Source organism: Podarcis gaigeae (assembly GCF_964106915.1).
Source record: "Podarcis gaigeae genome assembly, chromosome: 7".
NCBI classification, from domain to species: domain Eukaryota; kingdom Metazoa; phylum Chordata; class Lepidosauria; order Squamata; family Lacertidae; genus Podarcis; species Podarcis gaigeae.
In genome coordinates this window covers 38,752,632-39,030,196 of record NC_139683.1, presented here as the reverse complement: position 1 = coordinate 39,030,196, position 277,565 = coordinate 38,752,632, and the positions used below count along the sequence as shown (strand labels likewise).

Here is a 277,565-nt window from a genome sequence, read left to right as displayed (position 1 = left end):
TGTTAAGGCATCAGGACACTGACAGTGGCAGATGTATTGTGGACAGTGTGCCCCTTAACCCTAGCTCCTCAGAAAGGGCCTCGAGATTCATGATGACTTGTCTCTCTCCAGTTCAAGTTCACAATGATAAATCTAGCCTTTAAGACTTTTTACAAAAGGTGGGTGTGGTGTTGATAGCATTCATGATTAAGCGTTTTCCTGTGTCAAATATAGCCTGTAATATACTACAAACAGACCCTTGATTTTTATACAAACTGATCTGGCTGCTATCAGACCCTGTGATATTTTATACTAATACTTAAAATAAATCTCAACACAGGAAAGAAAGTACAGAATTATTGTTTTAAGCTAACTGCGGGAGCTTATCATCAAAGTGGCAGGGCTTCCATTGTATTCTGAGAAACTGCTCACTACCCTGGTTATAGGGGTTAGGTAGCATGTAAGAGACTGGAAATTCCCAACATATATTCCATGCACTGCAGTTAACTCCTTTAAATAATAGTAGCAGTACTGTAATGTATGTACTCTTAAAAAAAAACCCTCTTATCAAAAGCTACAAATTTGCAACTAAATCCTTCTTTTGAAACAATGAAACATCTTTTGTAGCCAACAAATCTGTAATCTATATGAGACTGGGGAAGAACATTTTTTATGGGAAAGTGACATGAAAAAATAAGAGGAAGCTGTGTTGGTCCATTGGGTGGATGCGTGGGGAAATCAGGCGATGCTTTTATTAGGGCTAACCAAAATGTCACAAAACAGTGAGCAAGAGTGACAGAATTATTCATCAGTGGGATGATAAGTAAAAACTAGGTGGGTGAAGGGGGTGGGAAGCTGGCTTGATGTTGAAGCCACAATGTCTACATTCCAGATGTAGGAATGTAGGAGGAGAATGCAATCATGATAGGATTTGACTCTACTTGGAGCTATGCAGATCTTCGGCTACACTTAGGTATGCTGAAAAAATGACACAAATAATGGCTGACCCCCCCGCCAATTTTGAAAATATCAGGAATTAATCAGATCCATCTCTAGCCTGAAGGAAAAACACAACTTTGTTTTGAGATAGAATACAAGGGCGCGCGGGGGGGGGGTGGGGGAACATGGCAGTCCTCAGTCATTTAAAACAACAAAAAAAATTCATTATAATTTCAACCTTTTTTTTTTACTAATTTTTACTAATAATTGAAGATGAATCCTGTTAAGACAGAGGTTTTAAATATTCTGAGTTCTTGGATCTGCATGGTGGCAAAATGGCCTGTTTTGGTAGCCTTGTATTCTCTTTTTACTCATGTTGGCATTAATGAGGACCAAATAAAGTGAGTGTAACAACTCTGAAATCTGACATAACAGGGAAATACACTGTGTAAATTGTTGGGTTTTGTTTTAGATTGGGACAGAATGAGAAAGTGACAAAATAGGATTAGTAGACTGTAGGCTTATCATCAAATTTAAATCAGCGTGGCACCAGAGATCAGGATGAGACGTGATAAATGAGCTAAGGATGGGACGTGAGAGACTTGTGTGACTCATAAGACTCACCAGAGCGAGTCTTTCCAAGCTCAGTCCCCACAGAATAAAAAGAGGTAGTGAAACTGTTCAAACCTTTTATGAAGAGTTTGCCAAACATCCACTGCCTATCAGCACTGCCTATCTCATTTGCAAGGAGTCCTCCCTAATTGTTATCTTGGGCTAAGGTGGATTCTGTAATGCAATCACTGTTAATCATAACATGTAAAGCAAATGATGAGACAAAATCAAGATGTGAAGGAACTGCCATCGACATATGAAGCAAGAGACAGTTGGCTGAGACCTCAGAGCCCATATCTGCATTATCAATATAAAAAGTAGTGATTATTCAGCCATGTGGTGCTCAATCCCAGTTTGTGGCATGGATTTTAACAGCCATGACTTCATGATGTTGAGCCTTGGCTCAAGGAGAATTTGAGACGATCTCACTGGGCTTTTAACTGGGTCTGTGCATTAGCAAATCCAAAGCCACCATAGTCTTATTTGTCTTCTCCAGCTGAGTCACAAGTTGCCTGAGGCTCTCATTTCAACTCATCTCTCCTCATAAAGTAGGCAAGGCAACCAGACAGTCAGCCTGATTGGAAGCCTCATGGCAGCTAAGTCACTAAGTCCAATGCAAATTATTTCCCATCCTCCATTACCCAGCTGCTTTGTAAGCTGCTGGGGGTGGGGGAATTAGAAGAAGTAGGTGTTCCAAGGGGCAGGTAGTGGAGGAGCCATAGCCTGCAGTGCCAGCACAATGCTTCATCAAGCTTAAGTCTCCACCCTAAGACTATGTACCCCTAAACAACCTGATGGGGACCAAAACAGCCAATCTTCTTTCCCCACCTTCACACATTACCTGAAACAATGCCCCAGCACAACTCTAGATTAGAAAATGGTAATTATACTGATAAATTGTTCACCAAGAAATGGTTTGAAGTTTTTTTTTCAAAGGCATTGTTTGCAATCAGGCCAGTATCATTCCCATTGTGTGCTTGTGTACTGTTGCTGATAATGACGTGCAGGCCAGGAAAAATGACCCTCCTCTCAAAGCATCTAAGTTTTGAAATGTTTATCATGCAGCCCTGGAGTCACATGCAACTCGTCAGACTATAATAAAACTCAAATCCTGTTAAAGCACTGCTGATTAGGATGCTTAAAACTGTGCATTTAGCTTTTATAGGGGATTTAGGCCAAATCCTCGGCTCACCAGGAATTTTGCCACTGCTTCTGGCTTCAGCAGGAGCAGGTCTTAAATATTTGTTTTTCAGCGTTTGCTCTCTGAATCACAGTGGAGAAAAACAGCTAAAATTGAATATATGCAAATTCCACTGCAAAGATCCATTACAATCAGCTACAGTGTTTACAATGGGAGGTGGGGAACTTGAGCATTCGTACATTAATGGAAACATTGTGGTCATTCTGAAGAGAAGAGGCACAATTCTGCAGAGGTAAATAATCCAATACATAAATACAGAAAGATCTACCTGTGTACATATGAAACCAAAAGCAAGTAAAATACTTAAACTGATGCCAAAGTTATGACACTTGGTCACTGCATCTGCTTTTCTTATTCCACCAGGGACATGTTGAACTTAAATCAAATAGAAACAAGGGGGGGGGTGATTTTACTTGCATCTGAACTTAGCATTGCAGTTCAATAAATGGAACAACAACATTTTTATTATTTATACCTCACTCATTTGGATGGGTTTTCTTAGCCACTCTGGATGGCTTTCAGCATATGTAAAAACATAATAAAATGTCAAACATTCTTCACACGAATACTTTGTATTATTAAAAGTTAAGGAGTCAAATAAGGATGCAAAGGTATGTACTTCTCAGTTATTTCCAAACAGTAAGCCTTGATCATTTAACCTACTAGCATTAACTGAAGGAAAGTTTCTCATGCCAGCCTCCTTCTGTAGTCACCTGAGCTTCCTCCCCCCACATCCAAAGAGGGGCAGGCTGATGGTGATGATTGTTATATTTATATCTTACCTTTCTTCCAAGAAGCTCAAGATGACAAACATGGTTCCCCCTCTCTCCATTTTCTCCATACAACAATCCTGTGAGGTAGGCTAGGCGGAGAAGCAGTGACTGGCCCAAGTGAGTTTCATGGCCCAATGGGAATTTGAACCCTGGTCCACAGGAACTAGTCCAACCCTCTAGTCACAATGCCATACTGTGCAGGAAACTGTGGAGGAGGGGGAAATCACCCAAAATTGGGTGGAAGTCCATCTGATTTTGGAGGCGTCTTCCCTCCCATATCAGCACCTCAGCCCACATTATTCAGTATGGCCCCAGATGCTACAGAAATGCTTTTCAGGGGATACATAGGTCTGTAGAAGGGGAGGTAAATGTAAAGGGACCCCTGACCATTAGGTCCAGTCGTGGACGACTCTGGGGTTGCGGCACTCATCTCGCTTTATTGGCCGAGGGTACAGCTTCCAGGTCCAGCTTCCGGGTCATGTGGCCAGCATGACTAAGCCGCTTCTGGTGAACCAGAGCAGTGCACGGAAACACCGTTTACCTTCCCGCTGGAGCGGTACCTTTTTATCTACTTGCTTTCAAACTGCCAGGTTGGCAGGAGCAGGGACCGAGCAACGGGCGCTCACCCTGTTGCCGGGATTCGAACTGCCAACCTTCTGATTGGCAAGTCCTAGGCTCTGTGATTTAACCCACAGCGCCACCCACATCCCGTAGAAGGGGAGGAGAGGATGGAAAAAAGTGCCTTTGATGAGCGTCCTTAAATTAACTTGTTTTAGGATCTAAGCCTGTGGTGAGTTCTCACCACAATTACAATCTTTCTTACCAATATTATTTTCAATTGTAGGACAAGAGAGCAGAAGGGCCTTGAAGTTGCCCATCAACAGCACCTAGGCAGCAGACTGAGCAGGCAACATGCCACCTGTTCACAGTCTTCCCACCATGGTGAATGAATGTTTTGTATTTCTATTTACATTATAGTAATTATTTCTACTAGGACGCAGGTGGCGCTGTGGGTTAAAGCCTCAGCGCCTAGGACTTGCCGATTGAAAGGTCGGCGGTTCGAATCCCTGCGGCGGGGTGCGCTCCCGCTGCTCGGTCCCAGTGCCTGCCAACCTAGCAGTTTGAAAGGACCTCCGGGTGCAAGTAGATAAATAGGGACCGCTTACCAGCGGGAAGGTAAACGGCGTTTCTGTGTGCAGCTCTGGCTCGCCAGATGCAGCTTTGTCACGCTGGCCACGTGACCCGGAAGTGTCTCCGGACAGCGCTGGCCCCTGGCCTCTTAAGTGAGATGGGTGCACAACCCCAGAGTCTGTCAAGACTGGCCTGTACGGGCAGGGGTACCTTTACCTTTACCTTAATTATTTCTAAATTTGCATCTATACATGTAAATTAGCCTATGGAAATTTCATGCTAATCTATGCTTTTTCTCTTTTGTTTTAAGTGATACAATTCCTCTTTTTTAACAATGTGCTAGTGCCCATCCTCCTTACCTTGGATTGCAAAATAATCTATTTACCTGGGATGGGATGGTTTTCACTGGCCAGTCACTTAAACACAAGTGAATCACAAGTTGTGTAGGCCTGTCTTCATTGAATAGTAATCACTGAAACACATGTTATAGGCAACCCATTAAGATATTGTGTGACATTTGTAGGATTTGGCATACAGACTGTAACTCCAGATGAGGATGAGAATTAAAAATGCATGGAATTTTATCATCAAAACCATGCCAGGGCAAAAACACTCAGCTCCTAAATGCAATATCCTTTCCTTTTTCATGGCTTTGCTCCCTGCTTCAGCTTGCCTTCTGAAGAAATGAGCATCCTGAAAAAGGCAAACTCAACTTGTGATGATTCCTAGCCACTTAGCAAGCAGAGAGTCAAACCTGTGCATGACCATTCTACAACACAATCATGACAGCATGACAGGAAAAAATCAGCCTGGAGTGGAAGTAAACAAATATGTGACAGCAAATCATGTCATGAATTTTGCTAAATATAAATTAACACAATTCTGTCACAACTGTGAGAGAACTCTAATTGAGAATTGGGTGGCATATCCCAGGTTTCTCCAGGTTTTAGTGATATGAACCCGCTCTAATTGGCAAAGGGTATGGTGAGGTGACAATCAAGATGATGGTTGTATCTTGTTAAGCTGTTTGAAAGTACCTCAGTTCAGACATCTGGGATGGCCAGGCAGACAGCTATAGATGACCTGAGTTCAGTTGAAGAGTTCAGCTGTATTGATAATGATAGGAGCTTTGCCATAAAATTCAGTGGAATGTGATTTGAACAGAAGAAACTGTAATGCTTCTCCACCCTTTCCATTCCCCATAGTAAACATTTCAGTATTACTTCATATTTATTCAGCCCGCAGTTAATTTGAGGCCCAAATCCATCCAAGGCCTAGTTCTCTTTGAAGTGATAAGTTTTCCTCTTGGCCAAAGTATTTCAGGCTGCATGCCAGAGCCTTTCATGGCTGAATGCTCCCCTTCACACAAACAAACTAACCAAAAACCCTCCACAGAGAAAATGTCTTCCCTGTATTCTAGTCTAACCACCTTTCTGACATACTAGCTGCTTTATTTGTAGTATTTTTATTTTATGAAGAACATTTCTTTGCATGAGCCCTCATTGATGGCCTAAAATTGTTCAGCTAGACCCAGATTTACAGAATTAGTAAGTGGCCAACCTCAGGATGCTGAAAGGCTAAAAAGTCTATATTTCATAACTTCACAGCCATGAAATAGCATATAGCAGTGGTTTCCAAACTTTCCCCACCATGGTTCACTTGAAATTTGCTAAGTGGACCACTTAATAGTTTTCTGCCTGTTGTAGCAATTGCAATTCACTGAGCTAGATGCTGCATGATTTTGAATTGGATTTTTACACACCATGGACCACCTGAAAAATGCAGAGACCACATGCGGTTCACAGATCACTGCTTGGGAACTCCTGGTTCCCAAAACAGAGAGAGGGCTGTACTGTGCACTTTATTCAGTTTTTCAAATTGGTGAGGGGGGCTGTTAATGAAATTCCTTGACTCTCTCCAATTCTAGCCAAATCATGCACCCTCCCATAACCTTTTGAAAACAGTACATTAAGCCAAGCCTGCTTCAGACATCCTGTAACACGAGTACAGTTCTTTGAAAATGGAGTGAAACAAATTTAATAATTTGCCTCTCTTTCTCTCTGCCTGTTTCTCTCTACCACCCCCTCCCCACAAACACATACGTATTTTCAGCTTGCATCTCTAGAATACCCACACTAAAGATAACATTAGTTACAATTTATCTTTCCTTAGGCCTGCCCCAGTTTTTATCCACACTGCAGAGTATACAGATTAAAAGTCCATTTCATATCGCAACTCTCACCTTCTCAGTAGCAGATGAAACAAGATGATCTCTTCAATCCTTAATTTAAATAGCATTCTGTGATATTTGTAAGAACCAGGTAGAGCATGTCACTGTTGTTCCCCCGAATGCCTTTCTTTTAAATAGCAATTCTGACCAAATCACAGTACATGAAACACATGGTACAATCAAGTAAAGGTCCATTTGGCTGTTTAAAACTGTTTTTCACTCCCCAAAACTGGATAATCTCATATGGATGTCCATCAACCATAGCGTCAGAAGCTGTAATTTCCCGACACTTCCAAGAAAAACGGATAATTCCAAAAGTGACTTTCCAAATTTGTAAAATCTCTTTTAAAAAATAAATCAGAGATTTGTGTAGATTCGTCCTCTCTGGGATTAAATAGAAGTGACTCTGGGGGGGGGGGGGAGAGAAGGAAGAAAGTGGATGAAGTTGTTGGTTTCATGCTAGAAGAAGTGTCCACTCTCATTCAAGCCCACAAGCAGATGAGCATCCAAGTGGAATTGAAGAAGGGATATTCTAGTCCGTGTAGCTGGAGAGGACACCAAAAATGCAAAGGGGGTCTGAAACACGGGTATTTAATGCACTGATCTCTGTTGCCATCACAATGAGGCATTGTTGGGCATAGGATCTGCTAAACAATGAGTCCTTGATAGGACATAATACCTATTCAGCTTCACACAACTTGGCCTTAAAAAACATCCTCAGCTCAAATTTACCTTTGTTGCACACAATGAAACTTACTAAGTGACAGACAGCTGCATTCATTCATCTATTTTATTTAGCTCCTTGATGGGCTTACCTGTCCTGTCCTGGAAAAACTAACCCTCAGCACCTTAAAAATCAATGATCTTGCCAAGTTCTCAATTTTGAAATCTTTACGAATTGCACCAGTGATTTGGGGAAAATATAGCACTGTTAAGAGGCAAATGAATTCTGTGAATTTAGCAGGGTGTTTAACTTCTTCCTTCACCTATATGATACATACGGTATATGATTATATGACATGAGACAGTCAGCCCCGCTGGAAATATTTTGAAATTGCAAATAGATAAACAAATTCTTAAAGTAGGGAGTTTAAAGTACAGGTTATTCATTGTTTAGTGGGATTCAGAAAACCATATGCTACTAGCAATGCATTTTTATAGAATTCTAAATGCAGATAAATCAGCCAATACAAATGACTAGGCATCTTTACAGTGGTACTTAAATTTTGCAATATTATACTGGTACTTAAGTTTTCTCTGCCACGTGTGCCTCTTGGACATGAGGAGCTGGATGCAGAAGAAGACAAGGAGAACTCTGCTTGTACGATGGGGTTTTCCTGACTACTGTGTTCACACTACAGTTCTCTGAAGCAACCTCCTCCCCCACCATCTGAAAGCAATTGCCAAGGGCCAAGCAACCATCAAGAATGGTAAATGGTGGAGCAGAGTCCTGCAGGAGAACAAATAAATCAGGAGGATTTGATGGGATATCCTTATGCAAGGGAAACTGTCTTTCCACTCTGATATAACTTCTCTGGCTCCAAGTTGATTGACTGATTTTTTTATTTATAATATAATATAATAATATATTAAACAAACAGCCTCTTGGGAAAGGACATTATCTGAGTGTCTTTAAAGTGCCACAGGGCTATTTTTCTGTCTTTTTGGAGAAATGATTAAATCAGTTTGCACAATACTGTCTCTTGGATCAATACTCCTTTGGCTTGGTTATATCAAGTCAGAGTTCTCTTATAATTTTAAAACAGTTTCAATTATGAATTTATTAGAGTAACTTTTTTGGCTACTCCAAATGTCAATATGAATTACATAATCTCTCTGCTTTCTAAATCTTGATAAATTTCAATATTGGCATCTTAATTTTGAGAGTGTTGGGGTAGGATCACAACCAGAATCCCCATAAGTTATGACGTGAATTCATGCTGGCATGTTGATACCATCATTTGTACTTTGATGAATTTTCTTTGTATTGTTTGCCATATTGAGTAACCTGTGGAACATGGGGAATATAAATATTCTTATTTATGAATGAATATACCAGTGAATGAATGAATATACCAGTTGAAGAACACTTACAATGATGGAATATTACCAGAACATGAGGAAGGTAGAATCCGTGACATAGTGGAATAAAAGCATGGTTTAATCAAATTTCTGTGATCCCTGTCTGTGTTGATGGAATGTTACCACTTACAAAATAGGTGGTATAAATCAACACACATGTATTGCAGTAGAGAACCCCAGATGCCACCACCCCCAGGTGGTGATAACATGGTCTGCTGTAAAAATACACAGCTGGTAAAGGCAAGCAGCTAAATAGCAAGCAGTTATGGCTGAATGGAATGAATCAGGTCTGCCGTTATCAGAATGAAACCATTCATCTATATCCCCATCACTCTAATTGGCATCCTAGATGTCAGGCAACTGCATCTCCCATCATTTCTGACCATTGGCCATGCTCACTGGGGATTTTTGTTGGTCAGAACACATGATTCTCTTGACTACAGTCCTTTCCCATTCTTCCTTCTGGGATGGACCCTTCAGCTCCAGCCCCGTCATATTCTGCTTGCCCTGCTTGGATGACGAACGTGTATAATGGGGAGCCTACTGTATTTGTGCAAATCCCCCATGCATTTTAGGACCCTGATTTCCCAGTGTTGTAAAACTCACTAGAGCTAGTAAGCTCCTCTTCAGATGCTTACTCAACCCATAGAGCAGGCATCTCCAAACTCGGCCCTCCAGATGTTTTGGGACTACAGTTCCCATCATCCTTGACCACTGGTCCTGTTAGCTAAGGATGATGGGAGTTGTAGTCCCAAAACATCTGGAGGGCCAAGTTTGGGGATGCCTGCCATAGAGAATGCTAAAAGATCTCTCACGTTTCACAGGTGCAAGACATGCCATGGCAATGGGCACATTTCCCCCAGTCACAGCAATGATCCTCCTGTAGTTCATCTCTAGCCTCTTGGAAGGAACTGAAGGTGTTCTGGAACAAAACATAATTATAACTGCCTTGTTGTTTTGCTTCTTAAAAAAGAAATGGAAGAAAGCAGGGGCAGGCAGTAGAAGTAAACGTTCCCAACTGGTTATCTCACCATCTGCTTTGGCTATTTTGTTAGAAAACAGGTTTAATTGTTCAAGGTTAAAAGGTAACATTTATTTTTATGCTCCTTAGCCTTAGGCTGTCATTACTGCCTATCTATTGAAGCCTCTTTGTGTGAAACATCCCTTACCCTATTTGTCCCTTGAGCATAGCGTGTGCCAAATGATCATTCCTAACAGGAGCAATGATTTTCTGGATAAAGGAAACATCTTGCTAAGTGAGTTAAATGTGTTATGTCAGAGAAAGTGTGTCTTTTTAAAAATAGTTTAATAATGGTTGAAATTCCCTAAGCTCACCTGTTCAAAAAAAAATCCATTATTCATAGCAATTCATTACCCAACTGTGTATACTGAGCTGCCATGTTTTTTCAGGGATATTTACGCAGTGGCATTTTGAAATGACGTCAATTCTTTTCCTGTCTAACCTAGAAGATTGGTGTGACTCAGTGCCACAGCTAAACCTGAAAAGATTAAATCGAGGACACCAGCTTAATTGCTTTAACAGTTACTTAAAAGGATTTCCCAAGCAGGAGCATCAAGACCAATTGCAGCTCAGGGGATTTCATTAACGCCTGAAGTTAACCATGTAAGCCAGGATACATTTCATGCTCTGTTCTTCAATGCTATTTAATAAAGAGCATGTTGCAGATTTAAAAGAAAACAAATAATTAGTAATTGTAGATCTTAAAACATGTTGTTAGGATCACTCTGGAATGTAGCCAGAGGGTGGGCAGTGGTGCTCTGTTCTTGCACTGCTTTGCTGCACTTAAGGTTGGTTTGTTTGTTTTTGTTTTGAAGGGGGAATCTTAGTTTTTTAAAATTTTTGTGACAATACAGTGGTACCTCGGGTTAAGTACTTAATTCGTTCCGGAGGTCCGTTCTTAACCTGAAACTGTTCTTAACCTGAAGCACCACTTTAGCTAATGGGGCCTCCCGCTGCTGCCGTGCCACCAGAGCATGATTTCTATTCTCATCCTGAAGCAAAGTTCTTAACCCGAGATTTCTGTGTTAGTGGAGTCTGTAACCTGAAGCGTCTGTAACCCAAGGTACCACTGTATCCATTTGAAGAATGAAGGCCTGTTTTAAGAATATGAACAACTGAAGCTAAAAACAAATCTGACAGCTAGTGCTCCCGCTGAAGAGAGCAGTAGGACTTTAAATCCAAATTCTACCCACCTGGCTTATGCAGGTCTGTTCATTCAAGATGGAAAGGGGATTGATCTTTTCAGTGGGGGATTTTCCAGGACCACAGTCAACCTTCTGCTTCAGGCTGCAATCCTAGACCCATTTATCTAGAAGGAAGCTGCAAAACTCAGAAGGTCTAAGTAGACATGTATAGCATTGTGCCATAAGTGATCTGAAGAGCCACATCACCTGTTAGCCATTAGGACAGTAAGTAGAGCAGAGTGCTTAACAGAAGGGTGGGTAACCTGGTGATCATGAAACATATCTATGCTAAGTTGCTCACAGCTCTTTCAAAGCAATCTGCTATCCTCACAATGATGGAGTTAGATCCAGACTTTCCTGCAGCAGAATCAAAGAAATGTAGAGTTGAAAGGGACCCTGAGGCTAGTCCAACCCTCTGCAATGCAGGAATCTCAACTAAAGCATCCATGACAGATGATCATCCAACCTCTGCTTAAAAACATCCAAGGAAGGAGAATCCACAACCTGTCAAGGGGGTCCATTCCACTTTCAAACAGCTCTTATTGTCAGAAAGTTATTCCTGATATCGGAAGCTCCTTGCCTGAAAAGGCGTTGAACAGCAATGGCCCCAGGACGGCACCCCACTTGTCACTTTTCTCCAGGATGTTGAGGAACCATTAGTGAACACTCTTGGGGTTGGGTCAGTCAACCAGCTACAAACCCACCTAACAGTTACCTCACCCAGCCCAGATTTCACCATCTTCTCTGCAAGAATATTCACTTATTTATTAAATTTGTATACTGCTCTTCAACAACAAAACCACAAACCAATAACCCCATACCCCCGTCCGATATAATGGAGGACTTTGTCAAAAGCCTTACTGAAGTCTGCTAAATAGATGTGCTTGTAGGTTGAAGTGTAGGAGGAAATTTTCTGCCATTCCAAAGAAAAGTAGCTGTGGTAGGCTCAGAGATATTTACACTAGGGGTGAGGAACATGGTACCCTAGGCATTTCGGACTACAGCTTCCATAATTAGCCATGCCAGCTGGAGCTGATAGGACCTGGAGTCCATCAACATCTGAAAGGCCACAGGTTTCTCACCCCTGATTTAAACCATCTCTTATCCATGCACTGATCCCTTTGTAGAAGTATATTTTAATCACCTCAGGCAAAGTTCTCTGAAGCTAGTGGAAAGACTCTATTAACATCAAAGGGCTTTGGATCAGGTCTTGAGAGAACCCTGTTAGAAAGTCTATGGAATTCCAGAATGCTTAACCTGTTGGCCTGATAAGGTCAGGAAGAAATGCAAATAGAATGATTTACTCAAGGTGATAGGAAGAGTTTGATCATGTACAACAAGCCCTAGCATACAGCAGGTCCTAAATGCCTCTACATCTTAACTAGACGCAAAACACCTCTTGAAGTATGCTTGCTTTGGTTATCAGCCACTTCGCTTTGATTGAACATAAGTGCAGTAGCATAACTAGAGTTGAGCTTTGTGGACAGAGGGAGACCAAAGGAGCGTAAGTCCTGCAGTATCTTTCTTATTTGTAAATACAATGCAGTCCCATATACAGTATCAAAAAAAGCTTGCAAAGACTCCAAGATGGCAGGATAGTGAGGCTTTTGGAGTGGCTAAATGGGAACCACTGTGTACCTAAGGTTAAATGGACATTAAGCTAAATTGAGTATGGCTGGCAAGTCAAATTCATGCTGAAAAGCCACATTGTATGTCAATTGGCCCAGAAGATCAAGGTGCAGAAGGAGAAAAATAACACAAGTTAGTATTGTAAAGGAGTTGCTACGCTTGCTCAGTTCTAGCACTAAATTGTGTCCTATGCTTGTTTTTGTAATTAAGACCTGCTGTTAAAAACAAAACAAAACCAACTCTACAATGAAAGAACTTGAAATAAAATAACAAGAACAAATTAAGCCCCGTGTGGTCTCAGAACCTCCAGATTCAGGATTAGTTTACCGTAGTTCAGTGGTTGTGAAAATAATCTGATATTTATTTATTTATTTTTAAAATAAGAATTCTGCTCAAAATGGTAGAAAAGAGCTGGGTAAAAGCAGAGCCAATGCTGATTTTTAAAACAACAATAAAGGAAATTTTCCTACAGTACGACAGTGGCCAACTCAGGAGATGGCTGCTGCTGCTGTTTAAATCAGGGGCTGTTCTCACATGTGATTTTGTCTGCACATAATGTTGCCTGCATATGGGATTGCTTGGAAAAACGTCAGTGTGTGCACATAGCTACCATACAAACTGCAGCAGGAAGTCCTGATCATGGTAAGCTGTAAGAAGTGTGGCTGACTGCAAAAAATAGTTGCAGCAGACAGGATAGAAGTGCTTATATTCAGATAGCTTTGCTGGAGTGACATCAATGTAGGAGTAGAAGGGAGGATTGGCAAGTGGGGAGGAAAGGATGCTTAATGTCCACTAATTCACTCCTGGAAATGCCCAGGTGCAGGTTTGCAGGTAGGTAAAGAGTTAAGTACCTCCCATTTGTGCCTGCTGACTCTCTTCTTCCGGCAGTCTCTCCACTCCTCATGCAGCAATAGCCTACTTGAAGAAGAATCTCAGATGCTGAGCAGAATGTAAGCCTTTAAGTTGCCTGAGCCATTTAGGGCTTTAAATGTTAAAACTAGCTGCTAACATTGTGCTCAGAAACAAATAAGGAGCCAGTGCAGCTCAAATAAGGTTGGAATAATATTATGTGATCATCTTACTCCTGCAGATTATCCAGCTACAGCATTTTGCACTGATTGGTGCTGACCAAATGTCTTCAAACAGCAGCTGCACACTAACCCAGACATAACTTGAATGTTTTCCTTCACTTGTGACACTAGAACCCATCCTATAGCATTCAGTGGTGGGAGAGTCAGGATAGACAAAAGGAATATGGAATTTCTTCACATAGTACATATGTAAACAATGGAATTCACAGCCACAGTACGTAGTGATGGCCACCTACTTGGGTGCCCTTTATTAGAGGGCCTTATACAAATTCATGCAGACGCCTCAGAGTACCAGTTATGGACGCCTCAGAGTACCAGTTATTGGGCGACAGTGCTACTGTGTTCATGCCATGCTGGTGGGCTTCCCATGAGCATCTGGTGGGCCACTGTGGGAGCAGAATTCTGACTGGGATGCAACTTTGGTCTGATCCAGCAGGGCTCTTAGGTTCTTATGAATTGCTGTTGCTCAGATACTTGTGCCTCTACGTCTGCTACTGAGGGGGGAAATGGTCCCGTTATAAATGCCTCTGCTGCATTTCATGTTCTTCCTGATACTCATGCGAGGTGCTAAGAAAGAGGAATTGCAAGGAACTAACACCAGGAAGAAACTGATATACGGCCCCTGATGAAATGCCCCTATCTTTGCAGCTATTGTGTGCTTTATCTAATTTTTGTAGCTATCTGATCAGGCCTGTTTATTTCATAGCTGAATTATTGCTGAAGCTTGAGAGGGCACTGCTGGAAACAATGGAGTGAGTTAGCAATGTAGCAATTCATATCCATGAAGTTTAGTCCTGTTCAGTATGCATGGCTTGACCTTGGCCCTTTCTCCTTTAAAATCTTAATGGGGTTTGTTGATTAGGATGATGAATTTTATGAAGCCAGCATATTGGTAGAAATCCAGAGTTTTCAGCATTCTGCAGGCAAAAATGACCACAGCGAGAGAAAGTGGTGGTGGGAAGCATGAAAACATAAATCTAAATCACAGGAAATTTGCAGCTGATTGCAAGTGTGTGTGTGTATGTGTGTGTGTGTGTGTGTGAGGTGTGTCTCCCACCCCCAATGCACTTCTGCAAACTTCAGGCTTCCTCTGACCCTGCTTCTTAGTGCCTGGATTAGGCTCCATTTCTACAGGCATATTGGCAATGAGTTGACTTTTAGGAGGACTGATCCTATCTTGACTCAGTGGGCAGAACTTGTACACCATTGCACTTTATTCAGACTGTGCCCCAGGTCTTTGGCACTCACAGCCATTCCCTCCTTAGCACATAGAAAGCAGTTATTGCACCTGTGAGGTACAAGTCTAATAACTCTTCCTGTCCTGTACAAACACCTCTGAAAGCACAGTACAAGTAAATTGTTCTAATTACGCATATTTGAGAACAAAGTGTGCTCCTTTGTGCTTGTCATTAGGAAAATCTTTGGTAACACTTTAAGTAAGTCGACCCACAACAGGCTTGCCGGATTGACATTTTAAGTGAGTGTCACAAGTGCAGTCAGAACTTTCCCATGGAATGGTCCACGCTCACTGTTCTTTGCCACCAATAGCCAACAATGGGACCTGACTGCCTGGGTGGTTCTCTTGATTACGATGCATTGCGGGCATCAACTCTGTGGAGCAAGAGGCTTATGTGATAAGCAGCACCCGCTATGTTTTATGGAAGGGAAGCATTATTTTAAGAGGCCATGTACTACGCAGAAAACATGCACACAGAGATCTAGCTCTAGATCGAGCATTCCCAAGAACACCACTCATGGGACACTCCCCCCAGATGAAGGAAGTGAAACACTTTTTACCCTTTCTTCTTCCTGTAGCCCCCAGTAACTCATGAAAAACTGCTCTGGAGGGTTAGGATCAATGGGGCTGCAGGGGGAAACAGTGAAAATGGCCTTTCCTTTTCTTCTAGTGGGAACTTCTACTGGATCTCAGTCCCTATGATGAGTGGAAGGCACCCTCTCATCTGAAGGCAGGCAAAGTCTAGGACCAACATTATTAGGCAACAGTAAAGCTTCAAAAGGACCAATTAAGATATATGGACAGAGCAACTTTAACTATATAATACCTACAGTGGGTTACTGAGACAAGTGCTTTCTTTAGATAAATGAAAACAGAGTAGGGAACTCTCTTCAGCCTGAGGGTACATTCTGAGCAACCTTCAGGGAGGGAGATGATAGTGGTGGGTGGGAGAAAAGTGGGTGGAGCAACAAGTGCAAAGTTCTACACAGAGAGACATGCTTCTCTGTCCACCAGGCAGGCAGGCAACAGGCATTGTCAGAGTCCAGCTTGGAGAAACACTGGAGGAAGTTGTGAGGGTGGGCCAGTGAAGGGTGTGGCAGTGTATGTGCGTGACCTGGGGAGAGTCCTGATGGAAACAGAAGCCCAGTCCTAAGGTTCCCCTCTCTGTATTAAAGGCTGCTGTGCATTTGTTTGGTTTCTGCCAGTGTGGACTATCCAGTTCATAGATAATATAATAAGGATTCAAAATGACATATTTGTTCATTGCTGGATAATGTCACTTGTTTTTATCCTGTGCACTATACGGCACAAATAGGAAGTAAAGTATTATTATTGGCAATGGGAATTGCCCAGGCATGAGTATTTTGCTTGTACACAAATTGTTTCCACTTTTCATTAGCAGAGGTTTTCCAATGTTTTCCTTGGGGGATTGTGAGAAATGTCAATAAGTTTAACAGCTTAGCTGCAACAGTTTACACACCTTTCTTCTTGTTTGTCCTTGTTAGATTGTTTAGTGTTTGCTCTGATCAGTTCACCTTAACTAAAAAAAGTATTATGGACTAGAATTCTTGCTTAACTTTTTTTTTTTGCATTTTCCTTAGATTTTGATCGCTCCCTTGACTGCTGTGTGGGATATATGTTGCCTTAATAAATAAATCAAATACATATAAGGCTACATTTATTACTGACAATGTTCAAAAGTTTGTCTGGAAGATGGGAGGTCTAATCAATCACTCCAGGAAATCATGTGATGAGCAACACAAAAGATCAAAAACAAAACAGGGTGGGTAATAAATTAAATAAAAAAGAAGAGGATGTAATAATAATAATAATAATAATAATAATAATAATAATAATAATAATTTTTTATTTATACCCCGCCCTCCCCAGCCAAGGCCAGGCTCAGAGCGGCTTACAAGCAATAAGAAAAACAAGATAAATGATTACAACTTAAAAACAAAAATAAAATACAACATTAAAAAAATGGAACATTAAAATATTAAAATGTACCCTCATCGCAGGAGGAGAAGGAAAAGAAAGGGGGGAAAAAAGAGAGGGAGGGAATCAAATTGGCTCCAAGCCAAAGGCCAGGCGGAACAACTCTGTCTTACAGGCCCTGCGGAAAGAAATCAGATCCTGCAGGGCCCTGGTCTCATGAGGCAGAGCGTTCCACCAGGCCGGAGCCAGAGTTGAAAAGGCCCTGGCTCTGGTTGAAGCCAATCTAACTTCCTTAGGGCCTGGGACCACTAGGGTGTTGTTATTTATGGACCTTGAGGCTCTCCGTGGGGCATACCAGAAGAGGCGGTCCCGTAGGTACGAGGGTCCTAGGCTGTGAAAGGCTTTAAAGGTCAAAATCAGCACCTTAAATCTGACCCTGTACTCCACCGGGAGCCAGTGCAGCTTGAAAAGCACTGGGTGAATATGCTCCCATGGCAGAGACCCCGTGAGGAGCCTCGCTGCAGCATTCTGTACCTGCTGGAGTTTCTGGGACAGCTTCAAGGGCAGCCCCGCATAGAGCGAATTACAGTAGTCAAGCCTGGAGATGACCGTCGCATGGATCACTGTGGCCAGGTCGGGGCGGGAAAGGTAAGGGACCAACTGCTTGATGCGGCGAAGGTGGAAAAATGTTGCCTTGGCTGTTGCTGTAACTTGCGCCTCCATGGAAAGGGAGGCGTCTAGGATCACACCCAAACTCTTAACGGAAGGCAATGGCACTAATTGGGCCCCCGCAAGAGAAGGGAGTTGGTCCCTCATCCCCATGCCATCCCGACCTAGCCATAGGACCTCTGCCTTCGAAGGATTTAGTTTCAATCGGCTCCCACGAAACCATCCAGCCACAGCTTCCAAACATCTGGTCAGTGTGTTCGGGGCCGAGTCAGTGTGGCCATCCATCAGCAGATAGAGCTGAGTGTCATCAGCATATTGGTGACAGCCCAGCCCAAAGCTCCGGATAATCTGGGCAAGGGGGCGCATAAAGATGTTAAAAAGCATTGGGGAGAGAATTGCGCCCTGCGGCACTCCACACACCAAGGAGTGGCGCGACGACATTTCCCTCCCTAGTGCCACCCTCTGTCCCCGACCAGAGATAAAAGAGCACAACCAGTTACGGGCTATGCCCTGTATCCCCACGTCTGTGAGGCGGTGGTCCAGAAGATCATGATCGACCATGTCAAAGGCTGCTGACAAATCTAAAAGGATCAGCAGTCCTGACCCGCCTTGATCCAGTTGTCTACGGAGATCATCTGTTAGGGCAACCAGAGCCGTCTCCGTCCCAAAACCAGGACGGAAACCGGACTGAAATGGATCTAATGCTGATGTTTCCTCCAGAAACTGTTCAGCAACCGCTCTCTCAATTACCTTACCCAGGTATGGAAGATTTGAAACTGGGCGGTAATTGGATAGGTCTAAGGGATCTAAGGGACACAGGTGGCGCTGTGGGTTAAACCACAGAGCCTAGGACTTGCCGATCAGAAGGTTGGCGGTTCGAATCCCTGTGACGGGGTAAGCTCCCGTTGTTCAGTCCCAGCTCCTGCCAACCTAGCAGTTCGAAAGCACAAAGTGCAAGTAGATAAATAGGTACCGCTCCAGCGGGAAGGTAAACGGCGTTTCTGTGTGCTGCTCTGGTTCGCCAGAAGCGGCTTAGTCATGCTGGCCACATGACCCGGAAGCTGTCTGCGAACAAACGCCGGCTCCCTCGGCCAATAAAGCGAGATGAGCGCCGCAACCCCAGAGTCGGTCACGACTGGTCCTAATGGTCAGGGGTCCTTTATCTAAGGGATCTAATGAAGTTTTTTTTTTAAGAGTGGACACACCACTGCTTAATGTAGAGTTGACCTATTGGATCACAAGTCCATCCAGTCTAGCAACCTGTTCTCACAGTGACCCATCAGATATCCATTGGAAGTCAAAAGCAGGACATGTGCACAATATCACTTTCTCCACTCATGTTCCCTAGCATACTGGCACTAGTACACTGCCATCTTGGCTCATCCTCCATTAACTAGTGAAATCTCTTTTAAAACCACTCAAGTTGACTGCCACATCTGCATTCTGTGGGAGAGAATTCCACAGTTTAATTATGTGCTTTGTGAAGTAATACTTCATTTCACCTGTCCTGAATCTTCCAACATTCAGTTTCATTGGATGGCCCTGGGTTCTAGTATTATGAGAGAGGCCTATCCAATTTCTCCAATCCATGCATAATTTCATGCCCCTTTGCTCTTAGGGATTGCTCCAACCCCTTGATCATTTTGTTCCTCCTTTTTCTGAACTCTTTCCAGCTCTACAATATCCTTCATGAGGTTGGGTGATGGGAACTGTGCACAGTATTCCAAGTGTGGCTGCACCATAGATTTGTATAATGGCATTATGATATTGGCAGAAAAATAATTATATCCTTTTTCTAATGGTTCTTTACACTGAATTTACTTTTTCCTCTACAGCTCTGCACACTGGGCCAACATTTGCACCAATCTGTCCCTCACAACTCCAATATCTCTTTCCTTGTCAGTTGCCACCATTTCAGATCCCATTAGCATAAATGTGAAATTAGGGGAGGAAATGTGTCCCAGCGTGCTTCCCTTTACACTTGCTGACAGTGAATCACACCTGCAATTTTAATGCCCATTAACCCAGTTTAAAGAAAGCCTTTTGGAATTCCTTTGAATTCCTTTTTGTCCTTACCTCCCTGAGCAATTTGATGTCATCAAGAAAGCTGCGTTTGCCACTGAGATCACACTCGACATTACCTTTTCAGGGCTTCATTTCAAAAAATCCTACACCTAAAAAGGGGGAAATCTGTTCCATCCTTACTGCTTTTCTGTTTGAACTTGTGGTGGCAGAACTTTAGTTGGTAGATTGCAGTAGCTGGGATTTGTTATGCTCTTAAGCTGCTTACTGGGGTTTTTAATTGAACTTTAATTGGATATTTGGGAGCCTTTGGGAGGGGACCTTGAGTGTTCCTATCCTCTGGGTGAGTTCCAAGCAGAGAGAGGCTGACGAGAAAGCAGACAGGCCCTCAGAAGAGCAGGTTCCTTGAAGAATGGAGAAAGAAGCCAATTGTGTGATATTGTAGTCAGTGTTCCCTGGGGAGGATAGAATGGGAGGAGGGGGTGAGGCTGGTAAAGCCTGAGTCAGATTGAAATCTTTCCCTCTTGTTCCTTGCTGGCTGCAGCTGGGCCTCACCCACTTCTTGCCTTCAAACTAGTGCCAAGTGCCACGGCCAAGAAACTGCTGATGACATATGAGCTGTATTCTTTCCAGCCTTGGTCTTCCTGCCTTGCTGCAAGGAAAATAACTGAAAGCTGGACCCCAACAAACATGACAGGAAAAATAACAATACTGAAATGGGGCTGAAGCCAGATCGATGCTCCCCTCCCCCAGACCCCAGCTTCTCAATCCCCTCCTGCTTGTCGGACCCATTAACTACAAACTATGGAAAATGGGGGGGGGGGGTTGCTACAAAATGCAAAACTTTGGCACAGGTTTGGAGGCAACCCCAAATTTCAGGAATTGCAGTCTGCTGGTTCTCTCTTTCTCTCAGAGTTGAAAAGGGCAAGGCTAAAGGGATGATCATTTTCTAAAGGGAGAAAGAAGACGCCTAGGGTAGAAATACTTTAAAAAGGACACTGTGTGAAAAGATCACAGAACAGAGCTTTAAAAGGGCATGGACGGACAAATTTGTGTCTGGGTCAGACACTTCTTACCTTCATAGAGAAAACTGGCTTATATTTTAGACCACTGGTCCATCTAGTTCAGTATTGGCTACACTGACAGACAGCTGCTCTCCATGGCTTCAGACAGAGATGGTAGACCACAGAGCTGGTGGGACACACACCAATGCTCATCAGCTTTGGGGTGGCCAGACCCCCTCAAATATTTTATTGGGACCTCGGCCCCTAGGAATTGGCTCCTATGCTGGAGAGAGCATTCCATAAACCGGGAGCTAGTGCAGTAAAAGAGGTTCCTTTCACAAGCAGAAGATATATTAAGTGGACCTGTCTTTAGCAATAGAAATCTCTCTGTTTATTTGTCAATTATGTTTATTCTGTAGAGGTTAGAGGTTGCCATTTAGCTACTCCTTGTATAGAATGGCGGGATATATGCCTAGTCTAGACCATTTGTGCAAACCTTTGCTTCCTGTTCCAAACTTGTGTGAATTGCTGATGTTTTGATGCTGTTGTCTTCCCTCTGGAGCAGGAAGAATCAATGGTGTATTTAAGAAATACTTACCGGTATATTCCCTAGCTACATTGACCATGTAACACACATGGAGATTTTAAGAGTAACTTGTGTTCCTATAAGCAGGTTGATTTTGGTCATTTACTATTGTGGCACAGCAACCTTTTATCACCCGAGATAACCTCTTTTAAAGGGTTAGGAATGACTAAAATTCCAGAAAGCTTCCAAGTGCTGAATTGAATTTCTACTGACCAGACAGATGTAAAAGGAAGAGCAACTCTCTTAAGAACAACATGGAAACCTTAGCTGCATATTCACTTTAAGAAAAGTAATTTGAAGCATTTGTTGTGAACATACTCCTTTGCAGAAGCAAATACTAAGTATGGTATAATAGAATTGCTCAAGGAATATGGCAGCAGAAACAGAGGAAAGTGTAAGAGGTCCTGAATAGATGTTGGAGAGGCTAGCCGTCTCTGTCTCTTGAGCAGACGTACAGTTCCAAGACTTGCACTGACTTCCTTCAGGCCCTTTTGGGGGGGGGGTCATTCAAAACTGCATACGCACACACACAAATGCTTAGTAATTAACTTACTAATTTTTCACTCTTATTGAATGCTGCACCTTTAGTGCAGTTTCTATGCCATTTTCTCCCAATGTCATTGGGGTAATTGAAGACATTTGTTTAGTGGTAAATGCATATTTAAAAAAAAAATCACAGAAACTAGAAGCTTTTGAAACATTGGGTAACAAACACAAAGTAAAGTCCACAATTAAAGCATTTTACTTGCACAACTTGGAAGGACTCGGTTGATTAGAATGGCTTGCTGACCCTGGCAGAGTTACAGGGTCATTTTTCACATGAATCAAGGGTTCTGTTATTTATGCAGCATACCAGCATACTCTCCAGCAAACATGCACAGCTTCCCTTTCTACCTTTTGCATTAATTACTACTACTACTACTACTACTACTACTATTTGATCTTCACCATATGATACAAGGGTGAGTTACAACATTGCAAAAATACAATATTAAGATCAATTTTAAACCACTTACAATCAGAAGAATTTAGTGGGTCCTAAAATGTATCCCTCTCAAGTATCAAAGGTACGGTCACCGGAATACTCCAGCTAGGAATAATGGAATAGGACTCCAGTTCTATTTTGTTGGGTTTTGGAACTGGGGCCATGATTAAGAAGGATGGCCGGGGGCATTCATATTGTGCCACTAGAGGTGAAATTCTTGGACTGGCACAAGAGGAACCAGAGCGAAAGCATTTGCCAAGAATGTTTTCATTAATCAAGAACAAAAGTCGGAGGTTCAAAGACGATCAGATACTGTTGTAGTTCCAACCATAAATGATGCTGACTAGCAATCCAGCGGCGTTATTCTCCCCCCCCCCAAAAAAAAAACAAAGGTAAAGAGGCATATGATGCAGCTATATAATGATGCAGCTCTGTGGGGAGAAAATGTCATAGCTTAGGGCTGCCACAGAGAATCCAATCTTTTTGGCCGCTCTCCCAAACCTCTGAGGGTGACAAAACTACCAAGAGCGCCCCTTCTGCTGATCTTAACACCTGACAGGGTCTATAGGAAAGGAGACAATCTTTCAGGTATTTGAGACCTAAGTCATTTAGGGATTTAAACCCTAAATCAGGAGAAGGCAACCTAAGGCCCATGGGCCACAAGCTGTGCACGGGGGTCGTTTAACCAGCCCATGAGCCACCCCCAAACTGAGCCACTCGCTTGGCAAGTCCCCATGCACTGCGCTAAACCGGCACAGCAAGGTGCAGTGACTCGCTTCCGCAGTGCTGAAAATCCCTTCTGTGCATGTGCAGACACTGTAAATTCCATCTGCGCAGACACCATAAATTGCAGGTGTGCACAAGCAATCTGGCCCACAGAGGGCTCTCCGCTGGAGTGAACTGGCCCAGGCAAGGTAAACCTTGCCGACCCCTGCCCTAAATGGTTGTATTTCAACCAATATAAATTTTGGAGGCATCTCCAAGAATAGCTCCATGTAGAGTGGGTTGCAACTAATTCAATCTGGAAGTTACTGCAGTGTGTAACCAGTAACCAAGCTATCTCTGTCCAAAAGGTTCAGGAGTTGGAAATATGTCCTCTTAGCTATGGAGGTTATCTGAGCTTCCAGTTGCAGGACTGAATCTAGGAGTACTACCCAGCAACAGGTAGCTTATTATATTTGAATGGACATGCCAGATCTTCATCCTCCAGCATTCATGTTTGTAAGCCCCAATCTTAATGGTCCCCACTGGTGATACAGGCAGAAAAAGTAGAGCTTGTGCATCTATTCCAAACACCTAGCCTGATGAAGAGTTCTGGAGGACTCTAAAGCTCCCTTACTATTTTGTGACATTTTTTGACCTAATAAAGGTTTACAGTGAATTTTGGGTTTTTTCTTACAGACCAGCACAGCCACCTTTGCATTTAATTGAATTTGAGTCTGCTGAGCAGAGTACCTTGTTTGTTTGCAGGTCTAACTAAATTGGAATTTTGGCACCTGATAGCCCTGCTTTAATTGGTTAAGTTGAGCCTTAAACAATACTAATCTATGTCTCTCATAGAAAGCGCCAAACCTGCATTACCTCTAATCACAATAGCATTGTATTGGTGGTGCGTGTATAAGTAGCAGGGAGCTTTATTTGTGGATTAGCTTTTCTTTCATCTCTTGCTTTTCAATCAGGTGCTGGACAAAACCACTGCACAGCAGTTTGAAATGCTTATTTGTGCAGGAAGTGGTTTTTACAGTGAGAATTGAAAATAGGATTCTGATTCCACTTTTCCTTAAAACAAAAATCAGATAAATTGTGTTATTGTTCTTTAAAGAAAAAGTTGGGGAAAGAATAAATTTCAGTGGTCCTTCAAACTTGGGAATTATTGCTGTTGTAGGCTCTTCTGGGAGGGATATATAGTGGTACCTCAGGTTACATACGCTTCAGGTTACAGACTCTGCTAACCCAGAAATAGTACCTCGCGTTAAGAACTTTGCTTCAGGATGAGAACAGAAATCATGCCCTGGTGGCACGGCAGCAGCAGGAGGCCCCATTAGCTAAAGTGGTGCTTCAGGTTAAGAACAGTTTCAGGTTAAGAACAGACCTCCGGAACAAATTAAGTTCTTAACCCGAGGTACCACTGTATCTGGGTGGGATATAAATGTAATGAATGACTGAATATATTTGTGACTAGTACTGTGAATTCACATTCAGAGCCGAATGCAGCAATTTTATTCATTTTACCATTTATTAATGGCATTTTATATAGTCAGTTGAGCATTTCTATAAATACAAAACATGTGAAATGTATGTCAGCTCCTGGTGCAGCCTGGAAATATCTGGAAAATTACTAGTTTGTGTGCCTGTGGTGGATATGACAGCAATACAACAAAAGAAGCTCAAAAGTAGTAAAAATATTCAATTGCATATTGTGATTTAATATTTCCAAATTTTAAGTTAATGAGTCATTATTTTGAACATCTAGCATCACAAAGATGATTGGTGGTTTGATGACAGAACTGCTGATAAGGGACTGCTAAATCTTCCCAGGACTTCCAGTGGATTAAGGTGTGTGCCATCTTTTCAAGAAAAGTGAGAAGTCACACACCTTAATCCACTGGCAGTTTCAATTTCCAGGGTTTAATTGGTTTCTCTATTTAAATTTCATTTACCTGATCACCATAGATTTAAGCGTTATGGTGGGTAGATAATTGCACAAATCACATCGCATAACTTCAGTATGCACAACTTCACGGCTAACATTGGATAGAACCCAGTTAGCTTAACATCAAAGCATCTATCATTCCATTTAGCTAGTACAATACGTCCAATGTACAAAAGCTTAAAGTTATGTTACATCTGTTCAGAAGAAGTGAAAGAAAGGAAGTCTTTCCCAAACTGCAGAAGTGGCAGTTGGGGCTCTACATGAAAGCTAAAATGGGCTGCCATGTGTCTCGGAATGTATCTTGTTTTATTTTCACCTGCTGCTAGGTAACTTTCACAGATTTCAGCCAATGCATCTGTGAGTCATAGAGTCACCCTCCTTATATTTCCAGAACCGGGCAATTTCCATACAGACCACTATAAATAAAGATATAATGAGATATTTATGAAGAACATGAAGATGGAGTGTAAAACTAGCACAGGATCCAAATTGAACAATTCTTATGTTACATAGCTATGTATATTGGTGAATATTAGCTGCTAAGTAGTCAAAAGACCTAGATTGCTGGACACTTCAATCAGAGCAATTTGAACAGATACAGAAGTTTCAAAGGTCAATAAAAATAAGTCTGTCGATACAAAATGTCCTCAGTTTGCATTGTATGAGAGTTGGCCCAAGGTAGTTTTTTTTTATACTGGGCCCCTCTAGACTGGTATGCTATTGTGAATGTATTCTGCTGCATGTCCTTGATGCAGTAATAGTGTGTAAATTGTGGATTTGGCCTGCTTTAGTTTTTTCTGCAATGTTTTTCCAATGCTATAACATTATTACTGTTTAAATAGGCTATAGCACAACAAAAGTAAGGCAAAAATGATTCAAAACATTTGTGGTATAAAAAGTTACAGGATTTCAGCAGGAAGTTCCAGGATATACACTGATTGGAAATGAAGCAGTGTGACCACCCTAAAACATGTGAAGGTGCAAACAGTATCAAAAGTGAGATTGTTTGTGACCACCCTGATAGCATCATGAGCACAAATCATCATGAACGTGCAATAAAAAGGACATCTGGAGGTCCCACTGTAAGCAAAATGCCTGATATTTGTATGTTGTTTATTGTTCCTTCTTCTCCATGCATTGTACTTCCAAACTGGGATGAATTTATTCTCCACTGAAATACAAGCATCCATTGAATGGTTCATACTGATCACTGTTTAACAGCACTTGGCAGTCCAGCATAACAGTTTAAGCCACACAATGAAAAATAACTTACTGAATTGTTAATACAAGGGTAATTTTAGGGAGACAGAATGTAACTGCATGAGGTGGAAAAGCCAGACAGCCTGGCAAGACTAAGAGCCTTGGGCTTCTAAAAGTTTCTGTGGAATCCTGACACTATTGGCCACAAGAGGTCAGGGCCTTTTGTCATGAAAACAGTTGAACAAGATTTGCCTGCCCAAGTAGAAGTACCAAATAAACATAAGCATAGCCTATGCATTTAACTAAACTTTTGTCCTCACTTTGGTCTGCACATACTGGAAGTGTCTCTTGCATATTTTTTGTTATTTGTTGGTTGTGTTAACTCTCATACATTATAGCTCAATGAGAAAAAGCCTCTCCTTCATAAGTGTCCACATAGCTCTGCAATGCCTCCTGCACTGACTCAAACAGTTTTTGTGCAATAAATCCAATGGTTAGATAGATAGATAGATTGATGGATGATGGATGGGTGAAAATCTGTTATGTGCAGATTATTGTGGATTGACATATAAATGGAAAGTGCTGATTTTTGTGGAGTTCTCCTTCAACCAAAAGATATCAGATTAGTGATACCTATATAGAGGTACTTGCCTGAGAATATCAGGAAGTAATAGTTTGCATTCAACTATTTTTTTTTGCACACAGTAGACCCTTTGAAATAAAAAAAAACCTTGCTAGTCATGACCATTAATTTAAATGGGTAAACTTTGAGTAAATGTTAGCTGAATGCAACCCACTGTTTGCAACTGCACTCACAAAATGTGGTCCAGCAAAATGTACAAGGGTCATTATGGGAAACACCATAACAACCATGTAGTCTTTCATCTGACATAGTTAAGATCATTCTAATAGTCCGAAACAGTGATTTCATGCTGATGCTCCAGTACTGATGCACACCTATAACTTCTTTAGTCTCCTTAACCATTCATTTCATTGAAACAAATGAGGGTGGCTGATTAAATAAAGTTCAATATGTACATTGGGGTGTACAGTACATGAGATTATGGGTTGGAGTAATAGTTGTTATGGTTCAACTCAGAAATTAGGAGACAGGCTACCTTTACCACCTAGAAATGATGCTTGAATCAACATCTCTGCTGTCTGTCCATCATGTGTTGCGGCTGATACATATCCTGACACTGGTGCCATTTTTGCTAATCTGGAAAGGACTGGACCAGGCAAGGCAAGGCTGTAGTCACTCTGGGAGCACCAACATATTACTCTCTGACCCTGACCTCACCACCAACCCATCCTGCCACAGCCCACATCACACATGCCATTTCTGATTTTCGCATTCCTGGTGAAGAGTGGTCATGTTTTGACTTGCATTCATATAGCAAAGAGCCAGATTTGTTTTATCTTTTCCTATCATTTTGTGTTTCGCAATCTGATGCACATTTACTTGAATGTCAATCTGGTTGAACAAAGTGGATGGTATTCAACAAAGCTTAATTCAAAGTAGACCCACTGAAATCAATGAACCCTCTGCAATACAGTCACAGTTTAAAAACCTCCAATGAAGGAGAGTCAACTACTTTCTGGAGCAGTCCATTCCATTGTTGAACATCTCCTACCATCAGAAAGAACATCTTTCACCATCTCCTTTCTTGTAATTTGAACCTATTGGTTTGTGTTCTACCCTCTGAAGCAGCAGAAAACCAACTTGCTCCTTCTGCCATGTGGCAGCACTTCAGATATTAGAAGAAGGTATTGTATCACCTCTCCGTTTTCTCTTCTCCTTTCTCCTTGTTTTCTTGTACTGTGGCCTGGGATCACCTTGTGTTGAAGGAAAGGTTTAAAATATTTCTATATAAATAAAATTTAAAAAATAGTTACCCACACTTGAACATTATGGGTTTACCACACTCATAAATTTCTGGCTTTGCATTTCTTGTTAAAACTATTCAGATTTGTGTACTTCATTCCCAGCTGATAGAGGCTAAGAGGTACAACATTTCATAAGTGGCATATAATTTGCCCAAATAATTATGGCACATATTTTCTTGTCTCACAAAAACACAGCAAATTGGGTGCTTTACACTGATTTTTCTTTAGCATTTCATTTTGCCGTAAGAAGAATCTGTGTATCAGGAGGAAATAACCAACTGGCCTCTACAGATGATGGGGGTGTTGTTTTAAAAAAAGAATGTAAAAAAGAAAAAAAGATTTCCATTTATGGAATGTAGAAGCCGTGCATTCCAAGTGGCATAGCCAGTCCAGTGTCAAGTTTTTTGCCGCGATAAGGCTTGAAGCAGGAAGCCATGAGAGGTCAGGAAGGAAGTACTATCAGGCCAGAGAGAGGGACTGTAAAGAGAGCAGGACAGACCCTTGTGTTCAGGCTGCATAACAACTGTTCTGTGTTTTTTCTCCCCAAAGATAAACAAAAGTTACAAGTCAAAACCTGCACAGCTGTCGCCTGCTAGTTCTCTTGAAAGGTCCCTCCTTGCCACACTTGTTGTTTTGCCTCCACAAGCTTTGCCAGGAGTGCAGTGAAAACAGAGCTCCTCCAGTGATGATTCTAGGAAGCCAAGCTGCTTGTTTATGGCAATTCAAACTGACCTTGAACATATTGAAGGAAATGGATTGAATACTAAAATTGCTCCATTATGCCACAGCTGAAAGTGAGCAGCTCAGCTTTGGATGGCACAATTCCAGAAGCCACCTGCACCCCCCCCACCCAATGCAAAACCAGATCACTGGACAAAAGGGAAAGTTTTTCTGGGTTTCTTCTTATAGCATCAATGCAGAGCTGAGCTATGCCGAATAGCAGCACATCGAAAGGACATTTAAGCAACAAGAAGTGTGAAATGTCAAGGGTTTAGAAGTTTCTAAGAAGGGGCATGAAAGCTTAGTTGCATTCCGACTTTAATATGGCCTCAGAGGGATTTGTAGCTGCTTTCTCAGGTCCTCAGGGATTACCTCTTGCTGCATATTGGTAGACATGAAATATTTCTGGTGATTGTCTATTGTTTTGGCTTCATACACATGGTGGTCTGTGCAGCAGGTGAGTCAGCAAAAGTGAAATGAATGAGGGTCCTCACCTCCTTGCAAGGGTGGGGAAACTGTTGCAACAGAAAAATAAAGTGAAATGAATGTGCCAAATGCAGTAAAGGTTAGAACGGGCAGGGGTATCCAACATGGTGCCTCCCCCAGATGTTGTTGGACAGCAACTCCCATCACCCCTGAGCATTTGCTATCCTCACCAGGGCTGAGGGGACTCCCAACATCTGGAAGGAGCTATAATGGCTTATCCCTGGGTTAGTGTTGGGGTTTAACATCCAACCATCTATCATATATCATCTATATCTATCATCTATCTATCTATCTATCTATCTATCTATCATCTATCTATCTATCTATCTATCTATCTATCTATCTATCTATCATCTATCTATCTATCTATCTATCTATCTATCTATATCTATCTATCTATCTATCTATCTATCTATCTATCTATCTATCTATCTATCTATCATCTATCATCTATCTATCTATCATCTATTTATCTATCAATCACTCAATCAATCAATCAATCAATCATTCTATCTATCTATCATCTATCTATCTAATCTATCATCATCTATCTATCATCTCTCTCTCTCTTTCTCTCATCTATCTAAACAGATGGTCCGTTCCAAACAGACAATCCATTCTAATTTATTCTCTAAGAAAAATTTGTTCTCTAGCTTTGAAAGGATATTGTTTAGGAGATTTACATGCAAATTTTTGAATGGAATTCTCAAAGAGTCTCACAGCATTTAAAGAATGTTGTCTTCACCAGCCCTCCCCTTCATCACTTCTTTCCCAGAGAGCAGTTAGTAGAATATGGCCCTGAACAGGGACAAGTCCCAAGTCATTAAGTAAACCTCAAACTTGGCTATTCCACGTTTCATCTTGTGCATTCTAAGGGCCCTTGGAAACAGTGGAGAGGAGCCTGTGGCCCTCCAGATGTTCTTAGCCACCAATGCCCACCAGTGCCAACCAGGATAGTTGATAGTCAATGATGATGGGAACTGTAAGCCAACAGCACCTGAGGCACCACAGGTGCCTCATCATTTCTTTAAAATATTACCACAATGTCTCCAGAATTGTAGGAGGGCTACATAGCTCTGCCTCTAGTTTGCCATTGGTAGGATTTAACTTCTGCTGGTATGAGGCATGAAGAGATTTTTACTACAGCACTTCAGTGAGGCCCACATAGTATCAATCTGTAGAGGCAGATTATGGGGAGTGCAACCAGTTTGCCTGCACTGGGCACCAAGCTGAGAGGGCACTGCAGGGACATCGCAGCAATGATGTCGAACGGAAGGTGATAGGTGGGGAGCTACACCAAATTTTGGTGTTGCACAGGGCACAGCTGAAATTTGAAAGCCCAAAGTCCACCACTGCAGTCCGCCCACATGATCTTATGTCTTTGGAAAAGATAGTTGTGCTTGAAAAGTTACCATCCTTTTACTATGCATGACCAAGTCTGAAATCTATTAATAATATTTGCTACCGGCTTCCTTGAGTATATTAATATTCCCTTCACATTGTATTCATTTCTGTTTCTTAGTGCAATTGCCAGGCGATGGCCTGTCTGTGCCTGATAGTGGCAGTGTTTGTGTATGTGCACAGGGCCGCCTGATAACAATTCGTAGCACCACACGATAAGCACTGTTTAAAATGGGTGCAAGCCAGAATTGTATAGCTTCCAGTATAATTTTAGAAAATCTTGTCAACAAAAGAAACAGACCAGGGTATTTTGGAAGAGGTCATTAAATATACATACAGTACTGTAATTATAATCCCATCCGTAATTGTCTTCCTTCCAAAAACAGGGTTATGCAGCACTGCTTCTAGTTTTGGCGGATTTGGGGGTGGGGTGGGCAAAATGCCTTCTGTGGGGCCTTCCTTTTCTCTAAAACATTGCTGCCCACCTGCTTCCCATTTTCTCTTCTTCTAGTCCGCAGAACCACCCAAAAAGAGAGCACCTGGAAACCATAGGGTTCCCTTGCAAGAGTGCAGCTCCTACCCTGCAGATGTCTGGGGCACTGGTAAACACTAGCCTAACCCCTTCAGCTCAAGGCATCAAATATTCTCAAACCCAGAGAACGTAGTTGACTCAGAACTGGTTTTGGAAGTGGTGTTTTAGAGTCTGTGGCTCCCATGCTTTACATGCAGAGGGAACTTTTACAAGTGCCACATTATGTTCACTCCACGTTGGTAAGGAGTCAGTCCTTTAGTGCCTGTGCTTTGGAACGCCTTGGCATTAGGCAAATGCCCTTGCTCTATTGTTTTAGATGCCTGATAAATTTGTTTATTTGTGTTGGAAACTCTACTGGGACACATAATTTAGTTATCTATGTCTGTTTCAAACATTTTGCCGTTTTCAGTCTGTGTTTTAATTATGATGGTTTTATGCATATTAGTTTTTTAATTGTTTTGTGAATCTTAGCTGCGCTTTGCAACTTTGGGAGTTCTTTGATTAAAGGGTTAAAAAAATTCTAAATATATAAATAAGGTTCCAGGTTCAGTCTCAGCAACTCCAGGTAGGACTGGGGGAAACCCCTGACTCCATACCCGGACAGCCTCTCAGTGTAACCAATGCACTACTTGACCTGAGAAGGACATCTATGGGGTTCCCACAGGCATCTGAGTAGCCTCTATGAGAACAAGATGCTGGACTAGGTGGGCCATTGGCCTGCTTGTAGATACATTTGTCTGTCTCCAGAGAGGAACCTGTGCACACCCTGCCCCCACATTGGGGGGAAAGTGCAGCCCTCTATAGAAAACAAGTTAATCGCCCCTATGTGAATGTGACTGGAATCATAGGAGGGAAGTGACTTATGCTTCCTGTGTTATTGCTTCTTCTGAACAACTGAAGCAGTTCTTGAGGACCTCCCATCAAGAAAATAAAAACAAGCCTCATGACTGGAAATACAGAGGGTGTTTGGTGCAGCCTCAACCTGGCTGAGGCTTGGTATTAATGCTAGCTTACTAGTTCTTGTACCCCAGTTGCTAAATATAATTGTTTAGGCATGAAATAATCTCTGCTACTGTTTCCTGTCCTAAAGGAATATTATAGGGGTTCAGAAGTGCCCCCAGATTCCAAGTAGCAAAATGTGATGCACTTAGCTCAGGGTAGGTACTGAAAAGTGAACACAAAGTAGATGGACTTGTATTTCAACCTGTAGTTTACTATTTTATTTTGGTAGTAAGCAGAGATGTTCACTATTTGAAGCTATATTATCAGCACTGGGTGCGTGTCAGACATGGGTAGTACACACATTTGGCCACATGGTGATTAATGGTTTCCTTTGCTGTCTGATTTTCTTCTTCATTTCTTTCAAAATAACATTTCACCTCTCCAAAATAAACACTGAAGGGAAATAGATGAGTGGGTACGTCACCACAGAAATATCTGAAGCTAAATTAGTGAAGCCCCCAAGAGGGTTCTCATTCTGCTTCTTCCAGTGACCTCTGAGTATCTTTTAAATCTATTTACTTTTCTGTGCATTTACCCTGAAATATACAGTTCGTACTGTGCAATCAATGGCCACTACTCACTCCAAGCAATGTCCCAAACACGTTAGCTTATACACAAGTGTATCTGAAGAAGTGTGCATGCACACGAAAGCTCATACCAAGAACTGACTTAGTTGGTCTTTAAGGTGCTACTGGAAGGAATTTTTTTTGTTTTGACTATGGCAGACCAACACAGCTACCTATCTGTAACGTTAGCTTATGCATTGCTTATCTTTGCAATCTTATTAACCTGACTTCTGATCAGAACCTAGTTTAACTGATTACTTTATGTGTTTATTATTCACCTTCCACACACGTAAGTCAATGTACAAAATGCAATAAAAACAGTCAAGAACAGCACAGAAAGCAGCAGATTTTTTTTAAAGCAATACAAAGTAGACACCTGGGGAAAGACCCGCTAAGACACTTGATTGATTGATTGATTGATTGATTGATTGATTGGAGACTTGCTTCCAAATAAATGTGCACTGGGAGTCTATACAAATCCTGTCTTGTTCACATTTCTTTTGGGAAGTAAATGTCCATAATAGAGCAGATATGTAGATTAAGGCTGCAGTCTTATGCACCCTTAACCAAGAGTATGCCCCATTGATTTTGGCGGGACTTACGTATGAGTAAACTTGCAAAGGGTTACAGAGGGTGCATGGCGAATATGTTAATATCCAAGTTTTCCTACTATGGTCTAAGACAGTGGTCCATGTTAATGGAGGCATATGTCTGGCTTAACAGAGGCTAACATCTGAGCAAAAATGCCCTAGATATGGTCTGATGGCAAATGTGGCAGCCACATTTTGCTGAAACCAAAGGTGTGGCCACAGCCTGGATGGAACGTAAGAAAGCACCTGGACCTTCGGTCTAGTGCAACATTCTGCTCTCACAGGGGCCAAACCAAATGCCTATATGGAATCCTCAAGCAGGGCATGAATGCAACAACACTTTCCTTCTTGTGATCCCAAGCAACTGGTATTCAGATTACTGAGACATAAAAAAGTTGATGTGAGTCAGGAAGGATCTTTCCATTTTGATGTGTCAGATGAATACTGTCATGCTAGACACTACTTTCTTTGCTTTTCTTGTTTCTGATCATTTACAGTGACAATTGCAATCTTTGTACAGCCTAGCTGCTCATTGAACGTTAGCCTTTAGGCAGAAATCCCTGAATGCTTTGTCTGTGATCATCTTGCTTCTAATACATGCGTCTGTACAAAGAAAGCCATTTATTCTTAAAACATACCTATACATTGTGGCATTGCGCTGCTCAAAAGCTAGATTGCAAATCCCTGGAACATTGCTGTCATGTGGCAGGGAGCCAATCCTTGTGTTTGAAAAGGAAACTATATTTACTGAACAAGGAACAATGTTTTCGGGTTGGAGGTGGAGAGATTAATATAGATAATACTAGGTTTCCACTTTCCTATTTATTCCCACATATTTTAATGTGGGGACCCTGGAATTTTGTCTTTGTAGGTTCATCATGTCTCATCATAATCCCCAAATCACTATTGCCCTGGCCCTTGGTTATGTGTATTCCTGACAGACTGTTGACTGATCAAATGGTTTTAAACTGACCAGTATGATTTCATCAATAGATTTTAAGTGGATTTTCCAAAACCTCAAAATGAGTACTTCTTTGATGATATAATTTTCTCTTAAGTGTGTGCTAATAAATACATTCACTTTGTTTTTAATCAGGCTTTGGCACCTGAAGGATGGATTTTTTCTGGTTCCATAACAAAATTAGCTATAAAAAGCAAGTTTAAATTCCATCATTAATGGGAAATTTCCCATTAATGGCATCTTCCCAGCTATTGTTGTACTACAATATTGTTGGACTCCTTTATTGTTGACCATGGCCCGTTCTGGCTGAGGGTGGTAGGAGCTGGAATCCAGTGGTATCCCTGGCCTAGCCTTCTACCCCTGACCTAGAGTAAAATATATACTAATTTCAGCCATTGACATTGGTTGTCCCAAGGCCCTATTGCTTAAGATGTGGTAGTTTGAGGCTACAATACAAAGGGTGGAATTCAGTGTTGTGCTAAGGTGATTATTCCATCTACACAAGCATTTCTGCCTGCCAGATGAAGCAATCTTCCCTCTCCTTTCCCCATGCGCTGTTCTGGGCCTTCTCCCTACCCTCCCAGGTAAAGGTGGAGGAAGTCCCATTGAGCCAGTGGGACTTGTTGTGCTGGCTTTGGCTAGTGCAGCCATTTAGTTGAATTCAGCTTAAAGTTTTACAAATAAATCAAAATATCTGCCACAGTTGGATAAAGATCAGAAGGAAAAGTCACACCCTTTCTAACAACATTTGTTGCAGGAAGGGAAGACAGCCGACTGGCAAACCTCCACAGCTTAAAAGGTGGCATTGCCCTTGAGTTTCAGACCTACCAAAGCTGAGGCAAGTTTTAAATCTGGGATTAACTCTTCCATTAATGCTAACCATTACATTGATTAAAACATTGTAGCCTCATGGACAGTGCCTCCCAGGACACACACTATGTGGTATGTTCTGCGCGACTGTATGACTTGTGTTTATTAGTTGCCCAATATATTTATAGAGTTGGATAGGCTCCCTTTATAATACGATGAACCTATTCACCCTTTAAGTGTCAACGTGGTGGGAAATCTTCTGCCTTTTTTTGCTTGCAGCTATTTCACACGCACCACTTAATAGAGTAGCAGAGGAAACTGTCCAGCTACATGTTAATGTGCCCCCAAATTCCCTCTGGGAATGGTCTTTATCTCTGTTGCTCGTAGCACGTAGGCTTTGTAAATAAACTGAAGTTTTCATTTCCCTGCTTTGTTGGCAAGTGCTGCCCTCGACAGTGGAGTCACACTGTCCTTTGGGTTAAGACACTTGTTTATGTGTTGTCTCAAAAGCCAGGCAGAGGAGGGGCCTGCACAATAGTGAGCTGTGTTATGTCAGCATAAAAAGCATAGCCCATTTCTCTTGCTGACCAGTTTGACTGATAATGCACGCCATATAACTAAGGCAAATTTGTTACAGCAGCAGAGAAATCTCAGGAATTTCCCTACTGATATTTATTTTTCTTATATTAGGATGAAATAAACTCCAATCTTGGGCCCACCAATGTACATCTGCTGTCACTTGCATCCATTTCCACCCTGAAGTATATGTCATTTTTGCTGATGAGAATGTGACTTCTTTCTTTTCCTAATTTTTTTTAATAGAAATCCTCTTTCTCAGGGTGCAGTTACAGTGGTACCTCTAGTTACGAACTTAATTCATTCTGGAGGTCCATTCTTAACCTGCAACTGTTCTTAACTAGAGGTGTGCTTTTGCTAATGGGGTCTCTTGCTGCCGCTGCGCCACCGGCACACAATTTCCGTTCTCATCCTGGGGCAAAGTTCTCAACTCAAGGTAACTCTTCCAGGTTAGCAGAGTTTGTAACCTGAGGTGTTTGTAACCTGAGACGTTTGCAACTCGAGGTAATACTGTATTTCTCAATTATTTGAACATGCATGATGAATGTGAACAGATGTCGTTACACTGATGTATGCATTTCTTATCAAAGAAGTCTTTGTCCTTAGAATGACTTCTACAGGTGTGGAGAACACTCAGCACTTCACATGAGCTGGTCCTACGAGATAGTGCCTGTTCAGCCTTGCTGAAGCTTGGAAACATTCTATTTTGTCTTAATGTTGTTTTGAATGCTGTTGTTAGACAGTGTTGATGAAATATGCTGTAATTACAGAACAGAAGGTGTCGTTTTTCACTATGGCTAAACAGGAAAACCCAAGGCAAGGTTAATATTTATGACTGAAGGGATAATGTCTCAGGTTTAGAGATGTAACCATACTGCATAAGTGTTTGCTCTGTCTAAGGTATAAGAACCAGAGACTGGAACCTGCAAGTGAACTCACAGGAACTTTGATATCTTTGTTGCAACCTGGAAAATCTACAAACTCTTTGACTGATTTAAAATATATTCAGGCTGATTTTCTATCTAAATAGCCAATTCTAAAAAAATAAAGTTCCACCTGAAAAAGCAATTAAAGCACACAATAAAATAAACTTAAAAGACCTACAGTGCAAGAACAGTCTAATATTACAGAAGGGGGAAGGGTCTTTTCTTTTTGCAGAGAACAACAAAATCAACAGTGTTTTTCTTTAGTTTTCCTGAATGTGGGTTGTTTATACCTAAGAATGCTAATAAAAAGGCTGCATCCAGGAAAAAGGAAGCAAGACATAATAGAGTATATTTGATATTGTCTGCTTTATAGCTTCACTTCCCTCACTATTTTCCTCACAACAGCTTGTGATATTGTATATCTGCAACAGAAACGGTAGCATAGGATGTCATTTGGTTAGAAATCAGCTTCTGGAAGTCAATTAATAAACTCACAAATTCAATAATATAACATCAAGATCTCAGCTTAATATCTCACCTGGGGCTCCAGAAAGTGACATACAAGGTTCTCATGCTAATTTTGTCCTCCAACAGGCATGTGAAATAGGTTAGGCTGAGGGAGAGTGACTCATCCCAAAGTCACCCAGTGAGTATCATGGCTGAGTGGGGATCTAAACTGTGGTCTCCTTGGTCCTTGCCCAGCACTCTAAGCGGTGAATCTCACTGGCTTTTTTAAAATAGCAATTTATATTTTTTTGTTAACTTATATTAAGACTTCTTATCAACACAAGTGATAAATTGTGCCTGCTGTTTTCAGGTGTTAGAACTCATGGTAGAAAAACATGATATAATATAAGAAGTTCAGCCTGTTAATGAACTAGTCAATTATCCTAATTTACCAATTTCTTCTCTTAACAGCAGAGCTGTTTCTATATTTCTATTCCTATATGGGAAAAAGCTTTCTCTCTCCCCATTCTGTATGGGGTAAAGCTTTCTCTCCACTTTCAAATAATAGTCCTCTGGATAACTTTTGTGTTTCTGGAACATCAGTTGAAGAACTTACAACAGAAATTAAGGGCCAAATTTCTGCCTTGCAGAAAATGTACCTGTGATAAATTAAGGTCTCTCTGACCCAATAAAAAGCTACAGATTGATATTCCTTTTGTTGCAGCCTGCAATTTCATTAATTTTATTGACAGTAATTATAACAAGTTGAATTTATGGAGACCATAAAGAAAAATTAGTGAACCACATCAGAATGTCAGCATGCTCAGCTTGCTATGAGCTGCCTTTAAGACTTTTTTTTCCATGCAACTGGCAGTCCTGTTTATAATTTATGACTGGATTGGTACTCCAGAATTAATCCCTGACAACATAGGTTTAAAAATATACTGTACTAGGTGTACCTTCCTATCCTTTCCCTCCCTTAGCTATGAAGTGATCACTTATCAGTAGCTATAATTATACAACCACTTTTTGCTTCAGACTCATGCTGTCAAAAGAGTTCTAACAGTGCAACCCCATTGTTTTTACTGGGTCTAACTGACAGGCAACTGCAAAGGGCTACAGCCTCACAGAGCAATCCATACTTCCATTGTGCTGGGCTGGGAGGAGGACTTGGAGTGGGCAAAGGTGTCCCTCTGCCCAGCTTTACTGACTAAGACAGGCTTCCACTAGTGAGTCATTTCCCCTCCTACCCATCAAGCATGTGAGCAGAAGCACCATCAGTGAGAGTCCTGTCAGCAGCAGTCATCAAAAAGCCCCCAAATAGGGCATTCCAGTTGTGGGTAGAGGCTCAGCTGGTCTTGGATCCCAAGCTGGTTCTATTGCTGTTGCATATGGCATCTGGTCGGAACATTGCACCAACTTCAGACTGGCACAGTGGTAACCCTGCACTACCCTTCCTCCCCAACCACCATATGTGGCAGGGCTAGCAGATGTGGTGGTGGACCTGCCACTCCATAAAGCCTCACCAGCTGATGGCCAGGGTTTGGGTTGACCCCTAAGTATATTGGACTCTCCTGCAGCATAACTGGACCACAAAAATTACTAATGAGTGGGGCCTCAACACAAAGTTGGAAAAGGGGAATCCCTTAGTTTTACAGTAAAACACACTCTCAAGGCAAATCTAAAACAATGTAGTATGAACACTGACAACTGGGAAACACCGGTCTGTGAGCACTCCAGTTGGAGAACAGCCCTTATCAATGGTGTCATGGGCTTTGAAGACACTCAAACTCAAGACAAAAGGGAGAAACGTGCTAAGAGGAAAGCACACTTGGCAAACCCTCACCATGATCAACTCCCACCCAGAAACCTATGTTCCCACTGTGGAAGGATGTGTGGATCCAGAATTGGCCTCCACAGTCACTTACGGACTCACTGTTAAGACCATGTTCATGTAAGACAATCTTACTTGGCTATGAGTGAAAGAAGACGACAGTAAAACAAAATCATTTATTTAAAAATGTGGGCCCATCCACCTATAAAATAAACTCAAAGCAGTTTGGAATAATGATGATGTTGTTGATGATGAATGAAGCACAACAAGGACAAACCAGAAAGTAGGACCTATTTGTTTTCTATTTAATAGACCACATGTCCTTCAAGGCATTCAAGCAGATGTTCAGTTCTTCCCCCATTTTTATCCACATGACAACCCCTTGAGATATATTAGGCTAAGAGATAGTGACTGACCCAAGAGTACCCAGTATGCTTCATGACTGTGTGAAAACTGGACCCTATATCCTTAACCACTGTCAGCTCATTGGCTTTACACTGTCTGTAGATTTTTAGCCACATATCATCATTATTTATATCCTGTAAAATCATAACACATTCATTTTATGTGTTGGATAAAATATATTAACATATGCATTTTTAAACTATGGTTTTAATAATAAGCATTTTGAGTGGGGTGAGCTTTAAATCTATAGGTTAAAAGAATTTAAAATGTCTCCCCCCCCAAAAAAAAAGGATTAGAGAGATCAAATTAAGATACTGCACAATACCCTTAAAATAGGTTCAGACAGCATGACATAGGTGCCATTCAGGATCAGGAAGAGCTTGAATGGCTGCTGCATAAAGCCTGCAGTTGCGGTGGATTGCTTTATTTCCTTACATTGTGGCACAGCCATATCTGTCAGCAAGTTGGTGGGTGTGAGTCAACTTTCCACTCTCTTGATTTTACTGCACAAATAAGGAGTTGGGTAAAACAAATTCAGTGTGTATTTGTATCTGTGGACTACTAGAGTGTGGATACATGTGCTGCAATTGATTCAACACATCTCTGTTATCCCACCGAAACAGGCAATTTGCAGCGTTGTTTAAAATCAGTCCCACTTCCCTGGGAACTCTGGGAATTGTGGCTCTGTAAGGAGAATGGGGGTGTCCCAATAATTCTCAGCACCCTTAACAAACTGCAGTTCCCAGGATTCTTTGCGGGAAGCCATAAAGTGGGGTATTAGAGCTTTAAATGTATGGGGTGGGATTTGAGGAAGTTGTTGTGTGCATGGAATGAAGTCCACTCATGCAACAGGACTTGCCCTCCCCCCCCAATGCTCCCTGTACCAATGGTGGACCTTGGGGTCTCAACGCCCTCTGCCTCTCACTCTCCATTCTTTCCATCATAGTTGCAGAGCCCCCTACGACACCCCCATGGCCCTCAACCAGTGCAACCGAACCAGCCGTACTCCCCTAAATCCACCTCTACCACTGCCCCCTAAATCTGATCTGGAGTGTTGAGGGAAACCTATAACAGGTTTAGGAGCAGATGGGAGCAGTAGAGGGTGGGAAAGTCTCACTGCAAGACTGGACCTCTTTCTCATGCACATAGCCCACTTAGCACTACATTTAATTCCACCCATGGTGTGGATGTGGAGTCTTTTTAAAAGATATTTTAAAAATGCATCTATAGTACACAGAATAAATATACACAGTTATGTATGTAACAGGGAATTTCCCCCTTAGACTTCTAGTCATGTCCGGGGGGAAGGTTTGTACTGATCATGTTGAGGAAGAAATGGGCCACCTTGAGACTGTAAGTATTTTGCAGGAGGGATTCAAGTGAATACCAGAAATTTAAGTACAAAGAACTAAAGTGTGTTAAAACACTCTAACACTCTAGTGCAGCAAAACAATAAAAAGCAGACTTTTTGCAGAAATGTGTGATATGAACAAGCAGAAAGAGTTATAAACACCATACAAGCAAATCAGGATGAATGCGCATTTCCGTATAACTTCCCTGCAAACAAGTCAGAACAAACACTTGATAAATATTGGACACAGTCTGACCTATGTTTAAGCTTTGCATAAGCAAACCAGGATGAATACTCAATAAACTGCTCCTTTGGAGAAAACTGAGATAAGCCTCCCTCCTTACATGCTGCCTTTGCAATAGTGATTGGGTTCCCCCTCCTCCACGCTGGAATTTTAGTAAGAAAAAAAGTGAAAAGTAGTTGCATGCTACATATCAAGTCAATGTCAAATTTGACCCCAAGTTTGCATACGATTGCAGCCTTAGCTGCTTAAAAACATAGGTCTGCCACCATCCCATGTAATTTGGTCAATTAATCTGTAAACAACCTGCCTAGGATTCGTATGTCTGCAGTCCTGGATGGTGAATTAGTCCATTGAGAGTTTTTGTGTCCAAGTGCTGGACTGTGGCCACTGTAGCTGAAGCATCATCCTCTGACAGTGTGAGGAAGAGATGTAACTGTGATCACACTTTTCTCAAAAGAGCCCCATCCTTTGTGAATCAATGGTAAAGGATAGTTCAGTGATTTGGGGCTCCTGAGACTAAACGTTGCTCACAAGATTAAGGGGAAAGAGGGGCTGTCATCTTCTGTTTGTCTTCCTAACAAATAACAGTTGGGAAGCACACCACGGTTGGGGAAAGAAAGAGGCGTGCAGCATCAGTGCATAATGTTGTTGTCTCAGGTCATGTCTGAGCAATGACAAGAGAAGATAAACTATAATGAACAATGTATCCAGTTCTTTGATCCACACTGTTTCAGCACCAGAGCTCTTTTAAGAGCTGTACATTTGCCTTTGCGCTGAGGCCATCTGGGCAGCTGACCTGCGGAGAAGCCCCATGTTCACAATCCTATATTAGCTGATAGGCAGAAGTCAAGTTAAATGGGATTCTGGAAGTGGACAGGGACAGGGCTGGGTAAGGGACATTGTTCCATGGAAGCTGGGTAAGTTAAGGCTACAGAATAGAAGCATGAGGTGCTGTATTATAGCCATCAAATATTTAAAGGGCTGTCACATGGAAGATGGAACAAGCTTGTTTTCTGCTGCTCCAGAGGGCAGGACCTGAGCAGGAATAACTTTTTGATGGTAAGAGCTGTTTGACAGTGGAACGGAAGGTGGTGGAGTCTCATTCATTGGCAGTTGAATGGTCGTCTGTCAGAGATTCTTTAGCAGTTATTCCTGCATTGCAGAGGGTTGGACTAGACGACCCTTGGTTTCCCTTCCTCCTCTACAGTGCTATTATTCTACGGTTCTGTGAAGCTGATTTGGGTCAGGAAGAGTTTCCAGCATGGGCTACAGGGCTTAAGCTTTAAGTCAGGTTAGTAGGAAAGCATGAGTGTTGCCCATTCTGAAGCCCATTTGTTATATATTTGTCATGAGGCTTCCCAGCGGAAAACTCTTCCTTCCAAAAGACTTGGCCAAGGGCAAAGCATTTCTCAATCATATTCCAGAAACACTTTCCTTTCAATATTCTCAGACTTTGCTTGTTTTGTGACATAATATCAATATTCTACCAACCACCAGCTCTTCCCACTTTAGGGCCTTTGGGTCTGGGATAGGTGCTGCTATCCCTATCTGTTACAGACCTAGCTATTGATCTCTACACCTCCCTGTGGCATCTCCTGCACAATCTATGGCCACCAACCACCCCACTGTATTGATCTCCAGCTCCCTGTCGCCAGCTGAGTGTACACTTACCATGCAGAGTGTCTCACCACACACCTTATGACTACAGCACAGAGACTTTCTCGAGGGGAAAGGTCACAGATGAAAGGGCTCTATCTGCCAATGATTAATAATAGCACCAAATGAAAGCAGAACATCATTCTTGGCATTCTTGGATCTCTCCCCCCCCCCCCGCCTTCTTATTTGCCTACTGACTTGGGACCAAACGAGATGAGATTTTGGAGATCAGTGGATGGATTTTCCATCTTGTCTAATTTTCTTTTAAGAGCAGTCATTCCACCACCCCATCTGATTTAGACTGGCATCGTTGCTTTTGGGAAGGTAAGTTACTTCCCCCCCCCCATGCCTTTTCCTGTTGTCAATTGCCTGTCCCACCACTGCAATTTGTCCATTTAAATATGCATCTATATTTATAACTATCCATCTATATTCTCTTATGGTGCTAATAGTGGTTTGTGGTGGGTAATTTAGGTCTGGAAAATGCTATAGAGGTGAGCCCTGACCCAATATGCTCCCTGCATAGCTGTATTTTATTTTTATTTTTTAGAGAGTGATCCAATCACAGATGGGCAGCATCTCATGTTGTTTGGTCCTTTGTGGAAAGCAGGCATGGGGAACTTGTTGAACTACAATTCCCATCATCCCATTGGCCATGCTTGCAGGGACTGCTGGGAGTTGTAGTTCAGCAACAGGCAGCTGGCCAAAGGTTTCCCACACCTGGTGTAAAGGAGCAGATGATTGACTCTTCCCCACAACTTTCAGACAGCTCATGGTCATATCCTCCCAAGGAAGAGTGGACCTACCCCATCAAGTTTGTAACAGCAAACTTTGCAGGCCAAGTTTGTCTCCAATAAATCTACAGCTGGCTGCTACTTGTAACAAAGCAAAAATGTTTGTCTGCCGTTCTGACTGACTGCAGCCTGTGAAACAATTGCAGGCATGAGGAAAAAAGCATTTTTAACATTTTTACTGCAGCTAACAGCCTAGTAAAATGGGCAAGCTGGACTTCTTTTCAAAAGGAACTCTCCTGCCCAACCATGGAGTTGGCTGCCATCAAAGATGCATGCATGCTTCTTCTCAACTCACAATGTAGCTCAGCAAGTGTGATCTTCAGAAGTATTGGGTGGGGGAGTGCAACTATGTTCAATGTTTTAATGGATCAACCATGTCCTCCTCCACAATATTCCGTTCCATCCCCCCTTTTTTGTTTTGCCTTTCCCTCTCCTCCTCCCCAACCTTCTGCCTGTTTTTGTTTCAGACAGGTTTTTAATCATTCAAAAGTTTCTAATCAGTGCATTGAACTGATTGGTAGGCTATATAGCCAAACTGTGCATTTAAAACTTACTTTTCATTTAATCAGTGATTTGAACCTGTTGGTAGACCATATAGTCAATCTGTTCTTTATAAACTTACTTTTTATTGGTTTCATAAATATAAAAATACACACAACCCTTACAAAATGAATATAGCACTTCAAAGACAATCAGGTAAATTGTTAGTTAAAAGTTTTTCTTCTCAACACTTTTCAGTTTGCAAGGGGTAGGGGGAATGGAGAAAACCTTAGGCTTTTAAAATAAAAGCAACTTATGAATCTTACTGCAGGAATATCAGCTCAGCTTCCCCTTTCCATCTTCTTCTGCCATCTCCACCCCTGCCCACCTGACCTCTCCCAGGGGAGCACCATCAACTACTGATAGCAGTGGGAGATCAAGCAGACCAAACAGAGAGGTGGCATAGCTTTGACGTGACTCTGTGCAAATGTAAGACGAGAGATCTGTTTCTGAAAACGAGTGGAGCCCCTTAAGGACGTGAACCACCAAGCAGGGAAAAGCCAACAAAATGGAAAGTAAGAAGCTTCATAAATACCTTTAGGCGTGCATGTAACAGTGAGCTCCTTGCATATTACAGAGAAGCCTCCCGCCCCCCACCACTCCCCAGGGTGGTTTTCCTGCCAAGTTCCCTGACACAGTCCCAGCATTCACAATGCAGATTGAACAGTGATAAAGTGTGTAGGTCACGGTCATGAGCAACTGTGTGCACCCTGTCACATGAATGCTTACGTTCTCCCTTAGCAGCTATTGTTTGTTTTTCAGTGTTGACACAGAGAGCTGAGATGTTGTGTGTCTTGCTACCAGCTCCCTTCAGAAATTGCCACTTCCTTGCCCTGCATAGGCAAATATTTGTACGGACAACCAGGTGGATCAGTGCAAAGGAGGAGACAATCGTTGAGTTGCAACGAGGTCAAGGAAGGGCTGCTGCATGGAGCCGATTCCCACACCATTTAGGCCACAGGAAAATCCAGCACATGTCAGTGGCCAGACCAGCTAGTTGCCACCACTGTATCTTATTCAACTTTTGGCACACTAGTGCAAATTTCATTCATGTGGCATGTCTGGTGATGGACCACAGGTGGAATCCAGCACATGATGGACTATGTCAGGGCCAAGATGGGGAACCTGCTCTTTGGGGGTAGGGGGGAGAGAAGGGGTGCCCCCCCACACCACTGATTTTTGCCCTCCTCACTCCAGTGAATGTTCATGTGTAACTGGCTGAGGACTGAGGACTGGCGTGCATAGGATTTTCTAGGGTTCCTAGTACTTTTTCTGTGGATTCCACATCCAATGGTTATGATACTGAGCCCTTTACTCAGGTTTATATCTACCACACCCAATATCTGATTTAGACAATTGCTCTAATTTTATTTTAAACCCTTTTTCTCTACCAGAAACACAATTTCTGCATTAGCAAAAGTAGCACCAGAATGTTCTTGAATGACTGCAACATAAATGTTTTGGTTAGATTCCTTAGAAAACTGACTTACAGTGAGTCAAGCCATCTAGACCTTTATAGTCTACTATAACCAGTAGCAAGTCTCTAGGTTTTCCAACTGCCCAATCTGGAGAAACTAGGCATTGAAGACTGCATGCAAAACATGTTCCATACCACTGTGCTGGAGCCCCTGCTCTTCCTTGAAGGACTTCCACTGAAAAAAGAAAATTCAAGAAGCAGCCCCGGAATACCTCTGAGGTGGTCAGGCTAAATCCACATGGTCAAGATTATGGATACTTCTTGAATAAGCCAAATTCTGCCACCAATAAATAGCACATTGACTAGAGTAATGAAATCATTAAAGTGCTATTACTTCGACCGACCACATCCCATTTAAAACAAGAGCAAAATGTCCATTGATTTTAATGGCATGGTGGTACCTTGAATCTTAAATTTAAGAAGTGAGGGCACCGATTTCAAGTTATACCAACCACTCAATATTCTCAGTGAAGAGGTTATGTTAAGTAATACGTTTGAATGTTGAATTTGTAAATTTATGTTAAGAGTAAATGGATAAAACAAACAGCATTAGATGTACTGCTGGATAAGTGTTTTAACAGTTCTTGTATTTGTATTTGATTAAAAACAAAAAAAAATGTAAAGGGGGGAGAGAGAGGGGGGGAGAGAGAAGATTTCAGTGTGTTGATTTGATCTTCTGGATGAAACGTTGATAGAGAGATCTTTCAAATGCAATGCATTTAGACTGGCTTAGTACAGTCCCAAGGATTCTTTGAGGGAAGCCGTGTCTGCTAAGGTGGTATAAGGCGGCTTTAAATGTATGCCCTTGTGTGGTGTGGGAGAACTGGCATTAACAAAGCGACGCTTTTGTGCAATGCCAAAGGCAGTGTTGTTGTTGGTTCACTCCCTAAAATCCACTGTGCCATAGCAAATCAGGAGTTTCTCCAACAATCCTGTCACTGGATCTGTTGTTCTTTGCAACTTTAAATAGTTCCCTCATACTGTAAGGCGGATGGTGCAAAACCCCAGCAAAGGGAGTGGGTGGGTGCGTGGGTGCAGCCCTCATCATGAAGAAGCCACAAAGTCTGGAGCTGTAGCCAGATTTCCTTTGCAAGGTGAGGTGTGGCCAGCTCTTTGTGGGGAGCTGCTGGGGAGGGATCCACACCCTCCACCCCCCTGCTCCAGACTGGAGAGCCTGAAGCTGGCCACAGGCCAAGCAGCCAGACGCCAAGCTCTGGGCTCTCAGCACTGGGAGAGGTCGCTCAGCCTGGTTATACAATGGCATTATCTCAAACTAACCACCGCTGCAGAAAGCCTCAATGTTTCCTGTCCTTCTGGTCGCAGCACAAACTGTCCGCTTTCCAGCTCACTTTCTTACACACTCACCGGCCCTCGGTCGCCAGACAAGCTGAACAAATGTCTAAAGTGACTTTCTCTCTCTCTCGGGAGCTGCAGCCTCAGCAAGCTGTAACTTATGGTATTTTTATCCCCTTCTGTCATGACTGACATGGCTATGAGTCACATCATGAGAAAAGGGAGTAGCTCCTGCTTCAGCCTCTTCAGTGCCAGACAATTCCGTCTGCTGCCATAGTCAAATGCCTGAGGCATAGAGTACTGTTCTTTGAGGCGATTCCCCTCCACTCCACATGCACTGTGTGAAGGTCTTGAGAGAACAGCTCCTCTGAAAGCTGACTTGTAACCAGGCTGTGCCTTCAGCACATGGCTATTGGTGGAAACAGGCATGCTCATATTGTTTGGGCTGGCGGAAACAAAATGGCCAAGATTGTGCTCGAGTGAGGAGAAAATGGGTGTAGCAATTGAGGCCACCCACCCAAAACATCACCACCACACATGACAAGCTGCCTACCAAAATTAGGATTTTATATGGTAACAGGAACTCTGGATTAAATCGAAAGAAAGGGCAGGCTGGCACTGGAAGATGAGAGCATCATGCAGACACACTCATAATAAATTCCCTTTGGAATATGTCCCTCACCCCAGAAAAACGTAAGAGTAGCACAATTTCTATGAGTAGAAAGGTCTTTATTGCTGCTTTTCCATCTTTTTAAAAGGGTGGGGTTTTCACTCAGGAAGTGGCATATTGAAGCGGGTTAAAATGGATTTTACAACTTAATGATTTTTAAACTCTTTGTGCAGGTGGAAGTCCTCGCACTAAAAAACTTCATTGGTTATAATCCATTCTTTATTTATTTAGTCTTGGGCCTGGTTAGTATTCCAAATGTGAGTAATGAAATATGTTCTTGTATGTACCGGTATCTCATTGGTTTCTACTTTAATTACCAGCTTCTAATCCTTTTTAAACAATCTTTCCTTTTTGGTCCTAAGGCACTGAAATGCATGGGTGTAGCCAGGGGGCAGGGCGGGGGGGGGACAGTTGCCCCCCAATCAATAAAAATGCATAGCTAACTGAGGTTCTGGCCGCCGCAACAAAAATCCTGGCTATGCCCATGCTGAAATGGGAGCACTTGGTTCTAGTTCTTATGTTTAATGTCCTGAAAGAGTGAAAAGACTAACTTGCATAACCCCTTGTGTTTTCTGATGGTAGGAAAGCTATAATGCAATCTCTGCACCCATCGTTTGTCCTTTTAGGGGATAAGCACAAGATTTCAAGACACAAGTGTAAAAGGAAATGGTGGCTGCTGCAGGAGCCCAGCTGTTTGGGGAAAGTACAATAGGAACAGTGTGGGTTGTGATCTGAGGCTCAAGAAATCAGAGAGACAGAACTAGGGGAAACATATTGCAAAGCCTCTGTATACCTTTCATATCCCCATTACTATTTTGGGGGAAATTTAACCTTCACCTTCTATCTCACTTGCTTCTGTGCCCAGTTATATCAGCAGTACAGGCAGAATCAGACAATGTTATAAGAGATTTCAAGGGTGCTTAACCTGGTTTGATTTTCCTGAGCTCTAGTTTCTCTGGTGTACAGATAACCAGAAGAACACACCGATTTGTTCAGCTTGGGGAAGCCCAAATTGGCTGCTTTTTCCTTTGCAAATATATTTCAGGTTCATTATAGACAATTTGTCTGTTAACATGATTCACTTGAAACAAAACTTTTGGGTGTGTGCTCAGTGGGGACCCATGGAAATCAACAATGCTATATATAGCTCAGCCTGATTTAGTTACCAGCTGATATTGCTCCAGTCAAACAGAGGAAATTCTGAAGTTCCTTATTATTCCAACATGCTGACAGCACTTCAGGCACCTGGCTGTCTTACTGCCCAGTTCAAAGTATGTTTACTTGGAGGTAACTTGCACTGTGTTTAAAGAGGGTAAATTCAGGTATGTGTGCATAGGATAGCAACCTTATCATTCCTTTTTAATAAAATAGAAATATAGCACAATGTTTGAAGGAATCTGTAGAGTATTATGGTGATTTGGCCTAGATTTTCTGATCGCTCACATTTTTTATCATGAGACATTTTTCAAAGCCATACTGTCAGTATGGAATATTATGTCCATTTACAGTATAATGTATCTACAGCAGGGGTAGGCAACCTAAGGTCCATGGGCCACAAGCGGTCCACGGGGGTCATTTAACCGGCCCATGAGCTTCCCCCAAACCGAGCTGCCTGCGTGGTGAGTCCCCGCATGCTGCGCTAAACTCGCTTCTGTGGTACCGGAAATTGTGCCTGCGCAGATGGAGACGCCGGAAATCATGTCTGTGCAGATGCAGACGCTGGAAATCATGGCCGCGTGCAATCACACGCATGCACAATCCATCCCATGGAGGGATCTCTGCTGCAGTGAACCAGCCCAGGCACGGTAAAACTTGCCAACCCCTGATCTACAGCATATATGCCTTTTCTTACAGGAAAAAATGATAGGAGAATCATCTAGTAGGAAGTTGTCTTCAGTAAGACATCGTCCTGCTCACTGCAGATGAACAGACAAGATGCTCAACTGGGATTTTCCAAGTTTATGGTTTCCTGAAAATAATATTATGAAATGCTATGGTGACAAGGTTGCAATTGAGGTAGTACGGTAAATTGGAAAATTACTGGTAGTGGGTTCCTCCTTTTTTCTTCTTCTTTAGTTTACCTAAAGATATTTTCCATTTCTTTGTGTGTTTTAAAACAAAAGTCCAAAATTCTGATCAACATCCTAGAATTGTTAGAGAGATAAATCTAATTCTTTGGTATTGATGATGCTGAATGAACGAAAGGAATGTTGCTTTTCACTTGGAGCTAAACATGGCAATTCTGTTTTCATTTCCTTTATCTAATTTGCTCTCCTGCTTAAAAACAAAGCATTCCTTTTGAATTGTGTAAGGCAGGTGAGTAGCAAGAGCTTCCGTAATATGTTTTCCTTTTATTTGATACTGATGCTCCAAAGTCAACAGCTAATTTTCTTGTGTCGGAAGTCTTTTGGGATTCATTTGATGCATTCCATTGCTGGATAGACACACGCTTGGCTAGACAACTAATCTTCTCTGCAGCATTGGCAGGTGGGACAGGGCTGCCTGCTGCATTTTCATGCCAGGATTATAAAAACAAGACCAGATATGAAGTGATTCTCTGCAGCTTTAAAGCCCACAGAGGTTCTTTTTGGAAGAGTCTGACAGAGAACATATTTGGGATGGGAAGTGTGCCTGTGCCTCTTCTGAAAACATTATTTTGTATACAGATAGCCTGCTCACATACTGAGCTCCATAGCTGCCAGGTTTTAAAAGCCACTCTCCTTGGAATGATATGATTGCTGAAGAATGGCCCTCACAATGTAAGCTTGCATATAAACCCATTTCATGTGTGTAACACTGGGACCGTACTCTCCCCTGGCCTCCAAACTCTGGTTGTCTGAATACATTCTGAATGCCAGAGAATCCAGAGCTCAGGAATCCCTTTATCTCAAAAATGAAGCATCTAGGAGTGGCTGGCATGGTGGGGCATTGCTACAGAGGCACCCCCTTAACAACACCAGCATCACTGTCATTCACTAGGGTGGGGGGGGATAGGAGTGTAGTGAGATCAAGGCTGTGCTGCCATACTGGTAGAGTCAATCTGCTACTCCAGCCAGTTTGCCCATATAGCCCAAACACACCCTGTCACTGATGGTTATCTGGAAAGAGGGTTTGACTGCATTTGCAGGAACAGTCACCACCCTCTATTGACATTGGAAAAAGAGAATTCTGCCCCCCTGGGCCTCTGACTAAGGAGCTCATCAACATGTGAAAGTTAAAGTCTCTCAGGTCTTAATGCAATCAGGATGACACTTTACCAGCCTTAAATTAGCACTTAGGAGTCCAGAGTTCATTTGACACCCTCTGCCTAGCAAAAAAATACACCAGCATCCTATATTCAGAAGAGCTCCTCAAGACAGAGAGATGTCCCTTAACACAATCGGTACAGCACCTTGCCATGCATGGTTAGAGTATTGCACTAGAGTTCTAATCCCCATTCAGCTCTGAAGCTCATTAGGACATCTTGGGCCAGCCACTGTATCATTTAACAATGCACTGTGTGAAGAAGCACCTTTTTTGTCTGTCATGAACATTTAGCTTCATTGGGTGTCCCCAAGCTCTAGTATTATGTTTTACTTATTCATTTCTACTTTTGTTGGCTCTTATTGATCTGGGTGTTTTCATGCTTGGCCACATGCTCAAAGAAAGCACTGGGCTAGATGAGACTGTGCCAAAAGATTATGACATCAGCTATTACTGCTGATACGGTATAAGAAAGGAAATTTACAAGATTAGTTGTAGAAGTATTAGAAGTTTTCTCCCATCATTGTTCTGAGTGTAATAAAGGCACACAAATGTCTGAATATTAAAATGTTCAGAAAACCATTTTTTAAAAAGGGATGGGAAGGTTCAGTTGCCCCAGAGATATTACAATATCAACCAGCTGTTAACTTTTCAGCTATTTAGAAGATCATTGGGGAATTCGATAAAAATTGAATTAATAATAAGCTACTTTTGAGTGTTTTTTAAAACAGAAATGCTGCGTGCAAATGTTTTAAGATTGCAATCCTATACACACTTATTTGTAAGTATATTGTGTGGACCTTGATGGGGATTATGTTTAAGTAGATATTATGGGATTGCACCATTATTATAAGTCGAGGTGGATTGCCACGATGACGTATGCTTTTCCAAAACAAACCATCAAGATGTGGCAATGCTTTGAGCACACATATAAAAAGATGGCATTAAATCGTTTGAACATGTATTGTCCTTGAAGTTTTATGCTTAGGTATATGCCTGTTCCCAGACAAACTTTTTCAAGTATCTAAGCACAGAGGATTGTGCTTAAATTATTCTGTCATGTCTTCGTATTTTTGCAAACAAAACTCATCAAAGTAAACACCCAGGACAATGGCAAATTATGGAGTGGATCAGGTAGAAACATCAAAGCTTCACCTAGGGAACTGCACTGTAAGAGATGCTTTGAACTTTGGTTAAAATGTCACAAGGCAGCTACTACAGCACGGCTTTTATCACTTTGATGCCTTCAAAACCAACAAGCAAATATTATGACAAAGCCCATGAAAATAAAAAGCAGGGAGGCAGAAGACTCAGGGTGTCAAAAGTGATCACCCTTAAAAGGTATATTGGAAACAGCTCTGCTGTAAATCTTATTAAGAGTTTTCATCCTTCATTTTTTTAATGACAAATTTACAGACATATTTATAATTCATTCAGATTTAAGATCATTTATACCTGATTCCAAATGCTTTTGCCCCAATCAAGCAATCTGTGTTGGGTACCAAGTCGTTGTTGCCATGCTTGCTTAGGATACACATCTCTGGGGAACTGATTATGCCATGTTCAAGGGAGGTCCTTAATGGCTGCAGGTGGGGAAGCTTGGGATTTCATCCAGGTGCTTGGCGAACCTTCCCTTTGAAGCCCTAGATCTGTTCTGCTGGAGGACAGGCTGCTATCCATCTGGCTAAGAAGCTGGCACATTTTACCAAATCAAGAGGGAACACCAAGTGGAGAGTGTTAGAATCTTTGGCCTAGAAAGCAAAGTGTAATATGAGAGCTAGAATCAGAGTTTTTACAGAAAATGGATTTATTCATAAAGATTTTTAAAAGCATTTGCTAAGTTGAGGACAGGCAGCAAGGTCAGGGATGCTCTACGTAGGCTATGACTCACCCAAAGGTACACACATACCTGTGGGGCTACTGCCACAGTAAGATGCTAGACAGCGCATTGCTATGTGTTGGTGCTAGGTGGAAAGTCACACATTAGCTCAGGACTCTCAATGGTGATCCATTCATTCTTTCATTCCACGTATAAAGCTCTCCCCATTTTATCCTCACAACATCTCTCTGAAGTAGGTGGTGCTGAGAAAGAACTTTCTCTCAGAAGAGATAGTGATGGTCACCAGCTTAGGCTTGCCATACGTCAGGAAAATTTCTGGGTTTGGGGAGTAAAAATGGCATCAGGGGAATTTTGCCAGATCGGATGTATGGCAATGTGATGGAAAAAGCAGCGCAAACGGCTCCAAAAGCTTAATATCACTATTTTAGGGAGAGGTTCAACAATTTGGGTGGGTTTCTTTAACAAAGGCTTTATTTTTGAAATATGGCAACCCTACACCAGCTTAGATTTGTCTAAAAGAGGATTAGACTGATTAATGGAGGACAAGGCTATCAATGACACATTGCCATGATGGCTATGTTCTACCTCCCATTATCAGAGAAATTATACTGTACCTCTGGATTCCAGTTGCTAGAGATCAGAAGTGGGGAGAGTGAGGAATACTGGACTACATGGGCCTTTGGCATGATCCAACAGGGCTCTTCTTATGTTCTAACTAGATGTGTGCATTCCACGATAAGTTCTGGCTACCCCAAAAGCTTGATGGTTTCTTACCAAGAATTGGATTGGTTGCAATTATATGACATGGGATGATATGGGATGATCTTAAGCTTAGTATGATATGGGATGATCTTAAGCTTAGTGTGGGATGTGCATCCCCAGTTCCCTGTTCATTTCTATGTACATTGGCTATTATTACCATTCGACAGTGTCTTTCACTGTGAACAGGCCACTTCCTGTTTGGTTGACCCTCCCATTCTCTGAGCCTGGGAATAGGCCTCAGCCCACACCATAGGTTGGCTTTGAAATAACTCATATGAGGGGAGCCTTCAATACCTGGAGCAGTCACCCCAATTCTTCCAGCAGTAAAGCCATCCTGACACCAGGGAGTAGAAATACTCTGTTTTCAATTATTCTGGCACCCCAGCTTTTCAGTATTTTGTTTCTTGTGCCAGTCTGATTTGTTCTCTCTCTCACACACACAAAAATTATAATTATTTTAAAGTTTGCATATATTTCTGTTTTTATTGTACAAATAAAAGTATTAATATATTTGTCCACAGTACCATTTAAGCCACAAAGTGCCCAGCTTTGAAGTTGAAAATAGATAATAAAGGAGAGCATATTAGTTTCAGTGGAGATAAATGTTGAAAGGGGAAGAACCTATTTGGGGCAAATCCAGTCGTATTATTAGTACTAAAGGGATCAGAGGTTGTGGACTTTGCTGTCTCTGAACAAAGTCATGTCTCTCAAAGTTGCACAGATCTCTGATGCTCCCATGTGCTCTCTCCCCACAAAAATCCTCCATTACAGCTGAGACCAGCTTTACATTCAGCAGGACCTCTTTCCCCATCATGGCCAGACAATCTAAAAAGAATACTTTTCTTCTGCGGGAGCTAATTGCTTTGTACACAGGGATGTTGGGGGGGGGGTTATGTTGAACTTTTCTCATCAGAGAAGACAGTCCTTAAGCCCCCCTGCATATCTTAGGCTAAGCACACATTTCAAAGCTGGAGAATTGTGCCCATGGTATTTAGGAGTATTGGAGTGATTCCAGATGGAGGTTTATTGGAGAATTTGGACTGCTCTTGTGTGCGACGGTTGTTGCGTCTTCAAGAAAATCCACGTTTCAGTACTGTACTACTAATTTCCCACAGAAAACTAATAGGGCTGCTTCCTGAAGAAAGCAGGGAAGATCTCATACTATGGGCACACAACTGCCGTGGAAGCAAATGTAGTCCTAATCGTAAACTTTGGGGAAGAGGGTGTGCCTGTATTGCTTATTGAGCTTTCCCAATCACTAGGGAAGTTGAGTGTCCTACTTTAAAGAGAACAGTCCTATGTCTGAAAGCATTCTCTATTTAAAGGGCTGTCTGGTCCAAGTCCTTAAAAAAGAGTGGCGAAACCTTGAACTTGCCTAGCTGGCTTCTGGACAGCAGACTGAGCAGGTACACAGGCTACCTGGGCACAGCCATTGTGGTGAGAGCTTCGTATTCTGTTTCCTTTATAGTAATTACTTCTATACATATAAATTAGCAAGGTCAAATTTTGTGTCCTCTTTTTCAAGACGCTGTGTAAGTGACGACCTTAGACTCCACTCCCCTTCCCAGATATGATTTGTCCTTTGAGGTGCTTGCCTTGCCCTTCACCTTATTATTTGAGTCATTTTGGAAGACAAGATTTCTTTGAAAAAACTTTAAATAATAATAATAATAATAATAATAATAATAATAATAATAATACTTCTCTTTTTTGAGAAAATGTAGCCAACCCCAATCCAAGCTGTTTTTTTTCTCCTTCTTCTATAGGGCTGTCTCCAACAGGAGCTTCATGAAGATGGAAAGGGCTTCTTGAACACCTAAGGAAATTTCCGTGAAATCTCCCTTCAGAAAGTACTACTACAGGAGAGGATTAGTTGATTCTTCCAAATTACACTGCAGATAGTTTTGCAGACCTGAATAGCTTTATGATCCTCTAGTGGCATCACCAAGCTGAATATTGCTTAAGTTTTAACTGAGCTCTCTCTAGGTCCAAACCATTCTCATGACTAAAAATGCAAAATTATTCCAGAGGAGAATGGTGTTGGGCAGTCAGAGAGGAATGTGTTTTACCTATCCCATGCTTATTACATATCATATACTCATAGAATTGTAGAGTTGGTATCCCAAAAAGAAGCAAGAAAGTGACACCAACCTTTTATGCTATGGACTTGTGTGTCAGCCACATGCTACTTAGGCCCCAAATCACACATGGTTTATACGTTGGGGCTGCTTCTTTTTTTTAGTTCTTGCTAATATTGTTTTCTTTCAAAAGTTAGATTAATTTTTGTAGTGATTGTTAATTATTTTTTATTTTAAAATGAACTGTTTTGTATGATTTTTAATTTCCTGGAAATCAATCAATATTTTCTTTTGCCTCTTTATTTGCCAGTTCCCAGCCCATTTTGCAACCACCAATGGTGGTTAAAATAATTTAGATATCACTCTCATAAACCACTTCAAAAGCCCTTAAAATAACCTTTAAATAAACCTGATAAATAATCACCAAAATTATTTCTATCTTCTTTGTCAGGGAGTTTTTATTTGGGAGTTGGGACTGTGAAATGTTGATTGAGTGGTTCACACAATTACCTACTTGTCAGAATGGGGGTATTTAGCATCTGTAAGAATGAACAGAACTAGTTCGATCTAAACAGTGTGTTTACTTGGAAGTCCCATTGATTTAAGAAATGGAACCTACATTCAGAGGTTTGGTCAGGCTCAATGCCCCGGCCTAAAGACTTACTTTACAGACATAAAATGGGACTTAATTCTGAGTTGACATCTTTTAGTTTACTATTTGTAGACTGAGAGTCCTAAACAAATTTGCTAGGGAGTAAGACTGGAACTAACGGTCAGGGGTCCCTTTACCTTTAAGACATTGAACATAGTGAGACACACTTCTGAGTAAACCTGGATAGGACTAGATTGTGAGTTTGTTAATCTATGTAATATTCTTAGGGTTGACATACACCCAGAATTTTCCATGCCTATCTAGTGTAGCGCATATGCAGTGTGGTGTAGTGGTTAAGAGCAGCAGACTCGTAATCTGGGGAACTGGGTTCGCGTCTCCGCTCCTCCACATGCAGCTGCTGGGTGACATTAGGCTAGTTACACTTCTTTGAAATCTCTCAGCCCCACTCACCTCACAGAGTGTTTGTTGTGTGGGAGGAAGGGAAAGAAAAATGTTAGCTGCTTTGAGACTCCTTAGGGTAGTGATAAAGCAGGATATCAAATCCAAACTCTTCCAATACTGCAGTCGGAAGCAGTGTCCAGGCAAAAATCGCTAAAAATGTCCAGGGAAATCCAGACGTATGGTAACCCATTTCGGCAGTGTCATTTTTAGCAATTTTTCTTTGAAAAAGCTCAACAACTTCATTTTTTTCCTTTTCTTTTTTTGCAAATTTGCGCAAAATAAGCTTTGTCTGGATCTTCACTATTTGAAATATGGCAGACCTGAATACAGTCATACCTTGGATCCTGAACGTATTGCAAGTCGAACATTTTGGCTCCTGAATGCAGCAAACCCAGAAGAGAGTGTTCCAGTTTGTGAACCTTATTTGGAACCCAAATATCCAGCATGGCTTCTGTGGCTTCCGATTGGCTGCAGGAGTTCCTGCAGCCAATCGGAAACCGCACCTTGGTTTCCAAACGTTTTGGAAGTCGAATCGACTTCTGGAACGGATTTCATTTGACTTCCGAGGTACCACTGTATAACTCAGCCTCCAGTTTTGACCTCCCAAAAGGTTTCCATCCTAAGACAGAACATGTGAGGAACATTCCTCTCCGACAAGCAGCCATTCTTCTATCGGGTTTTCTGATGATCATGTCAAGCGGCACTCTCTCTCCCCCTCCCTTCTCCCTCTCATCAGCACTTCTCATCATTTTTCACTGATGCTTTGGATGGCCTGATGATCCTGGTTATATCTGTCAAAATGTGGCAGCTAGAACAGGAATACTAGCAGCCATCAGGCAAAGCCAATGAGCAGGGCAGATGACAAATCCAGAGCAGCAGGTCAAATAACAGGGTATTCCTGACAATATATATGATATATGATATATGATATATGATATTCTGGTAAATATCCATAAACAGTGTTTGCATATCTCCATACACATCCTGTTTGAAAACACTGTGTTCAAGTGGCAATTTTCAATAGTCCAGTGGTTGCAAATTTTGTTCTTACAAGTAACTTTTTCTAATACATCAACCTGTTCACATAATTAATCAGCACAAGTTGTACAGTGAAGAAACTGGGAGAGGTTTATTGATTCTGGCTTAAAGCATAACCTTGAACACTTTGTGATCTTCCTTGGGAGACTACCAGATTGCAGCTGGTGCCAGCGCCATGTACAGGATTTATGTTCATGTCTGTAGTTGAGACAGAGGGAAAGTTCTATTCTGCCTCAAAGCTGTTTATCAGGTAGATGAGTTAATCAACACTTATGGATAACATGTCCATTTGGAATATTATTTATTTATAAAGTGTATGAGCAGTTTTTTCTTGAAAAGCTCGAAGGATTTTTCCCCCTGAAATGAACAAAAACATCTAAAACCCTATCTGACTTTAATTCAACAGCATATAAACAGAGCGCAAAATTGCTACATCCATCAAAAATTATAAACTGTTCTAGAATTGTGGGACCACCACTGAGGAAGTCCTGTCCTGAAAGCCTCCCCAGCCAGTCCTAGGGACTGGAAGGTATATATGTGACCAGCACTTTGAATTGGGGTGCCGCACTCATCTCTCCTGTGATGAGATGCATAAACTTCAGGTGTGGGCGAGGGCAACTTTCGCAGTTTGCCTCCTATCATTACTTAACCAGAACTGCTTCAACTTGGAAGTAAGTCACTATTTCTCCTTTGTGAGTCCATGGGAATAGAGAGTCCAGCCTAACTGTATTTAGAAGAGCACAAAATAAGATTGCACAAAAGATCTGCAAATTAGAACTGGGAAGTTTTTAGCTTAACTGATGCACAAAATGCCTCTCAGCTGAGGGAGGTGAAACAGTTTCTGATTATATTGTCTCCCTCTTAAAACAGGCTTGACATATATCTTCTGAAGAATTATAGTAAATGAAATTAAACTTAGAACAGAGTATGAATTAGCAGTAGAACCATTGATACAATGTTTGGATATATTGAGGAGCCGGTCTTACAAGTGGATATAAAATTGACAATACATTTGATTTATTAACAGCTGCCTGCAAAGCAATATGCTACAACTGTAGAAAGTCACAAATCTCCATGTTAGATTGAATACTCAAAGTGTGTGATTTGGCTCACATGGTAAAATTAGCATATGTAGTGAGAATTAGGAAAGGCAGACAAACCAATAATTTATTTATTGAAAAATGGAGAAGTTGCATTATGAAACAAGGTAATATTCACCCATATACGCTGACAGAAGCAATTTAAGAAATGGCTTAACATACTACTTACAGTCTCTCTTCTCTACAGCTGTTACTGTTGTTTGGTGTGTCTGCATTGTTTTCTGTGTATCATTAAATACATCTATATATAAACATACATACGTTGTATGCCCATTTTTCCTTATTTTTCCTTGATTTCTCTGTATTATGCTTCAACTAAAGTTTTTAAAACTTGTATTAGAGTAGGCAGCTGAGAACAATCTTTTTTAAAGGTTGTATTAGCAACCTCTCCCGTTTTTTAAAAAAATCCCCTTTTCTGGATGTGGCTCCAAGAGCTAACTCTTGTCTGACTCCCCTCCCTTCAAGCAAACAAGTTTCAAAGGGAATCTGTTGATCTGAAAGACACTAATACTTCAAGAAGCGGAGTGGAGATTTTCCATCCCCAATCAATCAGGCCAGGGAACAATTTTTTACACAGAACCAAACATTAATTACCTGACAACTAGATCAATATCAGCCTGTTCTGCAGGCTTAATCTGAGGCAAGAATCAACAGCACTGAGTCCTGGGATCTAACTACTGTGCCACTTCTCAGTTCCAAAGTACGTATCTGAAATTGTCTTGCAGAGCGCACCTCTGAACATATGCAGAATAATTTTGCTCACCACTGAATAATGACATGCTGCTGCATCCATCTGGTGTTGAGAAGCCAGATTTTGGATTTCTGAACAAATTACCTATTGCTAAGCAGAACACTGATATTGTGGACTACTTCTTGTCATTAAATTGAGATGAAATTTGCCAACATTTTACAAAATAAGACTATGAAGAAGCATGGGTTCATATCCAATGCTAGTCATACTCAGAACAGATCCATTGAAATTAATGGGTTAAAGCTATGGTTTTCCCAGTAGTGGTGTATGGAAGTGAGAGCTGGACAATAAAGATGGCTGATCGCCAAAGAATTGATGCTTTGATGGTGCTGGAGGAGACTCTTGAGAGTCCCATGGTCTGCAAGAAGATCAAACCTATCCATTCTTAAGGAAATCAGCCCTGAGTGCTCACTGGAAGGACAGATCCTGAAGCTGGGGCTCCAATACTTTGGCCCCTCGTGAGAAGAGAAGACTCCCTGGAGAAGACCCTGATGTTGGGAAAGATGGAGGGCACAAGGAGAAGGGGACGACAGAGGACAAGATGGTTGGACAGTGTTCTCGAAGCTACCAGCATGAGTTTGACCAAACTGCAGGAGGCAGTGGAAGACAGGAGTGCCTGGCATGCTCACAAAGAGTCAGACATGACTAAACGACTAAACAACAATTTCAGTGGGTCTCCTCTGAGTGTAACTTAGCAAGATACTAGCCATAGATCTGGACTAGTCACATCATGAGGAAGTCTGATGATCACCATAGGTGATATGGGACGCTCCAGATGTTGGTGGATTCTGGCTATCATCTGCCCCACTCAGCATGGCTAATGGTCAGGGATCATATTATGCCATCCTCCCTCCCCAGACTTATCAATAAATAAGATTGTATTGGAGATGCCATTTTCTTTCCTCTCATTCCTAGCCTTTGGGATTTCTTTAAACTGCCCAGACGTTCTTTGAATGGAGATTGGCATATCGATCCTGAAATAAGTAAAAATATGCAACTAAATTCTAGCATGTTTCAATCCCTATTAACACTGTGTTACTTCTGAGTAAATATGTATATACTTCATGACTGCAATCCAAAGCTCATTTACTTTGGAATAAATTTCAACTGACTTCTTATTAAAACAGAGGTGGCCACCTGTGGTCTGTCATCTCTTGTTGCACAGCAACTCCCATAATCCCTGACCATTGGGCATGCTGGCTGGGGCAGATGGGAGTTGTAGTTCAGCAAAATCCAGAGGACTATTGTTTAGCTACCCCTGGATTAAAACATGAGACTCTGTGTTTAGCTCTGGCTATATTATTTTCTTTGAAAATAATAATTTTGCTTTGGAGCAGTAATCCTAAACCATATTGAACACCATGGTCTCTTTCTCTCTCTCGTACCACATCAGATTTTTAGTGTATCTTGCATCTTTGTTGGAAGCCGCCCAGAGTGGCTGGGGAGACCCAGCCAGATGGGCAGGGTACAAATAGTAAATTATTATTATTATTATTATTATTATTATTATTATTATTATTATTATTATCAGATTGCACAGACCTAGAAATGGTCAGTGCTGCAGTCCCCAGTCGTATGTATCTTGAGTGTAAAACCCACTGAATCCCTGAGTTCATCTTCTGCAAAATCATGATACATAGGATTGTGCTGCATTTCCATTAAAGTCTCTGGCTGCAAGCTTGCAGATATCACAGAGTTCCACAGACATTGATGAATACCACCGCAATCCTAAACACTTTATGACTTTATGGCCAGTGTGATGTAGTGTCAGACTAGGACTGGTCTTAATTTCACAGGGTTGTTATAAGAACACTATTAGGGAAAGGAACAACCAAGCACTCTGTCTTAAATTCCTTGGAAGGAGGGCAGGATATAAAATAGAATAAATAAACACTCAACATGTTTTGGGGTTTGGGTGTAAGAAACTGTGGATTGTGCCCTGGCTGTCTGTCAAATCTGAGATTGCTGAAGTCTGTTCCAGTTTGTGGATTGCAGCCCACAAACCACATTGCAGTCCTAGGCCACATTGAAATCAAGTAGAGTGTAAGCCCCACTGAAATCAGGAAGACATCACTTTTAAGTAGGTATACATATAATTATGTTAGTTTATTTCTTTTACTCTCCACTTTTATAAGAAAATGAACTTTTTAAGTACTTCCAAACAACTGTGAACTACAGTTTAACAGTGTGTTAAGAGCAAAGTCTACTCTACTAATTAGAAGCTTAGGCGGCTAATTAGAAGAGTTTAGTTTAGCTCAGGGATGAGAAGTGAAGAGTGGTTCTGATAGTCACTGACAGATTTCCTGTCAAGATTGCTGCTATCTATGGGGAAATCAGTAACACTGTTGAAGCACAAGAACAACTGCCATTGTCGGGTTCACAGTGGGTGTTTCTCCCCACACCATTTATTACCCGCCTGCTTTTACTGACAGTTTTGCAAGTCCTGTTCGTATGGAAATACTGCTCCATAGAAACTATCACAATATAAATATACTTATTTGGCAGTAGGTCTGTTGCAGGAGTGGATACCCCCCCATCTCTCTCTCTCTCTCTCTCTCTCTCTCTCTCTCTCTCTCTCTTACACACACACACGTATATGCATGTGTGCACACGAGGTATTGTCTCGTCGTATATTGTCCCGAGAAATGTGTGCGGTGATATATTGGCGCACCTCCTCCTCCCGCCCCATGCGGGGGCCACCCACCCACCCACCTTCCCTTTCTTCCCTCCAGCTTGTCTTGCGAGCCAGCGCGCCTTGCAGGAAGCCCTGCGGATGTTTGCTGCTTTTCATGTGGCATTTGTGGCCGGCTCTGATAACGTGGCGGGCAGATCCGCAGCCATTCAACGCCGCGCTTGGGAAAACGGTGGAAATAGAAAGGCGGCGTCTCTGAGCAAAGGGCGCTCGCTCTCCCTGCTCCAGCGCCGTGAGTTGAAAAGGTCACTTTGTCCCCAACGGGAGCCCCCGCCCGCCGGGTCTGGGGGCCAAGGGAAACACGGGATCCCGGGCCGAGAAGAGACACGGCAGCAGCACTTTTCGGGGTTTGGGTTACGAAGAGCCCGTGGGGACTTTCCCAAATTGGGCACATTCAGATCTCATTGGTCTTACTCCGGTCTTCACTCCTTTGGAGTGAAATGCAGGCAGCACTAGCCCAACGCAACGAAACTGGACGCTGCTTGGCAAGGGGCAGTCAGTGCCGATAGATCACCTGATCCCAAATTTCAAAGCGATCGCGATCGCTGCGGGATTTAATTTCCACAGTCGCGTGTCCACGGTCGGAGCGCGCAAGCGAATAGATTTGCGGTGCCGGTTTCGGCCAGGTCGTTGCACATAAACCGGTGCGAGGGATCTGCGGGTCTCTAGGGGGTGTGTACCTCTCCCAAGATCCGCATCCCCTTCTGTCACTCCGAATCCTTGAATTCCCAGAGGATCTCTGCCAAGAGTTCGCTCGAAAGTTTTGAGCCGAGTTCGAAACTCGCCTTTTCTCTGCCTTTCATCCTGGGGCGCTGAATCTGGAATGGAAAATTTGCTGTGGCCTGAACTTGATTTTCGAAAACAAAATGAAACAAAAAACTCAAGTCCCTAAAGGCGGTGTATGGCCTGCCACATCACAGGTTCGATTCCTGGCATACCCCGGGCGCGGCTTGGAAAGACCCCCCCCGACAGTGGCCTGTCTGTCAGGGAGGTACATTAATACTAAACTGCATGGACTAATGGTCTGACTCGGTGTAAGGGCGATGCTGAGGTTCTTCAGAGAACCTTCCAACAACCGGGTTAGAGACAAGGGACTGCTGGATCGATCCCCGGAGCACGTGGCTCTCACATAGAAGGGACCCAATGCTCTTCGCTGCCATTAACATTTTAAAAATGCACTAAAATGCAACAATCCCCTTGACTTCAGATCGGTCTGAACTGCAAATAATCTGGCCTCAGTTGTTTGTGGATCGCAGTTTACGCAGACGTCGTGGGATGCGGGGCTGAAGGCTCTCTAGCGCAATGCAAATGTCCCACAGAGAAGCAATCTGTTTCCTCTGAAGCTGTTTCTGTAACGTCTGCCCCAGGGTCAAAGATACTTTCCTAACATAGCACTCAGGCGCTCTGCGCTTTCCTGAGGTTGTGCATGGTGTAGTCCCGCTATCAAGCGGAATAAATATTTTGACGGGGAATCCCGAAGTGTTTCCTAGGTAATGGCTAGCAAGATGAGACAGAAAGTATCATCACCATTTCAAGGTAGTTTCGTTTCTTTTCAGCGGCAAAAAATATAATTTTTGGGTTTAAAATAAATAAATAAATAAATAAATAAATAAATAAATAAATAAATAAATAGTTCAAATTATATAAGCCTAATTGCACCGTATCTCAGACATCTTGATCCACGAATTATTTTCACCCTGGAATTTTGCAAAATACAATCCAGCGGCGTTTTGACCCACAGCTTGGATCCAAAGTAATTAGGCTGACTCACAGCCAAGTGGTCCTGGGAATCTCGATTCTAAACACTAAACTCGGAATGGCTTCAGGATCAGGGGGAACCTTTACGATATAGTCAAAGAAAAATAACTAAAGGGTCAAAGAAAACAACTAATTGCATTCCGCAGGAAGCGCAAGTTGGTGAGGCTAAGTTAAGGCAAGGAGCGACTACGTTCACCTGAATGTTGGTTTTGGCTGAAGCTGTCCAGACTGACACCCCAAGCCTTGTAGCGAAACTCAATACATGCTTACTCGGAAGCAAGTCCCGCTGTGGAGCTTATTTTCCAGTAAGGCTATTTAGGGAAGAAGGTACTACGCTGAAATAATTGATTTCACTGATTTCAGAAAAAAAATATTAGATCTGAATTCAAAGCATGTAAGCATCAGTGCGTTTAACAGCATCGCCTTCTAACGTAAATACTAACCTACAGCTACACTTGGGAGTCCTTTTCGCTGGAATTAGTACCGTTTACTTCCGGTTCTTTGAAGCAAGTGTCCTAGATTTTCATTACCCCCTACATAACCGCGCAAAGTTGAGTTAACAATAGTGGTTTGTCAGGTGGTGTGATGATGACGGTGATGATTAAATTCATTACCTGCCCTTCAACAGCAAGTCGCAGAGCAGGTTACAAGGTTTAAAGCATTTAAAAATTATTAGGTGATACTCTTGTTCATTTTGTGCATTAAAGTACGTCGTAAAAAACACATTGCATAATATTGTGCTGAAATGTTAGAAATCCCTTAAGTGCGAAAAAAACTTAAAACCCCTTAAAACGTGCTTGAGTTCCTGCTGTTGAAATAACCGGAAATGAACCAGTTAAAGTTCAAGTACTCTAAATTAATTATACCAACTGAAGCATCAACAGCAGTATGAGAAACAAAAGAAGTACATTTAGAGCATAGTTTTCCGTAATAAATATGATACTTGCATTTACAAAATATATATATTTTAGACTCCATTTGTGTGCGTGTACCCATGCGATACAAAAACTTAACGAATTATGATACACGATAACGTATCATGTACAAATGTAACGCTTACATATTATAAATGTATTTCTTCCATCAGATTTACCAATGACATTTCCTGTCTAGAAAACACGTCCAGCAGACAGGAAACAGATAAAATAGGTCGAAAGTGGTTCATTTTCCCTCTCATAAAAACAAACTACTTAAATAGCGTGATCCCAAGCAAGGATATCCTCTTCGGTCACCTGTAACGAGTCACCTTCGGGTCTCTCTCATTCCGAGCCCAATCGCCCTTAACATGAAAGTAGATCCCATTGATCTCAATGGAATTTACTTCCACGTACCCCCAAGTCATGGAAAAATCCACTTGTCGCTGGAAAGGTTACTCCTGGCCAGCTCCCATACAGGTGAATTGCAGATGGAACTGGTCCTCTGCTCGCCCGCTGCGACGGTCCCCGGCCCCGCCCACGAAGCCGATTGGCCCGGGCTCAGTTTAAACGAAGCCGCGCGGCGACAGCCGCCAGCTAGTCGAGAGCCAGCGCGGACTGCCTGAGTGTCGCTCGGAGCCTCTCCCAAGCGTTCCTTCCAGCGAGCCGTCCCAATTTGCCTTGCGGGGGCGCCAGGAAGAGGACCGAGGGCAAGGAGCGGGTGGGTCCGGCGGAGCAGCGTGGCAATGAGCAGCCCCGATGCTGGATACGCCAGCAGCGACGACCAAGGACGGTGCTCGCTCCCTCCTCCGCTCATGATGCAGTGTCCGTGGGCAGAGTCGCTGAGCCCGGAGGGCAAGGGCAAGGGCGAGGCGGCCGCCGCCGCCGATGCAGGCCAGCAAGGCGGGCCGGGCCGGGCCAAAGGGGAAGCGCGCATCCGCCGCCCCATGAACGCCTTCATGGTCTGGGCCAAGGACGAGCGCAAGCGGCTGGCGCAGCAGAACCCGGATCTGCACAACGCCGAGCTCAGCAAGATGCTGGGTAAGTGCCCGGGAGGCTTGCGGGGGGGGGGGGGCTGTAAGATGCCAGTGGCAAAGGAAGTCCCTAGACCTTGCTGTTGTTACCTACAACAGAGTAACTGCACAATCCCACGCATGCTCCTTTGGAAGTAAATTCAAGAGGGTTCCAAGTAGTTGCGTGAAAGCAGATGTGTCAACTTGAATGAAATATATTGGGGGGCAGGTAAGCCCCTACCCGCATAATCGATCACATGACGTGGGGCAAGCACACCATGTGAAAGGCAATGCCCAACAACGGGGGGGGGCGGCCCCCTCCAATATTTTATTGGGGGCGCCAAAGGGACGTCGACTCCTAGGAGTTGGCCTTTGTGCGCGGGAGCGCACCCCAAAGCAACTGCCATCTCCGCAAGAGGAGGGTCCTTCTCTGGGAAGCTGGCTCGGCCACGCGAAGGAATAACTCGCGAGCTTGGAGCGCACGGGGCAGAGCAGCAGTTCCCAGGCCGCTCTCGCCCTCGATCCCGCCCACCACGCAGGCAGGGTGGGCTAAGGGAGTTTCAAAAGGTTGGCTAAGAGGAGCAGGAGGGCTGAAAAGGCTTAAGCCTCGACGTAGCTAATGGAAGGTCCGACGGCAAAGATTCGGATTCCAGCGACATAGATTTATTTACATTGCTATAATCCGATGTGCCTTTTTTGGCACGGGGAACGGGAAGGGAAATACTCTTTCGCAAGCGGGAGGACGACTGGCCTGCGTTTCTTCGTAATGCCGGCGCTGCTCCTCTCAGCTGATGGGTCTGGGGCGCGAGGAGGCCGGCCAGCTGCTGTTGTTTATCCACATAAACTAGTCTTCTGCCCTCCCGAATCCCGAAGGGTCTACACTTGTTTTAAGCCTAGATTCAAGTGTCACATAGACTCTAGTTATTAAGCAAGCTGCTTGTGGTCCCTCAAATGCTGGCCACTGCACTGCAGCCTGAAATCCCCCCCGAAAGCCAGAACCAACCGGCCCGGCTCCGAAGAGGTGCGTCCACGAAGGGGCAACCCTCTTGCCTATCCCTGCTGAGCAGAGCGTGGAAACCTGTGGCCCATCGGAAGTTGCTGGACCTCCGCTCCGATCACCGCTGACCAATGGTTGATTCACGCTGATGGGAGCTGGGAATCCAGAAACCCCTGAAGGGCCACAGATTGCCCATCCCCGAGGAGGCTGTGAGATGGTGTGGAAGGCAATGGTCGTATCCCCATTGACCTTGGAGCATGGAATCCATTTCTGAGTAGGCTGTCAGTTGACTTTTTTGCTGCCTGAGGGAAAGTCCGCGCCAAGGCGAGAAAACGCCAGCAGGCAGAGTGTGTGCCGAGGTTTGGGGTGAGGGATGTATGGGATTAACTTCCATGTTAGGACTGCGTTGTCAATTGACTTGCTTTCTTGCCTTGCTGAGGGCAGACCAGCGGGCAGTGTGGCGAGGTTTGGGGCGGAGGGGATGACTGGCAGCCGCCCAGGCTGAATTGTGGGCGCCCGTTTGAAACATTTTCCCCTTCTCTCCTCGCGCTGACAGGCCAGTCGTGGCGAGCGCTGACCCAGGAGGAGAAGCGGCCCTTCGTGGAAGAGGCGGAGCGGCTGCGGCTGCAGCACATGCGCGACCACCCCAACTACAAGTACCGGCCGCGGCGGAGGAAGCAGGTGAAGCGCCTCAAGCGCGGCGACGGCGCGGCCGAAGGCGGGAGCGGTTTCCTCCCGGTGCAGCAACAGCAGCAGCAGCACCACCACCACCACCCGCAGCAGCACCAGCTGGGGCTGTCCATGGACGCGGGCAGCGGCTGCGAGGGGCTGGGCCTCCCGTACCCCGAGCAGCCGGGCTACGCCGGCGGGAACTTCCACTACCGAGACTGTGCGCCTCTCCCGCTGCCGGCTTTGGGCGCCCATTTCGGGAGCTACAACCTGCCCACCCCCGAGCCCGAGTCGCAGAGCGGCGCCTGCGCGGAGCCCGCCTTTTTCCCGCCTCACCAGCCCGACGAAGGCGGCTGCCTGCTGGGGCCCTACGGCTACCCGACGCCGCCCGGCGCCGAGTACCCCTGCAACGGCGCCCCCGCGGGCAGCAGCGCCGGGCTTTTCCGCGCCCGCTTCGCGGCTCCCGTGGCCGCCTACGCCTCTGCTCAGGATCCCGCGCAGCAACAGCAGCAGCAGCAGCAAGCCTGCCGTCGAGGAGACGCCGCCGTCGGCTTGGAGCATCTTCCCCCGCATGACGTGGAGCTGCTGGCCGACGTGGACCGCGCCGAGTTCGAGCAGTATCTGCCCTTCGGCTGCCGGCCGGGCGAACTGGGCCTCCCTCCCTACGCGAGCCACGAGGCCTCGGAGGCGAACTCTGCCGCCGCTTACTACTGCGCAGCCGCGGGAGGAGGGGGAGGCTATCCGGAGCTGTGAGAGGGACTCTGCGGACTGGAATAGAGGCAGGAGCGGACTGGATCCCTCGGTTCTATTTATTGTAATTTATTGACTGAAACATTTTTAGAAACCAGGCCTGGGAACTTTGAGCGGGGTCTTTTTTTAAAGTACCCGCTGGAGCCTTCGTTTCCCCTCTCCCCCTTTCCTTCTTTCTGTAACCTCCACATCGGACAGAGCCAGCGAGGCTGCCCTTAGAGCTCACTACGAGGCAACTGGCCCTTCGCCTCGGAACCCGCTTCCTTCAAGGGGTCCTTGTACAGAAGGGGGTGGGACTTGGGGAACCCCCAGTACACGTTTGACTTGGAAACAGCTCGGCAATAAAATAACTCAGGTGGTTATGAGTGATGGTGTCGTTCTTGCGGGCTTCGCCGTGTGTTTATATAAATATACCCAACACCTTTGCGGAAGGTAGAGCAGAAGGTCCTCTGTTCAGCTCGCAACATCTTGGGGGGGGGGGTGTCTCTGCCAGTCAGTGTAGAAAACATGGAGGAAGATGGGTCAATGGTCTGGCTTGGTCCGAGGCAGCTTCCTCTGTGCCAAACAGGAGAACGGAGAGCTGGTCAAACAATTCGCACTTCACATTCCTTGTCTGGTCACCTCGGTGCTGCTACAAAGTTCATGGAGTAGGCACTTTTAATAAGACTTCTGCCTAGAAGCTGGAAGGTTGTAGAGTGAGATGTGTATAAAGCAGAGCCGGTTTTACCTCCAGCCAATATCTCTAATTATAAGGGGGCATATTAAAGGTATTAGACTTTGGGGGAGAGTTCGATGATACTCGACATCTTCCAAAGCAGTAAACATGAACGTACAATTACTGAACTATAATCTGACTGGCACTCGAATCTCAAGATCCCCAGCCCATTGCTTTCCAAATACAGTAATACTATTTCAGATACTTCAGAAAGTTTGTTTAAATGCAGGCAATTTCTCCCTACAGCTGGAGAGCTTTCCAGAGGAGTCACTAAAGCAGGGCTCTAGATGCAGGGGTCGCACGATTTTTCTTTCCCCTCGCTACTTTTTGCTAAACTAAACCGCTGAAGTGAAAAAAGCTGAAGGCAGTCAAGTGGAGATTTGCGTGCAAACGAATTTTCCACTCCACCCCCTTCTGCAACTCCAAAACTCGGGCTCTCTTGCCTTCCCCCAATGAGGCTTTGGCTCATAGGTCCCGGGGATCTAGTAAAAGGTAGCTTCCCTTTTAGAAAGGGTATTTCTTTGCAAAATAATTTGATTATCCACTACAGTTGGTTTGAAAATAAAGGACGGCGGTGTTCCAACTGCCTTTCCTCTCAAAATAGTGAGTTTACCGCTTAAATAATTTCTGGCAATAAATGAACAGGTTTGGGAAGAACAGGTAGGAGGTGTAGGTAGGTTGTGATACCAGTCACAACCTTGTGTAACGACACCAAAACGCTTGATCCAGGCTGGGGGTGTACTTCAGAAGGAATCCGTTGTCCACCTGGTGCCCGCCTGCTGTTACTGGGCTCTCCCACAATCTCTGAACACTGGTCGTGTTAGCTGGGGCTGAGAGTTGGGGTCTAAAGCACTGGCGGGGGGGGGGAGGATCGGACCAGGTTGGCAAATGCCACTCTGCAAAGGAGGATCAAGTTCCAGGAAAAGAAGAGGAGTTACCTGTCCCGTGATGGTTTTAAGTTTATCGGCAAGGCGCCCGCCAATGAAATCAAGCGTATCAGGTTGATTTTGATTTCCCTTGATCACTTCCTCATCTCTTCCTTTGAGGTCCCCGTCCCACATTCGTATTGGAAAAACACCAGCACCGTGAAAACAAAAAGAAAAAGAAAATGTTATTTTAGAAAACATCACCACTAGTGAGATTGTGTGTTCCAGCCTGGACACACAGCCTCCCTTTGCTTGGGGTAAGGAAGAGTTTGTCCTTGTACGCTTGAGCTTGAAACGGAAGAGGTTACTGGAGATTATTTTCTTCAAAAATAATTAGTTTATGTGCCATTTAAAAAACAGTCTTACTTACAAATCATCTCGTAAGTATTTTCCCTCTCCCCTTTTCCTTCCTAGCTCTTATTTCACGATTTTAGATTCAGTCAAAGGCGATCAAAAGAGAAAAGAGACGCTTCAAAGCAATTGGTCTATTAACTGAAATCACTCTAGGACAATTCGGTCAACCGAACTGTCAGGAACTAGTGTGCAAGAAATTGGGTCGTGCCAATTTCGGGTCAAAACTAGATCCCCTTTAGCTTGAACTCATTGGAATGGTTCATCCGAACCGCCCCCTTTTTATCCCAAGTGAACAATTTGGCCGGTGACTTTCTCTTGCGTTTAGGAACTGATCGTGTTAATTTCTTCCAAGCTGTGAGATAAAGAGGTGCTGGTACAGATGTAACTTCGCACTTTGCCCTCTCACAAACGGTAAACCGATGGTAGGAGGAAAAGCGGGTGGTGAATTGAAAGTTTTTCTGCGCCTTGCAGCGAAAACAGGCAAATAAAGCTGGTCATTTCTGTAGATTGATGTTACAGTCCTTAAGAGTTAAGTCCCACTTAAGGCAATCGTATTTAAGAGTAAAGGTACTTTATTGGATTGGAAGCTTCACTATGTATTTCAAATTTCTTCCTTTTACTCGATTTCACCACCTCCACTCCTATCATAGCTTCATTTTTAGTTTATGCATTTAGGTCTATTGGTTGGTAAATACCTAATCCCAAACCAATCCTCTTTGGAAGAAAGACCTACTGTGCTTGATAAGAATTCGCGATAAACACTGGTAGGTTCTTGCGGTTTTTCACAGACCACACCTAGTCCTTTACGTGACGGTTGGGGAGCTGGATTTGGCCAGATCCTAATCTCCCCTCCCCACCCACCGCTCCACGGGTCAAATCTGACATGTGGATATGCTGGCCAGCTTTCGACCGATTGATGTCATAATGTCAGGTGATCCTTTTTCTCGTTGCCCACGTAGATTGGAATCAAATAATGCACGCTAAAGGACAGGAATTTGCAGGCGCTGACGTTCAGCTGATTGTCAACGTTCACAAAGCCCTGTGCCTTTGCAAATGTCATTTATCACAGCGGTGCCTACACGATGTAGGTGGGCGTGGCTTGACCAAAGTAGCCTTGCAGGCAAAATGGGAGAACGCATGTTTACTCAGAATAAAGTTCCTGTTTAGTGGGGTTTAATCCAAAATTAGTATAGTTGGGACTGCAGTCCTGCAGTACAGTCAGATACAGGCTTTTTCTAGAGTAAATATCACTATTTAGAGTCTTATTCCTAGGTAAGTGTGGATAAGACTGCATCTTAAAGTTCAATATTAACTCAATCTGCCCCCCTTCCTTATTGCTTTAGACCGGCACATCTTTAACATTAGTAATGGGCGGTTTCAGGATGAGTGGAAAAATGAGAAAGCTTTCCAAAATGCTCATTTTTTTAAAAAAGTGAGGACTAGCTTAATCACACCTAAGGCCAACTAGGTATCTCTACAAGAGAAAGATAGCGCCAGCCTAGATCAAATAATCCAGTTGATAAGTGGTGTATGAATTCACTTCAACATCAAAACACAATGAGATTGTCTAAATTCCAGACTTTTTAAACATAGTCTGAGTCAATTGCTCTCTTTCTCATCATCACCTGTCCCTTTTGTATCTGCATGACAACTAAAATGTCAGTTCATTTTGTGCATATTGATCACATTGATTAACCAGTGATCTACAGTTATAGTTAAGGGAAAACTTTTGATGAGATCAAGTATCACTTTGCATGATGACCAGATCAAATCTACTAAGTTTCACTAAGCTCCTCAAGGAAAAGGCTTTTACACTTTTTATTTGCTGTTTTTCTGTTGCATCATCTCTATCTCAGCTACAGGCTGAAAAATAGGCTTGATAGAAATGGTGGGAATTATAGTTGAAGGGAAAATTAAGGGACTACCAAATACAATTCCCAGGAAGCCCTAACTGGTAAGCAGCTATAAAATCAATATAAATCCTCCATGTATAAGAAAATATTAATATTAATGCAGTAGCCAGGATGTGCCATTCAACAAATACATGAGGAATACCAGCATCCATGTATTCAACATCATTCTATCATAGCCCACACCACTGAACACAGGTCCATCTAGGCAGGTAATGTAAGGGGATTTGGGGAAAATCTCTTCAGGATGAACATTAATGAAGGAACAGGGCTGTGAAAAAGAAATACATGTTTTAAAAATTATGAAGTTATTTTTATAGTTATGAAATTATGAGGTAAATACCTTTATTGGGCCAATCAAAAAGTCATAAAATAGTGTGCAAGCTTTCAAGTTCCACAGAACTCTTCATCAAATTAGATGTTGAAAATTCAAGGGGTATGAGGGAAGAAAAAGGTTGGGGTTACTCAAGCCATCCATGCCTGCATTGGTAAGTTGGAGGTGTGGGTGAAGCTAGTAGACGTTCAAATGAGGTGCTTTCCACTACCTTATTTAATGACATTTTGCTTGGCCTAATAAAGATATAGCCCTCATATGGACTTTGGATTTTTTTTGTAAGAGCCAACCAAGCTACCTTTACTTTTTGTGTAATTTTTAAGATGTTGCCTTGCTTCTACCTGCAATTTAGGCTTAGTAATTTGCTGAGATTCCAAGAGAATATATTTATGCTCTTATTGGAGGATATACGGTACATTAAATTGACTGCAAAGCAGGCTATCACCCTATGCCCACTCAAATGGGAACATGTCCTGTTCTACACAATGGGATTGACATCTGAGTAAGCATGAATAGACTTGGATTACGTGTGGGTTTAGGACTGCAGCTTGATCTGGAAACTCATTTAATTGTAGCAGGTAAATGGTGGTGAGCAAACAGGAGCACACTGCAATTCTATGCATGCTTGTTTGGAAGTAAGCACCCAATTAAACCCAGTGGTGCTTGCTTCTTAGTAAATGTGCATAGGGTTGGGCTACACATCAGTTTATCCATAACAAGCATGAATTACAGCAAAGTGTAATTACAGCAAAAGTTCAGCAAAATGAGAGGTCAAATACTGCAGTTCATCTCTCTGTGTTAGGTATAAACCCTAAAACCTGCACTCAGGACTCACAATCTGGTTTCAGATTCAAGATCTTAACTTTTGATGGAGATAATCTGCAAAGCGCAGCACTCTTGGACATGATAGTTAAGAGGACCAACAGACATTGAGTCCTCACACGGTACTCTGCATTGCCAATATGAAACATTTCCTAGAGATTTCCCCTTAGCTGGTGAGGAGAAAGGCTTCCACAAATGTGTGGACGGAGGAAAGGGGCAGAAACCACTGAGTATTAATGACCAGGTTGCAATTAAATGAAAATGATGATCCCTGACTTCTGCATTTATTTCTCTGTAGCTGGCTCTGGATATCTACCTAATTGATTTAAGTGATAGTCTCATGATTGAATTTTACATTTCTTTCTATCAGACTCAGGACATTTCTTTATCTGATTGATTTATGGTAAGTAACAGCCACCTGATTGAGTCACAGGCCACCTTAGTTCCACAAAACAAAGAAAGAACAGAGCAGGTGAGGCAACACCCATTTATCAGATTCAAGACAGGATATATGGGCAATTTTTATTCATCTGTTTTACCTTCCCTTTAATGAGCCTTCCCTCCCTTCTCTCCCTTTTCTCATTTTCTCCTCACCCTGTGATATAGTTTAGGACAATGGAAAGTGAAAATGAATGTTTTAAGATTCAGGACAGACCAAAGGAGCCTTTTCACCACCATAATAGCAACAACCAGCACATTCGTTAGTCGCTTTATCCAAAAAAAGTCACAATGCAACTCCGCAAGATAAAATAAAAACAGATACAATCATTTTAGAACTAGAAAATTTAAATACAACTTGATCAAGTATTTTCTAAGACTGGAGTAAATTTGTAATTTATTTAAAAGACCACTGTAAGCAGTTAAAATATCTGGCAGGGATGTAATAACACTTGTAAAGTGGAATTATTTATGATAATTATGGTTATTTAACAGATGGATAAGGGTAAAAGATGCAGCAAATTTAATCCTAAATATGGAACCCACGGAAGGGAGGGAAGGAGGTCTGAAGATTCAAAAGAACATTGCACTTTAATGTTTGAAATGGTTATGTTAAATTTTATAAAATTATGAAAAAAAATTATTTAGAAAAATAGAAAATTAAAATACAAAATTTCTAAAGTGCCCATAAGAAGGACAAGCTGTACCCCACAGTGAGTATCAGAACAGAAGCTATCTTGAATATCGAAGGCCTGGGTATATAGGCCAAGCACCTAAAAACTGACATTCATAGTGCCAGGTGCATTTCCCCAAGGAGAGCATTGTTCACATGCTGCATAGATAAACTGTGGAATCTGTTCCCACAAGGTGCAGTCACAGCCAACAACCTGAATGGCTTTTAAAATGGATTAGCCAAATTGATAGAGGATAAAACTATCAGTGGCATCAATAGTTACGTTCTACCTTTACCATCAGAGACAGTGTACCTCTGAATATGAGTTGCTGGGGAATGCAAGTGGGGAGAGTACTATTGCACTCAGATCCTGTCTGTGAGCTTCCCATGGGCTCCTCATTGGCCACTGGGAGAACAGGATGATGGACTAGATAGGCTTTTGACATTATCAGCCAGGGTTTGTGTTACGTTCCTAATGCATTGGCATATATTATGGGGATAAATCATGCCTGCAATTAAAAACAAGGAAGCATTCAAAAGTTGAGCAGATAGGGAGGGAGACCAGTGGCACCTCCCTCTTATATATGGGTAGCACTATTTTGGCTTGTTCAGCATAGAGAAGCCCTCAAGGTCTCTCACTGACCATTTCAGAGATCAGAATAATGCCACCTCAAGTTATCCCAACTTCATAGTTGCAGACAAAAGTCCCCTGCACTGTTTTTAATGCAAGTATCAGAAAAAGTCTTGCGTTTCTTTGCTTATCTGAGCAAAACTTTGTTTCATTTTGTATTTCTTAAGGGTTATGAAGAAACATTGTTTCTTCACCGAAAGAATACCAGCTTCATTTATCCACAAAGAATATGTCTAGGAACAAAGCAATCTTGGATTTTTTCCAAGGTATTGTGGGATTACTTTACAGTGTCTGATTTTCTTCAAGGCTTCTTGCTGCTGTGATTTAGAAGCAAAATTTATTCTGCATGCATCCTGTTTAAAACAATTATTTTCCTGTTTTATGAAAATACTGGAATATGTTTGTGCAGTCATAAGTTTTATCCTGAATGACCAAAACGGCAAGCCAATATTCATCAATGTCTAAACTTGGATCCATATTTCTGAATGTGAATCTGTGCTGTTGTTTTAAATAATTTGTTTCCCGATGAGTATGAGGTAGAATAGAAAATGGGTCAGTTGCTACTTCCCAACCATAATTAAGTTGGACTCCCTTTGAAAGATGTGGATTTCGACATCTATTTATTATTTGATAGGACTTGATCAGCCAGGATTTTTCATGTGGAAATTTTGTGACTTTGTGGTATGTGCATATCAGATCCTGAATATCACAAACTATGACTAATGAATTCATATCACATGCAGATGGTATGATTGGGAACATGACACCATGGTACTAAGCAGAATTGGGTTGTGTAATTAATATCTAGGCAAGGGATTAAATCATATATAGAAGTGTTAACCTGATAATTTCCCCTGCAGTTATATCAATATTTCCAAGTAAGGGAAGCACCCTACGGGAGGAAACAGAAATATTATTAAAATTAATCATTAACAATTAATAACAATTAATATATATTAAATGAAAAGTTTCTGCATGAAAATATGATGAATGGATCATTTATCTTTTCACAGGCCCAGAAAGCAAAGCTAGAAGATTGTTTGGTAATTTTATGTTTGCTTGCTTGCTTTGGCTGTAAGAAGCATAATAGTTGATCTTTCTGTTTCCTCGTCCATGGAGGAAGATGCAGCACCACGGAACATGGTTAATGCTATGTTTACACACTTACACCTGATAAACCTGCTTGCTCCTGAGGCTAGGAAAGTGGATCTTACTTAATTGGTGAGAAAATAGAAGAAAACACTTCCAAGTCCTTAAGATTTACATCCTGTGTTTTCAAAACTCAGTGCTCTATAATTATTGACTTAACCTTTTATTAAACAACCATGTTAGGGTTGCTTAATTTTCTATGGTGTGTGCATTTTGTGGTTTGTTTGTTTTTTGCGGGACGGGGATTGTCTACTTGTTCCTTTATGAAATGTAAATTAATGGGCATCATACTGTGATCCAAGAACGATTCACATACTGTAAGCAAATTTTGGACTATAAGTCCCTTTAGCATAGCCAGCACATGTAAGGGGAGATTGTCTTACATATTTAATTTAGACACAGTTTAATCATAAACAAAACCTTTAAGTAGTTTATATTCCTTATGATGCCAGCAAAGTCTCTAGAGAAGAAATGTGGAATCTGTAGCCTTCCAGATAATGTTTGCCTCCAACTCTCATCAACTAAACTGGTTTCTACCATCAGTATTGGCCTGGATGAGGATGAACAAATTGAAACTTAATCTAGACAAGACAGAAGTGCTCTTCAGCCTGTGCTGGATGGGGCTACACTCCCCTTGAAGACACAGGTTCACAGTTTGCAGGTGCTTTTGGGCTTCACCCTGAGTCTGGATGCCCAGGTTTCTGAGGTGACCAAGGGGGTATTTGCACAGTTGAAGCTTGTGCACCTGGTAGCAGAAGAAGGGAGATTTTGGGGGAGCAGGGTGCCACGGGCAGTACTGGGGCTGCAGGGCGCCCTCTGGTGAATGGGTCCAGTGCTGCCTCAAAATGTAGCCAGGACACAGCGTGGGATGCATGTGGCACTTGGCTACGGTGCCCCAGCTGCTGTCTCCCTCCTGGCTGAGGCTGCCCTCCAGTGCTCCAAAACTCAAAGAGCTACAGCCAGATGGTTGACCAGAGCTAGCTACAGAAAGCATACAATTCCCCTGTTACAATAGTTCCACTGGCTGATCTGTTTTCAGGCACAATTCAAAGTGCAAGTTATGGCTTAGGCCCAGGCTACTGAAAGACACCATTCTCTCATACAAACTTGCCAAGGTCCTGAGATCTTTGTGGGAGGGCCTTCTCTCAGTTCTGTCACCTTCACAGGCATGCGGGAGAGGGCCTTCTCGGTGGCTGCTCCCAGACTTTGGAATTCCATTCCGAGAGAAGTTAGCTTGGCTCCCTCCTTGCTGTTCTTCCACTGGCAGGAATTTCCTAAAGAAATTACATTATCTTAAATGTAAAAACATAAACTGCTACATTTTTATAACTGGCTTTTTAAAAATGAATGGAAGTGGCATCTTTTCAAAAGGGGGATTTTAAGCTCTCTCTCTCTTATATAAAAAATGCTGTTCATTAAAGCAACTCACTGTAGCTGCTTATCCAAGACTGGTAGGCAACTTTAGACTACCCCAGCAAAATCTTCATTTGTCCAAACTAATATTGGCTGATCTCATCTTAGCAGGTGTAAATTGAGCAACCAGTAGAGTTGATGATAGTTTAGGGCTTGGCAGGATCCAGAAACTAAAATACTCAAGGAAGATTATTGTGTTTGTGGGTGGATGGGCAACTAATTAGTAGGGGGCAAACCACTGGGGATAATTATTGACAAATGATAATTGATTCACTAAAAATGTAAAGGGAGAAGCCACGAGACACATAATAAACATAGCAGTTAAAATGCACACACACAAATTGACTAAAGTTCATAGCACCACTGAAATGATGCAACTTACAGGAATGATCACTTCTTGTGAGCAGGGTTGGTTTCATAGCTTTTCCTGAAATCTGAAAGACTCCAGCTGAATATCCTGTTTAGTTCTACAGGTCAAAAAACTGCTGCCAGCATCATAAAAGTCTTTTTTTCCCCATCCGTGAGTGCTATCACTTTCATGTCTTCAGTTAACCACATCTTTACCAAAGTAGAAACTGTCACATCACTGATGTTTGATGCCCCCATTCAAAACTTGTTTACTTGGAGTAGAATTCTTATAACTTAAATATAGAGCTTTATTCCAGTCTGCATCTGCACTGGAACTATTTTTATGTGTGGATTTGTTTTTAAATCTTTGTACTGTTTTTAGGATGTGGATTTTTTTTTTAAAAAAAGATAGAATTGTAGAGTTGGAAGCGATCCCAAGGTTCATCTAGTCCAACTCTCTGCAATGCAGGAATATGCAGCTGGATCAAACCTGCAACCTTGGCATTATCAGTACAGTGTTCTAACCAACAGAGCTACGTCCAAGTATCAGCCTCAGCCACAAAACTAATACTCAGAGCAATTAGTTTTGAGCATGTTTACTTGCATTAAAGTCCATATAGATAAGCATTTGTATATCGTATTGTTGTTTTATTGCTATGGTCGATGGCTGATGCAAATAAAGATTCTTTCATTGTTTCTTTCATTCCATATAGCTAAAGTAGCACGTTGAAGTGGTTTGTGCATGGGCCATAAAGGCATCATGGACAAGGGCTTCCAGTATTCAGGTCAGGGAAAATATGAATGCAGGCAGACAGAAATTCATATATTTTATGGGTAATATTCAATAACTCATATTTAGAGTAGCTTCATTGACATCAATCAACATAACTCATGAATTACTGGATTGCAATCTTGGTGCTTTTAAAAATGTTATTTTTAAGTATAAGATCAATGCATGATTGTTTCATTTGTTGAATACCACTTTATTTGCACTGAAAACAACTCTAAAATATCTCATAAATACAATAAAATGTATGCAGGTTTACAGTGCCTTATTAAAGTCGATATTCATTTCTTGAATATTACCTTATTTGCACTGAAAACACCTCTAGAATGTGGCATAAATCATGTGTACAGGTTTACAGTGCAGCATGAAAGCTGATCACAACAGGAAGTATGACAGTTGCATAAACTGTAGCTGAAGGATGATGTGAAATCCCAGGAACATCAGTCATGATGGGGACTGATATGTATTATTTGTGTTGCCATACATTTTGATTTTGTTTGACAATGAAAAGAAACAAGTAGAGTTTTAATTTAGCCACTGCAGTATTAGGAAAAATCAAGTTTCAGGCTTCTATCTGCCCACCTGTCTTGGTTTCCTAGCCTTATTGACCTCTGTCTGCCCTTTAAATGACAGATTAGCTGTGAACATCCTTTATAAAAGGAAATAGTGTTCTATAAAATTCACACCATGGTTTCTAATTTAGCATCAGAGCCAGGACATCCTAAAATAAAATTTGAGTCAAAAATAGATCTGTGTGTGTGGCAGGGGAAACTGTCAGGGTTGAAAGCAAACCATTAATCTACTTAAAAGTTAGCTTAATCTGTGAGAAAACATACACAAAAGGAGGGTTTGTGGCTTCTTCAGATGCTGTGTGTTTTGCTGATAGGGAGTAAAGCAAAACAAAAAACAAAAACAGTATGTTTGCTATATCAAGAGTGATAAAGATGAGGCACTGTACAGCAAAACAGAAATATTTAAAACTCCACTCTCAAAACTGATCTTACAGAGAGGACATGTGTTATAATTATGTGGTTGAAGTTTGTCGCTCTCCAAACGGCAATTTAAAATTGAAAGGTATCATTTGATGGAGCTTTTACACAGAATAATTTTGTTGGACTGAAATTGCTCAGAGTTTGCTTAAATTGTGTGTGATTTAAGCAACCTCAGCAACCTACAATATTGGTGTACCTGTGCTGAACAATTAAATAAAAATTCTATCACCATTTTACCAGTCTATGTTATGAAAATGAATGATCAGATTGCCTTTGAGAACAATTGCTAATTGTAGGAAATGTCTGCCTCCTTGATATTGTCATCTTTTATGACATTTTGTTTCTTAAATTGTTTTACAATGTCTCATGCAATATTATTCAGCTTTATTGTAAAGTTCAATAGCATATGTGGTTAAAGGAATAGTTTACTGCCAATCAACATTCAAAACTGCATGGCAGTTATGCAAGAAAAAGTGTGGTTCAAGAAACAAACAAATAAAACAAGCAAATGAATTACATTTTATTCTTACAAAGTGATCTCATAACAAGCAATTTCTGCATTATTTCTGCTCAAAAGAATCCATCTTCAAAAATATCAGTTAGTACTGGAGTCAGGAGTCTAATGATGGATCCCCCACCTTGTCCCCAAAAAGTATCTGGAACAAAAAAAAGTGGTGTAGTCAGGATAAATTATTCAGACTACAGAAGTTTACACACCCATTTAACTTGTGCCTTTTATTTTAGCTGTGGTGTGTTTTTCACTAGGTTGTGAAGCAGAATCAAGATAGTTCTTGCAGTACTTTTCTAGGCCCTAGATCAGGCATAGGCAAACTCGGCCCGCTAGATGTTTTGGGACTACAATTCCCATCATCCCTGACCACTGGTCCTGTTAGCTAGGGATCATGGGAGTTGTAGTCCCAAAACATCTGGAGGGCCGAGTTTGCCTATGATTGCCCTAGATGAACATCTAGTCAAGCTGATCTGACCTGCACACAGCTGCTGAGCTGACAGTTTAAGCTTCTGCTTACAGAGACAGGTGAATAATATGTCTCTATGGGACAGCTGACTAGCCAGAATCTGAACTAAATTAACAGAGCCATCCATACCCAAGATCCATTGGGATGAGAGAGTCTGGAATAGATGGAACTTGGGCTGTCCCAGCTAAGCAGGGGCTCAGCTGACACAACTCCCTCATCACAGCTCAGAAAGCAATATGCCTACATAACTCCCTCAACCCGGCTGAGCTCAGGCTTTGCTGACTCAGCCAGTGGAACTTAATGATGTGCTTACCCCTGTTCCAAATCCTTTTCCGTTCAGTCACGTGAAACTTACACCAGCAAAAATGGGTAGTGTTGGTAAAATTCTATTTCCAAGGCTTGTTTCCTATCTACCAGGCTTGAGGTGGGATTTGGAATAGGGGTAACTAAGCTTGACTTGGTAAAGAGTAAAGGGACCCCTGACCATTAGATCCAGTTGTGGCCGACTCGGGGTTGTGGCGCTCATCTTGCTTTATTGGCCGAGGGAGCCGGTGTACAGCTTCTGGGTCATGTGGCCAGCATGACTAAGTTGCTTCTGGTGAACCAGAGCAGCGCACGAAAACGCCATTTACTTTCCCGCCGGAGAGGTACCTATTTATCTACTTGCACTTTGATGTGCTTTCAAACTGCTAGACTTAAGCTGGTGTAAATTCCACTGCCTTCCTATACAGTCATACCTCATGTTCTGTTAAGTTCATGTTGTGTCTTTTCAACTTGTGAACGTGGCAAACCTGGAAGTACATAGTTCTGGGTTTCGCCGTGCGTGCGCAGAAGTGTTCTGCATGCTTCACGCATGCGCAGAAGTGCTCTATTGTGCCGCACACCTGTGCAGAAGCAGTGCTCTAGTTATGGACTTTTTGGGGTGCGAACGGCACCCCAGAATGGATTGAGCCAATAACTAGAGGTACCACTGTACATGGGATTGTTCTGCCAGGAAGGCCATGCAGAGTTGGCAAAATCTGAAGGAAGCGAAAGGGGAAGTATTGTGTCTGATGGGGAAAGGTCAAGACAACAATGGGGGATGTTAAAACTGGATGGTCAGTGGGTATAAGGAAAGGAACGGAAAAGAATGGCGAGGGCTTTGATCCATCTTTTGGAAAGGCCTCCTCTTTTGCCCAATATCTTACAATGTCATTTTATGCAGGTGCTGTGTTGATAGCTGATAAAGAAATACAGTAATGCAAAGGTACCAGGAAGTCATGTCAGGCAAATTAGGCAGGACACCATAAAAGAAACAGTGACCTCTGATCACATTGTACTGCAACTCAACAATTAGCAGGTTCCACCAGGGGAGTAGAAGCTTGTGGTTGTGCGTAGCTCTATTTTTTTAAGGGTTTATACACTCCAGTATTATTGCCAAGAGAGTCTGGCTGCATACAGACAATACATTTAACACATATGGCTTCTCCCAAGGAATCTGGAAACAGTATTTTATTCAACAGAGAGCTACAATTCCCTGCACACTTAATGAACTACACCTCCCAGGATTCTTTGGGGCTGGTCATGTGGCTTAAGCACTTTAAATATATGGCATGTATGTAGCTTCTCTGATGGCTTTTCTTGAGTTAGCTCTTGTATTTTATAACTGCTCAGAAAAAGTACCTGTGCTGAGAACCAGGAGGCAGCTGTTTATGTTTGTTTTGCAATTTTGTATTTGAGTGCAACAAATATGATTTTGCCTTTATAAAACAACAGCAGCAACACACTGAACAAATGTTAGAATTTCTTAGGAACTTAGAACCTTTGTGACAAATACATGACCTTCTTACGTCCTTATAATCAGATGGTTGCATATCCCACTTTATTTATTTTCTTAGCATATCGAGACAGGGGAAACCTTGATTTTGTTCCCCCTTTGTTTGTCATTGTGTAGATTGCAGATATTGGCTACATCTGTTTCCTGTGAAGGAAGCGTCACTGCTGCCTTTGTCCAGCAGGTGGAATACTTGCTGTGGTTTTGATAAAGCCAGAAATCCTAATGCGGCATTCTGATTTGGTTTTTAAAAATCAAATTCCTGAGGGGCACATTTGACAAAGAAGCACGAATAAGGAATTTTTAGCTTTTTTCCAAGCACACTAACTGAGAAGACTGTGTGAGCCTAGAAAATGTGAGTATGAATGATATCAGGCAAAGCAGTGGATGAAAATATATGCCCTTGGTTTGACTGAGAACACTTGCCACTATTCTTTCCTTTGTTTCTTTCCATTTATTTTCTTTTTCTGTTTCCTCCCCCTTTTCCACTCTCTTCTCAAAGGTTTAACTGCACTTAAGAGGGGGGAAAACTACTTAAATATATAACTAAATATATAAATATATACTACTTAAATATACATATATACTGGAGATATTTGTAAAAAGAAATCAGTGACTAATCCAAACCACAACAAGGTGGTCTTAATTTTAAAATATTGTCTCCTCCCCCCTTTTTAAAGGACCCACATTGTTTATGGAAGGGACTCATGTGACACCGTGTGTGAACTTACTTTTATTGTTTAAAATATTTTTAGACCACATTTCATTCAATCAGATTCCAAATACAATAGTATAAATAAGAATTATTCATACCAAATACAAGATGTACTAAGAAAATATTCCTAACAGAATGTCAGAATTGGAGGCAGCATTAAAATTGTAAAGCAGTCTAAGGCAATGCAACCATTTAAAATGCCTGGACAAATAGACACATTTTAACCTGGTGCTGGAAAGATTATAATTCCCACACCACATATTTTTTGGGATATTTTTTTTCCTTTTAAAAAAGAAAGAAAAACAATAGCAGGTGTAGCAGCCCCAATCCAGACCGAGGCCATGGTGGGGGTCATGTGGAGCAGATTTAACCTCTTCTTCCTTGCCATTTTCCCAATTTGGGTCATGCTCCCCCAACTCCTATTTGGCATTGGAGAAAGGTTTCTATTCACACTGATGAAAGCTTTCTTGTCCATGTTAAATTTCACCCCATTCTTCTGTTATCCTATCTGAAAAACTCTCCCTCACTGCACTTAGCAGCCATGATGAAAACGCTCCCCATGCCTGTAATTAATTTGTTTTAAAACAGCAGCAACAGAAACCTGGTGTTCTTCCAGCGACACCTTTAGTGTCATATTGAATTTGGCTCTCCTTAAGTTTAGTTTTCCCTGTGCCTCGCCTGTTTTATTTTTGTTCAGCCATGATCATGAGAAAAGCCCACATGATTGGCTTCTGGCCACACTTCCCCTCCCCCCCTCCCCCGCACCCACACCCACACACCAGATCCATGCAAACAGCACCACAGAGAAACAATGTCCATATCACAGTTGGTGTGGATTAGTGTGCTCTCTATTGCTACTACAGTAGTACCTCTGGTTGAGAACTTACCGTATTTTTTGCTCTACAAGACTCACTTTTCCCCTCCTAAAAAGTAAGGGGAAATGTGTGTGCGTCTTATGGAGCGAATGCAGGCTGCGCAGCTATCCCAGAAGCCAGAGCAGCAAGAGGGATTGCTGCTTTCACTGCGTAGCGATCCCTCTTGCTGTTCTGGCTTCTGAGATTCAGAATAGTTTTTTCCTTGTTTTCCTCCTCCAAAAACTAGGTGCGTCTTGTGGTCAGGTGCGTCTTATAGAGCGAAAAATACGGTAATTCATTCCGGAGGTCTGTTCTTAACCTGAAACCGTTCTTAACCTGAGGTACCACTTTAGCTAATGGGGCCTCACGCTACCGCTGCACAATTTCTGTTCTCATCCTGAGGCAAAGTTTTTTAAACCCGAGGTACTACTTCTAGATTAGCAGAGTCTGTAACCTGAAGCGTTTGTAGCCCGAAGTGTTTGTAACCTGAGGTACCTGAGGTACATTAGTTTCAGTTACAGATAGGTAGCCGTGTTGGTCTGCCATAGTCAAAACAAAAAAAATTCCTTCCAGTAGCGCCTTAAAGACCAACTAAGTCAGTTCTTGGTATGAGCTTTCGTGTGCATGCACACGAAAGCTCATACCAAGAACTGACTTAGTTGGTCAGTTCAGATATCTGAAGAAGTGTGCATGCACACGAAAGCTCATACCAAGAACTGACTTAGTTGGTCTTTAAGGTGCTACTGGAAGGAATTTTTTTTGTTTTTACATTAGTTTGAAGCTCATGCCACTTTCTGTGAAAGGTTTTGAGAGATATGGCCAAACATTGCCACTGCAATATCAGTAGTGTGTTTTTTCCATTTGACCTGTTCACATGCTCCCATTTGCCTACAGACACACATTTTGCCCTCTAATTTGTATTCCTACAACAGATAAATTCACTTGAATTGGATTGTAGCCAGTTACAGAGAACAGCAATCTCTAACAGTTATTTCAGCGCAAGGGCAGATTTAGGTTGTGCGAGTGCGACATACACACACACACACACACACACTGGGTGATGAGTTGAGGGGGGAGCCTTTTCAAAGCCTGGTAAGTGAGGCCTCCTTCTCAAAGACTAGTTAGCACTTTCCCACTTTTGGGAAGGAGGTAGGAGGGCTCTAGGACCCTGCCAGAACAGCACCCACCTGGTTTGTACTAATATCTTCCACCACCACTACCTTATGTAATTGCAAATGACGAAAAGCTGTGACTACTCATATGTAGAGCTAATATAGCACCTGCTATGTGTGAAACCATCATTTCTGAGGGCCACTATTGCACATAGAATTGCAGAGTTGGAAGGGGCCCAAGGATCATCTAGTCCAACCCCCTGCAATTCAGGAATATGCAGCTGTTCCATACAGGCATCAAACCTGCAGCCTTGGCATTATCAGCACCATGGTCTAACCAACTGAGCTATCCAGCTGATATGTGTCTGGCATGTTGGTCCCTGATGGAGACTACAATTCATACAGTTGGTATTTCCATGAACTTTCTGCTGAGCCAGGAGGGCATGCCACCGCCAGCTGCACATGCTCTTGTGGATGAGCACATAAGGAAACCAAGGCTGGCTGCATGAACAGGCTCAGTGTATCTGTGAAATGGTTGAAGCTGAAGCTGGCAGCTATGTAAAGCACTAGTTTTTAATTATTCACAGCTGAACAGAAGTGAAGTTATACCTAATTCTGATGTTGCCTTTATTGATGCATTCTACAGAAAGCATGATGCCCAAATTAGAAGTGTTTATTATGCATCATTTCCAAGTGCAGGTAGAGAATTAGAAATGGATGAAACAGATGTCTGCTGCAAGATAAAAACTTCAGCAATTATTTCTATTTTAAATCAGCCTTAATTGGATGTGGAAGTCAGTGAGCGTTCTTTATAATAGCGTTTTAAATGTATTGTTTAAGCAAAACTTTTATTTGTGGAAATCAGCACTTTTTAAAAAAATGCTTATATGATGTACATATATGACACATCTGCAGAGTTTATAAGGGGATATTTAGAAGACTTACCAGTGGTGAATGAAAACTGCTCAATAGTTTGGATAATTTCTTGAAACAAACTCATTAAAATAGCATGTGTGAGGGAGAGAGGGAGATATGCTTGGCTCCTCCAGTTTTTGGGGTGGGTAGTATTTCATAGTTATTGGGGAGCAAGATGTGTGCCATGACAATTGCTCCTACCAGGGATTTTATTTGCTGAAACTTTTTGCTTCATCCACCTCTGCTGGTTCACATTCACATATAATTTTATGTGGCTTGAAATCCTGAATTGTAATTGCTGCAATTAAGAGGTAGTAAGTCCTCATGCCCTCAAGCTGATTTCTTTCTGAATTACTAGAAACCTGAAACCTTTTTTGTTATTTGTTAGCTGCAGTCATTATTATCATATCACATGACAGGTTTTTTTGCTTTTGCTGTAGCTGATGAGGATGGTTATTCATTTGGAACTGCCTATAATTTCACTGAAATACAGTATTTAAAATTTTTTATTAGAACATTTCTATTTCTTTCCCCATTGCTGGGATCATATATCAATGATATGTGACACTTTTCCACATTCACAGACATTTCCAAACAACAACAGGAGGCTCACACAAAAATGTAGACTTGTTTTTCATTAAAAACAATAGGACTTCGGGACAGAAGACACATTATGATAAAGTAGTTTTGACATGCAAAAAAATACAATTTGAAAAAAAATGTACTTTGTTGCAATTACTCCAACCCCCTTCTCGCTCCCAATAAGGATTGGGATTACATCAATGGAGGAGCTTTCGAAACACATTATTCCTATGCAATGATCACAGTGTACCATTTCCATATATGGACAGCTAAGACTACAGCATTACCTTTAGAAAATAGTATACCCCTTTCACCTAGTCAAGCATTCTGATTCAACCAGCAGCTCACAAACAAGGTGTGAAAGTGCCGCCCTTTCCATTTTTGTCTCCAGTGCAAGTCAGAGTTATACTTCCTTTGAAACAGCTGCAGTTTGTGAGGGATACAGTAAGTTGGAAAGAGGCTAGAACTGCAAGACTGTGCACACCACAGAGAAGCATGTCCTCTGGAGCACAGTGTAACTTACTTCCAAGTAAACACCCACAGGACCAGACCACACTGCTGTGATTCTAAACACAGTGGCTTGGAAGCGCATTCTACTGAAGATCTGCTAAATGTATTTAGGACTGTGGCATCAGTGAGTCTGTAGGTGTAGTATTCCCGTAGTATTGATCCTGATGATGTTTAATTCATGTACCACATTGAGGAGAGTGACTACAGCAATAATCGGGAAATAATACACAGTTCCTCTGTTGATAGAAGCTTGTTTGTTGTTGCTATAGGTAATGCTGGCATTAACATTGTGTCAACACACTTGCACAAGGCGAGTGTCTACAGTGTATCATAGCAGCACAGGTGAGATGAGAGCTTCAGTTCTACAGGAACATCTTGCAACTTTGATTTTTTAAGAAAGTTCTTCCCTACAGCTTCCTATATTATCTCAAAGAGCTTCAAACCTGTAAGTGGTTCCTAATTTAAGTGCATCCTGGGAATGTATCCTTAAATACTGTATTTATCTCAGTGAATTTATTGTGGCCACATTTGGATACCAGGGAGCGAGCTGTTCTGTGATTACTTTGGGTTGTGACGGCTTCATTACATATGTTTTTGGTATTTTTGTTCTTTGCCTGGCATTAGATTAATATCTGTGTCAATCTTAGGAAGGACTGAGAATGTTTAAAATGGGGAAGTGCATCCTTATCCTAAACATGACTAAAGTACCCTATATGATTACACTGGTTGGACTATGAAGTACAAGGTTTCACAAATGTAATACCCTAGTACTTAACAACCTATTTTTCCTTTCTCTTGCATAAAATGGGCTGTGTTGTTGGATATATGTATATGTATGTGTACACACGCACACATGCACACATACACACACGGTTTTATCATAAGGATAAACTTTGAGGGATCAGCTTGCAGTGTGATTAATCAGAGTAAACCTGTCTCTTTTCCATTTTATTTTATTTTAATTGATTTTCAATGATACAACAAATATAATACAAAATCAAAAGAAAAGACACTTAGGATGGTAAATAAGATGAAGCAAAATATCAAGCATGAGAGAGCAGGAGCATTGAATTGTATAATAATAGTTGATTATGTACGGTACTACAATGTACAGACTACAACCAATGTGACACTAGAGATTATGATCAATGATATTTTTGATAATAAATTGTAAATCAAATAATAAATAGTAATAATAATAATAATGAGCTAAGAGTCCACCCATGGCTATTTTAGACCACTGGTAAGCTGTGGAATGTACTGAAAATACTGTAGTCTAACTTAACAAATGCCAAGAAAAGGTAGATAAAGTCATGGGGCAGAATTCAACATTGCACTATGGTGAGCATTTTGTCAACCCAAGCATTACAGCTTGCCTGAGAGAATGATCTCCCCTCTTTTCCATGCATGCTGTCCTAGGGGTTCTCCTGATTCCCCCAGAGCTGGGATGATGGGAGATGCAAGCCCCATTGCAAAGCAGAAACCCTCATCCCCTGACAGGACTCATTAGGTCAGAGGTCACAACCTAAGGCCCATGGGCCAGAAGCAGCCCATGAGGGTCACTTAACCGGCCCATGAGCCACCCCCGAACTGAGCTGCCCACTCAGCAAGTCCTTGCATGCTGCGCTAAACCGGTGTAGCATGGCATGGGGACTCTCTTCCATGGCTCCGGAAATCGCATCTGGACATGTCCACGGTGCTGGAAATCGCTTCTGCACATGCCCAGACCGGTACTGTGCCGGTCTGGCCCACGAAGGATCTCTGAGGGAGTGATCTGGCCCACCCCCGGTAAGCCTTGCCGACCCCTGCATTAGGTGAATCCACCCAAGGCAATGACTTTTTTAATGCCACTCCAAGAATCACTATTGCAATTATACTTGTGGTGCGGCTGGCTTAATGCCCAATCCCAAAAGTTGTTAAACCACAAATTTTGTATTTAGTATGTGACAGACCACCACTACCACCCTAAAACTGTACAGAGTCAGAAAAAAAGACATTACTGTAGCTTCTCTTATCGCAAGTACACCAATACAAAATACTGTGGACTAGGGTGTTACTGCACTGCATTCAGTGGGACCTTACCTTGCATTGATGGAGACTTGAGTCAAGAAACAAATCGCTAATACTTTGTTTGGTTTCATTTATGAATATTTTGTTGCTATTATTGAGATGCAATTTATTTCCCAAAGGAGTGTCACTTATTTACATGCCCATGCAATCATTAGCCCTTCTTTGTTTTCTGACACATTTGCCAAGTTGTAATCCCTGTTGACTTTTTCTACTATTTGCACCATGGCAATACTCCTCCAGATATTGTTTATACACATTCCACTGCCTTGGTACGGTATCACTTAGGTTAGAAAGAATACACAGTGTCCTTAGAAACTGTAAACGGAATATGAAATCATGGTGGGTTCTTTGTTTCTGATTGACTTAAGCATAGTGACATACTGTTAAGGTTCCTTGAGCATGACCCAGATAGTCAACAGTTGTAAGAAAATGATAGGGCTTAAGTTAAATTCTATTAATATGCAAGGGGAGCACTAGTCCTTGTCATGTTTATACAAGTGAAATTCACATTAATACTTGAGGTTTAATTTTTGTAAAAAAGGGGGGGAGGGGAAGACTAACTTAGCTGCAATCCTCTGTGCATCACTCTTACTTGGGAGTAAGCCCATTGAACTGAAAAGAAATTGTTTCTTAATAAACCTGCATAGGTTTGCACTGGAAGCTGGGAACATGATAGCCAGAGTCATATAGGCGGCTCCCTTTTCGTAGAATGCTTTCCCCAGGGAGTTTCAGCTGATGTCTTCATTATACACCTTTTGGTGCCAGGCAAAAACATTCCTCTTTAACCAGACCTTTGATTGACTGACATCTAGTGCTCTTTTAAAATGTGTGCAGGGTGTGTGTGGGTTATTATTATCAACAATTACTATGTATTTTATGTTTTTATATTGTGATTTTATCTTGTCAACAGCCCTGAGACCTGCAGGTATAGGGCAGCATGCAACTTTAAGAAATAAGAATAAGAATAAGAATAGCCTTGACTACCTTTGTGATCTAGATAAATAGAGGAGATCCTGCCCCAAGTTCCTTTCAATGCATATTTATGGATGAGACCCAAGGAGGTGTTATTTTTGGATCAACTGCTGTAGAATACAAATGTGAGGTTGTGTGTGTGCTGCATTAGTTCACAGCTTACCACAGCAGGGGCTTTCTATCCTGTCAAGTGGCAATAAAGCCTGATAAAGGCCTGCTATTCTCGGTGCATCCTATTATAGAAAGAAAAAGTGTCAGGCCTACCCATCAGAAGACCATGCCACAATGTATGCAAATAGGTTCCCTTAAGCACCCTCATTCTCAGTTACCTGCAATGAAAGATGTATGTGACAGACATTGGGGTTTGTGTGTTGGGGTGAACTTGTTCATGCATCTTTAAAAAAACACCACAGTCTGGCCATTCTGATTATTATCCCCTTCCTTTGATAGCTTTCTTTTATACTGTGCTATTCTTCTCTATGTGAGGATGCTCTCATTCCAAATCTAAATGAGCATCTATTGGGTTTCTTAACTGTCCTTTCAATCAGCCAGTTGTTGCTTGGTGAGTCCGATTGTTGCTTGCTGATCAAAGCTCACAAGTTTGACATGGTACAGTTTTGCCAAAAATTCTGTGGAGAGCACATACACTTTGTTCTGGCAAGGAAAAGCCAATCTGCAGCAGACAACAATACATTTGTGCTTTACTTTTCAATTTATCCTGACCTTGACTGTGTGAGCAGTTCTTCCAGAATATGTGAAGCTCATCCTTAGATTTAATTTAATTCCTAACAGTCACATGTGTTTCTTTTATGAAACCTTTAAACTTTCCCTGCCGCCTTTCTAGAAAAGAAAGACTGAGGTAAAACTTCAACTTGTTTCTTTCAATTCTTCTGAAAACATGGGAAATATTTTCCCTCTGGTGTGTGTGTGTGTGTGTGTGTGTGTGTGTGTGTGTCTGTCTCTGGAATCCCAAAGGACTGCTTTGTTGCATAGCAGACTTCCAGTTAAACATATTTTGTAACATGTTTATCTTTTATAGCATTATATCTTTAAATGCTTTTCTGTTCTTCTTGGAACTCGGAAATCTCTTAGGCTTTTAATTTTCCTGTTCTCACACCTGTTTCTTCTAGACACTTTTAAAATGATGATTATAGATATCTGAAAAATCCTTTGGTTGAATTTTAAAGAATTCAGCAAGTTGGGGAATATAGACATTGTTATGGTTTCAGAAAAGTTGGCATTGATGTGACTGGAAAATGTTCAGAAACTAAACAAAGAACTTTCAAGAAGAAATCTAGTTTGTGATTTTGCCAACCACTAGCATGTGGTCCGTGGAAGGTTGCCCAGAAAGGAATGAAGACTTGGGTCTCAGCTACATTATTAAAGAAACAGCAATTTGAATGTGCTATAAACATGCAACACCTGATTGTGCCAGAGAGCAGTAAATTTTGAAACGCGGTTTTCCATAGGGATTTCTTTCTTTTGTTATAACTATCTAATTTCTGGCTTATTTTTAGCATCTTTTCCTGTATCTAGATCCATCCCTGGGCTGAGAAAGGTTTCCCATACCTGATCTATGTAAGGTGAGTGGGGCTTTCAAGCAAAATAGCCATTTCTAAAAGTGCTTATCAAGTGACTAGTTTTATGTAACTTTAGGCAAATGAAGTACCTTTCCTGACATGTATATATGTGTATATGTGGCTTATTTTGCTTAAAAATATTGATACTCCAACTTCCCTCACATAATGTAAGGTGTCTTACAAAAATAGCAAAATACAACACAACTATAGCAGCATCAGTACATTACCATTGAGATTCATTTTTTGGAAAAAAGTGACTAACAACAGCAACAGCAATTAATAACAGAAACACCAGCAGACAGTTTAAAAGCAACAGCTTTCTAAGGCTGCCTGAGATCCTTTGGAAGGGCCAGTGCCTTAGTACCTTGAGGGAAGATGGTTGTTTGCTTCAAAATGAAGGACAGACCTGAGACAGAGGCTCCCTTCTGTCACAATTCTTTCTATTCTACTCTGTCCTTTTTATTGTTGGATCTGAGAAAGTTCCTGTGCAATCTTCTGTAAACCTATTTGGGAATAAACCCATTTAAGTGTTTGGGAAGTACGTCTGGGTAAACATACATTAAGAATGGGCAGTAAGTGTGGCAGCCACAGAGATAAAACTCCAGTTATATTTACATCTTTTGTCTTCAGTCACAGATAGGTTTTTATTTCTAGCTCTTGGCAGTCAAAATGGTGCTAAAATTAGAGAGGCTTTAATAGGGGGAAAAAAATTAAGACAGTTCAAAATTGAACTACTGCCGTGCTGTACTTTGTACAATTTTGGCATCCGCCTGCCACATTATTATGGCCATATATTACAAAGGAGGCTGCTGAAAGAGCCAGATGACTTCATTAGGTTTAGATAAGTCACTCATCACCTTTCCTTTTCCAGGCAGTGAGGCACACAGCAGTTTGAATGGCATATTGGCTTTGCCTTTCACTTGTTTTTTTCAAAGGGATCCTGGCATAGCTGTCAACCTTCCCTTTTTTTGCGGAAAATTCCCTTATTTCAGCGCCGTTTCCCGCTGCTATCCAGGATTGTTAGATATCCCATAGACTGTCTCCGGGACAGGTAAGGCAGCTGATCCCTTATTTTCAAATCTGAAAGTTGACAGCTATGCTGCTGATCCCTTATTTTTGAGGCTGCTGATCCCTTATTTTCAAATCTGAGAGTTGACATCTATGGATCCTGGTCTTAGAGGATGTGATGTTTATTTGAATGGGAATCCTTTACAAGCTGGAGTGTATAAGAGGGTTAGGTCTGCCTACTGTTTTTATAAACCCCCAAATAACAGTTAGCATAGGAAGCAAACTGACATGACAGAAGCTGTGTTGGGCCTACATATAGTCTCATCCTTTCTGCTCACAAGGGCACGATGCAGCCGCCTCTCCCCAAGTATTGCCATGATAAGTGTGCACTGCAGTGCCTCAGGTCAATGAACCACAGGACTGGATGGAATAGTATGTCATTCCCTTCTATAATAGCCAAATCCTCCTCCTGCCAGTGAGCTGCAGCACATGGAGGCCTACTCTAAAAATAAAGTATAGTGCTAATTGGCCATATGGATCCCATAGATACACTAGTCTGCCCTTTGAGCTGCCAAAGATAAGCAGACATATTTTTGCTAATTATCTTTTAGTTAATAATGATTTGACAGCTGACTTACGATTTTTTTATTTTCAATTTATTTTCACCATGTAAAAATAGGAAAAGCCCTGCTATTAAGTAGATGCTTGCATATATGTAAAGTTAGCTAGGCCATTACTCTCTAGAGCTCCTAGACTATCATGCAGAGTTGAGAGTTCATAACGCACAGTAATAAATTAGTTTTGACATTCACATTCCTTTATAAATGTGGCTGTAGTAAGCACAAAATGAAAAAAAATGGTAAAGTCTACAAGTGAAAACATTGGGAAGTGATTTATCTCAGCAGGGAAGGAGCTAATCATTTTTTCCACTTTTTATCCGGAAACTTATGGATTTAATTTCTTAGATAAGTCTTTGGCACCCTTAGGCAAAACTGAATACAAAGCAGCAAAAGTCTGGTGGGTGGAGACAGAATTAGTCAGAGCTTTCACAAGAGCAAGTTTGATCATCTGTTAAAAATAGTTTTCTTGATGAACTTAAGTGATAAAGATATTTTTACTTATCACAGCAAGAAGGCCTTTCAATTTATCTTGAATATAGAACTAGCATCTCTAGAGCTGCAGAATTAGGAAGCACCCACATACATATACACATACATAATTACATTTAAATATGGGATACCAGTGTATATATGTTTGAGGATGATGTCCACAAAAATCTGAGACATAGTTCATAACAAACATTCCCTCTCTCTCTCTGCTTACATTTATATCTCACTTTCTTCCATCATGGAACCCAAGGTTACATGCAAATGGTTCCTAGGTGATCTCCCATCTGGGTACTGGTCAGACCCCAAACTGCTTAGCTTCCACAAGGTGGTGTTCCCCTGTGCCTGGGACCAAATTCTAACAAACATAAATCGCAGAACTATAGCTGTAACCAATAGCTATATATAACATACAACTCAATTTTCTATAACCACTGACAAGTTTAAATGGGAAGTGACAGTGGTTCTGTGATCTATGTTATGACCCGAATTTCACATAAGGCAACATTTGAGCAAATTTAGCATGACATCTGTTATGTACTGAAGTTCACACCCTGGGCCAGCAGGGGGATACTGTAGATAGTTATGCAAATGAAGGATCGAAAGTAACGTTCAGTGATTGGATAGTTTTAGAAAGTTGTTACAGTAACAAGGTACTGGAGCTCTATATAAGCAGGCTGACTGAGCCCTTCAGTTCTGTTCTGTTCTGGCCTCTTAAACAAGAGCTGTTTGAAGAAATGCTGTGTCATCATATATGTTCACCCACAACTTAACAACATCTGAGAAAATTTTGGCAGAAGCCAGAAAAGTTTTGGTAAGAGTAAGAAAAATCCTGGAGGTTGTGCTAGCCTGCAGGACTGGACCTGCCATCCAGTGTAATAGAGCATTTTCCTTCAAATGACACATGGGGGTAGAGAAAGGCAAGAATTTTTGTTTTAATGGGTCTGCAAGGCTTTTTAAAACAACCCTAGCTATTCGTGTCTGAGAGAGTGTGGGGTGGGTGAATACCATTTTAACTCTGCTTGAGGTACCTAAGTGTATTGGCCCAGCACTGCTCACATGCCTGGGTTCACTGCATTTCACCTTAACCCAAAATTCACCTTGAGTTGCATGGTTTGTCTTCAGCCAAATCACTTCAGGAATCTTGCGGGTAGCCAACAATTCTAGAAGGCAAGCAGAATTTCCCTGTTTTCCCTTACACTCACATTGGAACATATGGTGGAATTTAATATAGCACTAAGATGTACAAGCATTGCAGCTTGCCAGAAGGAATGATCTGACCTTTCTCTCACCACCCTGTGCTGCTCTTGGGCATTCTCCTTGGGCATTTTTTTTGGGGGGGGCATTGGTGGGGAGGGGAGGGGAGATGGAAAGCCTAGTTGGGCAAGTGAGAGTGATTTATCTCAGCAGGGAAGGAGCTAATAATTTCCCACCACTTTTATAACCAGAAATTCATGCATTCATTTATTTTTATATAAGTCTTTGGCACCCTTATGCAAAATAGGTGACAGTGACTTTAAAATTATGATCCTGAACCTGACCAAGCAATATTTCCTCACCTGCCTTTCTCCATGTTATTTTCCTCCAACCAAAAAGTGAATTCTAAATTAGCAGAATGCTTGGTAAAGGGATTCATATTGCTGAACTAGTAGATCAACTGAATGCACCAGTTCTAGAATTTTCTTTTTTTTTTAATATATCTTTATTAGTCAATTTTTTTTTAAAAGAAATACACATACCAATAAGAAAATACACATACCAGAAAAAAAGAAATAAGAGTTACAAACAATAGACCTCCATCCAGCTCGGTTTAGGATTATATAATCTTATACAGTTTCTGCAGTTCTTCTATCAATAGCTCTAAACGTCGTAGGTATTAGTTATCGTCTGCTGTTAAGTTGTTAATTCCCAAATTAGTCTCAATATAACTTAGAAATTTAGTCCATTCACCTTTTGATTTTGCAGTATTATTATGCCTAATTCTTTGTGTTAATCTTGCTAATTCTATGTATTGAAACAACCTCACTTGCCAGTCTCCAATCGTAGGTATATCGGGGGATTTCCATTTTTGCGCTATTAAAATCCTCGCCGCTGCTGTGGCATATTGGAAAAAGGTTTGGTCTGTATTTTTTATCTCCTCCCCAATCATACCTAAAAGGAACGCCTCAGGTACTTTGGGAAAATTGTACCTCAAGATTTTTTTCAGTTCCTCATGAATTTGTCCCCAGAATCTCTTCACCACATCGCAAGTCCACCAAATTTGGAAGAAGGTCCCTATCTTATCTTTGCATCTCCAGCAAGTGTTGTCTAGAGTTCTGTACATTTTCCCCAGTTTTGCCGGGGTCAAGTACCAACGGTACATCATTTTCTCTAAGTTTTCTCGGAGAGCTGCACATGCTGTAAACTTCATACCTTTCTTCCAAAGTGTCTGCCATTTATTATACTCTACATTATGCCCGAGATCTTTGTCCCATTTAATCATCACTCCTTTCACCTCTTCCTCTTTGGTGTCCCATTCCAGTAATTGTTTATACATTTTAGAGAGGAGTTTATTATTGCTTTCTAAAATTTCCACCTGGAATCTCGACTTTTTTTCGCTCATCCCTAGTTTCTTATGTTCACCCCACAGTGCGTTGATTTGGTGAAAATGAAGCCACTGCTTGATCTTACCTTTCATCTCACCATATGACCTCACCTTCCACCCTTCTTCTGTTTTAACCAAGAGATCCTCATACGTCCACCTTTCACCTGTCATATTTAATTTTTTTATTTTAATAATATCAACTGGGGAGAGCCACCAGGGGATACCTTTTTCAATCAGCTTTTTATTCCTGTTCCAGACTTCAAGTAACGGGCCTCTAATTATGTGGGCGGAAAAGCCTCTGTAAACTCTACCTTTCTCCTGCCACCTGCCTCCTGTTCTAGAATTTTCAGTATGATATGTTTAAAAAAAATTATATTCCAAATATAATGGAGTCCAGCATGGGGGTAAATAGAAGTATTGCACAAACAATATGTTCTGTTTTGTTTTTCAAAGGCGAGATTGAATACAGGCATGGGCTCAAAATAGCATTAAACCAATAAGACTATCTAATTGCTTAGGGATAGTTTGCCTGACCAGATTACTGCAGTGTGGCAGCTCCTTTCACATCAGCCTCTTTAAAGCAAACAGGAGTTATAATAGGGTATCAATATCAATGTGAGTAGGGGACATAAGATGTATCTGTTCCAGCCATCTGTTTTCACCAGTCCAACCAATTGTCTCTGGAAGCTAATAAGCATGACATCATGATTATTTTTGTATTTTTGTAATTTGTTGTCAGCATCTAGTATGCAGAACATGGAGGTTTTGTTTCGTTATCATAGCAAAGAGTATTTATTTAGAACTCTTCCACCCAACTTTTCTCATGAAGACTTTAAGTGACATACAGTAATGAATGTTGATGGTGAGGAGAGAAGTGAAGAAGATTCCAGAGCCTGTTCCTGTTCCAGCTGGACTACCCACCCTGGCTCACTCCACTAAGCCATCTAGCAAGAACGTCTCTGTGGGAAAGAGCAGGGGAGTGACATAGAGAGGCATGGGCTATGGGTAGCAGTCTGAGGTAAACCAGGTGCCATAGGACAAGCCAATAGTCATGACTGAAGAGTAAAGACTGTCACATGGGTGGTTGAGCAAGCTTCTTTGTGCTGCTCCAGAGGTTAGGACCTGACCCAATGGATTGAACTTATAAGAAAGAAGATTCCAACTAAACATAAGGAAGAACTTTCTGGCAATTAGAGCTGTTTGACAGTGGAATGGTGTACCTCGGAAGGTAGTTGATTCTCCTTCATTGGAGGTTTTTTAATAGAGGTTGGATGCCCATCTTGTCAGAGATTCCTTAACTGTGACTCTTTCATTGCAGCGGATTGGACTAAATGAATCATGGTAAACCTTCCAGCTCAACAATTGTATTGTTATGTATTGAAGTTCTCACCCTGGCCACCAGGGGTATTGTGTATATAGTTTTCATTCAGGTCCACATAAGTTAATTTAGGCGGGAAACCCTGGGTGGTGTTGTTACAATGTTGACAGCCGGCTGCCTATAAAAGCAGGCCGGCTGAGCTGTTTGCTGTTCAGTTCAGTTCCAGCTTACTTATAAAGAACTACTTGGAGAAATCTCTGTGTCGTCTGCTATGTCCACCCACTACTTAATATGTATGATTCTATGACCCAGGACCAAAAACCAACCAACCAACCAACCAACCAACCAACCAACCAACCAACCAACCAAGGGTTCCTCCAGATGACCTCTTTATTGAGCATAGATCCTAATTTGCTTGTGGTTTACACATCTTTTCATTAATTATTTGTTCATGACAGAGCATCTGGATAGAAACACCTCCTCCTGGAGCCTTCTAATGGGATATCCCATTCCCTTAGGTTAAGGGGACAGTGTCCACCACCAAACAGTAGGGCCCAGCCAAAAAAACAAATGAATGGCTGCCCTCAGATGACAGTTGAAGGGGGAGGAGGCCTGATGGAGCCGTCCTGTCACAACAGAGCTGATGGAGTGTACAGTATGTGTAACAACCATGTGTTTGTTCTTCTCCTATATAGCACTCCCCCTCCCTTTACCTTTGTGTTACCGGTTATTACATTTTTCTTTTGGAGAATTTCATAAACCTGAAGGGATTAGCATGATTAAAAGTTCATGTAGATCAAACTGCTGCGCTAACTCAATCTTATCAGCCAAAAATGTTAATAATAGCACTCCCTCCCCCGAAACCTTTGTGGAAAGGATGTATGTAGGCTGGGCACATTCAGAGAAATTTAACCCAGGCCCTATCTCTAATGTGATAATTTCCTTTTCAAATGGATAACGATTTCCTAGTTCCATACCTTAGTGAATGGTTCAATTAAAAAAAAACCTCCCAGGGTTTCAGAGGTTGAAAGGACTTGGAGTTGTCAGGCATGCTATCAACTTTTCTTGTGTCACAAGGCCAGCTATATTCATTTAACTGTTGTAGCAACTTAATATTTTAATAGAGTGACTCACACATGAATGATAAAAATATTCTGCTAAGCATTGTCCTCTCTAGCAAATCTTAACAAAGAGTGTCATTCAAAGGGCACAGGTTGGTGAAATCACAAAAAATTAGTTCAAAAGCTCCATGGACTTCCATTTTGCTGCACCCCTGCTTTGAATGATTCAGCCAAAAATGAGCACTCAGGAAATCATTCCCATTTAGCCTAGGACAGTGTGAGGCTGAAACAGAATCCAGAAAAGCAGACGTACCCTGAAATCCCATAGATGTCAGGGACTTAACTCTCATTCAGTTGAATTTTCATGACATTGAAGGGCTAAGTGCATATTATGTGGGCACACATGTATTTTTTTATTAGAAAAACAGCTTTGGGAAAGGGGAATTTCAATGACAAAGCAGGGGAGTCCTTACATCAGCCCTTCTTTTGTGTTTGAGATGCCCTCTTTCAGTCAGCTTCTCCCTGCACCCCACAGCAGTGTCAAAATGTTTATCCTTTCATTAGTTGTTTTTATACAGGTGTCTCCCCCACCCCACTTATGTATGTAAGTGGGGAGCACCCTCTAAAATGCCTCCAAATACCCATTTCCCCCCTGTTCTCCAGTTCTCTCTCTTCCTCTCTCCACACTTCAGACCAAAAAATATGGTTTTGAAGCTCTGGGGCTGGCTGTAGGGTGCGTGGGAAAGCAGGAACTTCAGCTGTACTACACGCAAGTCAGCTGTTAAGCAGGGAGGCTGAGCAGCCTAAACAAAGCCCTGCTGCACCTCAGGTCTCTTTGGAGTTTCCTCCACCCTCACTGATAATCCACTTTAGGCTCTAGGGAGCGTCTCCTCATGACTTCCCACCTCTCTCCTGCCATTTCCGGGCTTGAATTAAACTATTTATTTATTGCCTAGGTGGTGCTGTGGGTTAAACCACAGAGCCTAGGACTTGCTGATCAGAAGGTTGGTGATTCGAATCCCCGCGACGGGGTGAGCTCCCGTTGCTCAGTCCCTGCTCCTGCCAACCTAGCAGTTCAAAAGCACGTCAAAATGCAAGTGGATAAATAGGTAGCACTCTGGTGGGAAGGTAAACGGCATTTTCATGCGCTTCTCTGGTTTGCCAGAAGCGGTTTAGTCATGCTGGCCACATGACCCGGAAGCTGTACGCCGGCTCCCTTGGCCAATAAAGCAAGATGAGCACTGCAATCCCAGAGTCAGTAACGACTGGACCTAATGGTCAGGGGTCCCTTTACTTTACCTTTATTTATTGCCTAGCTTATATGTGGTTGTGCACAAGGTGATCGCACATAAGGTGGGTGTGGTGGGCCTGTATATGGAAGTGATTTTATGTTACAACTCAGAACCAAGGCCTTTTCAAAACAGCTCACAATAAAAAAACAAAAACAAAATATAATAAAACAGCAGCCTAAATCCAATCATTAGCAGTACATACAAATCAGATTACAGTGGTACCTCGGGTTAAGAACCCTTAATTTGTTCTGGAGGTCTGTTCTTAACCTGAAGCACCACTTTAGCTAATGGGGCCTCCTGTTGCCACTGCGCCGCCAGAGCACAATTTCTGTTCTCATCCTGAAGCAAAGTTCTTAACCTGAGGTACTGTTTCTGGGTTAGCAGAGTCTGTAACCTGAAGTGTCTGTAACCTGAAGCGTATGTAACCTGAGGTACCACGTGTGTGCATACACACACACACACACACACACACACACACTTAGGCTAACATAGCTGCATAGATTGTATATTACATATGGAACATTATGGAGGCATCTTCTGGGATAAATTGTACATCTTTATTATCTTATGAACCTAGACCTATTATATTTAAATCTCAATAGGCAGTTTATTTTTATTCTTCTACATGATTGGACCAATGAAATTTTAAATTGATATCACTATGATTCATACAACTGCTCTGCATTGCATTGTTGTATTTTGTACTGTTATTAGAAAACTGAAATAAAAACAGTTATTCACATTTATGTATGTATGTATGTATGTATGTATGTATGTATGCATGTTACAACCAGCCTGAATAATGAGATTAATAATAAAAAGGCAAGTTACAAAACAATAATGTTGAATAGCCACTGATTCTCAGGGCATGATCAGAAGGTCTGTGGCACAGCAACCTTGCTCAAGCTAAGGAAGTCTCGGTCTGATCAATGTCTTTGTGGTAGAATTGTTGGAAGCCCATGTTTCCCTGAAGGAGGAAAAAGGAAACAAACAATTGTATTCAAAGATTATATGCAGGTAGCACTGACTTGTTAGGCTTGATTCTTAAAAAGGAGCCATTTCCCATCAAATATTTAAAAATTCAGCCAGAAGGCATGAACTTATTGCTAAAAGTTGGTCTGTGGAGAGATTTATATTAAATTTAAGAAATAGTACTCAGTAGCTGAAAGAACTTTGAACTGAACAGAACATAAACTCGATTGCCTGAGCTGTGATCAGTGTGCAGCTATACCAACTGACATGTACTTTGGGCACTAAATTATTGTTGTAATAAGCTGGTTAAACCAGGTTGCAGTGTAAAAAATGCACACTTATTCCAAGGGAGTGTTGTATATTATCACATCAGTCTTGTGCATTTATTTATTTTAAATGAGTGGCAAAACTAGCCTAAAGCAATGTATATAGTGTTCCCATCAGTGCTCAGCATAAGCATATATAATAAACACATTTAAAGGGGGAAAGCCAATTAAGAATTGTTGTGATATGTACTATCAGCTGAGGAGAATTGTTATTGCCACTGCTTTACAGTCAGCAAGGCAAGCTTGCTGTAATCCGGATTAAGGGAAGAAGCTACAAATCTTATTATACCTTTGGTAGTAATTAGATAGAACATTTGCCATCTGGAGATACATTTCCATAAGAAGAGCCACCTCATTCCATAGGCACAAAACAATGCCATCCTTCTGTGTCTGCAAAAATACTGCATTGAAATCTCTCACTTGATTGCCAGCTCTACTTGATCCAACCTCTCTATGAACTGGAATCCACTGTGGGATGGATACGGACTATACAGGGCAAAAGCGACAGGACCAGAAGATCTAGAATTATATGCTCTGCAGCGCTGGGACCCCAGAAATCGCCAATAATCTTAAGCCACTTTAAAGAAGAAGAACTTCTTACTATTTGGCTGATCACACATAATAATTGGAAGAGTTGACTATTAGGAGAAAGAACAGCTTCGATAAAGAAGGCTGAATCATGGCGTCTCAATCTAAGAGTTGGAAGTTCCACCCCTGGAAATGATTTACAACCAAAGGGAATTGCTACACAAGGGAATACTGACAGCAACATTATTGCAGTCATGCAAAGATTTGGATGATCAAAGTTTGATTCCCCACCCCCGCAACTCCAAAGGTTCAGTGATTGGGGATGTTCTCCCATGGAAAACGACTATCAAGAAGAAACATGCAATAGTTGTGTTTGTTTCCTTTCAGAATGGAAGAAGATCTAAAGGGAAACAATGTGAAAAGGTTACATGAGTAAAATACTAGCTACTTGACTTGCAAGGAAGTCCAGATTGCTTCAGACAACTGTCTTGTTCTTTTTCCTTTATCTCATATAGGTTATGATTCTGGGTAAGTACAAAAACTAGGGCTGAGGTAAAATAGCATCCAATCCCCCACCCCCACTGCAAAAAAACTCTCTGGGTGGCAAAATGGGGCAGAGGAAGCCACCAGATATATTCGGGGAGGGGCAAGGTAAAATTACCCAACAGCTTTTCCTCAGAAAATGTTCTTAGAAATTTCAGCCGACTTAACCTTTATTGAAACCCTGTTGGTGGTGGTGGATTAAGGAAGGGGTGGACTGTGTGAAGAGGAATGAAAGGAGTATAGGTCATTGTTTCCTCTACTGAAATTAAAATAATATTAGACAATATTAAAATTAGATCCAGAGTTGTTCCCCAAAAAATTTGGATGGCAAAATTAGAGATCATTTCACTGATAAATCCAAAGGATGACTGAATTCTCCAGCAAGACAGGAAGAGTTCCAAACAATAAGTTCAAAAAAATGAGAGAAAGTTATTTGCTGAGAAATTTTGGCTCAGCCACACAATAAACTCAGTTATCCTAGTATAATTAATTGAAGTTAAGAAGGACAACTATTTATAGTAATGACACATTAATTTATGCCATGTGCTGAAGTTTCAGCAATTTCTTTGTATATTATTTATGTGAAAAGGCTGTTGATTTCAAGCACTCTTTTCAAGTGGTATGCTTGATTATTATGATTGTGAACAAGTATTATGAAAGAAAATCATGTCACCGTATAATGGATTTGGGTAGAAATGGAAGTGTCGCCACTATGATATGTACTCAGAAGCAACATCATAATTCAGTGATTGTTAATTTTTTTTAGTCCCAGAGAACATTTGAAATTTTGAGAGTGTGCCAAAGGCACCAGTTAGAAAATAGTTGCCATCAGGAGTGTGGACTAGCACAAAATGGCTGCCGCCTAAAGAGCAGAAAAAGAAAAGAGATGGGAACTTAAACTGTTTCAAATATGGAAAAAACCTTTCATGGTTGTTGTTTTGTTAACAAAATATGCTTGAAAAACTTCATTCTTTTCCAGACACTGTTAAGTCTTGCTTGTTAAATTGCTGGTGTGCTGCTGTAGATTAGAGCTAGAAAATAAAATATAACTAAATCCAGGAATAATTTTGTATTACTACAGTCTGCCACACACTTAATACTGTCTGGCAAGTATTTTTTTTAACTATCTTTTTACTATATGGAATAGAGAAGAATAGAAATAGAAAAAAAATCTCACCAAAGTAGTTGTTGAGCAACACTGGCCTAGACTATTGTGATATTTGAGGCTGAATGTAATTTACAAGTTTCTCAAAATTAGGGATGTATGTGGAGATGATAATAACAACATTCCCACCTTTGTGCTGAGCTCCCCTCTCCCCAAACAACTTGGGAACAATCCCTGCTGTGGGCCAAGCAGAAGGAAATAATACAGTGGTACCTCGGGTTACAGATGCTTCAGGTTACATACGCTTCAGGTTACAGACTCCGCTAACCCAGAAATAGTACCTCGGGTTAAGAATTTTGCTTCAGGAAGAGAACAGAAATCATGCTCCAGCGGCACGGCAGCAGCAGGAGGCCCCATTAGCTAAAGTGGTGCTTCAGGTTAAGAACAGTTTCAGGTTAAGAACGGACCTCCGGAACTAATTAAGTACTTAACCCGAGGTACCACTGTAATGGATAATAATGATGCCTCTGAAATGGGTTCCTCAAAAAAAAACACAAAAAACTTGGGAACAATTAGGAAAAAAGAAATGATGGTGACAATGATAACATATCTCCAACATCTTGAGAAATAGTAGGAAAATAATGATAATGATATTGATAATAGTAATGCCTCTGCACTGGGTCCCTCTTACCTATGAGACAGCAACAACTCAGGAACAGCCAGGAAAAAGGTTAGGATTGTTTTGCCTCTAAGGAATAGGGCAACTTTCTCAATTTAATAGTTGAACTTTCTTATTTTATTATATATTTATTCATATACAGGAATTTCCAGACCAATCAACATATAAATTACTAGAACATACGATGGGCCTTAGGTTTCCCATTCTTCCTCTACTAGTCCATATTTTTCCTGGTACCTTTTAAACATTCAATCTAAGCATGAAGTAGGTCATTTATTACAATCTGTTTTTGTAACTCTAATTAGCTGGTTCAAACACATAAGCTGTAAATTCTCCCTCATCCTTTCTGGGTGAACTCTTGGTTAAGCCTTGTACTCACTGGGCAATCTTATGCAAACTTCTCTCTTATTCTCAGTTTCTGCAATTTGGGGATCGAGTTAGTGGCTTACCTTATGAGGAAGCTGTAGGTGCTACAGATGTAGCATAGGATGTAATTTAAGGAAAAGCACTACACATGACTATAAAGTATTATTATATCTTACTTTCTATTTTAAAAGCTTATCTTACAGATTTTTAATATGGTCTTAATCTAGTGGGTCAAGTGGGAGTGTAAATGAAAAAGTAATAAATTAATCTTAAAGTCTTGACTCCAGAGTATCTTAAGCTGAATGTGACTACTCCAGACTGTGTGGTTTAATAGCGAGACTTTATAATATGTTTGTGCTGTTGTCCAGCCCATTGTGTTTACTGAAGAGAAATCCTGCTAGAATCAGTAGGACTGCAGTGTTACAAAACAAATATGCCTGGGATCACAGGCAAAATCCACCAGTAAGTTCTCCTGCACAAACCCTATTGAAATTACAGGGAACTATGTAAACTCACACTGTAATTCTTTTTTCTAGATTGTGCCCAGTTTCTTTTGTCAGTTTTTGGTCATATACACGCCATACATTTAAAGCATATTCAAGGCACATTCAAAACACACGGCTTCCGCCAAAGAATTAGGGAATGGTAGCTGGGAGCAGTTGATCTGTGAAGGGTAAACTACAGTTTCCTGGATTCCTTGGGGGAAGACATGTGTTTTAAGTGTGTGTTGAATGTACTTTAAACATGTTGTGTGGGTGCAATGTCCGACTAGTTCAGAGCTGGGGAATATTTTTCAGGCCAAGGTCTGAAATTTCCCCATGGGGAATATTCCAGAAACCACATGCCAGTTTGCGGGGAGGCCATAGGGGAAAAGTGGCTGGACAAATGTTTATATAGTACATGATATTCCAGCTGTGCAAAAGCCAGAGGATTCTTTGCCTTCCAACCTGACCACCCTCACATTTCTCCATCCAGGGAAGCAAGAGGCATTATCATAGTTCAAGGACACCTTTCATCCTGGCAAAAGCACTTGATGAGGATGCAGAAAAGGGTTGATGAGGGGTGTGACCTAGGGAGAGTCCCAACAGCCAGATAGAAAGGCCTGGAAGGACACATTTAACCCTGGACTAGTTGGTTGGGTCACCCTTGGAACAACAACAAAAAATCCTTTAAATGAAAGCATTTAGAATGTAAAAATAGAAAATGTTGCCACTGCTATTAAAACAACAACAGAAAAGTCTAATTACTATTCTGGTGTGACAAAATACCCCTTGCTAAGTGAAATGTTCTGTTGTAGCAAAATGATAAGATATGTTAAAATACATGGGAGAATTCTACACATATTTGCAAGTAAAGCTTTGTTAGCTTAATCCTACCAGTCTTTGTGGAATTTAGAGATAACAGCTTGGACCTATTTAAGCCATTGATTTTTGGCAAGATTTACTGCTGGTTGCTTTTGTTAAAACCTCCTTTGTGACTTTATAGAAATGAGGACTGCATTCTTGTTGTGATCATAAGCGAGCATTTACTTCTGCCTCCTCATTTCCAGATTGCTGTCAGAATGAGTGAAACGCCTTCAACCAACTACTCAATGATTCAGCCCCGTACTTCAGAGAGTGAACAGTCTTTGTCTGTTCGTCCTTTCAATGTCACCGAACCCGTTGTGGCCAAACGGATCTGCTTTTACAAGAGTGGCGACCCTCAGTTTAATGGGGTAAAAATGGTGGTCAATAACCGCTCTTTCAAATCATTTGATGCCTTGCTTGACAACTTGTCGAAAAGAGTTCCATTGCCTTTTGGGGTGAGAAATATCACTACACCACGAGGGATACACAGTGTCCATAATTTGGAAGACCTTGAAGATGGCAAGTCATACATCTGTTCCCAACAGAGGAAAGTCAAGCCCATCAACCTGGAGAAGGCCAGTAGAAAGCCATTACCATGGCAGATCAGCAGGCCAGTCAGTGCTCGCCGCAGAGCTGTACAGTTAGCTAGAGAGGGCGAAGGTGGTGTGTTTCTGCAAGGAAGCACCGCCAGACTCAGTAATCCTAAGAAGCTGCTTGTTTTCAAAAACGGCAATGTAAGAATCCGGCGCACTGTTGTCTTGGGTAAGAAGAACACACAAAGCTTTGAGGCCTTTCTGGACCACATCAGTGAGCTAATGCAGTACCCTGTTGTGAAATTGTACATGACAGATGGGAGAAAGGTAAGAATATAAGAAGATACTCTGAAATATTTATCTTTGGGCAGGTGGTCTTAGGGCTGGTTTACACATAACTGCAACATTAAGTGATGATATGAATGAGCCATTACAGAGGTGATGTGATACGTAGAACATTCACATCAAACATCATATCAAACAAAATGCTTGCTTAAATAGAGCTGCTTCCCATTTACACATAACTTCAACATTAAGTGATGATATAAATGAGCCATTACAGAGGTGATGTGATAGGTAGAACATTCACATCAAACATCATATCAAACAAAATGCTTGCTTAAATAGAGCTGTGTATCTGAAGAAGTGTGCATGCACATGAAAGCTCATACCAAGAACTAACTTAGTTGGTCTTTAAGGTGCTACTGGAAGGAATTTTTTTTTTTTTGACTATGGCAGACCAACACGGCTACCTATCTGTAACTGCTTCCCATTGTCAGCCATCAGTGTGCAGCTATTAAGTTATGAGATCAAGTGATCAGAGACCAGATCATGTGGCAGGGGGAGGTAAGCAGTTACCTTAACAAAATATACAAATTCCAACCCACAACTTCCCCAGTTTTTGCTAGATCATGATTCTGTTTTCCTTTCTAAACAGATACTACATATGGCATCAATTGCATTGCTCCAAAACACTTTGTGGTTAAAAAAACCTAATTACAGGCAGTCCACTTTTAATTGGGAATGCAGTGTGCAGGGAGGGGAGATGTAACGCTTGTCGCTTTGGAATAATGACAATTCATCTCCATTCTCTGGGGGCAGGACTCATATTAGCATGAATGGGACCATTTCCCCTAAGCCTAATGGTGGCTTGTGGGCAAGGAATTAGACTCCCATCCCTGTGCACTGTGTTGTCAATTAAAACTGGCCCTATGCCTGTAATAACATTTAGCATAAGAAAAAGTGATTTCCAGTGACACACTTAGCATCACAAGTCATTAGACCATTAGGTTCTACTGCAGGAGGATGTGGTATCCTTCAGATGCTGTTGGGCTACAGCTTCCATCACCTCTGATGATTGGCTGTGCTGTCTAGGGCTTATGGAGGGTATGATGTTAGCTGCTCCTGTACTACTGCAGTTATACGGCTTTGTTTTCACCAAAACCATGCTATCTAAAATGTTTCTTATGTTTCTTACACTGGTCAATAACATCTGCTGCTCTTTAAATTCAAATGGCTGTTGTATGTTGCTTCAGTGCCCTTGTGAGCCACAATAACTGTCTTGCCCTTAAAGGAAAACTTGGCATGGCAGGGAGATGGAAGTGAGAGGAATTTAAGTGCTGGTATCCATGAAGACCTAATTTTCTCTTAAACTGTAGCTTCCTGTTCTAGCATGTAACACTCCTGCTTACTAAGGAGCTTTTAAGGGCACCCACAGGAGTGACCTCAATCGTGCTGCACGCTCTAGCCATGTCATAATCCCTTGAAGCCCTATATTATGTTTAGGCTGCTCATGAGGCATTATTCTCTCTCTTTCTGCCAAGAGCTTAAAGGTCCCTGAAGGAAGCGGCGCAACCTTTTATTTTCACTTTTTTTTGGAGGGGGGTAACAGAATTAAAACACAAAAGCAGGTTATCTAACCCACCTAGGTGGGGTCAGGAAATGTTGGAGGGTCATCTTACTTGGGGATAAAGCCAGTCTTAGAGGGAAGCCACAGTAGCATGTAAGTGTGGGTAACAAAGCAACAATGGGAAGCCGTGTTCTTGAGCAGATAGGTGGGGAATGTGAAACAGAAAATCCGTTGGCAGAGAAAGGGTTATACATCTCCTTCCCCCACCATTTCTTCACTTAAAACGACAGCCTCCCATGGCTTTTTTTTATTTAAAGAAAAGAGTTGAGGCTTCATAACATGCATCAGTGTGTAACATGTCAGTTTGCCTCTCATCGTTTTTATATGCTACCATGCAGAGTTTTAAAATTTGAAAAGTGATGTCCCCACATTTGAAATCTAAGGTTGAGGGGAAAGCAATTATGAAGCTACGGCATGGTCAGAGAATCCCAGTACTGCACACTTTGAGTTCCTGCAACAGCCTTTCCTATTTACTCCAATGAAGTACTTCAAGATATTTCTGTTTTTCAGGATATAAACCCAGTCAATGATGGCTGGAGTACCTTTAATTTTACAAGATCTACAGTCTTGTAGTAAAGCTTTGAAGAAAATAAAATAAATATTTCACACCACTTTCTCAAATAGAAATTGTAATGTGGAACTGTTGTGGCCATGAACAAGACAGACATTTGTTATTATTTAAGACTGTAAAATTTCACAGAAGACATATTGATAGCTACATCTATTTCTTTACCTTCTCAAATATATAAAAATATCAAATTTAAGTACTGAGTTGTGACAGCTATGTTGCCAAAATGATGAAATAAGAGAGGTAATATTATGCTCAGGAACATCAAGGTTTGAAAAGTAGAAAATTAATTTTTGGAAGGGGTGAAATTTAAGGGGCAAAATGTGCCACACACCAATAGCAGCCCAATGAGGACTGAGCATCTTCAAGTAACCTCAGAATGTTGTTTGGAGTTGGGACAGATTGGCAGATAAAAACAAAAACAGAGAGGAGAAGATGTGAAGGATTAGCATGGGTGGATGACTAGAACACTGAACAGGACTTTCCATCCATGCCTCATTTTGTTGCAGCTCTCCTTTGGGTTTTCCAAAGGTGTCAAGTGCTCATAGAAGCATGGCTTTTAATCAAAATCCTGGACCACAGAATGATGACTTTCTTTTTCACAATAAGAAACCTTGTCTGCTGTTTCTCTTTCAGGTCCCCAACCTTCAAGCTCTAATACTCTGCTCTGGAGCTGTTGTAGCTGCAGGAAGAGAGCCCTTCAAAGCAGCTAATTATGATCCTCGTCGGTATTCACTACCTAGTAAACTGCCTGGGGTCTCCAGTCGTGTATACCCCAGAACAAATGCCAAGTCGGAGGGTAGAAAAAGTAAGTGTCTTTAATGATTCTCAGTTCCAATTTCCTTCTCCCTCTTTTATTATTCTATAAAATGAAATGGCAAAAAGGAATGGTCTGCCTAGATATCAGTATATAAAAAAAGCCAGTTAAACCATTTACAGACTCCCTAGCCAAATCCTCACAAATGAGGAAAATGAAAGAGCCTGAGGGAAGGGGAGAATATTAAGCACCAGCAGTCTCTATTATTCCTCTAAATATGAAGGTTTTGACTATATTAAAACCATCATTATCTATTAACAGCTCATTCATCTTTTAACTCACCTGTTATAAATCAGTTATTTTCAGTGTTCAAGTCAGAACACACCTGTTGAAATTAATGGACATAGCTAACTTAGGTTCATTTCAGTGGGTCTACTCTGAGTGCACTTTAGTTTGCTACAACGCTTACTCACATTATGTTCATTTTCAGTTGCTGTAGCATGAATGCCACCCTTTGTCTTGAAAAGTAGAACTAAGTAAGACTGTGTACACACTAATCTGTTTGCAGCAGAAAAAATGTAGTTTTTCTCAACTGGGAATCATTCGTGCTCAGTGCTTTTCTTCTATAAAAAAAAGATGCCGGTACTGCACACACCCAGAAAAAAAGCACTGTTCATGCTTGTCCTCAACATGCTGCTTTGAATCTAGATTGAATCTAGAATCTGCTCTCCAAAAGGTTAGGTGTGGTTACTTGATACCTATTTGAAAATTCTCTCCTTGATTAGGTTATCTATGCCTCTTCCTCCCTGCACATGTGCCAAGTGAAAGAAAAAGAAAGAGGTCATGGCAACCTTAATATATGCCTACCCACAGTGACATTGGGCAGGTCTGAACTCACCCACCACAATTGCCAGGACCATCTACATCTCTTTTCAAATGTCGTGTGTACATAGCCTAACTCATGATTCAGGACATGAATCTAAACCAGGAGTGGGGAACTTTTTTTGCCCCCATGGTCCCTGCCCTGTTCATTTCAAACCACACATGAATGCCTGCATTGGGTGGTTGATACCCACAGACAAAAGTTAGCAAAAATGTAGTGAAAAATAAATAAATAAAAAACCATTGCATCAACACATATTGCATATTGGCATTTTAGTAGGAAGAAGAGTCTGGATTTGATATCCCGCTTTATCACTACTTGAAGGAGTCTCAAAGCGGCTAACATTCTCCTTTCCCTCCCTCTCCCACAACAAACACTCCGTGAGTGAGTGGGGCTGAGAGACTTCAGAGAAGTGTGACTAGCCCAAGGTCACCCAGCAGCTGCATGTGGAGTAGCGGAGACGCGAACCCGGTTCACCAGATTACGAGTCTACCGCTCTTAACCACTACACCACACTAGCTCCCAGACGTAAAATAGGAATCAACTTTGTCTCAGCAGCAATTTACTCATTCAACTAGATCATCTTCAGAGACCCTATTCTCCTGCTCTCTGAGGTGGTGAGGGTGGCTACCTTCTCAGTGGTGACACCTGGAGTATGGAATTTCCCCCTCAGAGAGATGCAGAAACAGACACAAACCCAGCACCCTCACTAGTGGAGTTCAGATGGCAAGTTGTTCCTGCTATTTTTCAGGGCATTTAGAATAGCACATAACTAGTTGTTGCCTTTATCTTGTTCTGTTGTTTTATTGCTTCTGGTTCTATGATTGCCTTGTTTTGGTTCATACTGACGTTAAGCCATGTAATGATTCTTTTGGATACAAGAATAGATATTTCAAAAAAATAATATAAGTAAACAAGCAAAAATATATGAAACATGCTAATAGGGTTGTTAAAGACTATCATTAAAACAGAGAAGAGTCCTGTAGTGTCTTAGGCTGCAATCCTAACCACACTTACCTGGGAGTAAACCCAACTGAATTCAATAGTACTTACTTCTAAGTAAACATTGTAAGGCTTGCACTGTTAATGACTAACAAATGCATTTGTTTGTGCTTATAATTTTGAGTCTAGGATATCAGTGACTATTATTAGACACTGTTATATGCAGTAGTTGTTTTCCTGGTAGTGGTAGTGCTTGTAACACCAGCACTCTAGGAACTGTATTGGTTCCCTAATGCCCTTTAAGCACAGTCTAATACACTGTTTAAAAAATCATTCCCATCTCTTACTATAATCTCTAAAATCCACTGACCATCCGCGATGCACATAGTTAGGAAAACAAGGGCATGCAGAGGGATGTTCTGAGTGAGTGTATCAAAACTCATGAACTCTCTCCTTGCCAAAGTCTGAAGAATGGTTGGAAACATTGCTAGCAGCACTTGTTATTTGTTCATATGAACTCTCTGTTTAGACTGTGGTTAAGCAATTTCTATTCTATTTACAATGACGCAGTGTATAAATTATGTTTAATTCAATAAATAAATTGGAACTTTCAAAAATGATGGTAAATGCCGTCATTGTGAAGAAAACATGATTAGGCATCATGAAACTTTCTTCCACACCATCATGCATAGAATTGCACACTGCACACCTGCTTAATCTTAAAAGGCTAAAATTTGAAATCCCTGGTTTATTTCTGGCCAAAATATCTGTCATTGTTAATATTTAAGACTATGCATAAACCTAGTAAATATTTGTCTATTCTTTGCTGCTCTTTTTTTTTAAAAAAAAAAAACTAGGTGATGGTAGCTGATGTGTCTGGACAGATATCTCATTTCTCCCTACTATTTAAGCTATACAGGTTTTCATTGTTTCAAGTTTTAGCCTTTTAACCAGCAGGGCTGACCATTTATTACTAATGTTTTATATAATTGAATCCCTTCCCAATGCTATTTTATCTGAATGTTTTTGTACTAACAACCTTCTTTTTGTGTTGTCTCTTGTCTCTTTCCTACCTGTCTGCTGCCTCTGTCCCTGGATGGTTATTTCTGATGGCTGTCTTCTGCACTTTCCATCTAATCTTATCATTTGGGGTGTTTTCAATAAATTACTTGAAAGTGAGTGTACAGATAGACTCAAGCTCCCGATCACAGATGTTTTCTGCTTCTTCTTCTAAAGGCTGCAGTAATGATAACAACTCAGAGTCTTCTTACATACCTAATATTGACACAAGCTTAGCAGAAAATCATTCGCATACTGGGGAAGATTTCTCTTTGGTGCCCCCTGAAGATGACATTGAGAAGTCTGTTCATCTTAATCAAGATGGCAGCATGACAGTTGAGATGAGAGTTCGATTCAACATAAAAGAAGAGGAAACTATAAAATGGACGACCACAGTTAGCCGTGCTGGCACCTCTGCAGTTGTTGCAGAAGATGAGTCATGTGGAAAAAATGCAGAAAACTTCAACAAGGCTGAAGATGATGTCTCACTGCAGCCCATCAACACAGAAGTGATCAGTCAAGATATTTCATGTGGAACGGAAGCTAGCAATTATGACATATGGCAGAATTCTTCTGTGAACGTAGATATGAGCCAGGCAAAGAATGATAAGATCAAACCTCCTTTTTATAGACCACCTACTCCTGGGCCTAGAAGAGTCAAGCAAAAGAAATCCTTGGTTGAAAGTGTAACTGTGGTATCTGACACAGCAGTCCAAAAAAAGATGGTTGGGCAGTATTCTTACAGTGAAGAAATGGACAATGGTGATACCAAATCTGAATATTGCCTGGTCACTCACTCTAGCAGTAAAACATCAAGTGTTACCACACCAAAACTAAGTGAAATTTGCAGCAATCATATGCTCAATCAATCTCAGGATGGCCAGACAGAGGAAGAAACATCAAACAAGGTCACAATTAAAAAGTCCAATGCCTTGCCTTGTGAGGATGGCTTATTACAGAAAGTTTTGGAGAAATCAGTTGCAGAGGAAGGCTTAGATAACAATTTAACATCTGGTTATGATTCTAGCATCAGTCATGCTCAAACTTCTCTAAAGAAATCCCATGCAACTGGACTGCCTTTGCTTAATCAAAGTGATCAAACTGGAGGGGAAGTAGGCATCTTCAACGGCCACCCCGAATTATCTCAGTCAAGAAGTGAGGAGGTGCTATGCAACCAGTGCAAGGGATTGCATTCTTCTCAAACTTCCATACATGACTCACCTCCTGGGAGCACTGAAACAGTATGCAAGTGTGCTCAAAGATCTCCCCCGATAACAGAATCTTCTTCTATCACTGTCAATAACTCAGCAACTCATCTCTCTGATGGAAGCCAAGCTGCATCTTCCAGTAGTAAAAAGAAGAGCAAGAAGAAAAAGAAGAAAAAGAGAAAACCTTCCTCTGATATTGTGGAACAAGGCACAGCTTTTCCACAGAACTTGCATGATATATCAGCCGAAGCAACCCCTGAGAATGATGTGAAGACTTGTGAGATGCATATCACAAGAGAAAGTGCACCACATTCTTCTCCTCAAATCACAGTTCATAAAAGAGTGCTTGCTTTGCCTGTTGCCAACTTAGAAGGTTCTAATAAAGGCTTAGGTCCTAAAGAAGATTTATATAGTCATGTTTCTAAGAAATCCCAGAAAAATGAATTAGAATCTAACCTGAAGCAAAATCTAAATAGACAGTTGCCTAAGTTAAAAGCCAAATCAGACAAAAAACCTCACTTGAAAGCAGAAGAAGTGTTAATGGCTAAAGATCACCCTAAAAATGAAATTGAACAGATTAAAGAAGGTACATGTGACACAGCTAATGTAACAGAACAAACACCAGGTTGCATAGTTTCATGGAAGCCATTGACTGATACAGGAAGTGGTCCTAAGGCTGAAAAAGAAAAGAGGGTAACTTCTGCCAAATCACACAAATCATCATTGAAACATAAAAAAGTAAAAAAGAATAAAAAACCTGAAAGTGCTTCAGGTAGTAAAGTCCCTGTGTTGGATGAGACTAGAACATTGGATTCTTTGAGGAATGCAGCCCTGACAAATGAGATTGCAGAACTTTCTCTTGAAAGCTATGTCCAAAACTGGTTGCAGAACATATTCCCAAATGCTGCAATGCCTGAAAAGCATTTACCTCCCATAAATTCAAATAACAGAACAATGCATCAGTTGTCTGTCAAGTCTTTTTCAGATAAAGAAAGTCAGTTAGTAGGAAAGAATGCGTGCCTATCAGGGAATAAAAATATTAGTGAAAGTAAACTATCCAATGGTACATTAAATCATCTCAGTGAACTAGGAACTGTTGAAGAATCAGTTAAAAAATTGTACGAAGGACACATTGGCTGTTTGACAGATGCTGAGGCAAGTTTAATAGAAGAAGCCAAGTATTTATTACAGTCAGATATCCAGAGCAATAATAAACTATCCATGTGTAATATTATACATGAAAATGACAAAAAGAAGGTTCTGTTAGAAACCAGTGATCAAAGGTACATTTCTGAAATTGCTGCCCAGGTTAATGCCAATGGCACCAGTGACATTCTAGGACCTGATATGCAGAAGGATTGTGTCAGTGGTCTGTTGCTGCACCAGCTGAAATCAACAGTGCTCAGTGCTGAAAAGAACCATGTTGGATGCATTACAGACATTTCTTCTTCCTCCCTTCTTGGATCTTCTTCCAATCTCCTCCTCGCTTGGCTCCTTTTACTTAACCTCAAGGAAACTTTGTCCAATATAAATAAAGATGACATGGTACAAACTACCTGTAGCTGTTCAGAAGTATTTACACTCCTGCAGTATTTGAAACAAGTTGCAATTAAAGAGGAAGCTGAAGACCTGAAGACTGCTGTCTCCAATCTTCAGGACTGCACAGCAAACCATTTAATATTCTCCGGAATGCAAATAGAGAAACTGGAACCAACATACCACAAAGAAATTTTTTCTCAAGCTGAAATTAAACATATACCAGTCTTTGAAGAAGAAGGAAATGTAAACAAGAATTTAACTTTTAAGAATAGGTTGAGTTCTGAGGAAGTTATTGATGCAGAAGTGTTAGCAGGAAAATTGGAGAGGTCTAGTGGGGAGGAGGGGGAGGAGAACTGCAGTACTCCAGTAGAGAATTCAGATCTAAATGATTTGGATATTCATGATGAAATGCAAAATTTGAACTGCATTAATGCTGACTTGAATAGCTGTGGCTTGGCTTCAAATGAGGATCTGCCTACAGAAAATGAACATAGCTCATTTCAAGGCACACAGGAAAAACCCACAGATACATCATTTAATAATGAAGAATCAGAGATATCACAAGAACCTAAGTCAAGCACTCACAGCATGACCTCTAATGATAAAGACCACATGTTTGATCTAGAAACTTCAGAGTTAGATGATAAGGAAGTAAAGGGCACAGAAGATTTAAACTGGACCAACTCTGTGTTGTTAAAGGAAAATTCAAGTGAGTGTCTTACTTCCATTGCTGATAATACCACAAATGGTGACATTGTAGAAAATTCTGTACGGGAAGACATGGAGGAAGATGGTACTTGTGAGGAGACTTCAGAACGATTGTCTACACCATCACCATTATCTTTTTGTTATGAATCTAAGCAAATTCCAGAAGAGGAACAGGTGTCCCGAGTAAAACTGATAGTAAAGGAACTTGAGGGTGGATCCTATTCAAATTCTTCTTTGGAATTCAAAAAATGCCTGAAAAGTCCTGCCACTTCTGACTTGTCAGATTATCGACCAGAAACTGATGAAAGTGATTACAATGTTAGGCATTCCAGTGACTTGACGAATGAAAGTGTAGATGAAGCAATATATGAAAAAGAGTACAACAAAGGGTATGTGAAAAGAACTATTGAGAGACTTTATGGTAAAGCCGAAGCTTCCTTTAAGTCCCCTTCTAAGCTTGATCCTCCTTATTTGACTCAAACGCTACAAGGAAATGCTGTAGAAGAACCCTGTCATGATGTAATGGAGGGAGCTCCTTTGTTGTGTCAAAAGAATCATACCTGGCTGGATGAATTTGCATCACCTAAAATCCCAGAAGATTTAAACGCAAACAATGACATGTGGGAAAAAGAAAATGCTACCTTGCCAGCACCACAGTTTAGTCTTAATGGGGAAGAAGCATATTATAATGATGACTGTTCAGTGGAATGCACAACCCAGCACTGCCAATCTAGGGAACACATTGCTGAAGATGAAGGAGTACTGATTGATAAAGGAAAATGGCTTCTTAAGGAGAACCATTTAATAAGGAGGTCACCACCTGAGAACTCTGGAATGTATGGCAATGCAGAGACAACATCGGCCGACACGGCATTTGACAATCATAGTGATGAAATTCCGTATTCACATTTTGGGAATCTGAATCTCAGGCCGCCACTCAAAGAAATATCATCTTCTGAACTTGAAGACATGGCTAAGCCATATGACAATGGATGCAACTACTTCAACATGCCTCATAACAGTGATTCAGATCCATTTCCTGATACTTTAAGTATACAAAGCAGAAATAACCAGTGTAGTAGCTCCGTGCTTTTTGAGGCAACATGTAACAGTTCCACACAATTTTATACAGAAGTGAAAAGTAATTCCCAAGCTCTTACTTCTGTAGAATTTAGATTACCAGACAATAAAGTGCATCCTGCAGAACAGTCTTCAAATGATGAGCCAATTCAAACCCAACCAATAAGCAACACTCATTCAAGCAGGAATAGCCGTGAGGATCAAGACTCGCTGGATAAACTCCATGCTATCTGTGGACAACATTGTCCAATATTGACAGCCATCATAAAGCCAACTAATGAGGAGATCAGAGGATGTGCTTACCAAAAAGCCTCTGATGTTGAGAACCAAGTGGGGTCACATTTGTTGACAAATACTCCATATTTCGTATGGCAAGGCAAAAATATAACTGGACTTTACAAATATCACACAGACCTGAAGAACAGCAGCATTAATAACATTGCAAATAATATTTTTAACAGACTCTATGCTGACAATACTTTAGATTTCATGAATGGCAGTACTTTCAGTTTACTTGTGTCAGCAGCACTGAAAGAAAATCAAGGTTTAAAGAAATTATATGTCACAGAAAATATTGATGTAGGCACACAGGAGATCAACAGTCATGAAAATAATGCCAGTAGTGATGCATTCAGTGAGATAACAGTGGAGCAGAATAATAATTTATCTGTACTGCAGAACTCAAAAGATAAGGGAAACAAAATGGTTGCAGAGAAACCTGCTTCTTCATTAGCAGATGTAACAAAAAGGTGCAAACATGAAAATTTTCACCATCATGAGGCACTCTTAAATAGTACTGGCTTGAAATTAACTGTAAACTTGGAAGGTGAAAATGCCCTCAGTATCAAAGAAGAAACTTCATCTTATGTAAAAGAAGACGAAAGTGACAATGAGTATTCAGACTCCGAAAAAAGTTATTAAGAATTATATAGCACTGCCTATATATTAAAACAAAACAAAACCACAAATGATAAAGACAGTGAATTTATGCCCTGGTTTGAGGAATACATATTCCCAATTTCTTATTAATAATTCTTCTGTGAAAAGGTTTTTTTGTTCTTGTTTGTTTTTCTCACTCTTGTTACATATTTTCCTTAACAAACGCAAAATAACATTACAAAGATTTTGTGCATGAGAAACTATGGAAATATTAGTTCATAATTTTTTTTGTGATGGTAGATTAAACTCATGACCCATATTATTGAACATTAGAAATACAGCCCATTAGGCTAGCATGGACAGGGAGTAGGACTGATATTAAGTTTATTTTATTAGAGAGGCCATTTGTGATCATTTTATTTATTGTTATTTTTCTCTAAACTGCAAGTGTAATTAACTTACCTGAAAAAACTGTTAAGTTTACATTTCTAAATCTTCATAATTATTCTTATCATAGTTTATAATTATAATTTGTCCAGTGAAATACTTTGAAGATCTGTATACAGAACAGGTGTTAAAGATACTTTTTCTAACAAACTGTAAAAACAATATTGTATATTGAATGTATATTGAAATGGGCAACAGTAAGTATTGCAATTATAGGCAATATTCTTATGTATGATGTTGGTGAACTTTACTCTTATGTTCTATACACTGAGAAACTTAGAAAATACACAAAGGCATGTTTCTAAGAAGGGCTAACTAATCTCATTTATGTATGTAACCAGGCCAGTTTTGTTGGGGTTTTTTTAACCAAGTTTGCCCTCTGTCTTAATGAATATAAAATCAGACACTAGTTAGCCTTCAATTACGGAGACTACTCTAGAATGGTCAAAAAACGAAAACATCATATACATTACCACTTCTGTTGCATTTCTACTGGAGATAATTGTGATAGAAACTACTAGTCTAACATTGCAATAGCTAAATGTAGCTATTGTAATAAAACTTGGTTCATATTTCTGAAAGTCCAAAGGCAGCTATTATTATTATTATTATTATTATTATTATTATTATTATTATTATTTTCTATACCACACTTCAACTGAGGATCACAGGATGGTTTACAATATAAAAACACAAAAGACGTAACATAGCAACAAACAAAAGCAATACCTCCCCACAATTTAAAAGGCCATAAAGGTAAAGGGTCCCCTGACCATTAGGTCCAGTCTTGACCGACTCTGGGGTTGCGGCGCTCATCTCGCTTTATTGGCCGAGGGAGCGGGTGTACAGCTTCCGGGTCATTTGGCCAGCATGACTAAGCCACTTCTGGCGAACCAGAGCAGCGCACGGAAATGCCACATGGGTGGGGTATAAATAATAAATTATTATTATTATTATTATTATTATTATTATTATTATTATTATTATCTCCTGAGCCATTTAAGGCTTTATAGGTAAAAACCAGCACTCTGAATTGGGTCTGGATTGGTGTAATGTGGCTACTGAATTCTGCACCAGCTGAAGTTTCTGAACTGTCTTCAGATGCAACCTCATGTATAATGTATTGCAGCAATCTAACCTAGAGGTTAACAGAGCCCAGATGACAGAAGTTATGCTATCCCTAACCAGGCACTCCATGCCACCAAGGCCACCTGAACCTCATCCAACAGCAGTGGGTCCAGAAGTACTCTCAAGCTGTGTACCTGTTCCTTCAGAGGGAGTTGTAGCTCCATCAAGAGTAGGCAACTTTTCATCCATCTGATCTAGGGAACCACCCACTAACAGTGTCTCAGTGTTATCTGGATGGAGTTTCACTTTATTGGCTCTCATTTGGTCCATTTCTGAGGCAGGACAATGCTCTAGCACATCCACTGCCATGCCTGTAGATGTAAAGGTAGAGCTGTGTGTCATCAGCATATACTGTAGCTGACAATATACTCCAAAACTCCTGATGACCCCACTCAGTGCTTTCATGTAGATGTTAAACAGCACGGGTGACAAAATCAAACCTTGAGGAAGCCCACACTGAAGACTATGTGTTTTTTCTACAGATACTTGGCTGTTATACATTGTTTCAAAGCAATAGCTATCATTACCCTTGTATTTGTGTTTCTATGATAATGAATCTGTATTATGAACAATAAAGTAAGCTAAAAGAACAGCCCTTTGTTATTGGAGAAAAATGGAAGATTTCTGAACAGCCTGACCTCAATCTGTACCTTGTATAATTAATGAAAGCATCATGGATGACAACACCAGTCTTGGAGATATTACATATATGTTGCACTAATTTTTGAAACCAATTTTTAAAGGAATCATTATTGTAACACAATACAGCATTTATTTAATCTATCCTCACAATCCCTGAATCAGGCTTTCACAATAACAGTTCCAGTTTATGGATAGAAAACCGACTCTGAGGGAATGTGATTCATCCAGAGACCAACCAGAGGGTCCATGATTGAGCATGTATTTGAAGTTGCATGTTCAACCCAATGGGCTGTAAATGTTGCTGCCAATGCACAAATGGAATGGTTTCTCAGTCACACAACAGGACCTCATTTTCTTCTCATGCCCCTGCATTACCTTGCACTCCCTCAAAACCTGCTCTTTAGGGTTGGGGGGGATCCTCTGAAAAAGACTGGGGTGTATGTGTTGAATAATGGAAAGCTAACTCCCGTTGCACAAGCAGAGGTCCACTCATATAACATTGAATTCTGTCCAACATCAACCAGACTATGCTGGTTGTATTAGATCAATGTAAGAATACTGGGTCCATAGAAGCAATAAGAAAGTCTATGATGCAAATTAATCCATGACTGTGTAATCATTTATTAACACTTCAGTGCATTTTATAATAAGTAACTTAGGTAGTGCTAAAACAAACAGAAGGAATTGTTTTTGTTTGTATTATTTGAGAATTATTAAGATAAACATGTCTCAAAAATTGAGCACACTAGAGTTCCCGCCACAGATGAAAATTGCTTTTTTGAATGGCCTGTATAGTTACTGAAGCTCGTAAGTGGGAAGAGCCTAGGATGGAGACCTTTGCATAGGGCATGAAGTACAACAAACAAACAAAAAAGGTGCATTTTAATCTTGTGAACTGCCCTGAGATCTGAAGATGAAGGGTGGCATATAAGTCAAACAAACAAACAAATTCCATCATGATAATTTTATACACAAAATATAGTCATGAACTGTAAGTCCCCTGATGGAATGTGAATAGCTGGAAAGTAGAGAAAGGCAAGATGGTAGCTGGCTGGACTGCACTTCAATGGTTGGAACTGGAAGGAGGTCATTTAAGCAGTACACCCCAACCACTCTGTTTTTCATAGCTGGAATGTAGCCTACGGTACAAAGGTAAGTCATGTGCTACACACACTTTTTGCCTCTGGATTTGTCCACTATTGGCATGTGGTCCTGGAAGGTCACTCAGGAGGGGAAATGGCCCCTGGGTAGAAAAATGTTTCTTACTCTTCTTTTATTCCATCATGAACACAAGCATTAACTAATGAGATTGCCTAAAGATTGCCGTTAATGTCTGGAAATTTTTAGATGAAAAATTTGTTTGAAAAATGAAGACTTCATTATTAGGGCACAAACTATATGGACTCCTTAGGTGTAATAACTAATGTGGTACTTCTGCTATACATATAGTATTTGTGTTACAGAAGTTTCTAAATATAAATATTGCAGCAAGTGGTTAATGGGTAGTGACTAAATATTGAAAGCATTACATCGTTTCATTTGATAATGCAGAGAATGATTTCTGCTTGACAGAATTGCAGGCCATTATGCACTGATGTTCAGTTCCTTTTCACAGGTGCTATTGCCCCAAAGAACCCATTGTCATTTATCTTTTAACTGCTGATTCTTAAAACCAGTTTCTTCTTTTAATCTCATGGATACAGCTAAATTGGATTAAACAAATGAGCATAATATTCAATTACAACTAGTGAAGAGAATGATTTAATAAAAGCAAAGCTGTACAGGTCTTATTGGTGCTATATTATTAACATTATAAGTCATTATCAAGGCACAAGTACAGGGACAGAATGAGAAAAACTAAATGGCTGCCCATTGAGTGTTCCTGTTCATTTCATGGATAATTCCCGTAAGGAGAAAATCACTGTAGAAAATCTGTGCTAAAACTGAATGTGATGGAAGACAGCCTCTGAATCTGGCTGTAATAATTGTAAATCTGTGTGACAAAGCAATCTGTGCTGGAATTGGGACAATGGCTATGAGCCATAATGGCTATGCTCAGCCTGCACTGTTGGAGGCAGTATGTTTCTGAATAACACTTGCTGGGAATCACAGTGCTGTTGCTCTCTGGTCCAGCATGTGAGCTTCCCATAGGCATATGTTTGGCCATTGTGAGAACAGGAGACCAGACTAGATGGGCCTTTCTCCTGATCCGACAGGCCTCTTCTCATGTTCTTATCAACTTTCTTTGGAATCAGGATCTGAAAGGCAATCAAAATTGACCTTGGCAAAGAAAAGAAACTATAAGGCATGAGGAAGAAAGACTGTCTGAGGTTCGCGGAAGCATGAGCGTGTTTGTGTGAATGTGTATCATTGAAGCCCTATTGCAGTAGTGGACAGTGTAGTGGAGTAGACCTCTTACCTGACCTGACCTCCTAGGTGAGTCAGTGAAGCTTACTGGGAGGGGGTAAGGCATTGACAAGGGTGTCATGGAGCAAACACACCAGAGGAGCTAATGTGGCACTCCTGCCGGTGCATCTACTGTGTGCCATCCAAGCTGCTGCATCCCCTGTTGCCCTTCCTGCTAGTGAACAGCAGCAACTGAGGGTCAGGTAAGCACCTCTGCCCTACAACAACATCTGCTACTGCCTACTTGAAACCAGAGTGTGGAAAATGGGTATTTCAGGCACAACTTCCAGTAATTCGTGATTATTTTAAGGAAGGGCAATTCTTACCTGGTGAGAGGCACATCCTAATTCCCATTAATTATAGATTTCTTTATATGTTTCTTTAGCTAGGAAATGGAAGGTAACAGTTTTTACCAGTGACCTACCATCTGCCAGCACCAGCTCACAAGTTTATATTGTACTATATGGGGATCAAAATAATTCAGGAGCTGTCTTTCTAGATGGAGAGGAGAAAAATGTGTTTGAAAGAGGAAATGAAGATACATTCATTGTAAGTTATTAGTATAACAAAATACTGTTTTTTATAAGGATAGCACATGATTAAAAATAAAGAGTTAACTTTTTTTGTTAAGCTAACTTTTAATTTCTTTATTGTTAAGTCCAGAATACAGTTCAGTCATTCTCCAGTTGTGTGGAGTGGAAAAGACTATAACAAAAAGTGGTGTATGCTTCTAAAGTAGCTCTTTGTGGTTTTAGGGCTGCTCCACATAATCCTGTTTACTGAATTATATTATTTGCCACCGTCACATGGCATTTTGAATTTTCAAAAACTGCTTTCACTGCAGATCAGTTGTAATGGATGTTCTAAACATTTTGTCATGGGGAAGCAGTTCTCAACCCACTGGGTGGTGTTCAATGACTGCATGCTGTCAGCACAAGATTTCTGCTTCCACGATGTGACTTTTCCATCCCTCTCATTCCACTGCATGCCCTGAACCCTCTCGGTTCTGTTCCAGAGGGTTGGGAAAACCCCTAGAACACATATGGGGGTGCAGGGGGAGGAGATGGGGAGAGCAATATGTTGCATGAACAGAAATCTTTGCATGGACAAAATGTTTATGTAGTGCTACATTGCATACAATCCATGACTTGAATTTAAGGCGGGTAAACAGTAATAATGGGAGTTACAGATAGGTAGCCGTGTTGGTCTGCCATAGTCAAAACAAAAAAAATTCCTTCCAGTAGCACCTTAAAGACCAACTAAGTCAGTTCTTGGTATGAGCTTTCGTGTGCATGCACACTTCTTTAGATACACTGATGGACTTCCATTTCATGCGGCTCAATGTGGTGCCTTCCATAGTTCCAGTTACAGATAGGTAGCTGTGTTGGTCTGCCATAGTCAAAACAAAAAAAATTCCTTCCAGTAGCACCTTAAAGACCAACTACCGGTAAGTCAGTTCTTGGTATGAGCTTTCGTGTGCATGCACACTTCTTCAGATACATGGGGTTTTCCTGATGGAGCTCACTTGTATTCCCCGGGTCAATTCATGACTTCCAGCATATCAGCTGAGGCCAAGATGGCTCTATGTTTTCCAGTGATACTTATTGAAGGTGAATTCAGTCCAGTTGGCTTTTGGAAAACCATGAGAAATGTAGCCTAAGATAGATGGGTGCAGTTGAAATCCATGGTTGCCACCATCAGAAATGCCCAGTCCCCAGAGGGAGCAGTAGAAATGAAAAATGAGTGAAGTATGCATCAGCCTGTATGATCTGTCCTAGCTTGGCTTATAGTACCCAGGGGAGGTTGGATTGAAGCAGTGCACTTACTGGAAGGGTAAGGTCACATCCTGAAGAGCAAAGTCAAATCTGAAAAGGCAGAATCACATTTAATAAGCTGTACAAGATAATAATTGCCAAGGTAAAGCACAGTATGTTAGAACCCTGGACAGATCACTATGGCAAGTACAGGCAGAAACTGCTACCTCAGAATTATACTGAGGCCTTCTGAAGGCCAATTGGTCTGGACCTACTTTTAACATCTCCCCCTATGAGGAGCTGCCTGTTTCTTAAAGGATCATTTCATGATTCTGCAGCTGCAGCCTCCAATGGCATGTGGAAGGTGAAGACTGGATCAGGGAGTACACTTTGAGTCTGAGAAGTCAGGGAAAGCAACATCCTCTAGAAGGTACTTGAGTAAAGGGCAAAGGCTTCCCAGACAACGCGCCTTCTCCTCTGATATTCCCCTGGGCTGGGAAGAGGAGTTGAGGCCAGAGAACAAGAGATTGTATTCCATTGGCTGGCTAGCCTTCTGCTTTTTTGGTCCATCTAAGGCAACCTCAACCCATATAACTCTCAGTTCATCACATTTCCCTGTAGAGGTTGGCTTCACGCTTCAAGGACTATAAGTATATAAAAATAAACAGTGATGTTCATATAAGTAATGAAGTCATTCCAGACTGTAAATTGATAAGCTGGCTAATGTCCTAAGATGAAACACTCTATTTATCACACCATTCTAAGCAAGGATTTGCTGCTTCAATATGTTGTAGGCTGCATTGATGCCCTAAGATTGAACCCATTGACACAAAAATCCTAAACACATTTACTTCATTTGAATTCTATTTCAAGTAGATTTACTCAGTTTTGCAGACTCACAGCTGGACCTACTTATTCAGTCCTCCTTGAGCTAAATGCTTTACAAAGATGAATAGTATTCTGAACTAATATGTGAAACATATTGAACCAAAGTTACTGGAGCAGTTTTATGTTCAAAGAAGCTAGATGAACTGCTGTTTTGTATGTGGTTATTTTAACAGATACAAACGGAAGACCTAGGAGAGCTCTACAAAATACGGATAGGGCACAATAACTCTGGAGAAACCCCTGCCTGGCACTGCAAAGAGGTGAGCTATGTCCATATCTTAAAATCAATCATTCTTTCTGAAGGTCTTGGCAAATGACACTTTTGCTGCTTTGCCAAAACCTTAGTCATGCACATACTATATGTTCACATGTTGCATAGCTACACAATTGGAATAGTACATTGTTGCTGCTGAAGAAAATGTTATCCAGTAAACAAAATTTTGGTAAACCACAGACTCAAGGTTAGTGATATACAGTGGTATCTCTATGCTTACAGACGCTTCAGGTTACAGACTCCGCTAACCCAGAATTAGTACCTCGGGTTAAGAACTTTGTTTCAGGGTGAGAACAGAAATTGTGCTCTGGCGGCGGGGTGGCAGCGGGAGGCCCCATTAGCTAAAGTGGTACCTCAGGTTAAGAACAGTTTCAGGTTAAGAACAGGACTCCAGAACAAATTAAGTTCTTAACCCGAGGTACCACTGTACTTTCAAGTGAATGCCAAGTTACTAAAGACAATGAAGAACACCACACAGCCAATGGACTATGATGACAGCAAACTCTATTTGAATCCCTGTTCTCAGCTATTCAGATCACCGGGGCAGCTCTAAAGAAACAGTGAAACCATTTTATAAGATTTGAAAGTGGGACAATAGGTGGTGGTCTTGGGACAGTCACTGTGTCTCAGCCTAACCTTTTTATTTTTTAAAAAATCCCTACATTGTAGTGAGGATAACAATCAGCTAGCCCTATATATTTGCCATGTTAAGGTTTTGGTTTTTTAAGATAAAGGCTGCAATTTAAAATAAAATAAAAATCCTCCAAGTACTGCATCCACACAAGAATGCTGATAACGACTCTGTTCGCTTGTTCTGTCCCCTCACACCACAATTACTATCATGTGATTGGGAGAGTGGGAATGACTCCTTTGCTCCTGCCTTTTTCTACACACCTCTGTTGTCATTCCTGTAAATGGAAGGACCTGCCAGTTTTCGTTCTCTCAGTTTCTCATTCTTCCAATCTTAATTCAATTATGCCCATTTCTGCAGTCATTTTCAATATACAGTGGTACCTCAGGATAAGTACTTAAATCGTTTTGGAGATCCGTTCTTAATCCAAAACTGTTCTTAACTTGAAACACCACTTTAGCTAATAGGGCTTCCTGCTGCTGCTGCGCAGCCGCTGCACGATTTCTGTTCTCATCCTGAAGCAAATTTCTTAAACCGAGGTACTATTTCTGGGTTAGCGGAGTCTGTAACCTGAAGCGTATGTAACCTGAAGTGTATGTAACCCAAGGTACCACTGTATACGTATTTAATCCCCATGAAAATTCTTCAGCATTTTACTGTTAATTTCTATCTAGTTACACATCTTTGTATGCTGTTTTGATTAATGTAAACATCTTTACAAGCAATTTCACTCAATGCATTTTAGTATGTCATTTTCACTAATATATTAATTTTTATCTTCACTTCACCCTAATATATGCATTTTTTAAAACATTGGCTTGACAACTGCAAAATCTGTTAAATGCAAATTTTGAAGGATGACTGTGTTTTAGTTGTCATCAAAGTGTAAATTTGATAGAGTCAAATTCAGACATGAACTGAATTTGTTGTATTGTGTCTGCAATTGGGAGACTGTTCTGGTCAAGTAAACTCTTGGTGTGATTCAGAATACATGAAAAGTATTTCTGAGTAAAAATAACCAGAGAAACATTTTGTGCATTTTTGGGGGGTGCAGTCAGGTTCCATCCTTGAATATACTTATCTTAGACTTCTAAAGAGCACAGACACAGTTATCATGTATTCTGAGGGGGGAAAGGTAGATTAGAGAGATTTGTATGGTACTTACAGTACAAATTCAGGAAACCTCTGACATGGGTTTGGGTTGGAAAACTCATTCTATATATTTATAATGCAGAATAAAAAGTGACCCTCACATACTCGGGGTCTGTTCCAGTAGAGACTGTAACAGCATTTGTTCATTTTTGAAAAGTATTAGTTTATTTTTGTAAAGATACCACAATAATGTAGACTTGATTGCTTGCATTTCAGCTGCATTTGCAGAATCTTGTGACAGGGGAGCAGTTTGATTTCCCTGTAGATAGGTGGCTGGCACAACAGGAAGATGGCGAAATAAGTCAAGAACTTCCTGTTTTACATCTGGGTCAGCCCATTCTTCCAGGTAAGGAATACAAAAATAGCAGGAGTTATGGGGACTCTTCCCGTCCCTATAACTGCAATCCATAGGAAACTGCTTAGACATGGAAAATACTTAATGGGGAATGATAAATAGAAATATATGACCATTAAATACATGTTTAAGCCCAATACTTTTAACATTAAAAGCTTCCCTAAACAGGGCTGCCTTCAGATGTCTTCTAAAGGTCTGGTAGTTGTTGTTCTCTTTGACATCTGGTGGGAGGGCTTTCCACAGGGCAGGCGCCACTACTGAGAAGGCCCTCTGCCTGGTTCCCTGTAACTTGGCTTCTCACAGTGAGGGAACTGCCAGAAGGCCCTCAGTGCTGGACCTCAGGGTCCGGGTAGAATGATGGTGGTGGAGACGCTCCTTCAGGTACATTGGACCAAGGCCATTTAGGGCTTTGCCCACATCCCTCATATACTGCTCTGATCGCTTCCTACTCAGTGTTATATCTGGTAGCTACATTTGCTAACAGAGATTCTCCTCATTAGGTACAAGCAACCATTCCCCCTTCTCTAGTCTCTGAGTTCCGATAGTAGATGTGGAAATAATCCAAGATAAAGAAGTTAATTTAGAAATTATGTCTTATTGGGTTGGAGACCAACTTAGTCATGCTTAGAACAGTCCCAATGAAACCAATGGGATTTAATGGTCCACTAACCTATTGATTTTAGTGGGACAATTAAGCATATGTTTAATTCTCTCCCAGTGAAATTGGATGAACTTCAAGATGCTTAACTTTGCCTGGTTGGTTTCTTTTCCACGTTTATTTATATACATTAATATTTTCGTTGTATAAATCAGCTTAATGCCTCTGGGTCATTGCTCCCAGACAGATGTTACAGAAGCTGCTTGCCTTGATATACAACACTTTCTCCACATTATTGTAGAGAATTATTGTTATCTTAATTATTTATTAAATTTTTATACTGCCCTTCTCTGAGGATCACAGGGCAGTTTACAATATTAAAACACAAAAATGTATAACATCATAACAAATGTATAGCAAAAATAATATCTCTCCCACCCCCCAGTTTAAAAGGCCATATACATTTAATTGTTTAATTAGCCAAAGGCCTGGGAGAAGGGAATGTTTTTGCCTGGTGCCTAAAGGTATGTAACAAAGATAACCCTCTCTGGAAAGAGCATTCCACAAGTGGGGAGCCAGTGCAGAAAAGGCCCATTCTCATGTTGCCACCCTCCAGACCTCTTGTGGAGGAGGCCCATGAGGAGGGGGCTCAAATGATGATTGCAGAGTCCAGGTCAGTTCATTTAGGAACAGGTGATCCTTGAGCCATGTTGAAGGTCAAAACTAGCACATTGAGTTGGGCCCAGAAAGTAATTGGAAGCCAGTGCAGTCAGGCCAGGATCGGTGTAAGACAGGCATAGGCAAACTTGGCCCTCCAGATGTTTTGGGACTACAACTCCCACCATCCCTGACCACTGGTCCTGTTAGCTAGGGATGATGAAAGTTGTCATCCCAAAACATCTGGAGAGCCAAGTTTGCCTATGCCTGGTGTAAGATGCTCAAACTATCTTGCCCCAGTGAACAACCTGGCCACTGAATTCTGCACCGGCTGAAGTTTCTGAACCATCTTCAGAGGCAGCCCCAATAGACTGCATTGCAGTAATCTAACTGCAAGGTTACTAGAGGTTACTAGAACATAGATGACAGAAGTTAGGCTATCTCTGTCCAGATAGGGGTGTAGCTGGGCCACCAGCAAAAGCTAGTGGAAGGCACTCAAGGCCACTTGTGCCTCAAGTGACAGCAGTACCCTCAAGCTTTGTACTTGCTCCTCCATATTGAAAAAGGCACACACCCTTTCATGAATGAGGCAGAGTACAAACATTTATTTTCCCATAAACACATACATCCTGATGTTGATGACACATAAGAAACACCCTATATATGATTTGTTTTCTTATAGACACTAGCTAATATGGGGGCAACTCTTCTTACTGTATAGTATGCCAAACTTCCAAATAGGATGATGCATCAATAGCAGTTGTTGGTGTTGTGCATGCAATAGTATGTTTGTAAAAGCCTGTCTTCTCTTACTCTCAGTGGCAGTGTATGAGGTGCATGTGGTAACAGGTGATCTGTGGAATGCTGGAACAGAAGCTGATATCTACATTGCTGTCTATGGAGAAAAGGGTGACACTGGTTCCCGACAGCTCCGTAGGTCAAAGAAACCTAGGAAATGTGTAAAAGGACAAGTGAGTGGATTATAGCAATGTGTCTTTATCTTCTGAAGTACTCCCCTGTCCCCATTTCATTGTGAATATTTCTACAGGGCTATTCATGCATTCAGAAAGCACAGGTTTCTAACCCATAAACTCATTTGTCCCAATATTGCTACTAGCAATATGTCAGGACATTTTTTTAAAAAAATCATATCAGTAAGGACAGTTCAAATATGTAGGTTAGGAAAGTATTCTGCCAAAGTCAGATTGGCTAGTGACCCTATGTAGTTTGGCTGAGATGTTCTTCAGCAGACTGAGGTCCCTGAGGTAGGGTGCAGCCAGCCTTTATAGGAGTGAAGCCAGCTCCACTCCCAAGCCCCACCCACTTGCCATGGCTGGATTAGCCCAAGATTCAAATGGTTAGCTGGAGGGAAAGCCCATCAATCCAAGCAGCCGGCCAGGGGATTCCTCAGCTGCCAGCCACCTAGCCTCAGTGTTGCTTCCAAGGGATCTGAGCCCGCCGAACAATTATTTTAATTCAGGCAAGTTACTGTGATCAACAGGAATTATTTCTGCCATTTACTACACAGGTAGAAACTGGTTTTGGGTATCCATTCATACTTATGTGCTTCACTGACCACATAGACTGATAATGCACCAGAGAGAGAGATCTAACGTTTTTAATCCTGAAACTTTTCTAATCACACTTTAATTGTTTTATTGCAGACTGATATATTTTTACTTGAAGCCGTGCACCTTGGAAATCTGCATAGAATTGTTATAGGACACAATGGACTTGGCTCAGGTCAGAAATGTCAATGCAGTGAATTCTGTCAACCTGTTTTGCTGACATAGAAATGATGACAAGTAGCCCATTTATATGACTGCTGGACTCACAGAAGCGACATATTTTTATTTTTAAAATGACAGATCAATATTTAGGACAAGCAGGTTATTTTAGGAAAAATATGCCTACCATCATTTGTGAGAACTGTGACAAACTGGACATTCAAACTATTTTCACACATGATTGCGTACACATTTTTTTACATTTTTTTTTTAAACTTTGTGTAGGGAAACTGTAATGTTTGAAGAGGTAAACTGATTTTCAGCCTTTTACTGAGAACTGCAGCATCAATCAATCTTCTCAGTTATGCTTTGTGCTTGTCAATATACAATTCTCCCAAACTGGTGACAATCTGCATTGTGAACCTTTGCTTTGATTGGTTGATGATTGAACCATTACTTTTCCGTGCTCCTGGAGTATGCCACAAAATTACACTGCTTCACAGCAGTTTATCATTCAGTAAGCACTGCAGCCTTTACAGCAAAAACTGTCGGATTAGGGTTTTTTCCTCTACATACAATTCACATTTGATTCCCTCCCAAAAAATATCATAGAGAAAAGTTTGCTAATATGTAAATGCTATTCATATGTAGTACAAATAAATGGTCCACAGATGTGTGTTGATTATTTGATTATATAAGACTTGATTATTAGCAGGTGAGCATGTGCTCAGATTGAATGGAAAAGGTGAATTCAAGGTGACATTGAGTAAGATATATGTTTTGTTAGCCCTGTGATGACTCAATTGCATATCTACAGCATCCCATGCATTGTTCATGAACATTTTATCTGGATCTTAGTAACAGTCATTTGTGTGTGTGTGATTAGTTCACTATTAAGAATGGAATCTTTATCATCTTCATAATTCCTCCTAGGAAATGGTTGGTTTCTGGAGAAAATTGTAGTCAAGGATTTTATCACCAGCTCGGATTATCACTTTGCGTGCCACAGGTTTGTGAAGTTTATAATTTTGAAAAAGATTGCGTTAACCAACTCATAATGTTAGACCTCATTGTACGTGATGATCAGCTACGATCTTCCAAGAACCTGTTGTTAGAAGAATTGCATAGTCTGAATTTCATAGAATCAAAGAATTGTAGGTTAGAAGGGATCCCAGGGGTCATCTAGTCCAACGCCCCTGCAATACTGTTTGTTTTTACTCAATAGTGAAGAAAATGCACTGAGACCACTCAAAGGCACACTCAACATTTATTATCTCACCTGATCCAGATATAGCCTTTAATACTTAAAGAAGACTCTGGGGCTTACCTCACAGGTTCTGGGAAAAGACCTGGCTCAAACTGAGTCTTCCCCGGCAGATTCCAAATATTTTATCATCTTTTGACAATTATTTGTATTTTCATTATAAAAGAAGATGTTTCTATTTGGTGAGGTTGGGAAAAGGCTTACTGTTTCAAAACATGAAGCAAAAATTTCAAGGATATAGAGCACCTGTTATATGCATCTACTAGTCAAATACTATGGGTGGTAACATTGCGTATGATCTTTTGATCAAATCATGGGGTGTGGAACCTGTGCCTCTTGCAGTATTGCTGGGCTACAACTTCCACCGCCTCTGCTCATTGACCATGCTGGCTGGAGCTGATGGGAGCTGGAGCCTAACAACCTCTGGAGGGCCATAGATTTCTCAGTCCTGGTGTAAGAGAGATTAGATATGCCACATCGCCCCCTCCTGGCAGTCAGCCCCATTCACACCTCTTCATTAAACACAATGTGAGGGGGGAAGTTCCACAGTTGCTTCTGGGGTGTCAGGGAATACAAGTAATTATTTCTTTACCTCAGTCACCCACATAAAACAATGAAAGCAGAACTCATCTTCTTTTCATAGACCTTAGCACAGGTCTACCCCCAGCTAATATTCCCTCTCAAGCTTTGGCCATCCTTTTTTTATGGAGGCTGTATTGCATACTGTATTGAATGAATTGTTCTAAATATAATCTTGTCCATGCAACCCAGTACTATGCAAGTTTATTTGGAAGTAAGTCATTTGACTGCAATGGGACTTGCTGTTCTCAAATAAGGTTGCTCCCAAACAAGGGAAACCCAGCCAGATTATTATTATTATTATTATTATTATTATTATTATTATTATTATTATTAGGATTTTCACAACAAAACATTATAAATGACCCATTCATATTTATTTTGTTCTTGTACCCATTCATTTCCTTTAACATACAGATTTTTATCTTCCTATATTAATGCTAGCCCCCAATCTATCGATAGAAATCACACACCGCTCAAGACGGTAATGGCTTCATCCAGTAGAGATCTTTCAGTACAGTTTTAATTTTATGGCAATCACATTTTTTTTCATAAACACAAGAATTGTTTGTGCCTGTACTTGTGTGTGTGGTAGCTTTCATTCTTCACACAGCTGTGCACCAGTTTTACAATACTGAGATTCAAGTTTCTTAGGGGGAAATACTCATTATTAAACTTCTGAGAGAGAAGTTAACAAAAATGTGGCTCTTTTTAAATATTTGTCTTTTCCTAAAGGTAGACCTTTATCTGGTCCCACAACCATGTTTCTGATATGTAACCTAGAGTTGGTCAAACTAATAACCCAGGTTCATTTTAATATACTTGAGTTTATAAAGAGCAGCATGGAAATATGTATTATTATTAAATAATGTGTTTCCCCCCCAAAGGTGGCTAGATCAAGGAGAAGATGATGGCAAAATTGTTAGAGAACTGTATGTCACTCTTGACGACACATTTGCTGGGAGTAAGTATAAACTACTGGCAGACAAGAACATTTCATAGAATCATAGAATCATAGAGTTGGAAGAGACCACAAGGGCCATCGAGTCCAACCCCCTGCCAAGCAGGAAACACCATCAGCACTCCTGACATATGGTTGTCAAGCCTCTGCTTAAAGACCTCCAAAGAATGAGACTCCACCACACTCCTTGGCAGCATGAGTCATGGCACTTTGTGGTGTGTCTATAGGTCACATTCTGGGTGTTTCAATGTTGGTTGTGCATGCAACCAGTATATAATTTCTTTGATATTTAAGGTTTAGCACCGATATCCGCTTCAAAGCCTTAAGGCTTAATCAGTCTGAGACTGTATTCTTATGCATGTTTAGTTATGAGTAAGCCTAATTGAATGCATTGGGACTTACTTCCGGAGCAACATGCGTAGGATCACAATGTTTCCCTGGAATTATATAGGATTTAAGTCTTGTTGATTCTAGCAAATTTGCCCCTTAGACTTTACTCATGTTAGTGTTTTTATTTCTGTAGGACAAGAGCTGGAAATCAAAAGAGCAGAAATGGTAAAATTCTACCTTCTATCCTTTTCTTTAAAGCTTTAAACAAAATTATTAGACCCATTTAAATCATGCTGTACAACATCTGTGACTGTCCATGTGTTTTGCACAAGCAGTCTTTGGCAGGAGCCATAGGTTTGTAGTAGAAATGGGCACTGTGGAAGCACAAGGTACAGTCCTTAATTAGCATCTCCAGCTAAAAGGTCATGGGTTGCAAGGCTAAAACTCTTCTGATGGACACCCTGAAGAACTTCTGCCAGTCAGAGCAGACAACAATAGGCTGGTTGAAATTTATATTAATTCAGTGTAGGATACCTGATGTGTTGCCGTTTGTGTGATGACTTGTCATCTGTCTTTCTTTTAACCAGTGGGCAGCTGAAAAATGGAAATTTCAGAAAGGCAATACACTTCAGTTTTACAACAAGGTATCCCATGGATTCATATGCCTATCTCCTGATGGAACTGTTCATGCCCGTGGTGACAAGAAAGATAAATACGGTAACTTTATTGTCTCTTCTTTGTGATCATGGTAAATTTTTGTTAACCCTTTTTGTGAAAAGAACTCTCTAAACTTTTGTAGATGTACAGTACAGAGTTAAGACAGTAGATTATTTAAACGAAATTCTTTGTTTTGTCATCTCATTACACATATTAAGGCTAAGAGGAAGGGACAGCTCCTTGAGCCTTTGTTGTACTGGCTGTAGAACCACACAGAAATGCTCACATTGGGTTTGTGTAGCTTCACAAATGAGAAGCAGCAAAGATCAAGCCTGGGAATTGCTCTATTCATCCCAGACACTTTCCTCTGTAATTCTACGTGTGTGTGTGTGTGTGTGTGTGTGTGTGTGTGTAGAAGGTAGCTTGTAAGACCTAAGTGCTGATAGCAGCAGTGTACACTACCTGCTTAAAATGCAGCAAGGTCATTTCTCCACACTGTGATTCAAATTGTATCTGCACATCCTTGTTTGTATCAGTATGGCTGGGTGTGTTTCAGTGTCACCCACTGTCTAGTCACACTAGTGGGCAAGGATAAACATTCCTGAGAGAACAACCTTGATATAGCAATTTCACCACCAGGACCATCACCAGAGAATCTAAAAGCCTCACATTTTATCTGTGAGAGGAACAATATATTTCAGAAAGAGTAAATGTCATGCTGTCTTTTGGGTTTTAAGGGTGAGAACATCCCAGACAAAATGCTATGAAACAGCTGATCAGGTTTTTTGCTTCTGTTTTTTTTAAAGGTCTTTTCGATGTGGCCATCAAAAAAGGAAACACATGGGTGTTTAAAAGTCACCCAGTGCCACACCTAGCCCTTGGCTTTGCTCATGGTTCAGTTGCTGGAATGGTATGAAGCTGCCCAGGTTTTCCCCATGTGTCTATGAATTTCCAAAAATGTAAATTGTATCGCAAATATAGTGGTCACCAAAACCAGACGTATGTGATGAATCTTATGAACCTTGCCTCCCCACCCCCATTTGTAATCAGTTTTTTGTTTATAAATAGCTAAATATTGAAATATTAAGAAGTTTGTTTTCAGGATGAGATTACAGGGGACAAATTGTGCCAGCATATTTCAAGTGACTATTCTCAAACTGTTGAAGCCTTCAGGATTTGTCCCTGCAAATGTGTGATACTATTTTAGAGTGAATAATAAGAAAGAAGTAAAATAGTTGCTTGTTTTCACTATTTAAAATAGCAATGTAGCTTTCTTTTATGCATTCTCACTGGAGCATAGTAGGAAAGCTATATTTGTGACATATTAACAGTTCTTGAGGGACTTTTGGATTGAAATCATGCAGAGAAAGTGGAAATAAATAAAAGGTTAATACCTTACATTTTGTGGGTGGGTTTGAATTACTGTATTGGGCTCCATGATTTTGGTTCAATCTTTTCTCTTTGGCATAACCAAAACTACTAATGCTGCTGATGTTGAGAATCAGCAAAAAACCCATACAGATTGCATTCAGTAGATAGGATGAAATATGGCAAGATCAGGAACTGATTAATATGCAGCGCAGTCTTCCCAGCATGAAGGGAGTTGTTGTCCAAAAACATCAAGAGAGCACCAAGTTGACCAAAGCCAACACAGTTTAAAGAGAGAATCAGAGGGCAGTGGGGTGTGGTCCTAAAAAGTTTTGTACCACAAAGAAGTCTTCTTTGCCTAGAGTGTTTTATTCCAAAGCTGTGCACTGTGCTGCTGTATTTTTATACTATTGCCTATTAGTACCCGTTATAATTTACTTAATACTATGCTTTTAGCATTCTAGCTAAGAGCTCCATCCATAAAACCACAGCGATGCCTGTAATGCTGGAGGATTATCCCACAAATCATATTTGCTGGTTTGGCCTTAATAATGTCTGTTTTTTTCTTCATAAATACAATGTAACGGGATTTCACTCTTATAAGAAGTCACAGATAGTTTCTACTGGAGATAATGATAAGGTGGAAATCTTGAATTCGAACTGAACTGCCAAGAGACTTTGGTTTTAGAGTATGATCTTCTGATTTGACGCCTTCTGTGTGACCTTTTGCAGTGTTGTTTGTTGAAGGTGCTAAAGTACCCTTTAAGAAATAAAGAGAGGTGAAATTATCTGGATACTTTATATCTCCAGATAGCGAAATCTGAGACTTGAAATCCTGCAGCGTCCAGCAGCGTCAGACTGCAAGCCTGAAGGCAACAGAAGAAAAATGTCCCCATAAAAACTAATGTGTTAAGGATTTTATAAATTGTTGAACTAAATAACGAATAATAAATGAATAACAGCAAGGTGCTTATGGCAATCTGCAGTTGGCTCTGCAGTTTGGGTGCAAAGAAAACCATGACTTTTTATCTGGCTCAGTTTTCAGTCTAATATACTGATTAGTCCCCTCTTGCCCTTATTAGAACAATGGTGACGTCCACTGTGAGCTGCAGGTTCACGTTCAGCCAAGTCGTTGCGCAATTCTGGAATCTGCCCGGAACCCAGGGCAAATGGTGACTTTCAATCTCCAAGGCACTGTAGCTGATGATGCCACAAGCTATGCAGGACTGACAAAGGAGTTTGTAGTTCATGTTAAGGTGAGATTGGAGGAGAAAGGCAATTGGGTGGTATGTGTCATAAGCCACTGCCTTAACTGGTTTCAACAGATGAGAGAGATCTCTCCACCCACTAGGTGGAGCTGAAGACTGCAATCGTCAAAATCACTGTGTGAGGCTAGGGTTTCTTTTTAAATCCCTTTGTTGTTCCTTGTGGCCCTGAATAATTCTGCCATACACAACCAAAAGGCAGGTGAGGTTGTGTGCAAACACATATAAAAACAACCAAGTCTGATATGTAGGACTGCTTCACACTTTGTGTGTGATTCCCCCCCCCCCCTTTCTACGTGGAAATAAGATCTATTTTTTTTTTAAAAAAAGCTGTCACTTGCAAAGTGGAGCACAAGTTTTATTTCCCTGTGAAAAGATAAACTTCCCACATAGGTTTTTATTTAATTGGAGCAAAATAAATATATGTGCCACATTTCACAAGTACCACATTTGTCTTAGAGCTGAGAACTAGGAAATACTTAGGCTTGGTTTTAAGCAAACCACTATCTCTCAGACCCCCTCTCCCAGCATCTACTAAACCGGCTGAAGTAAGTGGAAGTGCAATGCTACACATGACATCTCCTCAAAAGTAAGTCCCAATGAGTTATTTGACACTTACTTCCAGGTAAGCTGGTATAGGATTGCAGCCTTACTGGCTTGTATCAAATGCGTGGGAGACCTGGCACCATAAAAAAAGAAAACATTTTGTGATTTGCTGTGGGTAACAAGGATTAGAGGGTCACTGCACTGGGATGAAAGGTGAAGAAGTACAGAACTGTTTGAAAGGCCATATTATTTACAGCTGGTTCTTTTTGCTGATTTCTAGGGAGTGTTCCACAACAGTGCCATAATTTTGCTCACTACTAGCTACTGCCAGTCTCTCTGCCTGAGGCCTGATGGGAGCTGCAGTGGAGCAGGAAATCAATCTGACGACTCTTACTGGAGAGTACATAAAATCAGCTCTGGGGTTTGCATGTTTGAAAGTGTAAAAAACCCAAGAATGTATCTGAGGATCAAGGATGGGCAGTGTAATGGAACGGTAAGGAGCTCCTGTTCATGCTTTCTCTGTGGATGTGAACATAACTTGCCACAAGAAGAAGCAATTTTAAGTGTGCTAACACAGAAGAATCTGGCTAAGACTTGACAGTACTATGATTTTTGTTTCCCAGAAATATGGTAAAGATTATATGAGACAGGTGTCGTAATATGAAAGAACCACTGGCTATGGCCTGAGTAGGATGGGATTCCTGGGAGGAACCAGGCAGGGGCAGAGCAAGGTGGGGGCAGTGGGGGCCTACCGCCCCAGGTCTGGTGGAGGATGCATACAAGGCATGCAGGGAGAGAACGCGAAGGAGCCAGGCAAGCAGGCAAGCAAAAAAAAAAAAAAAAAAAGCTGAACAACTTAGGCCGGGGGCAGTAAACTTTTTCAGCAGGGAGCTCACTGTCCCTCAGATCTTGTGGGGAGCCGGACTATATATTTTTTTTTTTTGGGGGGGGATGAACGAATTCCTATGCCCCACAACTAACCCAGAGATGCAATTTAAATAAAATCACACATTCTACTCATGTAAAAACACCAGGCAGGCCCCACAAATAGCCCAGAGATGCATTTTAAATAAAAGGACACATTCTACTCATGTAAAAACATGCTGATTCCCGGACCGTCTGCAGGCTGGATTGAGAAGGCGATTGGGCCGCATCCGGCCCACGGGCCTTAGGTTGCCTACCCCTGCCCTAGATGAACCAACCCAGGTCCTGCAAACATCATTGGAGGTCCTTTTCCATGTGCCTCCTTCTGAGGTGTGGCAACACGAGAGCAGGCCTTTTCTTTGGTGGCTCCCTGCTTGTGGAATGCTCTCTCCAGGGAGGCTTGCCTGGTACCTTCATGACATATATTTAGGTGCCAGGCGAAAACATTCCTCTTCTCCCAGGCCTTTGGCTAATTAAATAATCTATGGCCTTTAACCGTTATTATGTTATGTATTTTTGTATTTTAATATTGTAAACTGCCCTGTTATCCCCAGATGAAGGGCAGTGTAGAAATGTAATGAATAATAATAAAAATAGGAAAGCTTAAAACTTTTTTTAGAAAACAAGGCCTGTTTTATTCTGTAAGGGGTTATACAACAACCTTTATAACAACCACGGTTATGTAAAATGTTTCAAATAGTCATGCTAGTAATTCCTGTAGATAGAGTGTGCCTACCTTATGAGTCTCTCTCCTCCCCATGGATCAAATTGATTAACTGCGGGTTTCTTGATAATAATAATGTTAAATCTGGTTTTAAGGTCAGTGCAAATTGCTGATTAAAACTGGATGGCACCCTATAATATGCCTGAAGTATTGCATCTAATAAGTATCAGTAGATCTTTAGTAATGTGAATGTCAATGAATATACTGAAATGGCCATTATAATGTTGTGTCAAACAGTACTATTAATAAGATGGCTGAGCTCTCAGGCTCTTAATAATGGCTTCTTCAGAATAGAGATAGACTATTAGAGGGATAAATAGTAATATTACTTTAAGTATTATCCTGGGAAGCCAGTAGGAGACCTGTTATTTTGGAAGCTGTGTCAGATTTTACAGGAAATGTTATGTTTAGAAATCCACTCCATGTTTTAAAGTCGTTCAGTATACCAAATTTGGAGCAATTCTTTCTTTGGCTTTACTTAGGGATTTGCTCTTTGTAGGTTGAACAGAGTCAAGCCGCCATGAGAGATTTTGGTAGGCTGCATTCTTTGTTTGGTTTGCACAGATTTATTTAATTAATCAGATTTCTTCTGTCTTTAACATCTTTTCTGCATCTTTTGACCACTGAACTGCATGTTGAACTGTATATGAATGTGTAATGGTTATAGGGGTTGCTCGTGCGTAAGTTGCCGCCACTCCTGGCCAGGTTACCTGGTTGAACCCTTTCTGTCTGGACAGCCTTTCACTTCGTGGCTGTCTCAGTCGCTGGCAGAATCCGTCAGTGGGCGTTTCTTGAACTTCTTCCAGCAAAGAAGTTCTTTGACACCAAGTCTCCTCCTACTCTCCCTGCGCGGAAGTCTTCTGCGCAGGGAGGGTGTGGGCAGCGGAGCACCCGTGCTCTCTCCGCTGGTCTCCAGTGAAGAGTCCTGGAGCCTCCTCTCTGATTCCCCCATCTGCCCCCCTTCTCAGTACATACAGCGCCCCCTTATAGTACAGTAGCCCTTCCTTTTCCTCAAACCCTCCATGGTTTTCCCTTCCGCCCCGGAGTTCCCTGATTTTAGTTTAAGCAAACCCGTCGTTTCTAGTAAGCCCGGCCAGTTCTCGTTTCCCAACCAACGCTCCCCTACACACCCATCGGTTCTCGGGGAACACGTGTCGGATCTCCGGCGGTCCCTCTCCTTCCATGTACTCCGGCCTCCGGGAGAGAGCATCTGCTCTTACGTTTTCCTCTCCCGGCATGTATCGGATCTCGAAGGAAAACTTAGAGAACTCCTGTGCCCATCGAATCTGTCTCTGGTTGAGTACTCGTGCAGTCCTCCAGTATTCCAAGTTCTTGTGATCCGTACAAACCTGGATCTTGTGCTGCGCCCCTATTAACAGATGTCTCCATCAGCGAAACACTGCATAGATCGCAAGCAGTTCGCGTGTAGTTTTGCTCCGACTTGCTCAGCTTCCTCGAGAAAAAGGCACATGGCCTCCAGCCCTGCTTGGCCCCTGGCTGCAAATGTACCACTCCAATGGCTCGGTCGGACTCATCAGTCTCCAGTCTCATGGGCTTCTCCAGTTCAACGTGCAGGAGCTGCTCTTCTGAAGCGAACGCCTTCTTCAGTCTTTCAAAGGATTGCTGGGCACTTTCTGTCCAGGCGAACTTCTTTTTGCTACTGAGACAATCTGTGATGGGCGCTGTCAAGTGGGCGAAGTTCTTGATGAACTTCCTGTAGAAGTTGCTGAACCCTAGGAACCTCTGCATGTCCTTCCGGGTTTTAGGGGCCTTCCATTCCAGCACCGCCTGCACCTTGCTTGGGTCCATAGCTAGGCCCTTGTTTGACAACTTGTACCCCAGAAACTCAACCTCTCTGGCGTGAAATTGGCATTTTTCCAGCTTGACCCACAACTGGTGCTTCTGCAGTCTCTTTAGCACTTCCCTGACATCTCTGACATGTTGCTTCTCATTGTCCGAATAGATTAAGACATCGTCCAAAAAGGCTACGCAGTTCTTGTACAGCCGGGACCCCAACACGTGGTGCATGAAAGCTTGAAAGCAGGCGGAGCCCGACTGTAATCCAAATGGCATAACTAAGTACTCAAAGGCCCCCAGGGGGGTGAACATGGTGGTTTTCCATTCGTCCCCCTCCCTCATCCTAATCAAATTGTATGCTCCCCTGAGGTCCAGCTTGGTAAAAAATTTCCCCTGCCTCACCCGTGTTAAAATGTCATCAATCCTGGGCATTGGGAAGGTCACGGGTTCTGACACCAGGTTGACGCCCCGGTAGTCCACAACTAGCCTGGGCTGATTAGTATCCTTTTTGTCCACAAAGAACACCGGACTGCCCCCCACCACCTTTGATTCTCTTATGAACCCTCTCTTCAGGTTCTTGTCAATAAATTGCCGCAACTCCTGCATCTCCAGGTCAGACATGGCATACAGCTTACCCAGTGGCAGCTGAGCCCCTGGGAGTAAGTTGATTTGGCAGTCAAAGGGCCTATGGGGGGGGGGGTAGTCTGTCGGCCTCATTCTCGCTGAAGACTTCCTTCAGGTCAGCATATTGTGGTGGCACCTCCCCCTTTGGCTCCACAGCCAGCCCAGCCACCCTGGCCACTGTCATCCTTGGGTTCTCCCCCCCAGACAGTGTTCCAAGCAGTAAGCTGACCCAAAGGTGACTGACCGCTGATGCCATGACACTACTGGATCATGCAGTGCCAGCCAGCTCATCCCCAGTATTATTGGGGGTCCTGCCTCATTGGCGGGGTCTGGTGTGTCACTCCCCCCCCCCCGAAGTTCCCTGCCATCGATGGTGGTCACTTGCAAGGGAAAATCCAGGGGCGGCAGGTGGAGTTGGTGCTCCAGAGCGAAGTCCCTGCTGAAGAAATTGCAGGAGCTGCCTGAATCCAGCAGCCCCTCGACCTTGACTGGGTGCCCATTCGGGAGTTCTAGCATCACTTCTATGGCTATAGCTGCCCTGGGAGGGTCAGGCTGGAGTACTTCTATTAGTTGCTGGCCTGGCTGCTGCCCCCGCTGGTTGGCAGCCAGGCATTATCGTTTCCCTGCGCCTGCCCTTCCTCCCCCTTCTCCTCACAGCCAGCAGCTCCCACCATCCCTTGCCAGGCCTTTCTTTGAGGGCAGACCCTGGCAAAATGTCCTGGCCGTTGGCAGAGGAAACACTTCTTGGTGGTTTTCCAATCCTTTCCCTCCCTCTTGCGACCTTCACTGGAGTTTGAAACCTCTCTCGCGCGCCATCTATTTCCATTGGCCTGGGAAAGCTGTCTCGGTATTTCAGGAATGCGGTAGTCATGGCAACGTTCCCCTCTCACTTCGTGGTTCTCCTGCCGCACTCCAATCGCAAGCACAGCCTTGGTCAGCTGATCCATCGACTGCGGGTGGGCCACGCAGGACAGCTCGTCCTTCACAGTTGGGGACAACCCCTCCTCAAACAACATTTGAATAGGTTCAGAGTCCTGATCCCACCCGAGCTGGTGGATCAACATCGCAAAGCGCGACCAGTAGTCTCTAACTGATTGGCTTCCCTGCTTGCACCCCATCAATTCCTGCCGAGTCACACTTTGCTCCACTTCACTGGAATACATCGCATTCATCGCTTGAAAAAATTTCCTAAGGTCCTTCAAGGCAGCATTTTGCGTCGCCATTAGGGGCCTGATCCATTCGCGTGCCCCATCCCCTAGATGCCCCACAATATAGGCTACCCTTTCCCCATCATCAGCAAAGTCATTATGCTGCAGTTCCAAAGCGTACTCTATTTCCGTTCGGAACGCGTTGTAGTCCTGGGGCTTCCCCCCAAACTTGTGTACCAGCCCCGGTACCTTCCTTGCGATGGGGGTGGGTCTGACCTGTGCATCCTGAGTCTGTCTTTCGTCCAGCCGCACCGTCAGGAGAGCCACATGCTGTTCCAAATCTCGGTTCCTCTCTACCAGATTTTGCACTCCAGCTGCTTGCTCCATCTCTCCGGCTTCTCTGGTTTGGCTCATTGTGCTGCCTCCCTGTAGCTGCGCACAAGCAACGTCGGCGACTGATGGATTGCTGTAATGGTTATAGGGGTTGCTCGTGCGTAAGTTGCCGCCACTCCTGGCCAGGTTACCTGGTTGAACCATTTCTGTCTGGACAGCCCTTCACTTCGTGGCTGTCTCAGTCACTGGCGGAATCCGTCAGTGGCCGTTTCTTGAACTTCTTCCAGCAAAGAAGTTCTTTGACGCCAAGTCTCCTCCTACTCTCCCTGCGCGGAAGTCTTCTGCGCAGGGAGGGTGTGGGCAGCGGAGCACCCGTGCTCTCTCCGCTGGTCTCCGGTGAAGAGTCCTGGAGCCTCCTCTCCGATTCCTCCATCTGCCCCCCTTCTCCACTGGTGTTACGCTGATTTCCTTCCCCAGCTGATGGGCTACCTCTCTGCCTGCTGGGACCCTCTCCGGCATCCCTTTGGAGCCTTCCCTCCGCCTCTAGCTCCGATAGCAGTTCCCTGACAGAATGCTTTAGCTGAGATTCCTTCATCGCAGGGGGTTGGACTAGATGACCCTAGGGGTCCCTTCTAATTCTATGAACTCCCTTGCTTTAATGAGAAATTTACCAGAAAAATAATCTTTGTATTGATGTGTGGACACATTCAGCTGATTTCTTGTTATTATGCTGCTTTCTTACAGGGCACAGGAGATGTGGACTGTCATTTTAAAGTGGAAAAGAATTTAGAAAGTGGGTCTGTAAGCCTAGAATCTGCACGAAACAGAGGGATATATGTAGGTCTCCTGCCTAATGGTCAGACCAAACCAGTTGTTCATACTGGAGAAAGCAACATTTGGTTTTACCCACAAGTTGTCAAATGTATGTCACATTCTAAACGGTTGGTCTTTCACATTAAAAATATTGTTTGGAGTCTTTTTAGAAAGATAAAGACATTGATTGAAACTAAAGATGAAAACTGTATTTGAGGCACTAATGCAGGGCCTGTTTATGAAGCATTTGCTTTATCGTACTGCAATAATCAAACATTAATACTGTTTTAATTAATGCAACTCAGTGTTATTGTGTTGATCAGGCAGCCCAGGTGATTTGCAGGAGTGGCCCAGGTAAGAGACTGTGCCATTTCATGTATCCCATTGCAGTTTCTCAGTATGCAGTCTACAAAATATACCATCCTAGAACCAGGCTCAGTCGAGAATTGCATTTAGAGGGGTACTTTTAGTTGAACGTAACTGTTCAGAGCCAAACCAGAGTCTGGTGGTGCAGTCCTTTAGAATTCCACCAGAGTGCTGGAACCTCTCTCTGATTGGCTACCAAGACAGCTAACCAAATAGGAGGTGCGGAGCAGCCCTTTCTGAGGGAGTTTTTAGACAGGGCTTTATTTGAGATGGAGACAGGGATTAGGACAGGGTTTGTCTGAGGGAGTTTGGTTCAGAATTGAGTTTAACATCTGTTCTATCTATAGCTAGAGGAAGGAGCCTCATAGCTTAGTTAGTAAGACTGCAGTGAGTGTCTTGGGGGAGTATACAGACAGGAGTTAACTAGAGGGCTGAGTCTGAGCCAGGAGAGATAGCAGGTGTGCAGATACAGTCCACCTGGGTCTCATCTTAGTCAGGAGGGGAGAGATCTTCTAGAAAGAGAAAACTCCCAAACCCCTTAAAAAGAGTGTGGTGATCCCCAGGGTCTATTATACAATTTGAAAATACCTCAGCCGAACTAAGTTTTCACTCACACAAGAACCCAAAAAGATAACTGGTGGTAATTTAGAAATTAAATTAATTGTCGTACCATACAATAGGTTCACTACAGGTTTAACTGAGTGCAGTCAGCGGTGGTAGATCCGTTACAGTTACTTTCCATTTAAGCATCATTAGGAGGCAATGCAGCACTGCAGCACTTTCTTAGGTAGACTAAGTAAGCAAGGTTTCATGTGTGTGTGCACACATCTATCTATCTATATGCACATACTTTTATCTCACAGTATTACTACCTGGCCAGAGCCCTTAGGGAAAGGATATATTTTTTTATCATTCTGAAGAAATAATAAATGAATGCATGATCTTGCATCCCAGACTTTGCTCCTGCAAAGTAACTTTGCTGATTTTCTTCTCCCCAACAACACCTCCTGCATAGTACTAGAGGGTTGGGAAGAAGTCACTCTGGGACTGCAGGGTGTGAGGGGAATAGGCAAACATCAGCTTCCCCCTTTTGCTGGATCAAAGGCATTCCATGGATGGAAACAGCCTTTCTATCTGTGAAAGGCAAAGTCTGGATCCATCCTGTGAAATGGTCTCATTTAGGATCATATTTAGGCCAAGCCATTAACCTCCTTGCATTTGTAACTATTCCTTTCATGTTTTTTTGACTTCCTGGGGGTATTGAGTTGGGGAAAATTAAATCAGTTGTTCAATTTGCATTTCTTGTCACAACTTGGCAAGTAGATGAGTGCTGAAAGCTCCTATTAGAGACTGGTGTGAGGGGTTACAGTATATGAGAGCAGGTAGAGAAGCTGCCTTGTTGTTCAGAGATGGGAGAGGGTTTGTTAGCTGGGCTGTAGAACCTGTCAGTGGCTGTGTGGCTGGACTCCCCTCCTTGACTGAAAAAACTGAGCTGGACCATGGAGTCAGGGAGCCAGCCCCAGGGGAACTGGAGTGGTTAGAAATCTTCTCCATCATGGCCAGATTTGATTATTGCAATATTTGTAAGTTTAAATTTTTCAATGGATTTTAAAAGCTGCAGCTTATTTCAAAGAAGATGTTGCCAATTTGAAATCTATAACTCTACATCTGATTCTTCTTTGCTGCTGCAGTATGCATAGGAGCAGAGCTTGGTGGACTGTGCACACATTTAATTTTGGCTGAAGAAGGCTTATGGCAGTGTTGTCTTTTTAAAGAGAAGGAAACAGAATCATGTGGTAGTGGAATATACCTCAGGGACAAGCCACTTGAAGCATACATAGCTGATAACACATGACTTGGATTTCCAAAGCAGTAATAGGAATTTATTACCATCTCATTTTGTGTAGGGAGATATTAAGGAGTGAGCTTCTAGGAGACCAAACTCAAATATGTATATCTTCCACAATGCATAAAGATAAAACATGCATTAATAATATGATATATTGAAAAACTGCAAGACCTATTGCCTTCTTGATTTTTGGGGACATTTCTAGAGAAATAAAATATGATGACCTTTAATCTTCCTTTTAATTAAATTTCAGTTGGCAGAGAGAAGCCTATGGGAACATCTGCAACGCCTGCTCAGCAGAAAGAAGTGATCAGAGAATCCAAACACCAACAAGCAGGAACTCAAAATTTAGTGTCCTACAGATGTTCAGATTCTCCTCCCGCAAGTAAGGGACCATGTAAAACAATAGCCCTATAGTGCAGCATTAATGTTGTCTTGCTTCAGTTTGGCACCTAATTGATGAGACTTGATTTTTCTTACCACTTAAACTCTACAATGAGTTGCAGATGGTGACCTTATGCTGTCATAGAGCTTATGTCATCTGAAATCACTCCAAGTTATGGCTAGAGCTGGCCAAATATTTTTGCTTTCTTTCACTTTCTCATTTTTCCAATCTTAAGTTCACTTATCCATGTTTCCACATCAGTTTACAATTTTTAAAAATAAAAGTTCTTATGAAAACTCATCACAACCTTTGTGCAGGTTTCTCCTACTACACACATTTTTAAATGTTTGTTCCCCTATTTTTAAATGTTTGTTCTGCAAAGCAATTTTCCCTAATACAATGTATTTTTCTTCTTTGTAAACAAATATATGCATTTATATGCACATCCAACCCTAGTAGATGCATTTTTGTACACTTAGCTGAAAAACTGCATTGCAAAATCTGGATAAGTGTGAATTTCTATAGACAGTTGTGTTTCAGTTCATGTATTCTTTTGGAAAGTGCAAACTAAGTAAGATTGTCTTCAAATGTTGACTGAACTGAATTTCCACCATTCCTAGTTATGAACTGTCTGTCATATGGTGCTAGGCATTTGAAGCTAAGCTACTAGGAGATTGAGCAGAGCTTTGTTTTAGGTAATTAATTCACTCCACAATTCTTTGTTGTGTATTAAACATTCTTTGTACTCTTCTTGCAAACAGGAAATTGTTATAGCTGCTTTTTTATCTTGAATCAGGATTGGGTATGTCTCTTGCATACAAAGTACATTCTCTACCTTTGTTGTTGCTATTCTCCTAGCATGTGTTCATCCAAACTGATTGGGGGAGGAGAGAAAAAAATGGGGAAAAATGTTCTTATGATTGAACCCTGAGTAAAGCACAAGGTCTTTTCAAAATCTAAAGTAGCACAGTTGTTCTCTTTGTGTGGATTGTGCTGGCTTCTAAGTTATGCCTTTAGCCTTTAAGTTAACACAATCCTGATTTGTTACTGTAGAATTCACTCCAAGTGTCAATACCTTTACTCAAACCAATGTTTATAATCAAAACAAAAAAAATTCCTTCCAGTAGCACCTTAAAGACCAACTAAGTCAGTTCTTGGTATGAGCTTTCGTGTGCATGCACACTTCTTCAGGAATTTTGTTTTGTTTTGACTATGGCAGACCAACACGGCTACCTATCTGTAACTGGAACAATGTTTATAATGTTAGGAGTTACATTTGAACTACTCTTCTTCAAATGCAAGTGCTTAAGGCAAAAATTAAAAAAGAGATAAGTCTGATATAGAACCTGCATACAGCTGGACTGTGTGAACCTGATAAAGTTTAATGTTCTTTCAAACAAAGGAGCATAAATTATATTATAATGCATCTAGCCCCAAGAAACAAGGCAATGAAAAATTCAGCAAGATCTAGCTCACAATTTCAGCTAGGAAATATAAAGCAACTAGATTGCAAGGTTTCTATGGGAATAAGTTTCTGTTTATTTTATTTTGATCTAGATGCATTATAACCGGAGACAAAACGAAAAAAGATTTTATGAAGCAGCCTGAGTTACCCATCTATTTAGCCTTTAGAATATTTTTTTTTTTGTCATGGTGGATTTGCATCTTGATCCCCTGAAGTGTGACTAATCCAGGGTAACAATCAAATCCAGTTTTCAGAGTAGAACATTTTTAGCCTGTAGGAAACAAATGTCATTGGTTTACATGTCTCCAAAGAACTATTTATAACACAGAACTTGCAGAGCGTTATTTGCGTATGGATTTTCTAAGGAAAGTTCATCATCATGGCAGGACCCAGGCATTATCTACAGTTTGGTCACATAACATTACCCATTGCCTCAATACTTCAAATAGCATAATCTTATTTTCCTTCCTCTTTCTCCAGCCTCTTCAGGTTTCTGGTCTAAATAGACACATTCTCAATTGTAATCAGATTCAAGCTAGTATGGCTGACTCATCACTAATGGTGTAGGCCACCTTTCACCAACCTAGTGCCCTCCAGGTATTTTTGACTGCAACTCCCATCAGCCCCAATCAGCTGGTGGGAATGTGGTCCAAAACATCTGAGAAACAGCAGGTTGGCAAATGCCTTAGAGAATCATAGAACTGTAAAGTTGGAAGGGACCCCAAGGGTCATCTTGCTCTACTCCCTGCAATGCAGGGATCTCAACTAGAGCTTACATGACAAATGGCTATTCAACCAGCTAAAAATCCACCTCTCATTGGAAATGGGAGGACCACCTGGAGGAGAATTCAGTTGAGTGGCGGCCCACTCCATTTCCCAGTGGCAGGGATGGCAGGAGGAGGCAGCAGAGCACAGCTCTTTCCCATTCATATAAGGCTGAGAAAATCAGAGCCAACAGCCACCTCTAGGCATCATTTCTTGATGAGAGTTTCTCTACAATTGTCATAGGGAGGTCTGGGGTGATCTTAAATGGGAGTTCAGAGCATGTCAGGACAATGCCCAGTTAACCGGGTCCTATATTTTAATTGAGCTCCATAATATTAAATGATTGCATTTGATTAATCAGTTAATGTTGCAGCCCTTTGCTTAATAGTTCTTTCTTCTGCAGCTTCTGTTTTTGTTTTTTAAAAAACAGATTGGAAGTTCTAATAATAGTGATGAGGTTATTTATGTGTTTCAAACTGAGCAATGTATTAATTTTTGTTCCGGGACTCAAAATGTATACTTGAAAGATTGCTTCTTCTTTTTTTCAGCAGTCAGTTTTGAGCACAGAACTAGGGCTTCCACACCATAAATGTTAAATGGTACTTATACTTTCCCACCTTTTTTGTGGAAGTAGGAAAGTGTTTGTTCTAACAGTGGATATGCTATCACACATGAGGTGGAATCACACTTTGAGAGCTTCTGCTATCCATTCCCCGCAACCACTTTGCAATAGCACATTTCACAAGATTGCTGTCAGCTTCATTTGCTACTCCTGACACCAACGGATTCTGAATCATAAACTTCACACACACCCTCATTCTTCGAGAAATAAATGATTCAAATAATCCATAATTAGCTTGCACAGGTTTTAAAACAAAGAGCTGCTGTTTCAGTTTTACTGTCTTTCTCCCATGTTCAGTTTTCTGTAACCCATGTTTCAGATTTCAGGTTTCTCAATGCTCATCAGTCAGGTGATTGCACACTTGACTCGAGCTCAACTGCTTCTTATCTTACACCGTTGGGTACTTTTAGATGTCCGTTCACTATGTTTACAGCAGGCTCCTTTTATGCTATGTTATTATTTTATGAGATCATAAGACTAACCTGTTGAATCAGGCCAAGGGCCCATCCATTCCAGCATCCGGTTCTCACAGTGGCCAACCAGATGGGAAGCTTGCAAGCTGGACATGGGCACAGGAAACTCTCTCTACCTGCGCTCCTCAGCAATTGATATTCAGAGGCCTACTGCCTGTGACAGTGGAGGTATAATATAGGCATCCTGACTAGTTGATAGCCTTGTTCTCCATGGAGTTGTCTAATCCTCTTCTAAAGCCATCCATGTTAGAGTCTGTTACTGTCTTCTGTGGGAGCAAGTTCCACAGTTTAACTATGAGCTGGGTGAAGATTTTCTCTGTACTGAATCCAGAGATTATTATTATTTATTGAATTTATATGCCGGTCTATACTCGGAGGTCTCAGGGCGGATCACAGAATAAAATCAAAATAAAAAACTACAAAATAAATAAAATGAAAACAACAACCTAATAACCCCCCCCAACCTCAACCCCATTTTAAAAGGGCATAGAATGTCAATTAAATCAACCAAAGTCCTGATTAAGAAGGAACGTTTTTGCCAGTGTTTGGTTGCATTCATTCAGATCTTTCCTCCACCTGCATTCAAGCCGTCTCCCAGCTTGTTTCCTCGCCCTAAGCTCTGGAGTATACCAGGGGCCAAACGGACTCCACAAAGTGGGAGAGGGCACTCAGGGGCCATTGTATCAATAGTCTGAGCCATTTGGGTGTTCCAGAGGTCAGTCAGGGCTTTGACAGAGGCGCCAGTCATATCAGCCGGAAAACCCCCAGAGCTGTTTGGAGTCCTACTGGATCCATCAGCCTCTGTGGGTGGACCTTCCTAATAGCCCCACCACCTCTGAGAAGGGGAAAAGGTGCTGACAGCCTAGATCTCAACAGGAAGTGATCTGACCATGACAAGGGACTGATGTCAATGTCCCCCACCTTCAAATCACCCTCTTCCTGAACATTTGAGAAAACAAGGTCCAGAATGTGGCCAGACATGTGCGTGGGGCCGGTGATATCCCCATGGTTGTCATGGCGGCCATGAAGTCCTGAGCTGCCTCAGAGCCAGCTGCCTCAGCATGGATGTTGAAGTCTCCCAGAACCAGCAGTCTGGGAGTCCTCAACACAGTCTCCGAGACCAGCTCTGTCATCTCAGACAGATACTTTAGCATGATAGTTTTCCATGGCAACTATCACTATGTTGGGCACCACTGTTATTTTTGGGAGATTGAGTTATTTGCTCCATGCTGCAGACCCTTGAAGAAAGGGGTGGGGATGTTGAAAAAAATAAATCAGTGTCTAATTGGCAACCTGCAGCACATAAACATTTAATCACATGCGGCAGTTGCAACATGGAGTACTTAACTACAGACTCAAAAAGGTGCTCACACTGTCCTGCACTTGCAAGGACTGCACTTGCTGTCCTTTCCCAAGCTTTCCATGATAGTTACATCAGTTATCCAGAGCACTGGGATTTGCACATATTGTGGTTGTTTTCAGTTCTCTGTCATTGTGTTTTGGGAAAAGGCCTTCAGACTCATGTTTATCCTATTATAACTACTATTGACATTCTGTACTTCACAGAGGATATGAGAAATATCCAAGATGGTGAGTCTCCTTTTCCTTCAGCTGATAAATGGAAAGTGTCAGTGCTGACAGGAAATGCAGGAACCCGAGCAAATGTCACTCTCTGGATATATGGAGACAAAGGGGTTGTTGGACCAATAGCTCTTGGCAAGGACAACAGAGAACAGCTGTTTCTACCCAGGATGGAAGATGCATTCCAGGTAGCTAATATTATTTTGCGACATATTTCCTACCCACACAAGATCATTCTTTCCAGTGGTAGGGAGAAGAACTTCATCCAATATTTACTGCCTCAAATAAATTTATCTAATGTCTTTGGATTCATCATTAAATCAGCTGAATGTATATAGGAAATGGCAGTTGGAATTCTCTTTCCTGCCATATCTCTGAGAGCAGGGGAAACTGCAGAAGCAAATTGTTTTCATTAAGACAATTAGTTATAAGCAATTGGTTGAAAACTTGTCTTTAAAACAATATGCCTCTGTTAAAATCATAGGTAATGAAAGGAAAGTAAACATCTTGTCTAAGGAAAGGGATATATCGCTTCTGCAACATTTTTAGGTACTGAAATGTCATCTTGTGAACAGTGATGTAAAAGAGGTAATTCATAGCTGGGTCTGTGAAGAGTGATAAAAGGGTTGTTTTCCAGAAAGAAATAAGAAGAGAAAGAAAAGGGCTTCATTATAAGAAGTTACAAGGTACTTGTAGGCAGATTATGCTAGCTTGAAATTTTAGGACCCACTTTACTAAAATATTTCAGTAACTGGAACTGGACCATACTGCTTTCATGTTAGAACTGTCTGGGAACTGTTGGAACTGTCCTTGGAAGGACAGGATAAACAGAACCCTTTCTAATCACAGCAGGAGTGACTATCCCTTTCTGAAGGTTAGAAAGAATTTTTCATGTAGCTCATAGGGTGCACTGAACTACTAAAAATCTCTTTCTGTGCCTTTGCCAAGGAATAGCCTGATTATAGCATCTTTACAATGCTGTACTGATGGAGAAAGGATGCTGATGTTTCACTTAGGCTTTCTATTGGTGGATTTCAACACTATCAAATCTGGAAGACCTGGTCCTTTTTAGCTGGCTTTTACCACCTGAATGCTAGGGCCACATTGACTGTTGTGTCTGCCACAGCATCATAACCCCTGGTGGACACTCTCCTCTCTCCCCCGCCCCCCTTAATGTTTAGGGATATTTTGCCCATTGTGACTTGCCATGCCACTGCTAGGACTCAGGGACACAGAAACTAACAAGGTGACATTGCAAAATCACAGGGTGTAGTGTTCCTCCCATTACACACAATGGTTGAGAATTCTGTTTTCAATGGCATGCCTGTGGGACAAGTAATGTAGGGGAGAGTGTAGGGATTTGGCCTTTGCTGAGCTGGCCTCACCTATCTCTGGCTGAGGTAGTTTGGCTCTCTTCTCTCCTCACTCCCAGGGACCTTCATAAACAGCCTGCTTGAACATCCAGAGAGGTAAAGATTGTGGTGATTTGAACTATGTTTTTGTGGCTTGGCTGCCAGGCATAAAGGTCAGACTTGCTGCCAAAATTGTTCAAACTGTTCTGGAATGTGAATTGACTGCTGCTGTTTGCCACCTTCAAATGTTGATCTGAAAAATCTGGTAGTGATCCTGAAATCCAGCAAGCTGTTGACAGTTTCACAAAACCACATCTGCCCACATGAAGAAACATTACGTAGCTTCTTGACATCTGCTTTACAAGCCAAATCAATTGTAGTCTCATGAGCCACAGGGCAAATTATATTTTCTTTCTCACTCAAAACAGGAATGATTATTTTTGAAGCCTTTAAAATTCAAACCCAGGAAACAGTGTAATCGGAAGCAAAACACAATTGCAGAAAACGTAAATGTTTTTTTAAAAAGAAAGAAAGAAAGAATAATAGGAAACAGAGAATAGGGAAATTAATTTATGCGTAGTAAGAGCATGCCAGAATTCATACTGACAACCAGATTTGTCATGGATATCTGCTACTCAAAATTAGAAAAATAGATCTACAAAATGAATTTTCTTCAGCAGGATTTACATGCAGCTAGTAAAGATACAGTCATCCCTATAAGTTGGCATGAAGAAGGGATGGTTAAAAGCCTTCACCACATTTGTTGCAAATGAACCCAATGCTTTTAAACAATACCAAGTCAACAGCCCAGCTATTCTATTCCACAGACTGAAAAGAATTACAAACTTTCACCTAAACTTGTATTGGAGGGACTTTTAAAATCTGATTGTGTAGAATGGATGGGATGTTTATAGTTGTTCTTGTTACATACTTTTTATATGCTTTGTGTAGCATAAATAGCCACAGTGAAAGTTCTGGAGATTTTTGCTTTTGAAACCTGTATTTAAAGATCTCTGGGATTTCCTCTCCCTCATCTAGTGAATTATTCATAACCAATATAGGTAATAGCATGTCTGCAGCACTACCTTTCCTCAGAATACATGGATTCCCTGAGATACGAGTATATTGACCTGCCGCAAATCAGATACTACCTAGTATTGTTGTGTTCTGAGGATATTGATCTTACTGTGTGTGTATGTGTGTGTGTGTGTGTGAGAGAGAGAGAGAGAGAGAGAGAGAGAGAGTACCCTGGGCATTCAAGCTCTTCGTGCTGACCTGATTTTGCTTTATGCCTGATATAACCAATGCCTCTATAAAGGATTGCCATTAAAGAGACAAAGATGATCTGATAGGGAATGTGACCAGGATTTGACTGGCTCTTCAATTACACCATTATCTAGTACCTGTGATTCCTATGAATATTGCAAGCCACAGAAACCACATTTATTTTTAATTATAAACTTTGCTATTCTCCACTTTCTTTATTCTGATTTGCTATCATGCATGTCAAGCTAGAGGGATTAGAAATTTGAAGTAGGATTTGAAAGTTATTGGCATTATCACAATAATAGATAAAAATGGGGGGTAGGGGAGTTATTTGCAGCAGCTGCTCCCCCAACCAACTCTTAAGTTGGCATCCCAGATCTTCTCACTTGCTAAATAGCTGTCAGGCTGCAAACACATTTTTTGTCTCAGTAACTAGGAAGCAGGCACAGGGTATGAGTCTTAGTTCCTTAACGTTGTAAGCAATTAGACGTGGTTGTATTTCATCATGGGAAGGATGGAGTTAGCTGTGACCTAGATAGGAACTGCAATTGAGTGGGAGAAATTAGGAAGGCTTAAGACCCAAGGGAAGCAGTCATACAAGGCAGACCTGGAAAGGAAGGGTCTGAGAAACAATAGACAATGTAACAGAGAGAGTTACAGATAGGTAGCCGTGTTGGTCTGCCATAGTCAAAACAAAAAAAATTCCTTCCAGTAGCACCTTAAAGACCAACTAAGTCAGTTCTTGGTATGAGCTTTCGTGTGCATGCACACTTCTTCAGATACACTGAAACAGAAGTTTCCAGACCCTTCTATATAGTGAGAAGGTGGGGAGGGGTATTGCTCAGAAGGGTGGTGGGAATGGGTGATTGGCAGATAGCTGTAATGAGCTATCACCTTTTCACCCCTTGCTTTTTCCTGTAAGACCTATTGCAGTCGTTAAGAGTCGTCAACAGGCTCATCACAGCTATCTGCCAATCACCCATTCCCACCACCCTTCTGAGTAATACCCCTCCCCACCTTCTCACTATATAGAAGGGTCTGGAAACTTCTGTTTCAGTGTATCTGAAGAAGTGTGCATGCACACGAAAGCTCATACCAAGAACTGACTTAGTTGGTCTTTAAGGTGCTACTGGAAGGAATTTTTTTTGTTTTAACAGAGAGAGTGAGAGATGAATCTCTGGGAAAGAGGAATAACCATGGATGAACTGAGTCTCTGGCTTTTCATAGGGAGCATTGGATGCCAAGAAGTGTGCATCCAGCATAATGGCAGAATTTACCCTGCAAGTAAACAGCACAAACAATCTAGCAAAACTACTGTTCTGCAATATCTATTTATTTCAATATGTCTTGAACAAAAGGAGCCCAATTAAAGTTCCAGGAGGTTTGTAGCAGCAGGGCTTGCTTGGACACAAAACCCTGGAGGTGGTATCCATACTCAGAGTGGACCCATTGAAATCAGTGTGCTTAGATTACCTAGTTCATGGTCAATGTGAAGCTGAGCTTTGAAATTGCATGAACAATCCTTATGATGCCATGCTCCTTCCACCCCTCTCCTTCGGGTACTTCCATTTGATCAGTTATTTCCACTTGTGCAGAAATGGAAACAGGTGTGTGCATGATCTTGGTTTGATTACATAATTTAAACTTATTTAAATTTAATCTTATTCGGGGTCTTATCCAGCACTTTGGAGTGGGCTCCAAACCAGTTTGGGGCCTTGCACACTAATGTAGTCATGGGTGGGGAGAAAATGTGCATCTCAGCATGAGACTCTTATTCTCAGATCATGGACTCGAGCCCCACATTGGGCAAAATATTCCTGCATTGCAGGGGGTTGGGCATGATGACATTCATGGTCCCTTCCAGCATCTGCAATTCTATGATCCCCTTCTCCTGACCATGTGCTTAATCAGAGTTCTAAACTCTAATTAAACATGTAATCAGGAAGGAGAAGTGGGATTACATCTTCTCCCCCCAACACAAGTCCTTGTTTAGTCGGTTGGGAGGAGGAAAGAAGAAGATTCTTTCCTTGTGAAATTCCTTACCAGCAGACATCACCCCTTTGACAGGTGGATCTGATCCTATCTGCAGTGAACCGGGGTTGCCACAACCTAATCCAATTGATTCCTGGATCAATCCGAATCAACTTGGTTTGGTTTAGAATCAGATTCAGCCACATCTGGTGCACAAACCTAGTTTAAACCATAGTTTGCTGGTTCAAATGTGATACTAAACTGCGGTTTTTGCAAAAGCGGAAGTAACTGAGTAAAATTAGAATTTGCGAGGGGCGGGAGAAGGCTGCATGTGCAAGGCCCATTCATGTGATACCAAACCATAGTTTGGCAGCACATGTGAGGCAGCACACTGTCTTGGTAGGTTAACATTCTATATAATGAAGAAAAGTACTGTAATAAATGAGCAGAAAGGATAAGTGGACAACGTTACTGAGGAGTTTTTAAAATGGGAACTAAGAGGAAAGCTACTCTAATAAGTTCTTTAAGGTAGAAAGTGATGGTTGAGCAGGAAAAGAAAGAAAACATATCAGAGGAAGCTGCCTCCAGTTTTTATTCAGAAGAGCAATCATTTGATAAATAATTTGACAGAAGATCTGTTTTTTAAGTGTTGAAAACCTCTTCTTGTAGTGCAGTGCATACATGAAGTGGTTTATTTTCAGGTTTAATAATGGTAGTAGTTTAGCTTCAAAAACACCTGAGATAAATGGAATAGAGCTGGACTAGAAAAAGTGTCCTTTGTCTTCGGAGAACTGCAGAAAGGGACAAGCTGAAGCTCGCAGAGCCAACAGGAATTATAAAAGTGCTCAGAGTCTTTAAAATGTTTTCCGTTTGTTAGAAATTGGCATCCGGAGGGCAATTAAGATAAGGTTTTAAAAGAATAAAAGTGTGCGCCGGAGAGCGTGACTTGCCTCGGCACCATCTTGGCTCCCTCTCAAAGCTTTTCCATTCACATGTAGTATGTCCATAACTAAAATGTTATGGTTTTGTCACCAATATTTCCCCCTGTATGTATCTTTGCTTAATCTATCTGCTTCACCAAAGTGTTGGACTTTATCTCCCAACCAACGTATTTCTGACTTGTATATATATTTGTTTTTTTATCAGAATTTTTTTGAAAACAGCCTGTCTTTTTGCGTTTTAAATGCTTTTGTTTGTTTTGCCAAAAGTGCCATAAGATCTGGTATGTCTGAGAAAGAAATATTCCTAGTGACTAGATAAAGCATTCATTACAACTTCAAATTTGTACCATTTGTACCTCCTTTCCAAATGCAACCAGAGTATAAATAGGAGTAACCAAAAAGCAGTCACCCTCTGCTTGAGTTTCTGTAATAAGTGGAAAAGCCTTGAGACAGGACCTTTCTTCTGGGCAGGGAGTCACAAAAGGGAAAGGGTCAACTGCATATTGAAATCTGATGAAGGAACTGGTGGACCCTGGAAATTTCTTCAGTCTTCATAACTATCCTAGGTCCTTTTTCTTTATATTGATTGTTAATCTTCTTTGATGCTGCATTTAAATAAGAGGCTTCCCCCCCAACATTGTACTGCTTGTCAACAGCAAATGGGAATTTTAATGACTAATCCCAGGTGTAACAAAACTTATCATCTTCATCTAATCTTTGTCAATTATCTGTGTTTAATTACCAGCAATTAATATTGTTCAGATTCGTCACAACCAGTTAATCTGAGTGTATCAGTAGACAATTGTATCAGTCAGTTAAGAAACAATTATATCATTATTATTTGAGGCTTTTCGTGAATAATCAATGTGCTTTGGGTCCTTAATAATTCAGTCATTGGGTTTTTTCATTTGATTGATTTTATTTGGCTACAGCATTTGTATGCTCCCCCATATGATGAATTGCTATGTATACTTAGGAAAACAAATGCAAAAGAAAACATAAAAGCAACCCCAGTGCAGCAGAAACAACACACATACACCTCAATTAAAACACAGATTAAAAAAAAAAGATTGATTAGAACTCACCCCAGAACTGGCCCTACTGAACATCTTCCAAGATCACAACAACCACTCATGCTATCCAGAGCTCATAACCCACCTACTCTCAGCAGCCAGAAACCTCAGAGCCAGACACTGGAGAAATCTATCAGGAGTAAACATGGACCAATGGTATCAAATTGTACGGGAAACGGCCTTACTAGAAAAGCTAACCAATAAATTTTGTCTGTTTCTTTCAGTTCCATAATAAATTAATATATTGTCATAAACAGTCAGTTATCCCTATTTATTAGTAAATTGGTTGTTTTAAATTCATTGGTAATCCGCTACCTTGGTTCAATAAGAATCCATACTATCCCTTAGTTAAAAATGAATGGATCTCACCAAGTTATATCACTGTGGTCTAAATCACCACTTCTCTGCTTCTTCTGCCTTTTGATATTCAGAATTCAAACACCCAATCTTTCCTCTGATCTCTCTGTCTTGTTCAGCTCGCAAGGCCAAGACAGGTAATATATCAAAGAGACACAAACAGTCTCCAACCTGACTCCTTCAAACAGCTTCTTCCGTGCAAAGCCAAAAGTGCACGCGGCAGCATCACACTTTGGCACATGCCCAGCAGCTCATGCCAGGTGTCATGCCCTGTCAGAATGCCACAAGGAGCTGGAAATCAGGCTAGTGAAGAACTTGGGCTGCAAGTACACACCTCTCTCACCCGAGGAGTTAGGATGCATTACACTGAGCACCTGTTGAAAAACAAAACCAGCAGGCATCCTCAGTCCCCCAAATCCATGCTTCTCACCCCACAGAAAATTAGGGTAAAATAATTGTTGCATTTTGTTTTGACGAGAGTTGTTTGCTGCTTTGGGGAGGAGGGCTTGAAAGAGGCCTTAGGTTTCTCTCTCTCTTGTGCAACACACCTCTTAATGTTGAATTTGACCAAAGTTTGATGTTTATCAGTCAGTCTCTCTCTGACTTTGTCACCTTCTTAGGGGTGAAGGACCCCATATTGAGACACTGAGACATTGAACACTGGCATCCCATACTTTAACAGAAACTGTGATAGACTAACCATTCTAATTAACCATCCTAATCAGGTATTCACAACCATATATAGGATGTGATGGAAAAATAATGAAAAGCAGGTTGTTGTGTGCATGTATGTATGTATGTCCATATATGTGTAATGGTGACTCCATGCTGCAGGCCATGTACAGAATTGCTGTTTTTCCCCCTGTTATGCCATAGTTGATATATTGTATCTGTCTTGTCACAATTCAGGTTGAAATAAAACATATTGGAAACATCTACAAAATCAGAATAGGGCATGATGGAACAAGCAAACAGCCAGAATGGATGTTGGAAAAGGTAAGATTTCTGGTCTATTTTCTGGGTGCTTCTATAGTTAGTTAATGATTCATTTTATTGACTCCCCCCAATGTTAGTCTAGCCATTCTAAAAACAGCAGTGCTTATATAACATTTCTATCTAAGAAGAAAAAGAAGAAAAGCACAGCTTTTCACTATGCAGTATTAAGGAGCATGTGTTTTAAAATTACATTGCGTTAGTTGTTAGGTACAATGCACAGGGAGCTTTGATATACTCTGGTTCAACCCACTAACTAAAAGCCCAATCAATTTTTCTCCTCACATGCAATTACACAACAAAAAGTGCTTTAAAAAAAGAAAACACTTTCCAGTTGTGACTGTGCTCTTAAGGCTCAGGACTCATTCCATTAATAAAATACAGTATACTATATGAGCATTTGTCAGTTATTTTTAAAAGCACAAGTTACTTATTGAATTCACTGTTGATTGTTGAGGGATGCAGGTGATTTATTGGTACTTGTTTTGTTTTTATAAATAAGCACAACCTCAGAGCTCTACATCAGTGTTTCCCAACCTTGTGCCTCCAGATGTTTTTGGCCTACAACTCCCATCATCCCTGACCACTGGTCTTGCTAGCTAGGGATGATGGGAGTTGTAGGCCAAAAACATCTGGAGGCACAAGGTTGGGAAACACTGCTCTACATAATGTCTTCTTATTTGAGGCACCCAAGAAACTGATATGTTTTCATTCATAACATGCATTTCTACCGCCTAAGTGTATGTGATCTATAAATGCTGAGTCATGTGATTGATTTAAAACTTTCAAAGCATTAATGGCCCCACTCCACCAAGCACTACTGTAATATAATCAGTATTCATTTCAGTGGTGCTTATTCCATGCTTATATACTGTAGTTGCCAAAGATGTGAGTTGAGAAGTTCTTGGTTCAAATCTCATCTTAGCCATAAAATCACTAAATCCTACTCTTCTGTACTCAGAAGTCCCACTGAGTTCAATAGCTCTTGCTCCCTGGTAAGTGTGCACAGGATTGCTGCCTAAGTAGCATTAAGCAAAGTGACTATCTCTGACAGCCTTCTTTATGCAATATGGAAATTAATAATATTGGCTTCCCTTGCAAAATTGTTGCAAAGATTACAACATGATAATGTATTTGATTGTGAAGTGCTTTGAGCACTCAAAGTGAGCCCTCTAAATACTCAAGAACGACAGCCGTAATCATTGTTTGTGTTTTCTCTTCATCAGTTCTTAACTAAGCCCCTCCTCTGCTCAGTTTACTTCCATGCAAAATCTTTGCACAGTTGCTCTGTATGGCGTCTGGCTCTGGTGTCCATGACTTGAGTAAAGGCCTTTACCTGTGAATTGCTCTTATCTATTACTCTCTGGATCAGGAAGCATAGGCGCAAACTGGATGTGCATCTAAATGTATGCTGTAATGCAGAATGTGCTTCTCTGCATCACATCAGTGTCTGAACGTGCACCCTGTTGAAATGGATGTGATGCTGATAGATGAGTTCTGCATTTCAATATGCATCGAACTTGCAAGCCTTCTGGTTCTAATCCAGTACATGATTTGTGTTCAAAAGTCTGTTTTAGTGCACAAACCTCCTTCTTTGGTTTAGGGCAATTGTGCTGGGAGCAACATCCTGTTTTGACCCACAAGCATGGCATAGCGCTGAAGGTCATAAAATTGCCCCAGTGCCACAACCCTGTCTATATAGTTTTAAAAAATAAAACAAAACACTTAATTTCTCATGTTTTGCTCACAGCATCTGGTATTATATTGGAATATTTATTCATGCTACAATGTAGTACACTTTCGGAACTCAATACATATCTGTGTCTTGTCTGGGTAGCTGGCTCCTGTAGCGCCATGCCCATGTTTTATTCTGACATTTTAGCTTACAAGCTGAAATCTTAAAACTTGAATCATGTAGTAACAATAGTTTCCAACATCAGCTCGAGGACCTTAACTTCAGAACTTTAGAAACAGTAAGCCCAGATGTACTGGAAACAGTTCAGTTCAGCTCCAATTTATTTCAGGGATTTGTCCCCCCCCATCTTGTTTGCTTCACTTTTCTTTAACATCTGAGTCCAAGACTCATAACAGTAGCTTTTGCTTTTCAAAGGGTGACTTTCAATCAAGGCAACAAATAACATATTGGAAAACTGTGTTTTCTGGCATTGCAGCTATCGTTTGCCCTTGCAGAGAAGCTGTACCAGTAAACATGCAAAATTCTAGCCATTAAATGAAGCCGTCAAAATTGCACCTGAAAATTTTATGTCAAAATGGAAATATTCAATTTTTAAATACAACTTTCTTTAAAAAAGTATTAAATTGATACTCCCTTCTGTGGTTAACTATATGAACGTGGGTGTTCTTGTGTTGTTGTTTTTCCTTTCCATTATTAATCCTCAGGTTATTTCCAGAAAAATCCTGTGTTATGTTAATAGTTATAATGGGTAGTAATTGACAATTTCTGAAGTGGAATTTATTTATTTATATTAGTTACATCCCAGTGCAGCAGAGAAATACAGTGATAAAACTACAAGTGTAAAGGTTTTTGCTGTTTTTTTCCTCCTTTCATAGGTAATCCTACAACATCTAAAGAGTGGGAAAATTCTGAATTTCCCAGCAAACAAATGGTTGTCAAGGAGCAGAGGGAATGGAGATACTCTGTGTGAACTTCCAGTAGTGGAAAATGGAAGAAGCCTTTATCCATGTAATAGCATATTCTTTCTTCAAAGAACCATAATAATTAATATTACAGCTATTACCAAATGAGATGGCTTTCACAAAGATCATTGGGCACAATCCAGTCAATGCCAACCACTCATTCAAATCAGCAGGGCTTTACAATAGTATCCATGTATATTTATTTATTTATTTGATTTCATTTATGAATCGCTATATGAAGCACCAACAGAAACAAACTAAAAGCAATTACGCGTGTGCACACCCACACACCCACACATGTGTGGGCATGCACAAAAGAAGATTTCTTTCAAGCCTGGCCCCAGTGGTGTGAGGAGCAGGAGGAATAGAACTTGGTAGGTCCCAGAGGGCATCTTATGTGCCCCATGAGTGCTAGGTTGACGATGCATGCTGTGTATTTAAGCATGAGCCTGAAGGCTAAGTGTAACATGACATTACACTCAGTTTGTATAATTTCAAATTATTTGCATCTTTTAAAATGTTGGTTGTCTTCTCTAGCCATGAGTTACCAGGTTTATGTGTACACGGGGCACTTGGAAGATGCTGAAACAGATTCTTCTGTTTATTTATGCATATATGGAGAAAGAGGAGATTCTGGTTTGAGACTTCTTCACAAATCTGACAAGGCGGTGAAATTTCAGAGAGGAATGGTAAGCCTGCTGAAGAGAATCAGTATACTCCCATTTCAGACCAAATGAAAGTGGTTTTAATACACAGCATACTTAACACTAGGTTCTGAAGGAAATTGAGTCAAATTTTGCATCACTTTCTTTACTAACACTTGGTAAACTATAATACCTTGCATACCTTTTTTGAGAGAGAATATCAGTATCAGGAAAATCAGGATCCTATAAATAACTGATAAAAGAAATTGAAGAAAAATAGAAAAGAGAAAAATAAGGCAGCAAGAAAGACTTTGGGGTTGGTTGTGAAAAGTGAAGAAAAGGTAGACGAGAGAATGTGATAGTTCAGGTTAACTGATTTGTTCATGTGGCTTGCACTTTCAGTATCTTAGAAATTCACCTGTGGAATCGCAAGCCAAACAGTGCAGACAGAATTGGAAAAGCTCTATTAGTCACACTTCTAGAAACTCTATTTTAAGTTGAGAACCTCAGGAAAACTTCCATTAAATAATATTTCTGAATGTGAATAGAATCATAATTTCATATGTTTTGATCAGATAGATCATCTCAATGTGTAGCATTGAAAATGGGGGTATTCCTCAATCCAGCACTGTTATTTGAGGCTGAAACTGAGGCTGAGGCTTCAGCTAGAAGTGCCTATTACCAGCTTTGTCTGGTTCACCAGATATGGCTGTTCCTGGAGAGGGACAGCTAATCCCCAGTAATTCTCTCTCATCTTCCCCACTCATAATAATATCTTCCTCTGTAATTTTTTGGACTGTTGTTGAGATATTTTATAGTTCTTTGTTTAGAAGGGATATAAAAAGAGACTAATTATTGCTAACAAGAAGATATTATTTCCTTTTAAAGCCAATGGGAATTCTTGCATGAATTTTGGGAAGTGGTTAATCAAGCTTTCTCAATAGTGTTTGCAGCATAATGTTTCAGCACTGAGCTGGTTGTGACCTTTGGTTATTATTGACTGCATAAATGTATATGGAACCTGTTTCTTGCCTTTTAGGTTGATCGGTTTGAAATACAAGCTGTGTCACTTGGAAGACTACAGAAGGTGCTGTTGTGCTGCAAGGCCTATAGCATGTCACAGTATTGGTACTGTGAGAAAGTAGTCATCAGAGAACCTGAGAAAAACTCAGAATATATTTTCAACTGTGAAAGGTTGTATTTCATTAAAAGTCTTCATCTAAAAGTAACTTTCCTAACACCTTATTTCCTAAGTGGATGCTAATGCCTCTTTAAAAGTTTTAAATTGATTACCTTTTTAAAAAAAATAACAACTTTGAAATACAAACAGAAGCAGTGATGGAGCCTTTGGACCATCTCATAAGTACTATAAAAGAAGCAACTTTGCATTTCTGTATGGAGTTTGAAAGGTTTTTAGATTAAAGATCCACATGGAAATGGGATGGCCTTTGTCCCATTCCCACACAGAACTAGGACAGATGGGACTTCAGTAAGACCTTCCCTCCCTAATACAGAAATACAATACCCTTTTCAACACAAGCTCCCACACCTGCTCTAACAAATACTACCCCATTGTTTCCTTTTCACCCAGCTACCTTATTCAGCAAAAACTCCTCCAGCATAGACCATGTCTTCCCTACCACTCTTAACCCGTTGACTACCAAGATATTTCTTGCTGCCAAAATGCATGACTTCGAATAACCTTTAAGAATTTCAGCTAACTGTTCTTTGGCTGGTTTTATATTTAGAAGCCTAACGGTTTTTTATCTTTTAGTTTTGCATGAGCAATATGTGCATATATAGTAATCAGTCCTTCACAATATATAGCACTGAAGTAATCAGCCGCTTCATATATTTGATTAGCTAGGGCCCTTTCCTGCTTGAAGCTCAAAATCACTATTAGGGTGCTGAGTTCTTTTATTTGCCTTCCAAATGGTTCTCTTCCAAGTCGAATGTACTTGTTAGTGTTTAGAGGATGCATGATGCATTTTGCTTCCTTAAAACAGAGCTCCCAAATGGTGCTGCTCTCTCCCCTGCTAGGGCCAAAACTTTAAAAAGCCTTGTCTCACCTTTCAGATCCCATTTTTTTGTCTTCATCCACTCACCTCTCACCATACATGGCGCCAGCTGCCCCTGTCTCATGGCAGGACCAGCTCTGGAGTCCAGACCCCAACAACAAGACTCTTTTCACTTCATGGGCCCTTCCTTGCAATGGATCCCTTGGCTGTTGTACTGTTTTTCTCCATTCTGTGAAGTGAGCAGACAGATGTGGTTTATCAGTCTGAAACATCTCTGATACAAAGCATCCTTGGAAAGGGAAAAATGCTTAGATAGTTCCAGATATGTATGCGCCATGTGGAGTTTCATTGGAAATTGAGTTTCTGATACTGCAGTTACCTTCTTTATGCTTCTTGTGACCTACATGGCTCTGATCCTGCTTAGGATGGGCTTATAATTGAAGTTTAGCAAAGCCATTGTATGATAGGGCAAATTAGCCGTACTTAGCGAGATAAAAGGTAGAGCATTCTATAATTCAAAGGGCTGTACCAGAATGAGATTTGTTTGCTGAAACCATATATTTATTTACCATATTAAAAGGTGGCATAATGATAGTCATTTCAAAAAACTTAATATTTCTGAAATGGTCTGTTGTGTTTTGCATTGCTCCTGCAAGGCTGTGTTGCCCAAGCTTCCCATAAATTAACGGCTGCTGTATGATAATTGCATGTGTTTCACATGCAAATATTTCATTATCAATGTTAAAAGCTTTGTGGGACTTATGGAACAATTCCTATCCTCTGCAACATGTTCACTTGAAGAAATTATCCCAGTTAGACTAATGCTACGTATGGAAATAACAAAACTTACTTCATTTTCTTTATTTCATTTTTTTGTTTCTCTTCTGCTACTCTCAGGTGGCTGCCATTTACCTCCCAAGGCACAGTTCATTCAGAAATAGAACTCTCTGCTCAAGGTAAATGATACAATTAAAATATGGAGGTGGAGATCCTAAACACGAGGGGAGTAAGCACCACTGAACACAGTGGGACTTACGTCTGAGTAACATTGCATAGGACTGCTCTGTAAATCAATTTGCTGTTTGCACAAAGGAAAATGAAAGCCAAGTGGCCCACTTGATTTTAGAAGCTAGCAGGGTGGGGGGTTATAAAACACTTGGGACAAAGGGAGAATTTCCAGGTTGGGGTGGGAGGGTTAAGCACCCCCCTCCTTCTTGCAATTTTTCTTTGCCTTTGCCCTCTACTCCTGTATTAGCATAAAGATGGAAACTACGTAACACCAGGACAGAAACCCTTGTTTCCCTTAAAACTTATACTGTAGTATGTGTCATATCTGCAACTGCACAGTAAGTTAGTTGTGTTGCTGCCGGTAAATGCAATGCAATGCCCCTTTCACCTCTGGCCTTCCAGCTAGTAATGATTCATGAGCATATGTACCAACAGCTGACATGACTTTCCTGCCTTCTCTTCATCCCTGCAAATCACTGCATATGACCTTGCCTTTCATAGCTATTCTATGGTAATAGCAGCAAGGGGGCATCACTGCAGGAGTACCAGTGACCAGCCAATGATCAGTTTCCACTACAGGTATAATGGTTCAGGTATTTCTGCACCTATACCTCCAGATCTTCTATAGTGCAGTGAGTTATGGACAGAGCATAAAGCAGTAATTATCACTTATTTAGTGTACCATGTCAAAGGACCATTTTTGGTTACTGTTTTCAAATGCTTCTACAATCCCCATATTGGTTTGTGAAAGAATACATTTTCCTCTGTAAAAGCAGAAGTGTTAATATATGAACACCTCCTCCCTCCTTCCACTTTTCATTGTAACCTGACAACTCTATTATTAACTGCACTGATGTTTTATTTTTGGCAGAAATGCAAATAAATCATCAGCTGAAAATGCAAGAGGAAGAAAATGGTAAATTCATCTTCTGCTTTCTATCATTTAATCAAGACTAAGGCTGAGCTGAAATGAGTAGGGGTGGGCTTTCTGTGATTATTTCCAAAGTCTCACCTTTGAGGGCAGGGGGATTTCAAACTGGGGTGAAAGTGTTCATAGTTCCATTACCTCCACAGTCCCCATTCCTGCCCTCATTTTGAATTAGCCTTTTGATGTCATCATAAATTCAAATCTCATCACAAAGTTGATTCAGAAAGTGTACAAGGCTTTCTACTTTCACTCTGACCTTGTGACGTTGTGTTCATGACATGATCCTGGATTGGCTGGGATCTCATTAACATGCACTTGAAGAAAAAAATAAAATGGTGCCAGGCAGCAGATTTTACAGAAAAGCAGCCCCACCTAGGAGGTGAACAAGTAGTGACTAAACTTAATCACATTTAAGCGCAGCAGCAGGTGGGTGGAATTTGTATCCTAGAGTGAAGAGAATGTGTGATTTGGTCCATCTCGGATCTCGTAAGCACAGTTGAAGTAGTATCCTGCATTGGCCCCTAAACTGATGAACATTTAATATATTGTCAAGAGAAAGTTTTGAAAACATGTATTCCTAATATGCAATTATATTCCACTATCTTTATTTCAAATGCAGTCTGTCTGATGAATTGATAGTTATATTCGAACCTATTATGCAAAAATATGTGCAAAATGACAGCTTACTTATATAAACATCTACATAGATGCATAAATAGTATTTTCAAACAACTAGCTTTGTCTTCAGTACTTGCATGTATTTCTAAGAAGAGATATTATTTCTTTGACAGTGGAGTACCTTTTTATGGATCATATCTGTTTTAAATTAGGCGGCTGGCATCAGGTACACACTCACAGATCTACTCATAGTCAAGTGTTACAAGTGTTTGTAACCCCATGCCCCAAATCACAATCTTCTGCAGTATCCCTACTTTCAGGCATGTGCTGCCATCTATTCACATCAGCAGATCTTCAAGAGCACCAATTTACAGATGGCATACATGTGACATTTGTAAAATGCAGCTGCTGAGTGGCAAGTGATCCCAGTCCTTGCCGTAATATATAGATTCATTTATTTGTGTCAAAAGAAATCTAGGGTGCATGCTTGGCTTTTGCCCGCTTCTCCAGTGGCAGGGGGAGATGAGGGAAGAGACTGGCAAGCTACTGAGAGAACAGGAGAAAAAATACACGGGAAAGAATGCACCCAGGAGGCGCTTACTTGCAGGATGTTAGGGTCTTCAATCCATAGGGCTGAGTTGAGGATAAGGTGTTCTCCTCTGCTGAAAATACCAGCTCTAGGAAATGGGAAAACTTTGGCTAAGGCCAAAGCTCTGGTTGACATAGTGGAGTGAGCTTTCTAACAAGAAGAAGGAACATCTAACAACTTATTTAAAATATTTATGTGATGCTTTTCCAAGTCGCATTGTGGCTTGCAAAAAGAGAGAGAGAGCAAACATTTTAAAACATAATAAGTATAATACAGCATTGACTGGGAAGACTAAACCATCAACCAGTGAGGCACTGCCCCATTTTCCACCTACGTGGGCGTGGAGACCATCAAACCCTCAGCCACTCAATCCCTCTCTTGCGATAAAGAAGACATTCAAAGGAAAGCAAAAGTGGGTGAAAAGAGAGACTGTGATTCCAGACTCAACCTTTGTTCACCAATTAACAAGCAAAAGGTTTTTCCCTCCCTATTAATATAGCTGAAGTACACACTGTGACATTTATTACTAACAAGTCTGTGGGTTGGTATTTTATTAATTGTGTTTGCTCTCTGCAGACTGAATTGTAATTGCTAAATGGAGGCTGCTGCAAATAAAGGCAGAAAATCTCTAAAGTGATTGAAGTGAACATAATTTCTGCTTTTTGATGTAGGAATGCAATACTAGACAGTAGTGATCTTACCTAGTCCCAGTTAGTTATGTTTGTATTATCCTGCTAAATTCTAGATACTGTAAACTAAGGGATACATGTAAGCATGCAGGGGGTTACTTAGAAATGTCATTGTCCAGCCAACTGCACTTACAAGCAGCTAATCATATGCAATGCATTAGTGTTAAAGGTGCATGATGCTTTCCCTCTAGAACAGGTATGGCCAATGTCTAGGTGTTGTTGGTCACCAGCTGTCATCAGCCCCATCCAGTATGGGCAGTGGCCAGGGGTGTAATCCAACCATATCTGAAGAGCATCTCATTGCTCTAGAATCTAATGCAATCTTGCCTTTAAATATTTATTATTATCCAACGCAACCTTTGTCTTCAGCATTTTCTCATTCACCCATCTCTCCTTTGAGCACCACCTTCCCTATTTAATGGAACAATTACTCCTGTTCTGTAAACTTAGTGATGCGTTGTTTGCAATAAAGCCAGTATTACACACATCTCCAGGCACATGGCAGTCCCAGAGATAAAACTGCTCAGTCAGTGGCACTCATTTTCATTTTGTTTTTACCTGCAGGAGAAGATTGGAAAATCACTGTAGTCACTGGATGTTTTGAAACAGCTGGCACAACAGCAACTGTGTCCCTGTATGTTTATGGAGAAAATAAGGCTTCTGGTCCTCTTATTCTGGGATCTGGGAAACACCAGCTGTTTAATCCCCACAGTACAGATACATTCAAGGTACAATTACACTGCGTATAAATAATGGAGAGTTTACTTACACAAGCTATGCAGAACAGGTTTATTCCAAGGTGAATAAGTAATAGATACTTAAAATGATTTCATTGTAATGATTTCAGTTCCACATTTCATTTTCTGAATTGTTCATTGATATGGCGTGCAGCATCCCTGGGAGAATAGAGTAATTGTATATTTATGGCAGTAATCAACTTAACAGTACATTACTAAGATTAGTGTTCAAGCAGATGATTCAAGTCCAGGAAGATTGTAAGCCAATATTGGATATCTACTTCCCCATTCCTTTCTACTGCAGTACAGTGTTATTATACTGACTTCAGGATTTTAAGATTACAGCCTGCCAGGACTGAGACTGACCTGGTGACTGAACCGTCCACTTCAGCCACTAGTCCTCAAGCTTACAGGCATCCTTATCCAGGAATCACCCACAATTTTGAACATGACAATCAGAAAACAGATCCTAGTTTTGAAGCAGCCAGTAGGTCACTGAGGCAGCATCAACTACCCATATCTTCAGTTGTTTGACACCTATAAAAAAATCTGGCTGCTTCAATCTCCATTAGCAAGTGTGAACTAGGATGCTGTGGTTATTCTACATTAATAAAGCATGCCATCATTTCTCTCATTTGGCTTTATGAGCCAAAAGCCACATATAACCCCCTTTCATCCCTTTCCATTTCTTAAAAAATTAAATGTGCAAAAAGTATATAGCTTATTTTTATAGTAGAGATTTGATTTTCTGGTTTTGGAATTAGAGTGAGGGAAAACTCCCTTCTGTGTGTTGTTGATATGTTAAAATACTTGTTTTAGATGTAAGAAATGTTGACAGTGATGGATAGGTAAGTACACTTATTGCTTGCAACAGTGAAATGAAATGTAAGAAGACAGAAGGGATGCCTCTCGTCACTGTACTGTGCTGACAGTAATGTTCTGAAGGTTAGTAAGTATTGACAGAATGTCTTGCATAAGCAGTGGCTGCATAGGTTTAAGCTGTCTGCCCCTTCAGAACACATCACATAGCTTGGCACATATCAGCGCAGTTGGCAATCTGTGCTTAAGATAGTTTTGGAACTGAAATAGCAGGTGATAAGGAATGAAGTGTTTTACAAAGCTCTGTTGTGGGATGTTTAAATGATGCCTATTGTAAAATAATTCTGGGACCTTGCATAGATTTTCAAAAGAGCCAGTGTGGTACTCCAGATGTTGCTGGACTCCAGATCCCATCAGCTCCAGTCAGTATGGCCAAAGGACAGGGATAATGGAAGTTGTAGTCCAGCAACACCTGGAGGTTACCATGTTGGCTATCCTTGGGTAAGGATTCAGAAGAGACTGGGAAATATAAATGCTTAGGTGTTTAGAGGTTTCCTTAGCTGTTTTTTTTAAAAAAAACCAATAACAACAACATGCAAGTTCTTCTGTACTGATAGAGTGAAATATTGTTTATATTGGCAGAAGAAATCATCTTAAGTGTAAATAATATTTCCCAATATCTAGGAGAGCAAGGAGATCTTTCACAAATCTTTCACATATAAGCTCCTCCTGAATGTAATCTGAAACCAAAGTGATATGCAGACTTGGAGTCCATAAATATGATGAAGTTGGATCAATGAAATATTATAGGGGGGAGGGGAATCACAATATTCCAAATTAAAGCAGGAAATCAGCTCCATGTTCAACATACTGTGTATACTTTGGATGGCTTCTTTCTTTGTTTGGCAATCATTCGTAGCTGAGTAAGATTGTCTTCCATGAACATGGTCTTGACAGTATGTCCATAGGTGACTGTGGAGGCCATTTCTGGATCCACATGCCCTTCCACAGTGGGGATATAGGTTTCCAGGTGGGAGTTGATGATGGTGAGGGTTTGCCAAACATGCCCTCCTCTAAGCTCATTTCTCCCTTTCATCCTGAGTTTCTTTAAAGTCCATGACACCTTTGGTATAGGCTATTCTCCAGTGGGAGCACTTGCAGGCCAGTGTTTCCCAATTACTGGTGTTTATATTATATTTTTAAAAGATTTTCCTTGAGAGGGTCTATAAACCTCTTTTGTTGACCACCAGCATTACGCTTTCTATTCTAAAGTTTGGAATAGAGTAGTTGCTTTGGAAGACAATAATCAGGCATCTGAACAACATGACCAGTCCAGTGAAGTTGGTGTTGAAGAATCATTGCTTTGACATTGGTGAACTTTGCTTCTTCCAGTACACTGATATTAGTTTGCCTGTCTTCCCAAGTGATGTGTAATTTTTTTCCGGAGACACCGTTGATGGAAGCTTTCAATGAGTTGGAGATGGATCGATGTGCATGCAGAGAGACAGAGCATTGGAATACTCACCCCTCTCCAGCACTATCAGATGGAGATATTTCTCACCCCTGTCGCATACAAAAGAGGCATATGCACTGCTGGGAAAGCAGTGTAAGGCAAGGCTCCATAGATCTTGATGGTTCCATAGCCATACAGAGTGGTGCTGCATATGAAGTTTCACTGAGAATTGGGAGCTAGAACTACTCCTACCCACTCTGCACAACTGTGACTTCTCCTTGGATGATGAAACAAAAGAACCAGTGAGAAAGAGAAATGTCCTCCGCAAAGGCAGCAGACTGAATGAATCTCCTTACTCCTTACTCATTTTACCAATGGCAGAGTAATATAAGTAAAGAACAGGAAAGCAGAATGACATGATAAGGTTGTGAAAAGATGGTCTCATGGGACCACAGCATATGGGAGTTGTGTGATATGACCTTCTAATGCTTCTTAAAGCTTAAAAGCAGCATGTGTGTGGGGAATTTCCTTCAGTGCAGTGATACTGGGGTAGAGGATGCCCAATTCCCAAAGTGAAATCCTCCCACCCCATCCCGAAACTGCTAATACATTTAACCCTGGGACTCAACACAATGGACACAAAGTGAAAACTGGATTCTGTCTATGCTTGATACTTGCAGAAGAAAAACATATTCACAGTGAATCAAAGCCACCCTACCTTCTTGATTATGAACTCCAAAATGCTTCTGATCAAGTACCTGGAGCAGCACTGGTCCATTTAACTATTGTCTTGGTAATACCTTTGAGGTTGGAATTCTTCTCAATTAAATCATGGGGAAGAAGAGAGCAATCTTTCTTGCTAATATGGTATGAATGAGCAAGCGGGGTTTGGACAGGAGATTGGAAGACATGGATCTCTTATTGGGTTGGAGACCTCAAGGTGTGAGCTCACATGTTTCAGCCCCCTTTCTCAAATAAATTGTTCTTCTCCAGTGGTCAAATCTCCAATTGCTCATTGGAGAAGGTGGACTGGTCACAGTATCATTAGTTTTAAGGCAACTCCTCTCTGGAGTTTTTCTTTGCTCCGAGGCTTTTGAAGATTTGCCAAATGCTGTCAAAATGGATATACTCAGACTTTCTCCTTTATATAATATTTAGATAGTTCTTAAGACAGAGGCCTTACAGTTTGTATCTTAAAAAGGAATGCCAGTAGTGTTCTTTAGGTTTCCCTAGTTTTGCCCCTTTTTCATTTTTTTAGGGTGCTTCCAGATGGGAGCTTCATTCTCAAACTGATCATTGAGTTATTACAAACAGGTCATTGGCAACAGGGTTTTTTTCTTTTTTTTTGGTCCCACCTCCCAAAGGGTAAATCTGGATGAAATGGGAGAAAATATGGGTTGGCATATTGATGCTAGTTATGTCATAGTGGATGCTGCAAAAAACTTGTATGTGTGAATACTTCTGTCCCCACAACAAACTCCTGTCTGGAAGCACCTTAGTATCACATCAAACTGAAAACTACCTTTGCAGCCAAAATAATGTCCTAGGACCTAGAGCAATGTTTATCAACATTGCAAATAACTGTAGACTCAGGTAATGTAAAAATAGTCTTTCGATGAAAGATTTGTAAATGCTTCTTAGAATTTGCATTATGCCTCTGAATGCCAGTTGTTAGTTATTGCAGGTGAGTAGAGCGCTGTTACAGCCATGTCCAGACTCCCCACAGGTATCTGGTTGGTCACTCTGAGATAAGGATGCTGGACTAGATAGTGCATTGGCCTGATCCAGCAGGCTTGTCTTATGTTCTTATGTCTCATGCCATAGCAAAACAGCCACGAACAATTGTGTAAATGAAATCAAGAATTTGGATAGTTGTGTTGGTCATTAACAAAAAGGGGGGAAATAGCAAAATATAATATACTTAACAAATAAAAACTGTTTAGTGGTGCAGAGCTATTGGGAGAGCCTTTTCACCTACACCACACCACAGATGACACTCCTCTGAGAGCTTCCTCATTGGCAAACAACTGCATTTCATGAAGTCCAAACTCCTGAGATGTTGATGTACTAACTGACTTATAAGTAAGATAGCTTCTTCCAACCTTAAACTGCAGCAATACTAAGCACTACATTTTGTACGTCCTTTCAGAACTCATCACATGCCACTGAAATGTCTGACTGAATTTCCAAGAGAAAATACACATTGATTTGTTGGCAAGGAAATACGCTGCAATTATTTATAAATTTGGAAAAAATATTAAGTCTGTTTTTAATGTGAGAACAAGTTGAACTTTCTCCCACAAATGTTTCTTCTTCTTTAGATACAATTTAATCATTAATGGAAACCATGTTCTATTCCTTCCAATCTGGTGATACATTTAATTAGATTTGCTTACTGAACAAGGTTTCATTTTGACCAGGGACTTTTGCTGTATGGATACTGAAGAAAGTGGAAGGAGGGAGGAGAAAAAGCATTGATGGAGTGCGCACCTCCTTAGGATCAGATAGAAAATATGCCCCTCCCACTCACTAGATTGCACAACTGTGGAACCTTTCTCCTTTCTCCAGTGATGCTTCCTTAAGCAGTAGCCTGACCAGTGTAGTCCATGTATTGGTAACCTCAAGGCTGGATTGCTACAATGAGCTCTATGCGGGGCTGCTCTTGGGCTTGGTTTGGAACTGGTCAGGGTGCTTATGGCTTGACAACATGTGGTACCATTGTTAACATCTGAACTGGCTGCCCATCTACTACCAAACCAGGTTAAAGGTCCCCTTATTAATCCCCGAACAACTTAGGTCCAGGGTACCTTAGGGACTTCTTAAAGCCTTACATCCCAGCTTAATCACTGAGGTCATGTGCAAGAGTTTTGTTGGTTGTCCCCCAAGTTGGCAAAGCACATTTGACATCAACATGAAACAGCTCCCTAGTCCCTTCTCAGAGTTAAAATTCCCAGAGTTCCCTGGCAAGGGGGATGGATTGTTAAAACACTCCAGGGATCGTAGCTTAGGAGGGATAAATGGTTGTCCTAACAATGCTCAGCACCCTTATCAAACTACAGCTCCCAAAATTCTTGGGAAGAAGCCATGATTGTTTAAAAGGGCATCAAAGTGCTTTAAATGCACAGTGTGAATGTGGCCTCTGTCTACTAAGGATAATATTTGTGTTAACTACTCTGAGCAAATATAAGCATATCCTCTTATTTCAGAAATACAGTTTATCTGGTGTACAATAGCAAAAAGGCTAGCAGATTTCATATGATAACAAGCAACTGTCAGAAGTAATTCCATGTAGTAATTTCAGATGTATGCACAGTGTTTCCCCTGGTAACAAAATGAAAGCTAAGGAGTGTTTGCCTTTCGCTAAAGTTCATGCTGAGCATGACTACTGTGTTTGTACTTCAACAGGAGGAATGCTTTGGAGAGGTAGGCTGTCAAGTACATACATTTAGGACTACTGTCCAAATGCTGCCTGTGGCCATATTATGGCAAAACACAGGTCAGAATCCCCAGCTATCCCCAGTTTTAGCATCACATGCTATAACTGAAAGAGGAGGGAAAGGGGGTGCTGACTTGATGAAGTGTGCTTTAGTGTTCTGAATAGAAGAACTGAGCCTGCACTAACACTCTTAAAAGGCTGCAGTGCACCATTCAAAACCAAAGGCGTTTATGTCAGTTTGTCTGTTTTACAGACTATTCCTTGCCTGCAGGCACATCTTGTGTAATCTGCCATGGTATATTCTGTAGAGAGTTAATGTTTCAATGATTGCCTTGAGGCACTAGGTAGGAGTAGATTAGTTCTGGTTCTTTCTCCATGATTTTTTGGGCAGCACCTCCATTGGCCTCTTTTACCCTGGATTATCAAAGTATGCTTCTGCTGTCACCCAGACCATGGCTTCAGCCTTCATAATTTTACTGGGGTTAAGAATTTTCCCATCTAACTGTGTGGCAAGAATATCATATTTATTTTTCCTGCGGTGTGTTCATTGCGTTTTCATTTTCTATCATTTGTTGTCATGGACATGTTTAAGCGTGCTTATGAAAGTTACAATTACTTCGCACACTCCTTTCACAGTCCAGGCCAAAGTGGAGTTTGTATCTATTTTCTGTATTCTGCATAACACAATGCTTGTGTTTTTTTAGTTAAAATGCAATTCACTAGTAACTCCCATGAATAAAACGCATGCACCTTCTTTTTTTGGTAAAGGATTTTAAGGGTGCTGTGAAAATTAGTGCTGTTTTTCATGTTGAAATTTGTCCACTTGGTGGGCCAAATTAGATATCTTTTTTCTTTTCATTTTCTAAAGTTGCTGATAGTTTTGAGAAAGTGAGTGCAGAATACTTGTACCTACCCACTTGTCAAACTCCTCCCGCATGGCTGTGGGCCCAAATTATACGGGTTCCTACAACATGCATAAAATACCCACACTGGGAAGAGGAAGAGAGGTAGATGTCACCTATGGCACCACTGGAACCAGATCTGCTGCTGCTCCTTCCTCCACCTCCACCTTTGGCAAAGGATGGTTGGCCCTGCCTGTAATGTAGGCATTACATACAGGTTCAAGAGAAAGGAAATCCATAGCTGTAGGACTACCATAAAGATGAATTTCTATCACATGGCTGCCATCCTTGCTAGTCTGTGGTGTGGGTACACTTGGAACTAGATTGGTAAAGAAAAAGCATTTTACAGTGGTACCTCTGGTTATGAATGCTTCTGGTTATGAACACTTCAGGTTACAAACTCCATGAATACGGAAGTAGCTGCTCTTGCTTGAGAACAGAAATCACGTGTTGGAGGCGCACGCGCAGCGGAAGGCCCCATTAGTGAAAGCGTGCCTCAGGATAAGAAAGGTTTCAGCTTAAGAATGGACCTCTGGAACAAATTAAGTCAGCAGTTTGAATCCCCGCGATGGGGTGATCTCCCTTTGCTTGGTCCCAGCTCCTGCCAACCTAGCAGCATGAAAGAGCTCCTGCCAACCTAGCAGCACGAAAGCATATCAAAGTGCAAGTAGATAAATAGGTGGGAAGGTAAACGGCATTTCCGTGCACTACTCTGGTTTTGCCAGATGCAGCTTAGTCATGCTGGCCACATGACCCAGAAAAACTGTCTGCGGACAAACGTCAGCTCCCTCGGCCAGTAAAGTGAGATGAGCACCACAACCCCAGAGTCGTTTGCGACTGGACTTAACTATCAGGGGTCCTTTACCTTTAAGGTGCTACTGGAAGGAATTTTTTTTTATTGTTTCGACTGCGGCAGACCAACACGGCTACCTACCTGTAACTAAAGTTTACAATGCGTTTTCCTGAAATGCTTCTTTGATGTGTCTAGAGCAAGCCTAGGAGAGCCTCCTAAGCAGATCTTAAAGTGCAAGCAGGAAGGTACTGGTGCAGCCAGTCAAATAAATAGCTTTTATTTTATATATCACTCATGGATGACTTACTGCGCTTAGGGGGGAATATGATTTGTATACTTCTTTGGTAATATGTACTAATTAGGGGAGCTTTGTGATGGGCGAATGAATTATAATGGGCCAATGAGCTATAATAATAGCTTTCGCTATTTTATTATTTTGCAGATTAATCTAAAAGATGTTGGAGAGCTGTATAAAATCCGGATTGGCCATGACAGTAGTGGACCAGATCCTAGTTGGTACCTTGATGAGATTAGAATGAACTCGCCATTGGACCAAGAAATTTCTTTACCTGTCAACTGCTGGCTCTCTGAAAGCCAAGGTGATGGAGAAACATGGAGAGAAATAGCAATAGGGAGGCCTAACAAAGCACTTCTACCATGTGAGTATATAATTACATATATCAAGCTACACGTGTAAAGGACTGAGCTCCACTGAGCATCTTTTATGATTCATCATTGCAAAGAAGTGAAACCAAAATAAACAGCAGAAACTGTTAGAACGTAAGTTGTTACCCTTTCCCCTTCTCTTTCAGGCACTGTTCCTGGAGCTATGACCAAAGTGTCCTTAAGCTCAATTATTTGTTTTAGCAGCTTCTTGCTGTTTAGAGAGAGAGAAACAGAAGTTTATTCAAAGAATTATGACCTTCAATTTCACCGGTGGGATCTGGATGGGTTAGCTTTTCACTATTATTAAATATAGTTTAATTGACAAGAAAAGAACCTGTGTGGTGTCATGGTTAGACTGTAAGGCTAGGAGTGGGGAGATCTGTGTTTGAATTCCTACTCAGTCATGAATCTCAGTAGATGATCTTGGCCCATTCACTATCAATGTCACAGAGTTGTTATGAGGATGAATGTGTGTGTGTGTAACTATTTATACCACCTTGTGCTCCTTGAAAGTAAGCCCAGATATAAATGCAATAAATATAGAAGAAAAGAGTAGTGCCTCCTGGTGGGAATACATGTGCTATCAGTTAGGCAAATGTTATTCAAGCTGAAGTAAAATATCTGAGGGTATTCAGAGATTCAAAATACAGTAAGTTTATGTTTGGCGTCCTGGTGTACTGAATTATTTATAGAATCCAGGAATTGTAGGCCTAGAAGGGAAATGAAAGGCACCAAGGTCAAGCTTCTGCATACCAACTTAACATCATGGACTAGGACATTCATAGTATAAAGTATGCCACAATAAGAATGAATGAGAAGATGAAGCCCAGGAACTATTTGTAGGACAGGATAAGTACAGTAGAATTCACCTAAGATCACTGAAAGGAAGGTGAATGAGAACTTTGTGAGGCCAAAGTGGGAAAGCATTCCATGTGAACATCAGCTGAACATGGGATCAGTCTGTTCTAAAAGGCAGACAAGTGCTGCCCCCAAGGAGTAGGTGATAGCCCTCTGCTGCTCAAAAGGGAGTTGAGTTCAAGTCCTCACATCTGGAGTAGTGGAGACAGGCACCATGAGAAATCCAGTGTTAGCTGTGCTGAAGTTTATTATTTTTATACGTAATTGTATTTCTACCATACCATTTTTAGCTTTATTGTAAGCTGTTTTGTGAAGGCTTTTTGCCTTGAAATGTAGGGTGTACTGTAAATAGACACTGGAATGAATGAATGAATAAAAGCAAAATAGGTACTGCACAAGAATTCATACAGAGATATTGTAGTAGGTACATTCTGTAGCCATTCTCTTGATTCAGCTGGAACAAGAACTTGTGCAAGCTGTTGCGCCTCCAGATGAACATCTTTGATATCCTTCATGAGCAGAAGACAGCTTCTATATGCAGAAGGGCACCTTTGGATCCAGACCAATAATAATGTTTTAGAGTAAATGAGTTTTCATTGTGGCCAGTATTTTTCATTGGAAGTATTTTTTTCAAAGTAGAACATTTGTTCAGCTTTATTAATAATGGTGTTATAATGGTATATTTATATTTTCCTTCTCTGGCACATTATACTTATTGAAATATATTTGACAAATAAATGCAAATGGAAACATTATATTGCTGTTAGACAAGTCCTAAATTCATAAGTTTATGACTTCAAATTACCTATTGATTTTTGGTTCATTTCAATTGAATATCAATAGACAGCCCAACCAAAAACTTTTGCATTTCCCCCCGCTGTCTCTGAGAAGGAAACTTTTGCCATCTGCATTCCTATTTAAAATGGATAATTGCTTAGAAGCACCAAATGTGCAGCCTTTATAGGTTGTTATATTACAGAAAACAAATGATGTATTACATGATACATAATTACAATCCAATATAAATTTCAGATCAATCTGGATATTTTTCCAGCAATCCATTCACTTAATTATAAAAAACTTATTTTGTACAAAATATGAAGTAGTAGAATAAATTATATTTCATAAATTCAACTGAGGTGTTAGCAGCTTCAAGTTGCTACTGTCCTTACTTCATTATTTATTGCTGTAAGATCTTGCTTCTTTTTATATTCTGCCACAATGGAACCATAAAGTTTGAAGATGGTTTTAATTTTTCTGTCCTTGCTGTGTAATTTCTCTGTCTGGTTATCTCTAGATAATGGTAGTTCTTTTTTTAAACATAATATTTGACACACCTTCATATTTCTCTGCATCTTGCATTGATAGGTTCTCACTTTTTGATTGTCTTCTTTCATTATACCAGTCATTGCAAAATGCTGACAATGAAATACTATTTCTCCAGAATCTCTGACCCAGCATGGTATGTTTTCCCCAACAATGTTAGTTTTGTATTCTTCATAGATCAAGCCTTATATTATTTTGCCTATAATTCCATGCCATTGAATTTTTCATCTCCCTGTCATGCTTTGTGTCTGTCTGGACCTTTATGTCTCATTTTCATATCCAGCTTCATTTTTATTTTTGCTTTTTAAATCTTTCCAAAATCATTTCCTAGTAGTTTTATATGGTTATTTTTTTCACTCTGTTTGACAACTGATTTGTGATCCTTAAATCGTAACTCACAGACAGGTAGACTTGAAGAACTGCAGCATTAACCTTGAACTTGGTTTGAACATTGCAATGTAGTTCCTAGTAGGAGAGTTTGAACAATCATATATCAGCATTATAATGTGATGTAAGAATCCTTTTGACTGTACATGCAGCCCCTTTGCTTCTCCCTCTCTGGTGGGCACAAACAAATTCAAATGTCTTCCACTAATCATAGGTTCTTGTTTTGTTATTCTTTGGATCAAGCCTGGATCTTAAACCATCTTCATACCAATATTTAATATGCTGGCTTCTTCCAAAGCTCATCAACCATGGTTTCCTATATTGGACAATATGGGAATCTATGGTTAGCAGAAGAATTCCTGGTTTGTTTGATCCTACTATAAAAAGTGGGGAGTAAGACTATGTGCTGCTTTTAAAGGGTACAAATGGCTGCTTTAAATTTATTTATTTAGATAATGTATATATTGTTTCACATTTTGAAAAGAAAAATATCTAAGCAGTACATGACTATTCCAAATAGCACAAAAGGGTTACATTTTAAAAAAAAACAACAATAATAAATACAATGCATTATTTTAAATGATAAAAATTTAGCAGTCAGTAAGAAAACCCAGTGGTGCCAGCTTGAATAAAATATTGAGGAGTCAGGTAAGCCCCACCCCACATAATCAATCACATGATGTGGCACACACACACCATTTGAGTGACAATGCCCATCAACTTTGGGGGGCCCAGCTCCCTCAAATATTTTAATGGGAAAGCAGAATGGAACTTCGGGCCTTGGGAGTTGGCTCCTATGAACCCTCCTAAGTATCAAAATAGGCCTGGGTAAATAAACGAGGTTTTAAAAGACATTTGAAATATATAGCTGGTGGGGTTTCATGCACCTGTTTTGAGAGGAAATTCTGGAGTGTTCTTATTCAAGACATGATTATCTGAATGTGGTCATTGTGACAAATGTTTAACAAACTGCAAGAGATACATTAATAACTAGAGACCTGCAGTTCAAGATCTGGCAGTGAATTTAGATCTTTATTTAAAAGTTAGCACTCCTGTCTTCTAATCTCACTGACTCAGAAATGCCTAACCTTCGCCCTTTCCTAGTCAACCACTTCTTAATAGTTTGATTCTTCCTGAAGGTTCCATGATATAGCAGAAGTCAATTTCTGTCCATATTTAGACCATTGGTTGAGGGAACTTAATTAAGGTTACTCTTATTTTTTCTAGACTGAGCTCAACAGATTTTAAAAGGCCTGTTCTTGTGTCCCTAACCGTGACATTTTCCCTAGAGCACCTCATCTTCTGCTACCATTGAAACTACATAGGGCATTGGTTTGACTCACCAGCAATTATGATGTTTGCTTTTATAAGCCTGCAAAGCATTTGAAGGAAAATACTGTTCAAATGCTCAGAGTAAACCTGTTATTGCTATATGTCCAATAAAAGTATACAAAGTTTGTCCCAGCAGATGGATTTAAGTTCAAAGACTGGCAGTCTGCATAGCAGGGACTTTCAAGATAATGTTTTCATGAGTTTGCTTTTAGAGTGCCCTGAATTTTTCAGATACACTTCAAAATATTGCAAAATGGCAAGGGGGAGGGAAATGAAGTGGGAAAAGAAAAAACATTTGCCTAGTTCTGTTTGCCTTTTCAAATAGTCAAGAAATAGCTGATTGGAAGGGCGAAGTGGGCAATCATTGGCAACCTATTAAAAAGAAACCTTCGTTCTTGGATTTCCCCTTGCTTCATTTAACAGATTCCTGTTCTTCCTTTGCTCTTTTGCCTAGTGATGTGGTGATTTTGTTTCTGTGTGATATAAGAGCTTGATTAATGCTCACCTTTAAGAAATGAATCTCACATTAGAATCTCATATTTTCTTTAAAATAAAAATAAAAATCACCCCTTTTCACTCCAGGAAGCACCATCATGATATTTACATTAATTGACTTAATTTTTGCCCTTCATTTCTTTTTCATGATCTTGTATGCTTCCAGATGAGTGTCTAAATATAGTGTCATTTCTGCATGCTAAAATAGCATCTCCAGATTTGGGTTTTATCCTGTGAATGGTATTTGCCTATATTATTTCCCATTTGACTGAGGATATGACAATACCCTGTTTCCCTGCAGTTTAATGCTAATGTAATGTCACTGAATTCAAGGTACAATGACCTCAAGCTGAAGAGCCAGGAATCAGGCCCTGAATGATGAGTGCAATATCTTATATATTGCTATTGGTTACTGCTGCAGTACAAGAAGAAAAAATAGGCATTTTAAACCATTACAATATTGTTTCTCCTGTGCTGATAAATAGTGGTTTGGGGAGAATTGGAGTGTTCCAAACCACTTACAGAGGAAGTCAGGGGGGAGAAAGAGACATGTCTCAATCCCATGAGCAGCTAGACTCATATGATTTGCTGCTAAGACTAAATAACCAATGAAAAAAAGCACCTTCTTTCAGCAGGGTTGAGTGAAACTGCACTCTTAAGACCTCAGGCCTGATTACATCATCAAAATGTGTTCAGAAAATGTCTGTGTCCCCCCCTTCCCCCAAAAATTCTGCATGCTCAGAGGACGTGGGAATGTATATAGAACTGTATTCCTATAGACTCTTCCATGCAGCTGGGAACTGAGCATGATCTGATCCACTTCTTATAGTAAGAAATCACTTCTTCATTAACAAAACAAAACAAAACAAAACAAAACCTGGCATCTCAGACCAAGTGTCCTTGAACAAGTACGTTTCCCATGAAGAGAACAAAAATTCTTTTTAAGGGCCCAGTGTCAAAATGAGTATGCAGAGTGTCTTTTTCCTATAACAATAAGAAGACTTTCAGGAGTCAAAAGAGCACGTGCAGAGTGATTTTCCTGAATGACGCTATCTTTCTGAATACTACAGCTTATACAAAGTTAAGTAATACAGAATGCACACCAAGGCTTGTTTGTTTGCCTGTCCTAGTAACGCACAAGGGAATGAATTTCTGTTTTACTTAGTAAAATTCTGGTTCAGTGACAACTTTAGAAGTGAGTAGTATTTTATTGGGAATGGGGGTACAACTAGTTAGCAGCTTTCTGCTCCTCTGGCCAGAGATACATATTTCAGCTGCAGCAGCATGTCACAACTTCTGCTTCTGCAGCTTAGAAACTTCATTAGTTAGAGGCCAGGTTAATACACCCAGTTAACATGCCTGGGCAAGTTAATACACCTAGTTTGTAATGTGGTAAGCCGTACCTGTCTGATATGCCCAGGCATTGTCATGTTACTGTGTAGATGTGTGTGTTTTAAGTCAGGCAACCAGGTTCCTGAAGTTTTCAAGTATGTGTGGAAAGTTGGTATTCGGTATTCAGCCTAGAGTTCGTGCGCCATCTGATTTGTTGACAGGTGATCAATATCAGTGAGTGTTGAGGCTGAAAGGGACCACACACATGGTCATCTGTTTGCAGTGGTGCCTGGTGCAATGTCCACAGTACATCCCACCAGCTCATGCTCAGGTTTTTCAAGTGGCTGGTGCAAAAAAAATAATCAACAACACATCTCTTTTCGAAGACTTGCATGTGACCTCTGTTTTACCTTAGGTGAGAATGGAGGGATCACCGCAGAAATCCTAGCTAAAAGTGGCCCGTCCTTTTAGCTAGCAATCAGTTTCATTCTCTCGTTTTGCAAGCTGTTCTGCCTCCAGCATTCCTTTCCTTAAGCATGCACAGGCTCAGACAGGCTTTAGTGTTAATATCAAAGGGATATCAAATACACTGTGATCAGTGTTAACAGAAGCTGACTTCTGGGTAAATCTGTTACCACACACAAGCTCCACTAGCAGTTCTCAAGCCAATGAAGGCACCGGTAGATTTTTTTGGGAAGCTGGTGTGCTTTTGGTGTCACTTGATGGTCACATGTAGAGTTCATCCTCTGAAGTGTGTCTGTGCATGAGTGAGGGGTGGTCTGAGGGAAGGAGAAGCTTCCCCTTTCCCCCAAGCTTTTCAGTACAATATTTCATAGCAGGCACTTGTTTATTAATGAATCATGATTTCCCCCCACTAACTTCACCATGGCAGCTGTTGTTTATTGAATCCTGTCAGTGTGTACAGAACTGTGAGTAGAAGATTTGGAATTTTCTATGCATCCAAAAAATTAGTTTTTTAATGGCTGCCTACAAACTGTGGCTGGAGCTATTAACCTAAGCCTTATTGTGTAGTAGCCAGCTGGAAAAGTCCAGTCCTGTTACTTCCAAGCAAAGTTGCTTACACCTTAAATGAATTGCTTGTTGTATTTAGGTACTTAGTAATTGTAGCCCCACAATTGTGGAACATTATGCTGTGTAATATTAGGCAGGCCTCATGCCTAGTTACAGCAAGCCCTCAACTTATGCAGGGGTTATGTTCCAGGGATCATACCTAAAAACAAAATCACATATGGTCAAAAAACATTGCTTCTGTGGTGGAAGGGGATGCCAAAGTCATTCCCCCCCCGAAACCTCACCCCTTTTTAATTTTTGCCAAGTGTGTAAAGATCAATGAGCACGTTAAATGTGTGTAAATTGTGGGCTTACTGTATTTTCAAACGGGCATTTAAAACCTGCCATTTTACCTTGGCTTACAGAAACTGGGGGATCTGATTCTTTATTTGTATCCCTTTCTTCCTCTCAGAGGAGCCCAGGGTGGCATTATGTATCCTGTTGCTGTTGGCTGTATTTTGCTGCATTTTATATTGGATTGCTAATTTTAACAATGTAGGATTGTTTTATTGAGCTGTTTTAAAATGTGATCTATGGAATTTCATTGTTGTATTTCACATGAACTGCCTTGATAAGGATTTTATTCTTGAAAGGTGGTATAGAAATATATTAAATACATTATAATATATTAAATAAAATAAATATAATAGCTTTTAAAGACTGATTGTGAAATTTACCCAGAATTAAGTAACACTTTCAGTGGGGCTTAGTCCATGTAAGCCTGCATAGCCTTGCAGCCTAAGAATTTAGCACAGTAACGACAGTTGTATTACTAATTTCTGTATTCCTTACAATTTCTCCAAGTCTCTGTCCTGAGCAGGAAATGAAAGCAAGTTTTAAAAAGTGTGGGTGTATAAGGCAGAGATAGAGACAGAGACAGAGAGTGAGTCACCTCCAGACTGTCAATATTTTGCAGGAGGGATTCAAATACATGTTGGAAATTTAAGTTTGCACAGTTAAAGTAGATTAAATCACTCTCTTGCCCTAGTGCTTGAGCCACAAGCTTCAAGTCAGTACAGAGCAGTATGAAACAGTCTTTTGACAGATTATGGACATAATGGAAATGTCATGATAATAGTTGGTATTCAAGTAAGTTTTACTAAGAGTAGACCTATTGAAAGCAATCAACCTAACTTGGTGATGTTAATTGATTTCAGTGGGTCTGCCCTGAGTAAAACGTAGTTGAATACCACATAGTAGTAATTTTTTTTTCTCTTTCAGTGGTATGCTACAATGTCAGTGTATACACTGGAACAATCCCTGGTGCAGAAACAAATTCTAATGTGTACATTACCCTCTTTGGAACCAGAGGAGATTCTGGAAAACGAAAACTTCATAAATCAAGGACTAATAAAGTTTCATTTCAGCGTGGTCAGGTAAAGAAAAAGATGCTAAAAGTAATTGCAGTAATTACTACTACTACTACTACTACTATTATTATTATCATTATACCCTGCCCACCTGGCAGCGTTTCCCCAGCCACACTGGGCAGCTTACAACATATCTAAAAGCATAATTAAAATATCATTCCTTCAAAACTTCCCTAAACAGGGCTGCCTTCAGCAGGGGCAAATGAATGCGTTGTGACACCCAGGGCAGGGCGCGCTATATAAGGCGCATGTGCGGCATCGCTATGGCACTCCTTCACTGGGACCGGTGTTATATGGTCCCGGCAGCTGCTCCCAGTCACCAGTCTAGCTGTTGTATTCTGAATTAGTTGTAGTTTCCAAGTCATCTTCAAAGGTAGCCCCACGTAGAGCACATTGCAGTAGTCTAAGTGGGAGATAACCAGGGCATGCACCACTCTGGCAAGACAGTCTGCATTGAGGTTACTTAAACTTATGTAATTGTACTTGAGCATTATGTTTCATTTAACTATGGGGAAGATTTATTATGTGGTGATCATCCACTCCATATGTTTCAAATGTAGAGATACAATATGATACAATATGGTGAAGTATTTCTTTTTCATAGTTAAAACACAATTACTTAAATGCTCAGTATGCTTTACATGAAGGATGGTAACCAAACCATTTTATTCTAGAACTTACTGGAACACACATTAGCCATGTTAAAAACCCACCAGAAATCTCCCTTCAACTGCCCCAGGGCCCTGGTCGCTAGAGCTCTTGAGCTTTTTATAAAATCTGGACTGGAGCTGCTCTAGACTCTGTTGAACTGGAGCACATAAATCACAGACTGGTGCCCTTAACATTGCAGTGATTACTATTTCAATCAGCTAGGCTCATTTGCTCACTTGCAAGGGGAAGAAACCCTTGACATTTTGCCTGCCCCGGTAAAAGTACAGCAGTGATGGCTGGCAATGAAATTTTATATTTAATTTAAAAATAAATTCACAAAATTGATACTCCGCTTTATCGTTAAAAACCCCCAAACAAAACAGTTTGTGATTCTCGTTTTTGTGTTTCTGCAGACTGATGTGTTCTCCATGATGGCTGTATCGCTTGGAGTTGTGAATAAAATTCTCATTAGCCATGATGGAACTGGTCCAGGTAGAACTAATTTCCTATAGACAGATCAGTTTCACAATCTGTTTGAAAGTGCATACCCATTTTCTTCTGTGTAGTTCCATGGTCTAAGATCACACAAGATTATTTTTTTCTTGCTGTATGTAGAGCATATAGTTTATTCATCTTATATAATAACATATATTTTATAAAGATAATCACATTTTATAGAAGAACTTCAAGCAATTCTGAGCCTTCTCCCTGTGCATTACTGTTGATTCCTCCCATATTATAGTTGTTGTTTTGTCTAATAGCTTAATCATAATTTATGGGAAAGCATGTTTGCTTCTTGTCTTTCACATGCTTCCCAATAAACACAGTAATGTTTTAAGGTGATGTCCCCTTCTCTCCAAACATGGGGACATGTGGTAGACATGCACCAAGTAACTACGATTGGCTATTACTCTTGGTACATATATACTACATGCTTTTGAAAGACATTGCTTTGTTAACCGTTACAGGTTTGTATGCAGTAGACATACACATCCACGACATAAAATGTGAATCAGACCTATTTTTTCCTGTATGGAACAAATGTTTGATGTATTATATCCCTTTTTAAAAAGAAAAGTTCCACACTGATGAAGTAATAAAAATATATATTGCTTTTTCAAAGAGTGGAATTTACCCACAAATCAGTCAGTTTAGTGAACATTTTTGTTCAAATATTTCACCAATAAAGTAATTGCAGTGCAATCCTAGATGTGTCTACCCAGAAGGAATTCCCATTGTCTCCAGTGGAGGCTTGATCCTAAAATACCAAGAGTGCTGCCTTGGAGCATTGAATCAGGGAAATGCTCACCCCCTTAGTTTTTAAAATCCCAAAATATAACTTGTTAAAATATGATAAAATTGTGTGGGTATTGTGGAGGAGTTGTGTTGTATATGAGTTTGGATGTCACAGTCATGTAACCAGATTAAATAAAAAATGTGGTTTGGTTGCTGGGAAAAGTAAATACCCCTGCAATGAATGTATTTCTTACTGTAAACACATCTGAAATAAATATCAGCTGATAATTTATTATATTATTATTTAAAACAATAATTTGGGAAGGTTCTAAAATATGTTTGAATAGTAATGAAATTTGTTGACCTCCTTGAGTTTCTGTTGCACAATACAAACTCTCTCCCTCACCCTGTCCAAAAGCTAAGCATTTCATCCTTCACCCATATGCAATGCAAACTGTAAAAAAGATGCAGTGTTTAGCTCATCAAATATTCTGTTAAAACCATCTCAGACAAAATATTTTTCCTTAGACCTAAAGGTTTCTTATTTTTGAAGAAAAATAAAGTGTTGAGAGTATTAATTATTGGCTTTGCACAAATGAACTGTGTTAATCCCTTTGTCCTGATTATCTGAGTTTGATATGATTGAATTAACCACCACTACCACCCCTCTCTCACACACAAGCAATCTAAGCATAGGATGTTTTTGTCATTGAATCACAGGCAGTGGTTGGTTCCTTAAAAAAGTTGTCATCAAATTTCAAGAGAGAGAGGAAGGGGAAGAAGAAGAAGTAGTGTTTCCCTGTAATAGGTATGCTATTGTGGATAATGTGCAAGAGTTCCTCATCAAAATGGAAGGATTTATATTGATAATATAAACCAGAGCAGGCTGAACCACATCTCCATGTCTAGGTGATTCCTGCATTGCAGGGTGTTGGACTAAAATGATCCTAGTAGTCCCTTCCAACTCTAAAATTCTATGCTTCTATGAATCACAGTTTCTCTGTCTTATCTGGATTCACTTTATTGATCCTCAGCCAGTTCATGATAGTTTCCATATAGCAGTTCAGCACATAGCAGTGCTGCTTCCCTGACTCAAGTGTAAAAAAGAAATACAATTGGGTGTTTTCTACATATGATGACACATCACTCCAAATCCCTGCATGACCTCAGGGGTTTCATGCACACAGTAAAAAAGCATGATGGGGAGGCAGGGCAGAACCTTGAAGGACCTCATAGGGTTCAGGAGCAGGTTTGGTGTTGAAAAAGCATTGGTTGCCTTGATGGATAATCTGTGTTGTCAGAAGAAGGTGTGTGCCCTCCTGAATCTTTCAGTGCCTTTTAATATTCTTGAGCATGATAAGCCTCAACAGACTTTCTGGGTTGTGGCTCAGGGGCATTGTCATTCAGTGACAATGTTTGAATGCTGGTGTTAGGGGGCTACTGCTTGGTCTTATGACAATCTGCTCTGCAAAGTGCCATGAGACATGTTTACCTGAATCTGCTGGGTGAGGTAATCCAGGCATTTGGACTAGGATGAATGTCAGTATGCTAATGACACCCAGCTCTATTCTCTTTTTCATATGATTCAGTAGATTTATTATTATTAAATTATTATTATTAAATGTTTGTAGTGGTGTGTTGAATTGATATCAGGAATCAGTAAGGGGTTGTTGGATGAGGGCCCACAAAATTAAGCAGAATTCTCATGAGACAGGTCACTGTTGGTGGGTTGTTTGTCTTACTAGGGGCATAGTGTTGAACCTTCTAAGGATGGGCTTGTACTCCCATTGAAATATCAGTCTCACAGTTTGAGGGTGCTGAGAGAGATCCAGCTTCTTATAGAAGGCCCAAGTAAACTCCATGATTTAAAGCGCATTTTATTAGCTAAGACTGGTGTGCTGATGCGACTTATCCTGGACAGAGATAGCCTGGCTGTGGTCTGGTAACCATCAAACTAGACTACTGCAATATCTTATATGTGGGTTTGCTTTTGAGGACTTTTCCAAAACTTAGTACACCCACTAGGTTATTAATGTGGGCAGGCCAAAGGGAACACATTTTGCCAGGTCTTGATGGCTAAATGGCTTGGGAAGCCAGAACCAAAGGACCACTATCTTCCCTATGGCTGTGCTGTAACATTAATCTTAATCAAAAATACTTCTGTGAACCTGCTTAAGTGAGACAGGTGGTAATGAAAGAGAAGAACTTTCAAGGTGTGTCGTCTTGAATGTAGAATGCTCTTCTTTGTTGCAGTTTTTTTTAATAAAAATATTGTTTTGCTATGTTTTATTTTTTTATTGTGTGTTGGTTTTGTAATTGCTGTGCGCCACCCTGGGAGTTGTTAGGCTGAAGCGTGACATAAAATTGTTTATAGTAAATAAATCTACACAATTCCTCTGTATTAACAACAGCTACCCTTGTTTATATCTGGAGAGACAATATGTAACTTGACAAGTGATACTTAGAAACTTTGTTAAGTTTAGGGGGGAAATAATGCAGGGTTTCGATTTACCAAGACTAATTACTAACTGCCTTCACTGTAATTACTTTCTTTTTTTACAATGGAAGATGGCTAGATGAGTACCAGGATGATGGGAAGACAGAAAGAGAGCTAATTGCCAGAAGTAAGTTCTGAAAATAAGATCATTTGTACTATAATTATATCCTAGGTACCAAATTGCTAATTAAACTTAAAACTATAGATTATTCTTGTGAATAAGAATAAGATTGTTTTTGCTTTTCTATTTTAGAAAACAGTAATGCGCCAATGGCATATAGAGGTAAGTTACATTCTGTATTCATTTCCTGTAGAAACAGTCTTTGCTGTTTAAATTTAAACATCATTCTGGGCTGAAGCAGACACATAAGAAAAAAAAAGGAGGAACACATGGTTGCATTTATTCAGGCTTGTCCATCTAGCATTCAATAATGGTTTAGTGTTACATGCAAATGCAGCCATTGTCTTTTACAAGTAGCCATTCATGGAAAGCTTCTGCTAACATGAAAAATACAGATTGTCTGATAATGATCTGTAGAAGGGGCATCATAAGTCATTTAGCTGAGTAGCGAAAAGGATTTCTCACAAAGTGTTTTCCTCATATTTATTGTTCTATTCTAAAATGAGTCAGAGGTTCTTCTGAGAGCAGATCCAAGGTTTGTTTTGTTTACGCCAACATCACTATCATTTAATAATTGGAGACAGCTACTGTAGCAAGCGAGTGGAAAAAATGCATTGTGAAGTGACAGCAAAAGCAGTTTCAGGTCAGAGTTCATCAGGGTATTCTCATAGTATCCAGAAATAATGCAGACTTAAGCTATACAGCTACTATGCACAACCATGTTTTGCAGATCCCTGCCCTGAAGTCCATGTACACCACCAAGTCCATTGAGCCTCTCCAGACAGTCTGTCAAATTTCTGCTTTTTCACCTGCTTATTGCTGTTGCCCCAGTAACAGTCTCTCTTGCTTGGTCACCAGTTTTTCCTGCTGCTCATGCTCTGTTTCACCATATTATCTCATATTGGTGATGGCAGTCCATGCTGGGCTGTTGGTATTACTAGGGATAGAGGGACGTTTCATTCAGTCCATATTTTTAAGTAGACTAATTTTCACCTCCTGAACTAATACACCAATTGAAATGTAACTTCTCAAAGTTTTGTAATACAGTTCTCAGCTAAAAATATGTACCAAGATAATTTTTTTAAAATCCTATACTGTATTAGGATAAGATTTTTTTTAGGAAAATGCACATTGAGCTAAAACAAGTACTTAAATGTGTGTTTTTAATATAAAATTACGGTATATGTAGATCCATATTTAAACAAGAATTTTCATACAGATAAAAGATTCACAGATAAATGCAAAAAAGGAATGCAATTGATGTTTTATGAATGAACACATTCAAGACTGACATGGACCAATCTATCCATCCCGACCTATTTTGCTAATTTGATATGGCTTCATTGTTACTTTTAAGGATCTAGCATCATCTAATGGAGTGCCTGCTGCTACATGGACCAACTTGTGTTTTCTTGTTAGTATTCATAGAAATATGGATGGAGACCTAAAATAGTCTCTGTCTGTACTTCTGATTGCCTTGATTCAACTTGTAAAACACATTGAACTTTAACAAAAGATTGTCAGCTAGGTGAAATGCAAAGTTGGGTTTTCTATTAGAAATGGAAAGCATTTTGCAAAGAGGTCTTAAAATTTCCTGGCATGAAGTAGGAATGCCATTAAAGAAAAGAAAAGCCATACCCAGCCTTTTTTTTTATTTCCCTAATTTGCTGTCTTTCCCAGTGCTAATCTGTCATGAACCCTCATTAGCACCCCAAGGTGGGTTTGTTCACCCTCTTGCTTTGCCAGATCATGCAATCACTTTTGCTCTGGGAGCTGCAACTCCCTTCATTATCTTGCTGCTACATTACTAATTAAAAAGATGACAGAGCATCATCAATGTATTAGTAGCAGTTCTGATCTCCCTCATCTATGTCAACAAGTAAATATAAAATGACATGAGAGGAGAAGCAAAGTGTCTGTTACAGCAAAGGGCTTTAGTGAGGGGAGTTAAAACAAGCAGAAATTAATTCAAATGTTTAGGATTTGAGTCTTTGCTGCCACAGGCAGCTATGGAAGCCTCTCATTGTGATTGCCTACGGGAAACCCACCCCCTGCCACCCTCTACAGAATAAGGTATGACGCTTTATCTGTGCCAGGGGACACCTGCACCAGATCACAACTGATTGATGGGATCAGTTAGAGCAGGATAGCATGGAAAATTGTGTCTGACTCAGCAGATCTGACTCTTCCATTCTATAATTGCTGATTCTCTTCCCTTGATGAGGCTTGCTCCTGTGACCTGCATAACTGTTAGCTCTTCACTGGTGATAAAGAAGTATTGTGTATGGTGGAGGGAAATGAGCCAGGACAGCACATGCAAAGGAGAAAATGTGGTGTGGGAGTAGGAATTTTAAAAATGGGAAAATGGGGAAGAATCATGGAGTTGCGTAAAGTTCTCTGGTACCCCAAGTGTCATCTAGTCCAAGCCCCTGTAACAAAGGAATCTCAACTAAATCATCCATGATAGATGACCATCCAACTTCAGCTTAAAAACCTCCAAAAAAGGAGAGTCCACAACCTTCCAATGGAATCCATTCCACTGTCAAACAGCTCTTGCTGTCAGAAAGTCCTTCCTGATCAGAATCTCCTTTCTTGTAACTTGAAGCCATTGATTTGGGTCCTAGCCTCCAGAGCAGGAGAAAACAAGCTTCCTCCATCTTCCACGTGACAGCTCTTTAGATATCTGAAGATGGCTATCATATCTCCTTTCAATCTCCTTTTTTTTAAGGCTAAACATTCCTCATAAGGCTTGGTTTCCAGACCTTTGATCATCTTGTTTGTCCTACTCTGCACACATTCCAGCTTGTCAGTATTTATTCATTCATCCTTTATTGGCATAATATGTCAATATCCTTCTTAAACTGTGTTGCCTAGAACTAGACACAATACTCCAGGTGTGGTCTGACCAATGCAGAATAGAACAGTACTATTACTTCCCTTCATTTGGACACTATACTTCTATGGATGCAGCCTAGAATAGCGTTAGATCTTTTATTGCTGTATCACACTGTTAGCTAATGTTAAGCTTGTTAAGAAAAACCATAATGGGGGGGGGGGGCAGAAAATGAAGTTGACAAATGATGTTGTAGCTATTTCATAAATTAACTTACCTGAAAATGTCACAGAGCTGCCTAACTTGCAGTTACTCTTTGCCTAAAATGCAGTTGTATAATAGTGTATAATACACTGGTCTCCAACATCTCATAGCCTGATCTTGTGTTGCCTTGCCATTGACACAATCTTAGTGAATCAGTGCTTTTTTGTGATGGTACAGAGCATCTTCACCCCCTTTTTTGCTGCTTGTGGCAGCTGTTTTGTGCTGGCACTCACAGCACTTTTATCAAGCCATGAATACTGGCAATTATTATTTTTTGCAAAAAATCAAACAAACCCACAAATCACTGCAGTGAATGTGTGAGTACTTGACTTCAGAAGTCCTTTCCTTATGTACAGCACTGCTGAAATTCATTTTAGTCACAAAAATAGCAAGAAACCCTTGATAGTTCTTCCTCAGTCTTATAAAATACAATTTTGTTTTGATTGTTTGTTTACCTTTATTCCACAGGTCAGTGGAGAGTGCTGGTAAAGACTGCTCAAGATTCCCCACTGTCACGGGAGTGTAAAAGAAGCCTTGTGATTTACGGCTCAAAGGGCAAAAGTGACAATCTTCTCCTTTCTTCCCAAAGCTTGGGAGATATGCCCTTTCAACCAGGAGCAACTGATGAATTCCTTGTAAGTTGCAGCTACAGCACAGCACAGAGATTGCAGTGGCATCTTGCTCTAGCCAAAGGATATATTTGGAATCCTATTATGACTGTAGCAAATGCCATCTCTTATTTACAAAGATGGCTTGATTTGTGGTTTAGTTTTTCTCGATGTATTTTCCCTGTTCTTTTACAATCTGTAAGCTGGATGCAGGCAATATGGAATGCAACACATACCCAAAGTCAGAAACAATGAGAATCATAGAAGTATGGTCGGGAAAGGTAGGTTCTATGCATTTTCAGAAGAAATAAATTGACACTTTACAGAACATAGGCAAATTGGTGACAGCTGGCCCAGTGTTAGGCCATGACATTCCTGGGCAGTTACTAAGGCCCCACAAGGATGTCCTGATGTCTGCCCTGGGTCTCTCTTTATTCTCATTTTATTAGTGCTGGATGGCTGGGTCTGGGAGCCATCCTTTTAGTTTCCCATTTAGGGGCATTTAACTTCTATTGTATTGTATTGGGTTGTAGCTCAGAAGAAGATCCACTATCTATTTGATTTTGTGTCACAACTGTTCATAGTTAGATTCTTCTCTCCCACACTGTATTAAGCATTTATGATTGAGCTCCTCCACCTCTACCCCTCTCAGAGTGAATAGACCACAAACTTAAGTAAGTGTAAATGCTTTACTTGCCCATGCATTGTTCAGTGCTACAGCAGAAACAACACGGATAATATATTCTTGGTTACAAAATACAAAAAAGTATCTTCAAACATGGAGTCTGGGCTTGGGAGTTCCAGCCTCATACATGTGCTGAGCTTACATAGGAGGGAGGGGAGGCAGGAAACAACCCTTACTTCCCCGCTCCTTGGAGAAGAGGGGATGTGACATAGAATCATAGACTCATAAAATTGTAGAATTGGAAGGGACCCCAGGGTCCTCTTGTCCCACCCCCTGCACTGCAGGAATATTGCCCACAACCTGTGTCTAGGGATTATTGCTCACAGTACTTTTCCTATGTTCACTATTGGCGGCTTCCTTGCCCAATTGCTGAATAGGAACATAGGAAGTTGTTTTATATTGAGTCAAACCTAATTGGTCCATGTAGCTCAATATTGTCTACACTGACTGTTATTAGCTCTCCGGGGTTTCAGGCAGAGGTGGTCTCCAGACCTACCTGGAGATGTGGGGATTGAACCTAGGACCTTCTGCATGCAAAGCAGATGCTCTTTCATTGAGCTACAGTTCTTCCCCAAATACCTGTGCATCTCTTCCCCTGCTGAAGCCTGGAACATTTTTTCTTATTATTTTTGATTGACTGCTTCACCAAGAGTCTTTCCTTGCATAGCCTCATATTGGGGGCACTGGAGTAGAAAACATAGTCTGGCTTGTTACCTTTGCTGGTAGATTTTCAAACAGTGAAGCAATTTAATTCAAGTCCCATCTGACCTTTATAGCATACTCAGAGTGGAATCTATTACAGCAGGGGTCTGTTGGGGAGAATGCCTCATTTCAATAATAGAGCAATAGGCTGTTGGAAAAGCTAGTTTTTCAGACACTTTGTAATTGTTTTGCCCTCAGTCATGGTAGAGCATGAATGTGCAACATTCAACATAGTAGGATCCTACTGCATCTGGTTCCTAAATGACTTGTGATACAGTTGACTAATAGTAGCAATAGTTTGCGTGGCTATTCCCTCCCCCCCACAAGTGGAATAAATGAAGACACAGGACACAAGTATTTAGGTTAATGGGTGAAAATGGCCACAACTTTATTGATTACAGGTAAGAGAGGTATTGGCATTAGGCATTGGCCCCTATCCGACTATCCGGTCTAACCGGGAAGGGTTAAACACCAACAGGGGGAGCTGACCCGAGATGCATATCCCTAGGCGCTCCCCGAGGGGTTACCGCTCGGGGGCACGCTTTAGGCCCTAGCCTCCGTAGGTTTCGGACGAGGTGTCGCCCCTCGGAGTCCTTTAACGAACTACCCTTCAGGCATTGGGGGAGGTGATGGTGCTCCTCCCCCCCATCTCATTTGCATGACAATACCCCTGCCAATGCCTACCGCCAAAACCGAGGAAGTTGTGACAATTTGCTACGAGGTGGCGAAAAAACCAAGTGGCTCCAAAAAACAGCCAATTAGCCAAATGGAAAAATTCCTACCCGGCCCCTTGCGGCGACCAGCCGAAGCCCATAGCAATGTCAAAGGGCAAACCTAAAGGGCGGGTGGGTGGGAAAAACCGTGTCAGCTTCGAAGGAGAAAAGGGGCGAGCCAAGGGCTGCCCCGACCTTAAGTGGCCTCTAGAAGGCCCGCCCCTGCCGCCAGCCGATTGGCTGGCGCGCGGGGATACCTACAAGGGGAATCCCTGCTTCCCGCGAGGCTGACGCCAGCCCCGCGGGAGTGTGGGCGGGGTCGAGAGCCCGCAACCCCACCTCCTCCTGAAGCTCGGTAGTGGCATTGCGTGGCTATTCCCTCCCCCCCACAAGTGGAATAAATGAAGACACAGGACACAAGTATTTAGGTTAATGGGCGAAAATGGCCACAACTTTATTGATTACAGGTAAGAGAGGTATTGGCATTAGGCATTGGCCCCTATCCGACTATCCGGTCTAACCGGGAAGGGTTAAACACCAACAGGGGGAGCTAACCCGAGATGCATATCCCTAGGCGCTCCCCGAGGGGTTACCGCTCGGGGGCGTGCTTTAGGCCCTAGCCTCCGTAGGTTTCGGACGAGGCGTCGCCCCTCGGAGTCCTTTAACGAACTACCCTTCAGGCATTGGGGGAGGTGATGGCGCTCCTCCCCCCCGATCTCATTTGCATGACAATACCCCTGCCAATGCCTACTGCCACCCGAGCCGCATTAAGCCGGCTCGCCGCCAATACCCTCAGACCTGTAACCAATCCCTAATTCCCTGAAAAATATCCGCCAACCAGATATCATTGCCAGCATCAGACAGATGCACGCCATCCCAGCGGTAGAGCGTATCCCTGCTATACTGAATTTTAGGGTGCTTGATGACCCGTCCGCCCAAAGCGGCCACCCTACGCGCAACTGTACGCTCCACAATCCTCCTGGCTTTATCTACCGCCGCGGGTTTCTCTGCATCCCGCCAAACTTGCCTTTCCAGTAAAGATGACCAGATTATTGTGATGTTTGCGTGGGATGCCCTCAACACCTCCAAGTCATTGATAATATTCCACATTAAGTCCACCCCTTTTCGCTAAGCCAACTCGTTCTCGCCCAGCTGTATGACCAAGGCATCCGGCGAACCTTCCTCCGCAATTCTTCTGGATATAGCTGGGAAGAATTCTTCCCAACGCATACCGCGTCTAGCAAACCAAGACACTTCAACATTGTTAGGTAATAGAAGGTCAGCATCCCAACGCCTATGCTCAGCGCGTCGTTTTGCCCAATGTACGATACTGTGGCCAACAATCCACAATCTCACCAAACTGCACCTGGAAGGATAGAATAAGAAAGCCGGGTCAGGAGGAGTGCACGTAATGGTTAGGTGAAGAAAGGGGAGGGGAGGTTAAAAAGGCTACCGGATGTAACCCTTGTAAGCATTAGATTTCCATCGCCCCATGTCCATAATCCTTTCGGCCGGCAAACCCATATGAGCGGCGGTGGTTGCCGCCCCAATACGAAAGGAGTGCGCGGCGTACTCTTCTTGCGGAAGACCAATAGCCGCAATCGCTTTGCGCATGACCCTCGTGAACTGATGTTTAGAAAGGAGGGATCCGTTGTAATGCAAGAAAAAGGGGCCGTTCGAATTTGGTCTTACACACAGGTATTTCCTGGCATCCTTTACGGGGCAAGGGCCAGCCCTCTGCGATGCCTGGAGGCGAACCAAGGCTCCCCTGCCGTGCTGATCAGTCTTGGAACTACGGATTTTTAAAATCACATGCGAGCTGGCTACCGTTACGTCCTCCAACAATAGCCCCCTATTGGCCGCACGGTCCTCGCAGACCACCTCACCTATGCGCAAGGCACCAAAGAATGCAAAGGAAAAATGCGGCAGAGAATAATCTGGCTTCATATCTAGACCAACAAAGGACCCTTAACTTCCTGCGGATTTGGGTGAGTATGTCAAGTGTTATGGGCCTTCTACTATCTAGACCCTGAGGTCTGGACCTGCGCCAGCCCTCCAGCATCTTTCGTACAACAAAATGTGAACAGGGATCAACGGAGAATAGGGCTTTAGAAAAGAAGGATATTGCCGCTGAATGGATATTGAGGGTTTTGGGAGCTCGGCCTAGATCTCGAAGGTGAACCATATACTCAATGACTTCCGACTTAGATGGCGGCCTGCCTGGCTTAAACTGCTCCTTCTTCCTGCGGAAAGATGTAAAGTCTAGCCATGCCTTATTATAAGATTTAAGGGTAGAAGGTGCCAGTGCAGACAATACTCCCTTTATTGCTTCTCGTTGCCAATACTCCAGAGGTGCTCCGGAAACGGTTGCGGCTGCTGCTGCGCATCCGGCGCCAGTGAGCGAAAGCGTTCCATCTGGAAATGAGATAAAGCATCCGCAATGTTATTATCTATACCAGGGACGAATTTGGCGGAAGCGTGAAGGTTCAACCGCAGGCATGACAAGACGAAATACCGCAAAAGCGAGGCTACTCTTGGGGACTGTGCAGACTGTTTATTCAAGACCAAGACAACCGCTTGGTTGTCCGTCCAGAAACAGACCCTATGGTTTTTGAACTGATCTTCCCATATGTGGATTGCAACTACAATGGGGAAGAATTCGAGAAATGTCAAATCATGAAGTATAGGTTTTCCTTGCCAAGAGGAGGGCCAACGCTGAGCACACCACTGACCCCTGAAGTAAACACCGAAACCCAAGGACCCGGCTGCATCCGAATGTACCTGGAAATCTGACTGTAAGGCCAAAGTATCCTGCCACAATGATACGCCATTAAAACCATCTAAGAATTGCAACCAAATTTGAAGGTCAGCCTTTACTGTCTTAGGAAGGCGTACCCTATGATGTGGGGACCGTAAACCCGCGGACAGCTTAGCTAGTTGGCCACAAAAAGGATGGCCGGGGGAAACCACACGGCAGGCAAAGTTGAGGTGTCCCAGGAGGGATTGAATTTGCCTCAAGGTGACCTTCTTTAAAGGCAGCATTTGGCCAATAAAGGGGCGAGCCAAGGGCTGCCCCGACCTTAAGTGGCCTCTAGAAGGCCCGCCCCTGCCGCCAGCCGATTGGCTGGCGCGCGGGGATACCTACAAGGGGAATCCCTGCTTCCCGCGAGGCTGACGCCAGCCCCGCGGGAGTGTGGGCGGGGTCGAGAGCCCGCAACCCCACCTCCTCTTGAAGCTCGGTAGTGGCATTGTGTTTCTGTAGCATTCTAACTAAGCACATACTTTAGTAATTCTGTAGCATTCTAAGCAAGCACATATTTTAGTAAACTGCAGAATCAGGGCTGGCATCTGTACCTAGTATCCTTGGGCACCTGCCAGGGCCCAATAGTGATGCCTGCCATGGGCCCAGAACTTTGAGCATCACCAGGCAACTGGATCAATCATTGAATTGCAGAGTTGGAAGGAACCCCAAAAGTGATGTAGTCCATATTTTATCTCCATATTACAAATTGGGAGGAGAGGCATGAGAGGTAAGGGCTTGCCTATCCCGACCCCTTTCCCAGTTGTGTTCACAGTTGAGCTAATAATGTGGAATTTCATAGCTCAGAGCTCATGCTCTTCAGTAGTGTGCTACATTACTTTGCCAGAGAACAGCAGGATAACACGAGTACGTTTTTTTCCTTTGTGATTATTTGCATAAAATCTTTGCAAATCCAGTAATGCTGGCCAATATTCTTTGTGCACAAATTAGTTTTTGTTTCTTTTTTAAAATAGATGGTCACACAGATGGGAATGTGACCTTCCTGATTTTTTTTCTCTGCCCCACCCCTCCCCATGCTGACACAGCTCCATGAGAACAATTGCAACCGCTGAATAAGCAAACAAGCTTTCTGCATGTTAATCTTGCATGTGCAATACAGAGATTTTGGCCCCTCCCTTATACTGTACCTTGCATTTTCTAGTCTCTCCCCTCCTCCCTAAATATTGTTTTCTAGAGCTACCCCTGGCTGTGCAGCTCAAGTATCTGACAGCTCACAAAGCCAGTCTGAAATTTAAGAGCAATAGCTGCGGCATGAAAATCTTGAGATGCCATTCTATTCCAAACCATTTAAGCAACATCAAGGCTTGGTTGCCCTCTTTATACCTTATTGCTGAGGCTGTTTGAATGATCATAGGCTTTTGTTGCGTGAGTTCACCTATTCCCATTTGTGGCAGCAAAACTGGTTGCCATGGGAATGGCTGTGTGATGTTGCAATTAACAGAAGACTGCAAATTCAGCAAAGCAATATGCAGGAGCAGAAGAACAACAAAGATCTGGATTCAGTACGATAGCACTTAGTCAGGATTCACATACAAATAATATAGTAATGTTTATACAAAGTCAGCTTCTTAAAAATGGCAGGCCTCATTTTGATCCATAAATTTGATTTCTAATTATTTCCATGAATATGTGGGTGTTGATTTGCTTAGGTTTGAACATATATTTGGCACCAATCCAGCAGCTTAAGTGCTCATAGGAACCTTAAATACATACACAGATCTCCACATGAACATGAAGCTTTTGCCCACTCTCATCTATGAGTTTGACAGTTCTCCACCATGGGCAATGAGGTATTGCATTTGCTGATATGAAGTGTTCCCTGACAGTGAAGAGCAGTGTCATTTTTCCAGAAAAAGAGGTGCCAGAACTCACCATGAATGCTTCCCTTGTTCTTTTATAATGGCAATGGCATTCATGTGAGAGGTGCTGGAACTGAGTTCCAGCGAGTTCTAGCTGGAAAAAAAGCATAGTTTTATGGTAAGAGTGGTGGATTTGTACTGGGGAGATGGAGTTTTAAATCTCAACTCAGTGATGAAGCTCACTGGATGCCTGCTACGCCAGTCACTATCTTTCAGTAAAGCCTTTCTATCAGGGAAAGTGCGGGCTGGACCATAAAGAAGGCTGATCGCTGAAGAATTGATGCTTTTGAATTATGGTGCTGGAGGAAACTCTTGAGAATCCCATGGACTGCAAGAAGATCAAACCTATCCAGTCTTAAGGAAATCAGCCCTGAATGCTCAGTGGAAGGGCAGATCCTGAAGCTGAGACTCCAATACTTTGGCCACCTCATGAGAAGAGAAGACTCCCTGGAAAAGACCCTGATGTTGGTAAAGATTGAAGGCACAAGGAGAAGGGGACGACAGAGGACGAGATGGCTGGACAGTGTTCTCGAAGCTACTAACATGAGTTTGACCAAAATGCGGGAGGCAGTGGAGGACAGGAGTGCCTGGCGTTCTCTGGTCCATGGGGTCACAAAGAGTCAGACACAACTAAACGAATAAACAACAGCAAGCTGTGTGAGGAAAAATTAGTGCAGGGGAATAGCCATGTATGCAACCCTGCACTACCTGGAGGGGAGAGCAAACAAGGTATGAATGTAATACTCCAAAATACTTGGAGATGGAGATGGTTCTCATGGGAGTGTGGTTAGTAGGAGTGGGGTGAAATGGGGCAACTTGTGCATATTGAGAGGTAGCCAAAGATGTCAACTTGGTTCAGGAAAAGAACACCCCAGCCATGAAAATATAAAGCTATAAGATTTCAAGACACCATTCTGTGTTTTCAGTGTCACTTAGAATCTTGCTTTTTTTCAATGAGAGATGCAACCCTGCCTTTTCTTCCCACAGTGGCCTTTTCTAGCACACTGGCTTTCAAGTGTTGTTATTTCAGTGGGGGGAAAAACCAGAAGCAATTCCAGACAGCGGCTCATTATGTAACCAGTGCTTATGAGGACTGTTGCCATGTTAATGCAACACATAGCAGTCATGAAGGTGTCCTGGAACAGTTTTATTAGTAAATGCAAACATTCTGGTTTCATGGATATTTCTTTATAATGCATGCTGCCAGTCCTAGGCACAGTTGCTGAAATGTAACCTCCCTTGAATTTATTGGGAATGTATGCTCAGGCTGTAAAGCTGAGCTAAATGGAGGTGGTGCTGTTCGCCTTGCTCAAGATGTAAACATGAAGCCTCCTCAGGTTAATGGATTAGTCAACATAATTATTACAACCAGCCTGGAGACTTGTTCAGAGGAAGAGGGCAGTTAGAACATGATGAGGATTTGTTGTCTGGCACAACTACAAACAGAGCTCATGTGGAGCACTGAAAAATTGGATCGAACTCTGATCAGTTCAAAGAGATCATGTTAGAGTTTTTTAAATAAACTATTTGCTTGGCTTGACTTTAAAAGCTACTTTACGTTAATTTGGGGCTAATGGGAATCAAAGGGATAAAAGAGTTTATTAGGATCTCAAGAGCAGATCAAATAACAGACTGATAGAGAAACAGAAACATACAACTTTATCCTCAGGAGCCAAGTAAATCAAAACAACAAAACAACAAAGTGCAGTTATTTTAACTGACTTAAAAACACCCAAGTGGAAGAACAGAGTGGAGAGAAAGAAATTGTGGACTAATATTTTTTGTGGAGTCAGGGGACGTAAAAGGAAATGATTGTATCATAGACTCAGAAGGTGCTGCTGAATGCTAGCCACAGACCCACTTCCTCACCTCTGGCCACAACAAAGATCAGATGAACTGAAGAAAGGTGTTCATAGAAGAGGCAGTAGCTGCAATTGTTTCTAATAATGTATCTGCCAGCTCATTCAGGTTAATTGGAACAAAAATATGTTAGATTTAAATTTGCTGGTCTGGAATACAATTGGAGATCAGAGTTCCTAATCTACTCATTTGTACTCTATGCCCTGAAAGACTGAAAAATAATCCACCTTTTTACCTCCCTTTATCCATCCTGACCATATATGCAAAATGGCTGATGTGGCATTAGGAGTGACTAATCCACGTGGTGTGAAATTTAGATGCACTCCCAATTTCAGAAAATCTGCCATCTAAGTTTGGGCTGTTTGAGCTTTAGTTCATAAAGCATTTTTTGATGATGCAACCGCCAGTCAAACTAATCAGATGGATTGCTATCAAACTATCAATAGGAGCCAGAGAAAAATGACTGACATCATGATAGTCTTGCAAATTCATGGATATCTATGGCTTCCTGATGGCCAAGCCACAAGTGCAAATTTTTGTCTGGTAGTCAGACAGGAAAGTTTGCATGAGGCATATCCCAGCAAACCTGAGAAAACTTTAAGATTGTTGCCTAGGTTCAGGAGGGCAAAATAGGGATTCTTATTCATTGGAAATCTTATTGGGAGATAATTATTCAGCTAATAGAAAGTAGGAAAAACATTCTTGGTAGTATATAATAAACCAACATAATGGAAATTGGTATTATACTATTATGGGATCATTTTAAGGTGCTTACTGCTATGAATTTCCCCCCTTGTTTTATATCCATTGCGTGTCATTTGAATTTCTGTATTTTAGCAACAGGCCTGGATAACCAGTGTAGCAGGGGAACTAGGGAGGCATTTACTGTGTTACACCACAGTCCTTAAAAACATTGGTATCATCTCAATATGAGGCCCAAGACATTTTGTGAGACAATCAATCCTATTCCTTAGTTGTGGGACTGTGTTCAGACTAAAGGACTTTTCCAGGATTCTCCCCACTGCCTGTAAGATTGGGGTCTGGGGATGACAGAGGGACTGCCTGAGTGATCAAACGTGGCAGACAGGTTTAGCTTTATTATGTAAAACAGTTCTCCAAGTGCAAGCAATTTGCTTCCATAGGACCTAATGGTTGAGGAATTGTTGGGGGCACATCTTCCTCAGGCAGTCCCTCTTTTTCTGTGGGGAATGGTGTCATCAGGTGCAGATGGTAACAGAGACTGCAACTGACAGAGTTGCACAGAAGGTTGAGTTGCACTCTGGAAAAATCCTATGGAGTTAGTTGCCACCCTAGAACTTAATGGGGGAGCAGCATCTGTTGGCGTGTTAATGCTACCAACCTCCACCTTATGCTCAACTTGCATAAAGGTAAAGGTAAAGGTACCCCTGCCTGTACGGGCCAGTCTTGACAGACTCTGGGGTTATGCGCCCATCTTACTTAAGAGGCCAGGGGCCAGTGCTGTCCGGAGACACTTCCGGGTCACGTGGCCAGCGTGACAAAGCTGCATCTGGCGAGCCAGAGCCGCACATGGAAACGCCGTTTACCTTCCCGTTGGTAAGCGGTCCCTATTTATCTACTTGCACCCGGAGGTGCTTTCGAACTGCTAGGTTGGCAGGCGCTGGGACCGAGCAGCGGGAGCGCACCCCACCGCAGGGATTCGAACCACCAACCTTTCGATCGGCAAGTCCTAGGCACTGAGGCTTTAACCCACAGCGACACCTGCGTCCCGTTCAACTTGCATAGTTGTAAATAAATGCAAATATTGCAAAACCCAGTAAACTTCCTGCTTTCCCTTTAAATCCCTGAGATTTAAAGTCTCACTCTGATCTCTCTCCAAATCTCCACTCATCAGCAGATGAGAGAAGATTAATTCCTACTGCCTAGGCTGGGCAGTCCTGTTTCCTGCTGGGGGCAGGGCAGGGCAGCCAATTCAGGATTAAACCCTGTTCAGCTGATGTCACTGGTGGACATGGTTTTGGGGAAGTGGACTGGCTTTCCAAATTGGAGCCCTTGGCAGCCCAAGATTGGTCTGCAGGCCAGAGGTTCCCCGCTCCTTCTATAAACAAAACAATAGCTCAATAAAGGCTAGGCCTAGTCTAACTAGCGTGTAAGCTTTGTGCAGATGAATCAGGATGGATGTGGAATAAACAGGCCAGCCTGAAGAACATTGAATGAACTGCTTCAGTGAAATGCATCTTGCATGTACATCTTCTATGTGCAGAGGATTTTTTCGGTTTTAAGAGGAAGCATTCCAATGTGTGATTCCCTTACTGTGAACTGAAGTGCTGTACTCTACCAGAGTTACATGGGACTCAGCTATACAGTGACAAATAAAGCATTTAAAATGTGTTGTACAGTTCAATATACAAACATGGCCCTAGATGGCGTTGGGGAGCTATGGTAAATTCAAGATCTTTTCCAAAACCTTTTTTAAAAAAAGAATTTTCACAGCATTTTTTATATGTGTGTAGATTCCACCACTGTATGATTCTGGTATATGGGTAAGTGAAAAAAATATATGGACGAACAAAGAAAGTGATAGTGCTGCAAAAAGGGAGTGGTTCTTTCTGCCTTGTCTATGTTGATACAAAGGAGGATGAAAGTAATTTGGAATGATTTTTCCTTATCTATATCTGTATTCTCATCTTGGCATTATTCACTATCAATTCTTTCTCTGCCTACATAAACTGAAAAAATCTATGGAGGAGGTGAGCAGCGAAATACATTACATTGATTTTCTTGACATTTTAACTATCGGCAGCAGTAGCAACAAAAATGACCTTCACCATTGAAGTAGCAAGGTCATGACAGAACCTTCAGTTTCAGCATCCAATCCATCAATAACACAGGGAGACTGTAATGTCCACTATGAGTAACAAATATTGATTAAATAATATAAAACAAAAAAGATTGAGTTTAATATAATAAAAGAGTTTAACATTGTCCTAAAAATGCAATGCGCAAATATAGCCTTAGTCTTCACATACTTCATGATCAGGCACAAAACCTAACTTTTTGTGGGGCAAGGAAATGGTATCTATCATGCATTGAAACACCTAAGGCACCATGATGTGAGGGACTGCCAGTGATTCTTTATCTTTATCTGTAATTCCTGCATTGCAGAGAGTTGGACTAGATGGCCTTTTGGGTCTCTTCCAACTACAGTTCTATGATTCCATGGTACTGGTGGTCAGGGAAAGGCTGGGTAAACAAACATGTATTTAACTGATGGCAGAAAAAGCCCCATAATTGGTGCCTGCCTGGTCTCAATGGGGAAAGCGTTCCATAAGTGGTTGGCTTCATATGCCTTCAGACCATGCTTTCAATATAGTGAGGCATCTTCTCCAGCTTGTAAAAATCTATATTGTGTCAGGTAACCTGCTCTTCCATTTTTCTTCACTGCAGATTGAATTTGGAGATGTTGGAGATGTGTATAAGATTCGGGTCAGCTGTGATGATTTGCCAGAGTTTGAGGGTTGGCATTTGAAGTCTTTTCAGATGGAAGAGCTGCACACTAATCAAGAAGTGAACTTTGACTGTAACTGCTGGTTTTCTCTTAGCCGAGAACACCAAGAGCTGGTGAAAGAATTCCCTGCAGTGACTGAGAACCAGAAGCCTTTACCAGGTAAAAATAGCAGAGAAGACAGGAACAAGGTGAACTAACATTGGAAAGAAATCAGTGCAGCAAAACTAAGTATTTTGTTAAATTTCTCAGTGCTTGAAAATTACTGTGGATCTGAAGCAATGCTTCACAAGTACTCAAATCAAATCCCTCTTAATTAAATGAGAAACTGCTTGGCCATTGTTATACTCTATGCACAACTTTGTGTGCAAACCTAGGAGTTAGAATTATACTGGCAAAAGATAAAGCACATAATTGGGAGTAATGGAAAGTCATTTTTGTAACATGGAGCACTGGATTCTTTCACTTACATGAACTTGAATGGCTGAAGTGATTATTAGGAATGATTTCCTTGTGTAATAATAATTTTTAAAAAAGGATTGTTTTATTTCTCATAATGCTACCTACATTTCCAAGTGCAAACACAAGTAAAATGTATGGGCTGTAATTAATTAAGTTACCGGGTGCAATTATAAATAGAAATGTGGTGAAGACTTATATTTCCTGGTTTGGGAACAAGCTGCAGAATTTGACTCTTGATTATGTTTAAAATATGAAGACAGCTTTAACTTATTCTCCTTCTAGGACCCTCAAACCTCTTACCCACTTATTCAACCTATCCAAAAACTATTTTCCTTTTTCCTATCAGTCTGATATATTGGGCTGTGGGACATAGTTGTGGCCTGAGAGGGTAGGACAGTGGATCTTATTTAAGCTCTGGCTATGCATGCCTCTTTTCTCCTATGTTGGTGGCACCTGCCCACATCCCTGACTTGTTGGTCACTTTTTAGGGCTGAGTTGGAATTTTGGCATTGGTGGGTCAGTTTTCTCACCTACTCCACATTGTGTCACTGGTATGGGGGCATTTAGTTCAGGTTCACTTGTTAAATAGGCTGGTTTTGTCACTTTGGCTTTTTGTTCCTGGAACAGTTAAGTTCAGCTAGCTGTCCCCTTAAGAACCTTAAGCCTTCATGCATCTATTCCTCAAACTACTTTTGTGCCTGATCCAATCCATGCCATGACATATTGGCTATATATAATCATGATTGCTATATATTCTAGTAAAAAAGGCAGTAGATCTCTGAATACCAGTAGATATCAATTATATCTACTTTATTTGGATATTTTACTTTGTTGTGGCAGCACTGAAATACAAGGTCTCTCTGTGTGTAATTTTGTAGTTTTGAAGCAATAGTGTATTATTGAATGCTGTTCTCCTATTTTTCCTTTTTCTCAGTGCATAAATATGTTGTTTCTGTACACACTGGAGATTTATGGGGAGCAGAAACCTTTGCAAACCTTTATGTAATACTTTATGGCGATAGAGGTGACACAGGTATCAGGAAACTGCAACGTTCTTTCACTGCAGGAGAACAGTTTACAAGGAATAAGGTAACATAGCAAGAAACAATAACACCCAAACCCTCATTTAATGCAATGAAATGGAGAAGGTACAAAAAACCTGATTACAAAGTGGTTTGTAAATATTATGAACCTCGTTGTTTACTTACATGTAACTAACCAGTTTCCAATTTCATTTTATTCTCCTATACATTTTCCAAATGCAACAGAATATTACAATTACATTTACAGTTATCACTTTGCTACATAGTGGTAGCAAGTAGATTCGTCGCTTGAAGAAAGACTAGCTGCTGAGAGATGGGGAGAAATCTCAGTTCTTTCCCCCTCCTTTATTATAATTGGATTGGATGAGTATTGGATGAGTGGTATTGCATAGCAATGGTGTGTCCCAGCCAGCAAGGGACTCTTCTTTTTTTAAAAAATAGTCAGCTGAAGTATCCTAAAATAGGGCTGCAGGAGAAGAAAGACAGGAGCCTTACTCTCTCTGGAACTTTTATTTTTAACTGTCCTGAATTGAAACACAGAGGATCCAAGAAGATATATAGAGATGATAGATATAGATATATAGATAGATATATAGATAGATATAGATATAGATATGAAAAGGTTAGCAAAATGGCGAGGATACTAAGAATGCAGCTAACGACAACACTCATCAGTTCTAGTCAGCAAGACCAGTGGTCAGAAATGTTGGAAGCTGCAGCCCAACAAGATCTGGAAGCGACCACATGGGGGATGGATAATTTCCTGAGTATGAGAAACATGATGGAGTTTAATGTAATTGTTAAATGGTATTCACTAAGTAGTCAATGTGCCTCAATCTGGAAAATAACTTGAAGTGCTTAAAGATTCAATAGTCAGGCATGAAATCCAGATCTTGTTCTCTATACACACCCAAAACTGTTATGTCTAGACTTGATTACTTAATATTTGTAAATTAAAAAGTAGCTCTTCTTCAGGTGGATTCCTTCTTCGTGGAGGCTGTTTCCTTGAGCCATTTGAAAAAGGTAGTTATAGGACATGATGGAGAAGGATATGGAGCTGGAATATACTTGAAGATGGTAACAGTTAAGAAGTCTGAGAACTCAGATAAAGAATGGGTCTTCCCATGTTGGAATTGGCTGGATACTCACCTGGGAATCTGTGACACTGTGTGCGAGATTGAAACAATAGGTATGTATGAGATTGAAACAATTCTAACTCTGTTCTATAAGTTCCTTCTGTCTTCACCATGTTTCAGTTTGATAGCTGACAGTTGCTTTTTGCCAGTGATTTGTAGCTATTCTTATTATCATTTTAAAGAACCAAAACAGCAGTTTATTTCTTCAGTTGCACTTCCTATAACAATGAGTGTTGCAGAAAATTCAGGGATGCCCTAAAGCATATATTCATTTCACTTGGAATACTTTGGGGTCTGCCATTACACAGGGCAAAAAGACAGGATTGTCCAAACACACTGGATCTTCTGGTATGGCTGCACATTGAAGAGGAAGATCAACTGTGCTAGAAAAGCTTTTTTTTATTTTTTTGAAAATACTTGCCCACCAGTCAGAACTGTGTTTGAAAACCACTGTATTTGATAGCTGGCACAGAAAAGCATTTTTTATATTGCACCATCTAATAGCTGTCATGTAATGGTATTTTGTTTTTCGCAGAAAATATTTTAAATACACAATACAGTGAAATTTAATAGCTGACAGTATTAGTAGACAAAATGCATTAGTAACTAGTATCCCACAGTTTGCAGCTTGTGAACTTTTGAATCTGGAACCATACATATTTATCTGATTTATTAGTTGCCCAGTTATAATGATGATTTCTCAAAATGACCAAATAAAAAATAAACATTTGGATTTTTAAGGGAAAAGGTTACACGCAAAATCTGATCTCTTCCATGGGAAAGGTAATGGCTTTTGTTAAGAGGCTGCTTGCCTTGCCTCTTAGAACAGAATGGCATCAAAGGGGAGACCAGTCTGGCTCCATGCTTTGCCTTCCCTGCCAAAAAAAAATGCTTATATCCAACTACCAGTTGCCCTGGGACTACAGAGCCAAAGGGTGATGCTCTTGTCTCATTAACAAATTAAGTGGGTGACATTTCATCCCACAGCTACGTGCCTGAGCCAAGAAAAGTATCACCTGTTGTATTCCTGCCTCGTGCAATTGTTAAAGTCACAGGAACCCTCCTGCAGGGAACAACAAAAATACATTAATAGATATTATTACTGCAGGGTTAATGGTACAGATATAGCAGACAGAAACCAAATATTCAACCCTGCTGTGCTAGGATCTTGAGCAGATTAGGCTTTATTATATGTTCACTTGTCACTATCACACAGCATGTTCCTATTTATGGCCTGATTGCAAGAGTATTTTGTTGAAGCCATTTGTTATCAACACCTGTCATTGTCTCTCACACTAAAGAGTATTTGTGGATGTTATAGTGGAATTTGCAGAGCATTGGTGTTTTCTATGAGAACAATTAATTAGGACTCTGAAGGATGCTGTCTGTTCCTTAATAATTAACTTCAGAATGGACAGTGAAACCCAAATGGTATTAGTTTAAAAGGACTCTATATCTGTGATTTAAAATTATGAGGGAAAACATTATAGTATTGAATTATTAAAGAGCAACTCTATAGGTGCAATACTACTGTTGTCATGGCTGTAGCAAAGCAACATAGCACTGGGGTAAAATTTAGCCAATCTTAAGTATGGTACATTTAAGTAGGGTTGTTGAGCTTTTTGGAGGGGGCAGAGTTGCTGAAGTTTTAAAAGTTAAATACATATATAAATTCTCCAGTTGAAATAAGTAGAACTTAAAGTGAGTTATCACACCTTTTGTTTACCACCCAAACTGGATCCAATTATATCCGATTACTGATCTTGTCATTACTCCCTTTTAAGGTAAAAAACTGATCTCTTGCGCAAAAGATCCTCAAATCAACAAAAAGTCTTCCGGTTTATGGATAATGGATATCATTGGGTCTGATATGAACGCTGAAACTGAATCTGTAAACTTGACTTTCATTTTCTATGGAGACCAAGACCACAAAATGCTGTCACATCAGTTTTCAGGAACGGCAACAGAAATCAAAGTAATCAAGTATTCCTTTTTTCTTTTTCTTTTTACAAGAAACAAAAATACAAAGGCTAAAGACGTTGCTTAGAGTAGATGATTTGGGGGCTATACCATGTGTACATGTGTGTGCCATTTTAAAGCTGTAAGATGACCCAAAGATCAGTGAACTCATTCTATGTATTACTACTACTACTACTATTTATTACCCACTGTTTACCATTATGTCCCAGAGTGGGCTGCAGTAATTGAAACACAACATTTATATTAACATACAATATTACACAGTATCAAAAGCATTTTAAAACAACTTAAAATTAAAAACAATATGGTGGGTCCTAAAAAATATACATCTCAAGTATCCAAAGCATTTGTCAAATGCTGTATAGTGAAGGTGCCAGTTTCCCAACTTAGGGACTGCTACTGAGAATGCCACCTTTTGGGCCATCACTCCCAACCTTCTGCAGGCAGTAGAACAACCAAGAGGGCACCCTTCTCAGATCTTAGCACCTGAGGTAGCCTCTAGGGAAGGAGACGGTCTTTCAGGTACTTGGGACCTGACTTGTTCAGGCCTTTAAACACTAACATGAGCGCCTTGAATTGGGTCGGGAAACAAACTGGCAACTGTCGAATCATGAAACAATTCCTTTTGGGGGCCCTTCCCATTCCACTGCCACTATGATCTCAGCAATTTTGCAGGGGCAGTAATGCACCACTGGAAGAAACAATGGCACCTTTTAAGTGAAACTATACTTGCATTTCAAAACCTGGGACACATTTGCACACATGCCAAGCACTGGTGAATTGCCAATATGTGTCCTCAGCTTTTTCTTTAGTGAACTTCCCTCCAGGTTTGAAAGGGCCTTGGAAAGCCTTAGCTGGCAGCAAGTGGTAGCAGCAGCACTTCAAGCAGCTGGATCTAGTCACCCTACTAATTTCTCACAGCACCCCAGAATGATGCCCTGTTGGGAGCATTGTGGGGAATTTAAATGGGGGTTAGAACTAGCTGTCTGGTGCTGTCTGGCTAGGACACTGATGGGCCCATTGAGATAGCAGTTGCTCAGGTATGTTGGGGGCTGACATTGACTCTGCTGATCGCAGCTACTTTACTTACTGTTCACCCTGGAAAGATGTTTCTTCCATAAAAGACTGATAGGAATGAAAATAGCACTTGAATCCTTGCTAACATCACTGCAGCTAGATTGCTTCTCATAAAAACAGCACATCAAAGTGCCTTGTTTACAGGGGTCTAAATGGTAGATTATAAATCAAAAGATCAATAGCTTTTAATTTTCCTGGTGTTAAGATAAAATGAAAACATTGTTTAGAATCCCACAAAAGAACATAAAGCCAAAGATAAGCTTTTTCTCCCACACGTTATATGTCTATACAGCAGGGTATTGCAGAAGCCAACTCTTGAGTTCCTTATTCTTGTGCATGTGTGATACCAGTATTTATTTGCAAATATGGGCTTGTTGAAATTATGCTGTATATTTTTCAGCAGAATTCAAAAACATCTTAGGAGGTGTAAAAAATGTGATGCACGAAGGGACTCTCCGTTTTCTATTGTTTATTTAATTCAGATGAAAACCTCACCCTCTGTTCACAACAGTCCATGTGAATAATATTGTTATAGATTTGGGGGGACCCACCTAAACCATAGAAATTAAAAAATGGTAGGATTTTTATTATTTTGGAGTATTGTAGGGAAGATTGCAGGCCATTGGAAAAATACAGGCTAAGCTTCCTTTCAAAGCCAGGGCCTCCCTCGCCTGGGAAAGATGCATTAACACGACAAAAGGTGTTGATGGCCTGACTGAAAAGGAATTATTGGGCCTAGACACACAGCGATTGCCAAGGTGATGGGGTGTGTGTTTGAGGTGACAGGAGAAGAGTGTTTTTAGCAAGTTTTTCTGGGAAGAAGGGAGAGAACGAAGCCAGAGATCCATCTTGGGTAGGTTGGCTGAAGGCTGGCTGAAGAAATCCATTTGACTCCGGGGCTGCACTGCTGTGGGGGACAACCCCATCTTGAAATGACCATGCTGTAAGATCTGCACTCCCTCTGTGCAGCCTGAAGGTGTAAATAGGTGAATAAACCATATTTCATAAGGCTACGACAGTCTCTGCCATGCCTCAATTCTCCAAAGAAACTGACACCATGTGAGTGCCTGGAACCCCCTGGAATCTTGCTACCACTAAGCAGAGAGTGAGGCTGGCACCCAACCTTTGTAACAATATTGTGCATAGAAAGATTAACCAGGACTTTTATAATTATTTTAAAGGCTGATAATTATTTTTAAATCCTGTTTGTACTATGATGTTAATGTGTTGCTCTTATAGATCAAAGCAATCCATAAACAGTGTTAGGCTGGGCTGGGAGGTGGAAGGTTGAACTAAGTGGAAATGTCTCTCCACTTAGCTCTGTTGGCTTTGCTAGCTAGCTCCAACCAATGGACTGACCTAAGTGTCACAGCACTCCCCCTTCCATCTATTAAACACATGGGACTGCTGGCTTCAGGGTACCCAACCAAAAGCTACCTGGAGAAAGCCCTGAAACTGGACAAAGGGAAGGGCTGAGCTGGGGTCCATTGGATCTTGTGTTGGCCTCATGGCATTGTCCAATCTGGGCCTGATTGTCCTGCCCCCACTTTCCACACAGCCACCATGAGGAGCAGGTGTGTGGGTGGATGTGGTGGTGGCCCCACTGCACCTCAAACCTCTGCCAGTAGGGGGAGGCTTTGCTGTGCCCTTAGTGGTTGAAACCATTAAGACATCAAACACAGCTGACAGGCAAATAATTATTTTATGCTGATCCAAAAGGCAAGTTTTGGTAATTGTTTGTTCTTCCTTTCACATAGGCTGAACTGGCAAACATTGGCTCCCTTTACAAAATTCAAGTATCTGGTCCACATGCTCTGCTAAAGGAGTCTTGGCATTTAGCCATGCTGCATATGAAACATACAGGCACCAACCAAGAGATGTGGCTAAATTTTGACTGTTGGTTCAAACCCAATGAAGAGACCTGTGTTGAACTGCCAGCATTGTGTTCCGAACAGGATCCCTTTCCTGGTAAGAGAAATCTGCTCTTTTTTTATTACAAAGGCTGAAGACCTTGGATGCCCCTGTGCAGCTGTTGGTGCAACCTTCCAAGAGAATGATTTTGACCTTATTGTAAAGTGATGGTTGGAAGTGCTTTTTTCAGAGCATCTATTCTTTCATCTCCAAAAATAGTCTGCTATATGGAACTAGGAGAACAATCCTATGCCTGTTCACAAGGAAATAAATACCACTGTGTGTTTGCATGGGGTTACAGCCAAAGCAAATGCTGTAATCCTTTGCACATGTTCTAGGACAGGACGGTCCAACCTCTCAGATGAAGTGGACTGCAGTAGTTCTTTGTCAAAGAAGCTGGGGCCACTGGCTGAATTAAATTTCCATACTATAAATTAAAATGTTTGCAATGCAGTTGATATTATTTAATATAGTGGTACCTCAGGTTACATATGCTTCAGGTTACATATGCTTCAGGTTACAGACTCCGCTAACCCAGAAATAGTGCTTTAGGTTAAGAACTTTGCTTCAGGATGAGAACAGAAATCGGGCTCCGGCGGCGCAGCGGCAGCAGGAGGCCCCATTAGTGGTGCTTCAGGTAAAGAACAGTTTCAGGTTAAGAACGGACCTCCGGAACGAATTACGTACTTAACCCGAGGTACCACTGTATACAAAATGATATATTTAATTAAATATATATAATTAAACACACAACTAATAGATTTAATATATGCAACACATATACACACACACAACTATGCTTCTTCCCTTTTCCCCCTTCTCTCCTCTTTTGCTGCTCCAGCTTCCAGCACTGCTGCTGAGAAAATATGCAACTCACACTCTCTCATTCATGTGTGCACTCATTGTCTCCAGGTCCAGTTAGGGATCATCTCAAAATGCCTGCCCCCACTACTCCAAAAGAAACAATGGTGGCTTGGCTGGAGAAAACACATCTTGCTCTTTTCCTTTCCCCCCTCTCTCATCCCTCTTTCTCTCTCCGCATCCCACCCCCAAGGAGAATTCTCAGCCGCAGCCGCAGCTGGGACAGGTGACCTGCGGTGGTCGCAAACCTGGGCAAGGCTTTCATGTTGTCACTTCCTGTTCATTGCAGCTTTGGTACTTAGCAAGGGCCTCCAAAAAAGACCCCTTGGGCCGTATGTGGGCTGCATGTTGGTCCACCCTGTTCTAAGATGTGATCTAGGATGTCTGATGCCATCTCTCTTGAATATTGGGACTTGTGAGCAAATGTGTTTAGAATGTGGTGGCAGTCCTTTTCCACAGAATTTTAGCATGATTTGAGAATGCCCCTTACACAAGCAAAAAGCACAAGGGGAAGGGAATATCTGCTGTCTGCCAATCTCCTCCCCTACATGCATGTACACACAACTGCATCCCCACAAACTACTATTTCTGACACATGCAGTAGAAGCTGGAGGTGAGCAATGATCTGTCGCTGAAAGGAGGATGTGAGAAAGCCTCTGCACACTGCCCAATGTCTAATAAAACTAAGTAGCATCTTGGGGAAACCCAGCCAGATAGGCAGGGTATAAATAAATTATTATTATTATTATTATTATTATTATTATTATTATTATTATTCAGTAAGGAGTGAGCATCAAACACAGGCGTAGACACCCTCTAAGTAACCACCGATGATGATGATTTCATCATCCTAATTTTTAATATACCACTTAATTGCCCAAATTATTGAAAGACCTGGCTTCAGATCTCAAAAGCAAACTTTCCAATATTTATTCCAATTTAAGTTTATTTGTTTTTCAAATGATATGTTGATCTGCCTTTACACCAAGCACACAACTATCTTTTACTCTAGAGTCTAGAATATCGCCATTTAAATAATGGCATAATATCCTTGCAGTAATGGTCATACACAGAAACTTCCTTTTTGCTCACCATGCATCTCCCTGCTTCCTTTGTTTTCCCTGTATTACAATGAAGAGTTGCAGCATAGTGGTTAGAGTGTTGGACTAGGGCCTGAGAGACCACAGTTTAAATCCCTGCTCAGGCATGAAGCTTGCAGAGTGACCTTGGGCAAAGCCGCAATCTCTCAGCCTTAACCCACCTCACAGGGTCGTTGTGACAATAAAATGGAGAGAGTGGGAAACCATGCACAGCACCTTAGAGGAAAAGTGGAGTATAAATGTGAGAAAATAAATATAGTAGAATAGAAACAAATAAACTGCTACAAAATGATAGGTTTTCTTGAGTGTAGGTCTGTTTTAATGGGAGCAAGGCATAATTTTTTCAACAATGCTAGGGGGAAAGACATAAAGAAGACCCCCCGCCCCCAGCCAAATTAGGAAAGGCACAGCTCAGTGGGGGAAAGATGTCATTTAAAATAACCATCTTTCTTTCCACACTAATTTCTGCTGATATTCTGTTTCAAAATAAGTGCATTGAAAATAAGCCAAGTACAGTTAACCAGAATATCTTTTCTTGGTGCCCATCATTATTAGCAATACGTCTCTCATGTGCCAGCGTCTCTCACATTTCGATGCAAAATTGGCCTTTAAAATCCTTACTTCAATCATGATACAATCCTTTCTATACATATACCTCAGACTTATTAAAGAATGACTTCATGAAATGTCACAATATCTAAATTCATCCCTTTTTATTATGTATTACTTGATATGAATAGCAGAGGCTTATAATAGGAGCTGTAGGAAAAGTTTTGAAATGAATCAAGCACTTTTTTTATTACCCCCCCCCCATCTGTACTTAAATGTGTCATCTGTCATCATTCTTACTTATTATTCCTTCTTGTGGTGTTTTCCATAATCGGTTTTACAGAGTGATCCTAAACATATTACTCAGAAGTAAATCCCATCAGGTTTTGTGAGAGTGACTTCTACTAAGTCTGCACTTCTTACACGCCAACCTTGAAACAAACCTCGTTGAATTCAGTGGGACTTTCTGAGTGGACACATGCTTTTATTGTGCTATGCATGTGCTTAGATCTGAAATCGTAAACCACAGTAGACTGTTTCTCCTGGTCTTTTTCTCTTGTGCCTATGCAAATTCCAGATTCCTTCCATTTTGAAATGCTTTACCATGAACATATATTTTTAAATAAAAAGAGAGGGAGGGGTGGAGGTCTAGGCTGGGGGGTAAGGGAATGTAAATCCAGCAGTTTGTTAAGGGTGCTGAGAGTTGTTAGGGGACCCCTATTTCCCTCAGAAAGCAACAATCCCCAGAGTTCCCTGGGGAAAAAGGAATTGACTGTTAAACCACTCTGGTAACTGCAGCTCTGTGAAGGAACTAGGGATCTCCTAACAATTCTCAGCACCCTAAACTAAAGTTCCAGGATTTTTTGGCGGAAGGCATGACTGTTTAAACTGACATGATGCTGCTTTAAATGTGCAGTGCAGATGGGGCCAAGGTTTCCATTTATTCCGTACTACACTGGGATACAAAAACTAAGCCTCCAGCTTTCCTGCTGTCAGTCAAAAATAAATGTGACAGGAGAAGTTGGGGTTGGAATTTAAACATAAATCCCTCAAAACTGAGCAAGACCTGAAGACAAATTTCAAGTCCTTTGCCACTATTTTTATGTTTTGCTTCCTCGCACCCAGTTGCAAATAAATAAGCTGATGAAGACACCCACTGAAATTTTGCACTGGATTTACAGTGTGGCTTTTAATATTTTGTGCATGTAAATCTTCCAAAATGTGTGCTCCAGCATGCGTGCATGGAATCAGAACTATTGAGCATCACATTATCTGCCTTCCCCCTGATAAATGACAGGTAGTAGACCTTTTGCTTTTATAACGGGAAATCATACATTTCTAGTTGCCAAGGGTGCAATCTAATGGGAACTTCATTATATGCAGCTCATGTTGAAAAGAGCAGGAATCACACTAAAGAGCAGCTGTATAAAAAGATTTGGTATAACAATAGACAGACTTAGATAAGATCAGTTACCAAAAGCAGCAGTAGGGCCTTCTCTGTGCCGGTGACAGATCTCTGTGCCGGTGACAGAATGCTCACATGGTACTATGTTGGATATAAACCACTGTTGTCACTCCCCAATTTAAATTATGCAGTCTTTAACCAATTAGTTAATTGTTTAATCAAATGAGTTCTAGTTGGTTAAACAACTGCAACTCACATGCCTAGTTTCATTAGTGCCTGATTCATCTGACTGTGTACACATAAGGGGGTATTGACGGGGTGGGAATGTCTTTAACCTAAGTCAAGGTGTTCACACCTTGGATAGAGACAGATTAAGACCAGTTTAATGACTTGAATAGGGACGTGGGTGGCGCTGTGGGTTAAACCACAGAGCCTAGGACTTGCCGATCAGAAGGTTGGCAGTTAGAATCCCCATGACAGGGTGAGCTCCCGTTGCTCGGTCCCTGCTCCTGCCAACCTAGCAGTTGGAAAGTACGTCAAAGTGCAAGTAGATAAATAGGTACCGCTTTAGCGGGAAGGTAAACGGCATTTCCGTGTGCTGCTCTGGTTCGCCAGAAGCGGCTTAGTCATGCAGGCCCCATGACCTAGAAGCTGTACGCTGGCTCTGTCGGCCAATAAGCAAGATGAGCGCTGCAACCCCAGAGTCGGTCACAACTGGACCTAATGGTTAGGGGTCCCTTTATCTTTACCTAATGACTTGAATTGGTGTTAAGCTAGTTCAAGAAATGATGCATCAAACAGTAATGTTGCTGTAGGTTTTTAAGGGGGTGGGGGTCAGTAAATGGGAGTATGAACACAGCCCAACACTATTTTTTCTTAATTCCAGCCTCTCAGTTATCCCAACCTGATTTGGGAATCTCAGGCTATCATCCCACTGTTTCAGTTTCAATAGCTCTGTCCACAGGGGGTCAGAACTATCCTAGTCTTCTTCTAATCCTAGTGCTAGATACATACCCACCAAGTCCATGGATCTTTGCACTGAGCAACATGCTGCTGCTACACACAACTAGCATTGAGAATCTCCACAAGCTTTCACTTTTAAGATGGGCATAAAATAGTGGATGTTAGGTGCTGGTAGGGTAAGGTCAAAAAGTTGGAAAACCCCTACCTAAGGCGTATTATATCTTACAGATAAGAACACCATTTCCAGCTTTCTGTTCCCTAGTGGAGAATAGCCTTGTTGTGCGAATATAGAGTTGCTGTTAGGTGAGATGCTGGCCCAGCCATTTTTAAAAACTGTGTGATAAAAATCCTACAGTTAGAGAGAGTGTAATTCAAGGGGAGACTGTCCTTTGCTGGATGAGTGCTCACCTTTGCTGGATGAGTGCTTTTCAGCACCTATACATGAGCTCCTTGCCAGCTACATATATTTAAAGCAGTTCATATTATGAGGCCACTTTAGCTACATTAGCTATAGTACAGCAGAAAGGTGAGGAGAAGGCAGCAGTTGCCACAGCTGCTTAAAAAATGACATTTTGAGTGTTGCACTAAAATGTTTCAGTGGAAATGTGGCTCTTGCTGTGACTGCAGCCAAAAGGTTTAAAAAAGCCATGATTGAAATGTGGTCTGTAAGTTTGGCTATCCATTTTCTTCCACTCTTAGAGGACAAGATTATCCTGCATTCTACAGAGAAGGGTTTTGAAAATTACAGTTCTCAAAATGGTATTTCAGTGTGTATGCTGTGTTAAACATTTAAACTTAATAGTCAGGGACTCCCAAAAATGTCCTTCTGCTTTTCTTTCACATCCCAGGCCACAGGGGTGGCCTGCCTCTTTTCATCACCTTCTACGTCTGCTGCCAACACACACACACACACACACACACACACACACACACACACACACCCCTTCTGCGACTGGAATGACCCCGTGGCAAAACAATGTGCCAGAATGCCTCCATCTCACTGGTGATGGCTGAAGCAGTGGTACAGGCAGAGCACTGCATCTTTTACTTCTGCCACCTGAGGCGGTTGCTGCAGCCTGCCTCATGGGAAGGCCGGCTCTGCCATGCCCTCAGACTTCAGAATGGAGGCCTGTTTAGAGCAGATTGACTGGGTAAAGCACAAATTCGCATTTGAGTCTTCCAGAGCAAAGTACAGACGTTTCCTGTCCTCCTGCCTGTGCTGTGAAAACAGATGGGCTGCAAGAAGTAATTCTGCCTCTTCTCTTTCCCAAGATTGTGAGACTATAGGCATAGCCTAGCTTCACAAGAGGTCTTCTCCAAAAGGTCAAATTCTGGTGCTATTTTTTAAAAAACTCACCTTTTTCCTCACTCGTGAGGATCATGTTGAAGGTCATTCTGTATTTGGCTGGCTTGTGCTTTTGAGCATTTGAGATTTTATGTTGATTAAGGATTATCATGTGGTATGGCTTTAGGTGTTTAAGAGTTTTTTTATTGTTATGTCTCAACTGAGATCAACTGGTGGCTGGGGATAAAAGGGTGTGTGTGTGTCTAGAGTCAAGGAAGGGATCCAGATGTCATATATGGGGGAAGGTTTTCTTCTCTGGGCCCCTTTCAGAGGAAGGGTGGGGTATACATTTAATAATAAAGAAGTAAATGTGGGGTAGAAAAGCTATGAACATGCTGTGAACACTTATTTGCAGCTGTATAGCTGAGTCCAAGGTGTCATTAGGCATGGGCATAGCCAATATATTTTTTGTGGGGAGTTGGCCTTTTGTTGGGGGGGGGGAGAACCTTAGTTTGCTATTTATTTTTATTGATTTTTATTGATGTGGGGGGACAGCTGCCCCTCCTTGCCCCTGGCTCCGGCCATGTCCTAAGGGCTTGGTAACTTGGGATGCTCTAACAGCAGCCCCAGGATGCGGGTGGCGCTGTGGGTTAAACCACAGAGCCTAGGACTTGCTGATCGAAAGGTTGGCGGTTCGAATCCCCGCAACGGGGTGAGCTCCCATTGCTCGGTCCCAGCTCCTGCCCACCTAGCAGTTCGAAAGCACCTCAAAGTGCGAGTAGTTAAATAGGGACCGCTCTCCAGCGGGAAGGTAAACGGCATTTCTGTGTGCTGCGCTGGTGCTGGCTCGCCAGCTGTGGCTTAGTCACGCTGGCCACGTGACCCAGAAGCTGTCTTCGGGCAAGCGCCCGCTCCCGGCCTCTTGAGTGAGATGAGCGCGCAACCCGAGTCGGTCACGACTGGACCTGTTGGTCAGGGGTACCTTTACCTTTACTGTAACAGCAGCCCCAGAGGTCTTGGGAGGGTCTGACTCCTCTTCCTCAGAGCCAGTCCACTGATTCAATCCTTAGTGTTTCCCTGCTGATTTGGAAAGAACGATTAGAAGCAATGCCACAGAAGCTCTGCAGGAATGGTTCCAGGATCTGTGAGCAGTTTACACTGCAGCTCAGATCAGCTTGATCACGTTTGTTCAAGTTTTTTGTGTGAAGAATCTCTGAAAACAGACAGAGGGTGAGTGGGCAGTACCCATATATTTCAGGAGGACAGAATAAGGGCGGAACTTACTACTTCCCTAGCAACTATCTCCTTTCGTTAGAACAGGTTGTTCTTGGTTTCAGAGATGCTTCATACGAGCAAGTTAATCATATATTTTATGCAGATTTAATTAGGTTATTTCCCCCCCAGAGCAGCTAATTAGCAAACTCACTTTAGGGTACTAAGGCGTCAGTGTGTAGATATGCCAGTGACGTTTTATAAAGAGAAGAAAACTGTTTAGCGAAGAATGCAGAGCATGAGGACTCTTCAAGTCAGACAAGCACACGACACATGAATATTGTTGCATGCACCACAATCTCCAAGTGGTGAGAGACACCAGAGATGCTTTCCCAGAATTTGGTGTCTGTATAATGAAGCTAAATGGAGACTGTGGTGCCATTAGGATATAAGGTTTTATTTGCACATATTTGCAACCTGAGCATAGGAAGGAGGGGCTTACAGCACTAACACCCCACATATCTTGTCTCCCCCGCTAGGATCCTAGGGAGATCCCCAAGCCATAGATTTGGTGCAGCTAAGAATGGATCTGGTCAGTGTCTAGATGTGGAACTATCTAGGAACTTCATATATGCAGCTTTGAGTTCCATGGTGGTAGAAAGTGTTGGGATATAAAAGAAATAAACACATGTTGGTCCCTGTGACCAATTACATATATGAGCAGATCTCTCTCAGAATAAGTTTCATGAATTTGCATTGGCATGTATCTCTGAACTTGCAAAATGCAATTGAATGAGGCTCCCATATGTGTAATGGGGTTCATAACATTTCCCCTCTTACTTTCTCAGCCTGGTCTGCTATATGTTGGAAGGTTTAGGACTGACACAGCCTTTTAATTCTAGCATTTGATTTTGTGGTAACCAGAATGAATGGGCTCTGATTCTATAAACTGGGTACTGATTAGAAAAAAACAGCAATACAGTCAATGAAATAATGGCGACAAAATAGGTTTTTCATCCAGATATTGGAACAACTGCATATTTACAGTATCAGAGAGAAAATCTTAAAATGAGATTTGTCTCTTCCTTTAGTTCATAATGTATGTCTAGTGGCTTGTCCATAAAACTTTGCAACAGCTGAGCAGCCTGGTAAGTAATCAAGTAATCCTACTTTATAGCCAGTGACAAACAGTTTCAAATATTTCTTTCATTAGAGTGAGATATATATATATATATTTATTTACTTCAGTTGTGGAATATTCCATCCATGTACACACCGGAGACAAAAAGAAAGCTGATGCCACTGGAGAGGCTTATATTTGTATTCAAGGAGGCAGGGGAGACTCTGGGAAACGATGGCTTAATCCTTCAAAAAGTGGTCCAGTCACTTTCAGCAGAGGAGAGGTAAAATTAATTCATAGCAAATGTGCACACAAAAACATCTCTTCCATTGTACACAGAGAATTTTCCCTCAAAAAGAATCTGAATATTCATATGGGAACCCACTATTGTCAATGAACATTATTATCCAGCCAAAGTTACGTGGTTAAGTGGTTATAGGTCCCACTGATTTTAGTGGAAGAGAGCTAAATTACTTGTTTGACAATTCTCCCATCAAAATCAATGGGACTTTAAAAACTTGAATTGTACCCATTTCTGCTCTTCAGTGAGCTGGTAGATAAACATTTAAAACATACATGTTTTATGCAGAAACAGCTCAATGAGTGGGGCGGAGACTCTATGCTACCTTCCCAACAGGTGGGTTGCTATTGCTTATGGGGAGGGGCAAGATGGCAGGGAGGTTGGCATGGAGCAAACACACCTGTAGGAACACTTGATTGGCTCTGCCAGTGTGTTTGTGCTGCACCAACCTCTCCAATCTCCCTCTGCCCCACTTAGCAAGCTGCTTCTGGTCTCACAAGCTTCTTGAACCAATCCTGTGCTGGATCAGTGACATGTGCAAGTAAATCCCATATTTTGTCTATAGTTTGTGCTGCTTAATCCCAGATTGAGATCACGTGTATTTGGTAAATCACAATGCATATCTGTTAGGTTGCAGTCCTTATTTATTACATTTCTGTTCCACCTTTCCTTCAAGGAACTCAAGGTGGTCTACTTTGCCCCCCCCCCAATACTTTAACACAACAATCCAGTGAGGTAGGTTTGGCTGAGGGTGAATGACTGGCCCGAGGTCAACCAGTGAGTTTCATAGTTAAGTGGGGATTTGAACTCCACTGTGGGAGTAAGACTCATTGAACTTAATAGGGCTTATTTCCAAGTAGATATGCATACAATGTGCAGTTAGTCATTCCAGCTCTATCGGTCATGTAGTCATCATTTCAACATGTGCTTGCTGCATGCCTGGAGAATAAATCAGGGAGAAAACTGGTCATAAGCAACTGAATGCTTAGGTCCAATTTAAAATGTCAGGATTCACAGATAGAAGATATTTCTAATATAAGAAGGTTGTATGAGATGGAAGATGTACTGAGGGGAGGGGGACTAATTCTGGAATAAATAAATGTCAAGGAAATAATATTAGTATTCATGGGGGGAAATGAGCAACATAGAATGTTTAACTACTGCTACCAAGAAACATCTTATTTGATAGAGGTATTTTCATATATTATAATATGGAGAAGATTTGTCTGTAGAAAATAGAGAAATATGACTGATATATTTACTATCCTAGGTTAGGCCAATCTAGCCTAGTACCCAAGCTCTATCTGAAGCTAATTTGAGACACTTCAGAAGAAAGGCAAGGTCACTTTGAGCAATAACTATAATTCATTTGATTTTATTTGTTTCATTCTAGAAGCTCTGTTACAAATGAGCAGTTTACTGGAACTTTAAACCACTCCAGGAAATACTGCACTTCTTAATAATGCGATACACTAATATTTCCAATAAAGTCTTACTAGTCACTGACACTTAGAACATCACTCTCATTAATGATCTTTTTTACGACGAACTTACAGAAAATGTTATTTCTTTTCTTAAACTGAAAAGTTTGTCTATGTAGTGAAAAAATCCAAAGAAAGATTTTACAGTGCTTAAATTTTAGTTACAGTTCTTGCATGTTAATAGCAGTTGCATCTCGCTTCATCTAAACCAATACTATTAACTCCCCTCAAATTACAGGTGGATGTTTTCACAATCAAAGCAGTGCACCTTGGGAAGCTGAGCCATGTCCTTGTAGGTTTTAAAAGTTTTAACAAAGGTACAAAATGAAAACATGTATATATATTGAGTATACTGTATCAAATACCAGAAAGGTGACTATACTAGTCTATAGCTGCAAAAAATATTTTCATGTTTTCCCAGCAGCACCAGATACACTCACTCACTGAGACTGCAGTGCTATACATACCTGGCTTGGAGTAATCTCCATTGCACTCAATAGGACTTACTTTTGAGTGGACATTTATAGGGTTGAATCGTCACTTACTTTTAGAACAGAAGACTGGCTATCTCACCAGTTTGACTTGCCAGTATGTGAGTCAACTTTTTGATACTACATGTAATGAGTGTAGATAACAAGAGACAAAATCCTTTGCTGAATTAAGCACCATCTGTACAACAAATTATGGTATACATGAAGATCTTCTAGTCACTCTTCTGCATCTAGCAATCAAGGCTGTTTATGTGAATTTTTTTGCTAGGTTGTGTGTGTGTGTGTGTGTGTGTGTGTGTGTGTGTGTGTGAGAGAGAGAGAGAGAGAGAGAGAGAGAGAGAGAGAGAGAGTATATATGGATGTATATCCATATATGCATCCGGCATGCCAACATGATCAGTGAGCTTGATACTCACCCCAGAAATTGATTGGATCCTTCAAGCATTCTCGTTGAATCCTTGAATTCCCCAAGGCTTATTTTTTTTAATCATTCAATGGAAATGCATATAATCATACTTATTATTAACTAATTCCTTTCTGTAGAGTTTTGCATATGCAAGTTGCTTTTCAATTCTTAATCATTTAGACCATGCACAAAAACAGTCACTGGACAGAAATGGAAACATATTTCTTTCTCTCTTTTTCTAGATGATTGGTTCCTAGAGAAGATTGTAATAAAAGAAGGAAGCTACCCTTTTACCACATACACCTTTGTTCACAATAACTGGATCAGTAAACATTCAAAAAAAGATTTTACAGAGCTTTCAATTCCACTGCAAGGTAACTTATCTTTTTTGTTTTATGGTACTTGCCAAAGTCCATGCTGAAGATCCAGCACCCAAATTCCAACACAAGTGTCTTCATAAGGAAGTCCCACAGAAATTCCCAAGTATGAGTACAAAGAACTAAAGCCTTAACTGCTTAGGAATCACTTGCATAACAGCCTTTAAGGCATTCTCAAGAAAGGTTTCCCAAACTCAGATTTATTGGAAGTTAATGCAGTTTAAGCTCCCCCAATTTCCTACATTCAGAATAATCTAGAGGCTTCATTTTCAAAGCACATAAGATACGGCACAGATGGTACCCTTGCACAAGATCCAACCCCAATATTGCAATCCTAGGGACCAATTCAGACCACAAATCATGTGTTCTCCTGTGATGTTATTCCAGTATTGCCTGCTACATGGCAGCCCAAGAGATTAAGATTAGGCTGAAAATACGAAATACTGAATATAGCTGAGTACTGTAATACATTTTGGAACTGACATTAATATTTAACTCAAATAGGCATCATGCTGTTTGTCTGGGTATTTTTTCCATTCAGAAATGGCTGTAACATCTGGCCCAGTGAAAATGTTTGATGTTAGAAGTCAAGGACAATGGAAGATGTGGATGGATTGTGCCCATGTTCCAGAAAAGATTCCTGTTGTAAAAGTGCTTGTGTATGGAACCAATGGGGTATCTCTTCCACAGAATGCCCAGAGTATGAAAAATGATCCATTTCTGGTGGGTTTCTAATTTCTTTTTGTAGCATACGCTGTATGTTCTACTGTACAATGCTACTGCATTGCTGTCACAGGCACATGATGTCCAGTGCAGGGAGGTCTCAAAGAATGGACACAGGAAACTGGTATTGGGTTCAATTAGATCACAACTTTATTTATTACAGGAAATAGTAGGTTTAGCTAAGGTGTTTTTATATTGTAGACCACCCTGCGATCTTTGAATGAAAGGCAGTATAGAAATTAAATAAAGAAAGAATAATACTGTATTTACTCACATCTAATGTGCCATCGCATCTGAATCAATTTTCAGAACCTTGAAACCAAAAATAGTATTTGCTGGCAAATGTAAATGTGCCATCAAATCTAATATGCACCTTAATTTTGCAACATAATTTGGCCAAAAAACGTGAGCATTAGATTCGGGTAAATATGGTAAATAATAATAATAATGTCCATTCCCAAAGTTCTTACATTTGCAGTCTCGTAACTTTTGATGCTAATTTCTGAAGGAAACCCTTTAAAAACTCATATTTATTTAACTTACATATGGAAACCACAATTGTGGTGGTGGTTGTTTTGCTAGTATTTAAGGATAAAGTGAACAGCGTTTAAAGAAAAAGTGTGAGATTGTTAAAAACTGAGGTTGAGAAGAGTAATACACATTTGACAAATTGAATTTTACCAAGATGTTGCTTGTTGCGTGTTGAGTATTCTCCTCAACCTTTGCTTTTAACAGTTTGAATTAAATGAGTTTTATTGTTCTACCAACAATATTCATATAAAATATATGCAGTGGTTTGACACATTAAAAAATAATTTTAGCAACTTCATTTACAATGCAGTCCTATGAATCTTACACAGAAGTATCACTAAATTCAATGGGACTTATTGCCAGGTAAGTGTGTATAGTATTGCACCCTCAAGATTCAAACTGAGCTAAGGTGAAAGAGAAAATAATAAAAATCATCAGAATGAATGTGTGACATGTATAGTTCAGCCAAGATTTTTTTTTCTTGAACAGTTAAGCGTTGGTGATATAGGCAGCATAACAAAGATATCCTTTGTGTTATCCAACACCAGTTTGAGCCGAGGAGTTAAACTTCTCAAGGTATGTTACAATTGCCTCACATGACCTTATGTTACTCTCAGTACTACAGCACAATACTTGGTACTTCAGTGGTATTGGATTTTTAAATACAAGTTTTCTATTTATGTAATACTGTAGGAGCTTGAAAACTGACTTGCAGGCTCTTGTTGTTGTTTTATTTAGACTTATATAACTTGCATATCCCCAGAGACAAAGGCCAGGTAACAAACTTGCTTAAAACAGTTTAACATACAATTTTATGACGCAGTTAAAAAATGGCATCTCGCCAACACAGGCTTGCCAGAGAAAGAAGGAAAGGGGGAGGAGAATCAGGAACATTGGAAAGAGAAGGAATGTTGGAATGTAATCTTGACCTGACAGAGCCTCCTGATATACTTGGCAAGTCTGAGAAAAGTAAAGGACAGACCGAAGATTAATTTTTTTATGGAAGCGTGGAACAGTGGCTGTCCCTGAGCAATATGATCTTTAGAGAGTACAAAACCCACACATAGGATGCCTGTTTTCAATCTGCTTGTGAAAATTATCAGAGATCGCAAAGAAAGGAATATACGATAACAACAAGAAGATGAAGAAAGTAATAAAGGACTATCTGGATTGAACTGGATAGAACTGTTTAATTAAAGCAGCAATATAAGTGATGTTTGGACTCGTTCGGAGCTTGATGTATGGGTACCCCCAACAAAATTTAAAATTCAGCTGTATAATTTGGAACTAATGTGATTTGGATAATGTAATGTGATTGGCCTGTTAATAAAAATTATTTTTTTAAAAAAAATAAAACAGTTTAACATACACTGCTCAAATCATTTTTATGTACAAGCTCTTACCAAAATTTCTAGAAAGCTATAAGAAGCCATTGCAGATGCTGGGAAACTAATGTAATTTTTAGCAGCTCATTCTCATCAGAATGGCCCTATGAAGATCTATTCGTGGAACTGAATCTTAAGGTTACCAAGGTGTGATTGATAGTTACAAAGGCATGACTGATCTGAATATGAAAGAAAAAAGCATGCACTCCTGTGTATACTACAGCATCATGTGCATTTAAGTTGCAGCAGTGGATCAAAAACCCACAACAAGGTTATAAGCCTGAATGATTGGGGAATCCCTGTGCTGCCACCCGCCCTCCCATTATGCAACCTGTCAGCCATCCTTATTTCAGTCTTCCCTGGACCCAGCTTCACTTGACTGGCTTGCATCCAATTGCCTCTGTGGCTCGGCACAACGTTAAGTGTCAACTCTGCAAATTCTAGATGGGATGAAAGGAGAGAGATAACTAAAAGCATAACATGGGAACTGAGCCAACCTCCCTTTCTCATTAGGATCATATTCAGTAGCCTAATATACATGGAACGGGAGAGGGTACAAGACAGAGTCCTGGGTCACTTCCAGACAACCTGTTTAATGAAGCTCTATTTGTTCACAGGAAGACTGGATAAAACTGTCCATCCTGATTTGTTTGTGGGGATATTAGATAACTTTACGTCAAGCATTAACTCCCACTTTGCAGTGCATTTTTGTGTCGTTGCAAGAAGAAGAAGAAGAAGAAGAAGAAGAAGAAGAAGAAGAAGAAGAAGAAGAAGAAGAAGAAGAAGAAATTTGGGGGAAGTGGGGTTGTTTTGCCAGAGTTCCAAATCAGCTTTAATTGCACAGCCTGATTTTTCTGGAGTGCTATTAAATCCCACCCCAAAGTAGTGAGAGTATGGAAGCACCCCTGGATCACCCCTGAGGATGTGGTCTGTGGGTGCTGACAACTAATCAGCCATTACTACCCTTTGAATTTCTCTGCTGATTATGAATTGGATAACTCAAGAAAGCCCCATAGTTCTGCAGCACCTCATGGACTGTGGCATAGAGAAATGAGGCAAAGGAAACAACTAAGTCAGCACAAAAGAATGATGGAAAGGCACATAAAATGTAGTGTGTGAGAGGAATCATAGTAAAAGAAGTTTTTGAACACCAGTTCAAGTACAGTAGTTTGTCAGCCAGGTAAATTAAAAGCACAAACAAGGCCACACATCTTAGTGGTCTCAGTGCAAAGACATTTCATCCCCTAAATATTGTCTTTCATCACACTTAGGAAGGGAAGGGATAGTGTGGAGATCCATCTGTGTTGCTGTTACATCTGCTGTTTTTGTGTTCAGGAGCTGCAGTTTTTCTACAGTGATTATTCTCTTTTTATAGCATAATCATATATATATATCATATGATATCATAGCAGATATCATATCAGTATTTAAAAGTTCTTACTGCAACATTAGTAAAATCCATTCCAGAAGAAAAACATTAAGAGGAATTGGATTTTTTTCTTTTTGTACTCAGGAAAACAAAATCATTCTTCAGGAAAGTAATTAATTGTTTTATCAAAAGTGAATCTCGTAATTTCAGTTTACAACAAATGCAAGCAAACGTACATTTGAGCTCATTTCGTGAAAAGGCAGAATAAATGCTATAAATAAACAATGTGTAGCCTGGCTCTTGGTGCACTATTTGTGATACAGAATCACAATTTAAATGACAGTAAGGAATCCCTCTTCCTAGCTAACCCTCTGAGAGGCTGAGGCACTATTTCATTATGATCAATCAATCAAATGTTTATTACGATTGATCAACCATTAAGCAAAGTACAAAATAGAAAGAAGCACAAAATCACTGCCTCAGTGCAACCAATGCTGAATTATTAAAAGTGACAAGCTAGGACAGGCACCCCCAAACTCAGTCCTCCAGATGTTTTGGGACTACAACTCCCATCATCCCTAGCTAACAGGATCAGTGGTCAGGGATGATGGGAATTGCAGTCCCAAATCATCTGGAGGGCTGAGTTTGGGGATGCCTGAGGTAGGAGCTAACAATAATAGCAAATTAAGAGATATCACAGCTTTAAGATATATATACGTTAGTAGATTTATTAGACTCCTCAAGAAAGAGTCTAGAAGTATCAGCCAGAAAACTGCCTCATAAGGGAATTGTTGTTGGCATCTGCCTGTCTTGAGAGACAATGGTGTGCACCTCCAGGGGTGAAGTCAAACTGCAAGCCTGGAAAGTGTGTGCGGAGGTCCTGGGCAGCCCCAACGACAAGACCCCTTCTTGGTCTTGCTGATGTGGTCCAAAGTAAAGCAGAGTAATACATTTGGCACCAGCTTGGCTGCAGGAGTTGCTGGAAGGAGGCATACAAGGATCAAAATTTTCTTTCTCCTAGATGGGCTACCTTCCCAGGTTCATGAGCCCCATCTGCCCCTCACTTCCTTCTACAGCACATGCAGACCATTCGACCCACTGCTGGATTGCATATATCTGTTAGACCAAGTCAGGCACAGGGACCTGGTGGTATAAATGGCCCATTAGTGATGCATGTGACTCCTGCGTATCCATATCTTTTATTATATAACCACACATAGATCCAAAGATAGCAGATAAAAACCCCACCCCTCATTGATTCATTTTTTTCATGTAGACACAAAAGAATCTAGCAACATCTGCTACAACAGAGACATTGGCAAGGCAATGGAGCCAGCATTGAATAGAGAGCATCCATGACAATCTACTTAATGAGACAAGTCCAATTTTCAAGTTCATGGCAGTACTAGCAACACAGTACTAGCTGTAAAAACTACAGCTCTAAGGAAGAACTGAATTCCTTCTAAGGAAAATCTAAGCCCAGGAAATGAGATTGAGGCTCCATACAAAATCTGGTTCTCAGCTTTTGCAATGAAAGCCTGTGGAGCTGCTGGAACAAATTTGCCTCCTTTTGTGAATAAAAATCAAAATCGTGCTCTTACTGTATAGGAGTCATGAAACTGAATCCTGAGGCATTTGTAGGAATTGGCTTGTTCTAATCTGTGGTCCTCCATGTCCTCTTGGCTGCAGCTCCGGATGAAAGACTTGGACACTAAAGAAGAACTGGGCTTTCACCCTTTAAACCAATGGCTTTTTGAAGAAGATGGATCTGAGACTGTGACAGAGCTAGCAGCAGTCAGACCAGATAAAGCACCACTTAAGGGTATGTTTCCCAACCACAGAACAAGCAAAACTAAATGCTCTCTTCCAGAAATTACCTCTGTGAAAAACATGGTAGGAAGGGCTATACATTATTCTAGAGCAGGTGAACAACCTTCCTGCTCCTAAGGTCCTCATGTGGTGGGTAGACATTTGGCTGTGTGCCAGAAGGGATGGCCAGTCATGGGCAATGCCATTAACACACTTGTTCAACACACACATAGACATTCAACTCTTTCTTTCTTTCTTTCTTTCTTTCTTTCTTTCTTTCTTTCTTTCTTTCTTTCTTTCTTTCCTTCCTTCCTTCCTTCCTTCCTTCCTTCCTTCCTTCCTTCCTTCCTTCCTTCCTTCCTTCCTTCCTTCTCTCTCTATCTCTCTCTCTCACACACACACACACCCCCACCCACACCCACACCCCTTTCCCATTCGATTTCCCAGCAATCCAGTTCAGCAGTTCAAAGCTTCAATTAGTGTGCTAATATGCAACTATCTTGTCAGTGTTGGGAGTGCGAGACGGAATGCGGAGGGGCGGGGTCGATTAAAACCTCCACCAGCACTCCCAATGCAGATAACATTCTGCCTGCACTGCTAAGAACTGAATAAGGACTTGGAATGTATGGGGAATACCATGCTGGCTTCTCCCAGTTGAGGATCTGGCTGTGAACCACCCTGAGATCTGTGGATGAAGGGCAGTATACAAATTTAATAAAATATTTAAGTCCAGGCAATCTGGTTTAACTGGGTTTAAAAACTTGGAGAAAGGCATGTTTAAGTTACATTAAATTAAGTAGGACTTTTATTTAAGTAATTATGTTCTGTCCATCTCACTTTAAGCACCTCTAACTCTTGCAGGATTACATCTGAAATGAAGGGTTCTGTTGGGTCTCACTAAAAGTGATTTCCTTCACATCCCAACTCAAACTCTGATAAATTAGCAAATTTAGTTGCACAGTGCTATGCAGAGTTCATGCAGCTACTGCTCTAAAAATTGTTCTGTCATGCTGCCTAAAGATGTATGCATTACTATGCAGACGAATACAAAACTATGTGTTGTCATCCAGGCATCATACTAGATGATGATTTCTGTCTGTAGTGAATAATATTAATGCAGATCAATGTGAAGAGTGGAGCTACTTCCTCATAGCACTTTAATTGGTAGTGGCAGCAATTATCTAACTGGCAGGCTCAAAGGGAAAGCAGCTGATCTGGAACAAACAGCAGGGCTTTAGCCCTGTTAGCTTTACTCTTTTTTTCTACAGAAACATCAGCAGCAATGAATAGATGCTAACTGGAGTTAAGTCCTGCAATTAATATGAAAAAAGGGGATTTGTTTCTCTTGGCTTCTGCAAGAAATGAATCAAGCTTCATTTAATTGCACTTTTAAGTCATATTGACATCGTTCGGTGACAAAAGTTCTAGTCAGGAATGACTGTATAGATCTGATGTTCATATTTGAATAATAAGCAGAATGCTATAAACTTGTAACACTGGGCTAAAAAGTGGAACTACTTTTTAGTAGCCATGTATTATGGGTTTTGGAAGTGTGCACATGTGTGGTGTATTGCAAGAAATTATACTGAGAGCAGGGATGTTATTGGGGAGATACAGTAAATCAGGAATTAAGGAAGATAAGTACCAAGATGAAATAGAAGCAAATGCATAAATACTCTTTTGTACACCTGCTTGTTTTCATTAAATATGCACTTCCATACAAATTTACTTGAGGGTAAGTCCCATGGAGCGTAGTGGGACTTACTTCTGAGTCTACCTGTAGAGGGCTGCCCTAAAGCATAACTGCTTGTCTACTAAAAATAGATGAAGTAGCCGATTGTAAGGTCGGCGGTTGGAATCTGCACGATGGGGTGAGCTCCCATTGCTATGTCTCAGCTCCTGCCAACCTAGCAGTTTGGAAGCATACCAGTGTGAGTAGATAAATAGGTACTGCTGCGGCTGGAAAGTAAATGGTGTTTCTGTGCACTCTGGTTTCCGTCATGGTGTTCTGTTGTGCCAGAAGCGGTTGTGTTCATGACCATGGAAGTTTGACCCCCAAAAGCCACTCCCCCAAAAACCCAGAAAAAAATGCTCTCTGGTTTGTCTGATTGCTCCCCTTTACTCCTTCTCTCCATTTCTCAGCCAACCATCAAAAAACAAACAATGAAGTAAAATACTCTGTTCTTATATATAAATTGGTGGTGTGTATAGCAAGGTTTGGGTACTAATTTATTGTTTTTGGATAAGTGATTTTTCTCATAACTTAAGTTCATAAAGCAGGTCCTGTGTGGTTTGTTTATGAAAGAGGAAGGATATAGGACTATTGGTTTTATTTCTTACACACATATTAATTTTATGCTTCTCATAGTTTCTTTGTCACATTTTCTATCATTTATCTTTTTCCACAGCGGTTACTTACTCAATCAGTGTCCACACAGGAACGTTTCCTGCATCAGAAACAGAAGCAGATGTCTTCATTACAATATTTGGGGAGAATGGGGATTCTTACAAAAGAAGACTTAGGTGTTCAGAGTCATGTGCATACTTTGCAAAGGGTCAGGTAGGCTTAGAATTTGTCTATTTTGAGGGGCTTTGTAAACTTCAATCAGAGTGTTCACAACACAGCTACCTTAAGCTCTGCTTTCACTGGCATTGCTATGTGCAATCATGAAAAATGCAGAAAAGACCCTCAAGAGGTGTTCCCTCTCTATATTGCTTGCGAAAGTTGAAGAAAAAGGAGCTGCCACATCCAAAACACACATGCAAAACAACTCTTAAATGCTGGCAAATTAGCAGTGCTGATGCTGTCAGAAATAGCCACCTTCTACCATTCAATAACCAAAGGGCTGGAATAAAAAAATAAAAAAGAGGTGGATAAAGGAGCTCTGGGAATGTTTGTACAAGTTTATGGGGGTTTGGAGGAGTCATGAAGTTGCAAAGCTGAGGGGACTGGGTCCAGACCTAGACATGGCTAGATGGAGCCATTGGGGCTCTTTCAGTGAGTCTGTTCTAAACATGACCAAGTCCAGATCCAGACCCGAGTTATTTCCCCATTCAGATCTGCATCTCCTTTGCTTTCCATGAAGACAGATCTGGCTTCTTCAGCTGCTATTCCACAGGGTAGCTGCATGCCAACTGGAAAATCTCTTGCCACTCCAGGAATTCCCATATCATAGCTCCCAAGGACTCTGAGGATATTAAGATAACCTTATATATTTAAAGGATTCTAAATACAATTTGCAGACGACTGTGATGTGCATCAATACCCTGCTGAAACAACTGTGTTTAATGACAGAGAAAGGAGAGCCTCTCAAGCTTTACAGCTGCAGCCTTAAGGGAATATTCCTGGAACTATAAGCACAGGATGCCATAATTCTAATTTCTATTGACTCTTTCCTATACAAATCACTTCTCTTAAGGAATGTGTATAGAAATAAATACCATGCATATAAAATGTAAACTGGCACTGCTGTAGTTCAACCTCCATTCATTTAATGGGGTTTGTCTGGGAGCTTAATGCAAGACCTGCTGAAATAAATTGAGGTTGAACAGCAGCAGTACTTGGTGAATTGTGCCTATGATATTAGATATTTGCATATAATTCTGAACAGAAATCCAGGGTCCAAATCCGATGCAGATATCTCACTGCTGCTTTTAAAAGAAATGCGAAGAGATGGAATATCTGATCACAGAACTGCAATGCCTTGGCTAGTTTGGCCCTTTGTAACCACTAAAACAGCCGAGCAATTGAACAACTTGCACAGGAAAATTGTTGAATTTCCCTTCCTAGAGATTTAAAAGAAGAGAGTTGATAAGTATCTGTCAGTGTAGTGAATCCTGCTGCTGCAGGGGTTGAGCTACATGACTCACGAGATCCCTTCCAAAAATTGAGAATCTGATTCAGCCACATTAATAAGCCTAAATTGAATTTACTGCTTGTAGCTGTCACAACTGTATGATAGAAGAAGATGAAGCAATTCAATTAAATCAAATCACAGTGAATGAAGCTGGTTTATATTGCTTAAGTAATTATCTTTCTAGTTAAATGCTCTCATTGGTTTAATGGGTTAAATGAGTAGGAAATTGTCATTTTGCCTAACTAAAGCAGAATCTAAATCAGGCGAGCCAATTTAATAAAATGGTTTTGCTTTTCATCAATTACATTTCCAATGAAGTGTATGTGTCTTTACACAAAGGGAGAAATAACATAGGACAAAAATACATTCTGGCTGTGTAATTTAATGCATCATAAGGCAAATTCATTGATAGCAATGGGGTGATTTTGACCACTGTTTCCGGAGGACTTTGATTTATTGTCCTATTGAAAGGTATTAATGATAGATTTCAAACTGAAAAGTACTAACAGGAAAGAAAGATGAATATTGCTGGTATAGCCTATTATGTACAACTCTGCATATAGTGTGCCACCATAACAAGATTTGCCATTTCAAATAACAAAATCAAAAGTGGTGCAATGTTCCAGAAGTTATTTACAATACATTCTTCTTGACTATTGACTATTTGGGGCTTTTTATACTTCCCATTAAGAGCTGTACTTTGTCATGGTAACTGTTTTTTGGAAGAGTATAAATATGTGAAGGTAAAAATGTCAGAAATTCTATTTTTCTAGTTGAAATTATATTCTCCAGGCTACATTTCCCGGGAGTATTTGTAGAATATACCTGGACCAAAAGATATGTGTAAGAATCTGATTTTTAAAACCATAAAGCATTTCCATTTTATTTTAATTTATTCATTTTTTTTTTCATTCTTCTTTGTCTCATTGTATAGAAGTTGTCAACAAGTAAAATTATAGCTGCTGCTGCTGCTGCTGCTTCCATCCATCTGGTCGTCATGCTACCCACATGTGCCCATACTTCCACCCACCCGCTCATATTCTCTCTCAAATGGGCACACATTCATTCCCTCTAATATAATTTATTCATCCCAACATGCATCTCTGCAGCTGCTACTGCACTGTTGTTTACTGGAAGCTAGAATAGTATTAGAAGTGTTCATTTGCACTAAAAACCCCACACCATTTCCTTGTCTTTATCAAACTCTCATGCACAGAAGACTGATAGCTTTCTGTGGTCAGTCTAAATGGCCATTGTTAGCATTGCCATCTATACTTAGAATTTGAAACACTATAAGGAGTAAAACTTAAGCACACACACACAAATTGGTTGATTTGTTGTATTGCACTGTGCTGTCATTCCCAGAGTTGCTGCTGAGTAGATGGAGAAAATCATGCATGGTATTAGTATGAACCAGTCATTTTCAAGCTTTCTGTGTCCATGGAATCCTTCTCATTTCATGATTCCTGCCAAAGAACCTTTGCAGAAGAATCGGGGAGGGGGTGTTGTAGGGTCCATACGGGATACTGAAGAGTCCTAATGGCCCATGTGAACTGAGTGTATATCCTTGAATATACCCAGAACTCCCCTGCAGCTCTGTATTGTATGACAAGCTGTGCGGTGGAAATTGAACTATTACTAATACTTTAATTCAGGAACCTTTGCAGGAATTCCATGGTTCCAAACAACACAGTTTGAAAGTCATCAATTTAGATCAAAATACCAGAGACAGGGAGCTGGCCAATGAGTTTAAATCCTGAAACAGCTATGGATTTGCTGGGTTTATGCTGCACATACTGTTCAGCCACTGTGGTCTACCTGTAAAGTTAACAGCAACAGCTGCATACTTTGAATGCTGCTGGAAAATATTACTATAGGAATCATTTAGTTAATAAATGTATCTCAATCTCAAGTTCCCAAAAGCATTTTAGGCAGGACAGAGTTCTACTAGTCTCTGAACAAGAAGACCTCTGCATATGAATAAGGTATCTAAAAGCTATTGAACCAGTTTTGCGTTTAAGTACCAGTAAAAGGAACAACTGAATAGGAAAACGATTCTCTTTTCTAACAGAGTAGTTGAACTGAGCGATGTTTAATATGTTTTTATTAAGTGGATGTTGGCCCTGCTTTATTTTCTTTCCCCAATAGTTGAATACCTTCAGTGTCCAAGCAATAGATCTAGGAATGTTGAGCAAAGTGGTTGTGGAACACAATAGATCTGGTTATGGAGCGGGTTGGTACCTTGACCGAATAATGATACAAGAATCAGAGAAGAATAGTGACCAGTATGTATTCCTGTGCCAGCAATGGTTGGACAGTGGAGTTGATGATGGAAAAGTGAAACGAGAGGTGCAACTTCTTGGAAAAGTTAGGAAAGAGAAGCTGGCTGAAAATTTTCATGGTGAGATGCAAAATTATAAAAATATATTAAAGATTCTGTTTTGATAGATTTTATTTTGTCTTTCAGGGATGGGTCTGTTGAAACAAAAAAATGCTATTCAAATATAATATACCTTTCTTCTAAGTGACATCATTCATGCATCCTCATGGCATTTTGCAAAGTGGGATAATACAGTTAGTGTGTGTGTGTGTGTGTGTGTGTGTGTGTGTGTGAATGAATATGTGTGTACACACACACAGAGAGAGAGAGAGAGAGAGAGCGATACACAGAGACTAAGAAGTATAAGAAATGATTTAAAATTAGATTTGGGGATTAGATGCAACAGAAGGTGGTGAGAAGAGAAAAACAAAAAGGAGACTTCTTCAGGCATGATGAATGACAGACCAAAGGCTCTTGTATCTGAAGCTATTTCTGATATATCTAATCTGTTCTAGCAGTATTTTCTACCTCACCTACACCCCATTTAGGGTAAAAAAGTAAAGGTAAACCCCATTTAGGAATGTTGTTTTAAAATGTGATGAACTGAAACATGCCCACAAACCCCTTTCTTGGTCAAGGGGGTGGAGAGAGTGTTGGTGAGGCAGTAGCAGCAGTTCCTGGATGTTACAGACTATCTGGATCCATTTCAGTTTGGGTTTAGGAGCAGTTTTACCACTGAATCAACCTTGGTTGCCCTGATGTGGCTGGGGAAACCCAGCCAGATGGGTGGGATAGAAATAATAAATGATGATGATGATGAAGTGCATTGAGAGCAGCGGCTCATCCCTACTTGCTCTTGCCCCACCATTTTCCCCTGGGGAAATGCAATATTTAGCACTGAATAGGAGCAAATGTCAATTGGGTTTTCTTCAGATTGATGCTTGCTCCAATTTATTGCTAAAGAATTAGTTCTCCAGAGGAAAGTGGTGTGACAAGGGCAAAACCACTTGGACCTGTGCCTAGAAAGTGTGGGGCAATGGGGAAACTGCTCAGACCCATCCTTTCTAGGCACGGGACAAGCATAAGACCGGATGAGCCCTGGAACATGCAGAGTATTACTCTGTCCTTCTTGCTTGGTCTCTCAGCAGTTTTTGATCCCATTGATATCATATGAGCAGAAACACTGTTAAAATAATAAAACAATGTACAAATTCAGAATAGTATATAAATGATTAACAATCACGGCATTGTTGCTAGTATTGAAATATCAAGGGTTTAACTGTTGGCTTATTTCATGTACTCTGTGGCTAACAAAAGTTCAAAATTGTGGAGCAAATTCAGATTTCTGCAACACTACAGTCAATTTGTTATTTCCTACTGATTTGCTTTTCTAGGTACTTGGGATGTCACTGTTACAACTAGAGGCATTTCAAGCAATGCTATGAACCCTAAGTTGACTCTTACGGTTTGTGATGACAAAGGGACATCTTCTTCAGTCTTTATTCCCAAAGGATCATTTCAGAGGGCTGAGGTTTATCAGGCAACACTGGAGCTGGATAAGAAGTCTAATATGATATGCAAAGTTCGCTTGGAAGTAGAAGACACAGATGGGGAAATGTGGCATTGTCGTGAGGTAAATCCTAACTATGCATTTGTATATTATACTGGAAGAAAAAGCTTCTTTATATAACCTTGTTGGGCTTCCAGGGACAAGGCTAAATGAAAGGCCCCCGTGCCCATTCCCTCGTTCCTCTTCTTTTGCACAAATGGCCACAAATCGTTAGGATATTCTGTTCATGGTTTTTATTAGGGATTAAATGTTACAGCACACTTCACACCCCAAGAAAGATAGATCCCCCCAGGGCATGAAGACTGCCTCCCGGATTAGGGTTTTAGACAGTCCCCTCCAATAGTCAGCCAGAATTTTCACTCAGTAACTTTTGGGTATCCAGTAAAGGTAGTCCAACAGCTCCTTGTTGGCTGGCTTTACCTCTACCTTCCTTCCTACTAGCATGCAGAAGGAGGTGGGGAGCCCTCTTGCTTTTCCCTTGCAGGACTGTTCTACCTCTCTGGAGGCTGAGGCAAATAAGCTCTGTGTCAGTGCATCTCCACTTCAGGGACTCAAGAGCAATCCTTTCTTCAGGCATAGCCCACTAGACCCCCAGATTCCTCCAGCCTCATTCCAGTCAGCTTCCCAGCCACAAGGCATTGGTTAGGTGTAGCCTGAAGCTTCACGCCTCCCCACTTGCTTGCCTGCTTGTTTAAAGCTATCTTTCTGTATTTCCTACTCATTAATATTCTGCCTGTGTTCTCTGTGTTTGCTGCTGCTTGGATAAATGCATGGATCTGACTTTTGGAACTTTTTGTAAGTAAAGTGTTTTAAACTTACTTTGTGACTTCTACAAGAGGGGTAAAAAAGAGCACTTTGCAAGTGAACTAAATGGGATAAAAAGGTCTATATTTCCACATTATACTGCTGCTTAACTTTTCTGAGTTTAACTCTGCTACTGAGGACTCTCTCCTGCTGTTGAATGAGTTTAGCCCCACATTTTGAATTCATTCCCTGTTTAGGGAAGTTTTTAATGTTTAATGCTGTATTGTGTTTTTAATATTCGGTTGGGAGCCGCCCAGATTGGCTGGGGAAACCCAGCCAGATGGGCGGGGTATAAATAATAAAATATTATATTATTATTATATTATGTGCCCAGCCAATTCTTTTGTTATTTACCCCACACACATGGGTCGTGTGAATTCATTTTTTTCTCCCACAAGACCTCCACTCTGTCCCCCTGCTCCCCTTTTTCCTATCTGCCTTCTGCACACAGAGAGGAAGCTGCCTATCTTGTCCACCAGCAGGCTGTCTTCTCAGCCACACTTTACTGGCAAGCCTTGCGTCTGCCTCTGAGCAGTTGAAAAATACAGGTATTGTAGAGCTGTCCCCAGCTATCCTTCACAAACCTACTCCCCCTCCCCACACACATATTCCTATTTAAAGGGATGTGATTTTCAGAAAGCATCTTCTAGTTGTGCTCAACAGTTATCTAACAGTCTTATGTAACATAATGCTCAGATCTGTTTGTCTCATATCAGACTATTCACATAATATTCATATCTGTTTATAGCAGAACTATTACGGCTTCCATAGTATGCATCAAAAATTTATTTGGGTAGAAATGTTTTCTTTTTTAAAAACAAACAAGCATGAATGGTGGGGGCTGGAAAGATTCCCTCCCCGAGTCACTCCCCGAGTAGTTGGCAGGTGGTTAAGAAGACAGAAGGAAGTGTTATTACATAACACAATTACCGATTTCACTATGGTAGTATGATTTCACTGTGATGATTGCCACTGGCTGAGCCAAGGGGTTGGGGGGGCTGGGGGGGCTGATGGGAGCCAGAGTCCAGCAATATCTGCAGGGCTACTGCCTTCCCATCCCTAGTTTGGATGGATGAAAAAAGATGCTTTGTTTCTTAGTGGCTGGCTATACTCCACCTCCAGCTGATGTCTTTGAATGGTTGTGTTTTGCGTTCCTTCAGTCCTTCCAAGGGCTGGAGTAAACCTGTTTCCTCTCTAATGCAGAGGAGTGACATTGTTCTCTAACATATTTGGACATTTTATTTATTTATTTATTTATTTATTTAGTTAGTTAGTTAGTTTATAATACAGTGATCCCTAAAGAGTTTGCATAAAATATTAAAACTAAATATAATAAAATATAGCAATGAAAGAGTATATATATATATATATATATATATGCAGGTTTTGGTGTCCTCGGGTGTCTTCCCGTGTAAAAGTTGGGGTGTCTAGGCGACGTTTCGACGAGGTCTCACTCGTCATCTTCAGGCTGGTGCTTTCGGCTTCTTGTTACTGGAACAGAGCGGGATCTCAATGTTTGAGTTCCTATAAATACTGTAGAGGGGGTGTGGTGTCTAGCCTCCAATGTTCTGGGCAGAGAGGAAGTTCCCAGGCTAGTGTGCCTTTTCTTCTTTTGTTCCTTAATTACTTGAGAGATACCTTGAGTGATTTCTTGAGTGATATCCTGAGTACCACTTAGGTGGGTCATTAGGTGTGGATTAGTTGCTAAAGTCTTTGTGTCTTGACCTCTTGAACTTTGTGAAGAGTTTTCCTGAGAAGATGGCTGTATTGCACTTAGTTGTGCTTTGGCTTGGCTTCGTGTATAGGGGCGAGCTGTGGTTTTGTGGCTTGTGTCAGCCAGATCTGTGTAGGGATTGCAGGGGGGTGCAGCATCCGGAGGTGCCACCATGGATTGGCTACTGGATGGTGTCAGTAATTCATCTGTGGAGAGGGTCTGGGTTTGGGTCTGGTGTGGTTGATTGGTGTTGGCGTTCTGTGTGCCTCTGGATCTGGTGTCAGTTTTTGTGGGGAGGGCTAATTTCCAGATGTCTGGCAAGCGGGATGTGTCGTCACGCTTGTTCATGTTGTGAGGGTGTTTCTCTATCTCGATGGCTTCCATGATTATTCTCTTGTGGTGATGTTCCGTGTTAAAGAGCAATTTGGAATCTGCAAAATTAATTTCGTGTCCTGTTTCTTTCATGTGTTGGAAAAGAGAGGAAGTTTTTTCTTCTTTTTTGACGGCATTCTTGTGTTCTGCGATACGTGCATTTATTCGTCTGTTTGTTTGTCCAATGTACGTGGCTGGGCAGACTTTGCAGGGTATTTCATAGATCCCTTGGTTTTCCAACTGGATTTTATCCTTGGGGTTTCTGAGGATATTGGCTATTTTTTGGTTGGTGCAAAAGGCTGTTTTGATATTGTGTTTATGGAGGATTTTGCTAATTTTATCTGTAGTGCCCTTGATATAAGGAAGGAGGGCCATGCCATTGTTTTCTTCTGTGTCTTGGTTTTTGGGGGGTGTTTCCTTTTGGATTAGCTTCGTAATCCTGTTTTGCTGGTATCCATTGGCAATTAACACATTTGAGAGATTCTGTAACTCAGTTGTCAAGTGGTCTTTGTCAGCCAGGCGTTTGGTTCTGGAGATGAGAGTCTTGGCTACGGAGTTTATTTGTGCAGGGTGGTGGTGTGATTGTGCATGTAAGTAGCGGTTGGTGTGTGTTTTTTTCTGGTAGATAGTGTGTCCTAGGGAGCCATCAGGTTTTTTGTAGATTAGGACGTCAAGGAAGGGAAGTTGGTTGTTGGCTTCTATTTCCATAGTGAATTGTATTTTGGGGTGTAAGTTGTTGAGATGTGTGAGGAAGCTATCCAGTTTTTCCTTCCCGTGTGGCCAAATTACAAAGGTGTCGTCAACATATCTGAGCCAAAGTTTGGGTTTGTGTTCTGACTTGTCTAAAGCATTGGTTTCAAAGTGTTCCATGTACAGGTTTGCGATGACCGGTGAGAGGGGTGATCCCATAGGTGCTCCTTCTATCTGTTTGTATCTTTGTCCATTGTGGATGAAGTACGTGTTGGTTAGGCAGTGGTTGGTCAGGTCCAAGATGTATTCGGGGGGATTATATTTGTTTTGAATAGCTGTCAAGGCTTCATTAATGGGCACTTGTGTGAAGAGAGATACAACATCGAAGCTCACAAGTAGGTCATTAGGATGTAGGTTTTGCTTCTTTATTGTTTCTATGAACTGGAAGGATGCTGCACCCCCCTGCAATCCCTACACAGATCTGGCTGACACAAGCCACAAAACCACAGCTCGCCCCTATACACGAAGCCAAGCCAAAGCACAACTAAGTGCAATACAGCCATCTTCTCAGGAAAACTCTTCACAAAGTTCAAGAGGTCAAGACACAAAGACTTTAGCAACTAATCCACACCTAATGACCCACCTAAGTGGTACTCAGGATATCACTCAAGAAATCACTCAAGGTATCTCTCAAGTAATTAAGGAACAAAAGAAGAAAAGGCACACTAGCCTGGGAACTTCCTCTCTGCCCAGAACATTGGAGGCTAGACACCACACCCCCTCTACAGTATTTATAGGAACTCAAACATTGAGATCCCGCTCTGTTCCAGTAACAAGAAGCCGAAAGCACCAGCCTGAAGATGACGAGTGAGACCTCGTCGAAACGTCGCCTAGACACCCCAACTTTTACACGGGAAGACACCCGAGGACACCAAAACCTGCATTCCTGTACCCGTGAAAATCTACGAAAGCAAACACCCCCTCTACAGTATTTATAGGAACTCAAACATTGAGATCCCGCTCTGTTCCAGTAACAAGAAGCCGAAAGCACCAGCCTGAAGATGACGAGTGAGACCTCGTCGAAACGTCGCCTAGACACCCCAACTTTTACACGGGAAGACACCCGAGGACACCAAAACCTGCATATATATATATATATATATATGCATATATATATATATATATATATATATGTGAGGGTGTTTCTCTATCTCGATGGCTTCCATGATTATTCTCTTGTGGTGATGTTCCGCTCACAACATGAACAAGCGTGACGACACATCCCGCTTGCCAGACATCTGGAAATTAGCCCTCCCCACAAAAACTGACACCAGATCCAGAGGCACACAGAACGCCAACACCAATCAACCACACCAGACCCAAACCCAGACCCTCTCCACAGATGAATTACTGACACCATCCAGTAGCCAATCCATGGTGGCACCTCCGGATGCTGCACCCCCCTGCAATCCCTACACAGATCTGGCTGACACAAGCCACAAAACCACAGCTCGCCCCTATACACGAAGCCAAGCCAAAGCACAACTAAGTGCAATACAGCCATCTTCTCAGGAAAACTCTTCACAAAGTTCAAGAGGTCAAGACACAAAGACTTTAGCAACTAATCCACACCTAATGACCCACCTAAGTGGTACTCAGGATATCACTCAAGAAATCACTCAAGGTATCTCTCAAGTAATTAAGGAACAAAAGAAGAAAAGGCACACTAGCCTGGGAACTTCCTCTCTGCCCAGAACATTGGAGGCTAGACACCACACCCCCTCTACAGTATTTATAGGAACTCAAACATTGAGATCCCGCTCTGTTCCAGTAACAAGAAGCCGAAAGCACCAGCCTGAAGATGACGAGTGAGACCTCGTCGAAACGTCGCCTAGACACCCCAACTTTTACACGGGAAGACACCCGAGGACACCAAAACCTGCATTCCTGTACCCGTGAAAATCTACGAAAGCATATATATATATATATATACAGAAATCTATTATCATGGGACATGACATGTGCTTAAAAGTAGCTATTGTTTCCACTTCCTGGATTGCATGTGGGTGAGTGTTACCAACTGAGAAGGCCTGCTTTCTAGATATCACAAGGTGACATTCCACTGATCATAGTATAGTCAGCAAAGCCTCCTCTGAAGATCTTAGTGATCAGCCAGGTATGTTGGCCTGCTAGGTATCCTGGTCCTAAGTTGTTTAGAGCTTGAACATGGCTCAGTAGCTAATCGGCAGCTGTAAGAAACGTTCTCATATATTTATTTGGATCAGCTACACCAAGGTGCTGACTTCAATATTACCTAGTAAAACATGGCTCTATATCTACATATTCTCAAACTGTCTATTATATTCTGGTCTTGCAACTAACAAAGGGAGACAGTGACAATGCCTTGACAAAAGTACCTGCCATGTAAACTGACATCCCAGGAAAGAGGCAGAGCACCAAAGTGACAGCCTCTCCAAGTATGTCTAGGATGCTGAAGCTAACGTCATCAATTGCAGCAAAATAGCTGTGTTGCAGAAAATATAAGGAATTTTCCCTGACAAAATAAAAGTCAAAATGCTTCTGGGGAATAACTTTTAATTCATAGTTGTAATTGAAAGTCTTGCATTGTTTCTAAATTGCTCTGCTGATGATTTCATTTCCCAGAAGGTGAAAGATGCAAAAAGAGGGTCATATCTTTTGGGTCTTGTCCTCACCAACAGGGAAGAATTGATCAATGAAGTGAAAGTACAGAGAACCTTGGGAGGAAGTGATACACAAGCAAGGGAAATCTGAGTGTAGTTGAACATACATTCTGGACTTTAAGGAGGCTCATTTCAAAAAGCTAACAGAACTACTAGGTGAAGTCCAATGGTCAAAATCACTCAAAGAGATAGGAGTCCAAGATGGATGGGAGTTTCTTAAAGGTTAACTATTGAAGGCACAAAGGCTGGCAATTCCAACAAGAAAGAAAAGTGGGAGGCACCAAAATAAACCGCATAAAAAGCTTACAGATGAGCTGTGTTGGAAGAAGGGACTATATAAGAAATGAAAGAAAGCAGAAATCACAAAGGAAGAGTGTACAAGAGTAGCCAATAGTTGCAGGGAGAAGGTTGGGTGAGGCAAAGCTCAGCGGGACATCCACTGACTCACCTGTAGATGTAAAGGAGTTGTGTGTCATCAGCATATTTCTGACTGCATACTCCAAAACTCCAGTTAACCCCAGACAGCAGTTTCTTGTAGATGTTGAACTGCACACCCGAGGAACCCCGCATTGAAGGCTCCACAGGGCTGAAGAGCACTCCCCAAGCATCACCCTCGGGGGGGGGGGGACCTCCAAATAGGACTGGAACCACCACAAAATGGTGCCACCCACCCCTAACTTAGACAGCCACTCCAGAAGGATACCATGGTTGATGATATCAAAAGAGGTCTGAGAGGTTGAAGAGAATTAACAGGCACATATTTACCTCTCTCTCTCCCAACAGAGGTCATCACATAGGGTGACGAAAGCAATTTCTGTTCCGAAACCAGGCCAAAACCCTGATTGAAATGAAAATCAAGAAAATCCATTTCCCCCAACAGCATTTTCACAAAATATATTGGGTCTAAATGAAATATTAGATACCGTATTTTCCGTGTATAAGACTAGGTTCACCCCCCCAAAAAAATAATGTCCAAAATTTGGGGGCATCTTATACATAGATCCCCCCCTTTTCTTAAATCGGAGTCCCCCCCCAATGTCTTATAGATGGTGGCGTCTTATAGATGGAAAAATACGGTACTTTCAATAGGTGATATCCAATGAAGTCATGCTCTGAGCAGACCCATCAATGGACTTATTGCTTTACTCAAACTTTGGATATTGGAGTGTGTGTGTGGTTTGTTGTTTAAAGCTCTTACAAAACCATGTTTTCCACAGTGTATTCTGAAGTCATTTTTAAAGTAGGGTTTTCAAGAAACATCCTCCACAGAGGGTGATAAATGCACATTTCATAAGTATTTACAGGAAGGAATGTTTTTTCCTGCAAATGCTGGACTGATTCAAACATTCAGAGGATGATAGATGGTATTATATATGTAGGGAGATGAACTCTTCTGTGCTGCCTTTGGTGGCAATGCCCCCTGCATACAGGGGTGCAGCGTCTGCGATCACCACCTGGGGCAGACACACACCCACCAGAGCCCGCTGCTTCTGCACTGTGGCTGCCTTGTAGCATTGGGCTGTCATGCGAGGAAGCTGCCTCCACAGCTCCCTTGTGCACCAGGTCCCAGCGTTGGAGAGGGGTGCTGCCTCAGGCTTGACTTTGGGGTGGAGCTGCAGCCGGCTCATAGTGTTGGGCCACCATCTGAGGAAGCTGCCTCTGCAGTTCCCTCTAGCGTTGGAGAGGGGCAGCAACACTGCCAGTTTCTCCCGGGTCACCCAGGTCAGGCCTGACCCAGGAGTGGAGCTGTGGCCAGCTGATGGCTGCGCCCTCCCTCTTCTATTCAGATGGCCCAGGGCAGCCCTAGGGAGAAGGAGCCAGTGCTACCGCTGCCCCAGCCCCAAAGGGTGGGCCCAGGCATGACTTCTCTCAATGAGGAAACCTGTTGTGGGGGCACCTAGGTGTGCCCCCTTAAAAAATGCACCCAGGTGCCCCCCCCCGGCTATGCCGCTGCCTGAAATTGTGGCTCAACGCTTGTATTTGCACCATGGCTAATGTTTCAATATCTCATTATTTGTAGACAATAGATAATCAATAACTATGCTTAGGATATAGCATGCTCTAGTTTTGAACCAGTAGAGCTTAAGTGATCTGAACTGATGGCTGGAGTCTGGGACTTAGGGCTGATTCTCACAATATGACTGCCACGTGGTTGTGTCTGCGTGGAAGATGCTAATTTGATGTAGACCCCATTGCTGTCTTCAAGTGCTTTGGAGTTCTGTATGTCAGCTGGGGACAAACCATAGGACTGGATTGGAAAATCTCTCATCCTCCAGATGATGCTAGATTCCAAATCCCAGGAGCCCCAGCCCATGAAGCTGACAATCAAGGATGATGAACATCTGGAGAACATGGGTCCACCCATCCCTGCCATAGAATGTGTCCATTGGTTTCATGCCCTGTTTGTGAGCTTCCCAGAAAGAAACTACAGGCCTACATGGAGCTTGGTTTGATCTATACATATCTCCTTTTGTACAGGTGAAACTTCAGCACAGAAAAAGCAAACAAATCCTGGAATTCCCGTGTGTCCAAGATTTTTCAGATGCTGAAGGAAGCACAGTGGCTGAACTTCCAGTTCTCACAGCTGGCTGCAACTTTTTAGCAGGTTTGTTAATTGCCACACAGATTTGTTTGCTTGTTTATTTCATTTGAAGCATTTTTACCTCACTCTTCAGCCAAAAGGGCACTCAGAGCTGCTTTCATCAGATTTGTAACACACACACACACACACACACACACACACACACACGTCCCTGCAGACTTAAAGATTTAAAATACACAACAAAAAAAGGAAAATGGGAAGAGTAGGGAAGAGGAAAATAAGAAAACACTGACACCAATTTCCTCAGTGGTGCTTCTGATCAGCTGGAATAGAAACAATTCAGGGAGAGGAGAAGTCCTATGGAGCAGATCTCTCAGCAGAGCCAATGGGGTGGCCCTGCATCTCATGCTTTCCTCTGTTACAGCCTGAAGAAAGGCTGCTGCTGGTGACACATGAGAATTGGCAAAGTCAGAAAAGGGAAAATCTTATAGTTCTGCTTATTTTACTGTGCAACATTTAGCTAAAATTACCATTCACAGGCTGGGAATAGCTCAGTAAGTCCTCAGTACGCAGAGTGGATACTAATGCCAGCATTGTAAATCCATGTAAAAGCCACTTCTTCTGTTGCTCTATGACCAGTAGACTTGCCACTTGTGAAGATCCACACACACACAAACAAGTTATTCAAGGAAGAAGAGCTAGAAGAGGAGAAGATGCTCTTGTGTATAATCCCTGACCGCCAAGAGGGCTTAGCAATGCTGCAGGAAATGTCTGCAGCATGTCTTTTTTCACTACTATCCCACAAGGACAACCTCATTTCTCACTCACACACTCATCCTCCAGACCAGCACATGGCCAGCACACTCATATGCACACACCCTGCCTTTTTGCCTGGGAGTGATAAGGGGCTTCCAGAAAGGCTCTTAGGGTAGCAGCCAACTTAGAGCAGACCTACTGAAATTAATGGACCTACCTTTCTCCTGCTTATTAATTTCAGTGTGCCTACTGTGAGCAAAACTTAGTTACATGCCACCCTTAGTATTGTAAAAAGTGCTCAGGAACCAATCCCAAGGCTTCCTCCCTGAGGTCCTACCAGTTGCTGTGCAAACTGAGGCCCACCCAGCAGTCTCCTAATAAAAGGATAGTGCTATTAACTTGTATGTGTTTATAGAGTGAGAGTCAATACCTCTTGTTTTTTCTGCAGTTAAACAGTATGTTCTGTACATCTCAACGGACTCCTCCCCAGAATCAGGAACAGACTCAGATGTGTACATCACTTTGAAAGGATCCATGGGAGACACTGGCAAGAGGAAATTAGTTAGGAATGGAAAGGACATTTTCGCCAAGGGGAAGGTAGGTTGCCAGGTGTACTGTCTTGCAACAATACCTGTTTTGTAATGCTTTGCATTACAGAAACTACAGATGCACAGTGGCATACGAAGGGGGGGCAGAGGGAGCGGGCCACCCTGGGTGCCACCCAGGAGGTGTGTGACACGATGGGCCACTGCCTCCCCCCAGGTGTGGAGCAGCGATGTGTGCACCCGCAGTCAGTATGGGCACCGCTTGCTGCATCTGTATGGGCTGATGCTCGCACAGCATCCGTACAGGCTGTTACACATACACAGCCCAATCAGGTTGCCGCTCACGCACGGGCATCCGTACGGGCTGGCACTCGCGCATGGCATCCGTATGGCTGCCACTCACACGGTGTCGGATCAGGCTGCCGCGCGTGTGCAATCCAATTGGGCTGCCCAGCGGTACACCCTGACCCTCAGCATACATCGAGATGTTTTGGATTATTATTATAATTATAAAATTTATTACCTTACCTTCAGCAGGTTCTGGGGCAGGTTACAACAATTTAAAATTCAGAATGAAAAAACAATTATAGGAATACAATGGATCCTGAAAACACACATTCAGATTGGAATTCACATCAGCTCTAGTCTTGCTGGCTGGTACTGAGGGGAGTTGTAGTCCAAAATGTCTGGAGGGCAGACTCCTCTATAAAATTTGTCATGGCTGTATGTGAGATTATAGATTGTTTTTGTAAGGGTAAACCTGCTCTTTACTACTGGTGGATTACGTATAGTAGAAAGCATTCCCCTACATGCAAAGGAGAATGAATCACATTCTACCAAGCAGTTGCTTTCCTAATTAGATGTCATGAGAGAGGTCTTTGCCTGTGTAATTATACCACGGCTTTAAATTGTGGTAATATATTATTTTCTTTATTGCATGCACTTTTATTTTCATCTCCTTCTGCTGCCTTCAAGCTTCTAAAAGATTCAGCTTCTCACGAAGAAAACTACCTTGAGCAATACTTTACATATGCAGACAATATTATAAAATAAAATTATTACCTGCAATTTAATGAGTACTTTCAATAGGATAATTTTGTCTCTTTCTTGGTATTTCTTAAAATATACCGGTGATGGGTGGATCGTAAGCTCATGAAGCCACAAACCCCTTTCTTCAACATTAGGATACTAAACCAGTTTGCTGGGCCACACCCCGGGGGATTTTTCTACTGACCTTTACAGATTCACTGTCTGTGAACATGCCAGGACATTTCCTCCTTCTTCTGGAAAAAGGCCACAATCCACAGTGGTCCTTTAGGCATGCACATGAGGTTGCAGATACCCAGTGAGATTTATGGATTTTTTTTAAAAAAAACAGGCAACCCAAAACAGCAGCCTCCACTACTCTATCACCTCGGTAACTGTTTTTGAAACTCCATTAAGCATCAAAAGCATTTTGTCATGTGACACAGGAGGAGTAGGGCTGGCTGCATTGATTTAGAAAGAAAGGCAGAAGTTCTATAGGGCACCCATAGCTAAACAGATCCTTCCATATATTATAGCCCTTGAATTGGAAGACATGGAATACTGCATGCCAATTCAGAAGTGTGCTGAAATTGTGGGTTGAATTTCAGTGCAAGGTCATGGGTTTATTTAATTAATACATTTTTCTTATACTCCCCTTTGTTACCATAAGGGAACTAAGCATGTATGTGTGTGTGTGTGTGTGTGTGTGTGTGTGTGTGCGCACACACACACACACACATACACACCATTTGTTTTCATTATTTGATAACATAATATAACATAATTTTATTATGGTCAAAGACCAGCTTGAAAAGCACAACTGGGATAGCTTTCACAAGAATAAAAAATACATTTAAAACATTGTACAACAACAGCTTAAAGATTAAAATCTGAGATAAACGCATATTTGATACAACATTGCACAGGAACTGTGAGGAGATATATAATTGGATAGAAGCATTCCTAATAAATCCTTATCAATATTGCCTGGTGTTTGCTACAGAGATCCTACAAAATTATCTCACTAAGTAAGTGTGGTTGCCTATAAAAATGTTCCATTCTCCTGACTGATTTATATGGTCAGGACTGAAAAATATCAGTCTTTAAATATGATGGGATCATTTGATCCTTGCCTTAGCTGTGATTTTTTTAAAATATGTTTACTTTTGGAAACTGTATGTTTGTATATTATGTGTGGTTTTTTTCCTTAAACTAAAAACAGAAAAGAAACTCCAGTAGAATTGACTCATTTTTAGTCAAGCAGATATGTATCTTGAGTCCCCCCCCCCTTTCTACTCTGCAGCAAGGGAACCTGGAAACAGGGAAGTGAAGGGTTTTACATTATCTCAGGTGTGGAATTTGCATGCTACACCTTAACAGTTGTTGTGACATTTTAAAATGTGCTTTGCCTAGCAATAATTTTTCCCCTGACTCTACAGTAACTGCCACTCAACGTAACCAAATTCCTGTTTAATATCATGTCAAAATATGGCATTAGCCTCATACAAATGCCACGACTGTTATAAACAGCAGATTAATGATGTAGAAATATATCAGAAAGTCTGAAATATTTAAATACATTTTCAAGATATGAGAAAACTGAGGCCCTTTGCACTGGCTGAGCATCATCTGTAATCTGAAAATTGCTTCACAAATGACAGTCAAAAATTTGATTACATTTTAGCATTCTGAAAATTACAGTTGTGTGTGACAGGACCAGGTGAAGACCTTGTTGAGCCTATGGAGCAGATGAGCAAGTCAATATATTGCTTCACATGTCTATTGGCTTGTCTGAAAAGAAACAAACAAAAAGTTGTTCATCGAGTCATTTGGCTGATTGACAGCATCTGAACAGCAGCATTATTGTTGTGTGATCCTATGTGTGTGATCCTAGTAGCTTTTTCCTACTCCAAAGGGTAAGACTCGAACCAATGGATTCAAGTTACAAGAAAGGAGAATCCAGCCAAACATCAGGGAGACCTTTCTGATAGTAAGAACTGTTGAACAGTGAGATGAACTCCCTCAGAAGGTGGTGGACTCTCCTTCCTTGGAGGTTTTTAAGCAGAGGTGGATGACCATCTGTCACAGATGCTTTAGCTTAGATTCCTGCCTTGCAGGCATTTGGACTAGATGACCCTCAGTGTCCCTTTCAACTTTACAATTCTATGATTCCATTAACTGCAGTTCTTCAAATAGCATAAACCAGCAGCACAAAAACCAGGCAGATGCTGCTGCAGCTGCAGGCCAGGATTAGAGAGGAGTGTGGCTTGGGAAGAATCCTGAGGCACAAATCGAGAGGCTTGAAGAGCCACGTTCAGCCTCTGGGCCTGAACTTTTGTACTTCTCTTATAGGGAGTACAACCCCATCCAACAAAGGCTATGCACTTTGCGCAAATCAGCAGAAACCCTCCATTACCTCCATCTTTCCTGGATTAAGCTTCAACTTGTTCGCCTATCTGCATCTGACAGAGTTCAAAACCACCAGTCCCCTCCTGCGATCAGATGAGAAAGAGAAAAGAGAGACAGAGCTGGCTATCACCAGCATCCAGACAACACTTCAGATTAAATCAGATTAAATCTTGGGGAAACCTTGCCTAGCAGTTTCATTATGTACAAACTGAAACCCTGCAGTCCCAAAGGCCAGAGTAGCAGTCCCCCAGCAGCAGCATCTGGGATGTGCTCTCCCAAAACTGAGCTATTGACCACAGCAACTGAAGTGCAAGGCCCCGCTATTATTATTATTATTATTATTATTATTATTATTATTATTATGCCCTATCTTTTTCAGTGTCAGGACCCCCCCCCCCAATGAGTAAGCTTCCTGAGAAATCCAAAAGATTTCAAATAACTAAGTAATCAATAAAGCTTAATGTGCTTTCTCCGGCAACAATTTATCCATTTCAGCAGCCCTCTTCCATATAATTGTAGCAGCTTGTGCTGGCACAGTGACTTTCCACAGGAGTAGTTCTTGCACTTACGGTCACCACTTGTGGATATTTCCCAGCAACCCCTGCCAAAGAGGATGTAACATGTATATAAGCCCTCTAGCCTGTGTATTTGAGGCAATGCCTATTGTAAAGTAAAGGTTACAGGTCTCTGCGACTCTGGTTTTCTACCAAAAGCAAATAAAGCTATATTTATTCTAGTGACAATAACATAGATTGCATTTCCCCCTAGATTATTTTTCTGTTGTAGTCATTCCAGTTTTCTTTATTGGCTTTCTTTAAATCAATAACTTTATTCATGTGTTTCTTATTTATAGATCACAGCTGCACAGAGCTAAGAATGGGGGCATGTTTTTAGCCCAGCTCCATATAATGTATGCAGGCTACACCAGTTTCTGTTTATACCATTTTTAGTCTAGCATCCATATAGGAACGACTCCCAAGAACACAGGCTTCAGTTCCAACTTTTTCTCAAGATACACATTTCCCTTTTGGTCACACAAATCTTACACTCCCAATGTTGCATCTTTTTTTTTCAGTAGCCATATGTCACATGTGGTTGTGTGGACACAAAAACCAATGCACAAGTTCCTGCTCACAACCTGATTGCAATGAGCCCCTCTTCATGAGCAGGAGTTCATGCATTAAATTTTCTGTTCCCACAACCACACGTGGTATGTGGCTACTGAAAGGCAAAGACATGATGGCCAGGTGTGGCTAAAAACACACCCCTGCTCCTTGCTTATTCCCTCAATGTGATCAATGTGACGTGTTAATAGGACTAATGTTACTCTTACTTTTAGCAAAATCTTGTTTTAAACTCATTAGTACCGTCTGAAATAAATTCAAATCCTTACTTTTTCAATATTAAGTAGGGTATTTCTTTTTTTTAAAAAAAAAAATGGTTCTCCTGTTTCTTCATCTTATCTATATTGTTTTCTATCATTTGGATGTCAAAGGGTGTTAAATGCAAATCCTTATAGAGGAAAAATATATATCAGAATTTGTTAAAGGGGAAGATTGGCAAGTACTAGCCATTTGTGGGATCCTTTTACTGCTATTTCTATTCATAGACGTCCCAGTTTTCAAATTAAGGACGATGCTCTTTATGCCACTTCCACCAGACTCCATCTCTGTAATTCTATTTTAGGGAATAAAGTATCTCCAAAAGAAAGAGGGGAATAATCAGGCCACAAACTAGGAGTTATGAATCTCAGCTTTAAATATATTTTTTTTAAAAAAATCCAAGCCTGGCTATAACAGTTTCCTTTAGCTTCTAGGGAAGTATTTAAAATTGAAAGTGGGGATTATGGAAAATGAGTAGAAATTAAGGGCTATGGGAAGCAATTGACATTCAAGACCTGCAGATGAGGGGTATGGTGTGCCTGATTCTTCATTTCCATTTTTTGCTGGGAATATTTTTGCTAACTAACCATCAAATCTGAACTACCGGTACTGAAGATATGTGATTGATGTTTATGCAAAGACTGTTTATTTTGAATCTGTTGCTGATAAGACAGCTACTTGCTGCCATGAACAGAAAGAGGAAGCTTTCGGAGCTGACATTGATAAATGCGGGATAAAGCCAACTCAGGTTAAAGAAAGTTGATTGGCATTTTCAGAACATGAGGCTTTGGGAAACATTTCTGTGCATTAAGGTGATGTGTGGTACATTAAGGGTATCACAAAAAATATGGAGTTTATAAGAGTGGAAATGAAAATATGAAAGGGCTTGCTGTGATTTTTAAGGGAATTTGCTTGCTTTCTAAGACAGAACAATTGAAATTTCAGTTTGGGACTTCTCTCTGTGACCAAGAAGATAAAACACATATGATTTCAACAAGAGAAGCAGCAGGACATCTTTTAAAACTTATTGCTTCCCCCCCTTTAAGATATCTTTTGTACTCCAACTTTCCTTCAATAGGTCCAAGGTGGCTTACAACTGAAGGCAAGTCCATAATGAAATCTTTAAACTGTAAAACAGCAAAATGAATGAAACTAGCAGTAAAACAGTGGAAGAGAATTCATATTAATCCTCTATGTCTGTCACATAGATGACAAATGATATGATACCAGACAAATATCTCACATTTCATTGCTGGGGTTTCAGACAGACCATAGCAGGTGGGAGCAGCTCAGCCAGTGTGGTGGAGTTGCGCAAATAGCCTCCTGGTTGCAGCATCACTGCCACTTTCCAGGAGCGGAAGGTGCAAGATCACAGAGAGACCTGGACTATGCAGTCACAGTGGCTGTAGTGCTGGATTGGCTTTGCTATCATGCCCACGCAGCCCCAACCTCACCATCATCTTGTCCCTTTTGGTAAGCAGCAATGATGCCACTACCAAGAGGCTATTTCTTCTGTTCTACCCCAGCAATTGAGCTGCACCTGCCAGCAGTACCACTTAGCTGACTGCACTGTGTTTCATTTTATTGGCCTTCATCTTGCCCATTTCTATTTCTAGTGGTAAATTAGTCCAAGAGAATGTTATGCAGCAAATTTATCTTTCAGTGCCAAGATGTTTTCAAGGTGATGGTTACAGTTTAAACAATAAATCGAAGGGATTTTGCAATGTGCAAATTTCTCTAAATATTAAACTGCAGTCCATGACCTGCTCATTGACAAGTGGTACAATTGACCTTAATAGGTGACTAACTCCAAATAAGACCAATTTATGTAGCAGAAGCATAGTTCTTATAGTTATTAGTGTTTGTGTAAATCTGTCTTTGTAAATTGTCCCTCAGTTCTGCGTAACCCTTAACAATTGGATATGTGTATGCAGCCTAAGCAATGAATGTGACCCCAAGTCATGTGTTTGCAGATTCTTATTCTTTTCTATCCACAGAGGTCCATTGATTTCATTGGATCGTACCAATTCATTCTGTTTGGAAGTCAATGTATTCTAATTTAGTTTTGCTCTGTGAGTGAATTGGGTTTCCCAAGTCTCCTCATTAGTGTCTGTCAGCATTAAATAATAAAACACTAAGCTTTGGTGTCCTTTTGCTTTTAGATGCTTGGCAGTTTCATTTTATGATGTTCCAGCCTAACTATTCTGTTTATTAAGACCTCTGAATGTTAATTGTGATCCCTCCAGGTGGATGTTTTTCAAGTGGAAGCCATAGATATTGGAACGCTATCTGATCTGCTTGTGGAAAAAGGAAAAGGCTCTGATTGGCACCTTGAGAAGATTATTGTGAAGGAGCCAAAGTTTTCAGGAAAGGAGATACTTTTTATGGCTCAAACATGGCTGAGAGACAGAACTGATAGGAAAAGATGTGCCTCAGTAACTCTGACTGGTACAGGTCAGTATTGTTTGAGACATTACTTATTTTGCTGAGAATCTCCTTCAGAACTGCAGACCATGCCACTTTTTCTATTTATTATAAGCCTGTTATAACAGAAAGCACACCATGCAGAATCTTTGCTTACCACAGCAATGGCCCTGGCCAGCTTAGCAGTTAGAATAAAGAATATTAATAAACTATTAGAACTTGCAACCAAATGGCATACAATTTTTATGGGAATTTTCTGTCACTGATTTCCTGTCATTTCTCTGCAAGCCATCCAGTTCTAAACCACTGGTTGAGTTACTGTAATGGCATGGAATGTTCACAGCCATTCCACCTACAGTATGAGAAGAAGCACCATTAATCTGATTGCTGATTAAACTAGCGGCTGCTAGTGGTAGGTGCTTTTTTCCCCCCTCTCTTCAGTTTGCCTTGGATTTTCCAGGCTTGAACTCTGGAAATAACTCAGTTTTCTTACTCAGAGTTTGAAACCTCCTTTGTGTTACCTGAGGCAGGGAAGACCCTGCCAGCATGCTAAACCAGTCCTGGGAAGCTGACTGGAGTCTTTCAAGCCCACAGCAAAATTCGTTAATTTCACCCCAGTAATCATTTCCCAAGTCTTTAGGAATAATGTTAAATAAAACATTTTAAAATAAATTGTAAAGGGATAGGAAAACTGCGGCCTGCAAGATGTTGTAGGACTCCCATTGGTCCCAGCCAGCATAGATAATGGTGAGGAATGATGGCAATCATAGTGAGTGCTGCAATGTCTGGAGGGCCTCAGGTTCCCCATCTATGATATAGACATTCAAGGTTATCTAGACATTCTTATGCAAAACTAATGCAGCCTTCCATCTTGTTTTAATTAGAAATACAGGAAAGGAGAAGCACCACTGCCTCACTGTTACAAAAGCAAGAGATGAAATCAGGTATTTTACTTCACTGCAGCTGTGTCAATCAGAATTCTATCTCCAACAATATCATATTTCTATCAAAAGTGTGTGTGTGTGTGTGTGTGTGTGTGTGTGTGTACACACACATACACCATATTTTGGGACTTGCTCTAAATTTGCAATCTTTTGGGGTCTCTATAAAAAGTGAAAAAATTAAAATAATAAATTATTAATTACCTATGAACCTGTTGGTTGTTCTAAAAGACATAACACTCTTTGATGATGAAGGGATCATATTGCATTCATTGACAGTGGCACAATTAGCTATTAGCTAGAGATGGGGAAAGATCAGTTCACCATCCACTGGTGATCAACGGATGAGAGGGTGGAGCACAGCTCATATTGCTGAATTTGCCAAAATAGTGAAAGTAAGAGAGGGAAGATGGCAAAATGAGCTGTATAAAATAGAAAAGGAAATCCTTAATATATTACTGGATGATATGCTAAATGACATTGTACAGTACAATGATGATCACTACAGGGTGTAATTTGATCAGTTCTGATTTTATAACAAGCACTTTCATTCAATGCCAGACAGAAAGTATTTTCTTTGTTATGCAGTTATGGTTTTTCATTTAAACTTTTGTGTTTCTTTCGTATTTTAAAATGTGAAACTATTTTCTATGCAATTCCATGAAATACTGTAAGTGAACTGTCAATCTTTTCATAAAGCTTCTAAACCAAATATAATTTGAAAATTAGAACGAACGAAGAAAAAAAGAAGGTTCTGGATGCAAATCTCAAATAGAAGTCAATTATGTATCCCTGGAGTGGCTTACTCTAGAAAGAATCAATTAAGCTAATTTTTTTCTTTTCCTTTCATCTTTTTATCTTGTTTGTTTGTTTTTATCCAACTCTATTTGAGAATATTTAGTCTTAAATGCTATCATTATCGGTTTCTGTACATGTAGATAAATATATACTATTGTTTATAATATATATAATGCATTTGTCTGTTTGTCAGTTACTATTTATTATCGTATTATTTTTCAAGTATTGTTAATTCCTCTCTAATATCTCAAAGTTAATACTACTACTACTACTACTATTAATAATAATAAATATAAGCCTTCTCTAGAATCAAAGAATTGTAGAGATGGAAGGGGCCAACCCTCTAGAATGCAGGAGTCTTTTGCTCAACATGGGGCTTGAACCCAACAACTCTGAGATTAAGAGTCTTATGCTCTACAGAATGAGCGATCCCTTCATGAAATAATTGGTTTAAACAAGTCCATAACTTTTTAGCCTACTAGTTACAGATAGGTAGCCTTAGTATCTGAAGAAGTGTGCATGCACACGAAAGAACTGACTTAGTTGGTCTTTAAGGTGCTACTGGAAGGAATTTTTTTTTGTTTTTAGCCTACTGTTTTCTTTCCCATTGGTTTTATTTACAAAAACTTGTTTAGTCTTCTCATAATGTTATTCAATTTTATTTTTTCAGAAGGTTCATGGAAGATTTATTTCACTGAATGTCATGAAAATTCATCAAAAGAATTTAAGACGTCTTGGGGAAACATTTCTAAACTTGTTTTGGTATTTTATGGGTGCAATGGCAAATCTGAACCAATTTCCTTGGAGGATAAAGTAGGAGATCAAGCTGAGGACCAAGTAACATATGATGTAAAATAATGTATACTTGTTATCATCTTTGCCAATGTTTTTTGTAGATGAGCTTTTTATAGGCTTAATTTAGCAGCTACATACTTCTGCATAGGTTAAGTTGCTAACAAACCAACTCTATTGCAGGGGTGAAGGACCTATTAAAATGGCCTGTCTGAGGATTCCGGTGAATCCCAATGGTTTTATGGTAGCACTTGGGGATTTTCTTGGCAATATGGTAGGAATTACGTTTAAGCAAAGCCAGGTGTGCCCCCTGGTTTTCCTCAGAGCTTTGGGCAATGAAACTGGAAGGATATTGACTAGAGCAATACTGGCAGAAAACTTGTGGTGAATCAAGCAGGCAACAGCCCAGTTTGAACGTACTCCATGGCAGTGTAGTTGCCAAACAAATTGTTTTCCTCCAACACCATTGCATCTGTGCAGAGTTATCCAACATAATTGTTTCAGGTGATCAAAGGTTTATTTGGGGGTAATTCCCCAGAGAGGAATGATTTCACATCCCTTGTTGGCCTGCTTGCAAGACACTTTACATATAAAATCACTAATTTTCATTCTTACTTGAATGAATGTGCTGGTTCTTCTGTGACTTCATCATCGGCTCCCTCTTTTTCTCTGGATTCTTTTTTGGCATGTATTACATGAGGAAGTCGATAGTTTCCTTGGAGATAGGCGACCCACTGGCTTTACTCTAGTCTGTTGCCCAGCCTGTCTAATAAAAGCAGCCAGAGAGGAAGTGGCCAAGTGGGTTATTGTTGTGGTTAATGCCTCTCTTCAGCATGGCATGAAACCATCGGGCCTCAAGGAGACAGTGGTTATACCACCCTCTCAAGAAAAGTCCTCTCAAGACCCAATGGTGTTTGGCCAACCCCAAATATTCCTTTTGTGAGCATAGTGTTGGAACAAGGGATAGTGTCTCTGCTCCAGGTTTTCCTAGATAGAACTGATGTTTTAGACCCATTGCAGCCTGGCTTCTGCCCTGGTTGTGGGACTGAAATGACTTTGTTCATCTTGGTAGGTGACCTCAGCCAAAAATTAGACAGGAGGAATATATCCCTGTTGGGGTCACCAGATCCAAAGCCATCCTTTCCCCCTGACGTACCCCCGGGACGGGAAAGTAAAGTACACCAGTCCTAGAGCTGCCATACTTATTTTTTCTCCAGTTGCCCTTCCCCCAACATCCACTGCAGCAGCAGGAGACTGGCAGGGTTGTATGGTGGAAGAATTGCCAGCTCTTCCACCATTAACTTCCATCCCCACCACCAAAGGATTCCTCTGCTTGTTAGTGATACTATAGTCCCATTGAAATCAATGTGATTTAAGATATGCCTAACTTATCCCATTGATTTCAGTGGGGATAAGGCATGACTGCATCTGTATCTAGCCTGTGTGTCCTCATCACCATACTGACGGTTTACTTTGCAAAGCCAGTAAGTAAATTTAGCTGTTTAGTGGGGAGAAGGAAGACTGGGCTCTGAGAGGAAGAATCTCAAAACAATCTATATTGGCCATTTGTGCTCCTTCTGAGGTCTGCAGGGATGTACAATGCTTAAGAAAATAGCATATCAAAATGTCCTTTAAAGCCAACAGAATCACTCAAAAGATCAACTTGCCGTGTTGTTTATTTCTAGGTGTATTTCCCAGCTGATTTGGGAATGCTCTATAAAGTGACGTTTGGGCTTCATCACTTGGGAGAAAGCATATCCCAGTTGTTTCATCATTGTAAAATGCAGAACACAGGAACCCTGGACACCTTTAGTCTCTCCATAAATAAAACACTTCCTCTTCTTAATGGAGACCAATGGATTGAATTCCCTGTAGAGTGGCCATTAAGGGAAGCACTTTCCGGTAGGTATATATTGGCATCAGGCATAGAAGAAAGACCTCTGTTATTACAATTCAAACCAAGATAAGTTGCTGTAATAAAATAATATGGTTTAAGCACACATTTAAAATACTTTAAGAAAATACTTAAAGTTAGAGCAACACAAGTTATCCCTCCACTTGTGGTGGTGGGGAGAGTTGTGTGTGCACATGAAACAGACTGAGACTGTGGGTATATTAGGCCCTAATATGGACACACAGTCTCAGTCTGTCTCTCATGTGTGAACAACCCCCCCAACACAAAAAAATGGAGAATTTGTCTAACAATTAGAGTTACGAGCTTTGATTGGTTTAATTGTAGGTTAAATGTTAAAGGAACATTATCATTTATTGGGCTGAGAATTAAGAGTAGGTTTGATTTCTGTAGTTATGCTGATTCTGACATATTAAAGTAAAAAAAGATAGCATTGCCTTCTAACTAAGGGAATAGCTTTCCCTTCACCTCTATGTTCAGCAAGGCTAGAGAATGGCTTCAGGTTTTCACCTTTCTTCTTCTCATTCCCAAACTCCAGCTATGCATAGAAGCTTATACTGTTAGAGATGCTGTCCTAATATCCAGGATCTGGGGAGACCCTGTATTCAGCATGGTCACAGTGTTCAGTTAGGCACAGAATTTCCAGGTGGAGGCATTGGCTTCTACATGGAGTGAATGTAAGGAAATAAAGGAAAAATGCTTGAAACTCACTCTTAGGCTGTGTACACATTCTGGCTCCAAGGCAGCCTCACCACTGGTGTCTGAAGTCGTGGACACCTGATGTCCACAATCCTACACAATCCTGTACTTTCTTGAGCAATACTGCTGTTTGATGTGTTTTCCCCACGAATCAGCCTCCATGCAATATGAAAATGTAAGCCACATTCACTTTTCAGTTAAGCTGAGGTGTGTGCGTTTGAGACAGACTTTACACATGTGTAGATGATAGCTTCATGAATAAGAGATAGGGGCAGTTGCAGGCCTAGGGAAACCAAACAGGCAGTATGCATCAGGTGAAAACATCTCTATCTTCTCTAGTGTGTACAGCAACATGCAAATGTGACTTGAAATGCTATGGGGGCCAGTGACCTCACTGTGTTTTCAACCATAGTTTCATCACATGAAAGAATGATGGAGATAACTTTCAAGCAGCTGTAATGAGTAGTAACTTTTCTTTATTAGATCATATATTATCTCATTTTTTCCAATATATCAAAATGATGCCTATGTTAGTTTATTTGCAATATGCACATTAGTCACTTAATTAATTTATTAATCAGTTCAAAAGCAGGTGATAAATTAACTATAGGTAAATAGATAATTGCAATAAAAGCTACACGAGAGGCATGTTTGTGTTAAATATGACATGCCTAATTTATGTACATTCCCACTAGTTTTACACTTATTTATGACACAAATTTATAATGAGCCATACTGAATCCAATAATACCACTAAATTCCACTGTTAAATGAGATCCATTGGCAGTTATGCAGATCTGGATGAGATAAGTATGCAGTGAACTACGTGGGGCATATATGAATTCTGAATCACACTTTGGAAATTTGACCCATAACACCTGAAGGGGGGTGGGGAATCTGTTTTACTCATCTATAGATATAACTCATCTATGGTGAACGTATGAACCAGAAGAGTATTTCAAAGTGAGAGGGGAAGCAGGAGATATTTTATACATAAGGGTATAATACATATTGCTACAATAACTATTTTACCTGTGGAAATTTTACCGAAGTTCAGAGCTTTCACTCACGTAAACCATCAAGCAAATATAATTAACCAAAATATTCAACTGGATACACACAACTCTTTCTGGAAAATCAAATCAATGTTAAATATGTTTTTTCTGAATATATATCATCTGTAATGCTAAATGTATATATTTAAAATCCTGATTTGAATGCACCTTGGAAACACAGTTTACATCCTGAATATTAATAGCTGGGTGCCCAAGCTAGTTCAGTCAGAGTACTTGGTTTAAGGTAATTCACTTTCTCTGAAGTCAGAGGGACCTAAGCAGCTTAAAATCTTTGTAGTGATTGGCTTGTGAATTTGACAACCCAGTACTCTTACAGTTGTAGCTCTTATCCCTGCAATATATTTGAGTTCCTAACTCTGTAAGCCAATCAACCATCTGCTGTTTCATTTTTTTCATCCAGATCTGGGCAAAGGACCGTATTCTCAAGAAGCCACTTAGTTTATTATTACAAACACCCAGGGGCCAGAGTGCATAAAGTAGTGCAGATAGATTGGCCCGAAGATCAGTTCCTTCGTGGTGTCATGAGCAGTAGTTGTGTGGCTGTTTCCGCATGTTGTCAAATCCATATTTTGTTCCACAGCACCCTCAGATTTGTCTTGCTTTTGTAGAGACTCCAAAAGTGTCGTGGCAATAATGCCATGAAAATTCATGATGATAAATCTGAATCTCGGAATGTTATAAAGCAGTTGCATGAGCTCTTCATCACATTTAGACATTCATTAAACCCACATCTTCCACAGTCATTATCTAGCATGGTGCAGTTGGTTGAGCTTCAGTTGCCCAAAATAGTAGTATAAATTACCTACCCCAGTGAATTTCTACAAAAATTAATAAGGTAAGAAAGACAGAGCATTTTGTACATTAAGGCCATGAACTAGACTGCATTCACATGGCAGTTTATTCCTTTTAAACAACGTTTCCCTGTCAAATTTTGTGTTATATATCTGAGCTTTCATATGATGCAAAAGCTACTTCTGGAACTATAGTGGAATATAGTACAAGTTTAGCACTCATTTCCATATTATTTGCAAACAGATTTTTTTCTTGAAGCAAACAACACAAAAATGAGCACTAAACTATTTACAGAATGTAAATAGAATTAGGCATTGGGGGATAGGGGCTCTTCAGCAGGATGTGTCTTCTGTATTATTCCTCAGTGAATTGCTAAGAAGTGGGAGTTGAAAAGGCCTTTGCTCCTAATCACATAGGGGTGAAGCTCAGCTAAAGGCTCATCCATACTTCCACTTGTCCCATGCTTTCTAGCGATGGGTCCAAGCAGTTTTACCTTTGCTCTACCATTTCCCCTGAAAAAACCTGCTCTTCAACACTCAACTGGAGCAGATGGCAATCTGCAGAAACCTCCATTGCCATTTGTTCCGATTCAGTGCTAAACCTTGGGTTTCCCCAGGGGAAAGTGATGGGGCAAATGAAAGTGTATATGATTGAGCCCTATGTTTTACTCAGAGTAGTCCCACTGAAGTTAGTGAACTTGACTCAGTTGGGCCATTAATTTCAGTTTGTCTACTCTGAGTAAAACCTCGTTGGATACCACCATTAAACACCTCTCTAAGGATAATTTCACACATACACAATGTTAAGACTACTATGTGGCAAATGGAAGGAAGCGAATTTATAAAGTAATGAATTACAAAATAGTTACACAAGGTGTTCTCTTGGATTTGGCTTTCCTTTCTATTTTACAGTTATTACATATGATGTAAAAGTATTCTTCAATGATGCCTCAAGCAAAATCAGCTCCATACATATGTCTCTGTGTATATACGGAACCAATGGCGACACTGAAAACAGGAAGCTTTTGTTGCCATCTCAGCTAGGAAAAGACAGGGAGGTAATTCACTTCTTCACAGATGTTTGGAATGGTCATTTACATTTGTGCCTGAAACCTATTACAGAAGTGTGTGTGTGTGTGTGTGTGTGTGTGTGTGTGTGAGAGAGAGAGAGAGAGAGAGAGAGAGAGAGAGAGAGAATAAGCTAAATATTGCTGGATTTTTTTAGTCATTTACAGGTCAGATAGATGCTGTGGATTTGGGGGAGCTACACAGAGTTACACTACTCATTGGAAGCAAATCATGTAAGTTTCTTTTATTATGAAGATACTGCTTAAGTAGCTTCTTAATATTTGTATTTACATTAGACATTAATATTAATAGCAGTAGCTGCACATGTACCAAGGCAAAGCTGCCTTTCCAACACCAGCAGGGGGCTTATTGGTTTGTTTCTGTTCTTGTTTTTATTCTGTATTTTGTGTTTTTTATCTTGTATTTTTATGTTGTGAACCTCAGAGAGTTCTACAGATGAAGGGCAGTATGCAAATTGAAATACATACATACATACATACATACATACATACATACCTGATCAGGTCTAGGGTAGGAATGCAGCTAGGACTCTGGGTGCTTTATTCATTAAGAAGCATCCTTTGTTTTGCGGAGTGACCATTATTAGAAGGAATCTATCAAAGTCCTATCAGTTTCTGAATTAGGCTCAGTGAACACCCATTTGCAAATGGGGAGAATGACCAGATCATTTTACTGTAAACAAGACTTTTCCTCTGTTTTTCTTGGTGAATAAAATCATATCAAGACTTCATTGTGCTGAACTGGCATGAAGATCATAACCACAAGCTTAAAACACTAAAGTTGAAGTCATAGTTACTTGGGAGTAAATCACATTGAACTCTTATTTTTTAGTAGGCTTGCATAGGCTTGTGGTGTAAAGTATTAAAGAAGCAGAAGTTAAAACAAGACAGAGCGCTGCATATATTCATGAAAAGCAGCTTGAAATAAAACAATTCTTTACTTATTCCTCAAGCATGTGGTTGCTGGGCCTGGCTTCAACTCCTGGTACAGAGGTAGAGCCAGGGTGCCTCTCTGTGATGGCCAACTTGCTTCTTTCAATCCTTACATTGCACAAGTGCAGAGTGACTGAACAAAAAGAATGCATTTAAACTCAACTGGGCCTCTTAAAATCAGGATGATAAAATAGTCTCAAAGTTATCATCCTAATAGGACTTGATCATGTAGGAGTGTCTGGCTCTTGGATATTTGTCCCTCAGTTTGCCCTGCTATGCCCTGCTGTATGGGGATCATGATGCAGAAGTAGGTGACTTTAACCCTTCGGCCTTTCCATGGTCTCAAACAGAATTGTCCCCACACACTTAGACATGGGCTTGCTGTTCACAATTGAACGAAAGCTCCCATTGTGGCCCAAATGTACATCTTTTCAGTGGAAGGCTGAGATGTAATAGGGTGGAGAGAACATTTATTGATATATAATATTATTATATTAGATAGTACTAGATTCAAATTAATATCTGATGTGAAGCAAATTGTTTTCATTGCTTGTTGCTTCTGCTGTAGCTTGCAAACTGGATATTAAAGCACTCCACCTGAAGGAAGCCCCAAAGAACGAACCTGTATACATATTTGAAGTGAATGAGTGAGTTTTTATATATATATAAATCACACTAAATGTTTGTTGACTTGCCTAGCATTTAGCCAATAGCATGTGACGGAATATTTATTAAATATACCTGTTAATACACGTCTGTAGAAATTAACTATATTTCTTTCTCTTTCTTTCCTTATTAAGTTCCATATTGAATTTTAACCACCACTACGTGGCTTGATCTCAATCTTTTTCTTTTTCCTTTTAGAATATTCCTTTTGGATGCTAATGAACCTGAAATAAGGAAAGAAATCCCTCTTTCTTTTATTACCAAAGAAGGCAGTAGCTCAGAAAATCTGATAGAGCATATTATTAAAGTGTACACCGGTGACAAAAGGGGAGCAGGAACTGACGCAAATGTGCATATAATTTTGTTTGGAGACAAGGACACATCTCAGTTAATTCAACTCAAGGAGTCTCTAGATCATCGAGATCCCTTTGAAAGAGCAAAGGTAAATAGTTCACTGTCTATGTTTTCCACTCTTTATATCTCGGGGCACTTTATACATTACACCTTTAGGTTTACACGTGCTACATTTAGGCGGCAGTCTTAAGTCCACCACTTACCTGGCTTACATCTGACTAAACACAATTAAGACTGTGATGCAAATGAGACAAACACCTGTTTGGATTCTACAGGTTGCCCCTCAGTCATGATTAGCTGCAGATTCCTATTGGATTGGGGCAACCCTGAGTTTGTTGCCACATGTATAGAATGTTCCTTTAAATGATCAAAACCCTCATCTGCTCCTAAGTTACAAACCTGTAAAATACTGGCCAGACTGTGACTTGATTCCACCTCATCTTGCCTACAAATGAAAGTAAGTGCTGAAGCCTTAGGTTATAAAAGGGAAAGGATTCCACTTTCCATTTAGCCTTGTTTTAGTTATCTGTCTGAAACCATCTTCACTGCTGTCTTTAGGGCATCTTCTACCTATAGATGAAAGATGCAGTTGTGGGAGGTAGTGGTGCTTCTTGGAAATGTACTATCCATGCACATAAAGTGCTGCTGCTGCCAAGAACACTGGAAGTGAAACTATATTCTGAACCAAATTGTATACCACTTGAGAGATTTGGCTGTAACTAGAGTCAAATCGCTTATCTTTATGTTTCCAAAGGTAGGTTTGGGTACCATAAACAAAAGATAAATTAAAAAAATGAAAACAAAAGGTGCTGTTTCTTCACCTGACTGGCAATTCATAATGCACTTACCAGAGAGAAAACATCTCTTGGGTTCTGAAACCAATAAAATGGCAAGAAACCTTCAAAACCTAATGTGGAAAGTACATGTTTTATGTTTTCAGGGAAGAGCTGAAAATTAGCAGCATATAACTGTACCAGAAAAGGAACAGTAACAATAATGCACTCCTCCAGCCATCCACTACCCCCTGCACACAGATAAATTTAAACCAGTCCCAGATAAGCATACTGTTTTCCAGACATAGACTTGTCACATTTTGAAAGCTGCTTCTCTTATTTTGAAGACTGACACATTCAGAATCAAAACAAAGGATGTTGGAAGGCTGCAGAAAATTGAGATTGGACATGATGGCAAAGGATTTGGTAAGTATACCTGTAGGTTTATTGCATATCCTTGTTGTCATTTATATGCATATGAATCCACACCTTCAATTTTGAAATGCCTCAAATCTCGCTCAGGAGGATGGCGCAGATGGAGTATTGGACTAGGGCTAGGCCCTGAGGGATCCAGGTTCAAGTCTCTATTGCACCATGAAGCTCACTGGGCAACTTTGGTTGGTCACTTTCACTCAATCTAATCTGCCTCACAGGGTTGTTGTGAATGTGAACTGGGAGAGAGAGCAATGTATGCCACCATAAGCTAATTTGAGGAAGGGTGGGATAGAAATGTAATAAAAAAGAATTATAACATTGCCAGAACCGATGCCACATATTATAGAGCCCTCAGAATAACATATGGCTTGACTCTCAGATATTATGTAGGGAAATCATTTGGGGGTTTTTAATCCACTTATTTTGATTTACACAAGTCTACATGACATCTATCAAGAAGAAATGTATTTTTTTGCTTATTAAGACTATTTTGCTTCCTTAAGAAAATTAATTCTCTTTACTTGTATGTCTCAAGAATTCAGTATTTTCCCCCCAGAAATTTCTCAAAATCCATTTAATTGCATGCTACTGTGTTATTAGATTACATTTTAAATTAGAGGGGGGAAGTTGAATCTGATTTCCACTATTTCTCCCCATATTGCTGCATTCTTTGCTTCATTTACTAACTTCTCAAACCAGTTTTTGGAAGAAAAAAGATAAAAAGATTTAATCACAATGTTTTCCCCATAACTGTCAGAGAATGTTCAAAGCAAACTTCAGGACACAATCAATTTTGACATGTACCAGTACATTTCAAGAACCACTACTTTTCTTCAATAAATGACCCAGCTTCACCCAGATTTCCCTCATTTATGAGTAAATGTCAGTATTTACCAGGCTGGAGTGAGGAATGTCCAGAATTGTGAGGGAATAAATTGCTTTTCGGACATTTTATGTTATGATTTATCTGAAGCTATTGCAGATATATTAACTGACTTATTTTATTCCAAGAAATCAGTGCCAATAAACAATCACTGCAGTCAGAGGATATTTTTTCTCCCCCTATACAAACTTCTGCTGTGCAGATGTCATTTGAAATGGCAGGGCACTTATTTCTGGGTACATGTCACCTGCTCTATGGCATATAATGTAGTGAGACCCGTTTTCAAATTTAACTTGAAAATATGTTTTACAGCTTGATTTGAGCTGCAGGTGGCACATCACTCTATCTACAGATGAGTAGTTAGCCTGTTATTTCAAGTGCCAGGCTACTGCATCGATCCAGAATCACATTTGTTCACAAGAAAGCACCTCAGACTTCAATTTTATGCAACAAGCTGGTTTCTCTGTCTGCAAGTTGATCAGTAAAGTACCCCAACCTGCCATTCTCACACACACACACCCCATTGTGTCTGTCCCCTAGTGACCAGTATATTTTACAGGTAAATGCCTGTCATTGATAAAACTGGATATTCTAAAAGAGAGCTAGTCAACAATGGTTGTGCCACAGGTCTTAAAATTAAAAATTACCAGACTGATATGGTCAGTGACATATTTTTCCAAGTTTACAATTAAACTGTTTATCAACCTTATTTATAGTCAGGAGTAGGCCTTGTGATTTACTGGTAAATATCATAATGTTCTGGAAGCACTGGCCATTGTAACCAAATACCTTAAGAATTAATGGTAAATGTTAACATTTGCTGAGTTTTTGACAATCACTGTCAAAATAGCCAATAATTTTTCTCATTTAGAAAATTTTCTCCAATTTTAATGTGTCGCCATGTCTTAAAAATAAATTTAGAATTATTTTCTTTGGATTTATCTGTACTCAGAAGTGAACATACTTTATTATTGTCCTTTCTTTACAGCAAGTGGCTGGTTTCTGGAAAAAGTAGAAATCACAGATGTGTCTACGAATGAATTATACTCCTTCAGTTGCAACCGGTTTGTTTCCCAGTTATTAAACTTGATCACAGCACAATCATAACCATGTCTACTCAGAAGCAAGTGCTGTTGAATTCAGTGGGGTTTACTCCCAGGCATGTGGGATTAAGATTATAGCATGAATGCTACAGATGGTTACAACTTTCAAAAATAATAGTATCAGTAAAGTGATACTATTCAAACTAGAGAAAATATGCAACTTTCAGATCTCCCACATTAAAATTCAGGGAAGACAATGTAGTTCTGTTGATGACAGTCTTCTTTCCATTTCCAAAAACAAGCAGACCAAAGGAAATGGGAAGAATCAGTATGCCCATTCTTCAGTCTACAAATAATCAAGAATTTGCTTCATTGGCCCTCAGTACTTCCCTTCAATTCCAATAAAAAAATCTGTTTCACAGATAGAAAAGAGGCAAGTCAATAATCCACAGCCTGGTTACTTAAACACATGAGAAAAGTAGAGTGGGAAATTTTCTTTTCTTTTATGTATAAACCCCAAGACAGGATCATAAAACTTAAGTATTTAACAATGCTGCTTCCATGCTCTTAGCTAGTACATGTATGGTTGCTTTGTGGTGATTTGGCAAAACACACACACCATCTAAAGCAGGGGTCATCAAACTTTTTCAGCAGGGAGCCAGCCCACTGTCCCTCAGACTTTGTGTGAGGCCAGACTATATTTTTTTGGGGGGGGGAATGAATGAATTCCTATGCCCCCACAAATAACCCAGAGATGCATTTTAAATAAAAGCACACATTCTACTCATGTAAAAACACGTTGATTCCCAGACCATCCGTAGGTCGGATTCAGAAGGCAATTGGGCCTGATCCGGCCCCCGGGCTTTAGTTTGCCTACCCATGATCTAAAGCAACTGGCTTCAGCTCCCTTGGGAGACGTCCATGCAATGGACAATTGCAGGCTTTAAGTCCATGTAAAAGATTTTACATATGTAAATGTTAGAAGCAGCATAAAGCAGTGGCAGAAGAGGGTTAATTTTAAATAGGTGCCCTATATGTCAACAACCCAGGGCAAGCTTGATTCCTGGTGTGCCAGATTTACTCCACCCAGTAAATAAATGATATTTTATGTTTATTGGTTTATTTTGAAAGGTCTCGTGCTTGTTTGTAACTTGGCCTTTCTCAGTTTTTCTTAAAGTGAGTTTAGGGATCATCCCTGGTCAATGGATCCATCTCTCTGCCTACTCCAACCTTCTCCCCCTATTTATTTTCGAATGGGCATTCCCAGATGTGGGTTTTAAGTGATGAATAACTAGTCCACTGTCAGTACAAGGTGCTACCCAGGTTCCTTAAGATTAGAAACAATTCAGTACTCATATCCTTACAGACATTTTTATTTTTATGTGTGAACCATCTCTTCCATCAGCAATGCATATTTTCTTCACCAGGTGGCTGGCTAAAGATGAAAATGATGGACGTACCGTAGTGCAGCTTTCTGTGTAATTATGCACTCCAAGAATCCTATTTGAACATGCTTTCCCTCAACATCAAGCTGATTGGGTTTATTTGTATTTTCTAATTGTGAAAGAACTATAATTATCATGAAGAAATATCAAAACAATACATCATATTTGAATACTCAAGTGAGAATGTTACCAGGAATTCTGAACACCTGTACCCAAACATGAATAAAGCAGAGATACACTGTTGCAACTTGGTTTTGTAAGTTTGTTTCCCATCATTTCACAATATTTGGGATTTGTTGTCAAAGGGCGTGGGTGGCGCTGTGGTCTAAACCACAGAGCCTAGGGCTTGCTGATCAGAAGGTCGGCTGTTCGAATCCCCATGATGGGGTGAGCTCCCATTGCTCGGTCCCAGCTCCTGCCAACCTAGCAGTTCGAAAGCACATCAAAGTGCAAGTAGATAAATAGGTACCGTTCCAGCAGGAAGGTAAACGGCATTTCCATGTGCTGCTCTGGTTCGCCAGAAGCGACTTAGTCATGCTGGCCACATGACCTGGAACCTGTCTGCGGACAAACGCTGGCTCCCTCAGCCTATAGAGTGAGATGAGCGTGCAACCCACGACTGGACCTAATGGTCGGGGGTACCTTCACCTTTACCTAAAAAAAGAAAAGAAAATATAGTTTATGTAGTGAGGAATATATATATTCCAAGGTAGATATTTTTAAATAAATGAGAAACACAAGTACTTTCCCAGAACTTGTTTTGCCCAGTCATTCTACTGGACCATATCTCACCTTGATAGCTATGGAAATTTCCCTGTGGTCACATGCCTTCTGCTGCTATTGGTGTGGTCTTGTAAAAAAATGCTTTCTAGTTCAAATCCCAACAAGAAATTGTGCAGATCACTGTTTTCTAGATCTGAGAGGGGGAGCAGTTAGAAGGCTGGCTTCTGTCTTTATGATTGTATATCGCCTGCTTTTAACTACAGTAAAGAGACTGGAGAAGTGGATACAGTGATACCTCGGGTTAAGAACTTAATTTGTTCTGGAGGTCCGTTCTTAACCTGAAACTGTTCTTAACCGGAGGTACCACTTTAGCTAATGGGGCCTCCCATTGCCACCACTGCGCGGTTTCTGTTCTCATCCTGAAGCAAAGTTCTTAACCTGAGGTACTATTTCTGGGTTAGCGGAGTCTGTAACCTGAAGCATCTGTAACACGAGGTACCACTGTAATGCATAACAATATGTACTAGAAATTCTGCTTTTTTTATCTTAAGAGCATAAGAAGAGCCTGTTGAATCAGACCATTGGCTATCTAGCCCATATCCTCCTCTCAGAGTGGCCAGATACCTTTGGAAGGCCTGCAAGGAGGACATGAGCACAAAAGCACCCTGCTCACCTGTGATTCCTGGCAACTGGCCTTCAGAGGCATACTGCCTGTGAAAGTGGAGGCAGTACATAGGTATCACTGCAAGAAGTTGCTGATATCCCTCTCCTCCATGAATTTGTCTATTCCTGTTTTAAATTCTTGCAAGTTGGGGTCCATCTCTGCCCTTGTCCTTGCAGAGTTTCTAAAAATGAATGGTTCAGAATGTGCTACAGGGAAACATTGACAAGTCATATTTTAAATATTTCCATATGCCTCAGATATAAGACCCAGATTTCTGATGACTTTTATTGTAAAGGTTCAGTCAATGAAAGAGACAGTAATAGGTAAGGTGGTACTTGGTTAGAAATTAAAATAAAGACTATTAACCTACTTGCAGATGACTTGCTTTAGTTTTAATTTGTCTCATAGATTATTAGCTGTAAGACCTACAGTATAATGTCTTCTGATTGACTGAGGGAACAGGGTTAATTTAGTTCTCCAATGGTTCTCTTTGTGCTTACATTGCTAAGGTACGTGCTGAAATGAATTTAAAACTCTATCCCCAGAGTGCACAGATGAGTTTAGTCAGTATCAGTATTCATTACACAGAATCAGTTTGCTGTGATCTATTATGTGGTTTGTTTCATTTAGAGTGTCTTTCATTAATAGTTTGTAATATTAACTCACCCTGATGCCATTTCTAGTTTATCAAGTGTAAATAATGCCTTCTTAATTTGTTTGCTTCTACTAACACTGAACAGCATCTCCTAACAGCTTATTTGCTTATTCCCCACTCCCACACACATACAAGCTTGCGCTATTTATAATAAGAAACCAGGTTAGGTTTTATGAGGAATACAGCACACTGTTTAGAACAACCATAGTGAAAGCCCATGCAAAAGGAGCAGGCCTTTGCAAAGCCCATAAGAGGAATTCCACGGGCTACTCCATTTTGCTGGTCCCATGCAGTAGGTTTTCATGGGAAACTTGTTACCTGATGTCTGTTTAGATGCACACTTCCATTGTTCATGGTTTCCCTCAATTGCCCATTGCAGTCTAGACAAGCAGTCTAGACACAGCAGCCACAATCTGGTGAATGCTTTAAAAAGTGCCAGCCCTACCATTAGGCAGAGTGACTCAGCCACCTCAGGCAGCAGTTCCTGGGACACAGGTAGCAGTGATGAAATGCTGGAAGTGAACCGAGGTGTGTGCCTCATGGCCTACTCTGCACCCCTAAACTCACTGGCTCTCCTCAGATGTTGTCCAGGATTCAGATTTTTTCATGATCATAATTTTCAACTTGAATTTTATTCTTTACACAATTTGGCAGCAAGTCTAGTAAGATTTTCTTTCAGATTGCAGTAGATCCACTAATCCATGCCTACTGAGTGAGCTACAAATTGTTGGGACACTTCAGAAGCAAAACTAGATGACCTTCAGTGTCCCTTTCAACTTTACAATTTTATGATTTCATTAACTGCAGTTCTTCAAATGGCATAAATCAGCAGCACAAAAACCAGGCAGATGTTCCCATGGGTGCAGACTAGGACCAGAGAGAAGTGTGGCTTGAGAAGAATCCTGAGGGGCAGATAGAGGGGCCTGCAGAGCCAGGGGCCTGCAGACTGAACTGCAGAGTTCAGGCTCTGGACCTAAAGTTTTGTACTCTGTTCCAGGGAGTGCAGCCCCATCCAACAAATGCTATGCACTTTGCCCAAATCAGTAGTACCCAACTCATCATTACAAGAAATCATTCTATGATTTCTTGGATTCGGTGTACTGAGACTTTGAACTACTCATGTGTACCATTATAATTCATTCTATAATTTTCTTTCTTTTTTTAAAAAAGTGAACTTTATGAAATAATTCCTGACTATAGTGTGCAGCTTATATTGTTGTGTACAAGTGTAACTCCAAAGTACTGAAGTCTTTTATCAAAATTTATTCAATGGAAGCATGAAAAATGAACACAAGCTGAATTGGCTGAAATGACAGAAAGATGATTTCTATGTGAACAGTTTCCACCCGAGTTATATTTGCTTGAAAGTAAACCCGTTTTGGTATCAATGGGGGTTCCAAATAAATTTATTTAGGATGGCAGTTTGCCATTAATCACAAAGGAAATGTAAAATGAAAAGACCTTTCCCTGTTAAACTTTCAGCTAGCAGTTCATAATAATAATAATAATAATTCTTTGGATTCTTCAAACATGAGAGACAACAGTAAATTTCCTACTAGAAAGCTCTAAAATCTAGTCTTCAGCCAGTTTCTATAGATACAGTGGGGGCTTTTGAAATGTTTGTTTCTAGCCATAAATAACTTAGACAATGCTGTTCAAAAATGGTACTTGGCTGCAGCTTCCACTTCATTTAAAGGAGACAGTATTCTCGAAGTGCTGATCTGGTAAAGCAGAATTCACTAAGCATTTAATGCAATCTTATTAGAGAAGTAATACACAACAAAAGTATTGTGTGTTCCCACTATAACACTACTAAAAAACTATTCTCCACTGAGCAGACTATATCTACCTCTGGCACAGAACAGAGTGTTCTCTCGTAATCCTTTGGTAAATGTTTTCACAGTTTGTGTACCATATTAAAATAAACTGAATTATGTGTAGATGGTTCTACACATTATGTTGTGTAGCTGCATGGGGGAATAATAAATGCATATTGAGAGTAAAATGAAGGAATTATTTGGCATCTTGATGAAGTCATGGAATAAAGTCAAATTATTCAAAGCAGTAAGCCACCCACCCCAAAACTCTGCTAGAGATTTAGGAAATTTTATATTGTGTGTGAGAAAGAGAGGTGGGAAGAGAGTACTAGTTAAATGGAATCATTTGAATATTCTGCTCAGCTAGCAAAAAACCATTCCATGTAACATGTTGTGGAAAGGTCTTTCTATGTTCACTTAAGCTTTCAAAATGCTGCAAATTGCAGTTATTAAATGGCCACAGCTTCACCACTACATTGAAGGTCATTTAGTCCTACCCCTTGCCGCAGGTAACATATTTTAAAGCTTCTTTCCTATTAGCAAATTAAGTGAGAGAATGGGCAGGACAGGGACTAATGAGCTGGTGCCAGCAGTGTCACACATGTAGATAGTGTGATGTTGTGCACATTTGGAGCAGTATTGTGGCAATCATCTCCTGTGCCAGGACTCAGCTCTGTAAAATGCAGCAATTTATGCAAAACATTACCTTTCAACATGTATAGAGTTGAATTTCCTCCTGAATTACTACACTTTCAGGTCGCAATCTTCCTTACAAGGTTCTGAGTCTCCAAACATTTATTTTTTTACAGAGCAGAAATGCCATTTAAGCATAGGAAACCAATTATTGTGTACTGCTGCTGTTGTTTTAACTCTCTGCCCCTGTACTGCAATTGTCATGAAAACTGTCTCCCCAAAGCTGCTATTTGACATGGGAAACACAGGCACAAGGGACAGCTTTCATTCTGCGTCAAAGAACGGCTTTGAGGGCAGAGGGTGCTTTTCACCTTTATAAACAATTTTTATTAAGGATTTTATTGGTTTACAAAAGCACATACATTGTCTCTTTTTCAGGTTGTAAAGGTTTTTTTACATTTGAAGTGAGACATTAGTATTGTATACAGAATAAAGTAGAGGGGAGAGGAGTGGTAATACCTGGTGTATATGCAGGGTTTTTATGTCAGCGTCTCTTGAGTAGGTTCTCTTTCTATTCATTTATTATATTTCCTTGGTAGTGAGAGAGGTTGGGATGGCCAGGGCATGGTTGGTTCGCTGCAGTGAGATTTGTTTGCGTGGGATGTGTGTCAAGTTGGGTCAAGTTAGCTGTATCGATTCATATGTTGGTGGTGGGTTCCTGTTGTTGTTTTGTTCTTGTTGCTGTGTATGTAATAAATGGGAGCCATACCGCAGTGAAGGTGTCCTCTGTCCCCATGTCAGTTTCAATCTGTGGGTTAGCTTTTCTAGTAAGGCTGTTTCCCATACGATTTGGTACCAGTGGTCCATGTTCACTCCTGTCAAGTCACTCCAGTGTCTGGCTATGATGCTTCAGGCTGCTGAGAGTAGGTGGGTTATGAGCTCTTTATAATGTGAGTGGGCATTGGCAGAGGGTGTTTTTCATGGGGAAAGGGGGAAAGTTGGTGGAAATCTGTTGATCCACTTTCTCCACATCACTCAAGGCTGGCCTGAGACATTTTGACAGCTGAGGTGAAGCACGAAAGGGAATAAAAATCTATATCAGGAACAAGGGTGGGAGACCAGCAGCGCCTCCTATTTGCCAAGAGGCCACTGTAGAGGTGGCACTGGGAGGCTTCTGCTGAGAAGGCAGCAGATCCAGCCTCCAAGGAGTGTGCCACAGCCACTGCTGCTACTGGGCAATAGCAGATGATGCATTCCTTGGAGGCTGAATCTGCTGTCCATGCAGATCCTGCCACCCAAGACATCGCTCATAATTTTACAAACTTCTTTTTATGTGCTCATTATTGCTTTTCAGTAAGTAGTTTTAAGGAAAGCAGCATGATTCCTGTGTTTGTTGTTCATTAAACTGTAGCAGTTCTCATTTCTTCATCCTTGCAAGCCAATATCCAAGAAGAGTGCTCATATGAAATGGACTTTCTTTTGGATTGACAGTTACAGTGTGAGGCATAAATGAAACAATGCTACTGTACTATTGAAAGACTAATTAGTCTTATATGGGGAGGCCAGTCACAATCTCTCTGTACAGTGACTTGTTGCTTTTGCAGATTGGAAAAAAGTAAAATAGAAGGAATCCAAGCAGATGAACACAGAGACTTTGAGGATGCTGTAGAAAAAAACTCATAAAAGAGACACCTGTTAGAAAATTAGATGAAAACAGAGAATTTGGATGTGAATTGGTTAACATAAACATTTGCAGAAAGAACATCAGGATGAAACAGATGCTTTCTAAATAAAGATAACTAGAAAAAATGAAATATTGAGAACTACTAAAACAGAACAAAGCAAAATACAGAAAACAAAAACATGTCAATGCATCTTCCAAAACAAACTTCAAGATTCCCATTCCCACCTAGCCTTACTTCCCATACTACTACTCTACATATTCAGTAAACTGAAGCCTAGAGTTATGTGAAGTACCTCTGGCATAGTCTTTGCAATTCTTCTATAGAATAAAACAGAGGTTGAAATACAAAGATGTTCATCCTGCTCTGGACAGCATTGCACTCCCCCTGAAAGAGCAAGTATGCAGTTTGAGTGAACACCTTAATCCAGCATTGTCACTTGAGTCCCAGGTGGTCTTAGTGGCCTGGAGAGCCTTTAACCATGTTCATCTGGTTAACCAGCAGTGACCATCCTGGACAGGGTTAGCCTAGCACTGGTGATGCACGCTCTGGCAACCTCTCCACTGGATTATTCTAATGTAGGGATGCAGAACCTGTGGACACCCAGGTGTTGCTAGACTAAATCTCCCATCATCAATGACCACTGACCATGCTGCTGGGACTGATGTGAGTTGTTGTCCAGCAACATCTGGGGGCCAATGGTTCCCATAATGGCATAATGTGTTATATGTAAAGTTAAAGGACCCCTGACAGTTAAGTCCAGTCACGAACGACTCGGGGGTTGCAGTGCTCATCTCACTATACTGGCCGAGGGAGCCAACATTTGTCCTCAGACAGTTTTTCTGGGTCATGTGGCCAGCATGACTAAGCTGCT

General features: G+C 41.1%; 3 protein-coding genes across 6 annotated transcripts; all 3 read left to right on the top strand.

The window, feature by feature from the left end:
* Window positions 1-65,159: 65,159 nt before the first annotated feature.
* On the top strand, window positions 65,160-68,355 carry SOX17 (SRY-box transcription factor 17). The gene is made up of 2 exons (XM_083748754.1): window positions 65,160-65,605; window positions 67,131-68,355. Exons 1-2 carry the CDS (start codon window positions 65,311-65,313, stop codon window positions 67,994-67,996), a joined length of 1,161 nt encoding a protein of 386 aa, XP_083604880.1. The 5' UTR covers window positions 65,160-65,310; the 3' UTR covers window positions 67,997-68,355.
* Window positions 68,356-87,234: 18,879 nt separating this feature from the next.
* RP1 (RP1 axonemal microtubule associated) lies at window positions 87,235-270,764 on the top strand. 4 transcript variants are annotated; one of them, XM_083747508.1, is made up of 60 exons: window positions 87,286-87,408; window positions 91,523-91,588; window positions 106,023-106,679; window positions 109,466-109,637; window positions 122,893-123,056; window positions 125,323-125,409; window positions 127,423-127,552; window positions 129,636-129,787; window positions 130,481-130,559; window positions 131,477-131,552; window positions 133,274-133,350; window positions 133,871-133,902; window positions 134,265-134,394; window positions 135,141-135,244; window positions 136,785-136,958; window positions 137,794-138,006; window positions 143,808-143,985; window positions 146,345-146,476; window positions 151,368-151,570; window positions 159,252-159,338; window positions 161,907-162,039; window positions 162,531-162,682; window positions 163,677-163,831; window positions 165,553-165,611; window positions 166,535-166,579; window positions 169,052-169,215; window positions 177,070-177,286; window positions 185,316-185,470; window positions 186,529-186,607; window positions 188,072-188,159; window positions 189,920-189,975; window positions 190,102-190,131; window positions 193,535-193,701; window positions 205,741-205,960; window positions 207,195-207,349; window positions 208,279-208,492; window positions 210,224-210,414; window positions 213,254-213,464; window positions 222,031-222,185; window positions 223,923-224,001; window positions 224,824-224,955; window positions 225,500-225,681; window positions 226,702-226,788; window positions 230,656-230,788; window positions 233,184-233,335; window positions 236,781-237,033; window positions 238,347-238,585; window positions 247,283-247,409; window positions 248,551-248,699; window positions 255,711-255,918; window positions 256,773-256,832; window positions 258,298-258,476; window positions 260,105-260,321; window positions 263,810-263,955; window positions 264,123-264,198; window positions 265,487-265,565; window positions 265,783-266,026; window positions 267,059-267,137; window positions 269,018-269,093; window positions 270,500-270,764. In XM_083747508.1, exons 3-60 carry the CDS (start codon window positions 106,035-106,037, stop codon window positions 270,552-270,554), a joined length of 8,433 nt encoding a protein of 2,810 aa, XP_083603634.1. In that variant the 5' UTR covers window positions 87,286-87,408; window positions 91,523-91,588; window positions 106,023-106,034; the 3' UTR covers window positions 270,555-270,764. The 4 variants fall into 4 exon arrangements, with proteins under 4 accessions (XP_083603633.1, XP_083603635.1, XP_083603634.1 ...); XM_083747507.1 differs by lacking the exon at window positions 91,523-91,588 and having other exon boundaries at window positions 87,235-87,408; XM_083747510.1 differs by lacking the exon at window positions 166,535-166,579 and having other exon boundaries at window positions 87,294-87,408.
* On the top strand, window positions 111,047-117,980 carry LOC310848520 (oxygen-regulated protein 1-like). The gene has a single exon (XM_083747518.1). The coding sequence runs from the start codon at window positions 112,416-112,418 to the stop codon at window positions 117,924-117,926; it is 5,511 nt and encodes a 1,836-aa protein (XP_083603644.1). The 5' UTR covers window positions 111,047-112,415; the 3' UTR covers window positions 117,927-117,980.
* Window positions 270,765-277,565: the final 6,801 nt, after the last annotated feature.

Coding starts and splice junctions, on each gene's coding strand:
- SOX17 (XM_083748754.1), top strand. CDS start 65,311: ATGAGCAGCCCCGATGCTGGATACGCCAGCAGCGACGACCAAGGACGG. Junction 65,606..67,130: donor CGAGCTCAGCAAGATGCTGG/GTAAGTGCCCGG, acceptor TCGCGCTGACAG/GCCAGTCGTGGCGAGCGCTG.
- RP1 (XM_083747507.1), top strand. CDS start 106,035: ATGAGTGAAACGCCTTCAACCAACTACTCAATGATTCAGCCCCGTACT. Junction 238,586..247,282: donor AAATGTGGCATTGTCGTGAG/GTAAATCCTAAC, acceptor CCTTTTGTACAG/GTGAAACTTCAGCACAGAAA. Junction 263,956..264,122: donor AGCTAGGAAAAGACAGGGAG/GTAATTCACTTC, acceptor GGATTTTTTTAG/TCATTTACAGGTCAGATAGA.
- LOC310848520 (XM_083747518.1), top strand. CDS start 112,416: ATGCTATTTTATCTGAATGTTTTTGTACTAACAACCTTCTTTTTGTGT.